This window comes from Bufo gargarizans, chromosome 4 (assembly GCF_014858855.1).
Source record: "Bufo gargarizans isolate SCDJY-AF-19 chromosome 4, ASM1485885v1, whole genome shotgun sequence".
Classification (NCBI taxonomy): Eukaryota; Metazoa; Chordata; class Amphibia; order Anura; family Bufonidae; genus Bufo; species Bufo gargarizans.
Genome location: NC_058083.1, coordinates 514,376,498 through 514,664,855, shown reverse-complemented (window position 1 = coordinate 514,664,855; position 288,358 = coordinate 514,376,498). Strand labels below are relative to the sequence as shown.

Below are 288,358 nucleotides of genomic sequence, written 5' to 3'. Positions count from 1 at the left end.
TGGTTCATCTGGTACAATAGTCTTGTTGATGTAATTCTTTAATTTCTTTAACATTATGTGATGAGTTATCTACACCCTGTGGCATCCATGCAGCTAGATGAGGAGATCCCTCTTGTGTTTGATGTGGGCTTGGTACCTTTGGCGAGATCCCTGCAGACACTGTGGATTCCGTGGATGCAGTGGATTCTTGCCTGGGTTGGACATGTAGGCACCCTGAATCACGGGGAGCTCAGTGCCCTTACGAGCCACCAATACCCTTTTTTGCTTCAGGTTGGATGCGATACACAAGATGACGGTCTATGGGCTATCTTCCAATTACCAAGATGGCGCTCCCGGTGTAGTTCTTTACTGGGCATGCGCATGGGGCGATAGATCGCGGCTGGCTGGAAGGACGTCCGTGTGACGTAGGAGTGCCGGCCTACTCTGATGACGTGACAGCCGCTCCTACTGGTCTAAGGTTAGCTATTGGTGCCGGCCCGCGTCTGCGCAATGAGATGACCACAATGCCGACATAGCGGCATGAATGAGCCTCCCTGCTGGTCGGGTATGTCTGCGACACTATTTCCCTGTTCCTCCCTCTGTATCACCCACACTTATGTACAATCAGTGTTTATACATTTCGATTAAGTTTATTGCACCCGATCTAGGTGTATTGTGCACTATGTTTTGGACATACACAGTTCTCATGATTTTGCTTCTTTATTCATGACATGTATTTCTATTTCTACACCATATGTCACTGTATTTATTTACTATATTGTTGTTATGATTTGTAAACACACCCACTGGGTGGGTATGTGATCACATGATTCGTATGCTAATTGATTTTCCTATATAATTGCCACCATTTGAGTTGTATCCTTGCTTGAAGAAGGCTCATGTTTGGAGCCGAAACATTGCACCACCTGGGTGAATAAAGGGTTCACTTGCTTTTATCTACTGGAGTGACGCTCTTTTTTCTGGATCAATATATATATATATATATATATATATATATATATATATATATGCTACACACCCCCTTATCTATAGTGCCCCCTGGGTGGTGTGTGTGTGTGTGTGTATATATATATATATATATAATTTTGTAGGTATTTCTATTATTGGTCCACTGGTGAGTATAATACAGATATTGCCTTTGAAATAATGAAGGAGATTGAAAATAAATCACTGCAATCCTCCTGTGTTCTGCGCTGTGGGCGGGCGGGCTGCTCCTGACAGCTCTTTGCGGACTCTGAGAGGCTGGCGCCAGTGTGCAGGTCATCCAGAGGTTGAGCTAAGTGCCGGCGCATGCGCACTTCGCTGTATGAAGCCAAATGGAGAAATCCGCACGGGCGCATCAGGCAGAGCCCTGTGCGCACGCGCAAGATGTTACAGCAGAAGGAGGGGGAGGGAGGGAGAGCGGGAGGCGTCACAGAGGATTATGAGGCGGCGCTGAGGTCGGGAAAGGCGGCGCTGGGCACGAACAGCGGTGGGTGCGGCCGGCACCTTGCATCCATTTACATCCCCTTGGGCACCTTATTTTTTTGACTGACAGGTTAGTAATAGCGTTTTTTTTTAGCAAAATGAGCCTACAGATGACATTTATCAGCCCACATTAGGAATCGTGAAGGCACCCTGAACATAAGCATATTTTTATCTGAAAGGGGTGAAACCTGGCGACAGAATCCCTTTAATGTAAGTAATGTTCCCCTGCTCGGCCCAAAAGACTTTATACATAGAATACTACCCCACCGATTCATTCCTTATTAGAATTCACAACTGTTTATCCCGTCCCGTCTATTCCCTGTGTCGCCGTGATTTGGAGCGTTCCATATACCGGAACTCCAGTCCCCGCCCGCCCGTGTCTTGTAATATATCAGTTTTGGTCCCTCCGTATTTTTCAACAGGGCGGTCATGAAGACTAGCATGTATATTTATTAATATTTATTGTATACTACATAGCTTTGTTCGTTCTGCTCTTTCTGTATTTGTCTTTACTTATATGTTACTATTGATGTCACTTCCGGTCCCGACTGACGTTTTTTTGGCGCCAATAACGCCCTCTATCTTGAATCTGACTTGCTATATTTAGTTGTATGTTTGTTGTAACACCTTGTATAAGCCTAATACCAGCTCTGCTCCTGAGGAAGGGGTCTGTATTTCCCCAAAAACGCGTTGAGCCCACCTGACCGCCTGGATCTATTAAAGGATTATACCAGAAGTTCTAAGCAGTGAACTGCCGTATTTTCCAGATATTCTACAAGCGATCCAGGCGAGGAAGGTGGTTGTTCTGGGTGTCTTGAGCTTTATCCCAGTACACCCCTCCCTGGTGAAGTGAGTGTGGTGTATATCACCTTTTATATGTTTTTATTCTCAATCTGATATTAATTACCAGATGATATATGGTTTTATCATATGGCTACTGAGCATTACAGTTCACCCCTCCTTTTTTTATTGGTAAGGGGTATCTATCTAATTATTATATATTTTTTTTTTTATTATTTCCAGTTTTTAACATTGGTGTACATTTTATTCATTTTAATAAGCAGTCAGGAGCCACTTGGTGATTCTTTTATTTTTTCTTCAGTTTACATCTCCTTTTCTAGGAGTATAGGATTAACCCTCTCTTTTTCTTCTTTTACCTTGATTCATTACTCAGCCGATGGGAGACCATAGGCCGATTAGAGGAGCAGAGGCTGACTCAGGTTGGACCTATGTGGAGAAGGATCTACCTGATCTTTCCAAAAGAATCCGAAGGGAGCTTAGCTCTACATTATCCAATGAGGATTTTCATAAACTGGATGCCCACATCTTGGGAACCCAACCGACTCCTGATGACCGCCAACGGAATTTCCAGACGGATAAAGGAGTTCAAACATCTATTTGACATCGCCAAGAACTACATACACAGTGATATTGACTGTTTTTTTCTCTCTTGCTATATTGCTTTGGTACTTATACCACGAGGCCTCAGACTGCCGTTAAAACCAACTTTTGACAATGATGTGCTGTTCTCTAAAAAATGGTTGGACATCAGCGATGCCTGCTCAGTTCAATTTCTTAATATTTTAATACAAAAAAGAAAAATGATCTGTCAAGACCTTAGGGACACCTTGGACCACTTAGGGTTATCTCTATCTTCCAGCAATTCCCTTCCCAATATATCCGCTAAACATAGTATCCTGAGGTCCTTTGAATATAATGAGGTAAGCAAAAAATGTAGTAAACTCTTGAGGGATCTTAATGACTACCGACAGGACAAAATCAGAAATTGGGAACGAAAATGGCCCCAGAAACAGTGTTCAGCTCCAAAATCTTCACACCAATAGACCCTCCCAAATCCCCCCATTGATGCCTCTGGGATGTGAGCCAATCCACCCCATCACATATCCCCAACAGAGAATAACCTCCTACAATAAGAATTACCACAGATATAAAAAAAAAAAACAGCTCCCCCTAGAGAACACTATAAAGATCATCCCCAACAGTCTTTTTCCACTAGAGATCCAACTAAGCTGGCTACACCTAAGATAGCCCCTGACCTACTACATAAGGACAAGCCCCTCACCAATATTACCAACCTTAATCAAAAATATTTTTACCCAGGATGAGGGACCCCAGACATCCACTTCCATGGTAGATAACATCGAGGAACTATGTACCCACATCACGCCTACCCCTACTCTAACACCACCCACTGGTAGCGAGTTAGCGGCTACATCCTCCTATAGTGGTACAGTCGAAGAGTCTTCCAAGGGACCATTAGAAGAACACCCAGCAGATTCCACTCTTAACCTCTCCATTTATTCTACATCTACCACCCATGACTATCTTTTTTTAGCCCTTCCAAAAAACCTATCCGTGAGCCCTTTTTTAGGGAAAATAACACCAAACACTACCCCACCTCCCCCCACACCACCAGCCAGACCCACACTGTGCAGTGTTCAACAATTCACCCCATTCCTCACACCAACAGGTTTATCACCTTACAGGATGACAGCCGACAAACAAAACCACAAGATTACCCAATTTTTCACCCCCTTATCTCAATCAAGAAAAAGGCAAAACGTTCTAGAGTATGCCGTGGAGGCAAATATAAGAATACCTGAAAAGGAAAAAAGAAAAATGAAGGATCCTCCGTCATATTAGGCACTTCCGATCCCGGTAAGGCACCCACTGCTTCCGCGACCAACAGAATAGGTAAGACTTCCTTTTCGATCGAAGTTATTGCCGCCAAAGGTATTTTCAATCTCTCTAAAAACACCCTCTGCACAGATGAAATCAAATTATTGAGTAAAGGACTGTCTTTTTGTCCATCCAACCAACCTGACCCTTTTGAACTCTTATCAAGAATGATGACAAAGGAGGGCGGGGGGGTTGTAATTATGGATACCGACTACTACCTAAAAGAGGCTAAAAAAATACTCTCAGACCCAGATTATTATAGTACCCTGGATGGGGACCCGACAGATATTTTAAAAAAATCCCTTACATCATTGATTGAACAAGGCTATGCCTCAGAGATCATAGACAAAAAGGAGAAGAAATTCCTTTTCACCCGCCCACTGCCATTTTTTATTTTCTCCCCAAGATCCACAAAAATGAAAAACACCCTCCGGGTAGACCTATCATATCAGGGATAGATTGCCTCACTACTAATCTTTCGGCTTATGACGACTCTTTCCTCCAAAAATATGTCCAACTCTTGCCGTCCTACCTAAGAGACTCCTCTCATCTGATTAATCTCCTTAAGAATATACAATGGCAGGTTAACTATATTTGGGTCACCCTTGGTGTGACCTCTTTATATAGCAATATTAGACATGACTTAGGCCTTAAGGCAGTTAAGCATTTTTTGGAATGAGATCTGTCATTACTAAATGCACAAAAAGAATTTATCTGTAAGGGGATCGATTTCATCCTCCATCACAATTATTTAACTTTTAATGATAAATTTTATATCCAACAGAAAGGGACCTCGATGGGGACAAAATTGGCGCCGTCGTACACAAATCTCCTGATGGGTCTTTTTGAAGAATCACACAATCTCTTACACAACCCCAAGATTAGATTTTATCGTCGTTATATCGACGACATTATTTTTATTTGGGAGGGTACCGATACTGAACTTTTAGCCTTTTTTATAATTCACTGAATACTAATGATTGGGGCTTATCTTTTAGTGTGGAGCACCATCCGTCAGAAGCTATCTTTTTAGATATTAATCTCAATTCCACCAATAACATTATTAAGACAAAAACTTTCTTTAAGAAAGTTGATGCCAACAGTTTTCTAGATTTTACCAGTTGCCATTATCCGAAATGGAAGAGGAATATTCCCTTTAGTCAAATGAAACGCTTGAGAAGGAACTGCTCAGAGGACCAGACCCTCAAGACACAATTAACTGCCCTAAAAAACATTTTAGAGAAAAAGGCTATCCTAAATCACTTATAGTAGGATCAGAGAAACGGGTATTACAACTAGACCAGAAAGAGTCCCTCAGGCCTAGGATCATCGACAAGAAAGAACGCTCGACCAAAGGAATGGATACTCAATCCTACCTTGTTACTAGATATAACATTGAACATAAAAGGATTAGGGAAATATTAACCAAACATTGGCCTATCATACAGAAAGACCCGATATTAGGGAAAATCATTCCCCCTACTCCTTCCCTTACATTCAGACGAGCCCCTACTTTGAAAAATATTTTTGCTCCCTCTTGCCCTAAACTGAAACAGAAACACGCTCTGGCAGTTATAACTGACCCCCTAGGTGTGTTTAAATGTAATAAGACCAGATGTAAATGCTGCAGGATGATTGCACATGGGAGGAAGGAAATTAATATTCCAGATACACAGGAACCCTTCACTTTCAAACATCATTTGAGCTGCAGCTCAAGATGTTATATACCTACTGGAATGCACATGCCAACTCAAATATATAGGTAGAACAACTCAGACGGTTAGTGAACGTATGAATGACCACCGGTCGAATATTAAAAGGAAAATATTGACCCACAGTGTTTCCAGACATTTCTCGGTAATACATGATGGTGACCCACATTTCTTGAAAGTTACTCCACTTGAATGGGTCCCGTCCAAATTTCAGAACCTGGCCAGAAAATAAATGTTTTGGATCTACCGCATGAACACGCTGACACCCTTTGGTTTAAGTGAGAGTTTGGAGTTCACGAAATATTAAATAATTACTCTTTCTGGCGGCCTTTGCCTCCTCTGTTTTATATACCCCTAGATTCATTTTATATGCCCTTTAAGTGCACATATGCACATGTGTTTTTTACATGTGTGTGGGAATTCATACACATACATGCTCTGCCATACTCTTTTAAGGGGTTTTCTATATTTTTTGACCCAGAGGCATGTATGTGTGTATGTATGTGTATGTGTTTTTGTATATATGTGTATGTATATGTGTATATGTATATTTATGCTTTCCACCTATAGTGCTTCTATGGTTGTTCTTATGAGCAGTATGTGTAGGATCGATTTACTATTTTTTATTTATTTATTATATTTTCTACATGTACTGTTTTATATATTGATATTTTTTATACATTTATTGTTTTACATCCTTTTACCTTCATTGATGCTCAAAACTCATTTGTCATATTGCCCTTATATAATAGATATTTATTCTAATCAGTCCGCTAGTCACTCCTGTTCTTTCTCCCCCACTATCCCATTATAGATATTCCCGGCACTTAGGCTCAATGAATCGCAAATCTCCATGCCAACATCTGTATCTGCGTTCCATTCATAATAACCTTAATCCCGCTCTCCCCCCCCCCCCCCCCCCCCTGGAATTTGCAGCTTGGTGGCCAGAGATCTTGGATGATGTGAGGTGGAACGCACTTCCGGTTGTTGCGTTCCATACACCAGAACCAACATCTCCGTCTCCGTGCGTTTAATGTAATTAATGTTCCCCTGCTTGGCCCAAAAGACTTTATACATAGAATACTACCCAACCGATTCATTCCTTATTAGAATTCACAACTGTTTATCCCGTCCCATTCTATTCCCTGTGTCGCCGTGATTTGGAACGCACTTCCGGCCGGTGCGTTCCATATACCGGAACTCAAGTCCCCGCCCGCCCGTGTCTTGTAATATATCAGTTTTGGTCCCTCCGTATTTTTCAACAGGGTGGTCATGAAGACTAGCATGTATATTTATAAATATTTATTGTATACTACATAGCTTTGTTCGTTCTGCTCTTTCTGTATTTGTCTTTACTTATATGTTACTATTGATGTCACTTCCGGTCCCGACTGACGTTTCTTTGGCGCCAATAACGCCCTCTATCTTGAATCTGACTTGCTATATTTAGTTGTATGTTTGTTGTAACACCTTGTATAAGCCTAATACCAGCTCTGCTCCTGAGGAAGGGGTCTGTATATCCCCGAAAACGCGTTGAGCCCACCTGACCGCCTGGATCTATTAAAGGATTATACCAGAAGTTCTAAGCAGTGAACTGCCGTATTTTCCAGATATTCTACAAGCGATCCAGGCGAGGGAGGTGGTTCTTCTGGGTGTCTTGAGCTTTATCCCAGTACACCCCTCCCTGGTGAAGTGAGTGTGGTGTATATCATTTTTTATATGTTTTTATTCTTAATCTAATATTAATTACCAGCTGATATATGGTTTTATCATATGGATACTGAGCATTACAGTTCACCCATCCTTTTTTATTGGTAAGGAGTATTTATCTAATTATTTATTTATTTTATTATTTCCAGTTGTTACCATTGGTGTACATTTTATTCATTTTAATAAGCAGTCAGGCGCCACTTGGTGATTCTTTTCTTTTTTCTTTTCCAACACATAAGTCTTGAAGGAGTGGATCTCAGATGGCGTACGCATCCTGTTCAAGCATACATCGCCCACTATTACCCAGCCTAGGTCAAGTCTTTGTGCATAAGGGGCGTTGTCAGGCCCATAGCACTGATCGCGTACTTTATGTACACTGAGAATGTCCCTTCCTAAGAGGACTAAGATATCAGCACTCTTGTCCATTGTAGGAATCTCATCAACATAGTGCCTTAAATGAGGATGTTGATACGTAGCTTCTGGAGTGGGAATCGACTAACGTTGGTAGGGGTATGCCCTCTCCCTCGTTGATATGAGAGACCATGAATCCATCAACCCTTCTGCTGAAGGTCTCTATACAACCAGAACAGGTTATGAGAGTATATGGTGTTGCGTGACCTTCTATGTCAAAGATGTCAAAGAATTTAGGCTTAACCAGGGATCTATTGCTCTGTTCATCTATTATGGCATACATCCTAGCAGCTTTCTCAGGATGATCCCTTGTGTACACTACGTGCAGAATTATTAGGCAAATGAGTATTTTGACCACATCATCCTCTTTATGCATGTTGTCTTACTCCAAGCTGTATAGGCTCGAAAGCCTACTACCAATTAAGCATATTAGGTGATGTGCATCTCTGTAATGAGAAGGGGTGTGGTCTAATGACATCAACACCCTATATCAGGTGTGCATAATTATTAGGCAACTTCCTTTCCTTTGGCAAAATGGGTCAAAAGAAGGACTTGACAGGCTCAGAAAAGTCAAAAATAGTGAGATATCTTGCAGAGGGATGCAGCACTCTTAAAATTGCAAAGCTTCTGAAGCGTGATCATCGAACAATCAAGCGTTTCGTTCAAAATAGTCAACAGGGTCGCAAGAAGCGTGTGGAAAAACCAAGGCGCAAAATAACTGCCCATGAACTGAGAAAAGTCAAGCGTGCAGCTGCCAAGATGCCACTTGCCACCAGTTTGGCCATATTTCAGAGCTGCAACATCACTGCAGTGCCCAAAAGCACAAGGTGTGCAATACTCATGGCCAAGGTAAGAAAGGCTGAAAGACGACCACCACTGAACAAGACACACAAGCTAAAAAGTCAATACTGGGCCAAGAAATATCTCAAGACTGATTTTTCTAAGGTTTTATGGACTGATGAAATGAGAGTGAGTCTTGATGGGCCAGATGGCTGGATTGGTAAAGGGCAGAGAGCTCCAGTCCGACTCAGACGCCAGCAAGGTGGAGGTGGAGTACTGGTTTGGGCTGGTATCATCAAAGATGAGCTTGTGGGGCCTTTTTGGGTTGAGGATGGAGTCAAGCTCAACTCCCAGTCCTACTGCCAGTTTCTGGAAGACACCTTCTTCAAGCAGTGGTACAGGAAGAAGTCTGCAAGGTAAGAAAAACATGATTTTCATGCAGGACAATGCTCCATCACACGCGTCCAAGTACTCCACAACGTGGCTGGCAAGAAAGGGTATAAAAGAAGAAAATGTAATGACATGGCCTCCTTGTTCACCTGATCTGAACCCCATTGAGAACCTGTGGTCCATCATCAAATGTGAGATTTACAAGGAGGGAAAACAGTACACCTCTCTGAACAGTGTCTGGGAGGCTGTGGTTGCTGCTGCACGCAATGTTGATGGTGAACAGATCAAAACACTGACAGAATCCATGGATGGCAGGCTTTTGAGTGTCCTTGCAAAGAAAGGTGGCTATATTGGTCACTGATTTGTTTTTGTTTTGTTTTTGAATGTCAGAAATTTATATTTGTGAATGTTGAGATGTTATATTGGTTTCACTGGTAATAATAAATAATTGAAATGGGTATATATTTGTTTTTTGTTAAAGGGTTTCTACCACTTGCTTCTGACACATTTGGTTTTCAGACACTAGCGATCCGCTAGTGTCTGATGTACCATACAAGCTAATTATTATATTAATCCGTTCGGCCGTTTGGTTAAAAAAAGGACTTTTATATTTATGCAAATGAGCCTCTAGGTGCTATGCGGGCATTTTTCCAGCACCTAGAGGCTCCGTCTACCTTGCTAAACTGCCGCCCAGCTCCTCGCTCCAGCACGCCCATCTTCAACTCAAATCGATCCTCCCCCTGCTCCTGCCTTCCGAAATCTCGCGCCTGCGCCGTTCGTCGCGGCATCCGGAGGCATTCGGCGCAGTCAATGTTATCGGCGCAGGCGCAGTGGAAATGTCTGAGCACAGAGCGGTCAGACATTGACTGTGCCGAATGCCGCGACGAACGGCGCAGGCGCGAGATTTCGGAAGGCAGAAGCAGGGGGAGGATCGATTTGAGTTGAAGATGGGCGTGCTGGAGCGAGGAGCTGGGCGGCAGTTTAGCAAGGTAGACGGAGCCTCTAGGTGCTGGAAAAATGCCCGCATAGCACCTAGAGGCTCATTTGCATAAATATAAAAGTCCTTTTTTTAACCAAACGGCCGAACGGATTAATATAATAATTAGCTTGTATGGTACATCAGACACTAGCGGATCGCTAGTGTCTGAAAACCAAATGTGTCAGAAGCAAGTGGTAGAAACCCTTTAAGTTGCCTAATAATTATGTACAGTAATAGTCACCTGCACACACAGATATCCCCCTAAAATAGCTAAAACTAAAAACAAACTAAAAACTACTTCCAAAAATATTCAGCTTTGATATTAATGAGTTTTTTGGGTTCATTGGGAACATGGTTGTTGTTCAATAATAAAATTAATCCTCAAAAATACAACTTGCCTAATAATTCTGCACTCCCTGTATATATTGACTAGGCATATCTTGGCACAGCATTTGTGGTCCTTGTCTTCTCCACAGACTTCTGTACATGAAGAAGAGACATTATCTTTGGTTGTAGCATGACCTAGTTGCTCCCCGCCATGATTTGAGACAGGAGTGGAGGTAGGAAGCTGCTGTGGGTTATCTGGAACTGGAGTAGGATGCATGGCTGTAACATGTCTGTCGCTACCGCATTCTGTGCACTTGATGACAACTTTACAGTCTTTAGCAAAATGGCTATAAGAAGCACAGCACTTGTAGCATATGCCAAGTTTCCGGAGAATCTCCCTGCGCTCTTGTAAAGTCTTTGCCCTAAGCCCACGACATTTCTTAAGAGGGTGAGGCTTCTTGTGAATAGGACACTGACGTTTAGGATCTTTATCTCTGTCATCCACAATGCCCTGATCAGTAAGTGAGGTTGTGGAGGGTGAGATGTCTGTCCTTTTAACAGATGTAGCTCTATTTAAGTCTCTACGTTTAGCTGCTGTATTATCATACCTTGATAATGGTGAGGATGAAGCCGGCACATTGGGTTCACTGAAGCTGAAGATGGGATAGTTTCTCATCCAGGCTTGATCACTAATGAACCTGCAGAAGTATGAGAATGGAGGAAAGCATACATTATAGTCTCTTTTGTATCTTGAGCCCTGTTGTGCCCATTTCTCTTGTAGGCCATATGGCAGTTTAGACACCACTGGGTTGACACCATGAGCGGTGTCCAGGAAGCTTACTCCAGGTAGACGTGGGTCAGTCTTTGCCAACTCTAGCTCCATGAGGAGGTCACTTAGATCTTGGAGCTTGCAATAGTCTTTGTTCCCTATTTTTGGGAAGTTTTGCAGTCTCTTGAATAGAGAGCTTTCTATGGCTTCAGAGCTACCATAGGCTTGCTCAAGTCTTGACCATGCAGCAACAAGACCTGCAGATTCTGGTCCCAGCCACTTTATGAGCAAATCAAGTTCTTCCTTAGCAGTAAGGTTGAAATCGGCAATAGTAGCCTTGAAGGTTGATCTCCAGGCCCTGTAGCTCTCTAGACAGTCGTCAAACCTTGAGAGGCTAGTGTTAATGAGCTCATGGCGTACCATGTATTTGGCAAAGTCAGTCATGTCTGGTCTCTCACTCCTTGGTGTCACAGTAGCTTGTGGAACCCCTTGGGTGTGAAAATTCTCTGGTGATGTAGGGTGAGGTTTACCAGGGTAAAATGATGTTGCATGAGCGTTTAACTGTGGTGTAGTCTCTAAGGCTTGTGCTGGCTTTGGTTTGAGCTGCAGCTTATCACTGGAAGTCACCTTGTTGTTGACATGAGTTGATCCGGTTTGCTGCATAGATGTACTTGCGTTGTAGACTTGAAGAGGCTGGCTCAGGCATATAGAGCTGAGAGGTCTCTGCGTTGGGAGTCAGAACAGTGTTGTTAGTAGGAGGTACAGGAGATGACTGTACCTTTGCAGATGTTATGCTTTAGAACGTATTCACTGGTGCGTTCAGCTGGTTCTTCCAGTTCTGCTGGGATAAGGCAGTCAGAATTAGTACTTTGTCCCATTGCTTGTTCAAGGACTGTCAGCCTTGCTAGGGAAGCTGCTTCCTCCCCTTCCATTTGCAGAATCTTTATTTGTGAATCTGCCTCTGCTTGGAGAGCTTTGCTTTGAGCTTCCATCTCTTGCTTTCTGGTAAAGGAGCTTTGTGCCTTTTTTGATTCGGCATCAGCGCGGGCCTCTTTTAACTTATCGCTTAAAGGGCTTCTGTCACCCCACAAAAGTCTTTTTTTTTTGTTTTTGGGATAGTTACATTACTTATAGCGCGATATAGGAGAATATAATCTTGTCACTTACTTTCATGCGGCCGTTTCTTTAGAAAACAAAGTTTTATAATATGTAAATCCGGTCTCTACCAGCAAGTAGGGCGTCTACTTGCTGGTAGCCGCAGCAGAAAACCGCCCCCTCGCCGTGTTGATTGACAGGGCCAGCCGTGATCTCCTCCTCCGGCCGGCCCTGTCGGTATTTCAAAAATCGCGCGCCTCTGTTTATTCGGCGCAGGCGCTCTGAGATGAGGAGGCTCGTCTCCTCAGAACTCCCTCAGTGCGCCTGCGCCGATGACATCACCGAAAGAGAAGACGTCATCGGCGCAGGCGCACTGAGGGAGTTCTGAGGAGACGAGCCTCCTCATCTCAGAGCGCCTGCGCCGAATGAACAGAGGCGCGCGATTTTTGAAATACTGACAGGGCCGGCCGGAGGAGGAGATCACGGCTGGCCCTGTCAATCAACACGGCGAGGGGGCGGTTTTCTGCTGCGGCTACCAGCAAGTAGACGCCCTACTTGCTGGTAGAGACCGGATTTACATATTATAAAACTTTGTTTTCTAAATAAACGGCCGCATGAAAGTAAGTGACAAGATTATATTCTCCTATATGGCGCTATAAGTAATGTAACTATCCCCCAAAAAAAAATGAGTTTTGTGGGGTGACAGAAGCCCTTTAATGTTGATCTTCTGGAACGAGAGGATCTGGAATAAAGTGCAGTGCGCTTGGTTGTGGTGCATCTGTGAGATCTGGTCTCCTGCAGTTGAGTAATGCGGTGTTCTGCGTTAAGCTTAGCATTTTGCACTGCGAGATCCCTTTGTTGGTTTAGTGCATCAGTCCTAGTCAGTTCTGCTGAAGAATCCTCTATATTCGAGTCCTGCAAGAAGGCTAAGTATTTTGCAGACAGCCGCTGGTAGCGTACATATACAGTAAATAGGTGAATTATAGTCTCTTATTTCAGCTGGTTGATCATTAGAGTGTGACAAAACTGACATGCAGTGTGAGGTTCTGTCCCAGAAGTCTGACACATTACTGGAGAACTCATCTCTAATGGCTTGATAGTTTTCTCTGAGTTTCTGTGTTGGTTTTATTGTACGTTTGGGTCTTACACTCTGTTCGGTAATATCTGCAGAATCTGCTCTCTGTATGTTCAGAGGCATGATGTATCTGCGTTGGTTCAGCCATAAGAGTGTTCAGAGCCTCGTCTAGCTATTTTTTACGGTTTTGCGAAAAATTGTACTGTCTCTTTAAGAAGACGAACAGCAGCTTAGACAGGTGAGGTAACACAGTGCAATGTAGAGAAACCGTTTTCAACATTCACTCTAAGTGCAGTAAGCTTGTGCGAACATGTGCTTTCACAAAATGGCGGATGGCACTGAACTTGATTGCAGATTAGGCACACACATACAGTTGCAATAAAACGTATGTAAACCCGTTGGAATGATATGGATTTCTGCACAAATTGGTCTTAAAATGTGATCTGATCTTCATCTAAGTCACAACATCTAAGTCACTGCTTAAACTAATAACACACAAAGAATTAAATGTTACCATGTTTTTATTGAACACACCATGTAAACATTCACAGTGCAGGTGGAAAAAGTATGTGAATCCTTGGATTTAATAACTGGTTGAACCTCCTTTGGCAGCAATAACTTCAACCAAATGTTTCCTGTAGTTGCAGATCAGATGTGCACAACGGTCAGAAGTAATTCTTGACCATTCCTCTTTACAGAACTGTTTCAGTTCAGCAATTTTCTTGGGATGTCTGGTGTGAATAGCTTTCTTGAGGTCATGCCACAGCATCTCAATCGGGTTTAGGTCAGGACTCTGACTGGGCCACTCCAGAAGGTGCATTTTCTTCTGTTTAAGCCATTATGTTGTTGATTTACTTCTATGCTTTGGGTCGTTGTCCTGTTGCAACACCCATCTTCTGTTGAGCTTCAGCTGGTGGACAGATGGCCTTAAGTTCTCCTGCAAAATGTCTTGATAAACTTGGGAATTCATTTTTCCTTCGATGATAGAAATCCGTCAAGGCCCTGACACAGCAAAGCAGCTCCAAACCATGATGCCCCCACCACCATACTTCACAGTTGGGATGAGGTTTTGATGGTGTGCTGTGCCTCTTTTTCTCCACACATAGTGTTGTGTGTTACTTCCAAACAACTCAACTTTGGTTTCATCTGTCCACAGAATATTTTGCCAGTACTGCTGTGGAACATCCAGGTGCTCTTGTGCAAACTGTAAATGTGCAGCAATGTTTTTTTGGACAGCAGTGGCTTCCTCTGCAGTATCCTCCCCTGAAATCCATTCTTGTTTAGTGTTTTACGTATCGTAGATTCGCTAACAAGGATGTTACCATATGCCAGAGACTCTAGGATTCTTCTTCACCTCATTGAGCAGTCTGCGCTGTGCTCTTGCAGTCATCTTTACAGGACGGCCACTCCTAGGGAGAGTAGCAGCACTGCTGAACTTTCTCCATTTATAGACAATTTGTCTTACCGTGGACTGATGAACCACAGGGCTTTTGGAGATACTTTTATAACCCTTTCCAGCTTTATGAAAGTCAACAATTCTTAATCAAAGGTCTTCTTTGAGCTTTTTTGTGCGAGGCATCATTTACATCAGGCAATGCTTCTTGTGAAAAGCAAACCCAGAACTGGTGTGTGTTTTTTATAGGGCAGGGCAGCTGTAACCAACACCTCTAATCTCATCTCATTGATTGGACTCCAGTTGGCTGACACATCACTCTAATTAGCTCTTGGAGATGTCATTAGTCTAGGGGTCCACATACTTTTTCCACCTGCACTGTGTATGTTTACATGGTGTGTTCAATAATAACATGGTAACATTTAATTCTTTGTGTGTTATTAGTTTAGGCAGACTGTGATTGTCTATTGTTGTGACTTAGATAAAGATCAGATCACAATTTATGACCAATTTGTGCAGAAATCCATATCATTCCAAAGGGATCACATACTTTTTCTTGCAACTGTATAATACACAGCAGACTGTAGTAATTATATGCATCTTTTGACTATTCTGACTCAGATTGTTGTAATAGTGAGACCTCGATGCCTGGCCTGTATAAGCAGATATAATCACTGCGGACAATCCTTATCAGATAGCTTGAACTCACCAACACAGAGTTTATCTGTGTAAGTTGCTTTATTCTGTAAGCCAGATAACAGAGTACAGCAGAAAAGATGGATTCCGGTATTGTGCGGTCAAAAGATGATGCTTTTATAAGCTTACATGAGAATACATGTGTACCTTGTGCAAATGCCTGGAGCAGAATGAAGATACAGGAAGTAAGGTACACAGAAGAAGGGGTGGAGCAATGAAATGAATGACATATATCACGAACAGAAAATGAAGTGCAATACCAAAAACGGCCACTAGATGGGAGCATATGACCAAATATAGAATATATGAATGAGTCAACGAATCAAACTATATAAATTTAACTGTGCAGCAGCACAAATAACACAACTTCTGTAACAGGGCGGAAGAAGGTCTTGATTACTCCACCTCTCGCGGTTCTTACTTCCACCTTAAGAACCTTCCCATCCGAACTGGAAACGACTTTAGTAATAAGACCAGTAGGCCAGTCGAGACGATCAACTTGTTTGTCTCTTAACAGAACAAAATCTCCTTCCTTTAAATTAGGCCTGCGTTCTTGCAAGAGGCAGAGGTACTCTCTTCTCCACCTTTTCCAGAATTGACTAGCGAGATGTTGTACCTGCTTCCACCGAAACTTATAAAGGTTGTGCTCTTTGAAAATGCCAGATGCACAGGAATATTTCCTATCTTTTAGGTCAATAAGGTGGCTGGCGTTAAAATATGTGGGGATCCGGGATCAGAAGTACATTTAGCTTCCACCATTATCTTATACGTTCTACTCCTTTTAGAAGAGGCTGTATGGCCTTCACCTGGACTATAGGTCCTACTTCTTTCAGTAGAAGTTGTTTGGCCTTCACCTTGACTATGGGTTCTACTTATTTTAGAGGCTGTATGGTCTTCTCCTTGACTATCGGCCCGGCTTCTTTTGGTCACCTTGTCAGGTTTCTCCTTGCTGAGGAGACTGGTGGAGTAGTTTACCACGGGGTCATACTCCATGTCTGTGGAAGGTTTGGAATGATCGAAGACATATTTGTGGGACCTGCATCCAGGAGCCGGGACTGTGGGAATATACTCCAGATACCGTCTCTTCCGTCAATTATGTCCTGCAGGGTCTAAGGTATATTTGCAGGGCTTTGCTGGCTGCTCCAGAGGGGTCGCTTTTGGATTTTGGAAGGGCAGAGGTGCTACCCAACTTTTGGTATTATCCTTGAAGAACTCTCTGTCTATGATGGTAACAAATTCCTTATCTTCCGCTGAAGGAGGTAATGCATTATCCTTAGCAGTAACTTGGAAAACCATTTCCCCTATCCCGATATTTAATTCTTCCTGCCTAACGAAGGGGTCTGTCTCTCTGGATGTCTTGGTTTTCAGCTTGAGGCTCTCTTGCACATAGTAGTGGTTGGGACACTGCCTGAAGTAAGAAGTTCGTCCCCCTCTTAATACGTCGGTTCTGAAGGAGTGTACTTTGCAGGGTCTGCGGGTTCTGTCCAGACATACATCTCCCACGATGACCTAACCCACTGTAAGTTTCTGGGCATATGGAGCGTTAAAAGGGCCATTGCGAAGTTCAAGGACCTTATGAGCCTCGAGAATGTCTCTACCTAGCAGGAGTAAGATCTCGGCATGGTTATCAAGGGGAGGAATCTCTCTGGCTATGTTCCTGAGATGAGGGTGATGCTGTGCGGCTTCAGGTGTGGGAATCTCATCCCTTGCGTCCGCCAATTCGTCACACTCAATAAGGGTTGGAAGAGAGAGTTTCTTATCTCCTTTGATGGGCTTAAAGGTGAAACCATTAGCTCTTCTTCCTGGAGTTGTCACAAGACCAGAGCATGTTCCTAGGGTGTAGGGTGTAGTTTCTCCCTCTATCCTGAACAGATCAAAGAACTTAGGGCTAGCTAGGGAACGATTACTTTGGTCATCTAGAATAGCATACATTTTTATGGTCTTCTCTGGTTGTGCAGTAGGAAACACATACACGACGCAAATCTTGGAACAAGACTTACCGCACACAAGTCCTTCTCCGTATACCTCTGTTCATCTGGGCGTGACGGTAGTGGTTGGTTGGTCGGCACTCTCCGCCATGACTCTCCCTGCCTTGATCGGAATGGGGCTTGCACCAGCTAACCGGTTCTAGGTTCCGCCTGATTGGTCCCGGGTGAACGGCGGACATATGTAGATCACTATTACATTTAGAACACTTGACTGGAACCTCACAGTCTCTGGCAAAATGCTCAGAGGATGCACAGCATCTGAAGCAGATATTACGACTCCTTAGGAATTCCTTACGTTCCTCAAAGGGCTTTCCTATGAAGACACGGCACTTCGTTAAAAAATGTGGTTTATCATGGATAGGGCAATGATGATCAGGTTCCTTAGGGCTTTCGTTTCCAATAAAAGTGGCTGCGTTCATAGTGGGCACAACCCTGTGTTTTTTATGGAAATTAAGCCTTTAGGGTTTCTCTGTCTGGGACTGGAGGTCTCGTGTCTCTGTTTAGTAGAGCCAAAGATGTTGGTCCCCAAGGTGTTGAAGCTCGGATCGTTTTTTGCTCTAGCTAAGTCCTTGATGGACTTTCAGAAGAATTAAAATGGTGGAAAGGGAACGCGATGTTGCTCCTTGTATTTTGAACCTGCTGTTGCCCATTGATCTTGAACATTGAGAGGTCATTTCTCCATGATTAGGCCCACATCATGGGAGGTATCAAGAAAGCTGAGACCTGGCAGCTGCGGGTCTCCCTTGATGATTTCAAACTTAATAAGAAGGTCGCCTAATTCCTGGAACCCTCGGCGGTCTGTATTGGATAATTCAGGAAAGTCATATAGTCGTTTAAAAAAGGCACGTTCAACTACTTCCGAGCCTCCATATGTCTGCTCTTTTCTTTCCCATGCAAGACAAAGGGCTTTGACTGGTTCATAGATATAAACGGTTTTGAGTCTCTTAACACAATTTGACGACGTGGGACCTAGCCATGTAATTAGTAGGTCAAGTTCTTGCATAGGCGGAACACCAAGGGTTTGAACTGTTGTCTTGAAGGTGGCCTTCCAACCTCTATAATTCTATGGGCGATCATCAAAGTTCGTAAGGCTAGTACTGATGAGGTCCCTGAGGGTGAGGTACTTAGCGTCATTTCTTTCCTGTATCATGGTGACTGGAACTTCTCCGTCGCTGGTGTTATTGGCACCATCTGATACCCAATGTTTGGGGGCTGGAAGATGGAATAGAGTGGCAGCTGGGTTGAGCGCAAGTGGAGGCTTCACATCTGGTAATCTTAGCGCCAGCGTCTTTGTCGCTCTGCGACTAGTCTCAGGAGGGTTTAATGTGATTTGATGAGCTTGAAGCCGCTTGGTCTCTAATGGCGCCTTAAATACTGTCTAAGGTGCCAGAGGTTTAAAAGAAAGAGAAATGTCCACTGGACTGGGGTCAACGGTAAAGTTACCGGCTGCCTATTTTTCTACTCGCATGAGTTCAGCAGGCTGGCGTGCAGAGGCCGAATCTGCTGGTGCACATGCATTGACTTTGCTTTGTTTTAGGACGAATTGCACGGTACGCCTTTCTGAGTCATTAGATATCTTGGACATAGAAGGATACGCTTCTTCTTCTTCAGCAGCAGCTTCTTCTAGAACTCTGAGTTCAGCCATTGCTACTGCTTCTTCCCTTTCCGTTCTGAAGGACCTCCAACTCAGCTTTGGCCTTGGCTTTAGTTGCTTGCGCTTGAACCTGTATAGCTGCTTGATTAGCTTGAGATTGGGCTTGTGTCTCTGCGACTTGTGCCTTAATGGCTGCTTCCTTTCTAATGCAGTGAGCTTGTACCTTCGCTGCTTCCGCTTTTGCACGTGTTAACACCAGTGAGTTACTCAGCAAAGAGTGCTGTGAGTGAGACCTTAGCGATGAGAACTGAGAAATAGATTTCGAGGAACAGGATGAAGCCTTGGAGTGCCTTGAAAGATTAGAATGGCGGGACGCAATTTCATAATGTTGTGATAGCTTGTCCTCTAGCATTGACTTGACTGCCTAAAATCTGCTATATCTTTCATCATTAAGTGCAGTGTGAGTCTTTAATTCTAGGATGAATTCCTCTAAGTCAAAACATGATAACAGAGAAGAATATTTTTCAGACAGTTTCTTATAACTTTCATAGGTCTTATTCAATTTTGTACACATGATTTGATCTTCATTATAGCCTGATCCATGTGCTGCATCCATACATTGTTTAGTCTTTTCCCACAAACTGGATAAGTTATTACATATCTCAATTTTGTTAGTTAGGAGGGCCTCTTTCATTTTTAAAGAGGGCTTGGAATTTTTTTAGCTGTGTCTTCCATTTCCATTTGTAACACAGCAGCTACCTCTAGTGGTTAGTTCAGTCTTTTAGTAGCTTACAATGTTGCCCGGGTGGCAGAAAGGCAGTCACATGACCTCCTACTGCAGGTGGTGTTTTGAGTTAAGCCTTGCAATGTATCAATATGATGGGCTCTGCCCACTAACTTGATAGCAGGCAGATGACATTTGCCTCAGAAAAACAGGGCTGAATGCAGTTCCTTGCGTGTATGAAAACTGCAATTGCTAGAAGCTTCTGCGATCCTCAGTGAATGCAGTGCAGAGCAGGATATGATGAAAAAGTCTTACACAAGCGGTGCAATTACCCTCCACAGCAGCAAGCAGGAGACTAATGATGATGTCTTATTACTTGGAGGAGGGGAATAATCTATCCTTAGCAAGAGGAGAGTACTAAGGCAATTATTTTACTGTGGCGTTTCGAATGTCAGCTGTATACAATCAAGCACCTGTGTAGAAGAGCAACCTCTATGCGCATGGGAGTGACTTGTTGAATTTGACTTTCTCCACTTACGCACCAGACACCCAGGCGTTAATCAAGTAGCTTTTTAATCCGGAGCTTGTATTACAAGATGTTGCAGGGTAATCCAGATGGTAAAAGAATTATGCCAACAATAAACTCCTAGCTCACAAAATGGATGCTGCTACTCTGAAGCTGGCACACTATGAGCAAGGCATCACTGGGAAAACAGGGAGTGGCTAGGCCAAAATAACTAGAAACCTGAAAAGGAGGGGGGGGGGGTCAAGATACTGGAACAGAACAGGGGTCCTAAGCTAGCCCTACAGGCCTAACCACGGTACACCCACTAAAACAAGGGGGCCCCGTCCGGAACCTAACCCTGGAATTGAAAACCCTAGTTTGCCCTCTCCTAAAGGATCCCTACACACGTTTCGGTTTCAGAAGAGAGTAAAGCTCAACAGGGAAAAAAAAAAAACAGGGAGCTAGGCAAATGAATACCTCAGAGTGCACACACAACAATATTAGTTGTGCACCCTGGATATAATCCTGATATCTGATATGGCTCAGGTAACAAACATCCAATGAAAGGAGGAGGAGAGGGCGATAGAAAGATACCCCCCTTCCTCCTAACAAGAGGACTACGGTCTTTCATGGGCCCGATATAGCCTACAGCGGCCTCGGAACCCGCCGGAATTTAAATGCAGCGAGGCCTCAGAAACAAGGCTTGGTTTGGGGACACGCCTCCCGAGCCTAACGCTGTATACAACAGCACATGCGCAACGTTGGTCTGGAGGCCGGGTCATAGCAAAGACGCAAGTACGTGTGATGACGTCATTGCGTCAGGTCCCGCAGATGTATGCAAGATCTCTTTATTTTTCTGACAGGGTTGCCGGGCAGCGGAGATACGTGCCCGGCTTCGATCAGAGACGGAACTTTAGATATAAGATCGCGTCCTCAATAGAGAGTGGCATTTACAGCATTCATTTTCAAAGAAAAGGGTGACTTGAATATAATGGCCCAAATGTAAGGAATGTAGCTGTGTGAGAAAGGCAGGTACTTATTTGGGACACCATAAGGAATAACATAGTCATTGTGTCAACAATCACTTAAAGGGATATACTGCTACCAACCTAATAGAGGGAAGAGAGCAGGAGGAGAGAAGGGGATAGTGACAAAAATTACAATATAAAAAAATGATAAAGTGGGTAACACGGTAATCATGAACTGCCGATTATAAAAGGATGTGCGAGCAGCTATTGAGAGACAGAAAGTGTTACGAGATACTTTCATCTAACCCTACGGAGTTATACCTGCTGGAACTGAAAAATATTCTCCAGGACGCCAGAGCTAAAAAAGTGATTTCTCAGGAGGAATATGATTTCCTCTATCCGAAATCTCCGTTAATTGCAACTTTTTACAGTCTACCTAAGATTCACAAGGGCACTAGCCCACTGAAAGGAAGGCCAATTGTTTCTGGAATCAGCAGTATTAGCCAGAACATTGGGATATATATCGATAAAATTCTTATGCTGTTTGTAGTGTTCCTTCCATCTTACATCAGGGACACCATGGATCTTCTTAAGAGACTGGATGGTGTTACCACAGATAGGGGGTCCATCCTGGGGAGTATAGATGTGGAGGCCCTCTATCATCTATTCCACATGAGGCTGGACTCAGGGCAGTGCGATATTATCTAAGTATGAGGGGAAGTCAATATACTGCACATAATGATTTCATCTTGAGACTCCTTGAATACTTACTCACAATTTCTTCCTTTTTGTAACAAGATCTACCACCAGCTATGGGGCACAGCGATGGGTTGTTCATGTGCGCCAACCTACGCAAATTTGCTCCTGGGCTGGTGGGAATCAACTATGGTCTTCGACGACAGTATGTTGCCAGGTACCGTGCCCGTATCAATGTGGGCTAGGTATATCGACGACATCTTTGTAATCTGGAATGATACGAAATCCACTTTCTCTGAATTTGTGAATAGTCTTAACAATAACATCGGACTTAGATTCACGCATGAATCTAGCATGGATACCCTCCCTTTCCTGGATATTTTTATTTCGAGGAAGGGATCTGATGAACTGTCCACCACAATTTTTAGGAAACCCACATTCACCAACTCTGTTTTGCATTGGAGCAGTAGCCACCCTGCCCCTCTAAAAAGGGGGATTCTATGCGGCCGATATTTGCGCCTTTGGCGTAACTGCTCGGATGCAACAGAGTTTAGGAAACAAGCGGACATTCTCAGGGCGAGATTCCTAGAAAGAGGGTACAAAGATTAAGTTCGAAGCCTACCGTAGAGCTATTACAACAGCCCGTAAGGAACTTTTGGTGCCTAAAAATAAAACAGTAGATGATCAAAAAATCTGTTTGCTTGCCACCTTTGCTGGTACTGCAGACCGTACAAGGGGGATCCTTGAGAAGCATTAGCCCATTCTTCTCATGGACCCTGATATTAGCAAAGTCATACACGAGTACCCACAGATTACATTCAGAAAGGGTAAAAGTCTCAGGGATCTCCTTGTTCACAGTCACTACACGCCAGCTCCCCAACAAGAAACGCGGCTAGACCGCAGACCAATTGGCAGTTTTAGATGTTGTGGCTGTGTAGCCTGCAACATCATACAACCCGGAAAGTCATTTTTCAGCACCAACTTTTCCGATCAAGGACTTTATCAGTTATCGCACCAAGGGTGTAGTTTATAAGATTACCTGTGAGTGCGGCAAGGAATATATCGGGAAGACTAAACGTAGGCGCCTGGGTGAACACCTTGGCAACATTGAGAATAAAAGGGACACGGATGTCTCTAGACACATTCAGGAATAGAACAAGTGAGACCCCCGACACGAGGTGGGGACTTGGACCGCATTCTGTTACAACGAGAATCCCGTTGGACATTCGTACTATGTACGGTCTCACCCACGGGCTTAAACAAGCAGCTCAATTTTAGCTGCTTTATATAGATACATTATTTGTATTGATATACATACGTTGGTCCAATTATTGATTTCCGTTGTGGTCTGTTATATAATTTTTTTATATTATCATTTATGTCACTGTCCCCTTCTCTCCTCCCTCTATTAGGTTGGTAGCAGTATATCCCTTTAAGTGATTGTTGACACAAGGACTGTTATTCCTTAAAGTGTCCTAAATAAGTACCTGCCTTTCTCACACAGCTACATTCCTTACATTTGGGCCATTATATTCAAGTCACCCTTTTCTTTGAAAATATATATTCCACGGTATATATGCTGTTGTGAAGGTAAACCATATAGAGTCAGCTGACCGGCTGTGGTTCCGATTGTCAGACCACCACTGAACTGGGGTTGATGACATATCCTGAGGATTGGTCATCCATAAAAATAACTTGGACAACCCCTTTAATATAGCTTTAAAAACAGGCCTAATGGTCAGACCCAGAAATAGAAAAACAACATCTAAATAGGATTATATCAGCAAGAGATTTTATGTTTTTTTATGATTTGATTTTACCTTTTGTCATAATTTTTTGTTTTCACTGTAGTGCAGAAGCGGCAAAACTGCAGTCAACATGGCCGTTTCATGCCCAGAGGACAGGAAGGGTCCAGAATGTGGTTCCTATTTCATGCAGAAGGTCTTAGACCTGTCCGAGCAGTTGCCTGAGGAAGAAACTGGTCAGTTAAAGAACGAAGGGGAATATCTGAATGTGCTTCCTAAAGCTGACCAGCATCAGGTCGCTCATGCCCAGTTAGAAAAAAGTAACCATCCGATATGTGCAGAAATCGCTCATCTGCCAATAGAAAAACACCACTTCACCAACCAGCTGAACATGCTTAAGGAAGTCATAGATGAAGAGAAGAACGGTAACAGTCCATCAGTAAATGGCCTCCAGAACTCATCCACCCGCCTCATCCCTGGTGAAGAGTCTGCACCAGATGCTTGTACAGTCCAAGACATGGCTCCATGTTCTTATGATGGGGACTTGTCATCGATATTGAATCCTACTTCTGCCTTTGAGAAAACCTCTAGCCCACTGGAAGGAGCCCCAATAACAGGGTCGGGAGACAGGAAGTGCTGCAATACTGAAGGTTTTATGAAAGAAATGACTGCGGTGAAGAACAGCCTGGATTTCCTAGAAACAGAATGCCTGCAGCTGAGAAATAGATTTTACTCTGACAATAATATTATTATGGAGTTACTACTAGAATACCAAATCAGGTAGGTTGTATTGACCGTGACGTCCAGCACCATTGTCATCTCTGGTAGGTTTCTGAATATTGAAATATGTTCCTGGGTTGTTGCATAGCAGCAGTCCAAGGGTACGTTGGGTGACAACTGCAAATCTTCCTAGCCCTGGATGGTTTTTCTGTTGTCATCGATGTTCTTCCTGGCATCTCTCCGTTTCCTTAGATAATTCCATCCTTTCTTCCGCTTCCTGCGGTGGGCTTTAGTTTACACACTGCCTGTGACATGAATGCTGCTGCTGCACAGGCGTAGTCTGCAGCCTGCCGTGTGCCTTAGCCCTGCACCTGATGTCCTCCAGCATCCTGCTTACAATTTGGGCAGTAGCTTCTGATAGATGTGGTCTAACCACACCTTCCTAGGTGAGGCCTGGCCTCATGGGACAGTAGGGCTGCATGTACGAAAATGAGTGCACCTAGAATTTGGTGTAAGGCTACTTTCACACTAGCGTTCGATCGGATCCGTTCTGAACGGATCCGATCATAATAATGCAGACGGAGGCTCCGTTCAGTACGGATCCGTCTGCATTATTTTAGCATATAACAGCTAAGTGTGAAAATAGCCTCGTACGGATCCGTCCAGACTTTCAATGTAAAGTCAATGGGGGACGGATCCGCTTGAAGATTGAGCCATATTGTGGCATCTTCAAACGGATCCGTCCCCATTGACTTACATTGTAAGTCTGGACGGATCCGCACGCCTCCGCACGGCCAGGCGGACACCCGAACGCTGCAAGCAGCGTTCAGCTGTCCGCCTGTCCGTGCGGAGGCGAGCGGAGCGGAGGCTGAACGCCGCCAGACTGATGCAGTCTGAGCGGATCCGCTCCATTCAGACTGCATCAGGGCTGGACGGCTGCGTTCGGGTCCGCTCGTGAGCCCCTTCAAACGGAGCTCACGAGCGGACCGACGAACGCTAGTGTGAAAGTAGCCTAAATTGCAACAGAAGGTGGGGCAGTATATGATGCATCTATGCTTAGAGAAATGGAGCCTAGTCTGAAAAGGGGCACGGCTTAACAGAAAAGGGGTGTGCCCTCACCGGAAAGGAACATGACTTGAAGGCTATGGACACCTTCTGGGGCTTTTTTAATGATTGCATTTTACTCATTTTGGGTGAAAGAAAATAAATATATATATATTTTATAATTTTTTTAACCCTTTCAGGACCGGGCCTAAAAATGGCCTAAATGCCCAGGCCACTTTTTGTGCACGCGGTGGTTTAGTGACCCTAACTTTTTTATTTGTTTGACTACCAAAATTTTTTCTATTTTTTTACTTAACACTTAGGCCCTCTTATTAGCATTTTTTTAATAGATTTTTTAAATTTTTTAGGTTTAATTTGGAGAAAACTGCTAACTCTTATTAAAAAAAGTATTTTTTTGTATTTATAGCTTTTTTATTTATTAAATATAGTATAGTTTTGAGTGAACAGGGCGACTATGGTGATGGTTTCTGATAGCGACGGCATTTTAACTTTTTTTTAATTTGTATTTTTTATTATTTTTTTACTTTTTTCTTCATTCCTTTTTGAAAAACATAACAATGAAGCATATTAAAACCACCCATAAATATACATATTTTCCACATATTAAGCCCCTAAATTTTTATTTTTTTTATATTTTAATTTATTTTTGTAACATAGTACATTAGGCCAAAAGCTTTAGGGACACTGAAGCGGTCCTACAACGAGCTAGATCTATGGGAGAAATCCAGCTTATGGGCTCCAAAGTACAGATATATCAGGACATTGCCTCTTCTACTCTACAGAAACGACGGCTATTGAAACCACTCACTGATATTTTGCGCTCCTCAAAAATCGCTTACCGCTGTCTTTTTCCGTTTGGCCCCCTCATCACCAATGGAAATAAGCGCTTCACTATTCGCACGCCAGAAGACCTACGACAGATTTGGGAGCCACTTAATCTGGAACCTATGTTCCTATCCTCTTGGTTGCCGATCCCTTTGGAGGAGGACTTACCCCCTTTGCAAGTCCCGCAGAAATGGTCTACAGTCAAGAAACAGAAGACTAGAAGAAATGGCGGTCCTTCCAGAATGGACACTAATGATTGATTGCTGAGTTAACCCTCTCTCTTTACTTTTCCTAAGTCGGGCATTGTATATTGCCTGCTTCTTACTTGAGCCTCACTTGTTGTAACTGTATGTCAGAGTCTTGTTTGCCCTCCCCCTCTTTTTTTATATACTGCTTTGAATTAGGCTGGATCTATAAGGCAAGCGCTTAAGTATTTTTCCTGGTCACCTTTCCACCGGTTAGTCCTTTTACCATGTCATCTGACATGGGCTCAAGTCATTTGAGGCTTGAGCAGATCAGGCTATCACATGTTATTGTTCTTCTTAACCCTCAAATTTTGTGCACAAGACCTGTGCGCATACTTGGAGCCTTGAGTTTTAGCAAGCTCCTTTTTGTTATTGTATGGTTTGATATGTTGGATCATAGAGCTTTCAATTCTCAGCCTTTAGTGAGGTATAATTTTACAGATGTCTGACCTAAAACTAAATGTGACCACATTTAATGTAAATGGGGGTAATAACCCTATTAAGAGGAGTCGCATCTTCCAGATACTAAGATCAGGCAAATCTCAAATAGCTATGCTTCAAGAGACGCATTTTAAAAAAGACAGGGTCCCGAATCTAGCCCGCTCCTCTTTTCAACATTGGTTCCACGCATGTAATAATTCTACAGCCTCTAGAGGGGTTAGTGTCCCCTTGCGTGTGGTGGCGGACCCTGAGGGGAGGTTTCTCTTTTTGAAAGGCATTTTGGGGGGTGTAGAAATTACTTTGTGCAATGTTTATGCTCCTAATAACAATACTTCTAAATGGTTGAACAGGGTCTTGCGCTAAATTTAAATTTTTTCCTCCGGTTTGTTGGTCATGGGCGGGGATTTCAATTTAACATTGAATCCCCTTCTGGATGCCTCCACTCGCAGGTCCATGGTCTCTGCTGTGGTACTGAAGGGGTTACTTAGTAAACTTAGGAATATGGGTCTATGTGATGTGTGGAGATCTATACATGCTGACAAAAAAGAATACTCTTACTACTCGCACCCCCATAAATCTTACCAGCGACTGGATTACTTTTTCATTTCTGATAGATTGCTGCCAGGTCAGGGGTGTTGAAATACACAGCATCACAATTTCAGACCATGCTCCGATTACTCTCCATATTGGTCGTCCCTGGGGCTTCTAGTAGAGAGTGGGTTTGGACCCTTAATCCTACACTCCTATCTACTCAAGCTGACACTGTCTCATTTGAGAAAAAGATAGCTGACTATTTCACTCTTAATGACCTGGAAGGTACCTCTCCAGCTTCTCTCTGGGAGGCGCATAAAGCGGTGGTTAGAGGGGAGTTCATAGCATTGGGTTCATTCCTAAAAAAGAAACGTGATAGTCGCCTAAATTTCCTGCTTTCTAAAATCTCTTCCCTTGAGCAAATGCACAAAAGGTCTATGTCAGAATCTGTTTTGGAGGCTCTTCTGGCCTTGAGAAGAGAGCTAGGGGATCTTCTGAATGTTAAAGCTGCTAAAGCCTTCCTCAAAATTCGACATAGACAATATGCACATGGGAACAGAGGAAATAGATTAATGTCGGCCCAAATCAAAATGAGAAATGGACAATCTTACATCACTAAGATGCGAGATAACGTGAAAATAAGACAGTATCTGACACCCCGAGCATAGCCAAAATATTCAACGCATATTATTCTGCCTTATATAATTTACGCGGGAAAGAGCCCCTCACTGCCATCCAGGACAGGAATATCCTTACTAATTCCTTTTTATCTTCGCTCAATTTACTAAAATTATCCCCTACTGACAGTGGATCTATGACCTCCCCTGTCACCCTTCCAGAAGTCCAGAAAATCCTTAATTCCACTCCCTCAGGGAAAAGCCCCGGCCCTGATGGACTGCCAATTGCGTATTATAAGAATTTTTTTCATGTATTAGGTCCCCACCTGGTATCTTATTTTAACTCAGTATTAAACAGGGTTTCACCAGCAAAGCAGGCCCTTGAGGCTCATATTGTAGTCCTCCCCAAACCTAATAAAGATCCAGAAATTCCGTCCAGTTACAGACCTATATCTCTCTTAAATACCGATATAAAATTATGGGCCAAATTAATTGCCCACAGAATTGCCCCCTTTCTGAAAAATCTCATAGCCCCAGATCAATCTGGATTTCTTGGGGGACGGGAGTGCAGGGACAGCACTTTTAGAGTTCAGCTGTTAATTCAACAAGCTTTGAGATCTAAAAACAATCTGACTCTATTAAGTACGGATGCCGAAAAGGCGTTTGATAGAGTAGATTGGGGGTTTATGGCGGACACTCTCTCTAAGTTTGGCTTCCACCCTAAATTTATAGATGCAGTGATGTCCCTGTACTAAGCGCCTCACGCACGGGTGAGGGTTAATGGCGTCCTATCCACTTCGTTCCCTATCTCCAACGGTACTCGCCAAGGGTGTCCATTGTCCCCATCCTTTTTCATTCTTTGTTTAGAGACACTAAAACAGAAAATTAGACAAAGTGACGTTATCAAGGGGTTTAGAGTTGGTTCGACTTTTCATACCGTGGCGGCCTTTGCAGATGATATGTTGCTTATTATGTCAGACCCGGTCACTGCCTTCCCTGAAGTTTTGAAACTTTTAGATGATTTTGGCCATATATCTAATTTCAAAATTAACCTTCCTAAATGTTCAGTAATGGGTATTAACTTACCCAGGGATATAGTGGACGGCCTATCCAACGCCTTTCCCTTTCAATGGTCCACATCCCATATTAAATATCTCGGGGTCAATTTAACCCCTTCCCCTAAACACCTATTCCGCTCAAATTATACACCGTAATTGTCTGACATTAGGTCACAATTGGAAAACCTTAAGATCCCCTTCTTGTCCTGGATAGGTAGGAAAAACCTCCTGGAAACCTATGTCCTACCTAGATTATTATACCTTTTTCAGACCCTACCGATCTCCCTCCCTACCTCCTACTTATCTCAAGTCCAAACCCTTTTCTCAAGTTTTATTTGGAAAAAATCTAGGCCCAGGCTATCTTATAGTTGCTTATCCCAGCCTATTATCAGAGGTGGTTTTGGCCTCCCTGTTGTTAAAAACTACTATTTGGCCAACATGATTAGACTGCACTCAGAAATTCTTAACCCCAACTCCCACAAATTAGGTTGTCAGATAGCCAACACTTCCTGGACCCCCTCGGAATTGGCCAAATTGTGGGATACCTCAACTACAACTGTAGTGGCAAATAACTTAAATAACCCCTCATTTGTAGGGATCCACAAAACTTGGAAGAAATTCACTTCTCAAGTGTCATTACCAAAAGGCCCCTCTCCTTTCACGCCAATCCACCTAATTCCTTATCTTCTTCATTCAGATTATGTTGACGTCTTTAACTTGTGGCCTAGGTTTGGTAACGATGTGGTGGGTGACGTACTGAAAGATAAAAAGGTACCTGACGTTGAGGCTATGAAGACGTCTTATAAAACGCAAAAATGGTCGCATTTACATTACCTCCATTTTAGAAAAATCTGCTTGGAATATCTACAAAAAGCTCCCCAGGGGTATGATCCATCTTGGTATGATGTTATCCTCCAGTCTCTAAACCTTAGAAGCAAATTACTCTCATATATTTATATCAAAAGTCTGGATCCAAAAGATGATAAGTACCCTCTTTATATTACCCAATGGGAGTAAGATCTGAATACACATTTCTCTGATGCAGATGTAAAAAGGATCCTTAGCCAGTCACATGATTTTTCTCGTTGCATCTCTGTCCAGGAAAATGCTTTCAAGATCGCAACTAGGTGGTACTGAACGCCTGATCTTTTGAACAAAATGTATCCTGAAGTATCTGCTAACTGTTGGAGGTGTGCTACAGAAAGAGGTACTGCCTTGCACATTTCGTGGTCGTGCCCTGTTATCCGTCCATTTTGGGATATGGTAGCCAGTGAAATAAAGAACATCTGTTCTACCAACACGGCCCTTTCACCAACTGCTGTTCTTCTTAACCCCTTAAGGACCAGGCTCATTTTCACCTTAAGGTCCAGGCCATTTTTTGCAAATCTGACCAGTGTCACTTTAAGTGCTGATAACTTTAAAACACTTTGACTTATCCAGGCCATTCTGAGATAGTTTTTTCGTCACATATTGTACTTCATGACATAATCATCATCTATAAACTTTTGCATAATAAAATACCTAATTTACCCAAAATTTGGAAAAATTAGCAAATTTCTAAGTTTCAGTTTCTCTACTTCTGTAATACATAGTAATACCCCCAAAATTGTGATGACTTTACATTCCCCATATGTCTACTTCATGTTTGAATTATTTTGGGAATGATATTTTATTTTTTGGGGATGTTACAAGGCTTAGAATTAGAAGCAAATCTTGAAATTTTTCAGAAATTTACAAAAACCCAATTTTTAGGGACCACTACAGCTCTGAAGTCATTTTGCGAGGCTTACATAATAGAAACCGCCCAAAAATGACCCCATTCTATAAACTACACCCCTCAAGGTATTCAAAACTGATTTTACAAACTTTGTTAACCCTTTAGGTGTTGCACAAGAGTTATTGGCAAATGGGGATGAAATTTGAGAATTTCATTTTTTTGCCTAAATTTCCCTTTTAACCAATTTTTTCCACTAACAAAGCAAGGGTTAACAGCCAAACAAGACTGTATCTTTATTGCCCTGACTCTGCTGTTTACAGAAACACCCCATATGTGCCCGTAAACTACTGTACGGCCACACAGCGGGGCGTAGAGTGAAAGGTGCGCCGTATGATTTTTGGAAGCCAGATTTTGCTGGACAGTTTTTTTGACACCATGTCCCATTTGAAGCCCCCTGATGCACCCCTAGAGTAGAAACTCCATAAAAGTGACCCCATCTAAGAAACTACACCCCTCAAGGTATTCAAAACTGATTTTACAAACTTCGTTAACCCTTTAGGTGTTGCACAAGAGTTATTGGCAAATGGGGATGAAATTTGAGAATTTCATTTTTTTGCCTAATTTTCCATTTTAACCCATTTTTTCCACTAACAAAGCAAGGGTTAACAGCCAAACAAGACTGTATCTTTATTGCCCTGACTCTGCTGTTTACAGAAACACCCCATATGTGGGCGTAAACTACTGTACGGCCACACAGCGGGGCGTAGAGTGAAAGGTGCGCCGTATGGTTTTTGGAAGCCAGATTTTGCTGGACAGTTTTTTTTACACCATGTCCCATTTGAAGCCCCCTGATGCAACCCTAGAGTAGAAACTCCATAAAAGTGACCCCATCTAAGAAACTACACCCCTCAAGGTATTCAAAACTGATTTTACAAACTTTGTTAACCCTTTAGGTGTTGCACAAGATTTAATGGAAAATAGAGACACAATTTCAAAATTTCACTTTTTTGGCAGATTTTCCATTTTAATATTTTTTTTTCCAGTTACAAAGCAAGGGTTAACAGCCAAACAAAACTCATTATTTATGGCCCTGATTCTGTAGTTTACAGAAACACCCCATATGTGGTCGTAAACTGCTGTACGAGCACACGGCAGGGCGCAGAAGGAAAGGAATGCCATACGGTTTTTGGAAGGCAGATTTTGCTGGACTGTTTTTTTGACACCATGTCCCATTTGAAGCCCCCTTGATGCACCCCTAGAGTAGAAACTCCCAAAAAGTGACCCCATTTTAAAAAGTACGGAATAGGGTGGCAGTATTGTTGGTACTAGTTTAGGGTACATATGATTTTTGCTTGCTCTATATTACACTTTTTGTGCGGCAAGGTAACAAGAAATAGCTTTTTTGGCACGTTTTTTTTTGTTATTTACAACATTCATCTGACAGGTTAGATCATGTGGTAATTTTATAGAGCAGGTTGTCACGGACGCGGCGATACCTAATATGTATACAATTTTTTTTATTTATGTACGTTTTATACAATAACTTCATTTTTAAAACCAAAGAAATTGTTTAGTGTCTCCATAGTCTAAGAGCCATAGTTTTTTCAGTTTTTGGGCGATTATATTGAGTAGGGTCTAATTTTTTGCGGGATGAGATGACGGTTTGATTGGCACTATTTTTGGGGGCATATGACTTTTTGATCGCTTGCTATTACACTTTTTGTGACGTAAGATGGCAAAAAAATGCTTTTTTTACACCGTTTTTATAAAAATAAATTACGGTGGTCACCTGAGGGGTTAGGTCATGTGATATTTTTATAGAGCCGGTCGATACGGACGCGGCGATACCTAATATGTATACTTTATTTTTATTTATGTAAGTTTTACACAATGATTTTATTTTTGAAACAAAAAAAAATCATGTTTTAGTGTTTCCATAGTCTAAGAGCCATAGTTTTTTCAGTTTTTGGGCGATTATCTGTAGTAGGGTCTCATTTCTTGCGGGATGAGATGACGGTTTGATTGGCACTATTTTGGCGTACATGCGCCTTTTTTGATCACTTTTATTACCTTTTTTGGGAAGTAAGGTGGGCAATATTTCAATTTTCTCATAGTTTTTATTTTTTTATTTTTATGCCATTCACCGTGCGGGGAAAGTAACATGACCGTTTTATAGATCAGGTCGTTACGGACGCGGCGATACCTAATATATGTAGTGTATTTAATTTTTATTCAGTGATAAATGTTTATTTTTTTTATCTTAACTTTTTTCACTTTTTTTTTATTTTTTTGACCCAGACCCACTTCCAGACCCACTTGGTTCTTGAAGATCCAGTGGGTCTGATGTCTGTAAAATACAGTACAGAACCCTATATGGTTCTGTACTGTATTTTACTTACACTGAACAGATCTATGCTTTCAGCATAGATCTGTTCAGCACCATGGACAGCAGGACGCCTGAGCAGGCGTCCTGTTGCCATTGGAACCTTCCCCGTCTGCCACAACTTCGCAGACGGGGAAGGGTGAGGACGGGGCTTCGGGGGGCTGCCTGGGGGCTCTCTCCCTCTCCATCGGGGGGCTGCAAAGGCACGGGAGCTCCCTGCGCTGTTAACCTTTTCCATACAGCGGTCCGTACGGACCGCTGTATGGAAAGGATTAAACAGCTGACATCGCATCAACGATGTCAGCCGTTTAAACCAGGGTGCCAGCAATGTGCTGGCACCCTGGTATAACCCGCTAGACGCCAACGATTATTCAAGGGGAGGCGGACGGGGATCGCGATCCCGCCTGCCGCAACCCCCCCACCGCCATCAAATCGTGCAGGGGGGGTGCAAAATCTTGATTTTAGGCACTCTGAAGTTTCTGATCCCTGCGGTCAGGGACCGCGGGGATCAGAAACTGCAAAAAGCGCAGCAAACCGCAGGTCTGAATTGACCTGCGGTTTGCTGCGATCGCCGACACGGGGGGGTCACATGACCCCCCTGGCGTTATGACAGGATGCCGGCTGAATGATTTCAGCCGGCATCCTGTTCAGATTAACCCCTGGGGCGCCGGAATCCCGATTTAAAGTTAGGACGTACCGGTACGTCCTATGTCCTTAAGGGGTTAATCTCCCGGATCTCCATTGTCCTCTTAGTAAACATTCCTTATTATCTCACCTTATATCTGCTGCCAAATTACTCATCCCACTAAAATGGCTTTCGGCACAACCTCCAACCGTGCAGATGTGGAGGGATAAAGTGCGAGAGATATGTAGAATGGAGGAAATGTCAAGTTGGGAGAGTTTATCCCATGATAAGTTCTTGATCACATGGTCTAAATGGCTTGAGAAATCTTGAGATGACATAACCTCCCTTCCCCCCCCCCCCCTACATTTATGTCTGAGTCATCTGTGTTGTTGCGCTAATCTCATAACTGAGGCTTCAACTTGATTTTCATATTATGTGTCATGCTCTATGTTGTATGATCCTGGGGCATGTTTTTTCCCCTCTATTTCTGTTTTTATGTTTATTGAACATGAAGTATATTTTGATCAAATATGCTTAATAAAAAGAAATTTGAAAGAAAGAGAATAGGGCCTAATACTGACCCCTGAGGTACTCCACTAGTGACAGTGACCCCTCTAATACTGACCCCTGAGGTACCCCACTAGTGACAGTGACCCAATCTGAGTGTGTACCATTAATAACCACCCTCTGTTTTCTATCCCTCAGCCAGTTACTTACCCACATACAGACGTTTTCTCCCAGTCCGAGCATTCTCATTTTATATACTAACCTTGTATGTGGTACAGTGTCAAATGCTTTGGAGAAGTCCAGATACACGACATCCATTGATTCGCCGCTGTGAAGTCATGACCGATCCCTCACGAAGCCATGCTGATATGGCGTTATTTGCTTATTTCCTTTGAGATGCTCTAATATAGCATCTCTCAGAAAACCTTCAAACAGTTAACCCACAACAGTTGTTAAACTTACCGGCCTATAGTTTCCAGGCTCTGTTTTTGGACCCTTTTTGAATATTGGCACCACATTTGCCATGGGCCAATCCTGTGGGACATTCCCTGTCAATATAGAATCTGCAAATATCAGAAATAAGGGTCTGGCTATGAAATTACTTAATTCTCTTAGGATACGTGGGTGTATGCCATCTGGTCCTGGCAATTTGTCTATTTAAATCTTTTTAAGTCACTGCTGTACTTCTTCCTGGGTCAGACAGGACACTTTTAATGGGGAATTTATTTTTACATTCAGCATTTCATCTGACAGTTTATTTTCCTCACTGAATACATTGGAGAAAAAAATATTTAACAGCTTTGCTTTCTCCTCGTCTCTCTCTGCGACTCCCCCCTCATTACTCTTTAACGGGCCGACACCTTCAGATTTATACTTTTTAACATTTATATAACTGAAGAACATTTTAGGGTTAGTTTCACTCTCTTTGGCAATTAATCTCTTGGTCTCTAGTTTGTCCGCTTTTATTAGTTTTTTACATGTTCTATTTTTTTCCTTATAGTTTTTCAGTTCTTCCATGCTACCTTCCTGTTTTAGTGATTTATATGCTTTCTTTTTGTAATTTATCACTTTCTTTACAGTTCTGTTTATCCACATTGGTTTCTTTTTCTTCCTTAACCTTTTATTCCTATTCGGTATGTACCTCTCACAATGAGATTTTAGGATTCTTTTAACCACTTCAACCCCCCTAGCTGAAACACCCTTAATGACCAGGCCACTTTTTACACTTCTGCACTACACTACTTTCACTGTTTATTGCTCGGTCATGCAACTTACCACCCAAATGAATTTTACCTCCTTTTCTTCTCACTAATAGAGCTTTCATTTGTTGGTATTTCATTGCTGCTGACATTTTTACTTTTTTTGTTATTAATTGAAATGTAACGAAATTTTTGCAAAAAAATGACATTTTTCCCTTTCAGTTGTAATTTAAAAAAAAATAAAACGACATCCATATATAAATTTTTCGCTAAATTTATTGTTCTACATGTCTTTGATAAAAAAAAAGAATGTTTGGGTTAAAAAAAATGATTTATAGCATTTACAAACTATGGTACAAAAATTTGAATTTCCGCATTTTGAAGCAGCTCTGACTTTCTGAGCACCTGTCATGTTTCCTGAGGTTCTACAATGCCCAGACAGTAGAAAACCCCCACAAATGACCCCATTTCGGAAAGTAGACACTCTAAGGTATTCACTGATTGGCATAGTGAGTTCATAGAACTTTTAATTTTTTGTCACAAGTTAGCAGAAAATTATGAATTTTTTTTTTCTTACAAAGTCTCATATTCCACAGGTATAAACGGGTATATACTGTTTATATATATATATATATATTTACCCGTTTAAATTTCCATGAGTCAACGACCAAAGCGGTTCATTTCTGCGATTGCAGCTGCCACAATCTTTGGAGTAGTAGGCGGCGACAGCAACTGGAGCGGAGGTCTGAAGACTGGAGCGGAGCTGTTGGTGACCATGTGAGTCTGTTACAGACAGTGAGTCACAGCCAGAACCAGACCAGACGGACTGCCGGTGGCACTGGGGGTTTGATACCCTGAAACGCGTTGAGCTACACAATAAAAGAACTACCTTGTTACAACTTGAGAGTCCACCGGGTCATCTGTTTGGAGGACACCAAGGAGTTTAAATCTATATGCGATCTCGGCGAGGGAGGGTACGGCGTCAAGTGTCTTGAGCTTCTCTTGTGCCCCCCTCCCTGGTGAAGTGAGTACCTGTGTTAGTGTATGGAATCCATATGGGTCTATACAGGGAGTGCAGAATTATTAGGCAAGTTGTATTTTTGAGGATTAATTTTATTATTGAACAACAACCATGTTCTCAATGAACCCAAAAAACTCATTAATATCAAAGCTGAATATTTTTGGAAGTAGTTTTTAGTTTGTTTTTAGTTTTAGCTATTTTAGGGGGATATCTGTGTGTGCAGGTGACTATTACTGTACATAATTATTAGGCAACTTAACAAAAAACAAATATATACCCATTTCAATTATTTATTTTTACCAGTGAAACCAATATAACATCTCAACATTCACAAATATACATTTCTGACATTCAAAAACAAAACAAAAACAAATCAGTGACCAATATAGCCACCTTTCTTTGCAAGGACACTCAAAAGCCTGCCATCCATGGATTCTGTCAGTGTTTTGATCTGTTCACCATCAACATTGCGTGCAGCAGCAACCACAGCCTCCCAGACACTGTTCAGAGAGGTGTACTGTTTTCCCTCCTTGTAAATCTCACATTTGATGATGGACCACAGGTTCTCAATGGGGTTCAGATCAGGTGAACAAGGAGGCCATGTCATTAGATTTTCTTCTTTTATACCCTTTCTTGCCAGCCACGTTGTGGAGTACTTGGACGCGTGTGATGGAGCATTGTCCTGCATGAAAATCATGTTTTTCTTACCTTGCAGACTTCTTCCTGTACCACTGCTTGAAGAAGGTGTCTTCCAGAAACTGGCAGTAGGACTGGGAGTTGAGCTTGACTCCATCCTCAACCCAAAAAGGCCCCACAAGCTCATCTTTGATGATACCAGCCCAAACCAGTACTCCACCTCCACCTTGCTGGCGTCTGAGTCGGACTGGAGCTCTCTGCCCTTTACCAATCCAGCCATCTGGCCCATCAAGACTCACTCTCATTTCATCAGTCCATAAAACCTTAGAAAAATCAGTCTTGAGATATTTCTTGGCCCAGTCTTGACGTTCAGCTTGTGTGTCTTGTTCAGTGGTGGTCGTCTTTCAGCCTTTCTTACCTTGGCCATGTCTCTGAGTATTGCACACCTTGTGCTTTTGGGCACTCCAGTGATGTTGCAGCTCTGAAATATGGCCAAACTGGTGGCAAGTGGCATCTTGGCAGCTGCACGCTTGACTTTTCTCAGTTCATGGGCAGTTATTTTGCGCCTTGGTTTTTCCACACGCTTCTTGCGACCCTGTTGACTATTTTGAATGAAACGCTTGATTGTTCGATGATCACGCTTCAGAAGCTTTGCAATTTTAAGAGTGCTGCATCCCTCTGCAAGATATCTCACTATTTTTGACTTTTCTGAGCCTGTCAAGTCCTTCTTTTGACCCATTTTGCCAAAGGAAAGGAAGTTGCCTAATAATTATGCACACCTGATATAGGGTGTTGATGTCATTAGACCACACCCCGTCTCATTACAGAGATGCACATCACCTAATATGCTTAATTGGTAGTAGGCTTTCGAGCCGATACAGCTTGGAGTAAGACAACATGCATAAAGAGGATGATGTGGTCAAAATACTCATTTGCCTAATAATTCTGCACGTAGTGTATACACGAACTTTGATTTGTTTTTATCCGCTATTAATTCTGGAAAATATTCTGGAAATTGATTTGCTTTTGACTTTAATTGATGCACTTTATTTAATCATTGACAATATTTTACAAATGATCACTATATAGTGGTTATCTGATAACTATATAATAAGAGGCACCGCCTACCAGTCTAATTGTATAACCTGATAATTCTAAGGTTTTCTCTCCTTCACTTGGGATCCCCCCTCCCTTTTTTTTTTTTTTTTTTTTCCTTCTTCTTTTGACTGGTCCAATCTATACAGCTTTTACCTCTCCAACTTACTTTTGGCGCTCCACCACTATTCCTTTTTTCTCCTCACAAACTTTGGCGTAGTAGGTGCTGTCGTTGCCACCAGTGTATCAGCTGCTAATTTCATCTCTATTAAGACATTGGAAGTTCGCTAAAAAGGAATCTGATGACTATTCATGCAGAGATGGAAAATCAGAAGCAACATCTATAGGACTTATATTCTGGTGTGGAGGACACTATCACCACCAACTTACAGTCAAAGTTATTAACCCACTCAATAAATCTTCATGAGAGTAACGAACAATTTAAACAAGAACTTATATTACTATAGGAGCGTATTGACTTCCATACACAGATCTATCACGATGAAATACAAAGTGGGATACAAATTTTTCAGAAAGATTATAGCAAAGCTCTGGCTGTAACATTGCAAACTGAGTCCAAACACCCCAGTTCTTGGGGAACCCGCATGAAAAGCCCTTTTGACATTTCAATATAATCCAATTTATTTCAATGGATTCGATTGTAATGAAGGGGGAATTGTTGTGCCTTTTTCATAGGTATATAACATTTATGTCTAAATATCATAATTATAGTGGATTTAATTATATATAAGAGGCCATATTGTGATATATTCACCATTTTGTATGTATTTTAAAGTCGGCCGAGAGAGGTTCATGGAAATGACACTGTTCATAAGGTTTCTTCTCTATAGATGTACTAGTCTGAGAAGAGTCATTCTTGTCTCCTTATAGATTTATGACTGAGATGAGGAAATTATCTAGACGTATCTGGTACTAATTACCCCTACAGTTGATGTCTATTTGGTGAAGCAAAAAATCTGTGGTGTCTGTATACACATATTGTTAAATATTATGAAGGACATCAATGCATCTATTATGTTATATATTTCTCATTATGAACGCATGTACTCCTAAAATATGATGAGAAGAATTTAAAGTATAGACTTTATTAATGAGTCTCCGTTCAGGGAAGGCGGTGTTATTTTAACTAACAATCACTCAGTGACAGAGGAGACACATATGTCTGTGATAGTACAAGGTCTACTATATTCTTATCGGTACCATAAATTTGCTAGTTTAGGAGATGTCTAAACTGGTACCTTAATGTCTATGCTTTAATTGGTATATGTGTCAAAGTTAATCCCTTTAGCTATGATTTAGGATTCCATTTATGTGTATGGAATGTAAGATGAAGTCAGACCTGGACATTTATCCCTTACTAGTAATGATGATAGTAGCTTATGCAATAGTGCCACCTAGGTATAAAGAAGCAACAATATACCAACAGCAGAATTGCATTCTGGGTAATACAGTGACATCACAGTCGTTATCATATGTACACGCCTAACCAACAATGATTGGAAAACTCCAAGCTAGAAGGTGTGTCTAACTGATATGTTTTTGGATAATAAACCACATACAGGCGGGAAGAAGAAAAAGAGGAAGAGAGAGAAAAAAAGAAAGGAGGGACACCCCAATGATCAGAACGGACTTTAGAGCTGATTTCCCTTGGACTCTGCATATCATCTGCATTCTCGGGTAACGTATAACTTTTATGTGTAGTATTGATTGAATTAATTGGCTTGATATTTAGCAACTCCCCGCTTTAGTGCGGATGTATAATGTTAAAAGTGCTGCATCAATATTATCACTATTCAGTAAAGATGCATATTACTAAATAAAAGATCTAATATTGATATCGGAGAAACTCTCTAATTGGAATATTCACATTCCATAGTCAATATCAGGCCTGATAATTTATAAGTTGTGTAGCAATACTACCCAATATCCAAGATCGGTCATAGTTGGAGAAGAGCAAGGGTTCGTATCTACCCTAATCACTATTGAGTTTTCTGTGTATAATCAACTTATAATATATCGCATAATTGTGGTCAAGACAGTTGTATTACATTTTATGTTTGAGAGGTAATATGGAATGCTGGTATTTGTGTTAGAGTCATCTAGTGGCGAATTAAGGGCACTGCATATCACTGTGTATTATTGCATACCATTGAGTTTTATATTGATTAACCCCTTAACGCTCGTTGACTAGTATACACGTCATGAAACATAGCTATTTTGCGCTACATGACGTGTATACCCGTTATGGCTATACAGGGAGTGCAGAATTATTAGGCAAGTTGTATTTTTGAGGATTAATTTTATTATTGAACAACAACCATGTTCTCAATGAACCCAAAAAACTCATTAATATCAAAGCTGAATATTTTTGGAAGTAGTTTTTAGTTTGTTTTTAGTTTTAGCTATTTTAGGGGGATATCTGTGTGTGCAGGTGACTATTACTGTGCATAATTATTAGGCAACTTAACAAAAAACAAATATATACCCATTTCAATTATTTATTTTTACCAGTGAAACCAATATAACATCTCAACATTCACAAATATACATTTCTGACATTCAAAAACAAAACAAAAACAAATCAGTGACCAATATAGCCACCTTTCTTTGCAAGGACACTCAAAAGCCTGCCATCCATGGATTCTGTCAGTGTTTTGATCTGTTGACCATAAACATTGCGTGCAGCAGCAACCACAGCCTCCCAGACACTGTTCAGAGAGGTGTACTGTTTTCCCTCCTTGTAAATCTCACATTTGATGATGGACCACAGGTTCTCAATGGGGTTCAGATCAGGTGAACAAGGAGGCCATGTCATTAGATTTTCTTCTTTTATACCCTTTCTTGCCAGCCACGCTGTGGAGTACTTGGACGCGTGTGATGGAGCATTGTCCTGCATGAAAATCATGTTTTTCTTGAAGGATGCAGACTTCTTCCTGTACCACTGCTTGAAGAAGGTGTCTTCCAGAAACTGGCAGTAGGACTGGGAGTTGAGCTTGACTCCATCCTCAACCCGAAAAGGCCCCACAAGCTCATCTTTGATGATACCAGCCCAAACCAGTACTCCACCTCCACCTTGCTGGCGTCTGAGTCGGACTGGAGCTCTCTGCCCTTTACCAATTCAGCCACGGGCCCATCCATCTGGCCCATCAAGACTCACTCTCATTTCATCAGTCCATAAAACCTTAGAAAAATCAGTCTTGAGATATTTCTTGGCCCAGTCTTGACGTTTCAGCTTGTGTGTCTTGTTCAGTGGTGGTCGTCTTTCAGCCTTTCTTACCTTGGCCATGTCTCTGAGTATTGCACACCTTGTGCTTTTGGGCACTCCAGTGATGTTGCAGCTCTGAAATATGGCCAAACTGGTGGCAAGTGGCATCTTGGACAGCTGCACGCTTGACTTTTCTCAGTTCATGGGCAGTTATTTTGCGCCTTGGTTTTTCCACACGCTTCTTGCGACCCTGTTGACTATTTTGAATGAAACGCTTGATTGTTCGATGATCACGCTTCAGAAGCTTTGCAATTTTAAGAGTGCTGCATCCCTCTGCAAGATATCTCACTATTTTTGACTTTTCTGAGCCTGTCAAGTCCTTCTTTTGACCCATTTTGCCAAAGGAAAGGAAGTTGCCTAATAATTATGCACACCTGATATAGGGTGTTGATGTCATTAGACCACACCCCTTCTCATTACAGAGATGCACATCACTTAATATGCTTAATTGGTAGTAGGCTTTCGAGCCTATACAGCTTGGAGTAAGACAACATGCATAAAGAGGATGATGTGGTCAAAATACTAATTTGCCTAATAATTATGCACTCCCTGTATTGCTGATATATCTTAGGTTTTAGAATATTCGTAATATTCTAGATCAATTATATATTAGAATATCGAGAATATTCGTAAAAGACACAGCGGATATAGTGCTTTAGTATTTTTTAAATCTTTACTTTAATTTAATTTTTACTAATATTGGCTATATTGCAATAACATTGTTTTTTATAATATTCGTCTGATTCTATATTGCAAAATAGCGAATATTCGGAAATTACTAAAACCGTTCGCAAACATAGGAAAGTTGTATTGTATACATTTAACACTTTAGAGATTAGAGACATTTAGGAAATCGCAACACGCGACTAATAAATCCGCATATTAATCGCATTAAATACACATTAACGAATATTTGATTTCGGCGAATATAATACGAATATTCAATCGAATATTCGCGAAATCGAATATTGCACCTCACACTCATCATTAGTGTTTGGTGCATAAATGTTACATAAGGTGATGGGTCTATCCGCCAAACGGCCACGGAGAATGATATAACGGCTCTGTGGATCTATAATTGAAGAATCAATCCTGAGGGGACACTGTGCAGACACCAAGATGGCAACACCCGCCCTCCGACAACTATGAGTAGCCGAATAGGCGGTAGGATACAGGTGAGAGATGAAATGGAAAGAGGAGCTGCCATCAAAGTGTGTTTCCTGTAAGAACACAATATCCACTTTAAGGGATTTGAATTCCAAAAGCAAGAGTTTCCTCTTGGCGTTGGAGTTATGCCCCTTGACATTAAAGGTTATGCACCGCATCATGTAAGGATGTGATGGTACACAATGTATGCAGGGTATTGCTCACCGAGGGAGTCCGTATATGTCAGTAGGTTCGCCCTGGTTGGGCAACGGATCAAAGGCAGAACTGAGGTACACGATCTCTGCAGGCAAGGAAGTTCAGGCACCTACAATAGAAGAGAGAACACAGGGGGGAGGAGGAAAAGACAGGACGGGACAACACAAAGACAGACAAACAGATAGCAGTAAACAGCTATTCCCAGGGATGTAATCACTGCTAGGGGCAAATAAGAAGCCCCTTTGGGGGTGTAAATGTCAGAGACCAAAAAATTAAGGCTGGCCAAATAGCCAACTACAGTTATCTGAGAGAACCGAAAACAAGTTAACAAGTTACAACTAGGTGGAGCCTTCAGACAGCCTGCACCGTGATGTAGCAACAAGAAAACAATAACTGGCTTAACAGAGGAAATAATTGATCAATATGGGGGCCCTTCAGGGACCATCAATCCTGAGGGCAAAAAGGGTTAAGGGCAAGTTCTGGACAACCAAGTCTACCCAGCCGTTGGCGGTCAAGTAGATGGTCGATGTCCTGATAACGGTGGAGACCGCGGGGAAGAGGACGCACTTGGACCAGGCCTTCTTTTCCTGGTTACAGGAGACCAAATGCGGGGCGGTGGAAGCACTGGAGACTCAAATTCCCAGTCCGACATGTCAGGGATAGGAATTCCAAGTGATTCGCAGAAAGGGCGAAGATCCGAAAAGGAACGGAGAGTCTCTGTTCTTCCTTGATGACGGACCGTCAGGGCAAAAGGGAATCCCCAGCGGTAGGCGATCTGGCGGTCCCTGAGTAATGTGAGGAGAGCCTGGAGATGTCTCCTTTTCTGGAGTGTGAACCAGGATAGGTCAGGAAACAATTGAACTGGAGCCCCATCAAAGTCAAAGTTGCGTAGAGATCTCGACTTAGCCATGATGGATTCTTTAAGGGCAAAATCGTGGAAACAACAAATTACGTCCCTAGGACGTGTAGCAGATCCCTTAGGCTTGAGTGCTCTATGAGCCCTGTCCAAGTTGATCTTGTGCGAGGATGGTTGCCCCAGGATCATGGTAAAAATGGCTTCCAGCGTGGCAAAGAGATCTTCGTCACCGGTAGCCTCCGGAAGACCCCGTACTCGGATGTTATTCAGGCGCCCTTGATTATCCAAGTCCTCTAAATGCCGTCCCATGCCCCTGAGAACCGCCGCTTGGGCAGAAATGGATTCATGAAGAGTGGAAATATATTGCCTGGTATCGTCATGGGCATTTTCCAGGGAGTCAACCCTGTCCACCACATGTTTAATGTCAGTGCGAACTGCTGCGATTTCAGCTCTGCAGGCTTCCGTAACTTCAGAAATAAGTCCTCTTTTGTAGGGAAATGGTTAAAATAGCTCGCCCATGGCTGTGGAGGTTCAAGCAGGGATGGGGGGGTCCATAACGGCAAGTGTTGGAGGGCTTGGGGATCTGAATGTCATGGAACCATGAACCAGACGTACAACAAGAGATAAGTGGAAATAAGAAGGCTTTATTAAAAATCAAGCTGTAAGCAAAGTCCAAACGGATGGCTAAACCGAAGCAGGGTCTTGCGTAGACAGAGGTCAGGAACCAGAAGGGTAGTCAGACGAAGCCTGGATCAGGAACCAGCAGGGTAGTCAGACGAAGCCAGGATCAGGAACCAACGGGGTAGTCAGACGAGGCCAGGATCAGGAACCAGAAGCAGCAGCAGTCTTAGAAGCATGTGAACACAGGAGGACCAAGCAAGGAACTGAAGCCACAGACCTCCTATATATATGAGCTAGGCATCCAGCTCCTCCCAGTGGGAAGGAGAAGCCGCAGGGTGGGAGGCTACAAGAAACCCAGAAACCAAGATGGCCGCCAGCACATGTCAAACGAAGGAGAACAGTAAGAAGGTAAGACCATGACAGTACCTCCCCCTCAAGGGCCCCTCCTCCGCGGAGTAAGGAACGGTTTCTGAGGGAAGCGTGCGTGGAAGGCTCGGAGCAAAGCAGGAGCATGGACATCTGCGGAGGGAACCCAGGAACGCTCCTCTGGACCATAACCACGCCAATGGACCAAAAACTGCAACCGACCGCGGACCAGGCGTGAGTCCAGGATATTGCTCACCTCATATTCCTCACGATGGCCCACTTGGACCGGACGGGGCCGAGGAACCGAGGAAGTGAAACGATTACACACCAATGGCTTCAACAGGGAGACATGAAACACGTTGGAGATCCGCATGCCAGGAGGAAGCGCAAGGGCATAGGCTACCGGGTTTACCCTGCGAAGCACTCGGAAGGGACCAACAAAGCGAGGCGCCAGCTTGGGAGTGGGCACTCGAAGGTTGAGGTTGCGGGTGGACAACCATACACGGTCTCCGACCTGGTAGGAAGGAGCGGGCGCTCGTCTGCGATCAGCCTGGAGTCTCTGGCGCTGCGCAGAGACCTCAAGGGACCTCTGGATCTGTACCCAAGAAGCACGTAGGACGGAAAGGTGATCCTCCACAGCCGGAATATCCTGGGGAGAGAATACCTCCGGTAACACGGCAGGTTGGAACCCATAATTGGCCATGAAGGGAGACGTTCCAGAGGAAGAGTTCACCGCCGTGTTCCTGGCAAACTCAGCCCAAGGCAGGAGGTCAACCCAATTGTCTTGGTGATCGGAGACATAGCAACGAAGGAATTGTTCCAAGGCCTGATTGGATCGTTCTGCGGCCCCATTGGACTGAGGGTGGTAGGCCGAGGAGAAAGAGAGATGAATCCCCAACTGGGAGCAAAAGGCGCGCCAGAACCTGGACACAAACTGACTCCCCCGATCCGACACAATCTCCTTGGGCAAACCGTGCAACCGGAAGACCTCCCTGGCGAAAATCGTGGCCAACTCTTGTGCAGAGGGTAACTTCTTGAGAGTAACACAGTGGCACATTTTGGAAAACCGATCCACAATCATGAGAATGACCGTATGGCCTCGGGATGCAGGGAGGTCCACAATGAAATCCATCCCCAGGTGTGACCATGGGCGCTCCCCGGTGGCTATGGGTTGCAAAAGGCCCAACGGAAGGTGCCGAGGGGACTTACTCTGGGCACAAACGGAGCATGGCGCTACATATGCGGCGATGTCGGAATGTAGAGAAGGCCACCAGAACAGACGTGAAACAGCCCAGGACAGCTGATTCTTTCCAGGATGCCCCGCGGCCTTGGAGTTATGGTAGGTTCGCAACAACCGAGTGCGCAACTCCTCAGGCACAAAACACCTGCCGTTGGGTCTCCCAGAGGGAGCACCAGATTGAGCCGCCAAAATCTGCTCACCCAGGGGAGAGGTCAGGCTGGTGCGAATGGCGGCCAGGATCTGATTCGGAGGTATGACCGAAGTCGGAATCGACTCCTCCCCGGACAGCTCGGAGTACTGCCGTGATAAGGCATCCGCTCTGATGTTCTTGGAACCGGGTAGGTAGGAGACCACGTAATTAAAACGTGACAAGAACAGAGCCCATCTGGCCTGACGTGGTGTCAATCTCTTGGCCTCAGAAAGGTAGGTCAGATTCTTGTGGTCCGTCAGGATGAGAACCGGAACCACCGAACCCTCGAGCAAGTGCCTCCATTCTTTAAGGGCCTGCACGATGGCCAATAACTCCCTGTCACCAATCTGATAGTTGCACTCCGCGGAAGACAGTTTCCGGGAGTAAAACCCACAAGGAAGCAGAGGACCCTCTGGTGTTCTACGCTGAGACAGAAGGGCGCCTACTCCCGTCTCAGACGCGTCCACCTCGAGGACAAAGGGCAACCCAGGGTTGGGATGCGACAGAATCGGAGCCGACACAAAGGCGGACTTTAGAGCCTCAAAAGCTCGGATGGCCTCGAGCGGCCAGACCTGGAAATTACTGCCCTTCCTGGTCAGATCCGTGAGAGGCTTGGCTAGCATAGAAAAGTCCCTGATGAACTTCCGATAATAATTGGCGAAGCCCAAAAAGCGCTGCAGGGCACGGAGACCACTGGGCTGGGGCCACTGTAAGACAGCCGAAACCTTCTCAGGATCCATGGAGAACCCCTCAGCGGAAATGATGTAACCTAAGAAGGTTACCTGGGATCGGTGAAATTCGCATTGCTCAAGCTTACCGAACAGTCTGTTCTCTCGTAACCGTTGCAACACTCGTCTGACATCCATAATGTGGGCCTCCATGGATTCAGAATATACCAAGATGTCATCCAAATAGACCACCACACACTGCTGCAACAGGTCACGGAAAACATCGTTGATGAATTCCTGGAAGACTGCGGGCGCATTGCACAACCCAAAGGGCATAACCAAGGATTCATAATGACCGGTCCTGGTGTTAAACGCGGTCTTCCACTCATCGCCCGCCTTGATCCTTACCAGGTTATATGCCGCCCTCAGGTCGAGTTTGGTAAAGACCGTGGCCCCTTTGAGGCGATCGAACAGCTCGGAAATCAAGGGTATCGGGTAAGCGTTCTTGATCGTGATGCGATTGAGACGCCTGTAATCGATGCAAGGCCTCAACTCACCGCCCTTCTTTTTCACAAAGAAAAATCCAGCCCCTGCCGGGGACGAGGATTTGCGAATGTGTCCGCGTGAAAGCGCCTCCCTCACGTACTCCTCCATGGCCTCATTCTCCGCTACCGACAGTGGATAGACTTTGCCACGAGGAGGAACGGCACCAGATTGTAACTCTATGGCACAATCGTATGGGCGGTGCGGAGGTAGGGCAACCGCGCGCACCTTATCGAATACATCCCGGTACTCTTCGTATTCAGGAGGCAACAGAGAGTCCGAGGAAGTACACAGCAACTTGACAGGCCCATGGATGCAACTAGCCCCACACTGCGGTGACCACGAGAGGATCTCGGCCGATCTCCAATCGAAAGTCGGATTATGCTTCTGGAGCCAGGGGTACCCCAAGACCACCGAGTAGTGTGGAGACGAAATCACCTGGAGACAGACCGACTCTCTGTGAACGGCACCAATGGCTATCCCCACTGGAAGGGTCTCATGAGTCACGTGTGGCGGCAGAAGGGGTCTGCCGTCTATCGCCTCAAGAGCCAGTGGGGAACCTCGAGGCTGCAGAGGAATGGAATTGGCGGCAGCGAACACACTATCAATGAACAAACCACCAGCACCAGAGTCCACCAACGCCTGGGTCGTCACCGAGCCCCCGACCCAGGAGAGGACAACAGTGATCAGTGGTTTGTCAACACGGGAAACCGGGGACGAGGAGACTCCACCCAAGATCTGCCCCCGACAGGATCTCAGGTGCGAGCGTTTCCCGGACGGTTCGGACATGCCAACCGAAAATGCCCACCGAGACCACAGTACATGCATCGGCCCTCGCGTCTCCGGAGTACCCTCTCCCCCTCGGACAGGCGAGCAAACCCCAGCTGCATGGGTTCACCCCCAGACAAGTCATCCCCAGGAGGCGTGGGAGGAGAGGGAGGCACGGGTGGGACAGCAAACGTAGGCGCCAATCTGTTAGAAGACCTCCGCAGGCTCTCCTTAAAGGAAGGTCTCTCCCTGAGTCTGGTGTCAATCAAAATCAGGAAAGAAATAAGAGACTCGAGCTCCACTGGTAGGTCCTTAGCTGCAACCTCATCCTTCAAGGCATCCGAGAGGCCATGAGAGAAAGCAGCGACCAGAGCCTCATTATTCCAGCCCACCTCTGCTGCCAGGGTACGAAACTCAATGGCGTATTCAGCTACGGATCGTGAACCCTGTCTGATGGACATAAGGAGCTTCGCAGCAGAGGCAGCACGAGCCGGCACATCGAATACCTTCCGAAGAGAAGCAACAAAACCGGAAAACTCGGCAACCGCCGGATTGTTGTTCTCCCATAAAGGGCTGGCCCAGGCCAAGGCCTTGTCCGAGAGCAGCGAGATCAAGAAGCCCACCTTTGATCTCTCAGTAGGAAAGGCATGTGGCAGCAACTCGAAATAAATGCCCACCTGGTTAAGGAAACCTCGGCACTGAGTTGGCTCTCCCCCAAAGCGCTGTGGAAGGGGGGCGGAACCGATCATACCCCGAGACACCGCAGGCGCAGCAACAGGTGTCGGGGTAGACTCTGGCGCAACAACCGGAGCGGCAGTAGGAGCGGGCCCAGGAGCGACAACCGACCCATCGGCAACGGAAGCGAAATGAGCCGTGCGTTCAAGTAGGGTTTGCAACGCCACAGCGAACCGACCCAACAGGTGATCCTGCTGATCTAGTCTGGCAACCAGCGTAGGTAGCGAGGATGGCCCTGTACCGTCAAAATTCATGGCTTGGTCCTAATGTCATGGAACCATGAACCTGACGTACAACAAGAGATAAGTGGAAATAAGAAGGCTTTATTGAAAATCAAGCTGTAAGCAAAGTCCAAACGGATGGCTAAACCGAAGCAGGGTCTTGCGTAGACAGAGGTCAGGAACCAGAAGGGTAGTCAGACGAAGCCTGGATCAGGAACCAGCAGGGTAGTCAGACGAAGCCAGGATCAGGAACCAACGGGGTAGTCAGACGAGGCCAGGATCAGGAACCAGAAGCAGCAGCAGTCTTAGAAGCATGTGAACACAGGAGGACCAAGCAAGGAACTGAAGCCACAGACCTCCTATATATATGAGCTAGGCATCCAGCTCCTCCCAGTGGGAAGGAGAAGCCGCAGGGTGGGAGGCTACAAGAAACCCAGAAACCAAGATGGCCGCCAGCACATGTCAAACGAAGGAGAACAGTAAGAAGGTAAGATCATGACACTGGCCCAGATGTCAGAAGGGAGAGGAGAGCTGCTGTCCCCCTGGTCCAGCAATGGTGGGGCTGGGAGCTGCTTATTTTGCCAGGGCTCAAGCAGGGGGCTCCCAGGAAGGCTAGTTGCATAGTCCCCTGGGTTAATATCCCGTCTCCTAGTAGCCACAGTACCTTTACTTGCAGTCGCTCCCTGAGAAGTGAGTTCAGGAGGCATCATGGCGGGATCCCTCCTTCCAGCAGTAGCAGGACGAAAGTCCGGGGCGGCCAGTGAGAGCCCCAGGTCAGAGGATCCGTGTGTGGACACTGCAGATGGCAATCCGGTTCCCTGAAGAGATCCAGCAGGGGTAAGTAGCACTGTGTCCTTCTCCCTGGCCAGGGCGCGGGAATCCGGCGGGGGGAGGGAGGAATGGCGGGAGGCCCTCTGTGCCTTGTTGCTGCGCGGTGGAAGCGCCGGACCCGGAGTGCAATCCCAGCACTGTTCAAGGGTCCCAGTAGGTGAGGTGTATCGGGGAGGGAGAGGGGTCTTTTTTGGAGCCACTTTCTTCACCATATGATCCATGAGAGATGTCTCGCTGGCCAGTAAGTCGCGGTGCAGGCAGGAGCAGCTCCTTCAGGCAGCCATCACCGTCAGCGTCCGGACACGCCCCCTCTAGATAGCTTTTGTAATTTATGTTGTAGTTGAGTGTATGGACTCGCAATAGAATGAGGACCTTTGACGTGGACTTGCGGGGCTGAGGTTTTTGGAACCTAAAATTCGGAATAGTCAATATAATGAATAAAGATGGTTATGGTCGTCTACTTTTATAAACATCATGATTATATTTGCTATTTGGTTCCAAAAACCTTCTAATACCTCAGTTAAAAAGATTATTCATTAACCAATTATGTGGAAAAATAAAGTGATAGTACTTGAAGTATTGTGTGTGTCTATGTTATGTTAAGGGTACTTTCACACTTGCGTTTTTCTTTTCTGGCATATACAGTCAGATCTATAAATATTGGGACATCTACACAATTCTAAAAATTTTGGCTCTATACACCACCACAATGGATTTGAAATGAAACGAACAAGATGTGCTTTAACTGCAGACTGTCAGTTTTAATTTGAGGGTATTTACATCCAAATCAGGTGAACGGTGTAGGAATTACAACAGTTTGCATATGTGCCTCCCACTTGTTAAGGAACCAAAAGTAATGGGACAGAATAATAATCATAAATCAAACTTTCACTTTTTAATACTTGGTTGCAAATCCTTTGAAGCCAATTACAGCCTGAAGTCTGGAACGCATAGACACCACCAGACGCTAGGTTTCATCCCTGGTGATGCTCTGCCAGGCCTCTACTGCAACTGTCTTCAGTTCCTGCTTGTTCTTGGGGCATTTTCCCTTCAGTTTTGTCTTCAGCAAGTGAAATGCATGCTCAATCGGATTCAGGTCAGGTCAGGTGATTGACTTGGCCATTGCATAACATTCCACTTCTTTCCCTTAAAAAACTCTTTGGTTGCATTTGCAGTATGCTTTGGGTCATTGTCGATCTGCACTGTTAAGCGCCGTCCAATGATTTCTGAAGCATTTGGCTAAATATGAGCAGATAATACTGCCCAAAACACTTCAGAATTCATCCTGCTGCTTTTGTCAGCAGTCACATAATCAATAAACACAAGAGAACCAGTTCCATTGGCAGCCATACATGCCCACACCATGACACTACCACCACCATGCTTCACTGATGAGGTGGTATGCTTAGGATCATGAGCAGTTCCTTTCCTTCTCCATATTCTTCTCTTCCCATCACTCTGGTACAAGTTGATCTTGGTCTCATCTGTCCATAGGATGCTGTTCCAGAACTGTGAAGGCCTTTTTAGATGTAGTTTGGCAAAACTGTAATCTGGCCTTCCTGTTTTTGAGGCTCACCAATGGTTTACATCTTGTGGTGAACCCTCTGTATTCACTCTGGTGAAGTCTTCTCTTGATTGTTGACTTTGACACACATACACCTACCTCCTGGAGAGTGTTCTTGATCTGGCCAACTGTTGTGAAGGGTGTTTTCTTCACCAGTGAAAGAATTCTTTGGTCATCCACCACAGTTGTTTTCCCTGGTCTTGCAGGTCTTTTGGTGTTGCTGAGCTCACCGGTGCGTTCCTTCTTTTTAAGAATGTTCCAAACAGTTGTTTTGGCCACGCCTAATGTTTTTACTATCTCTCTGATGGGTTTGTTTTGTTTTTTCAGCCTAATGATGGCTTGCTTCACTGATAGTGACAGCTCTTTGGATCTGATCTTGAGAGTTGACAGCAACAGATTACAAATGCAAATAGCACACTTGAAATGAACTCTGGACCTTTTATCTGCTCATTGCAATTGGAATAATGAGGGAATAACACACGCCTGGCCATGTAACAGCTGAGAAGCCAATTGTCCCATTACATTTGGTCCCTTAACAAGTGGGAGGCACATATGCAAACTGTTGTAATTCCTACACCGTTCAACTGATTTGGCTGTAAATACCCTTAAATTAAAGCTGACAGTCTACAGTTTAAAGCACATTTTGTTTGTTTAATTTCAAATCCATTGTGGTGGTGGTGTATAGAGCCAAAAAAAAAATTGAATTGTTTTGATGTCCCAATATTTATGGACCTGACTAGATATATATGGGATTGAGGAAAAGTTCCCTATAATGCCCCTGATTACAGGGGATATATTAACAGTTAAAGGGATCAATATTGTCCCTTATATAGCTAAAAGGCACAAGGTTCAGAAGCATAAAAATTCTGGTATATGTCATCAAACGTGGTGTATACCATCTTACATGGTCATACAAAATCATTCTTACTGTTACCTAACGTACTAAAGGTAGTCAGATTGAATTTTAGCAGCGTCTATTTTTGATACTGCTCACAAGATGACAAAAATACTTCATAGTCAGTTGAATAAAGTGTGCAGAAGACTATTCTAAAAAGGAAGAAAGGGTAAAGCCTTCATTGAGGCCTTTTGGGCTGAGACTGTCAAGGCGGTAAATCCACCTAGTCTCCTCTTGAAGGAGAAGTCTATCCAGATCACCTTTACGTGCACCTAATGTCCTTTTACATAGTGTCACGGCGGACAGGATATCAGATACACAGATAAATAAACAAACAAATTTCTAGGCGAGAGGCTGGGGATAAGGTCATCTCCTAGCAAATCCCTAACAGCTCTCCCTATACTGCTATGCCCACATTCAGACCCTTAAGGTGGGAATAATGTGTCCTTGTGCCTGGGCTGAAAATACCCTAGAATCCCTGAGATGGTGAAAGGGGAATAGGGGCAGCCTGCTCCCTCAGAACCTGGAGGGGAAGGCATAACTCAAACAGCCTAGACAGCAAACAACAAGAAATCAGAACCCAACTTATCTTATCTGAGCAGGAACAGCCAATCCTTCCATCCTTGCTTCCAAAGCCAGACAAAAGCTATAACTCGCACGGAACACTGGGAGTGGAAGTAATTTAAACCAACGACCCCACCCAGTGCACCTGAAGGAAGGCGAATCTAGCACGACTCCAAAACAAAACAAAAAACTAGACACGTGCTGCCAATCTGGCAGACCTCCGCACATAGTCAGAGCAGGGCATGACCGTACCCCCCCTTCTACGGGTGACCTCCGGACCAACCTTATCCAGGTGGGATCTGTGAAAAGCCCTCACCAGTCGGCTGGCACTGACATCCAGCGCCGGAACCCACATCCTTTCCTCAGGGCCGTATCCCTTCCAGTGTACCAGGTACTGAAGGGAACCCCAAAGAACTCTGGAGTCAAGAACCCTGGAGATCTCGAACTCTAAATTTCCATCGAACAGAACAGGAGGAGGGGGCAATGGCGATGGTTCCACCGGTTTCACATATTTTTTCAGTAAAGACCTGTGGAACACATCATGGATCCTCCAAGTCTGCGGAAGATCCAGCCGAAACGCTACTGGATTGATCACCGCAGATATTTTGTACGGACCAATAAATCTTGGACCCAGTTTCCAAGATGCCACTCTCATTTTAATATTTTGAGTAGACAACCACACCAGATCACCCACACACAGGTCCGGACAAGTCACACGTCTCGTCAGCCATTCGCTTATACCTCTCACCCATCTTCTCCAAATTCACTTGGATCCTCCGCCAGATAGAAGACAAGGCAGAAGAAAATCTCTCCTCCTCTGGCATCCCAGAGGAACTAGTCCCAGAAAAGGTACCAAACTGAGGATGAAAACCGTATGCGCCAAAAAATGGCGACTTACCCGTGGACTCCTGCCTACGGTTATTCAAAGCAAACTCTGCTAGGGACAAGAATGAGGACCAGTCCTCCTGATTCTCAGCCACAAAGCACCTCAAGTAGGTCTCCAGGTTTTGATTAGTACGCTCTGTCTGTCCATTCGACTGCGGATGAAAAGCCGAAGAGAGCGAAAGTTGAATGCCAAGCCGAGAGCAGAACGTCCTCCAAAACCTGGAGACAAACTGCGTGCCCCTATCAGAGACCACATCCGAAGGAATACCATGCAATTTCACAATATTATCAACAAAAATCTGCGCAAGAGTCTTGGCATTAGGCAGACTAGTTAATGATATAAAGTGAGCCATTTTACTAAAACGGTCAACTACCACCAAAATTACAGTTTTCCCAGAGGAACTCGGCAGATCCATAATAAAGTCCATAGACAAGTGCGTCCAAGGACGAGACGGAATAGACAAAGGGAGAAGTGAACCAGCCGGTCGAGTATGAAAAACCTTTGACCGTGCACAGGTTTCACAAGCTGCCACATAATCCTCAATGCTCTTACGTAACCCGGGCCACGAGAACCTCCGGGACACAAGGTCACAGGTGGACTTACCACCAGGATGTCCAGCAAGGACAGTATCGTGACGTTCCTTGAATACCTTGTATCGCAGTCCTTCAGGAACAAACAACCTCCCTGGGGGACAAGAACCAGGAGCCCCCTCCTGGGCTCCCAACACTTCCATCTCCAATTCGGGGTACAGAGCGGAGACCACCACCCCATCCGCCAAAATCGGCGCAGGATCCTCTGAATCACATCCTTCAGGAAATCTGCGAGACAAGGCATCTACCTTTTCGTACCTGGTAAAAAACAGTGACCATCTGGCCTGTCTAGGGTTCAGACGCTTGGCAGATTGCAGGTAAGCCAAATTCTTATGATCCGTATATACTGTAACGGGGTGAGACACCCCCTCCAACCAGTGACGCCATTCTTCAAAGGCCAACTTGATTGCCAGCAACTCTCTATCTCCTACATCATAATTCTTCTCGGCGACGAGAGCTTCTTGGAAAAAAAAAGCACACGTGACCCATTTGCCAGGAGATGAACCCTGCGACAGCACCGCTCCAACCCCCACTTCTGATGCATCAAGACACATCGGGCTGCACCAGAATGGGAGCAGACGCAAAACACTCCTTAATAGTCGAAAAGGCCTGCAATGTCCCATCCGACCAGACAGAGACATCGGCGCCCTTCTTAGTCATATCAGTCAGAGGTCTTACAATAGGAAAAGCGTGAAATTAATGTGCTTAATTAAAAACGATACCTTTTTTATTAAACGGGTAAGAACAAAAATAGCGATTTGCTCAAGTGATGTTCTAGATACGATAGATATTCAACAAAAAACCTCCTACTATAGATAGGATGGATAATAAATTCCTAATTCACTAGAAAGGTTGGGGGTAGTAGGCAAATCCGTGGGAAAAATTATTTCCCTAGATAACCCTATGGATCTAGTGTCCTGAAGCACAGGGATGTCCCCTGATGGTGGAGACACCCTGCCCCCGTACCTAAGCCTTACTGTGGCCCTAGTGACGCCCTACTTGCGAAGCTGGATTGGAAATAAATCCAGGAAAAAACACAAAAGAAACACAATCTGATATAATAGTGTATAAACACAACCCCAACGCGTTTCAGCTGCATACAGCAGCTCATCAGGAGGTAATACAAAGTTATAATAAACGTAGGGAATAGAGAAAAACAAAAAAGATAATACTTAAATAAAGATAATACTTAGCTCCTAAGTATACTTAGTTAGGCTGTATTCACAGATGCAGACCTCTGAATGGAATCTATAAATTAATGTAGAGACAATAGATGTAAGGTATTCACAAAGAGGTACCAAGAAAGCCTGTAACATAAATATCACTGGCACTTACCGATCAGAGGGGGGCCCCCTGAGGCGGATACAGCAAGTAAACAGGAGACTAGAGGGCTCAGATAGATATGACAGATAGGCTAATACTTCCGGACGCCGGGAAGAAGGACTTCCGGTAAGTGAACCGCATCGCAGTGACGCGATACGTCACTTTCGGTCCTTTGGAACGCATGCTTTAACAGGCGCAGCCGGAAGCGCTGAGGAGCTGTCTAGCTATCGATCATTAGTGGTGGCTAAAACTTAAGTCTAAACAGTTGACGCAAAGTAATAATGTGACCCCCCTCTCAGTAAATTGGGGGCAAAAGGATTTTTACTACATTTGAGCCCTTAAGCAGAAAACCTAAAACGGAGGAATAAACAAAATTATATATCTACAAGATAAAGCCCACCTCATACATACATCTAAATAGGATAATGGAGGATATATGTATGTAGGGGAAAGATAATGTGACAAAGATATATATATATGTCACTGCTGAGGAAATGGTGCTTCTCGCACCAGCATGGACAAAAATCAGACTACGTTTAGAGATATAGAAATGAAAGGAGGGGCCGTCTCTGATGAAAGGAAAAGAAGAAAAAAGGGGGGGTAGGGCCATGTCAGATGAAACATGTATACGTAAGTCGTTCATTTAGGTCACCCGGCGACTTAAGACCGGAAGCGATAAATCCATTCAGACTCCTTTTGGAGTATCCTCCGGTCCCAGTCGCCCCCCCCCCTCAGGAGCTTGGGGACGACTTCAAGTACAGAAAACCTGAGGGAACTTGGATCCCCTCCATGTATGTCATTAACATGGTTAGCAACAGAAGTGTCGTCCTTTTTTGCTATATCGTTGACATGTTCGCAAATTCTTCGTATAAGTTTCCTAAATGTCTTGCCGATATAATCTTTGGGGCAGGAACACTGACAGATATAAACAACCCCCCGTGTTTTACAGTTGGCAAAGGTACCTATAGTTTGGACAAAGTCGGTCATGGAGCAGGTAATTGTTTTTGAGGTACACACAAATTTACAAGCCTTACAACTCCCACATCTAAACATCCCTTTTGGTTGTCTATCGAGCCATGTTCCCTCCTTTTTCACGCCGGTGTAGTGGCTGTGCACAAGTCTATCTCTGAGACTCCTCCCCTTGCGGTATGTTACTTGCGGGAAGGGGGAAATGGCCTTGGACAAGTCGTTGTCCAACGTTAGGATTGGCCAGTGGGTTTTTAGGATAGCAGTGACTTCCCTATTCGCGAATCAGGGTGGTGTCCTTTCTTTCTTTTGTTCTTGGTATCAATAGATCACCCCTATACCTATTCTCTGCTGTCTGAAACGCCTCCCTTAGAGTGGACTTTGGGTATCCTCTCTGTAATAACCTGTTTTTCAATTTCCTTGATTCATGATAAAAGTTCTCCTTATCAGAGCAGTTTCGGCGCATACGTAGGTACTGGCCTTTTGGAATGCCTCTTTTTACGGCCTGGGTGTGGTGACTGCTCCAATGTAAGATATTATTAGTGGCGGTCGGTTTTCGATAGACGTTCGTCATAAGATTTCCAGCTACAGATGTGACTTCCACATCAAGGAAGGTAATACTCTTAGATTTAATCTCGCTCCCACATCATTAACATTGAGAGCAGATACAAAATCCCAGAATCTTTCTTTACTGTAACTCCACACCAAGAAAATATCATCAATATAGAGAGTCCAAAAGATGATCTTACTGTTCCACCACATTAGGTGGTCAGGGAACATGAATTTGTGTTCCCACCAGCCCAGGAAGAGGTTTGCATAGGTGGGGGCACAGGGACTGCCCATTGCTGTCCCCCTGAGCTGGTGGTAGATGGACCCGCCATATGTGAAAAAATTGTGCGTGAGAGTGTATTCCAAGAGACACATAATAAAGTTGTTATAATTCTGAAATTCTGTACCTCTTGATCTCAGGAAGTGAGCCATTGCTGCTAAGCCTTTTTCGTGTGGTATGGATGTATATAAGGACTCAACATCAATGCTTGCAAGATAGCAATGGGAGTCAACTGAGATGGTTTCGATTTTTCGTAGAAAATCCATTGTGTCTCTTGTAAAGGATGGCAAACATGACACTAATTCTTTTAGTACTTTGTCAAGGTATATCCCACAATGGTGAGTAAGGGAGTCCATACCTGATACAATTGGACGTCCCTTAAGGGGATTGACTCCCTTATGTATTTTAGGGAGACAATAGAAGGTAGACAACTGTGGATTTTTAGAAAATAGGAAAGCATGCTCAGATTTGCTGATCACTCCCTGTTCCAGACCCTGCTGAAGGATCGCCTTAAGTTGCAACTGAAATACAGAGCTGGGGTCGCTTGATAAAACTCTGTAGCTTGTTGGATCCCTAAGTAAATCAAAACACATTTTCTGATAGTTAGAGTGGTCTAGTATTACCAAATTGCCACCCTTGTCAGAAGGTTTTATGACAATAGTATTGTCTGCCTCAAGGTTCCTGAGAGCCGTAGACTCGCATCGGGACAAATTGTAGTCCCTTGGATGTTTAACATCATGGCACGTCTGTCTGTTATTATTTTGGTAGAATTTGTGCCATTTGAGCCTTCTACAGAAAAGGTTAAGGTCCTTAATCCATGTAAAGATATTAAACTTTGTAGTAGGCACAAACGAGAGACCCTTCTGTAATATAGTAGTTTCAACATCTGTCAAGGTTCGAGATGACAGATTAATGATCTGCAGACTATCTGTTATGGGCGACTGTCGCCCTCTCTCACCCGCTCTCTTAACTGATAGGGACCCTGGCTGTTTGCCAAAAAAGGAACCAGGGGTTGTTAAGTAGAGGTATGGGAAGAGGATAAGGAGGGAAGAGAAGGCTGGGACGGTCCCCCGCCTGTTCGACCCGAGTAGCCCCGTTGTCTCCCCCACCTCTGCCATCTCCGTCCCGGTCTCCGATTGTAACCACCTCTGTTGTAGTTCGCATTCTAATAAGCTCCAAGTGGCTCTGAGTCAGAGAGTTCAGCCTCCGAGGAGGACACCTCAGATTCAGAATGAATGGGTACCTTTATCTGAGAGTTATAGGCCCTGTTCTCTCGAAACTCAGCTAGATCTTTCGGTGTTTTCTTTCTTTTAAAAGATTTTGGAAACGTTCGACAGACGTCTGTAATGAGGATTCTCTCTTGTCGAATTCGGAATCTGATTTAAACTTTAGGACACCTTCCGTAAGATCTTTGAGACTAGACGATGTTTTTTCAAAGACCTTTTTTTCCTCTTCCAACAGAAGAGTCATTAGTTTGAGAGAGCTGTTAGTCAGTTCTTGTTCCCACTTGATAATCAGCTGTGCGGAATAAATACGAGCAGCTGGTTTAATTGAGATACGTAATCCCTTAGGGGCGATTTTGTGTTCTATATAGCTCTCCAGGGACCTGACCTCCCTGCAATGCCTCATCCGACCAGACAGAGACGTCGGCGCCCTTCTTAGTCATATCAGTCAGAGGTCTTACAATGGTAGAATAGATCAAAATAAATTTTCTATAATAATTAGTAAACCCCAAAAACCGCATCAAAGCTTTCTGATTCTCTGGTCGGTCCTATTCCAGAACCGCCCGGACCTTTTCGGGGTCCATACGAAAACCAGAAAGCAGATATCCCAAAAACGGAAGCTCCTGCACAGAAAACACACATTTCTCCAATTTAGCATATAATTTATTCTCCCGAAGGATCGTCAAAACCTGTCTCACATGATCCTACTGGGTCTTCAGATCAGGAGAGTAAATTAAAATGTCATCCAAGTAAACTACCACGAACCTCCCCACCAAATGATGGAAAATGTCATTGACGAATCGCTGAAATACCGCTGGCGCGTTCGTCAACCCAAAAGGCATAACCAGATTCTCAAAATGACTCTTGTGCGTATTGAAGGCCGTTTTCCACTCATCCCCTTCCTTGATTCTGATCAGATTGTAGGCCCCTCTCAAATCTAACTTGGAGAACACCTTGGCTCCAACAATCTGATCAAAAAGGTCGGAGATCAAAGGAAGGGGATACGGATCCCGGACCGTAATACGGTTCAATTCCCGGAAATCCAAACAAGGTCTCAGCGATCCATCCTTTTTCTTTACTAAGAATAAACCTACTGCCACCAGAGACTTACATGGCCTAATATGACCTTTTGCCAAACTCTCGACGATATACTTCCGCATGACCTCTCTTTCGGGTTGAGAAAGATTGTAAAGCCGAGACTTTGGCAACTTAGCCCCTGGGATGAGATTAACTGGACAATCATAGTCACTTTAAGGGGGCAATTCCTGAGCCCCACCCTCCGAAAAGACATCCGCAAAATCTGAGAGATACTGAGGTAGAGCCGTAGTGGACACACCAGAGATAGATGTGCCAAGACAATTATCCGAACAAAATTCACTCCAACCAATGATTTGTCTTGCTTGCCAATCTATAATTGGGTTATGTTTTGTCAACCATGGTAACCCTAAGACTATAGGAGCGGGCAAATCCTTCATGAAAAAACAAGACATAATCTCAACATGTGAATCACCCACCCTTAACTGAATACCATGAGCAATATGAGTGAGACTCCTTTGAGAAAGAGGGGAAGAATCTATTGCAAAAAACGGAATCTCTCTTTCTAAAGTGCAAGTACTTAGACCCAGATTTTGAAGAAAAAGAAAGTCAATAAGGTTTACCCCAGCACCACAGTCAAGGAATACTTCAACAACAAAAAATTATTGAGTCTAGCGCCACCATAGCTGGAAGGAGAAAACGAGTATTACAGGGTGCTTGCATACCTGCTTGCTCCACCACTCCATTCACGCTACCAAGAGTCAGGAAAGGTTTTTTTTTTTTTTTTCTCATCAACATGCGGTTTAACAAAAGGACAAGCAAAAATAAAATGACCACTTTTCCCACAGTAGTAACATAGTTTATGCAATTTCCTAAAATCTCTACTACCAGAACGGAAAGATACCTGACCCAGCTGCATGGGTTCCTCACCTACCCCAGAGTTACCTGTAACATCACCCTGGGAAGCAGTTGAGACAAAACCACTCACAGAAGGGATCCCATACGCGGAGGGAGCCTTACACCTCTCTCTAATACGTCTATCTAACAGTACTGCCAAAGACATAGCATTCTCCAAAGAATCTGGGTACTCATGAAAAGCAAGGGCATCTTTTAATCTCTCAGATAACCCCTGACAAAACTGACTACGTAACGCGGGGTCATTCCACTCTGACTCGGTAGCCGATCTCCTAAACTCAACGCAGTAAGCCTCTGCAGTATGTTCACCCTGTAATAAATTACGCAATTTAGATTCCGCCATCGAGACCAGATCTGGGTCATCGTAAATTAATCCCAGGGCTTTGAAAAATTCTTCCACTGACCGGAGGGCCCGAGAACCGGGCGGCAGAGAAAAGGCCCAGGATTGCGCGTCCCCTTTAAGCAGAGAAATGATTATTCCAACTCTCTGACTTTCATCACCTGACGACGATGGACGCCGCCGAAAATACAACTTGCATGACTCTCTAAAGCAGATTGAGGCATCAGTATTCCCTGCAAATCTATCAGGAAGAGCGACTTTAGGCTCCCCACAAGTGTGACCGAACTACGCAGATCCGCAACCTCTAGAGATAATCCCTGCATGCGGTCAACTAGCGCACCAATTGACGCCATCGCAAAACTGCTGAGCAATGGCAGTCAAAGTATTGGCGGGTTATAATGTCACGGCGGACAGGATATCAGATTCACAGATAAATAAACAAACAAGTTTCTAGGCGAGAGGCTGGGGATAAGGTCATCTCCTAGCAAATCTCTAACAGCTCTCCCTATACTGCTATGCCCACATTCAGACCCTTAAGGTGGGAATAATGTGTCCTCGTGCCTGGGCTGAAAATACCCTAGAATCCCTGAGATGGTGAAAGGGGAATAGGGTCAGCCTGCTCCCTCAGAACCTGGAGGGGAAGGCATAACTCAAACAGCCTAGACAGCAAACAACAAGAAATCAGAACCCAACTTATCTTATCTGAGCAGGAACAGCCAATCCTTCCATCCTTGCTTCCAAAGGCAGACAAAAGCTATAACTCGCACGGAACACTGGGAGTGGAAGTAATTTAAACCAACGACCCCACCCAGTGCACCTGAAGGAAGGCGGATCTAGCACGACTCCAAAACCAAACAAAAAACTAGACACGTGCTGCCAATCTGGCAGACCTCCGCACATAGTCAGAGCACGGCATGACACATAGACCCCAAAATTTTGAAAAATTCGGGTCTCCCCCATGGAAGGCTCTAACGTGCCTGGATATTGTAGTATTTGATTTGTATTGATACTACTTCTGTGTTGGCAAATACGCCATCATAATTCTTGTGATGTCTTGCCAACATACAATTTTAAACAAGGGCACTGGGCCACATACACTATACCCGTTGTTTGGCAATGAATAAATTGCCTGATCTCATATTTTTTATCATCCACGGGGTTAATGAAGTCTTTGATCTTTTTAATGTATGGACAGAAACTACATCTCCCACATGGGTAGCTTCCCACCACATTTGATCTCAACCATATTGTTTTTGGGGCTCTAAACTGTATAGGCTCTGCACTAGATGGTCCTTGATGTTTTTTCCCCTGCGATACATGATGCTGGGTTTGGTTAGTAGCACTTCCCTAAGGTTCATTGTCGGTTTGTAAAATATGCCAATGCTTTTGCATGACTTGAAAGACTCTACGATGCTGTACATCAAAGGTGCCAATGCACCTAATGATGGCAGGGGTGGCACTTTTCTCATCCTTTACCTCTGAGAAGAGGAATACCCACTGGGCAGTATATAAGGGCAGATCGCAACTGCTCAGATGATTTTGCATTCCTTAGGAAATATGATACCCTGTTTGAAAGATTCCATTCCAAGGGAAACCCTAAGAAGACTCTACATAAAGCTTTTTCTAGAGCTAAGAGTACTGACCATTCTGACCTTCTAGGTAAAAAGGAGAAAAGTGCCACCCCTGCCATCATTAGGTGCATTGGCTCCTTTGATGTACAGCATCGTAGAGTATTTCATGCCATGCAAAAGTATTGGAATATTTTACAAACCGACAATGACCTTAGGGAAGTGCTACTGACCAAACCCAGCATCACGTATCGCAGGGGAAAAAACATCAAGGACCATCTAGTGCAGAGCCTGTACAGAAAAGAACCCCCAAAAACAATGTGGTTGAGATCAAATGTGGTGGGAAGCTACCCATGTGGGAGATGTAGTTTCTGTCCATACATTAAAACGATCAAAGACTTCATTAACCCCGTGGATAATAAAAAAAAATATGAGATCAGGCAATTTATTCATTGCCAAACGGGTATAGTGTATGTGGCCCAGTGCACTTGTTTAAAATTGTATGTTGGCAAGACATCACAAGAATTTCGATGGCGCATTTGCCAACACAGAAGTAGTATCAATTCAAAATCAGATACTACAATATCCAGGCACGTTAGAGCCTTCCATGGGGGAGACCCGAATTGTTTAAAATTTTGTGGTCTATGTAAAAGGACATTAGGTGCACGTACACGTAGAGGTGATCTGGATAGACTTCTCCTTCAAGAGGAGACTAGGTGGATTTACCGCCTCAACCCAAAAGGCCTCAATGGAGGCTTTACCTTTTCTTCCTTTTTAGAATAGTCTTCTGCACACTTTATTCAACTGACTATGAAGTATTTTCGTCATCTTGTGAGCAGTATCAAAAATAGATGCTGCTAAATTTAATTCAATCTGACTACCTCTAGTATGTTAGGTACAGTAAGAATGTTTTTCTATGACCATGTAAGATGGTATTCACCATGTTTGGTGACATATACCAGAATTTTTATGCTCCTGAACCTTGTACCTTATAGCTATATAAGGGACAATATCGATCCATTATAGGCATTATAGGGAACTTTTCCTCAATCCCATATATATATATATATACACACTCATCTAAAGAATTATTAGGAACACCTGTTCTATTTCTCATTAATGCGATTATCTAGTCAACCAATCACATGGCAGTTGCTTCAATGCATGTAGGGTTGTGGTCCTGGTCAAGACAATCTCCTGAACTCCAAACTGAATGTCAGAATGGGAAAGAAAGGTGATTTAAGCAATTTTGAGCGTGGCATGGTTGTTGGTGCCAGACGGGCCGGTCTGAGTATTTCACAATCTGCTCAGTTACTGGGATTTTCACGCACAACCATTTCTAGGGTTTACAAAGAATGGTGTGAAAAGGGAAAAACAGCCAGTATGCGGCAGTCCTGTGGGCGAAAATGCCTTGTTAATGCTAGAGGTCAGAGGAGAATGGGCCAACTGATTCAAGCTGATAGAAGAGCAACGTTGACTGAAATAACCACTCGTTACAACCGAGGTATGCAGCAAAGCATTTGTGAAGCCACAACACGCACAACCTTGAGGCGGATGGGCTACAACAGCAGAAGACCCCACCGGGTACCACTCATCTCCACTACAAATAGGAAAAAGAGGCTACAATTTGCACGAGCTCACCAAAATTGGACTGTTGAAGACTGGAAAAATGTTGCCTGGTCTGATGAGTCTCGATTTCTGTTGAGACATTTAAATGGTAGAGTCCGAATTTGGCCATCCCTTTATTACCATCATGTACCCATCCTCTGATGGCTACTTCCAGCAGGATAATGCACCATGTCACAAAGCTCGAATCAGTTTAAATTGGTTTCTTGAACATGACAATGAGTTCACAGTACTAAAATGGCCCCCACAGTCACCAGATCTCAACCCAATAGGGCATCTTTGGGATGTGGTGGACCGGGAGCTTCGTGCCCTGGATGTGCATCCCTCAAATCTCCATCAACTGCAAGATGCTATCCTATCAATATGGGCCAACATTTCTAAAGAATGCTATCAGCACCTTGTTAAATCAATGTCACGTAGAATTAAGGCAGTTCTGAAGGCAAAAGGGGGTCCAACACCATATTAGTATGGTGTTCCTAATAATTCTTTAGGTGAGTGTGTGTGTGTGTGTGTGTGTGTGTATATATATATATATATATATACACACAAAGAATAGCCTGCCAGTCAGGCTATAGTATGGATGGTATAGTGTAGTAGTAAACCTGAGACAAAGCCTACACTTAGGCTTAATGCCTTAAGAAATCACCTCAATTTATGACTGAGTTGGCAGGGACATATTAATGTAAGTACTGGACTTTGAGACTAAATGTCAGCGCATGCGCCCTACTGGTTATAGCGCCTGTTTAGTCTCTAAGTCCCTACACAGCCGCAGATAACTCTGGTGGTACCTTATAGCCTATGCGCTGTGAGGCTAAGTCCGTGCGCAGCTGCACTAACGCGGAGGAGTGCGCCCTGAGAAAAAGTGTTGGCGCAGGCGTGTGGACCTCTTAGCTTATGCGCTGTGAGGTTAAGTCCGTACGCAGCCGCATGAAGACAGAGGAGTGTGCCCTGAGATTAAGTTTTGGTGCAGGCGCACTGGGGCGAGAGGCTCGTCTTAAAAGTTGTGAAGTTCCTGCGCAGTTGCAGTTCAGCATAGTGGCGCTTGCAGAAGTCACGCAGCTGAACTATAAGGACACACCCACCCAGATGATGGTGGTGTGTGTCATTGTGACCTATCGCCTGTCTATTGGCAGTATGGCTTTTAGAACATTTGCCTTTTCTTATTCTTTGTACCTATTGGCTCTCCAGCCTGCTGTTAAGGTGGAGACAGCCTTTATAAGGTTCAGGGGCAGCGTCTTTTTTCAATTCTGTCCGTTACCCTTGATGAAGCCAGATTAGCTGGCGAAACATGTTGGGGGACAGTTTAGTGTTTTAGACTCTGATGCCTGTGTCAGTTCTGGCAATTAGTGCAGTAAAATACTAGTGGAGTATATTCAAGAGTAAATAGTGTTTGCCACACAGAATCATCCATAGTATAATATATACAGAACGATGTTGCACTGGTCAGCTAATACAGAGTTCAAGTGTGTGACGGCATAGGGAGTGCACCTCCGGCTGACATTGCAGCTACAGCAAACATGCTTTAGAACTGACAGGGCATTAGATAGTTTTAACTATATCTCTTTAGCTCACATTCACTTAAATGTAGTAAGTTTTTTTAAACTAAGATAGTAAAAGTTAAGTTTTAATATCTGGGACAAGTGAGTTTATTAGCCTAAATAGACTTTATTCTGGACTACAACAGGCACATGGGAAAAGTGGATTTTCCAGATCAACTTCTGAAGCCCTACAGTGCCACACGAAAAGCAAAAGTGTGGTAAAAAAAGCTGGTCGTACACATTGTACAGATGGCAATGTGCAATGCGTACGTGCTATTTCATTCTGCAGGCCAAAGAGGAACTTTCCTTCAGTTCCAAGGGGTGGTAATCAAGGCCCTAATTTTTCTAACCCAGGCCGGGGAGGGTGCCAATACTTCAGGAAGTTATGGCCGGGGAGGGTGCCAATACTTCAGGAAGTTATGGTGCCCGTGTTCGACTAGGGCAACATTTTCCAGGTCAAGTCCCCTAGACAGCAAGGAAGGGAAGGATCCAAAAAAAATGCAGGGTATGTTCCAAAAGGGGATAAGGAAAGACACAATTTACCACTGTGAAACCTGCCCTGAAAAACCTGGCCTGTGCATGCAGGAGTGTTTCAGAATCTACCACAAATGCATGGAGTATTAATTTAATTTCATCTTTTATGCTCCCTGTAATATTTCCACATTATATCTCTGATTTAGTCCACCTCGCTTGCATATCCACTTTCCAACAACCACTACATATTCCTTTCTGTGAGACACCTATTTGCTTAAAAGTACTCTTTCTACCACTTAAAATGTTTGTACGGGGGTATTCTTTCCGAAATGGGGTCACTTCTTGGGGTTTTTAATTTCTGGGGACCTCAGGAATTTATTTAATGCGACATGGCAGCTAAAATCCTTGTCTGTTTATTCAAGCCTGCAAAAAACATATTTTGCAGTTTGCCTCTAGAGCCCTGCTGTGCGCCAGTACAGCAGGCTACAAGCACATATGGGATGTTTGCAAAAAGGGGAGAAAATGGGGAACATATCCTGGGGTGCATGTTCTCCTATAACCCCTTGTGAAAGTGAAAAATTGGGGTCTGCTAGTAATTTTTCATTTTTACAAATGTGTGCTTTGAAATGCTGTCACAAGTATGTCTGTCATCTGTAAGACACCTGTTTGCTGAAAAGTACCCTTTCCACCACTTAAAAGGTTCGTACGGGGGTGCTCTTTCCAAAATGGGGTCACTTTTAGGGTTTTTTCATTCCTGGGGCCCTCAGGAATTTATTTAATGCGACATGGCAGCTAAAATCCATGCCTGCCAATTTTGGCCTGTCAGCAAAATTCATATTTTCCAGTTTGCCTGCTGTGCACCCATACAGCAGGCTACAAGCACATATGGGGTGTTTCCTGAATGGGTAGATAATGGGGAACATATCCTGGGGTGCATTTTAGCCTTTAACCCCTTGTGAAAAAAATATTGGGGTCTGCTAGTAATTTTTTTTTTAACAAATGTATGCATTGAAACTCTTTCACAAGTATTTCTGTCTTCTGTGAGACACCCGTTTGCTTAAAAGTACCCTTTCTACCACTTAAAAGGTTCGTACTGGGGTGCTCTTTCCGAAATGGGGTCACTTCTTGGGGTTTTTCATTTCTGGGGCCCTCAGTGAATTTATTTAATGCGACATGGAAGCTAAAATCCATGTCTGCCAATTCCGGCCTGTCAGCAAAATTCATATTTTGCAGTTTGCCTGCTGTGCACCTATACAGCAGGCTACAAGCACATATGGGGTGTTTCCTGAATGGGTAGATAATGGGGAATATATCCTGGGGTGCATTTTCTCCTTTAACCCCTTGTGGAAAAAAATTGGGGTCTGTTAGTAATTTTTATTTTTTTCACAAATGTGTGCTTTGAAACGCTTTCACAAGTGTTTCTGTCTTCTGTGAGACACCCGTTTGCTGAAAAGTACCCTTTCCACCACTTAAAATGTTCGTACGGGGGTGCTCTTTCCGATGTGGGGTCACTTCTTGGGGTTTTTCATCTCTGGGGACCTCAGGAATTTATTTAATGCGACATGGCACCTAAAATACATGTCTGCCAATTCAGGTCAGCAAAATCCATATTTAGCTGTTTGACTCTAGAGCCCTGGGGTGTTGCATTATTCGAGGGGAAATGGGGAACGAAATCTGGGGTGCATTTTGTCCTGTAACACCTTGTGAAAGTGAAAAATGTGGGTGTAAAGCAACTTTTTCTGGACAAAATTGTAATTTTTCATTTTCACAGCCAAGCGTTTCCTAATTCTATGAAAAGCCTGATGGGTCAAAGTGCTCACTACACACCTTGAAATATTCCTTGAGGGGTGTAGTTTCCGGAATGGGGTCACTTTTTGGGGGTTTCCACTGTAGGGTAAGGTTAAAAATGGTTTGGTTCTGAAAGGGTTAAAGGCAAAGAAATTCAAATTTAAAAAATTGCTAATTATTTCCACGTTTGATTTTTTTTTTTTATAAAGGTGGTTTATATCGACTCAAATTTACCACTAACATAAAGTAAAATTTGTCACAAGAAAACAATGTTAGAATGGCTTGGATAAGTAAAAGCATTCAAAAGTTATCACCACATAAAGTGACACGTCAGATTTCCAAAAATCAGCCTGGTCATGAAGGTGCAAAATGGCCCGGTCATTAAAAGGGTTAATTTTCATTTCTGGTAGATAATACCAATGTCTTTTGTCTTCACTCCCATGACAAATGACTTACACTAAATGTCACATGGTCTTAATTAATCACTTTTTTTAACGGATATCTCATCTAATGCAGATCATTCACTTTAAAATCTGTCACACACACCACTGTTAGTAAAAGCAAAGTCTGGAAAAAAAGAAAATAATAATTATCGGTCTTCACTCTGTCTCTTCTATGCAAAATAATTCAAGCAAACAAGAGAAAAAATTATATTTAAATACTTCAAGTCATAGAACTCACTGGAAAAACCCATTTCAAAATTTTTCTCCATACGAAGGGTGTTCAATAAGTTATCTACCTGAATATGAAAACAAAATTTAAAAAAAAAAAATTATTTACTACTTTTCAGTGTAATCCCCCTTGATGTCAACACACTTATTTCACTTTGCCTCCGGTCATCAGATGCCCTCAGAATAGACTTCTTGTTGCTGCAGGAACCCTGTTACCACCTCTTTGATTGCATTATCATTAGGAAATCGATCCCCACGCAGACATTTTTAAAGGTTCCGAAAGAGAAAGTCATCGCTGGGAGCCAGGTCTGGACTGTAAGGCCCCTTTCACACAGCGTGACGGATTGGCTCTGGATGCATTCAAGGTGCGTTCAGTGAAACTTGCACCATTTTGCAAGCAAGTTCAGTTAGTTTTGTCTGCAATTGCGTTGTTTTTTCCGCTCGGGTGCAATGCTTTTTGATGCGTTTTTCACGCGCGTGATAAAAAACTGAAGGTTTACAAACATCTAGCAACCATCAGTGAAAAACACATTGCATCTGCACCTGCTTCTGGATGCAATGCGTTTTTCACTAAAGCCCCATTCACTTCTATGGGGTCAGGGCTGTGTAAAAAAAACTGAATATAGAACATACTGCGTTTTTCATGCAACGCAGAACAAATGCGTGAAAAACAACGCTCATGTACACAGACCCATTGAAATGAATGGGTCAGGATTCAGTGCACGTCACGCATTGCACCTGCTCGTGTGAAAGGGGACTAAGGTGGGTGGTTAAGCTCAATGAAGGCGTATTCCTTGATAGCAGCTGCAAGACACTGGCGCATTGACATGAAGCAGCAACACATCTGCCAACTTCCCATGGCGTTTCTCTTTGATTGGCTCACATAAGGCCTTCATTGTTGAAGCACAGGCGTCTCCAGTAATTGTTGTCTTGTGTGCCATGAATTCTAGTAATAAATTATATTATCCCAAAAAACTGTTGCAGTAATCATGACTGCTGCACACAAAATTTCTTTGGAGTTGGTGACCCCTTGTGCTTCCATTGCATGGACTCTTGTTTGGTCTCAGGGTAAGGCCTCATGCACACGGCCATTGTTTGGGTCCGCATCCGAGCCGCCGTTTTGCCGGCTCGGATTGCGGACCCATTCATTTCAATGGAGCCGCAAAAGATGCGGACAGCACTCCGCGTGCTGTCCGCATCCGTGGCTCCGTTCCGCGGCCCCACAAAAAAAATATAACATGTCCTATTCTTGTCCGCGATAGTGGTGGACTCATGTTTCATCAACTGTAATAATTTAAGAATAGAAGTCAAGTCTCCTGAATTTTCTCTAACCATGTCTACATTCTCTTGGCCAAATTGCTGCCGACAAGTTTTTTGCTCAGACGTCACCATTCATGGCACCCACCGGGAACTGACCTTTGACATCAAAACATGATTGATACTGGGAACTGTGCCAACTGAAATGACTAATTCATGAGCTATAACACTGACTGTGACCTAATGATCTTCCAAATTCCATGGCCTCCACTGTACAGCACATTTCCTCTGAATCTTCCTCCATCTTCAGTTGAGTCTCACTCTCTACCCCCATTTAAACGGCCTGGCCCAAAACTTTACTTGGAATCAGGAAGGTGCACCATCACCACATACAGCAATCATCCTTCCATGGTTTTGTTTAGACTTCTTTTCTTCCTTTGTAAGGAATTTAATCACAAAACAAAACTTCAAATCCCTCACTTTCTTTTGTCACTTCCAGTGCTTTCATCAGACTCAACTTCTACTGGGTGTATAGGATACCCAGACATAACTCAACCTGCACAGACAAGCTCAGCTTTTTAACCTTGACAGAACATGCTGGGGTAGAAAACGTATTAAACACCACTTGTATCTACATACCTTTCTAATTCTATCAAAACCCTTTAAAGGTTTTTTCTGGGATTTTAATATTGATGATCTATCCTCAGGATAGGTCATCAATATCAGATCAGCGAGATCAGACACCCAGAATCCCAACCAATCATCTGTTTGAAGAGAAGGCCGCATGCCATGCGAGCGCTGCCCTTTCCTTCATTGGTTACCTGCTCACAGTCAACATTGCAGCAGTGAGCAGGTGTAATTACAAGAAGCTGCCCCCATTCACTTCAATGGGACGGCTCTGTATTATACACGAATAGGAAGTGTAATGTATTTCACTCATTTTGTGCTAAAAAAAATATAAAAAAATTTAAATGGTCTTTATTTAAAAAAATGTAAGCAGTTTTTGTGATGCAAGGGGTTAAAAAACTGTCTATTTGCAGACTGTAACTACTGAGTCCTGTCAGATGGTGGGTAATTTGACCTCTAAGTTCAACAGTGTATATAGGTAGAGTTCACAGAATTTTTTTGTACATACAGTATATAATGTTCTTTTATGCTTTATTATACCATTATTTTTTTTGTATACGGTCAGTCTCAGGATGAAGCCTTGTGAGGTAAAACACGTCGGGCTGTTTGCATTTTCATAGATCCATTTGGTAAATACATTACCTTCGACCACCCGGCATATTCTACGCTTATGTGACCTCATTATTTACGCTTTGACTTTTATACCAATTTTTTTGCACCATAGAGTAAGTTGTCAATATAAACAAGGATTACGAGTTCTGCGTTTTATTTTGTATGCTACTGCATAATAATTTTTGTGCTTTTGTGCTTAGTTGCTCTGGTATTTTTTTTAAACTTTCTTAAACTGCATGAAATCTAGACTGAATATGAATGCACATATTTTTGCATTGGGGCCCACCTTTTTTTTTTTTTTTTTTTTTTTTAACTGTTCGTAAAGGATTTTTCTCATCCCATGTTCTGCTCTCTGCCATCTAGAACTATATATACTGTTGATGTTACTGTTGACGTTCTTTTCTTTTTGCACTGGATTTGACTAAAATGACTTCGATTTTAAGAAATCAGTTGTGGTTACAGGTTTTATCAAAATTTGCACAATTTTTAGACTTTTCGCCTAACTACATAGTAACATAGTATATAAGGCCGAAAAAAGACATTTGTCCATCCAGTTCGGACTGTTATCCTGCAAGTTGATCCAGAGGAAGGCAAAAAAAAAAAACCTGAGAGGTAGAAGCCAATTTTGCCCACTTAAAGGGGTTGTCCGGGTTCAGAGCTGAACCCGGACATACCTCCATTTTCACCCAGAGAGCCCCCCTGACTTGAGCATTGGAGCAGTTCATGCTCCGATGCTCTCCTTTGCCCTGCGCTAAATCGCACAGGCATTTTTTTTAGATCCGGTGACGTATCGGGCTCTCCATGGGGCTACCAGGAAGCCCGGTGACATCACCGGCACTGATGGGCAGGATTTAGAGCTGCCCTTGCCAGTAAAGCTCGCCCATCAGAGCCGGTGACGTCACCGAACACACTGCCGGGCGGAAGTTTCCGCCCGGCAGTGTTATGATAAACAAAAGAGCCCGTTCCCTGCGCGATTTAGAGCAGGGCAAGGGAGCGCATCGGAGCATGAGATGCTCCGACGCTAGCCTCGGGGGTGCTGCCTGGCTGAAAATAAGGGTATTTCCGGGTTCAGCTCTGTACCTGAACAACCCCTTTAAGGCTGCGTTCACACGGGAGAGATTTCCACGCGGGTGCAATGCAGTAGGTGAACGTATTGCACCCGCACTGAATCCTGACCCATTCATTTCAATGGGGCTGTGTACATGAGCGTTGTTTTTCATGCATCAGTTCTGCGTTGCTTTAAAATCGCAGCATGTTCTATATTCTGCGTTTTTCACGCAGCCCTGGCTCCATAGCAGTGAATGGGGCTGCGTTAATAACGCATTGCATCTGCAAGCAAGTGCGGGTGCGATGCGTTTTTCACTGATAGTTGCTAAGAGATGTTGTTTGTAAACCTTCAGTTTTTTATCACGCGCGTGAAAAACGCATCAAAACGCGTTGCACCCGCGCGGAAAAAACTGAACAACTAAACGCAATCGCACACAAAACTGACTGAACTTGCTTGCAAAATAGTGCAAGTTTAACTGAACGCACCCTGAACGCATCCGGACCTAATCTGTCACGCTCGTGTGAACTCAGCCTTAAGGGGGGAAAAAAATTCCTTCCCAACTCCAATCAGAATAACTCCCTGGATCAACGATTCTACTAAAAGAGAAACATATGGGGGGAGATTTACCAAAACTGGTGTAGTTGCCCATAACAACTAGCCAAAATTAAAAAGGCAAGTGAAAAGCAAATGATCCTACAAGCCCTTAAAATCGGTACAATCAGCTCTTTTATTCTTTACATGTGCCAACTTTTTTTGTACGTCTGCATCTTCTTGACGAAGCTTTCAGGTGAAATGTGCGCCAGGTGGTTTGCGTTCATTTTTTATCTCATGTTATTAGTTGGTCAATGCTACCGTCTAGCAGCTTGTACTTTCTCTTACGTATCTTGATCATTTACACATCGGCTTTCACACAAATTGTTTTGTGCCACGTTGTAAATATACCGAGGGAGTTATGAGCTGTTTTTCTGACGTCTTGTATCCTTGATACGTACAATCATTTTAATGTTGTGCTTCATTGCGATTTGCACACTGAACGCGAATGGTAATTTTTAGGAAAATCATTTTTTCCAGTAGAGACCATCGATTAAGCCTGGATTTTCATATGCTAGTGCACAAATAAGCAGCACCACATTTATCAAGATGCCCAGGTAATATATTTGGTGCATCATGTGACAGGCCATGCGGTCGATCTCCGTTATCATTTACGCCACTTTGTGGCTACTATTACGGTACAGTTACTCTCTCCTGCTAGACAAGGTGGAATCTGATTAGTTGCTATGGAAAACTAAGACAGTTTTCCTTTGCACCAGTCTTGATAAATGTCCGCTATTGTGTGAGGTAAAATTTGCCTGAGGAACACATTATAGGAGTAAACCTCATCTACACTAACTAGGTTTCTTACAAAAACGACCTTTTCACTAAAAGTAGCCCTATGCTGTCACTGTGCAAGTTTAACATTTTCCATCTGTGTAATGGCGCCCACGTTCGCCATAAACACGTTTTTCTGGCCAGCTAAGGCGCCCACACAGCTCTGACACAGCTCGCCCCACTTCACACAGCTCCCAAAATGGCGCTGAACCAGTGAAACGCCTCAGGGAGCAGAGCAGACGTCAGAGCATAGAATCCTAGCGACACCTTGTGGTGGGATGACTAAACTGACGCTGTAAAAACTCCGTATACTGTATGCTTGAGAGGTACATGCCTTTTCCTGCTGAGCCAAAGGACCTTCCGTGACGTCATGCCCATGTGATCAGATCCTTGTGTGGGAGGAGCAATGCTGGGATTAATGGTGCCGTGCAGGAGTATATAGCTTGTGATCAGGGCATATAAATTAGAGAAGGGATGGGTCATAATGCAGTTAGGATGAGTTTGCAGTCTGGCACAGCTGCTATAGGTGTAGCCTGAAGCTACAAGGAGTTAAAATAAGCGTGTAATGTCCTAAACAGGGCTTGGTAGGGGAGTCATGGTGTAGATTGTAGAAGTGGATGTATTGATGTAGGAGAGCTGAGTTTGTCATTTGGGGCTCATGAGCGAGCCATATGTCCCGGAGCGGCATACATCGTGCGCACATCTTTATAAGGGCTCATGCACACGACAGAATGCCCTCCGAGAGATACGTTCCGTGAGCGGGCCATATGTCCCGGAGCGGCATACATCGTGCGCACAGCATCATAGGGTACTATAGTGCTGTGCGCATCGGATTGTCCTGCACTCATAGGATCTTTATTAGCCCCGCGGGCGGCCCGATGCGCACAGCATAATAGTAACCTATGATGGTGCGCGCTCCCGTGCTCACGATGTCTGCCACTCCGGGATATATGGCCCACTCACGGACTGTATGTCTCGGAGGGCATACTGTCGTGTGCATGAGCCCTTATAAAGATGTGCAAACAATGCAGGCTCAGAAGTAGAACGAAAGGGTGGGGCCCATGTCAGACATTGATGGCACATCGCTAGGTGAATATCAGATAGGTGCGGGTGCCACCTAGGGCATTTTCAGAATCAGCAAGCTCAGCTATTTTCGGAATCCCCATAAAAAAGAATGGGAGCGCACAGCGCTTGCGCGGCCACCATTTCCATTCACTTCTACGGGGCCGACGGAAATAGCCGAGCAAGCTGGCTCCATAGCAATGAATGGAGGGCAGCCATGTAAAAGTGGTGCGCTTTCCTTCACTTTGCCAGCCTATCAGACAATAGGGGCATAGCCTCGCGACATGCCCCCATTGTCTGGGATGGGAAAACCCCTTTAATCTTGATGAAGCGGATTATTTGTTTCTTTATTTATTTATTTAGTTTTAGCTTTTTTCATCACCTATAATTATAAAGGCATAAAGTTTTTAGTTTTTCATTGACGTAGCCTTCTGAAGATTTTTTTTTTTTTTTAGGACAAATTGTATTTTTTTAACCCATTCCAGCGCCGAAAGTGGGTCAGAAATCCCACAGCCGTATAGGTACAGTGCTGTGTACACCCGGTCCCTGAACGAAATCGCCCGGTGACCGGGGTATGCTGGCCAGGCAGCCATCTTTCCTACGGTCACAGGGAGGTTTTTTTCCGCCCCGATCGCTGCCATTGGCCAGTTTCTGCAGACCGGCCAATCGCAGCTCCGGATGGTTTTTAACCATTCATGGAGCTGCAGGGAGGTGGTACAGGGGTTGTACAGGGATGACTGGTGCTGAACTAGTCTCCCCCGAGTTCAGGCAGGGGACACCAGTGTTTAGCGTCCCCTGCCAGCACTGCGATTGGCTGGAACACTCCAGCCAATGGCAGCACAGGAAAGGGCTGGACCTGTCTACAGGTAGCCATTCTAGCTGGTAACTGCGTGCAGAGAGGTTCTGTGCTGCTGTTGGCTTGCTGGGACTTGTGGTGCACCACCAGTGTGATTTAACCCTTTCCTGCTGAAAGAAGAACATCTGGAATTGCTGATCAAATTTTTATTTTTTTCATTTGCAGCAGTTCCAGATCCCTAAACCACCCTCCGTCCCTGTCCCTTACTCCCCCGCCCAGCCCACTCTGTCCTTTTTTTTACGGATGCCATTTGGTCCGTGCGCTTTTTTTGGTCGTTTTACAATTTTCCAGCTCTGCATCACTTTTTCTACGTGCAAGCTGTGACCGCCAAGTTCTGTTCAGTGCATACGTGCCTGATCAGCAACTGGGGATTATTATTTTTTTTCTTCCACATTTGTGTTGATTTTTTTGCCAATTTTTCCTTTTTTTTTTGTTCACAAAGAAAAAATTGTAGTTAGGGCGTTATATAAATATATAGAGAGCTCTATATTTCTATATATACAGGGAGTGCAGAATTATTAGGCAAATGAGTATTTTGACCACATCATCCTCTTTATGCATGTTGTCTTACTCCAAGCTGTATAGGCTCGAACGCCTACTACCAATTAAGCATATTAGGTGATGTGCATCTCTGTAATGAGAAGGGGTGTGGTCTAATGACATCAGGTGTGCATAATTATTAGGCAACTTCCTTTCCTTTGGCAAAATGGGTCAAAAGAAGGACTTGACAGGCTCAGAAAAGTCAAAAATAGTGAGATATCTTGCAGAGGGATGCAGCACTCTTAAAATTGCAAAGCTTCTGAAGCGTGATCATCGAACAATCAAGCGTTTCATTCAAAATAGTCAACAAGGTCGCAAGAAGCGTGTGGAAAAACCAAAGCGCAAAATAACTGCCCATGAACTGAGAAAAGTCAAGCGTGCAGCTGCCAAGATGCCACTTGCCACCAGTTTGGCCATAATTCAGAGCTGCAACATCACTGGAGTGCCCAAAAGCACAAGGTGTGCAATACTCAGAGACATGGCCAAGGTAAGAAAGGCTGAAAGACGACCACCACTGAACAAGACACACAAGCTGAAACGTCAAGACTGGGCCAAGAAATATCTCAAGACTGATTTTTCTAAGGTTTTATGGACTGATGAAATGAGAGTGAGTCTTGATGGGCCAGATGGATGGGCCAGATGGCTGGATTGGTAAAGGGCAGAGAGCTCCAGTCCGACTCAGACGCCAGCAAGGTGGAGGTGGAGTACTGGTTTGGGCTGGTATCATCAAAGATGAGCTTGTGGGGCCTTTTCGGGTTGAGGATGGAGTCAAGCTCAACTCCCAGTCCTACTGCCAGTTTCTGGAAGATACCTTCTTCAAGCAGTGGTACAGGAAGAAGTCTGCATCCTTCAAGAAAAACATGATTTTCATGCAGGACAATGCTCCATCACACGCGTCCAAGTACTCCACAGCGTGGCTGGCAAGAAAGGGTATAAAAGAAGAAAATCTAATGACATGGCCTCCTTGTTCACCTGATCTGAACCCCATTGAGAACCTGTGGTCCATCATCAAATGTGAGATTTACAAGGAGGGAAAACAGTACACCTCTCTGAACAGTGTCTGGGAGGCTGTGGTTGCTGCTGCACGCAATGTTGATGGTGAACAGATCAAAACACTGACAGAATCCATGGATGGCAGGCTTTTGAGTGTCCTTGCAAAGAAAGGTGGCTATATTGGTCACTGATTTGTTTTTGTTTTGTTTTTGAATGTCAGAAATGTATATTTGTGAATGTTGAGATGTTATATTGGTTTCACTGGTAAAAATAAATAATTGAAATTGGTATATATTTGTTTTTTGTTAAGTTGCCTAATAATTATGCACAGTAATAGTCACCTGCAAACACAGATATCCCCCTAAAATAGCTAAAACTAAAAACAAACTAAAAACTACTTCCAAAAATATTCAGCTTTGATATTAATGAGTTTTTTGGGTTCATTGAGAACATGGTTGTTGTTCAATAATAAAATTAATCCTCAAAAATACAACTTGCCTAATAATTCTGCACTCCCTGTATAGATATAAGTAAATTTTTAGCCAGTGTTCACTTTTTTAACACTGTAGTGAATTTTTATACTACAGTGTTTGCACGCACGATCTGTGTGCGTGCGTGCTGCAGAGCACCGATCAGTAGAGTGCTCATTTACATCTGCATATTTTTTTGTTTTGTTTTTTTACATTTTTTTGTGTGAAAAAAGAATTGCAGTTAGTGGTAGTTAGTTATATATATATATACATTTCAGTTAGTGTCAGTTTAGAATTTTGCACGCACACACCATCTGCGTGTGTGCATTTTGCAACCACTGAGCATCGATTAGTAGTGTCCATTACTGATCACGTCTGCTCAGTTTGCACTGCAAATTTTTTTTGGGTGCAGAAAATACTATTTTTTTTATTTTTCTCCTAAATTTAATTTCAAATTTATTCCAAGCCCCTTCACATTTTAAACCACAACTTACACACCCCTCACACATAATAAAGGTTTACACGTTTCACACATCACACCCCAATAAAATAAAAATGTCCCGTCCACCCCAACGAGTATACTCAGCTGAAGAGGCACACTCCATGCTTGCCTCTGATACTGAGTCTGCCAGTGAGGGAGAAGAGGATGCCACTTTCCTCTATTCTTCTACCCCCTCATCATCATCCGCTGATGAGGGACCCTCTAGAAGGTGCCCCAAGGCAGCAGCTGAGGCACCCCCCCCCCCAGAGTGAACCCTGACGATTATCAGCCCCAAATTCCGGATTTTGAGGGCAGCTCCGGAATACAGATACCGATTGTGTGGGCTTCACTAAGCTAGATATTTTTCAAAATCTTCTCTGAAGATTTTGTAAATTTGATGGTAACGCAAACAAATTTATACGCCCAGCAATTTATTTCCGCACAACGCCATACGCTAGACTCCAAGGTTGGACCCCAGTAAATGCAGCAGAGATGATGACCTTTTGGGGGCTCTTGCTGCATATGGCCGTAGTAAAAAAAAACAAAGATTAATCAGTATTTGAGTGCGGATGTCTTGTACCAAACTCCAATTTACAGTAATACCATGGCCCGTAATGGATTCCAATTAATACTTAAAGGGGTTCACAATTTTCTGTTCCATTCACTATCCCCAGCCATGCCCTGCTACTTACTAATTTACTTACTGTGCTCAGCTTTTATTTACATTTGAGCAAAAAGTGTCCAGTCCAAAATGATTCATACCCTTCACAATTTGTCACAGTCTGTGGGAAAATCAAAGGTTCTATACCATTCCAAAAAGTCCAAGCTGTTCTAAAGCATCCTGATTAATTGGGAACAGCTGTTTTAATCAACTCAACAGGTGAAAAACAGCAGCTCTCTGCAGTTTGTTTGTGGACAGTCATGGCTAAGACAAAGGAGCTCAGTGAGGACTTGCGGCTGCGCATTGTGGCTGCTCACAAGTCAGGAAAGGGCTACAAGGCCATTTCTAAATGTTTTCAAGTTCCAGTGGCTACAGTGCAAAGTATTATTAAAGAATACAAGATGTTCCGCACTGTGGAAGAATCCAAGGATCACCACCAAGGCCATCCTGGTGAATCTAGGCTCTGCTGGTGGCAATGTCTCAAGGCAGACAATCCATCGGACACTGCACACTGCTGGGTTCCACGGATGCAGACCAAGGAGGACATCACTTCTCCAGATAAGGCACACAAAACCTCGCTTGGCCTTTGCAAAAGCTCATCTGGACAAAGAAGAAGACTTCTGGTGAAACAAAAATTTTATTGTTTGGTCACAATGATGTTTCCTTCATTTGGCGTAAAAAAGGAGAAGCCTTCAACCCAAAGAACACCATCCCCACTGTCAAACATGGTGGTGGGAACCTAATGCTTTGGGGGTGTTTTTCAGCCAATGGACCAGGGAACCTACCGTAATCACAGTAAACGGCACCATGAAAAAAGAGCAATACATGAGGATTCTCAACAACAACATCAGGCAGTCTGCAGAGAAACTTGGCCTTGGACACCAGTGGACATTTCAACATGACAATGACCCACAACACACAGCAAAAGTAGTGAAGAAATGGTTAGCAGACAACAACAATAACGTTTTGGAGTGGCCCAGCCAGAGTCCAGACTTGAAGCCAATTGAGAATCTGTGGAGGGAGCTAAAGATCAGGGTGATGGCAAGAAGACCCTCCAACCTGAAAGATTTGGAGCTCATTGCTAAAGATGAATGGGCAAAAGTACCTGTAGAGACCTGCAAAAAGCTGGTCTGCAATTATAGGAAGCGTTTGATTGCTGTAATAGCCTATAAAGGCTTTTCTATTGATTATTGAGAAGGGTATGAATAATTTTGGACTGGACACCTTTTGCTCAAATGTAAATAAAAGCTGGGAAATGTTATTTTTTCCACAATAATGGCTCTTGTACATCGTCTTATTATCTTTTGGGAGACACCTATGTCATTTACCATAAAAAAATCTGTCACCAGTTTTATGGTGTCCTAACTAAGGGCAACATAAATAAGTGACTGATTCTCTTAGCAAAATGCTGGGTCACTTTCTTTAATTGACCCAGTCAATCTGCCAACATCTTGTATTGAAAAGCTCCAGCTGATAATGATGAGTCATGAATATTTATGAGCTCCTGACTCTCCCCGCCCACCGGCTGCTGAATGACAGTTATTTTCCATATGAATCAGCAGCAGGTGGGCAGGGGAGTGGCTTTAGCTCTGAATTAAATATACGCTGGACTCAATGACATCACGCTGGACTCGAATCAGCTCATTAGCATGTGGCATCTTTGTGTGTATATTATGTCACACCAGTAAGTGAATACATCTAAGGCACTTTTTAGTAGTTAATGATTGTATATAATTAGTTAGATTATAATCAAATATCCACATGACAGGTTCCCTTTAAAGTTACTTTTATTCAACTAGCAAGTAATTAAGTCAAAATTTGCCAGGGGTATGAATAATTATGGGCAGCACTGTATATATAGATAGGTAGATAGATAGATATACACACAATATATAGATATATGAAACAAAAAATAGATGAGCAGCACACACACTTCTTTTCAATAGGTGCAATTCCTTGGGACAGACCACGGACTTGATCCAATTGAATATGTATAGAAAAAATCCAAGGCAGCACACAGTTATCCGTGAAGAAAAAGGGTATTTATTCACCCATGGGAAGACAGCAATGTTTCAGCTCTCTCTATGGAGCCTTTGTCAAGCCATAGCATTTAGTGCGAACACAGGTGCTTATAAAGCATACAAAATTACTGTGTAATTTACATGATTACATTCCAATTGATACAAAAAAGCATTAAAAATAGTGAATATTCATTATACAAATTCATAATATGCATATAATAATCAAACATTATGATTAATCGGCGTTCGTGCAAAATTGTGATATATAAAAAATTATTCTAACCCAGTTAGTTATAGTGTATAGACATGATTAATATTAAACAATTACAGGTGCCCGTAATTTCGTAATTTAAAAAATCAATGGATATCTTCTCACATACTAATAAAGAAAAAGGGGAGGGTCCAGCCGTTGTTATCAACACAGTGGCAAAGACCACTCTCTTATTTCACCGCCTCATCCCCATATAGTTTAAAATTGATGCCCTTCACGTCCGTGCCACACATACTTTCAAACTTATGACTCCTATACAGGCAACCTCCAAATGGGAATCAATCGGAGGCAGCCAGCATTAGGGGCACCAACAGACATAGATATCACCCAAAGATGAACCTACATCTCAGTTATCCGAGTAGGAGAACATATGCAGGTTCATCTTTGGGTGATATCTAGGCCTTCCTGTTTTTGAGGCTCACCAATGGTTTACATCTTGTGCTGAACCCTCTGTATTAGAAAAATTTATAAGGTCTCTAGGACCTTCTGTGGCCCTTAGTTCCTCTCTGACTGATTGAGTAAAACTTATGCTTTTATTATGACTTCATTAAAATGTCCTGTTAATACCAGGAAAAACACACAATTAAAATTCCTCAGGATCTGGAGTGGGATTCTGTATTTTATACTTCAGGTGCATTCACTTCTGCCAACATACAGCCTATTCTGGAGGTGCCTGATACTTCTCAGGTATCCCTCCTACCTCTACTTCTCTATCCAACTTGGTTTATATTTGTCTCAGCTGTATATTTAGCTGTGTGCGTCTCTTATCTGAGTTCCCTATCTCTCAGATCTTGAACTAAAATTGGCTACTGCTTCCCTACATGTTTTGCCGTACCACGGCGTCTTCAGGAGAAATGCAGTTTGTGAGCCGGGGGGCGGGTCCCGACCCTTTAAACCTGATTGACCTCTTGACTAATGTCTCCCCCAAGGGGTTGGGGTACACTCAGGGTGCTTAGGTACATCTATTATGGATCCCTAAATAACATTCCTGCCTAAAATGTGAAACCTGCTTCCCTACATGTTTCGCCGAGCGATTCGGCATCTTCAGGGGAAACTAACAGGTTCTAAGTTGGGGGCGGGGTCTGGGCATTTAAACCCTCGGTTTTGCTTTGCGATTGGTGTCAGCCAATCGCTGCCGCTTGTCTACCTTAGGAGCATGTCTACGTCAGCTCCGACCTCCTACCTCAAGGCCGGAATCCGCTACGGTCATAATCAGGTGCCTGTGACGTCATAGGGGGGGCACGACATATGCGCCTTTCCGGGGCTGATGTCAATATCCCTTCGCGTCCTCCCGTGCATGCGCAGTATGAACCCTCTGTATTCACTCTGGTGAAGTCTTCTCTTGATTCTTGACTTTGACACACATACACGGATCTGCAAAACAGACAAGAATAGAACATGTTCTATTTTTTATCAGAGATTACGCCGTTCCCAGCAGATGCCACTGTCAATAGCAACCATGACATCTAGCCAGTTATTGTTAGGAGACTTTCCATGTCCCCTTTTGCCCTGCAAAAACACAAATGTGCCATAGGCTCAACCTGATAGCCAGCCTGTTACAGTGTAGGCTTTACACAAGATATGCTAATACATTATAAAGGTAATGTCCTCTAATAGGACTATAAAAAAAATCTGCAAATCTGACATGTGTCACCTTATGTGGTAATAACTTTAAAACTTTTTTACTTATCCAGGTCATTCTGAGATTGTTTTCTTATCACATATTGTACTTCATGGCAGTGATAAAATTAAGTCAAAATATTAAGTTTTTATTTATAAAAAAAATACCAAATTTACCCAAAATGTTTAAAAATTAGCAAATTTCCAAATTTCAATTTCTCAACTTTTAATAATAGATAGTAATACCTCCAAACATAGTTATTACTTTGCATTCCCTATATGTCTACTTCATGTTTGGATCATTTTGGAAATGACATTTTATTTTTTTGAGACGTTAGAAGGCTTAGAAGTTTAGAAGCAAATCTTTAAATTTTTAAGAAAATTTCCAAAACTCTGTTTTTTCAGGACCAGCTCACTTATGAAGTCACTTTCTGGGGCTTACATATTAGAAACCACCCATAAATCACCCCATTTTAGAAACTACACCACTCAAGCTATTCAAAACTGTTTTTACAAACTTTGTTAACCCTTTAGGTGCCCCGCGAGAATTAAAGGAAAATGACCAAACAAAACTCAAAATCTATTACCCTGAATCTGGAGTTTACAGAAACACCCCATATATGCTTTAAAAAAAATGGTAGATGGGCGCACAGCATGCTCTAGAGTGGAAGGAGCACCATATGGCTTTTGGAAAGCGGATTTAGCTGGAATAGTAATTGGGAGCTATGTCGCATATGAAGACACCCTGAGGTGGCCCTACAGTAGAAACCCCCAAAAAGTGACTGAATTTTGGAAACTACACCCCTCAAGGAATATTTCAAGGTGTGTAGTGAGAACTTTGACCAATCAGGCGTTTCGCAGAAAAGGAAAAATTTCAATTTTAATTTTTTCCAGAAAAAGTTACTTTACACCCACATTTTTCACTTTCTCAAAGAGTAACAGGACAAAATGCACCCCACGTTTTGTTCCCCATTTCCCCCCTGAATACGCCAACAACCCCATATGTGCTCAAAATTGATGTATGGTCGCACAGCAGGCTTCAGGGTGGAAGAAGCACCATATAGCTTTTGGAGAGCGGATTTTGCTGAAATTGTAATTGGGAGCTATGTGTCACAGAAGGTGAGGGAAGGAAAGCAAACCAAACACAACTAACAGGTAACAAAACACCAGGCTAGGCCCCACAGCTAAGGAACAGGGAATGGTCACCACCAGACAAACCCTAAGCCTTTCCCTCACTGCTAACAACATGAACAAATCCCAATGGTAGAAGTGTTCATGTACTGGAACCTAATCGCTGCTGCAACTGAAACAGACCTTCAGCTAGGGAACAGGCGAAAAGACAACCGTTTCCTGGCAAGAGATGAAGGAACCAGTGTCTTCCTAAGGCCTAGCCAGGAAATACAACAAAAGGGAAGAAAAGAGGACTTATCTCAAGATGGACTGGGAGCAGGAGATCCACCAAGCACCAGCAGAGAACTCCAGAAGAAACTATAAACCACAAGGGCTATAGTGAGAAGCGGGGATAAATAGCATCACTAACTAACGAGCAAGACCTGCGAGGAGGTGGGACCCTGTCCAACAACACAACAAAGCAATCTGTCAGATAGGCTCACGAGCCGCCTACCCCCAAAAAGTGACCACATTCTGGAAAATACACCCCTCAAGGAATATTTCAAGGTGTGTAGTGAGCACCATCAGGCGTTTCACAGAATTAGGAAACACTTTTTTTCCTGAAAAAGTTGCTTTACACCCACATTTTTCACTTTCACATGGGGTAACAGGACAAAATGCACCCCACATTTTGTTCCACATTTCCGCCCGAATAAGGCAACACCCCATATGTGTTCAAAAAATTATGTATGGGCGCACAGCAGGGCTCTAGATTCAAACAGCAAAATATGGATTTTGCTGACCTGAATTGGCAGACATTGATTCCTGAGGTCCCTAGAAATTAAAAACCCAAGAAGTGACCCCATTTTGGAGAGAGCACCCCCGTACGAACATTTTAAGTGCCAGAAAGGGTACTTTTCAGCAAACAGGTGTCTCACAGAAGGCAGAAACACTTGTTAAAGGATTTCAAAGCACACATTTGTAAAAAAAAAAAAAAATTACTAGCAAACCCCAATTATTTTTTCACAAGGTGTTAAAGGAGAAAATGCACCCCAGTATGTGTTCCGCATTTTCTCCCCATTCAGCGAACACCCCATATGTGCTTGTAGCCTGCTGTATGGGCGCACAGCAGGGCTCTAGATGCAAAATTTCGTTTTTGCAGGCTTGAATAAACAGACATGGAGTTTAGGTGCCATGTTGCATAAAAAAAAATCCTGAGGTCCCCAGAAATTAAAACCCCCAAGAAGTGACCCCATTTTGGAAAGAGCACCCCCGTACGAACATTTTAAGTGGTAGAAAGAGTACTTTTCAGCAAATAGGTGTCTGGACTAAATCAGAAATATAAAGTGGAAATATTACAGGGAGCATAAAGGATTAAATTAAATTAATACTCCATGAATGAGTGGTAGATTTAAAAAAAACTCCTGCATGCACAGGCCAGGTTTTTCAGGGCAAATTTCGAAGTGGTAAATGGTGTCTTTCTTTATCCCCCTTGTGGAACACTCCCTGCATCTTTTTTGGGTCCTTGCCTTCCTTGCTGTCTGGGGGACTTGACCTGGAAAATGTTGCCCTGGTACGACATGGGCACAATGGCTTCCAGAAGTACTGGGACCCTCCCTGGCCTGGGTTTGAAAAATTAGGGCCTTGACAATCACCTCTTGGAACTGAAGAAAAGTTCCTTTGTGGCCTGCAGATTGAAATAGCATGTACGCATAGCACATTGCCATCTGTACAATGTGTACGGCCAGCTTTTTGTACCACACTTTCGTTTTTCGTGTGGCACTGTAGGGCTTCAGAAGTTGATCTCAAAGATCCACCCCTCCCATGTGCCTGTTGTAGTCCAGGATCCAAACTGGTTTGGGGATAGTGGTTGTGGAACCTCGTACAGGAGCAGGGGAGCTGGCGTTAGTGTGAATGGTGGTCAGTACAAGGACGTCCCTCTTGTCCTTGTACTTAACCACCAGCATGTTCTCATGGAGGAGAGCCTTACTTTCTCCTATTCTCAGTGGTTGCCCTACCAGTGATCTAGGGAGGCTTCTCTGTTTTTTGCGCACTGTGCCGCAAGCCACAGTATCTCTTGCAGTTAGGGACGTGAATAGGAGTATGCTGGTATAATAGTTATCCACATAGAGGTGGTACTCTTATCCAGCAGTGGGTGCAGTAAGTACCACACGATCTTCCCACTAACTCCTAGGATGTGGGGGCATTCTGGGGGTTCTATCCGGGAATCTTTACCTTCGTAAATGCGTAACTTGTGGGTGTACCCGGAGCTACTATCACAAAGTTTGTATATCTTTATGCCATACTTTGCCCGTTTGCTAGGCAGTTACTGGCGGAATCTAATCCTCCCTTTGAAAAGTAATAGGGACTCATCTACACAGACATTTTTATCTGGGTTGTACATCTCAGCAAACTTGGTGTTAAAGTGGTCAATGACAGGCCTAACTTTGAACAGACGGTCAAATGTTGGGTCGTTTTGGGGTGGCCACTGTGAATTGTCATTGTAGTGTGGTAATTTCCTAATTGACTCAAATCACTTCCAGGTCATGGACATGATGAGGACTTTGGGTGTGCTTCCGCCATGAATGTGCTGAGAGACCTAGACCATCAACTCTATGCCAAAGCAGGGCCTGAGGTATTGGCAACGGGCCACCACACACCGGCCAACCCAGGAGGTTCTACAGCAGATAGTGAGAAGCTGTAGTCAGCGAAAGAGCAACATGTCCGGTCGGCCCATTGGACACGTGAAGGTGCCGTGGAGGACCCCGGTGAAGATCATATTTCGACAAGAACAAATATTGACGCTGCCAGTGACCAGTTCAGCATCAGTCACCTCCCCCCGCCCCGCCCTGCAGCTGTATACAGCTTCACAGCTTCAGGCGCTGCGATATGCCGGTCTTCATTGACTGGGCAATCGCAGCATTTGGAGCTGCTGGGGGCGGTGCAGCACCATGCTGCCCTTACCTGGCATGGCTGCCTGTCGGTAAGAGCAGCCATGGTACCCCGATTCCCCCCTCGATTGTTCCCCAGCACCCGGCGGACCTTGCGCCATACATGTACTGCGTTGGTCCTTAAGTCAGGTCCAGTTGCTCCATACATGTACGACGCAGGCCTTTAAGGGGTTAAAGGCTATGTACACCTTTGGGGGCATTTTTTTTTTTATATTGCATTGTACTTATTTTGAGCTAAAATAATTTTTTCAATTGGTCTTTATTAACAATATGGAATCCTTTTTCTGTACACAGCTGAGATGCTTTCCTAGCTGCCTGTGTATTTTTTGTCTTTTCCGTCATCTGATTAGCAGATAGACTCCTTATCTCTGCTCTCTCACATTATAAACACTCATCAAAACTCAATCCTTATCTTACTGATAAGAATGTGGCTTAAATAAGTGTTTGTGAGCTCTCAGTAGATTAGAGATAAGGGTTATTAGATGAGGGGCACAAAGTGAAAGTACCAATCATACAGTTAGAAAAACAGTTAACCCTTTGTAACTGAACAGCTCAATATTTTTAATAAAGGCCAATTGAAAATATGATTTTTAGCCAAAAATAAGTTAAATGCAATCATAAAAAATGGACTCCAAAGGTGTACATAGCCTTTAAAGGTTAAGATTGATTTTTTAAACAAAGTTTTGCAGAAAAAAATTTGATTTATTTTTTTTAAGTTGTAATCACCACAACCCATGTAATCACAGAATTGCTTTTTTTTTTTCCTATCCCCCCCTCCCAAAAAATTATAAATGTTAATAAATAAGCCCCATGTATTCGATGGTGTTTCAATAAAAAAAAATTTATCTCACATTTAAAAGGGTTGACAGTCTGAATCTGTTGGCAACATCAACTGTGTATAAATCTACATGTTGTGAAGAACCCACCATAATTCCATGAATGTCTGCATTACTACAAACACATCCTGCAAAAGGTTCCATAACTAATGAGAATATTATAGGGGCAGGGGGCATCCTTGATGGGTGCCATTGCCAAGAAATGTTCTAGAAAGACTGATGTCGTTCACATCAACGCTATTATTTTCCATTCTTGTGTTCTAATATAGGAGCAGAAGAACGGAAATAACGGAAGTGCTGGATTTGACACATATCTGACATGAAATGGACCTAACAGATCCCATTGACTAAAATGGGTTCTGTTTGGTTTCCGTTCCGGAGAACCAGAGAAAAAAGTCATGCATGCAGAACTTTTCTCTCCGATATATTAGACAATTTCTGTGAGCAAACCTCAGAATAAAGCCTTCAACACAGGTATGAAGATACCCTTAGGTATTTGCGCCAAGTAACCCCAATACACCCTATCAAACTCATTCTCTTCATACAAAGCGAGAAAAAGAGAAGGCGTCCTTGAGGCCTTCACTTTCTGTATCATGGTAACAAACCATCCAATGCCTGTCTACTGGTCACAAATTGAACTTGGTCAGATTGTATCAGCCGAGTCACTGTATTGGCTAGACTGCGAGCAAGGACCTTGGCATAAGTCTTAATATCTGGACTAAGTAAAGAAATGGGTCTAAAGTTTGCCGGTGCAGTGGGGTCCTTACCAAGCCTCTTTAGAGTAACTATAGTTGCGTCTAAAATTTCAGATGGGAATTCGCCTCTTGTTGAAGCCTTGTGAAAGGCCTCCAGATGGAAAGGGGACACTATATCAACATAACGCTTGTAATTGTAGTCTAGAAACCATCTTAACACTGTTCAACAATTTAATTGCCTTCTGTATTTCTTGTTTAGTGAATGAAGAAGTTCAGTTTTTAAGTTATAGGGGGTCAATTATTGAGACAGGCGTTTTAGAGTTCGTCTTAATAACCCTATGCACTGATGGTGGATCCGCCAAAGTTCTGTAGAGGCGCCAGGCTCTTCATAACTTCGGCGGATCCACCACCGGTCTAAGGCTACTATCACACTAGCGTTAATATTTTACGGTATTGAGATCCATCATAGGGTCTCAATACCAGAAATAAAACGCTTCGGTTTTGTCCCTATTCATTGTCGGTGGGGACAAAACATAACTGAACAGAACGGAATGCTTCAAAGTGCATTCCGTTTCGTTCTCATACCGGAGCGCAAACCGCAGCATGCTGTGGTCCTGGTATGTGGAGCAAGACAGATCTATATTGACCCACAATGCAAGTCAATGGTGACGCATCCGTTTTCTCGGACACAATCTAACACAATAAAAAAACTATCCGTCCCCTATTGACTTTCAATGGAGTTCATGACGGATCCGTCTTGGGTATATCAAAGATAATACAACCGGATCCGTTCATAACGGATGAAGATGGTTGTATTATCAGTAGAGATGGCCTTGCGGTTCGCGCGGCGATCGTTTTGCGGCGAACTTATGTTCGATGTCCGCTGGTGCCATATTCTTTTACATTGTGAAGAACTTTGACCCATGACACATCCATCAGGTGGTACAGGACAGCCAATTGAGACGTTTCAGCACATGGACTTACCTTTTAGCTTTTAAATAAACCCGATCTGGATGCCATTTTACATTCAGTCTTTTGCCAGTGTAGGGGTTGCGGTTTTGCTGCGTCACCTCAGCTACAGATAGCTGTAAAGGAAGGACCGGCACTCGCACTGGTTTCTTTATGCAGAATTTAATTTCAGTCACTTATTCATTCATAGTGACGCGGCGTTTCAGCACTAACATGTGCTTTCATCAGACTATACAAACTTATCCTCAAGACATGTCTTAAATAACAGAAAAAAGAAAAAAATAGAGGAACTGACGTCATACCACTGGCTCCTCCCCCTTGACAAGATACAAGGATAGATAAGAAAGCTCCATGTGTCTCCATTTTTAACAATGAGAGGAGTCCCATGATTAATTCCGCTGGAAAATAAAACAAAAAATTCCCATAAGAGGTGTGTTCACGTGCGACAGCAGATTCGTCGTATACATTTTAAAATGTCCCTGTGGACTATTATACGTGGGGGAAACCTCTATGAGGATCAAAGACAGGTTGAGCAAACACAAGTCCACCATCAGGAAGGGTAATTTATTGCTCCCTATACCTTATCATTTCCATGAGAAAAAACACACAATAGCACAATTACGTTACCAGGTGATTGAGGGTGTACCATTACCTCGCCGTGGTGGTGATCGAAATAAATTACTCCTGCAAAAAGAAGCATATTGGATCCATCGTTTACAAACGATGGATCCAAAAGGCTTAAACCGAGAGTACAATATAAGTGGTTGGATATGATGTTTTATACAAAAAAATTTTTGTTTTATTTTCCAGCGGAATTAATCATGGGACTCCTCTCATTGTTAAAAATGGAGACACATGGAGCTTTCTTATCTATCCTTGTATCTTGTCAAGGGGGAGGAGCCAGTGGTATGACGTCAGTTCCTCTATTTTTTTCTTTTTTCTGTTATTTAAGACATGTCTTGAGGATAAGTTTGTATAGTCTGATGAAAGCACATGTTAGTGCTGAAACGCCGCGTCACTATGAATGAATAAGTGACTGAAATTAAATTCTGCATAAAGAAACCAGTGCGAGTGCCGGTCCTTCCTTTACAGCTATAACATTGGGATGCCTGCCCGTTGACACGTGCACCGCCGAGCAACTTTACAGAGCAGTGCCGGCCATTTCACTTTACATAATTTACTCAGCTACAGATAGTGACAAATGACATTGGAACAACGTACTACCGTGGCCTAAAATAAAAAATTTCTAGGCTTCAACAGGACACATTTCAGAGAATTTCCCTTTAAGACGCATAAAACAGTCCCATAATTAAGATACATATTTTTTGTTGGAATTTATGTCATTGATCCCCCTCTAGTATGTCACTGTCCATGTCGTGGGACTATTTGTGCACTTCTACTAAGTATTGGGTGGCTGCAAATATGAGCTGAAGGTTTTTCAGGTTCGCCTGCTATTAAAGTCAATAGGGCCCGCCGCGAACTTGCGGTTCGCAAACATTTGATCGCATTCGCGAACCGTCCCGGCCGATCTTCGTCAATCACTAATTATCAGTAACTGAAGCGTTTTTGCTGAACCCTGCCGGTTTGAAAGTACCCTAAGTCCACACCAGCTTCCTTGCTGGTATAAATTTAGATAATGTTTTACACCTAATTTAATCCCAAAACTCCAAATCCTTCACTTTCTTTGTAGACCCACACTCTACTGTGTATGTTGCATGTCCAGACATGTCTCAACCTGCACAGACAAGCTTATTGAACACCCCTCATAATGTGCTCTTTTCCACCTCCACAATGCTAGCCGCAGCCCCAACAGACACATGTTCAGAGGTTTTCCATAATGTGGAGATGAAGGTCTCCTCCAGTCATGGTGACAACTAGAGATTTGATTGGCACCGAATCCAAATTTCCTCACGCTTTGTGGTAACGAATCGTATTGTTTGCTAAAATGGCTGCTGCACGTGTTAGGCCATGGAGCAAAGAACTCTGGGAACAAGGGATCACCCACAATGCCATGCATGCAGCCAGCCAGTGATTTCACAGCCCTATAAATAGCCTCAGCCATCTTGGATTCAGCCATTTTCCAGTGTACTTAGTGCAGGGAGAGACGTTAGCTGGCGCTAGGGACAGTGGTAGGAAAGACTTTCAAACGTTTTTTTTTTCCTGATGAATAGAAGTTTAGAGAAAGATCATTAAAAGTGTAGGGAAAGGATTGGGAGGAATTATTCCACAGTGTAAAAGAAAAACAATAGGAGAGTGTACAGCCTGGGTAATAGGAACAATCCTATTACACCTTGCTGCACTGACTCCGGATCCAAATTGCCATTATACTGCTGCTTTTAGGTTTGCAATGGATGATACCGCTGTAATTCCAGCAAACCTTGCTTGTTATTGGGGTGCAAGTGCTGTGTGATACAGCAATTAACAGGGTGTATTACTAGGAAATATTTGTAAGTCTTAATAGCCATTGTGCGCTGCAGTTATATGTTCTAAGGCATTTTTTGTGGTGTATTAGTGGGAAAAAAGGCTTGTTAGCCATTGTGCGGTGAAGTGACAAAATTACAGCCTTTTTTGCAGTGTATTAGTAGAAAAAAAAGTCTTATTAGCTATTCCACGGTGCAGTTATATGTTTTAATGCCTTTTGTGTGGTGTATTAGTGGAAAAAAGGGCTTATTTGCTGTTGTGCATTGAAGTAACAAAATTACAGCTTTTTTTGGGGTGTATTAGTGGGAAAAAAAGTCTTATTAGCCATTCAGCGGTGCAGTTATATGTTCTAAAGCCTTTTATGTGGTGTATTAGTGGGGAAAAATAGGCGTATTAGCCTTTGTGCGGTGGTGACAAAATTATAGTCTTTTTTGGGGTGTATTAATTTCATTTTTATTTATTTATTTGATCTAACAGTATGTCAGACAGAGAAGTGACAGGCCCTGCACAGGGGAGAGACAGAGTCCTAAATGTATCTGGCGCAGGCACAGGTCACAGCAGAGTAAGGGGGCATGGCAGCAGGGGTTACTTCGAGAAGCCAGAGCTCCCGGTGTCATCTAGTGGTCATGTCCTGACCAGCAACCCAGCGGTGCTTGAATGGTTGACTCAGTCATCCACTTCATCCCAAGTGACATCAGACACCCGCGGCCAAGAGTCGGTGGGTTCGTCAGAGAGAACCCTTAATTGGCATGGCCTGGGAGCAGACCCTGTGCCCTCACCTCTCCTCAACCTGCCTCTGTCCTTTTCTGTTCCCTCAGCCAGACAAGTATTATATGCTGTGGGCTCAGCTTCACTATACAGTGAGGACAAGCTACTAGAGGACAGTTAGCAGCTACTGCCCAGCCAAGATCTGGAGGAGACATCCGCCGCTTCCTCCGATAGGCTGGCAAGTAGTGGTATGGAAAATGGTGTGGGAGCTGGTGTTGCGAGCGGTCAGGCTCCTGGCTCAGAGACCATTGAGGAGGACATCAGTGACGTGCAGACAGTACTCGATGATGATGTAGCCGATCGCAATCGGGAGCCGGGTGACAAATGGGCTTCATCATTACCGGGAGAAGAGGGTGGCAGCTTGCGCTTGAGGCAGTGGTAGAGCCAGCATGTCTGTAGTGTGGCCGGGAGTCAGCAGGGTGGCAGCAGTGGGAGGTCAGGAGAAAAACGTGCCCCGGGTAGACCACCCACTTCCCAGGAACATACCTGCCTGGAAAGCAGCCATAGCAGTTAGTCAGTGCAGAGTGTTGGGGGTAATATCACCTACTCGGCGGTGTGGCAGTTTTTTGTTAATCCGCCGGAGGAGGTAAACATGGCCATTTGCCGAATCTGTGGGCAGAAGGTGACGCGTGGCCAGGGTGACAATGTAGGCACCACAGCCCTTCGTCAACAGATGCAGAGTCACCATAAAGTGGCCTGAGAGAACCGTGGCTCCAACTGCTGCATCACCCAGTGGCACGCACCCGATTTCAGGCAGTCAAGTCTCCACCACCTCAGCCGAAGGGAGCTGTCTATCCTTCCCATCATCTGCTAGTCCTGATGCTCCTGCTCCTCCTTCTCTTACTCCTCCTTCTCCTCGTCAGTCATTCCGTTAGCAATCGATCACCGAAGCGTTTGCCAAGAGGCAACAGTATGTATGCACTCATCCAACGGAGCAGAAACTGAATGTGCTCCATTTCCAAGTGGTGGACTCCGCACCTTTCAGAGAAATGATGGCTTGTGCCGAGCCCAGGTGGAGAGTCCCAAGCAGTCATTTCTTTGCGAAAAAGGCAGTACCAGCTCTGCACAAATATGTAGAACAGAAGGTGGTCCAGTCCTTGACCCTGTCGGTGTCTGCCAAAGTGCACAGCAGCGCCGACGCGTGGAGCTGTAACTACGTTCTGGGACAATACATGTCCTTTATGGCCCACCGGGTGAATGTGGTTCCTGCCCAGCAACTTGGCCAGATGCGCCGCTTCCACCTCCATGTTCTCATGCCGTTGGTCCTGCGACAATGTCTGCCTCCTCATCCTCCACAGTGTCCTCAGCCTCCACTGCAGGGACAATTCACCAGCAATTCATTCGCCCCTCCAGCATACCACATGTGCAGGGCACGGCGGTGTCACGCTGTTCTACACCTGTCCTGTGTCTGTGGTTTAAAAAAAATCACTCAGATTTCAACATGTCCTAGTTGCCTGTGGATGACTCTGTTATAGGGAGGGGGATCTGTGGATGACACTGTTATACTGCCAGCCCAGTAACAGGAGCTTAGAGCCCCCTCCCAATGTGCCAGTAACAAGAGCCCCCCTATTGTGCCTGTAAAACTATTGTACATATACAAAAAAAAAAAAACACTAATACTTACCTCCATGTCAGCGATGCGATGCAGGCCTCTTCCGGCCTGTGTCCCCTCACTGTATGGCTCAGGCGGCACAATGACGTCATCGCGCCGCCTGCCCTGGCCTCTGATAGGCTGCCGGCCTAGTGCCCCCCCATAAGCCCCCCATCATGTGCCAGTAATAAGTCCCCCCCATCACGTGCCAGTAACAAGAGCCCCCCCATCATGTGCCAGTAATAAGAGCCCCCCATCATGTGCCAGTAACAAGAGCCCCCATCATGTGCCAGTAATAAGAGCCCCCCCATCACGTGCCAGTAACAAGAGCCCCCTTTATGTGCCAGTAACAAGAGCCCCCCCAATGTGCCAGTAACAAGAGCCCCATCACGTGCCAGTAATAAGAGCCCCCATCACGTGCCTGTAATAAGCCCATTATCATGTGCCAGTAATAAGCCCCCCCATCATGTGCCAATAATAAGCCCCCCCATCATGTGCCAGTAACAGGAGCCCCCCCATCATGTGCCAGTAACAAGAGCCCCCCCCATCATGTGCCAGCCCAGTAACAAGAGCCCCCCTAATGTGCCTGTAAAACTATTTTACATATATAAAAAAAAAAAACACGAATACTTACCTCCATGTCAGCGATGCGATGCAGGCCTCTTCTGGCCTGTGTCCCCTTGCTGTATAGCTCAGGTGGCGCAATTACATCATCGCGCCGCCTGCACCGGCCTCTGATAGGCTGCCGGCCTAGTGCCTGCAGCCTTTCAGAGGAAGGGGAAGGGACACGCCTCTCCCTCCCCTGCCCCGCTGCACTAGTACAGGGCATCTATATCTCTGTCCTGAGGACGGCGATACAGATGACTATGGAGATTAGCGCAATGGAAGCGCTCATCTCTGTGTGCCCTGCAGACGCTGCTCAGTTAGGGGGGCATTTCAGATGGGGGGTCACAGCGTGATGTAGGGGGCGCCGTGGCCATCTCTGGGCGACGCCACTGCTCGTTTGCCTGGGCAAACAGAGTCACACGGGAGGAACTGCTCCTTGTCCTTCATCAAGAAATTGAATCCTGGCTTTCTCTGCGACAACTCAAAATCGGAAACATGGTAACCGACAATGGGAAGAACATGGTGTCAGTGCTGCGTAAAGGAGGGCTGGGCCATGCGCCCTGCATGGCGCTCATGTTCAATTTGGTTGTCAAGCGGTTCCTGAAGTCTTCCACCCATCTGCAAGACATCCTAAAAATTGCCAGGAAACTTTGCATGTACTTCAGACTCTTACATCGCCAAGCAAACCCTCCTTGAGCTGCAGCGGCAGAACCGCATCCCCCAACATAGGCTGATATGCAACATTTTTTACCAAAACTGGACTCAGAACAGCTTAGTTTGAACAAGTACAAAAAACTTTTATTGAACTTACAATGATAAAAATTGTTACATATCCATACATATAAATGAGCAGCACAATGCCACACAGGATAACGTTATATTGGTCTGTTGTAAAACAAATGACAAAAGATAATCCCAAACCGTGCAGAGTATATTCTTACACGGCTAACAGTCAAAACAATGTAAAGTGCATAGTGCAAATTGTAAACACTGACTACGGGAAATACAAAAATCAATACAGACCAAGTCCTCCTGGATCCCTACACGTGTTTCGCGTTTTGCTTCCTCAGGGGATACTGATGGTGTGTGTTGCTTGTTCATATATAGTCTGCATGTTGATTAGAACATAGATCACCTGAATTCCTCGTGTATGCCGAAAACCGGAAGTGCGGTGCGTTCCACGCTGGAACGCACACCCACTTCCGGCTCAGTCAGTGTCCGGACACTCAATGTAGCCCTGCATAGTCATTCCACCTTGGACCAAACTTATCCCCACAAGAATCCAGGTAAAACTAACCATTTACGTGCCCAGTATGGAGAGGGTGGAAAGGGGTAGCAGACGAAGGTGTGGAGAAGGCCGCTCCACATACCGGAACCGGAAGTATGGCATGCGGTCCACGGTGGAACGCATCGGCCACATTAAGCCAAACTAGCCTCCTCCCATAACTCCGCCTCAAATGATGTCACTCGCATGCAAATCTCCAGCTTGCAATGCGTTCCACCGTGGAACGCAAGCGGGGCACACACTTCCTGGAACACTGAAAGATCGATTACATGACCAATTAGTTAGATTTAATCTTGGAACTCTATATACATACAAGCCAGGGTTCTATATATACCTCCAGGGGGCGCCCTTAGGAAAAATGGGGGAATATAAAACATATTACAAAGATATCAAAAATATATAAACTGGATATAAATTCCAGACATTAACCACTTGGGAAGCTCTAACAATGGCCAGAATAGTAATATGTGATGAATAAAGTGAAAAAGTGAAGAAAGAAAAGAAAGAAATAATAATGGATGAGTGGTGACACATGCAAAACTAAAAAGTGATAAAGTGCTTAGTGAAGCAATGTGCAGAAAAAGAATGGTGAAAAAGAAAAAAGTATTTATTTTTATAAATATATTATAACATACATATAAAATTGGGATCACTTCCATTTATAATATGTAGCACAAATGTGAACACTATTATTACAATGAGATCCATCAGGACCTCTCATTAAGTATCCTGGAATCATTAGCCGATTTGTTTAATTTACGTGAATGTCCAAGTCGTTATGCTCCACCCGTTGAAATTCCACCCTCCATATGTTGGACCGACTATATGATCAGAGAAAGGCCATAAACAATTTCTTGATGACTCAAGCGGACAGCAGTACTCCCCTGTGTAACTTCGATGTCAGCCAGTGGCAGCTCATTCATGACACCTGCCGTTTGCTCAGGCCCTTTAAGGATGCCATGTTATTTCAGGACTACGGGATGAACAACGTCATTCCACTGCTTCATATCCTGGAACAGATGCTGGTAAATCTGGCTGGTCAGGGCACTGGAGATGTGGCGCCTACATCTCACGGCCACATGAGCCCTGTGGGGGCTAAACTGGAGGAGGAGGACATGGGAGCACAAGCAATGTGTAGCGAAATGGGTGGTTTTTCTACACAGGTGACAGGAGAGGAGGAGCAGGAGCAGCCAGAGGAGCAAGAGGGAGATGAGGAAGACTAGGCAGATGACCCAGGTACACCGTGGCAGTATGCAGTGGAGATGGAGGCAGGGAGTGCCTCAGAGTCACTTGAGCAAATATGGCCCGCTGCATGCGCACTTGCTTGGGTTGTGACAGCCAAATTGTCACCATTTGGCAAAGGGATGACTTCTGGCTCTCCACCTTGTTAGACCGGTCCAAAATAGGGGCCTTTTTTACACCTGCTGAGAGATTGGACAAATTGAACTACTATAGAGATATCCTATGTAGTCAGTTGGCCACTGCCTATCTGCGCCATCGTCCATCCTCTCGCAGGTCTGAACAGGGGGCCCTCTGCGCTCTCGTTCCACTGCCATGGCTGCTATGGCGGGGGGGGGGGGGGGGGTAGCAGTACCAGCTCCATCAGCAGCAGCTTAAATCTAGAGTGGTGGTGGAACAGCTTTCTTCACCCGCCTAGTGAAGAAACTACTCACCAGCAGCAGCTAGACCTGGAGCAGAACCTGAAACAGCAGGTGGTGGCATACTTGGACAGCACACTGCCACCCCACATTGAAGATCCACTGGACTACTGGGCAGCCAAACTGCATTTGTGGCCGCAACTGGCCAAGTTTGCCCTGCCCGGCCAGTAGTGTTGCATCAGAGCGGGTGTTTAGTGCTGCAGGGGCCATAGTTACCCCAAGGAGAACTCGCCTGTCCACCCAAAATGTGTAGAGACTGACCTTTGTCAAGATGAATCAGGTGCGGATCAGCCAGGATTTCCACCCACCAATGCCTGATGCATCAGATTAGATCATCCATGCTGCTTCACCCAAACCTTGACAAAAGAGACCGGTTTCTTCTGGGTACCTGCCTAAGCTACTATTCTGATGCTGCCACACATCTGATGCCCTCCTTACACTCACTGTCAGCGGGTACTGTTAATTCCACCCACTTCCACACTATGTCATTGTGCCACTCTGAGGTCTCATGCTGCTGCCACCTCCACACTATGTCACCTTGCCACTCTGTGGTCTCCTTATGCTGCTGCCAACTCACAACTCTGTCTATGGACCACTCTGTGGTCTCCATGCTGTTGCCACATTACCACTCTGTGGTCTCCTCATGCTGTTGCAACATCACGACTCTGTGGTCTCCTCATGCTGCTGCCACATCCACACTCTGTGGTCTCCTCATTCTGCTGCCACAACAGCACTCTTGCTCTCCTCATGCTGCTGCCGCCACTTCACCACTCTGTGGTCTCCTCATGCTGCTGCTGCCACATCACCACTCTGTGGTCTCCTCATGCTGCTGCCACATCACCACTCTGTGGTCTCCTCATGCTGCTGCAACATCACTACTCTGTGGTCTCCTCATGCTGCTGCTACCTCAACACTATGTCACTGGGCCACTCTGTGCTCCCCTCATGCTGCTGCCACCTCCACACTGTCACTTTGCCACTTTGTGGTCTCCTTATGCTGCTGCCAACTCACAACTCTGTCTCTGGGCCACTCTGTGATCTCCTCATGCTGCTGCTGCCACCTCCACACTATGTCACCTTGCCAGTCTGTGGCCTTCTCATGCTTCTGGTGCCACCTCCACACTGTCATTGTGCCACTCTGTGGTCTCCTCATGCTGCTGCCACTTCACCACTCTGTGGTCTCCTTATGCTGCTGCCACATGACCACTCTGTGGTCTCCTCATGCTGCTGCCACATCACCACTCTGTGGTCTCCTCATGCTGCTGCCAACTCACAACTGTGTCTGGGCCGCTCTGTGGCCTCCTCATTCTGCTGCTGCCACCTCCACACTATGTCACCTTGCCACTCTGTAGTCTCCTCATGATGCTGCCAACCCTAAACTCTGTCTCTGAGCCACTCTGTGGTCTCCTCATGCTGCTGACAACTCACAATTGTGTCTCTGGGCCACTCTGTGGCCTCCTCATGCTGCTGCTACTGCCACCTCCACACTATGTCACCTTGCCAGTCTGTGGCCTCCTCATGCTGCTGCCTCCTCCACACTCTGTCATTGTGCCACTCTGTGGTCTCCTCATGCTGCTGCCAGATCACCACTCTGTGGTCTCCTCATGCTACTGCCACATCACCACTCTGTGGTCTCATGCTGCTGCCACCTCACCACAATGTCATTGGGCCACTCCGTGGACTTCTCATGCTATTCCCTCCCTCCCCACTCTGTGACTGGGCCACTAGTGTTCCCGTTTGGCTTTGTTGACATTATCATTTATTTGACCCTTCTGATCTGTGAAAAGGAAGGAAAAATGAGACGCAAGATGGATCTTGTCTATGTAGCAGCTGTAAGGCCTGTATGGTCCCATCAGAATTGGTTTATGATTTGGTAGCCAAAAGCGGGAGAGGGTACAAAACACAGAATACATGCAAATATTCCATTCACGTGTCATCTCTGTTTTGGATCCACTCATGTTTTTGTTTTTTTGGGCTTTAGCAATACTGATGGATTACTGACCAAATGCTTAACCGAGGGAAGGCTCAACTAACAGGATCCATTTTTTGGGGGTTATTGTTCTGACGGATCAGAGGAAGGGCAAAACAATCAGTGATGTCAACACAAACTTACTGCTGACACCCTCTCCACTTTGTCGGGGGCTGTACTTGTATAAGCGTTTAATAGAACAGGTTCTATAGACATCTATGTGGAATCAGCTGACAACGGTGTAAAAGGAGTGTGCTCTTTCACACTATAGTAGGATCTTGGACCTCTGCACGGTTCTTTATACCTGGCGCTAACATTGACCTGTAAGGCTGAGTTCACACTTGAGTTATTTGGTCAGTTTTGACCCCATAACTGCCCAAATAAGTGAAGTGTGCAGTAATTCTAAGAGCGACGCCTGTCATGTGTGTTTCATACTGACTCACAGTATTGTTTCACCACAGAAGACTCCTTATGTGTGTTACTGCAAGGCACAGTGTTCTACACCACTATACAGGTTCTCTGCAGCCGGGAAATTTGCTGTTTTTAACATGATTCGCCACGAATAAATTCCGATAAAATCGAATCTTTTCGGAAAATTCGGCGAACCAGCCGAATCAAATTTTTGAGAAATGCACTCATCACTAGTGACAAGTGCTCTGGAGAGCATGCAAAAGGTGCAGGAACTATGAGCCACGAGATGCCAGGTGATGTTGCGTGATAGAATCCATCGCTAACTTTAGCAGGCTCAAGCTCCAGTCAGCCACGTCTAGTCTGTAAAATGCTAGAAATCAGAAACTGGTCCCCTATATAAAAGTCCACCCAATGCCAATTGTATCCAGATGGAGGTGCTATGAGCAGCTAGAACTGAGGAACTTATAAATCAAGTGGCAATTTTTCACAGCGGCTCAGATACCGTGGTTTCAACTGACCAAGGCATCTGAGGGATTAAATGATTGGGATCGGCATTATTGCCGATCCCATTAATGGAGGCTGGGTGCCGGCTGTATTACACAGCCAGCCCTCACTGTGTACATAGTGTGCTCAGAGCATGTTTGCTCCATACTTCTTACAATGCACCATGACATAAACCGAATGTCGTGGTACACTTGAGGGTTAAGAAAACTGCATGAAACAAAGTAAGTGACCCTGCACAGCAAAATCCTGGTGACACATTGCCTTCAATGGAAAATATTCTATGCACATGGTGGATATATACAGTAGGTGCGTTATCTGGATTTTATTTACTGCTTGCATAACAGACATTTATTGGTGATTGCATACATTTCTTAGGCTGCCCTTGACCTCAGCAACAGGATACGCCTGCGGCTAATTGCCAGGGAGCGGATTGTACATGTTATTTAAAACAAACAGCCTGCACAGGTGCCAGCCAACCATTACAGGTGGGTCCCAGGAAACTGCACAAGACCCCACTGCCAGGGCCTCATCGCATACGGGCAGACTTAATAATCATTTAGCTGGGAGTCTGTCACCAGGAAATTAAGTAATTAAAGTATATTACAAAAATTGTTAACATCACTGCCCCTGTACATTACACTTTAAAGGTACAATGCCTTGCATAACTAGCTCAGCTGAATGTAATACAATCCATGCTTCATTCAGTAGAAAAAGTACTTTTAATCTATTTGCAAATAAGCAGTTAAGTGCATCAAGAGCAGGGTCTAAACTCTCTGTGCACCTTTGATCCTCCCTCTCCTTTTTGACTGACAGCCAGGTTCCAGCGTAGTCATCTTGCCTGGACCTGTCAATCAAGAAGGAGAGGGAGGGGCTGACAGGAGTAGCTTAGGCCCATCATCGCTGCACTTAAAAAAAGGACCTTTCAGGTTTAGTTTTTTCTTAAAACAGATACCTTTATATATAGTCTAAGTCCAAGAGATGTAATTACCCTTTTTTTTTCTTAATTGTCCCCCTCCGTTGCGATGCTGTGCCCCTCACTATGTTTTGGTCCCTAATATGCTAATTATTATCATTGGTACAGGGTGGAGGAGACCTCAGCAATCCTAAGTGGGCATCTCCTTCTCACTGGCTGTGACGGCATTCTATCGCAGCAGACCATTTCACAGCTAGAGAGAAGATGACCTGTTCACAAGAATAGTTTGTGTTCTCTATTCTAAACACAAAACAAGTAAATCTCACAAGAACAGCTCCTCTTCTCCTTAGCTGTGAAGCGGTCCCCTGCGATAAGATGGTGTCACATCTAGGAAGAAGGAGACGCCCACTGAGGAGAGCTGAAGTCCCCTCCACCTTCTACCAATACTTATAATTAGCATATTAAGTGCCAGAACACAGCGTCGCAATGGAGGTGACAATTTTGGGGGAGGCAATGGCATCTCCTTGAGCTGGACTATATACTAAAGTATTAGTTTAAAAAAATAAACTTGACAATTCTATTACATTTCCTGCATTCTTAGCATCAAAATAGATTCTCCCCTGTGTGAATTCTCTGATTTCAAGATGTCTAACAAGATCTGCTTTATGATTGACACATTTACCACATTCTAAACATTATAATGGCTTCTTCCCTGTGTGAATTTTCTGATGTTTAACAAGATTTGATTTATGTGTAAAACATTTTCCACATTCTAAGCATGAAAATGGCTTCTCCCCTGTGTGAATTTTCTCATGTATAACAAGATGCGATTTACGCCTAAAACATTTTTCACATTGTAAACATGAAAATGGCTTCTCCCCTGTGTGAATTCGCTCATGTACAACAAGATGTGATTTATCTATAAAACATTTCCCACATTCCAAACATAAGTATGGCTTCTCCCCTGTGTGAATTTTCTCATGTTTAACAAGATGTGATTTATCTATAAAACATTTCCCACATTCAGAACATGAAAATAACTTATCCCTTGTGTGAATTCTCTGATGTTTAACAAGATGTGATTTAGCTGTATAACATTTCCCACATTCTGAGCATAAAAATGGCTTGTCCCCTGTGTGAGATTGCTCATGTTTAACAAGATGTGATTTGCGGTTAAAACATTTTTCACATTCTGAACAAGAAAATGGTTTCTCCCCTGTATGAATTCTCTGATGTATAACAAGATCTGGTTTATGGTTAAAGTGTTTTTCACATTCTGAACATGAAAATGGCTTCTTCCCTGTGTGAACTATCTGATGTTTAACAAGATATGATTTCTGGTTAAAACATTTTCCACATTCTGAACATGGAAATAGCTTCTCCGAAGTATGAATTCTGTGATGGTTAAGAAGATTTGATTTATGGTTAAAACATTTTCCACATTCTGAGCATGAAAAATGGCTTCTCCCCTGTGTGAATTCTCTGATGCTTACGAAGATCTGTTTTCTGATTAAAACATTTCCCACATTCTGAGCATGAAAACGGCTTCAGCCCTATGTGAATTTTCTCATGGCTAAGAAGACTTGATTTATCTGAAAAACATTGCCCACAGTGTGAACATGAAAATGGTTTCTCCCCTGTGTGAATTCTCTCATGTTTAGCAAAATTTGATTTATGGTTAAAACATTTCCCACATTCTGAGCATGAATAAGTCTTCTTTGCTGTGTGAGTTCTTTGATGTTGAACACTTCTTCTGTGACTTTGATTTTGCTTAACAGTCTGTGATAAAATAGAAAATCGGAACCCATCCAAAGAATCAGATGATAGATCTTTTGTGTGAAAGGCCGACGATACATCTGGGAAAATAGCATGTTCTTCATGTTCATCTTCTGTGACACCACAATCTTCTGCTTTAAAATCTGAAGATATTAGATGTTCCTCTGAGCTCCTGGTACAGTCATCTGCCAAGAATACAGTTTTATCATAAAAAAAAAATATATAGCCTTATTATATTAATATTTTTTAACGTTTCTATATAAAAATTCCATACAAATTACAAGTCATGCAGCAAAATCCAATTATTGACTGACAGTGGTAGGAAAACAGATCACAATATAAGGACTCATGCACATGACTGTGTGCCGGCTGGGCCCGTGCTTTGGTCCGCAATGCATGGGCACCGACCGTGTGGCCTCTGTATGCAGACACGGACCTATTTGCTTGAATGGGGTTCGTGATCCGCATCAAATGGTCTGCACCGCAAAAATGGAGTGCATGCAATACTTTTTTGTGGTGCGGAGGCACGGACAGAAAACCCATGGGAGCACTCCTTCCGATGCGTTATACGGTGCATACTAGGGGTGCACCGAAATGAAAATTCTGGTCCGAAACCGAAAATTCAGGATGTCCTTGACCGAAAACTGAAACCGAAACTGCCTTTCTGCCCAAATACTTTTAAAATACTTTTTTTTAAATGATATTTATAACAGTGCCATCCACAGACCCCCCCACCTCATAACAGTGCCATCCACAGACCCCCACCCACCCCATAACAGTGCCATCCACAGACACCCCACCCCATAACAGTGCCATCCACAGACCCCCCCACCCCATAACAGTGATATCCACAGACCCCCCCACCCCATAACAGTGCCATCCACAGACCCCCCCACCTCATAACAGTGCCATCCACAGACCCCCACCCACCCCATAACAGTGCCATCCACAGACCCCCCACCCCATAACAGTGCCATCCACAGACCCCCCCACCTCATAACAGTGCCATCCACAGACCCCCACCCACCCCATAACAGTGCCATCCACAGACCCCCCCCACCTCATAACAGTGCCATCCACAGACCCCCACACACCCCATAACAGTGCCATCCACAGACCCCCCACCTCATAACAGTGCAATCCACAGACCCCCCCACCTCATAACAGTGCCATCCACAGACCCCCACCCACTCCATAACAGTGCCATCCACAGACCCCCCACCCCATAACAGTGCCATCCACAGACCCCCCCATTGCCGCTCCAGTACAGACTAGTTATTAATTGTACACATTTTATAAGGATTCTATTCATGAGGCCCCCTCTGCAGTAGAACATTCAATATAGCCACATCCTACTCACAGGGCTGTTATCTTAATGCTGGCCGGCCGGGCAGACGAGCGGCAGCGTCACGACTGACGTCACATGCCTGCGCCGCCTCCTTCATTCAGAAAGTAGGCCGGGCACATGACGTCAGTCGTGACGCTGCCGCTCATCTGCCCGGCCCGCCAGCATTAAGATAACAGCCCTGTGAGTAGGATGTGGCTATATTGAATGTTCTACTGCAGAGGGGGCCTCATGAATAGAATCCTTATTAATTGTACACATTTTATAACTACTGGAGCTGGGGGCCGGAGCACAGTAAACGCACCGGCCCCCAGCTCCTCCTCCCAGTCCCTCCCCGCTATTTTCTGCCGATATGTACCAATATCGGCCGAAATGGATTAGGCCCATTTTCGGCCGCCGGAATTTCGGTGCACCCCTAGTGCATACACAGCCGGTATCCGTATATTGTGCACCCGCTGTTTGCGGGCCGTAATGAGGGCACGGCCAGCACATGGTCATGTGCCTGAGCCCTAACAGTAGACCAGTAGATCTTGATGTTATGTCACCAGATGGTTCACTTGTATTTTCCACTGTTGTGTTGAAGCTAGCATCTTCATAGGTTCACATTTCAGGGTGTTCATCACCTCTCTTTTCTAGTAAAATGCTGAGTGGAGAATCATTAAGAGATATGTGAGTCAATGCCATTAGGTGGTGTCTGTCTCACACACTGATGGCTACAGAACACAATAGAGGAGAGGAGAAGTATGATCATGTACAAAGAAGTCACACTTTTGGAACAAGTGTAACCAGTGTCGGGCTGGGGTACACGGGCCCGCCAGAGAAACTGATACTGAAAGCCGGGATTTGGAATAGACCAGAATTAGACCGCACTGCTGTGTGAGGTGGCCCGGATGGGTGCTCTCAGCCCACAGATTCACCCAATCTATAAGCTAAAACAATATTTCAAAAGGAGGGCTGGGCACTCTCTATAAATGGAGTATGTGGTAATTTATTAAACAAAATGCTATAATAAAAATAGCAATAACAATAATATAAAACAATAACAATAATATAAAACAATACTGGTAAAATAACACTGCAATCAATTAGCAATCAAAATAGCATGTCTGGCCAGACTCAATAGTACCTACAGACAATAAGAAAAATTAATAAAACACAATGATTATCCTTAGATCCAACATCCAAAAATTTTCGCATCAATAATCACAAGTCCAAAATTTTGTGTAAATGATCACAAGAAAAGAGTGGTAATTATATTCGAGATTATTTCTCAATATTCGATCCAATGTCCATACATCTACATACAGGTCCTTCTAAAAAAATTAGCATATTGTGATAAAGTTCATTATTTTCTGTAATGTACTGATAAACATTAGACTTTCATATATTTTAGATTCATTACACACAACTGAAGTAGTTCAAGCCTTTTATTGTTTTAGTATTGATGATTTTGGCATACAGCTCATGAAAACCCAAAATTCCTATCTAAAAAAATTAGCATATTTCATCCGACCAATAAAAGAAAAGTGTTTTTAATACAAAAAAAGTCAACCTTCAAATAATTATGTTCAGTTATGCACTCAATACTTGGTCGGGAATCCTTTTGCAGAAATGACTGCTTCAATGCGGCGTGGCATGGAGGAAATCAGCCTGTGGCACTGCTGAGGTGTTATGGAGGCCCAGGATGCTTCGATAGCGGCCTTAAGCTCATCCAGAGTGTTGGGTCTTGCGTCTTTCAACTTTCTCTTCCCAATATCCCACAGATTCTCTATGGGCTCAGGTCAGGAGAGTTGGCAGGCCAATTGAGCACAGTAATACCATGGTCAGTAAACCATTTACCAGTGGTTTTGGCACTGTGAGCAGGTGCCAGGTCGTGCTGAAAAATGACATCTTCATCTCCATAAAGCTTTTCACCAGATGGAAGCATGAAGTGCTCCAAAATCTCCTGATAGCTAGCTGCATTGACCCTGCCCTTGATAAAACACAGTGGACCAACACCAGCAGCTGACATGGCACCCCAGACCATCACTGACTGTGGGTACTTGACACTGGACTTCAGGCATTTTGGCATTTCCCTCTCCCCAGTCTTCCTCCAGACTCTGGCACCTTAATTTCCGAATGACATGCAACAGTCCAGTGCTGCTTCTCTGTAGCCCAGGTCAGGCGCTTCTGCCGCTGTTTCTGGTTCAAAAGTGGCTTGACCTGGGGAATGCGGCACCTGTAGCCCATTTCCTGCACACGCCTGTACACAGTGGCTCTGGATGTTTCTACTCCAGACTCAGTCCACTGCTTCCGCAGGTCCCCCAAGGTCTGGAATCGGTCCTTCTCCACAATCTTCCTCAGGGTCCGGTCACCTCTTCTCGTTGTGCAGCGTTTTCTGCCACACTTTTTCCTTCCCACAGACTTCCCACTGAGGTGCCCTGATACAGCACTCTGGGAACAGCCTATTCGTTCAGAAATTTCTTTCTGTGTCTTACCCTCTTGCTTGAGGGTGTCAATAATGGCCTTCTGGACAGCAGTCAGGTCGGCAGTCTTACCCATGATTGCGGTTTTGAGTAATGAACCAGGCTGGGAGTTTTTAAAAGCCTCAGGAATCTTTTGCAGGTGTTTAGAGTTAATTAGTTGATTCAGATGATTAGGTTAATAGCTCGTTTAGAGAACCTTTTCATGATATGCAAATTTTTTGAGATAGGAATTTTGGGTTTTCATGAGCTGTATGCCAAAATCATCAATATTAAAACAATAAAAGGCTTGAACTACTTCAGTTGTGTGTAATGAATCTAAAAGATATGAAAGTCTAATGTTTATCAGTACATTACAGAAAATAATGAACTTTATCACAATATGCTAATTTTTTTAGAAGGACCTGTATAATCGTGGGTTGTCCGAATTTTTATGTATTAATTAGTCTGTATAACAAGCAAGTTGCAACATCAAGAGATATCTTCAAAATAGGACTATGTGTCGATTATTCTTTTCGTCGCAAATACTTATTCCATCTATGGTTGTGTTGTCTACTCACGAAACAGATGTACGTAGGCGGATCCAATCGGCAGTCCGTGGCGTCCCGCGTGGTTATACAGATACGATCTTCCGCTGCTGCTTTTTTCACGTGAGTATCGACTTTGATGTGGAATAGTAATATACGACTTGTCCCAACATTTTTCGAAGAAATTTTGACAACTATGTCCTTTGCTTTAACAAGCTTTCACTTACTGGCGCCAGTAGACTCTTTCACAATCCACGGGTCCACAGATGTATGTAATATATCCTCGATAAGTTTTCTCCAAAAGGATTCAAAGCTGTAGGAGTTGGTGGTCCTTGTGTTGAATAGGGGGGGTCCAGTACCACCCTATTCAACACAAGGACCACCAACTCCTACAGCTTTGAATCCTTTTGGAGAAAACTTATCAAGGATATATTACATACATCTGTGGAGCCATGGATTGTGAAAGAGTCTACTGGCGCCAGTAAGTGAAAGCTTGTTAAAGCAAAGGACATAGTTGTAAAAATTTCTTCGAAAAATGTTGGGACAAGTCGTATATTACTAGTTGTCGAAATTTCTTCGAAAACTGTTGGGACAAGTCGTATATTACTATTCCACATCAAAGTCGATACTGACGTGAAAAAAACAGCAGCGGAAGATCGTAGCTGTATAACCACGCGGGACGCCGCGGACTGCCGATTGGATCCGCCTACATATATCTGTTTCGTGAGTAGACAACACAACCATAGATGGAATAAGTATTTGCGACGAAAAATAGAAATCGACACATAGTCCTATTTTGAAGATATCTCTTGATGTTGTAACTTGCTTGTTATACAGACTAATTAATACATAACAATTCGGACAACTCACGATTATATGTAGATGTTTGGACATTGGATCGAATATTGAGAAATAATCTCGAATATAATTACCACTCTTTTCTTGTGATCATTTACACAAAATTTTGGACTTGTGATTATTGATGTGAAAATTTTTGGATGTTGGATCTAAGGATAATCATTGTGTTTTATTGGAACTCTGTGGTTTTATTAATTGTTCTTATTGTCTGTAGGTACTATTGAGTCTGGCCAGACACGCTATTTTGATTGCAGTGTTATTTTATCAGTATTGTTTTATATTATTGTTATTGCTATTTTTATTATTATTATAGCATTTTATTTAATAAAGTACCACATACTCCATTTATAGAAAGTGCCCAGCCCTTCTTTTGAAATATTGATACTGAAAGCCCACCTTCTATCTGTCTCACAGATGTAGTAAATATATTATTGCACATGTACCACATACATATAAATAATACCAGCATGTACTGTACATATAATGCTCTGTTCATATCATATTTATGGGCTCTATCCAATAAATATATCCAGGATGAACAGATTTCTCTAACATTTTTTTACTGGATATAGTTGTATGAAATACTTGTATATAAGCCGAATGAAGACCAAAAGCACACTATATTGGCCTCTGTCTGGCTAATATAACCCTATGGAAACATTTACCGTTTACTTTGGCAAAAAATAAATGAACGCAACCTATATAGTAAAATATGTTCACTCACACATATTAAAGATACATCATAATACAAATTACACACATGCAAATGCATACTACATAGATACATACACATTTACATGACACACAATGAATTACACGCATACACTGTAAACACGTTGTACATACCCATTACACCTCTATACGCATTACTCAAATATATTATACACTGAACAAAAATATAAACTGCAGCACTTTCGGTTTTGCTCCCATTTTGCATGAGCTGAACTCAGACCGCAATGCCAGATCCGTTTTGCCGGAACACTCGGGGCTGGATCCGGCATTAATGCATTTCAATGGGACAAAAATGGAGGATCCGGCATTCCGGCAAGTGTTCCGGAATTTTGGACTGCTGCAGTATTATCTCCGTCCTGAAAAGTCAAAAGGACTGAACTGAAGGCATCCTGAACAGATTGCTCTCCATTCAGAATGCATTAGGATAAAACTAATCAGTTTTTTCCGGTATTGAGCCCCTAGGACGGAACTCAATGCCGGAAAAGAATAACGCTAGTGTGAAAGTACCCCAAGGGTCCATTCACGCGTCCGTAGAATGCGGAACGGATGCGGACCCATTCATTCTCTATGGGGCAGGAATGGATGTGGACAGCACACAGTGTGCTAGCCGCATTTTCAGAGCGCGTCGCCGATCTTCCAGTCAGCGGCTCTGGAAAAAAAATAGAACATGTCCTATTCCTGTCTGCAATTAGACAGTTCTATGGGGGTGCCGGCCGGGTGTATTGCGGATTCGCAATATACTACGGACGTGTGAATGGACCCTAAATCTGTGTTAGTGAGCACTTCTCCTTTGCAGAGATAATCCATCCCACCTCACAGGTGTGGCATATCAAGGTGCTGATTAGACAGCAGGAATATTGCACAGGTGTGCCTTAGACTGCCCACAATAAAAGGCCACTCTGAAATGTGCACAGTTTTCCCTTACTGGGGGGGGGGGGGGGTGTCCGGTCAGAAAACCAGTCAGTATCTGGTGTGGCCAACACATCTCCGTCGCATAGAGTTGATCAGGTTGTTGATTGTGGCCTGTGGAATGTTGGTCCACTCCTCTTCAATAGCTGTGCGAAGTTACAGAATATTGGCAGGAACTGCAACACGCTGACGTATACGCCGTTCCAGAGAATCCCAAACATGCTCAATGGGTGACATGTCCGGTGAGTATGCTGGTGTGTTTTCAGCTTCCAGGAATTGTGTACAGATCCTTGCAATATGGGGCTGTGCATTATCATGCTGCAACGTGAGGTGATGGTCGTGGATGAATGGCACAACAATGGGCCTCAGGATCTCGTCACGGTATCTCTGTGCATTCAAAATGCCATCAATAAAATGCACCTGTGTTTGTTGGCCATAACATAAGCCCGCCCATACCATAACCCCACCGCCACCATGGGCCACTCGATCCACAATGTTGATGTCAGCAAACTGCTCACCCACACGACGCCACACACGCTGTCGGCCATCTGCCCTGAACAGTGCAAACCTGGACTCATGAGGATGACGAGCATGCAGATGAGCTTCCCTGAGACTGTTTCTGACAGTTTGTGCAGAAATTCTTTGGTTATGCAAACCGATTGTTGCTGCAGCTGTCCGGGAGGCTGGTCTCAGACGATCATGGAGGTGAACATGCTGGATGTGGAGGTCCTGGGCTGGTGTGGTTACACGTCGTCTGCGGTTGTGAGGCCGGTTGGATGTACTGCCGAATTCTCTGAAACGCCTTTGGAAACGGCGTATGGTAGAGAAATTAACATTCATTGCACGGGCAACAGCGCTGGTAGCATTCCTGCGGTCAGCATGCCAATTGCACGCTCCCTCAAACGTTGCGACATCTGTGGCATTGTGCTGTGTGATCAAACTGCACATTTCAGAGTTGGCTTTTATTGTGGGCAGTCTAAGGCACACCTGTGCAATATTCCTGCTGTCTAATCAGCACCTTGATATGCCACACCTGTGAGGTGGGATGGATTATCTCGGTAAGGGAGAAGTGCTCACTAACACAGATTTAGACAGATTTGTGAACAATATTTGAGAGTAATGGGTCTTTTGGGTATGTAGAATATGTTTCAGATCTTTGAGTTCAGCTCATGCAAAATGGGAGCAAAACCGAAAGTGCTGCGTTTATATTTTTGTTCAGTGTATGTATAATCTGTAATACACAAATCTAGTGCTATAATACTATCACTTTTCTAAAGCTCTGTGCTGACTGTGAAAACCTATTTTAAAGGGGTTTTCCAGGCTTTTAATATTGATGACCTATCCTCAGTTAAGTTTTCATGCAAGATTTTATGACTATTCGATGTAATCTATAGGTGACTAAATTACTGATTAAACAGTTCCTTCTTCCCCGTTTGAATGAGAAACTGAGGGCTCCAGTGAGTGGGCCAAGATTGGGATAAAATTTAAGTCTTTAGTAGAATGGGGTGAGCATAACAGCACAGCTGTTACTGACCACAGGGGATATTTTTTCCTATAATTACTCCTTACGCCAGGACATTGTGATATCTTTATAAGTCTCTTTCCAATTCCCAAAAATTATGAAGTGTAAGTGAATTCTCTAAGTGCTACTGAGAGAGGGTTCAAAGAAGTTAGAACCTTCTGTTCAGTACTCTGGGACACCGTGTAGTGGTAACAGTGGTGTGCTAGTAAAGAGAACCTGTCAAACGTTATGCCTCCCAAACTGCCACCACTACCTGACTATACAATGAGTCACCAGTAGCCAGTGAAGGAGCAGAATCTGTGAGTCTTCTCTGCTTTATGTAGTGGTTACTACTCACCTGGGTGGTTATCTGTAGGAATGTCCTCTATGATCTGCTCATCACGCCTCACATATGTTTCTTCAGCCTTAATATTGTTCAAAAGCTGTGAAACAAATATAGTAAAGGTCAGCAGACAGTTGTAGAGAAGTCGTGTGGAACCTTTTAGATGACCAAAAATTATCATTAATTATCGTGACAAACATAGATTAAACGACAGCAGGAATAAATCGGACCCAAATATCTGCATACATTCAACCTGTTGGTTCCTTATTCTAACCATGACCGTGTAATGTCTATGGTCAGCTGTAATCATGCCTGTACAGTAAAGTGTTATAAGACCTAATGGTCTTTGATAGATAGATAGATAGATAGAATTTTACTGGGTAAATCTACCATTTATTGTAAAGTATATTGTGTACAATAAGTGTACTGTGTAATAGGTAATTGTGTAAGGTTGTTACACAATACATTTATTTTTACTATTGTGAATCACTGTGCAAAGTTATAGGAAACAGAACGTACGTTTATACAGGGAAAGGTAGGAAATACTAGGGAAACAAGTTTTACTCCTAGTGACCCTGAGGCACAAGTGGTGCTCATTAATATTATTAATAATTATTAGTATTAATAACAAGAATAATCAAGGATAAAACACATAATACTGTTGGATAAAATAAGACTAAACACAAGATCTCTCCAGCCTTCTACAGATCATAGGGAACCTTTCATCAGCCCTTATCTCCATCTACCTGATCATCCTGTGGGACGTTTTGATGTTCTTCTGAATCATCCTGTGGAAGAAGAGGACTGGGACATCTCTCCGGTGTTGTTCTCTCTTCTTTAACTGTAGGAAACACATACAGTGACTGAATTCATTCCTTGCATATAAATAATGAGAGGACCTGTGTATTTAGTCATGTCTATTACCTGATGATGTGAGGGGCTGGTGATCCTCCATGATCATGACGCTCTTGTACAGATCTTTGTGTCCTTCTAAATACTCCCTCTCCTCCATGGAGAAATAGATGGCGACATCCTGACACCTTATAGGAACCTGACAACATGATACAGTCATTACCTTCCTAGCATTACTGTATAAATGTCCCTTCATTTCAAGCAATGTCACCTCTCCAGTCAGCCGCTCAATGATCTTGTTGGTGAGTTCAAGGATCTTCTCTCTATGGACTTTCTCATGTATCAGGATGTGAGGTGTCGGACCAGAGATTTTTCTTAGGGTTCTTCTCCATCCTTCAAACACAGGGTCCTGACAATGCTCACTGGAAGTCTTCTTCACTACTGTGTATTCCTGGTTATGGAGAGACGCAGTAATAAATATTCCATATATCTCCAGAGTCCCTCACCTCTCCAGTCATGTCAATCTGTTAGTAACATAGAGAAGATGATGTAATGTGACATCATCAGAATCTCTCACCTCTCCAGTAAGCCGGAGGAGGATCTCTAGGGTGAGATTTATAATACTCTCTGCCATCTTGTCTCTGTCCCTATTCATCCTTGATGGGTCAAAAAGATGAATGATCTTATACAGGAGATATCCACTGAGCGGATCCTATATTGTAGGAATCTGAATGGAAAGAAGATGAACCGATGTAAAAATTTTAGAAAATCCCATGTAAAATACAATTACTGGAGATAAGAAGAGGAAACACTGGAGGACATAATAAAGTGTAGATGTTTAATATCTTATCAAGGCAGTTCCTCCATGTTTCAGGTCAAAGCACGTCACACCTTCATATCACCACTATAGACAATTACAGGTCACAGCGGTAATACAGGTATAAAGCTTTAATCTGGTAGATCACTTGATAGATCTAGAGCTCAGACTGCCCCAGTCCTATCAGTTGAAAACTCAAGGTTTAACCCTGTAAGGGCCACTGTTGCAAACATCACTTTTAGCTGTACCAAAAACAAACCTGCAAATGTTTTTTTCTTGTAAGACCTTATTTACATAGTCATTAGGTCTTACTGTTTAGCCTTGTAATACCATTGGATGGTAGATGTGTAAATAGGTCTCACCATCAGGCCATGAACTCATATAACTTGCAAACTTTCCTGGATGCACATCTCCCTCCTTCACTGAAGTGGATAGCTCAACACTGAAGTAATGCTAGTTTCACACTAGCGGCAGGGGACTCCGGCGGGTGAACAGCCTGTCGGATCCGTCCTGCCGCTAGTTCACATGTGCCCCCGGACTGCCGCTCTGTCCCCATTGACTATAATGGGGGCGGAGTTCCGGCGGCAGCACGGCGAGAGGCAGCCGGACTAAAACTACGTCATACAGTACTTTTAGTCCGGCTGCCTCTCGCCGTCCACTGCCGCCGGAACTCTGCCCCCATTATAGTCAATAGGGACGGAGCGGTAGTCCGGGGGCACATGTGAACTAGCAGCAGGACGGATCCGACAGGATGTTCACCCGCCGGAGTCCCCTGCCGCTAATGTGAAAGTACCCTAAGCAAAATCCCTGTTTTTTTTTTTTTTTTGTGATTATTAGAATGTCTAGAACAGGCATGTCCAAAGTTTGATTAAATCGTGGGTATGCCGGTCCCCGGCCCCTCTCACCAGTCACTGGCAGCTACTCACCGGGAGCCCACAGCTTACAGGAAGAGGCTGCATCAGTATGGCCAAATCTCGCGGCGACGTCCGAGATCACGCGAGATTTGGTCTTTGCCTTCACAGAGAAGGAAAGCCAAGATCTCACAACGTCCGAGATCTTGCAGGATTTGGGCTCAGGGAGAAGGAAAGCCCAAATCTCAGATGTCACGAGATCTCGGACATCGCGAGATCTCGGCTTTTCTTCTCTTGTAAGGCCAGAATATCGGTCATACTGCACATAACATATAATTGTGATCGATTAAGTTGCAGTTTGTTGAGGTCTCCTACCTCCATGGTCACATTACCCCCAGAGGACATTTATACAGTGTGAAGGTCCCAAATGTAGAAGAAAAAATGTAATAAAACATTTCTGTCTGCGTTCTAGCGCTGAGTTCCAGGTCCCAACATCATAATCAAAGTCATCACCAATTAACGTCGCCTTTCCTTCTCCCTGCGCCTCCACACTTACAGCCACAAGGCCAGAGCGACCATAAGGGCTATTGAGCCTATTTGAGTCTATTGAGGGAAAAAAACACACACTTGCAGGCTGGGCTGTGAACTAAAGCAGAAAAGGGGGCATAATCCAAATCAGTGGTAGCAAGCTGTCATACCCTTCATTAACCCCTCACTGTACGTCACTGGGCTAGAATCTGATTATCTGATTGTGCTCCTAGTACTCTCTACAAATAACTTCTCCCCATCTGGCCAATTTTTATAATGGCAACTACAAATAAACGAAAAGTTGACAGTGAGGGACGCCGCTTCCAGGACAGGTGGAAAGTGGAATATTTTTTCACTGAAATACGGAATCACTGTGTTTGTCTAATATGCCACGAGACGGTGGCTGTTAATAAGGAATTTAATGTCAAGAGACACTACCAGTTGAGACACAGCACATACGTCAAGCTAACAGGGCGCGACCGCAGTGACAAGGTGAAGCAACTTGAAGCTGTTTTAATGTCACAACAGCGATTTTTTACAAGAGCCCGTGAGTCAAATGAAAATGCCACAAGGGCTAGCTATGAGGCAGCAACGTTAATTGCTAAAAATTGCTAATCTTTTGCTGAGGGTGACTTTATTAAAGAATGAGTTATGAAAATGGTGCAGAATATCTGTCCCGAGAAGAAGTCAGAGTTTTCCAAAATTTGCCTGGCTCGTAACACTGTAGCACGGAGAGTAGAAGAAATTTCACCAGATATTAAGAGACAGTTAACGTCAAAAGGAGTTGATTTTGACTTCTTTTCAATAGCCTGTGATGAAAGCACGGACCTCTCCGACACAGCTCAGTTGGCTGTAAGATGGCTCAGTCGAGGGTCTGCACTGCAGCGTTTCTACTCTCTCAGAAAATAAATTGGAGAATTCTTGGAAACAACGGGACAACCGATGCGAGAACTATCTGATCCTATTTGGCTGGCTGATTGAGGGTTTCTGGTCGACATAACAAAGCATCTGAATGTACTGAACACGAGTCTTCAGGGCAAAGATGCAGCGGTGAACCAGCTTTATTCACACCTCAAAGCCTTTCGAACAAAGCTGCAACTTTTCCAAAAGCATCTGTCACAAACACCGCCCAATACCATTCATTTTTCAGCGTTGCAGGAAATAATGAACAGTTTTCCACAGGATGATATCGGTGCGCAAACTAGCAGGTATGCAGCAGACATCGCATCTCTTGCTTTGCAGCTATTGAAAAGGAGATCACCCTTTTCTTCTCTCCATTCTCTGTTGACCCCGACAATGCTCCAGATCAGCTGCAGCTCGAGCTCATTGACCTGCATTGTGACAGTGAGTTACGCAGTCGGCACCAACAGCTCTCTCTTGTGAAATTTTACAGCCAACTGGATAAGAGCCATTTTAAAGAGATTCGAACATTGGCAAAGAAAATGCTGAGCTTGTTTGGCTCAACATATTTGTGTGAGAAGACATTCTCTGTTATGAACCTTAACAAGAATCGCATGCGGACAAGACTAAGTGACTTTCACTTGCGTGATATTTTGCGCATCAAATCTCAGTTAAAGGGAACCTGTCATCAACTTTATGCTGACCTCACTCAGGGGGCGGCATAAATTAGTGACAGAAATGCTGATTTCAGCAGTGTATCACTCATGAGCTAAAAGTAAGTGGTTACCGAGAACCACCATCATAATCATTGCAGACTGAGCCTGGAAAAGAGTCAAATCTACCTGAGAAGAGTCCTGGTCATTCATAATCTCCTGCTCTCTCACCCATCTGCTGATGACTGGCAGTTCTCTCCTAGAGAGAAAGGGAGAAAACTAGGTAGAAGACGGTCAGTCACCAGCAGGAGAGCAGGAATTCATGAATAACCATTACTCTTCTCGGGTGGCCGGGACTCTTTTCCAGGCCCAGTCTGCAATGATTGTGATGTTGGTTTCTCGGCAACCACTTACTTTTAAAGGGTTTCTACCACTTCGTTTTCACATAATTAGCTTTCAGACACTAGCGATCCGCTAGTGTCTGCTCTGCCAAACAATCCTAATATAATAGCTTTTGGGGCAGCCGTTTCGCTAAAAAAAGAACTTATATTGATATGCTAATGACCCTCTAGGTGCTATGGGGGCGTCATTAGCACCTAGAGGATCGGTCTACCTTCACAAAATGCCGCCGCCCAGCGCGTCCCTCCAGCCCACCCATCTCCTCAGGAATGCGATCAAGTGGACGAATTCTCGCGCATGCGCGTCTGTATTCGGCGCATGCGCAGTAAATGTCCGACCGCTTCCCTGCTCAGACATCTCCACTGCGCCTATGACGTCATAGTGCTCCGAGGAACAGGCGCAGTGGAGATGTCTGAGCAGGGAAGCGGTCGGACATTAACTGCGCATGCGCCGAATACAGACGCGCACCTAGAGGGTCATTAGCATATCAATAAGGCTGCCCCAAAAGCTATTATATTAGGATTGTTTGGCAGAGCAGACACTAGCGGATCGCTAGTGTCTGAAAGCTAATTATGTGAAAAGGAAGTGGTAGAAACCCTTTAACTTATAAATGACAGACCGCTGAAATCAACTCACCTGCCTCTACTTTATTCTGCCTTTAGTATAGTATGGGCGGAATAAAGTTGATAACAGGTTCCCTTCAATGTCAGTTGGTCAATCAGTTATAAATATATTTGAACATATGAGTATACTTGGTGTTATGTTCCAGTTCACATTTTTGGAATTTAAAAGTTAACAGACAACCTTGTAATGTACTGTTTCCGACATATTTCTGCCTCCTGTTTTTTATATTGAAGGCAGAGTGATTTAACACCTGTTTAGATTTGTCATCCAAGTTACAAAATGAAAGGTATGCCGTTTGCAATAAAATTTGCAAAAAAAAATAGTTAATTTGCATGTGATTTTAATGGTTCAAAGAATGGTGGGCAAAATGGTCGGCCCTCGCACATGTTCACTTTATCAAATCTGGCCCTCCTCGAAAAAAGTTTGGACACCCCTGGTCTAGAAGATGTAATTACTAAATTATTGTTGAATGCATGCACCAACTTAGATCTTCAGCTTGATATGTCTTTGTTGTAGTTTTACAACGTTGAGTAAGGATGGTAGTCAAATTGGCATATGGCAGGGATGATCATCCCTGACGAAGGAAACAGGCATTTCCGAAACGCGTCGGTTTTTTGGTCCTTGAAGGCTTCCATACAGGAGAGTGTGACGTCACACCAATGCTCCAGAAAAACTTGTTGGCTTCCCAAACACGAGCGTACACCTCCGGCCGGGGCACCGCTACATGCAGGTAGAGGCTAAAGATTTGAACAAGGAGGGTTAAGCATCTTGCTCTAAAGACAGGCGATGTAACATCGAAAAGGCAAGTGAATATATCTGAATAAGCATATATGAACTTCATCCTGTATCTAAGCGACTTTACAACAAAAGTGACATTGTGCTAAATAACCAAAGCGGGAACAGCTATATAAAGTAACATATTCAACTATCATTAGTAAGTGCGGTTATTTAACATTTTAGAATTATAATGTTTGATTAATTGCCATTTCTATTTTTTTTTTTATCTGTTTAGAACAGATTTGAGTAATTCTGAATAAAAACATGATTTATTGTTGTGGTATTTCAAGCCCTTCCAGTAGCAGTATTTGAAACTTTGGCTGTATTTTATCTGTAAAAATACATATACAGCCGTTTTTTTCGGCTTTGTTTGCTCAAATATCTAAAGCCAGACACTGGTTGTGTATGATGGTTACTGTATGGGTGTGGGGATAGGTGTGAAGATTCTTGACTGTGTGGATCTGGATGTTCCTTTTAGTATGTTGATGCAAGTCATGGATGGCCAACCTGCTTTCCAGTTGTTGCAAAACTACAACTCCCAGCATGCCCATACTGTCTACAACTACAGCAGGGCATGGTGGGAATTGTAGTTTTACAACAGCTGGAGAGCCGCAGGTTGGCCATCCCTGATCTAAGTGGTCACACAGTATTGTGGGACAAGAGTGGAAAGTATCACATAATTACTATTCATTTGCATTGAAATGATTCAGACTTTAGCATTCTCTAACTCTTCCCACTATTATTTCCATTTCAGAATGCTACGAGCAAGGAAAGTGTTTACACTGTGAAAGACGTCATTGAAGCTGTCTAAACCGGAGAGAGTGACTTTGAAGTGACGAGGAGGTGGATGAGGATGCAAGTCCAGTGGACGAACAGAATCAGACACCCATTGATTGCCCAGCTGATGATGATGAGGATGTTGAGACAACCAAACCAAGCCAAACAACTCATCGGACTATGCCCCGGGACCGATATCGCTGGCTGAAGAAGGATTTCACTAGTCCATGTACTGATTTCTCTGGTCCAGATGTCACCAGTGGTGCCGTTTCCCTTCACACACCAGTAGAATACTTCCAGAGGATTGTGTTAGAAGACATGATTCTGTACGTGCCTGGTTTAATTGCTTAGCACTTATCTTGTAGCTTTAAACAGGTTTGTTGTCTAAGTTTATTAATAAGGGCCCCTAGAGCTATGATGTGTCCCCTAATAACCGGCCTCTGATAATAGGCCTCTAGATATCTCTGGGGAGTCATTCATTCTAAAATAAACTTGTAGAGCTTCCTCTATTCGCTTTACATTTTTCCCTGCACTCAAAAGGGTGCAATTTAGTCTCCACCTATAAGCAGTTAGGGATATCCTGTAAATTATAATTAAGGAAAACCGGCGCATGGTCTGACAAAACTATATTCCCCATTTCTAACTTATGGCAGAGGTGTAATTGTTGTGGAGGAACAAACAGGTAATCTAGCCGGTGATATGATTGATGGAGGTGGGAGAAAAAGGAGTAGTCCCTGTCCCTAGGGTGCAACAGTCGCCAGGCATCAACTAGTGTAGAGTCCGCCAGGGATGCCCGCAACCTATCCAGAGTCAGCTTGGAGATGGAAGTGGAGAGGCCGGAGGAATCCACCGATGGATCTAGTGCAACATTCAAATCTCCGCCCAGGATAGTGGAACCTTCTGCGAAATCTCTGAATATCAGCAATACCTTACATATCCAGTCAACCCGGTGACATATATGTTTCCCAGGGTAAACATCTGTGACAAAGTAACAAATTTATATCATATGATGATCAATAGTACACACGTAGGTAATTAAATATCTCAGTTCAGACGTGCTCAGTTAAAGGGCTTCTGTCACCCCGACAAAAGTCCTTTTTTGTTTTTTGGCTACTTAAAATCCTTCACAATCACAGAGTGTCATATAGTAGTGTGAAAAGCTATCATCAAATATATCACAGAAATATTTGCTATTCAATTAAAATTTAACTTTTACTAGATAATATTTAAGAGAAGTATTAATTCCAAATATTTCATGATATTTTATCAAATGCCAGACTGAAGGTAGAATCAAGACCCACTGTGGACATCAAGGCAGTAGGTCATTAAATATTGAAGGTAAGAGATATAGCACTTACAGTTGGATGATTCATATATAGCTGGATCAGATCTGGTGAGGTCAGGAGGAATTATTATCCCTAATGATGCCCTGAGGTGTCTACCCCTGCCTACAGGCAGAGCACCCGCCCCGAAAGGGGCGACCCCACCTCTCAGTGGCTAAACCCTTTCCTTACCCTCACGTGACCCTAAGGTGTTACCTCACGGTGGGCTCATTGGTTCTCCCTCTGTTTTGAAGGACAAAGACATCAATCCTTGATGGTATAAATTTTGTTGTCCCGACGCGTTTCCCCAAGTAAAAAATCCTTGGTTCCTCAGGGGACTTTGCTGGTGATATTCGCATAGCCGAAGGATGGTGGCTATATACTAGCGATGATAGTGGCTGATGATACGCAACCTCTATGTATTAATGCAGAGTTTAAATAGTGGAGTTTTGGCGCCAAATAGATAGTACCGCCCCTTCTGACTCAGGAGTGATTGATATCTAAGGTGGCCAATCACTAGTAATGCCCCACAATACCGGTCATATCATTGGTCTTGGGTCTGGGTAGCAGGGTAATGATGTACCTGTCATCCAGTCCCGCTGCTGGTTCCCTCAGAGCGCGCCGTTAATACTATGCGTCACGTCCGGTCATGTGATCGGGAGCTCAGACCTCACATGATCACTACTTCCTCTCTGTGGAACGCAAGCCTAGCCGGCTGTGGAACGCATCGTGCATCACTTGTATTAGTTACTACGATCGGTCTGATTTTACTAATCTTACATGATCCAAAACCCTGCGATTATGTACAATCTGAAGAAACTAGATTGGAATACATATTATAATAAATCGATGCCTCAATTCGATAAATAATGTAAGAAGATGTATAAGACTTGTGAACCTATTCCGGTTCAAATATACTCTGGAAACCTGGTCTTATTAATGAATTTACGGATCCCATGTTTTATGGTTAGTTAACTGGAGACATAGTTGGAAACGGGGGGAGGAGTAACATCAGATGAAGCATGTATAAGAAATTTGTTCATTAAGTCCCTGGGGGTAAACTGTTTTCAGTCTATGGCTCCACTGGGCTTCCTTTCTCTGTATTTTGTTATCCCAGTCACCACCCCTGGGTGACTGTCTAACCACCTCAACCACCTGAAACTTAAGTATTTTAGCATCCCCACTATGATATTCATTAATGTGGCGTGCCATCTGTCTATCCCTTTTGTTCCTAATATCGCCTAGGTGTTCGCATACCCTTCGCCTAAATTCACGTTTGGTTTTTCCAACATAGTTTAGTGGACAGTCACATGAACACATATATATTACTCCTTGAGTACGGCAGTTGGCGAAGTGATAGTTTGGATATGTGATACCTGTGCTACTGCTGCTGAAGGAGTTGGAATCACTCCTGAGTCAGAAGGGGCGGTACTATCTATTTGGCGCCAAAACTCCGCTATTTAAACTCTGCATTAATACATAGAGGTTGCGTATCATCAGCCACCATCATCGCTAGTATATAGCCACCATCCTTCGGCTATGCGAATATAACCAGCAAAGTCCCCTGAGGAACCAAGGATTTTTTACTTGGGGAAACGCGTCGGGACAACAAAATTTATACCATCAAGGATTGATGTCTTTGTCCTTCAAAACAGAGGGAGAACCTTAGGGTCACGTGAGAGTAAGGAAAGGGTTTAGCCACCGAGAGGTGGGGTCGCCCCTTTCGGGGCGGGTGCTCTGCCTGTAGGCAGGGGTAGACACCTCAGGGCATCATTAGGGATAATAATTCCTCCTGACCTCACCAGATCCGATCCAGCTATATATGAATCATCCAACTGTAAGTGCTATATCTCTTACCTTCAATATTTAATGACCTACTGCCTTGATGTCCACTGTGGGTCTTGATTCTACCTTCAGTCTGGCATTTGATAAAATATCATGAAATATTACTCTTAATTATTATCTAGTAAAAGTTAAATTTTAATTGAATAGCTAATATTTCTGTGATATACTTAAAATCCTTATACAGCGATTTTTCAATATATAGTGCTCTTAGCCTTTTTCGTTCACTAGTTTCTTTAAAAAAACTGACTTTTATAATATGTAAATTACCTCTCTACCAGCAAGTAGGGCGGTTACTTGCTGGTAGCAGCCGCATCCTGCTTTCAAAAAAACGCCCCCCTCCTCCTGTTGATTGACAGGGCCAGCTATCGTTTTTTTTTTAAAGCAGGATGCGGCTGCTACCAGCAAGTAACCGCCCTACTTGCTGGTAGAGAGGTAATTTACATATTATAAAAGTCAGTTTTTTAAAGAAAATAGTGAACGAAAAAGGCTAAGAGCACTATATATTGAAAAATCGCTGTATAAGGATTTTAAGTAGCCAAAAAACGAAAAATGACTTTTGTCGGGGTGACAGAAGCCCTTTAAAAGTAACTTTAATTTTATAGATGGGTAATAGGCCAAAATAGCCCTAGTGTGAATCACTTACACAGACTAATACCGTGTCAGATGCTTCCACAGAAAAACAAAAAAATAATAAAGTTTTTTCCATCAAGGGCCAAAATGCAAGGGGAGGTATATAAGTAATGCTAGTAGGGGTATATGGGTTGTTTGAGTAGACAGGGGTCAAGGATTTGTCCCTAGTTATGACCCTATGGCTTGCTCAGCCCAGGGACACCTCCTGATGGTGGGGGTGCCCTGTCCCTGTACCTAAACCTATTGCTTTGATTACTGCTTTGCACACTCTTGGCATTCTCTTGATGAGCTTCAAGAGGTAGTCACCTGAAATGGTCTTTCAACAGTCTTGAAGGAGTTCCCAGAGATGCTTAGCACTTGTTGGCCCTTTTGCCTTCACTCTGCGGTCCAGCTCACCCCAAACCATCTCAATTGGGTTCAGGTGCGGCGCCTGTGGAGGCCAGGTCATCTGGTGCAGCACCCCATCACTCTCCTTCATGGTCAAATAGCCCTTACACAGCCTGGAGGTGTGTTTGGGGTCATTGTCCTGTTGAAAAATAAATGATGGTCCAACTAAACGCAAACCGGATGGAATAGCATGCCGCTGCAAGATGCTGTGGTAGCCATGCTGGTTCAGTATGCCTTCAATTTTGAATAAATCCCCAAAAGTGTCACCAGCAAAGCACCCCCACACCATCACACCTCCTCCTCCATGCTTCACGGTGGGAACCAGGCATGTAGAGTCCAACCGTTCACCTTTTCTGCGTCGCACAAAGACACGGTGGTTGGAACCAAAGATCTCAAATTTTGACTCATCAGACCAAAGCACAGATTTCAACTGGTCTAATGTCCATTCCTTGTGTTCTTTAGCCCAAACAAGTCTCTTCTGCTTGTTGCCTGTCTTTAGCAGTGGTTTCCTAGCAGATATTCTACCATGAAGGCCTGATTCACACAGTCTCCTCTTAACAGTTGTTCTAGAGATATGTCTGCTGCTAGAACTCTGTGTGGCATTGACCTGGTCTCTAATCTGAGCTGCTGGTAACCTGCGATTTATGAGGCTGGTGACCCGGATGAACTTATCCTCCGCAGCAGAGGTGACTCTTGGTCTTCCTTTCCTGGGGCGGTCCGCATGTGAGCCAGTTTCTTTGTAGCGCTTGATGGTTTTTGTGACTGCACTTGGGGACACTTTCAAAGTTTTCCCAATTTTTCGGACTGACTGACCTTCATTTCTTAAAGTAATGATGGCCACTCGTTTTTCTTTACTTAGAATTTGTATTATGGCAAGAAAAAAGCAGCTAACAGTCTATTCAGTAGGACTATCAGCTGTGTATCCACCTGACTTCTCCACAACACAACTGATGGTTCCAACCCCATTTATAAGGCAAGAAATCCCACTTATTAAACCTGACAGGGCACACCTGTGAAGTGAAAACCATTTCAGGTGACTACCTCTTCAAGCTCATCAAGAGAATGCCAAGAGTGTGCAAAGCAGTAATCAAAGCAAAAGGTGGCTACTTTGAAGAACCTAGAATATGACATATTTTCAGTTGTTTCACACTTTTTTATTATTTATATAATTCCACATGTGTTAATTCATAGTTTTGATGCCTTCAGTGTGAATCTACAATTTTCATAGTCATGAAAATAAAGAAAACTCTTTGAATGAGAAGGTGTGTCTAAACTTTTGGTCTGTACTGTATATATGTAAGACGATTCATATATATAGACATAGGAAGATAGAAATTATTACTGGAGCGCACCTAAAGTTAAACTGTGACACGTAATAGCAGAGTATTTTTTGGATTTTTGTGAAAATAGATATACAAGGAAAATATAATATATAAAAGCATTGGTGGTGGGAGAAGGGCGGGCCCTCCATATTATGGTGGATGACCAGGTCCTGTCTCATAAAGATACATGATGATTGATATATGTCATCAGAAAAAATAAGGCGCTTCACGTGCCATAGGGTACAGCTTTGAACTCTACTCAATACAAGAGGTAGAGGCAGGATTATAGATAGGGAGAGAAAGCAGGTCATAAAAAGCAGGTGTAGGTTAGTCTCTCATTGAGACCACTCGGCGACTGGGATCGAAAACGGTATATCCATTCTGTTTCTTTTTGCAAGATTTTCCGGTCCCAGTAGCCTCCCAGTATGGGAAGAGTCTCAAGTGCAGAGAAAACAATGGATTTCAAATCACCATTATGATGTTCATTCATATGATTGGCAATAGGTGTATCCTTGTGCTTAACTATATTGTTTATGTGTTCGCACACGCGCCGTCTCATTTCTCTGAAAGTCTTACCAATATAATCTTTAGGACAAGTACATTGTCCTATATAGATCACTCCCTTGGTTTTACAGTTGATAAAGTCTTTCACTATATGAGTATGGTTCGTGGCCGAACAAGTCACTGTCTTGGTAGTACGGATATAGTTGCAAGCCTTACAAGTGCCGCATTTAAAGACCCCCATTGGTTTTCTATCCAGCCAAGTGCCTTCTTTTGAAGGGCCAGTATAGTGGCTATGTACTAATCTGTCCTTAAGGCTTCTCCCTCTGCGATATGTGATAAGGGGACCCATATACCCCTACTAGCATTACTTATATACCTCCCCTTGCATTTTGGCCCTTGATGGAAAAAACTTTATTAGTTTTTGTTTTTCTGTGGAAGCATCTGACACAGTATTAGTCTGTGTAAGTGATTCACACTAGGGCTATTTTGGCCTATTGAGAAAGATAAACATCTGTGAGCCTATAACTCCCTTGAGAAAGATATATCTCCCGTCAGGGTCAATTTGGGATGAACGCCAAGCAAAGGGGATCGACTTGTGTATAGCTATACTAACCCCTTTGGAAGCTGATCGAGGGGATGTGCTGTGAAACCACTGGTTATATTGCAGGCGAGATAGAGTAGGAACATGTTTATGTCGAAAGTTTGTTTCCTGTAACAAGGCTATTCTTACTTTATGCTTGTTCATGAATCAGAAAATTTGGCTCCTCATTGCTGGTGCGTTCAACCCTTTTACATTAAAACATCAGCCATATCAGAATTATAATGGGGTGTAGGGGGTGATATGATAGAATCTCATAATATCCAAGGGAGAGTACACCATAACAAGATGCTTGAATCCATAGATAGGAAAGCCTTATGTGTGAATCATTATTTACGCCTATATGTATTGCTCTAATCCTGTTGTGCTGACAAGGAGCAAGTTGTGGGATGGGGTAGACAGACAGGATGGGTAAATAGGAGAAACAAAACACGTATAGGAACATGTTTTGCAGTAGGGGAAAACTCTTAAATGATATAAGAAATATTAAACAGTTGCGGTAAGAAAACATAGGGAAGAAACTGTACTGTAGACCCAGTCATTCGGTCGTGAGGGGAGGAGAATTTCCATCCACATGGCCTATAGCCACCTCACCGGGCATGTGGTAAGTTCTCCATATGGGCAGACCACTACTAGAAGGTGGGCAGAAAGAAAGTGTAGGCGTGCTCAAACCCTTTCACACCAAGCACGGACCATGCAAAGAACCACAGCGTTACTTGAGTAAAAAGAGAAAAGGGTCCAGCTCGGTTAAAATGTTACCTTTATTTTCCAGTGCAGATAAAAGCCAGTTACAGTCCAGTCTACATGTTTCGGATCAGAGACAATTGCGATCCTTCCTCATGACATACACATACTGAGGAGGGGGTTAGATATATAGCGCCTCCACCTAAAAGCAGGTGGACACTAACTACAAGCCCCTCCTTCAAATGAAATTGACAACAAGTGCTAAAAAGAATAGTTAATTTAAAACAAAAGAACACATACAAATCATGGATCAAAAATTCAATAATGTAATATCAGGTCATGTTTCCGATTGAGTCCACTTGGTGCAGTGGACCCCATTTTAAAGATCCAAAAAGACTCACGATTCAAAAGCTTCTTCTTGTAATTACCGCCCCTTGGTGGTGGAGTAACCCTTTCCAGGCCTTGCACTGTTAAACCCTCTGTGTTGCCACCATGCACCACTGAAAAATGCAGGCGGACTGCAGACACATTCCTGGCATGTGAATGAGGAATGTCAGAGATGTGTCTAACCTTAAGGCCATTGGTGGTGCAACCAATGTACTGGAGGGAACAGAGAGTACATGAAATACAGTACACCACATGAGTGCTGTTACAGTGGATGTATTGTTTGATGGAAAAACTTTGATTCATGGCATAGGAAAAAACTTCCTTGCCAGGTCGCATATAAGAGCAGCACGTACAGATTTTGTGCCCACATTTGTAGCTGCCAAGAAACCGCAACCACACTGGAGAAGCTCGTGCCCCCTCAGAATACAAAGAGGGGCAGAGTCTATTGCCCAGTGTGGGCGCTCTACGGGCTGAGCACAAGATGCCACCCGTCAAGACACTGCGCCATTGGTCATCTGTTGACAGTACAGGTAATAGTTTCTTACCATATTACAGATCTGCGAGTATTGTGCACTGTAAGTAGTGACAAAAACAGGCAGGCGGGAATGCCGTGGCTGATCTAGGTTCTCAGAGCGACGCGTGCGCTTGTGGTGAGTAAATAATAATGATTGTCTAGGTCTGGACAGGGCTTCCTTCTGGGCGCATGCTAGACTGTGCTGGGAGTATTGTCTCATGGAAAGGCGGAAGGCAGCAGATCGCAATGGCGCAGTGTCTTGAAGGGTGGCATCTTGTGCTATAAGCAATGCGCCGCACAGACCTTTCACTTACCAGTAGGAGGAGCACCCGGCCGGTCATAGACAGCACAGGTAAGTATAATGCTTCTAAAATTGCTAAGTAACCATGGCAGCCAGGACTGCAGTAGCGTCCTGGTTGCCATGGTAACCAATCGGAGCCCCAGCGATTAAACTGGGACTCCGATCAGAACTCTCCGCTGCCACCAATGATAGGGGAGGGGATTTTAATTAGGGGGGGGGGGAAGAGGGGAGGCCGCACTGGCCACCAATGAATTTAATACAGGGGAGGGAGGGAGGGGGGGCCGCACTGGCCACCAATGAATTTAATACAGGGGAGGGGAGTCCCCTGATCTCTTACAGGGGGCTGTGATACGCACAATTAACCCCTCAGGTGCGGCACCTGAGGGGTTTATTGTGCGGATCACAGCCCCCTGTAAGAGATCGGATGCTGCCAGGCAGCAGGGGGCAGTCATGTACACAGTTTTTAGTATATTCTAACTAGAAGCGTCCCCATCACTATGGGAACGCCTCTGTGTTAGAATATACTGTCGGATCTGAGTTTTCACGATGTAAAAAACTCAGCTCTGAAAAAGCTGTATGCAGACGGATCTGCGGATCCGTCTGTGCTAAAGTAGCCTACGGACACGGATCACGGACGGCAATCTTGTATGCCTCCGTGTTTTTTCACGGACCCATTGACTTGAATGGGTCCGCGAACCGTTGTCCGTCAAAAAAATAGGACAGGTCATATTTTTTTGACGGACAGGAAACACGGATCACAGACGCGGATGACAAACTGTTTTTTTCTCCGAGTTTTCAACGGACCCATTGAAAGTCAATGGGTCCGCAGAAAATCACGGAAAACGGAACAACGGACACAGATGCACACAACGGTCGTGTGCATGAGGCCTCAATGGAACTGATTTTTCTGCAACAAAATCCACCGCATGTTAAGGCACCCTTAGGACATGCTACTGACCGGTCGTGTGCCCGCTGTTTCTGGAGGCGGTCCCATTTATTTGAATAGGTCCACGATCTGCAAGATTTTGTCCGCCGCAAAAAAAAAAAATATAACATGTTCTATTTTTATTTATTTTTTTACACATATACTAACAGAGCCCACCACACATATACTAACAGAGCCCACCACACATATACTAACAGAGCCCACCACACATATACTAACAGAGCCCACCACACATATACTAACAGAGCCCACCACACATATACTAACAGAGCCCACCACAATTGGAGAGCACACCACGATTGCGCGACCACCCTCCATTCCTTCCTATGGGACTGCTGAAAATAGCCGAGGATTGCAGTGCCCTTCCTATTCATTTCAATGGGACTTCTGAAAATAGCTGAGCACCACCTTATAGTTTAAGCAAACGAATATTTTCGGCACAGGCAGTATGTTTTTTGATGTTCGCAAAAATTCGCACAGTTCAGCATGTCCGCAAAAAACACAATAGACTTCAATGGAGCCACATCCTGATTTTCTCTGAACATGTTTTATTTGTTTTGCGGAGCCATGGAATGGAAGGAAAGATGCGGACAGCACACAGTGTGCTTTCCGCCTCTTTTGGGGCCCCATAGAAATTGCGGATCAGATGCAGAAAGCAACATACGGCCGTCTGAATGAGCCCTAACTGACAGAAATAATTGACTTAATAACTGAAGTGTGACCTGAAGGCTACATCCACACGACCGTATGTATTTTGAAGTCCGCAAAAAATACGGATGACATCCGTGTTGCATCCGTTTTTTGTTTTTTTTCAGATCCATTGTAACAATGCCTATCCTTGTCCACAAAACGGACAAGAAAAAGACATGCTCTATATATTTTGCAGGGCTACGTGTGCCGTCCGCATTTTTTGCAGACCCATTGAAATGAATGGGTCCTCATCCAATCCACACACAAAAAAAATAAATAAATAAATAAACAAAAAAAAAACGGACACAGAGACAAAATACGTTAGTGTGAATGTAGCCTAAACCTGCACAGGCAGATTAAGCAAGCGATTGTCCCCATGCTGTATAGTGGTTTGTCGGCAGCAGATCGCTATTAGACTGCACGATCTGCCGCTGGCGAGTGCTAATCTTTAAGCATGCTTAAAAATCAGAACTGCCCGATGAACGAGCAAACGTGCAATCGGCGCCATTATTACACTGCAAGATGATCGCTAATGAGCGTTCATGCAAATGCTCATTAGCCAGTGTAATACAGCCCTTAAGCCTCATTCACACGTCAGTGTTTCACGGACGTGTGCTGTACATGTTCTCCACGGACAGCACATGTCCCCATTTATTTGAATGTGTGTATTCACACATCACTGTTTTAGCACAGTCCGTGGGGCAGTGTTTTTAGCACGGATGCATGCTCTATTTTGGCTGTGTTCAGGGATCCATCACGTCTATTATAGTCTATGGGTCTGTAAAAACCACGGATGCAACACGGATGTCATCCGTGTTGCATTCGTGTTTCACAAATCATTAAGAATAGACTCTTTGAAAATTATTTTTCAGCTGTTCAGTGTCAATGAAACACGGATGCAACACAGACAGCCAAAAACGGACCTGTGAGAAATATGGATTAATATTTACCGTCAGCCATGTCCCTACACCCGCCATTTGCTGAAAGATAGAGGTAAGGAACTCCACAGGAGGGCCCTGCTTTAAAGCCCCAGCCATATGGCAGGGAACTTCTTGCATGCCACCTTTGTTTACAATTTCACACCCCATTCAGACAGCATGGATCCTGCAGGAAAACCTCCCTGAAGGGGGTCTAAGCCATTCCCCAGTTCAATCAAAAGACAGCATGGAACCGTCGATTTATAAGGAATTATGAATCGCCCGGCCATCACAGGCGCAAACCGGATACATATTTTTGTCCCGGAGGCCACGATGAATATGCCCATGGTCTTAGTTTGTTGGTGGAATGCCAGGGAAGGGAGATATACATATCTCCCTACAGAAACCCAATAACAGTACCATGCTTGGACTCTACTGGTAGCCGGAACTCAGGCGGATCCGTTGGTCCCAGAACCATCTCCCTGTGACCTTCTGGCCTGGAGCTACGAACCCTAAAGGGTTTTGTGGGCCATTTGCTGCCAGCCCAGCAGAGGGGGGGGGGGGGGGGTGGACCGCTCCCAAGGGCCGGGAGGGAACGGCTACAGGTTAAAAGGCATGTGCCAGCAAGCAGGCGTGTCTTTTCTCTGAAGGAGGGTCACATCATGCCATGTGTTTAGAAGGACATGCAACTAGCTGACATCACTGCTCTCCATGTGAATACAGCAAAGGACTAACCATAACCCAAAGGAACATTCATCTACCCGGTAACTGACTTGAACTTTGTGTAATCCTGTTTATACCATATTACCTGTATTTGTAACCTCAGACCACTGTATATATTCTGTGTGTATAGTGTTATATCTAGTGTGCCCTTAAGGCGATTAAATATATAATTTAATCTTGTGCTGTCTTGTATCTCGATCACGAATCCCCATGCCTGTGTTTCGGCCTAGTTATAAGCTACCGCAGATTGGTTTCTCACCCTATATAATCCCGTTAGTGGACCGGGCTTATATCAAACGAGAAGCTGGTGGCAGATACGCGGGCTGAGAAAGCGCTGTTTCACTGCGGCAGCGAAAAGGCTCTCTCAGCTTGTATACTCTCTGTGCCCGCGTGGACAGGAGGTGTCTGTGTAAACTGTACCAAGCTGACCTTACATGCTCCTCCAGGAGGGTGTAACGTCACGTCTTGGTAACCAGGGACCATACCGCGTCTCATGAGCTCGACGTAGTTGAAGTCAAGCCGGCGCGAGGGGTGGTATCCCTCACAGGATCCTTCACGGACAGCTTCACGGATGCATCACTGACCACCTACTCACGTGAATGAGGCTTTATTCACACGTCAATGATTTCCATCAGTGATTGTGAGCCAAAACCAGGAGTGGAGCCTCCACAGAGACGAGGAAAAGATCTGCACCTGTTCTTAGTTTAGGCCTGCACCTGCTTTTGGCTCACAATCACTGACCGAACATTGGGGCACATTTACCAAAGTGTTTGCGCCTGGTTTTAGTGCTGTTTTAAAATCTTATTTTTTAAGTTGCATTTACTACTGAAATTGCGCTTGTTTTTAAAGCTTTTGCTCCTCATCAGGCTATTTTGATTTTTTTTTACACCAATTCTGAAGTTTTCTAACTTTTGCGACTTTTCTACAACCTATTTATGTAGGTGCACCCTTATTTGTCCCTGAACTTGTAGCAAAAACAGACTAATTTCTACCGCACCCCAGGGCTGGCGTACTTTTCTACATCTGTTTTCAGTGGAGAGTTGCAACTTTTTGCATTAAAAGTTGTACTTCCCTGGACACATACGACTTTATATGTCGCCCTGAAAAACAACCACCAGAGGTCAGTCTAAGGACATTATGACAAATCTACCGTAATTCATCAACTGTGAGACTTTTAATAAATGCTCGGCAAAAGAAAGGCTGTCGAATGAAAAATGCCTGTCTAATTTTATGGCCGAAAACAGGCGAGCTTGATAAACATGCTCTGCTGACTGTGTGAATAAAGCCTTAGACAGGGAATGAACAAGATATATACAGTGAGGAACAGAAGTATTTGAACACCCTGCGATTTTGCAAGTTCTCCTACTTAGAAATCATGGAGGGGTCTGAAATTATGACATTGTAGGTGCATTCCCACTCAGACAGAATAAAAAAATAAATCAGGAAATCACATTGTATGATTTTTAAAAAATGTATGTCTTGCACTGCTGAACATAAGTATTTGAACACCTGAGAAACAGCAAGAATAATTCTGGCTCTCAAAGACCTGTTACTGTGCCTTAAAAAAGTCCACCTCTACTCCACTTATTAATCTAACTTAGTAGCACCTGTCTGAGCTCTTTAAAGACACCTGTCCACCCCACAGTCAGTCAGACGCCAACTACTACCATGGGCAAGACCAAAGAGCTGTCAAAAGACACCAGAGACAAAATTGTGGACCTCCACAAGGCTGGAAAGGGCTACGGGGCAATTGCCAAGCAGCTTGGTGAAAATAGATCAACTGTTGGAGCAATTGTTAGAAAATGGAAGAGGCTAAAGATGACTGTCAGTCTCCCTCGGACTGGGGCTCCATGCAAGATCTCACCTCGTGGGGTATCACTGATGATAAGAAAGGTGAGGAATCAGCCCAGAACTACAAGGGAGGAGCTGGTCAATGACATGAAGAGAGCTGGGACCACAGTTTCAAAGGTCACTGTCGGTAGAACACTACGCCGTCATGGTTTCAAATCATGCATTGCACGGAAGGTTCCCCTGCTCAAGTCATCACATGTCCAGGCCCGTCTGAAGTTTGCCAATGACCATCTGGATGATCCAGAGGAGGCATGGGAGAAAGTCATGTGGTCAGATGAGACCAAAGTAGAACTTTTTGGTCTAAACTTCACTTGTCGTGTTTGGAGGAAAAAGAAGGATGAGTTGCATCCCAAGAACACCATCCCTACTGTGAAGCATGAGGGATTGTAACATCATGCTTTGGGGGTGCATTTCTATGAAGGGGACAGGACGACTGCACTGTATTAAGGAGAGGATGAATGGGGCCATTTATTGTGAGATTTTGAGCAACAACCTCCTTCCCTCAGTCAGAGCATTGAAGATGGGTCGTGGCTGGGTCTTCCAACATGACAACGACCTGAAGCACACAGCCAGGATAACCAAGGAGTGGCTCTGTAAGAAGCATATCAAGGTTCTGGAGTGGGCTAGCCAGTCTCCAGACCTAAATCCAATAGAACATCTTTGGAGGGAGCTGAAACTCCGTGTTGCTCAGCGACAGCCCCGAAACCTGACAGATCTAGAGGAGATCTATGTGGAGGATCGGGCCAAAATCCCTGCTGCAGTGTGTGCAAACCTGGCCAAGAACTACAGGAAACGTTTGACCTCTGTAACTGCAAACCAAGGCTTCTGGACCAAATATTAACACTGATTTTCTCAGGTGTTCAAATACTTATGTTCAGCAGTACAAGGCAAATACATTCTTTAAAAATCATACAATGTGATTTCCTGAATTCGTATTTTTAATCATGTCTCTCAGAGTGGGAATGCACCTACAATGTGAATTTCAGACCCCTCCGTGATTTCTAAGTGGGAGAACTTGCGAAATCGCAGGGTGTTCAAATACTTCTGTTCCTCACTGTAATCAGTTCCCTGTATTTGTTAGACATGGGAAGAACATATATATTTCACATATACAGGTGTATACCGAGTTCCCTTTTATTCGCTGAAAGAACACATTCTACTTCTGCTGCGTCCGTCACACAGTACAGAAATAATTCCGCCATACAGCATAGAGAACGGCTGCAGAATAAAAGTCATCCCGCTGTACACCGTAGAGACAATATCCCCAGGAGGTCTGTGCTCGGAGAACCCCTTCAACCACCTCCTGATGTAAATAAGGAATAATGAGTTAATTCAACAGCAGGTAGTGAAGGGGTTAATGACACCTAGGGTTGCCACCCGGCCGGTATCTCACCGGCAAAGCCAGTATTTTAGTGGCCCTGCTGGTGCCTGTAATTTTGTTTCTACCCGCAATATTAATTGCTGATGTTTTCCTATATGGACTGTTACTAATGAGCCCTTCCATTGTGGAGCGCTCATTAGTACAGCCTTTACCTCCCCCACTTGTGTTTAAAAAAAAAAAAAAAAAAAAAAAGGCACTCTCCTCCGCTATTTGCTCGCACTGCATTGTTCTTACTGGGGGGCACCAATGGGGGCATTATTCTTACTGGGGGGCACCATTCTTACTGGGGGGACTAATGGGGGCATTATTCTTACTGGGGGGCACCAATGGGGGCATTATTCTTACGGGCATTATTCTTACTGGGGGGCACCAATGGGGTGTTTTTCTTATTGGGAGGACTAATTATTATTATTATTTATTATTAACGCACCATTCATTCCATAGCGCTGTACATATGATAAGCGGTGCACATACATAATACAGGCAATTGCACTGAGCATATACAAGAAGAGTTACAGACTGGTACAGATGGAGAGAGGGTCCTGCCCGTGAGGGCTTACAATCTACATGGTATGGGAGAAGGACACAGTAGGTGAAGGTGAAGTTGGTCATGGCGGTATAGAGGCAGCAGGGTCACTGGTTGTAGGCTTGTCTGAAGAGGTGGGTTTTCAGGTTTCTTTTGAAGGATTCCACTGTCGGTGAGAGTCTGATATGTTGGGGTAGCGAGTTCCAGAGTATGGGGGATGCACGGGAGAAATCTTGGAGGCGATTGTGGGAAAAGGCAATAAGAGGAGAGGAGAGAAGGAGGTCTTGTGAGGATCGGAGAGTGCGTGTGGGGGTGTATCGGGGGCATTATTCTTACTGGGGGGCACTGATGGGGTGTTATTCTTACTAGGGAGCATTATTAAATCTGGGGGGCACTAATGAGAAGCATTAATTCTGGGGCACACTAATAGGAGAAGAATTACTATTCCTGGGGGGCACTAATGGGGCCATTTCTACTAATGTTGGGCATTATTAATTCTGGGGCGCAGTAATGGATGCATTACTATTAGTGGGGGCACTAATGGGGGCTTTATTAATTTTGAGGGGCACTAATAAAGGCATTATTACTGAGGGCACTATTAATACTGGGGGGGCATTACTACTAACGTTATATATTATTAATTCTGGGGCACACTGACGGGAGCATTACTATTACTGGGGAACTTAATTCGGTGGGGGCACTAATATTACTGGGAGCCACAGTAAGACAGCGACTTAAAGGGAGTCTGTCAGCAGATTTACCCCTTTTTAACAGTTGCCATTATGCTGTAGCCGCAAAACAGACGATTAACACAGTACCTTGATACGCTTTGGTGGACTTTTAAATCTGCCAAAAACGAACTTTGATGAGGGCTCGCAAGTGCCCTGGGCGGAGTCCACCGGGCTGGAGCCCAGGCAGCTCTGCCTCTTCGGCTCTTATCCCCGCCCAGCCTCCTCCTCTGCTCGCCTATCTGTTGTCTCTCCCCCTCAGCGAGATCCCGCGCCGATGCGATAACTTCCTTGGCCGGGGCATGCGCACTGCAATGCCCATTGCTGACACGGCATCGCAGTAGCTTATGCGCATGCCCCGACCAAGGAAGTCATCGCGTCGGCGCGGGATCTCGCTGAGGGGGAGAGACAACAGATAGGCGAGCAGAGGAGGAGGCTGGGCGGGGATAAGAGCCGAAGAGGCAGAGCTGCCTGGGCTCCAACACGGTGGACTCCGCCCTGGGCACTTGCGAGCCCTCATCAAAGTTCGTTTTTGGCAGATTTAAAAGTCCACCAAAGCGTATCTAGGTACTGTGTTAATCGTCTGTTTTGCGGCTACAGCATAATGGCAACTGTTAAAAAGGGGTAAATCTGCTGACAGACTCCCTTTAATACCCTGCATAAAGCCACGCCCCCATAACCACACCCCTTTGGGTGTGGCTTTACTTGAACAGTATTTTTTGTTGGGAAAGGTGACAACCCTAATGCCCCCTCTGCCCCAGTCATCCTGACAGACAATGGCGGTGACTACACACCTACCTGCCCTGCTGGACACAACATGTACGCACCTAGAATGTATGGGCTTCTGAGAGGATGTAGCCCCGCCCCCAAGTTGTTCTAGAAACTAATGTTCTCCACAAAACCTCCCTGACTGTAAACCTGTCCCTAATCCTGACCCCACAGGAGACCGCACAGAACATGGAGAGGACGCCCCGCAGCCCAGCACACAGGACACTTACCTGAACCTCACTTATCACCATCACCGATCTCAGACTCACCTCGTAACGTGACCTAAAGCTCTCCAGAGCCCATACATTCTAGGCATTAGCGATAGGAATTAGTGGGCTATAAGACCTTTCCTGATGTCATGACCATGTGATCACGTGTGGGAGGAGTCAGGCTCCAAGCTGTGCTGCTAGAAGGGGGGTAAAGGACCTTTGATGATGTCATGACCATGTGGTTCTGTGTGGGAGGAGCCAGGCTGTGTTGCTGAAGGCGGTAAAGGACCTTTGATGATGTCATGACCATGTGGTTATGTGTGGGAGGAGCCAGACTGTGTCACTGAAGGCGGTAAAGGACCTTTGATGATGTCATGACCATGTGGTTCTGTGTGGGAGGAGCCAGACTGTGTTGCTGAAGGCGGTAAAGGACCTGTGATGACATCATGACCATGTGATCAAATGTGGAAGGAGTTAGTGACCACATGACCAGGTGCTGCTGCTCTGGATGACCTGGAGTTTGTGTGTGGCATCAGGATGTAATACAGGGTCATAAACCTTCGGCACTCCAGCTGTTGTGAAACTACAATACCCATTGTGGGAGTTCTGCGAAGACAAGCGTGTATGCTGGGAGTTGTAGTTTTACAGCAGCCGGAGTGCTACACCTGATGTAATTATTGTGTGTATGTAGCAGAGCTGTGACTGTATCCAGGGCTACATTAAGGTTTCCAGGTGTACGAAGCACTGCATTCATTGGGGGCCTCCCAAATAACATAAAGCCCTTCTTTACTGCATACTGGACAATATTTAGTAAGATTTGTACACTCCATTATAAGAGCAGGATGGAAAGTGCCAGATTCAGCACATAATTAAAGCAAACGGAGCAGAACAGACTCCAGTCGCTACAGTCAGGTTCGTTCAGTTTATGTTTGGGATGCTGCTTTTTTACCTTGAGATCTTTTTGACAGAATCTGTGGCAGAGGCCCCCGAATGGAGCCTCCAGCGCAGATGTGAATAGGTAGCATCAGATGTAAGTTTAACTCACAAATACAGAACCAGCATCACTACATAAATACAGCACCAGAACCAACATCGCTACATAAATACAGCACCAGAACCACCATCGCTACATAAATACAGCACCAGAACCAGCATCGCTACATAAATACAGCACCAGAACCAACATCACTACATAAATACAGCACCAGAACCAGCATCACTACATAAATACAGCACCAGAACCACCATCACTACATAAATACAGCACCAGAACCACCATCACTACATAAATACAGCACCAGAACCACCATCACTACATAAATACTGCACCAGAACCACCATCACTACATAAATATAGCACCAGAACCACCATCACTACATAAATACAGCACCAGAACCACCATCACTACATAAATACAGCACCAGAACCACCATCACTACATAAATACAGCACCAGAACCACCATCACTACATAAATACTGCACCAGAACCACCATCACTACATAAATATAGCACCAGAACCACCATCACTACATAAATACTGCACCAGAACCACCATCACTACATAAATACAGCACCAGAACCACCATCACTACATAAATACAGCACCAGAACCACCATCACTACATAAATACAGCACCAGAACCACCATCACTACATAAATACTGCACCAGAACCACCATCACTAAATAAATACAGCACCAGAACCACCATCACTACATAAATACAGCACCAGAACCACCATCGCTACATAAATACAGCACCAGAACCACCATCGCTACATAAATACAGCACCAGAACCACCATCGCTACATAAATACAGCACCAGAGCCCAATGATGTTTTAATATATGCAAATAAGCCTCTAGAAGCAATGGGGGCGTTGTCATTACAGCTAGAGGCTCCGCTCTCTCTGCAACTGTAACCCCTTCTCCAGGACCTGGCGTGAAGACATTTTCACTGCATGGTCCTGTCAATCAAAGTGCAGAGGGTGCGGCAGTTGCAGAGAAAACAGAGCCTTTAGGTGTAATGGCAACACCCCCTTTGCTCCTAGAGGCTCATTTGCATATATTAGAACATAATTTTTCTCTGTAATGCAGGCACATATGAACATGGGACCAACACAGATGCCTTCAGCTGCCAAGCGCACATGTACCAGGTCAGCCAATGTCATAGGTACAAATCTGCTGACAGATGCCCTTTATTTGTTTGTTCTTTGTATTATGCCTTGTATGTATTCTCGAAAGCTGTCTACAGGTGGCACTATTTAGTTAATTATGCTCTGACTCAGCAGAGGGATCCAGCATTTCTGTCTGAGGAGCAAGCTTTCTAGCCAGTATTGTATCAGCCAAGTGTTAGCGGTAGCTTAACCTGGGAGAGAGGCAGCAACCATTCCAGTCTGGGTCTGCTAGGGAGAAGCAGCAGCCTCAGAGCCTGGTCGACCACCTGTTTGGATGTTACTATTGAAACTCAGCTTTAGGCTACCGCACATGGACAAGAATAGGACATGTTCTATTTTTTTTTTGCAGGGCTACGGAACGGACAAACGGATGCTGACAGAACACGGTGTGCTGTCCGCATTTTTTGCAGACCCATTGAAATTGAGTCTGCATCCTATCCGCAAAAAAAATGGAACAGACACGGAAGCAAACAACGTCCGTGTTCATGTAGCCTTACTAAAGCTGAAAGCAAGGAACGAGAACTGCAAATGCACAAGTAGAGAATCCTTGAGGGAAGGAGGAACCGATATCCAAAGACTGTCTACAGTCGTGGCCAAAAGTTTTCAGAATGACACAAATATTAGTTTTCACAAAGTTTGCTGCTAAACTGCTTTTAGATCTTTGTTTCAGTTGTTTCTGTGATGTAGTGAAATATAATTACACGCACTTCATACTTTTCAAAGGCTTTTATCGACAAAATATTTATGCAAAGAGTCAGTATTTGCAGTGTTGGCCCTTCTTTTTCAGGACCTCTGCAATTCGACTGGGCATGTTCTCAATCAACTTCTGGGCCAATTCCTGACTGATAGCAACCCATTCCTTCATAATCACTTCTTGGATTTTGTCAGAATTAGTGGGTTTTTGTTTGTCCACCTGCCTCTTGAGGATTGACCACAAGTTCTCAATGGGATTAAGATCTGGGGAGTTTCCAGGCCATGGACCCAAAATGTCAATGTTTTGGTCCCCGATCCACTTAGTTATCACTTTTGCCTTATGGCACGGTGCTCCATCGTGCTGGAAAATGCATAGTTCTTCAAACTGTTGTTGGATTGTTGGAAGAAGTTGTTGTTGAAGGGTGTTTTGGTACCATTCTTTATTCATGGCTGTGTTTTTGGGCAAAATTGTGAGTGAGCCCACTCCCTTGGATGAGAAGCAACCCCACACATGAATGGTCTCAGGATGCTTTACTGTTGGCATGACACAGGACTGATGGTAGCGCTCACCTTTTCTTCTCCGGACAAGCCTTTTTCCTGATGCCCCAAACAATCGGAAAGAGGCTTCATCTGAGAATATGACTTTGCCCCAGTCCTCAGCAGTCGATTCACCATATTTTGTGCAGAAGATCAATCTGTCCCTGATGTTTTTTTTGGAGAGAAGTAGCTTCTTTGCTGCCCTTCTTGATACCAGGCCATCTTCCAAAAGTCTTCGCCTCACTGTGCATGCAGATGCGCTCACACCTGCCTGCTGCCAATCCTGAGCAAGCTCTGCACTGGTGGCACTCCGATCCCGCAGCTGAATCCTCTTTAGGAGATGATCCTGGCGCTTGCTGGACTTTCTTGGACGCCCTGAAGCCTTCTTAACAAGAACCTCTTTCCTTGAAGTTCTTGATAATCCTATAAATTGTTGATTGAGTTGCAATCTTAGTAGTCACAATATCCTTGCCCGTGAAGCCATTTTTATGCAACGCAGAGATGGCTGCACGCGTTTCTTTGCAGGTCACCATGGTTAACAATGGAAGAACAATGACTTCAAGCATCACCCTCCTTTTAACAGGTCAAGTCTGCCATTTTAACCCAAACAGCCTGACATAATGATCTCCAGCCTTGTGCTCGTCAACATTCTCACCTGAGTTAACAAGACGATTACTGAAATGATCTCAGCAGGTCCTTTAACCACCTCCGGACCGCCTAATGCAGGGATGCGTCCTGCGGGCGGTTGGGTTATTTCTCGTCGACGCATCGGCGCGTCATCTCGCGAGACGCGAGATGACGCACCAAGCCGGCCCGCACATGCGCAGTGCGGACCGGGAATCGTCGCAGCAGAAGTTCGTCACCAGAATGCCAGCCAATGATAATCGCTGGCAGGCTGGTGACTTTTAAAAAATCAAATCACAAGCCATATAACACACTATATTTATAAATATAGTGTGTTAAATGACTTCTGTGCTCTCTGCTGGTTCCTTTTCGTCGGTTGGTTCCAGCAGAGAGCACAGATAACTGTAAGTGCACAAAACACAACACATTTAGCCCCAGATCACCCCCCATCATCCCAATTAACCCCTTGATCACCCCTGTCAATCACTAGTGAAAGGGAAAAAAGTGATCAGTGTAAACTGTCAGGGTTTTTTTTTACCAGTATTGATTGTTAGGTTTTAGGTTAGTTTAGGCCCCGTTGTTAGGTAGTTAGTGTCGGTTAGTACCCAGCCCACCGCGTATCGCTAATCAGCATTTGTACTGTTATAGTATCTGTAAGTGATCAGAACTGATCACAGTCAGATCTATAAATAGTATTAGTGTCACCTTAGTTCGCCCTCCACCCAAAACACAGTGTTTGCCTGATCGGTGGCCCACACATGCGTTTACCCACGCCCACCCCGCTGCAGTGACAACATTTTTTTATTTTTTTTATCACTGCGCAATCACTACAAAAGTGCTGCGGCGATAAAAAAAAACTGTTTTTATATTTTTTATCAATCGCAGCGGCTTTCTGTACTTCGCTAGCCTCCCATTTGTAAGACAGACTTGCTTTTTTTCTTGGGTAGTCTCAGGGAATACCCCCTAAATTTAGTTGACCAAATGGCAAGTAAGGGGTATTTATCTGAAGAGGCCTACAGGCTTCTGACCCAGTCGGATGAGGAATGGGAACCCTTATCTGACGAATCCAGCGGGTCAGAATACGAACCTGTAGAAAGCAGTGGCTCTCTGACCCAAAGTTCGGACGATGAGGTTGAGGTCCCTGATACCAATAGGCGTACCCGGCCCCATGTTGCTAGACCACAGGTTGCGCAGGATCCGCTTCAAGGGCAGCAGAGTGGGGCTGGTGCTGTCAGATTACGTGGTGAGGCATACACCAGCAGCGCAGCCCTCCCTGGACCTAGTACCAGCACTGCCGTACAACATGGTGAAGTGGCGAGCACCAGAAGGGCAGTTGAAGCTGGTACGGTGGCACGTGCATTAGTTCCCCCGTCGCAGCCACCGCACAGACAGGCCTGTAGAGCCCCTAGAGTCCATGAGGTGCTGGCAAACCCTGATTGGCAGCCCCCAACTTCAGCCGCACCTGTAGTTTCCCCATTCACCGCCCAGTCTGGAGTTCGGGTTGAGACAGCTCAGATCAGATCGGCACTGTTTTTTTTTTAGCTGTTCTTGACTGCAGAGCTCTTGGACTTAGTCGTCCAAAACCGGTATGCCAAAAAAAAACTTAGTCGCAAACCAATATGCCACTCAATTTATAGCCGCCAACCCGGGAAGCTTTTATGCCCAGTCTTTGCGGTGGAAACCCGTCCAAGTTTCCGAATTTAAAACTTTTCTGGGCCTTCTCCTCAACATGGGCCTGACAAAAAAGCATGAATTGCGGTCATATTGGTCCACGAACCAAATTCATCACATGCCCATGTTCTCTGCTGCCATGTCCAGGACACGATTTGAGACCATCCTGCGTTTCCTGCACTTTAGTGACAACAGCACCTCTCGTCCCAGAGGCCACCCAGCTTTTGACCGGCTCCACATAGACCACTTTAACACCAAATTTGCAGATTTGTATACCCCTGAGCAAAACATCTGTATAGAGTCCCTGATACATTTTACCGGGCGCCTTGGCTTCAAACAAGAGTGCCCGGTATGGGGTCAAATTGTATAAGCTCTGTGAAAGGGCTACAGGCTATACGCACAAATTTCGAGTCTATGAGGGTAAAGATCAGACCCTGGAGCCGGTCGGTTGCCCTGACTACCTGGGGAGCAGTGGGAAGACAGTCTGGGACTTGGTGTCACCCTTATTTGGCAAGGGGTACCATCTTTATGTGGACAATGTTTACACAAGTGTGCCCCTCTTCAAGCATTTGTTTCTAGAACAGATTGGCTGCTGTGGCACCGCGCGACCTAGTCGCCGGGGCTTCCCCCAACGGCTTGTTACCACCTGTCTTGCAATGGGGGAGAGGGCTGCCTTGTGTAACGAAAAACTGCTCGCAGTGAAATGGAGAGACAAGCGCGACGTTTACATGCTCTCCTCCATTCACGCAGACATGACAATACAAATTGAACGAGCAACCAGTGTCATTGAAAAGCCCCTCTGTGTCCACAACTATAATTTGCTAATGGGAGGGGTGGACTTCAATGACCAGATGTTGGCTCCTTATTTACTTTCCCGGAGGACCAGACGCTGGTATATAAGAAGGTGTCTGTATATCTAATTCAATTGGTGATGTACAATAGTTTTGTTCTCTACAGTAAGGCTGGGAGAACACGATCCTTCCTCAAATTTCAGGAAGAGATCATCGAGAACCTCCTGTACCCAAGAGGTTCCGTGGCCCCATCCACCAGTGTAGTGAGCCGTCTACACGAGCGACATTTCCCCTATGTCGTTGCTGGTACCTCAACCCAAGCGTCACCCTGAAAAAGATGTTGTGTCTGTAGCAGGAGTGGAATAAGGCGTGACACCCGCTATTTCTGTCCTGACTGCCCTGACCACCCTGCCCTATGCTTAGTGGAGTGTTTCCGGAAGGACCACACACAGGTACACTTAGTATAGGGATTGCGTTACACAGGACAGACACACAGGGATATTAGGGCCTATTCACACAGAGCTGCTGCAAACCTCTCCTTTCACCTGGGACAAAGTGCATAATGTACTTCGCCACATCTCTGGGCGATTTGCACTTTGCACATTGTCCCATGGGGAAGGAGAGGTTTGTCCTATAAGTAAAAAAAAAAAAAAAAAAAAAAAAAAAAAAAAAAGTTAATGTTCAAATGTTATATAAAGTTAATGTTAATAAATTTATTGTGTTGCGGCCTGTTTTTTTGTTTGTTTGTTTTTTTACCTTCTAGGTGGACCAACCGATCGACCAGCTGCGGCACTGATGTGCATTTTGACAGAAGCATTGCGCTGCTGTCAGATTACACAAAAGTCGGTGTATGCTGCGCTGCAAGACGGGATTTCTTCTCTGCAGTAAAAAAGATACGTTTGCCGAGGCTTATGAGCTGAGGGCAGGGGCGTAACTAGAAGTGACTGGGCCCCACAGCAAATATTTGTAAGGGCCCCCCTCAGCGCGCTTCGCATCTCCCTCCTCCTGTGTAAACCCCACTCCTTTGGCACAGTGTAGCGGTATACTGTATATTGTGTGGCACAGTGTAGCGGTATACTGTATATTGTGTGGCACAGTGTAGAGGTATATTGTGAGGCACAGTGTAGAGGTATACTGTATATTGTGTGGCACAGTGTAGAGGTATACTGTATATTGTGTGGCACAGTGTAGCGGTATACTGTATATTGTGTGGCACAGTGTAGAGGTATACTGTATATTGTGGGGCACAGTGTAGCGGTATACTGTATATTGTGTGGCACAGTGTAGAGGTATACTGTATATTGTGGGGCACAGTGTAGAGGTATACTGTATATTGTGGGGCACAGTGTAGCGGTATACTGTATATTGTGGGGCACAGTGTAGAGGTATACTGTATATTGTGGGGCACAGTGTAGCGGTATACTGTATATTGTGTGGCACAGTGTAGAGGTATACTGTATATTGTGTGGCACAGTGTAGAGGTATACTGTATATTGTGTGGCACAGTGTAGCGGTATACTGTATATTGTGTGGCACAGTGTAAAGGTATACTGTATATTGTGTGGCACAGTGTAGAGGTATACTGTATATTGTGGGGCACAGTGTAGAGGTATACTGTATATTGTGGGGCACAGTGTAGAGGTATACTGTATATTGTGTGGCACAGTGTAGAGGTATACTGTATATTGTGTGGCACAGTGTAGAGGTATACTGTATATTGTGTGGCACAGTGTAGAGGTATACTGTATATTGTGCGGCACAGTGTAGCGGTATACTGTATATTGTGCGGCACAGTGTAGCGGTATACTGTATATTGTGCGGCACAGTGTAGCGGTATACTGTATATTGTGCGGCACAGTGTAGCGGTATACTGTATATTGTGCGGCACAGTGTAGCGGTATACTGTATATTGTGCGGCACAGTGTAGAGGTATACTGTACATTGTGGGGCACAGTGTAGCGGTATACTGTATATTGTGTGGCACAGTGTAGCGGTATACTGTATATTGTGTGGCACAGTGTAGCGGTATACTGTATATTGTGGGGCACAGTGTAGAGGTATACTGTATATTGTGGGGCACAGTGTAGAGGTATACTGTATATTGTGGGGCACAGTGTAGAGGTATACTGTATATTGTGGGGCACAGTGTAGAGGTATACTGTATATTGTGGGGCACAGTGTAGAGGTATACTGTATATTGTGGGGCACAGTGTAGAGGTATACTGTATATTGTGGGGCACAGTGTAGAGGTATACTGTATATTGTGGGGCACAGTGTAGAGGTATACTGTATATTGTGTGGCACAGTGTAGCGGTATACTGTATATTGTGCGGCACAGTGTAGCGGCATACTGTATATTGTGCGGCACAGTGTAGCGGCATACTGTATATTGTGCGGCACAGTGTAGCGGTATACTGTATATTGTGCGGCACAGTGTAGAGGTATACTGTACATTGTGGGGCACAGTGTAGCGGTATACTGTATATTGTGGGGCACAGTGTAGCGGTATACTGTATATTGTGTGGCACAGTGTAGCGGTATACTGTATATTGTGGGGCACAGTGTAGAGGTATACTGTATATTGTGGGGCACAGTGTAGAGGTATACTGTATATTGTGGGGCACAGTGTAGAGGTATACTGTATATTGTGGGGCACAGTGTAGAGGTATACTGTATATTGTGGGGCACAGTGTAGCGGTATACTGTATATTGTGTGGCACAGTGTACAGGTATACTGTATATTGTGGGGCACAGTGTAGAGGTATACTGTATATTGTGGGGCACAGTGTAGCGGTATACTGTATATTGTGTGGCACAGTGTAGAGGTATACTGTATATTGTGTGGCACAGTGTAGAGGTATACTGTATATTGTGTGGCACAGTGTAGAGGTATACTGTATATTGTGTGGCACAGTGTAGCGGTATACTGTATATTGTGGGGCACAGTGTAGCGGTATACTGTATATTGTGGGGCACAGTGTAGCGGTATACTGTATATTGTGTGGCACAGTGTAGCGGTATACTGTATATTGTGGGGCACAGTGTAGGCTATGTGTGTATAACATAAACATATTCCACATGAACACTTACAATTTCTTGGCTTGGCCCTTGGGGATCTCGGACACCACTTCCACACTTGGCCGGGGGCTCGGCGGAGCTGATGATGTGTTTATCCTAATGAGAAAGATTTCATAATAAGGATTTGGAGAAGGGGCAGAGGGGTCACAGAGAAGGGAGAGGCTGGCGCTGCTACTAGGGGGTCATACCATGGGGGAGTAATAAAGCCCACCATAATGCCCACCCAGTTGTAATAATTCTCCTTATAATGTGACAGTGCAAAAATACCCCCTTGTAATGCCCCCAGTTGAGCTAATGTCCCCATAGTGCCCCCATAATGTGCCAGTATAAAATACCCCTATATAGTGCCCCCAGTAAATGCCCCCACAGTGCTCCTCTCCCCCTTCCTGCTAGTGCCCCCCATAATGTACCAGTATAAAATGCCCCATATATAGTGCCCCAGTAGATGCCCCTCAGTGTCCGGCCTCTGATAGGCTGCCGGCCTAGTGTCCCCCATAATGCCCCCCAATAATGTGCCAGTAAGTGTCCCCATAGATGCCCCCCCATCATGTGCCAGTATCAAGTGCCTCTCCCCCCCCCCACATGTCCCAGTATTATAGTGCCATCTCCCCCCATGTGCCAGTATCAAGTGCCTCTCTCCTTCCCACCCCCCATGTGCCAGTATCATAGTGCCAAACCCCCCCATGTGCCAGTATCAAGTGCCTCTCTCTTCCCCCCCATGTCCCATTATCATAGTGCCATCTCCCCCCCAAAAAAGTGCCAGTATTAAGTGCCTCTCCCCCCCATGTGCCAGTATCATAGTGCCAACCCCCCCCCCCCCCACATGCCAGTATCAAGTGCCTCTCTCCTCCCCCCATGTCCCAGTATCATAGTGCCATCCCCCCCCCCACACAAAAAAAGTGCCAATATCAAGTGCCTCTCTCCCTCCCCCTCCCCATGTGCCAGTATCAGGTTCCTCTCTCTCCCCCCCCCATGTGCCAGTTTTAAGTGCCAACCCCCCCTCTCCCCTCCAGGTGCCAGTATCAGGTGCCTCTCCCCCCCCATGTCCCAGTATCATAGTGCCACCTCCCCCCCCCCCCCACAAAAAAAGTGCCAGTATCAAGTGCCTCTCTCCCTCCCCCCCCCATATGCCAGTATCAGGTGCCAACCCCTCTCCCCCCCATGTGCCAGTATCAGGTGCCAACCCCCCCTCCGCCCCCAGGTGCCAGTATCAGGTGCCACTCTCCCTCCCCCCATATGCCAGTATCAGGTGCCACTCTCCCTCCCCCCCCATATGCCAGTATCAGGTGCCAACCCCTCTCCCCCCCATGTGCCAGTATCAGGTGCCAACCCCCCTCCCCCCATGTGCCAGTATCAGGTGCCACTGCCAGTATCAGGTGCCTCCCGCTCCCCCATGGCAGTAACAGTCGGGTATTAAAAAAATAATAATAAACACTTCTACTTACCTCCATGTCAGCGATGCGATGCAGCCTCTTCCTGTGTCCCGCCTTGTATGTCCTTATATGGAGTCAGTGCTTGTATTTGAGAAAAGATTCTGCTGGGATTCGAACCCACGACCTTTTGCTTCAGAGGCAAAGCAGCTAACCACTAGACCATACCAGCTGCCTTGCGGCTGACTGAAAAAATATGAGGCTTCTACTGTTATAGCTGGCTAAGTGTACATCTTTACACATGACAGCTGCTCATATATAGAGATATAGCAGAGCTGAATGTGCTGAGACAGCTGTCATATACAGATATAGCAGTATCTCAGATATATCTCTATATGACAGCTGTTCCAGCACACTCAGCTCTGCTCTATCTCTATATATGATAGCTGCCCCAGCAAACCCAGCTCTGCTACATCTATGCATATGACAGCTGCCCAAACTCACGCAGCACTGCTATATCTCTATATGACAGCTGTCCCAGCACACTCAGCTCTGCTATATCTCTAGATATGATAGCTGCTCCAGCACACCCAGCTCTGCTACATCTATATATCTCTAAGTATTGCTATACAGTAGATAGATATATAGAGATACAACAGAGCTGAGTGTGCTGGGGCAGCTGTCATGTGTATAGATGAGCAGAGCTGGCTGTGTTTCGGCAACTGTCATGTGTATAGATGTAGTAGAGCTGGGTTTGCTGGGGCAGTTGTCATATATAGAGATATAGTAGAGCTGAGTGTGCTGGTGCAGCTGTCATGTGTATAGATGTAGCAGAGCTGGGTGTGTTTAGGCATCTGTCATGTGTATAGATGTAGTAGAGCTGGGTTTTCTGGGGCAGCTGTCATATATAGAGATATAGCAGAGCTGAGTGTGCTGGTGCAGCTGTCATGTGTATAGATGTAGCAGAGCTGGGTGTGTTTGGGCATCTGTCATGTGTATAGATGTAGTAGAGCTGGGTTTGCTGGGGCAGCGGTCATATATAGAGATATAGCAGAGCTGATTGTGCTGGGACAGCTGTCATATAGAGATATAGCAGTGCTGGGTGTGTTGGGGGGCAGCTGTCATGTGTATAGATGTAGCAGGGCTGACTGTGTTTCGGCAGCTGTCATGTGTATAGATGTAGTAGAGCTGGGTTTGCTGGGGCAGCTGTCATATATAGAGATATAGCAGAGCTGAGTGTGTTGGGGGCAGCTGTCATGTGTATAGATGTAGCAGAGCTGGCTGTGTTTCGGTAGCTGTCATGTGTATAGATGTAGTAGAGCTGGGTTTGCTGGGGCAGCTGTCATATATAGAGGTATAGCAGAGCTGAGTGTGCAGGGACAGCTGTCATGAGATATAGCAGTGCTAGGTGTGTTTGGGCAGCTGTCATGTGTATAGATGTACAATTAGCCAGCTATAACAGTAGAAGTCTCATATTTTTTCAATGAGTTGTAATGCAGCCTTTATGGCTGTGAGGGTAAATGCTTTGCCACTGATACACTGCTAGATTGGAGGTTGTGGGTTCGAATCCCAGACCAGGAGACTTTAGCAGACAGTAAAATTAGATCACGCTAGGGGCCCTGAACACGATATTTAACTAACTTGAAAATAAACTGTCACACACGCTGCCGGGGCGCCGGGCCCCGAAGCAGCTGCTTCCCCGGTAGTTACGCCACTGGCTGAGGGGTGTTGTTCATATGCTTTGGCAAACACTTTGTAAATAAAAAAAATAAAAAATTCCTGCAATGATTTATTCATCCACATAGATTGATGTGAATGGAGAAATCGGGTTTGCCAGGGCATACAAGCTAAGTGGGTTTGGATGTTGGGCGGAGCTCCTATGTCCTGGCAGACGCCTTTCCCCTCGTTTTTTTTTTTTTTGCACATTTTTTTGGCAGAGATTTTTTCATCCACATTGATCGATGCGAATAAGGAAATATGTGCCGTTCATTTCCGAATGAAAAAAAAAATCTCATTACCCGTATGCTCAATATAAGGAGAATAGCAGAAACTCCTAATGCTGGCCATACATGTAATGATTGTAGAGACCCTCAAATGCCAGGGCAGTACTAACACCCCACAACTGACCCCATTTTCGAAAGAAGACACCCCAAGGTATTCATGAGTCCATGAAAGATTGAACTTTTTGTCCCAAGTTAGTGTAAAGGGAGACTTTGTGAGAAGAAACTAAAAAAATCAATTTCCGCTAACTTGTGCAAAAATAAAATAAAAAATCTTCTATGAACTCGCCATGACCCTCACGGAATACCTTGGAATACCTTGGGGTGTCTTCTTTCCAAAATCGGGTCACATGTGGGGTATTTATACTGCCCTGGCATTTTAGGGGCCCTAAAGCGTAAGAAGAAGTCTGGAATCCAAATGTCTAAAAATGCCCTCCTAAAAGGTACTCATTGGAATTTGGGCCCCTTTGCGCACCTAGGCTGCAAAAAATGTGGCAATGTGTTTTGGGTGTCTTTTTACATATACCCATGCTGGGGGCCCAAACTCATGGTGTGGCCACCATCTTCCGGTAACCTCAATCCTATTGAGAACCTTTGGAGTATCCTCAAGCAGAAGATCTATGAGGGTGGCAAGCAGTTCACATCAAAACAGAAGCTCTGGGAGGCAATTCTGACATCCTGCAGAGAAATTCAAGCAGAAGTGCTCCAAAAATTCACAAGTTAAATAGATGCAAGAATTGTGGAGGTGATATCAAAGGAGTCCTATGTTAACATCTAGGTTGGTCTGGTAAGATCTTTTCGATTGAAATTATTTTTGATTTCAGTACATGTGACCTCTTTAATGCTGCAAAATCAATTTTTCAGTTATTTATAACCTATAAAATGTTTTGAAATTCTGTTGTGCATAATATTTTGGAACAGTACATTTTGAGGCGTTTAAAAAAAAATACTATTATCGTCATATGTCATTTGCATCGACCATTCAGGAAAATCAGACAAAAATATAATTTGCATAGAAATTCGGAAAGCAGTGTATAGGTGCGTTATCTGGATTTTATTTACTGTTTTAATAACAGACATTTATTGGTGATTGCATACATTTCTTAGGCTGCCCATACACAATGCAACCTCAGCAACAGGATACGCATGCGGCTCATTGCTAACTGCCAGGGAGCGCTTGTACAAGTCATTTGAAACAGATGAATCCCAGCAATTAGTGGTGAGCTGCGGGCAAATCCCACTACCAGGGTTTCATCATGTGAAGGCACACTTAGGCCCCTTTCACACGGGCAAGAATTCCGCACGAGTGCAATGCGTGACGTGAACGCATTGAATCCGCACTCATTCACTTATAACATGGTTATAAGGTAAAATAATAGCATTCTTAATACAGAATGCTTACTAAAATGTGGCATAAGGGGTTAAAAAAAATAAATAAATAAACTCACCTCATCCACTTGTTCGCGCAGCCGGCATCTTCTTCTTTAGGACCTGCCAAAGGACCTTTGATGATGTAATCGCGCTCACCACGTGGTGAGCGCAGTGACGTCAGCGTAGGTCCTGCTGAATAAAGATAGATCACTCTGCAATCCATTAGTGGTGGTCGTACTTGCACACTATAGGAAAAAGCATTAGCCTCTCTGATGGCCAGGACCATGGGAGTGCATATATGCTAGTGCTTTTTTTCTATATTGTGCAAGCACCACTGATGGATTGCAGGGTGGTCTGTAACAATGGAAATGAGCAGTGTATAATGTGATGGAAAAATTAACCCAGCCAGCAAAGGAAGCAATATGGATAACAATATATTAGTAAGTGGTTTGTATTAACTTCCTCTACATAATAAATGCCACTTGGTGAAGTGAGACAACCCCTTTAAGTTGTTGCTGATGGAGTTTGTGCTGTTCCTGCCTCTTCCCCTCTCCAGCAGTAATGGAAGTGGCATCCTTCTCACTGGCTGTGACGGGCATTCTATCGCAGCAGACCATTTCACAATTTCACAGCTAGGGAGAAGATGACCTGTTCACAAGAATAGTTTGTGTTCTCTATTCTAAACACAAAACAAGTGAATCTCACAAGAACAGCTCCTCTTCTCCTTAGCTGTGAAGCGGTCCTCTGCGATAAGATGGTGTCACATCTAGGAAGAAGGAGACGCCCACTGAGGAGCTGAAGTCCCCTCCACCTTCTACCAATGCTTATAATTAGCATATTAAGTGCCAGAACACAGCGTCGCAATGGAGGTGACAATTTGGGGGGAGGCAATGGCATCTCCTTGAGCTGGACTATATACTAAGGTATTAGTTAAAAAAAAAAAAAATTGACAATTCTATTACATTTCCTGCATTCTGATCATCAAAATAGATTCTCCCCTGTGTGAATTCTCTGATTTCAAGATGTCTAACAAGATCTGCTTTATGATTGACACATTTACCACATTCTAAACATTATAATGGCTTCTTCCCTGTGTGAATTTTCTGATGTTTAACAAGATTTGATTTATCTGTAAAACATTTTCCACATTCTAAGCATGAAAATGGCTTCTCCCCCGTGTGAATTTTCTCATGTATAACAAGATGTGATTTACGCCTAAAACATTTTTCACATTGTAAACATGAAAATGGCTTCTCCCCTGTGTGAATTCGCTCATGTACAACAAGATGTGATTTATCTATAAAACATTTCCCACATTCCAAACAGGAGTATGGCTTCTCCCCTGTGTGAACTTTCTCATGTTTAACAAGATGTGATTTATCTATAAAACATTTCCCACATTCAGAACATGAAAATAACTTATCCCTTGTGTGAATTCTCTGATGTTTAACAAGATGTGATTTAGCTGTATAACATTTCCCACATTCTGAGCATAAAAATGGCTTGTCCCCTGTGTGAGATTGCTCATGTTTAACAAGATGTGATTTGCGGTTAAAACATTTTTCACATTCTGAACAAGAAAATGGTTTCTCCCCTGTATGAATTCTCTGATGTATAACAAGATTAGATTTATGGTTAAAGTGTTTTTCACATTCTGAACATGAAAATGGCTTCTTCCCTGTGTGAACTATCTGATGTTTAACAAGATATGATTTCTGGTTAAAACATTTTCCACATTCTGAACATGGAAATAGCTTCTCCGAAGTATGAATTCTATGATGGTTAAGAAGATTTGATTTATGGTTAAAACATTTTCCACATTCTGAGCATGAAAATGGCTTCTCCCCTGTGTGAATTCTCTGATGCTTACGGAGATCCGTTTTCTGATTAAAACATTTCCCACATTCTGGGCATGAAAACGGCTTCAGCCCTATGTGAATTTTCTCATGGCTAAGAAGACTTGATTTATCTGAAAAACATTTCCCACAGTGTGAACATGAAAATGGTTTCTCCCCTGTGTGAATTCTCTCATGTTTAGCAAAATTTGATTTATGGTTAAAACATTTCCCACATTCTGAGCATGAATAAGTCTTCTTTGCTGTGTGAGTTCTTTGATGTTGAACACTTCTTCTGTGACTTTTATTTTGCTTAACAGTCTGTGATAAAATAGAAAATCGGAACCCATCCAAAGAATCAGATGATAGATCTTTTGTGTGAAAGGCCGACGATACATCTGGGAAAATAGCATGTTCTTCATGTTCATCTTCTGTGACACCACAATCTTCTACTTTAAAATCTGAAGATATTAGATGTTCCTCTGAGCTCCTGATACAGTCATCTGCTAAGAATACAGTTTTATCATGAAAAAAAAAAAATATAGTCTTATTATATTAATTTTTTTTTTACGTTTCTATATAAAACTTCCATACAAATTACAAGTCATGCAGGAAAATCCAATTATTAGGATAAAACTGATCAGTTATTTTCCGGTATTGAACCCCTAGGACGGAACTCAATGCCGGAAAAGAATAACGCTAGTGTGAAAGTACCCCAAGGGTCCATTCACACGTCCGTAGAATGTGGAACGGGTGCGGACCCATTCATTCTCTATGGGGCAGGAATGGATGTGGACAGCACACAGTGTGCTATCCGCATTTTCAGAGCGCGCTGCCGATCTTCCAGTCAGCGGCTCTGGAAAAAAAAAAAAAAATAGAACATGTCCTATTCCTGTCTGCAATTAGGCAGTTCTATCGGGGTGCCGGCCGGGTGCATTGCGGATCCGCAATATACTACAGACGTGTGAATGGACCCTAAATCTGTGTTAGTGAGCACTTCTCCTTTGTAGAGATAATCCATCCCACCTCACAGGTGTGGCATATCAAGGTGCTGATTAGACAGCGGGAATATTGCACAGGTGTGCCTTAGACTGCCCACAATAAAAGGCCACTCTGAAATGTGCACAGTTTTGCCTTACTGGGGGGGGGGGGGGGGGGGGTCAGTCAGTATCTGGTGTGGCCAACACATCTCCGTCGCATAGAGTTGATCAGGTTGTTGATTGTGGCCTGTGGAATGTTGGTCCACTCCTCTTCAATAGCTGTGCGAAGTTACAGAATATTGGCAGGAACTGCAACACGCTGACATATACGCCGTTCCAGAGCATCCCAAACATGCTCAATGGGTGACATGTCCGGTGAGTATGCTGGTGTGTTTTCAGCTTCTAGGAATTGTGTACAGATCCTTGCAATATGGGGCCGTGCATTATCATGCTGCAACATGAGGTGATGGTCGTGGATGAATGGCACAACAATGGGCCTCAGGATCTCGTCACGGTATCGCTGTGCATTCAAAATGCCATCAATAAAATGCACCTGTGTTCGTTGTCCACAACATACGCCTGCCCATACCATGATCCCACCGCCACCATGGGCCACTCCATCCACAACGTTGACGTCAGCAAACCGCTCACCCACACGACGCCACACACGCTATCGGCCATCTGCCCTGAACAGTGAAAACCGGGACTCATCCGTGAACAGAACGCCTCTCTAACGTGCCAGATGCCATCGAATGTGAGCATTTGCCCACTCAAGTTGGTTATGACGACGAACTGCAGTCAGGTCCAGACCCTGATGAGGATGACGAGCATGCAGATGAGCTTCCCTGAGACGGTTTCTGACAGTTTGTGCAGAAATTCTTTGGGTATGCAAACCGATTGTTGCTGCAGCTGTCCGGGAGGCTGGTCTCAGACGATCATGGAACATGCTGGATGTGGAGGTCCTGGGCTGGTGTGGTTACACGTCGCCTGCGGTTGTGAGGCCGGTTGGATGTACTGCCAAATTCTATGAAACGCCTTTGGAAATGGCTTATGGTAGAGAAATTAACATTCATTGCACGGGCAACAGCGCTGGTAGACATTCCTGCGGTCAGCATGCCAATTGCACGCTCCCTCAAACGTTGTGACATCTGTGGCATTGTGCTGAGTGATCAAACTGCACATTTCAGAGTGGCCTTTTATTGTGGGCAGTCTAAGGCACACCTGTGCAATATTCCTGCTGTCTAATCAGCACCTTGATATGCCACACCTGTGAGGTAGGATGGATTATCTCGGTAAAGGAGAAGTGCTCACTAACACAGATTTAGACAGATGTGTGAACAATATTTGAGAGTAATAGGTCTTTTGTGTATGTAGAATATGTTTCAGATCTTTGAGTTCAGCTCATGCAAAATGGGAGAAAAACCGAAAGTGCTGCGTTTATATTTTTGTTCAGTGTATGTATAATCTGTAATACACAAATCTAGTGCTATAATACTATCACTTTTCTAAAGCGCTGTGCTGACTGTGAAAAACTATTTTAAAGGGGTTTTCCAGGCTTTTAATATTGACGACCTATCCTCAGTTAAGTTTTCATGCAAGATTTTATGACTATTCAATGTAATCCATAGGTGACTAAACTACTGATTAAACAGTTTCTTCCTCCCCGTTTGAATGAGAAACTGAGGGCTCCAGTGAGTGGGCCAAGATGGGGATAAAATTGAAGTCTTTAGTAGAATGGGGTGAGCATAACAGCACAGCTGTTACTGACCACAGGGGATATTTTTTCCTATAATTACTCCTTACGCCAGGACATTGTGATATCTTTATAAGTCTCTTTCCAATTTCCCCAAAATTATGAAGTGTAAGTGAATTCTCTAAGTGCTACTGAAAGAGGGTTCAAAGAAGTTAGAACCTTCTGTTCAGTACTCTGGGACACCGTGTAGTGGTAACAGTGCTGTGCTAGTAAAGACAACCTGTCAAACTTTATGCCTCCCAAACTGCCACCACTACCTGACTATACAATGAGTCATCAGTAGCCAGTGAAGGAGCAGAATCTGTGAGTCTTCTCTGCTTTATGTAGTGGTTACTACTCACCTGGGTGGTTATCTGTGGGAATGTCCTCTATGATCTGCTCATCACCACTCATATATGTATCTTCAGCCTTAATATTGTTCAAAAGCTGTGAAACAAATATAGTAAAAGCAGAATAAAGTGTCTGTGGATCACTACAGCTGGGTAATGGATTCAAGGTGCTCTTGGTTTATATGACCCACCCAGTCACGGAAAAAAATTGCGAAAAATACCAAGGTTAAACCAGGCACTCAATGTGGAGTTAATTTATCAAACTATTTATTAAGGGAAGGTTCCCACAATAACAATAGAATATACAATAAAATATACCAATAAAATAATATAAAATACCATAAAATCACATAAATTCACATGAGAGAAAACACTGATCAATAGCAGCAATGGTAGTCATATACTTTAAGGCAACGATGCGGCTTCGATTTTAAATACCGCAACCCTTATTCCAGTCTGGAAGAAATCGCAATTCCATTTATCGCAATTAATACCTTGTACCAGCATGCTGGGACAGTAGCTCCCCTGGACTTTGAAACCGAACAGCTGTGATCGAGAGCGACGAACACCGGAGGAATCCCTGCACAAAAAGCCACAAACATAGTTTTGTGAGCGGATATCCAGGTGACATCGTGCCCACAGCGCATCTCCTTAGGTCCGGACATAGGATAAGGACACACCGGCCAAGTAAAACAAAGCAACATAGTTGCTCAAATAGGTGCACAGTTGCACTTTGTGACTACCGATTTAAGACCGGCGAATGTTCATAAGACTTTTTACAATATATGGAATTGCGATTTCTTCCAGACTGGAATAAGGGTTGCGGTATTTAAAATCGAAGCCGCATCGTTGCCTTAAAGTATATGACTACCATTGCTGCTATTGATCAGTGCTTTCTTTCATGTGAAATTATGTGATTTTATGGTATTTTATATTATTGGTATATTTTATTGTATATTCTATTGTTATTGTGGGAACCTTCCCTTAATAAATAGTTTGATCAATTAACTCCACATTGAGTGCCTGGTTTAACCTTGGTATTTTTCGAAATATAGTAAAAGGTCAGCAGACAGTTGTAGAGAAGTCATGTGGAACCTTTTAGATGACCAAAAATGATCATTAATTATCGTGACAAACATAGATTAAACGACAGCAGGAATAAATCTGACCCAAATATCTGCATACATTCAACCTGTTGGTTCCTTATTCTTACCATGACCGTGTAATGTCTATGGTCAGCTGTAATCATGCCTGTACAGTAAAGTGTTATAAGACCTAATTGTCTTTGATAGATAGATAGATAGATAGATAGATAGATAGATAGATAGATAGATAGATAGATAGATAGAATTTTACTGGGTAAATCTACCATTTATTGTAAAGTATATTGTGTACAATAAGTGTACTGTGTAATAGGTAATTGTGTAAGGTTGTTACACAATACATTTATTTTTACCATTGTGAATCACTGTGCAAAGTGATAGGAAACAGAACGTACGTTTATACAGGGAAAGGTAGGAAATACTAGGGAAACAAGTTTTACTCCTAGTGACCCTGAGGTACAAGTGGTGCTCATTAATATTATTAATAATTATTAGTATTAATAACAAGAATAATCAAAGGATAAAACACATAATACTGTTGGATAAAATAAGACTAAACACAAGATCTTCCCAGCCTTCTACAGATCATAGGGAACCTTTCATGAGCCCTTATCTCCATCTACCTGATCATTCAGTGGGACATTGTGGTGTTCTTCTGAATCATCCTGTGGAAGAAGAGGACTGGGACATCTCTCCGGTGTTGTTCTCTCTTCTTTAACTGTAGGAAACACATACAGTGACTGAATTCATTCCTTACATATAAATAATGAGAGGACCTGTGTATTTAGTCATGTCTATTACCTGATGATGTGAGGGGCTGGTGATCCTCCATAATCATGACGCTCTTGTACAGATCTTTGTGTCCTTCTAAATACTCCCTCTCCTCCATGGAGAAATAGATGGCGACATCCTGACACCTTATAGGAACCTGACAACATGATACAGTCATTACCTTCATAGCATTACTGTATAAATGTCCCTTCATTTCAAGCAATGTCACCTCTCCAGTCAGCCGCTCAATGATCTTGTTGGTGAGTTCAAGGATCTTCTCTCTATGGACTTTCTCATGTATCAGGATGTGAGGTGTCGGACCAGAGATTGTTCTCAGGGTTCTTCTCCATCCTTCAAACACAGGGTCCTGACAATGCTCACTAGAAGTCTTCTTCACTACTGTGTATTCCTGGTTATGGTGAGACACAGTAATAAATATTCGATATAACTCTAGAGTCCCTCACCTCTCCAGTCATGTCCATCTGTTAGTAACATAGAGAAGATGATGTAATGCGACATCATCAGAATCTCTCACCTCTCCAGTAAGCCGGAGGAGGATCTCTAGGGTGAGATTTATTATACTCTCTGCCATCTTGTCTCTGTCCCTATCCATCCTTGATGGTTCAAACAGAAGAATGATCTTATACAGGAGATATCCACTGAGCAGATCCTATATTGTAGGAATCTGAATGGAAAGAAGATGAACGGATGTAAAAATCATAGAAAATCCCATGTAAAATACAATTACTGGAGATAAGAAGAGGAAACACTGGAGGAGATAATAAAGTGTAGATGTTTAATATCTTATCAAGGCAGTTCCTCCATGTTTCAGGTCAAAGCACGTCACACCTTCATATCACCACTATAGACAATTACAGGTCACAGCGGTAATACAGGTATAAAGCTGGAATCTGGTAGATCACTTGATAGATCTAGAGCTCAGATTGCCCCAGTCCTATCAGTTGAAAACTCAAAGTTTAACCCTGTAAGGGCCACTGTTGCAAACATCACTTTTAGCTGTACCAAAAACAAACCTGCAAATGTTTTTTTCTTGTAAGACCTTATTTACATAGTCATTAGGTCTTACTGTTTAGCCTTGTAATACCATTGGATGGTAGATGTGTAAATAGGTCTCACCATCAGGCCATGAAGTCATATAACTTGCAAACTTTCCTGGATGCACATCTCCCTCCTTCACTGAAGTGGATAGCTCAACACTGAAGTAATGCTAGTTTCACACTAGCGGCAGGGGACTCCGGCGGGTGAACAGCCTGTCGGAGCCGTCCTGCCGCTAGTTCACATGTGCCCCCGGACTGCTGCTCTGTCCCCATTGACTATAATGGGGGCGGAGTTCCGGCGGCAGCACCGCGAGAGGCAGCCGGACTAAAACTACGACATACAGTACTTTTAGTCCGGCTGCCTCTCGCTGTGCACGGCCGCCAGAACTCTGCCCCGCCCCCATTATAGTCAATAGGGACGGAGCGGCAGTCCAGGGGCACATGTGAACTAGCGGCAGGACTGATCAGACAGGCTGTTCACCCGCCGGACCTGCCGCTAATGTGAAAGTACCCTAAGCAAAATCCCCGATTTTTATTATTTTTTGATTATTAGAATGTCTAGAAGATGTAATTACTAAATTATTGGTGAATGCATGCACCAACTTAGATCTTCAGCTTGATATGATGGTAGTCAAATTGATCATCCCTGACGAAGGAAACCGGCATTTCCGAAACGCGTCGTTTTTTTGGTCCTCGAAGGCTTCCATACAGGAGAGTGGGACGTCACACCAATGCTCCAGAAAAACTTGCTGGCTTCCCAAACATGAGCGTACACCTCCTGCCGGGGCACCGCTACATGCAGGTAGAGGCTAAAGATTTGAACAAGGAGGGTTAGGGCTCTTTCACACTTGCGTTGTCCGGATCCGTCGTGTACTCCATTTGCCGGAATTACACGCCGGATCCGGAAAAACGCAAGTGAACTGAAAGCATTTGAAGACGGATCAGTCTTCAAAATGCGTTCAGTGTTACTATGGCAGCCAGAGCTATTAAAGTCCTGGTTGCCATAGTAGTAGTGGGGAGCGGGGGAGCAGTATACTTACCATCCGTGCGGCTCCCGGGGAGCTCCAGAGTGACGTCAGGGCGCCCCATGTGCATGGATGACGTGTCCATGCGATCAAGTCATCCATGCTCGTGGGGCGCCCTGACGTCACTCTGGAGCGCCCCGGGAGCCGCACGGACGGTAAGTATGCTGCTCCCCCGCTCCCCACTACACTTTACCATGGCTGCCAGGACTTTAGCATCCTGGCAGCCATGGTAACCATTCAGAAAAAGCTAAACGTCGGATCCGGTAATGCGCCGAAACGACGTTTAGCTTAAGGCCGGATCCGGATTAATGCCTTTCAATGGGCATTAATTCCGGATCCGGCCTTGCGGCAAGTGTTCAGGATTTTTGGCCGCAGCAAAAAGCGCAGCATGCTGCGGTATTTTCTCCGGCCAAAAAACGTTCCGGTCCTGAACTGAAGACATCCTGATGCATCCTGAACGGATTTCTCTCCATTCAGAATGCATTAGGATAAAACTGATCAGGATTCTTCAGGCATAGAGCCCCGACGACGGAACTCTATGCCGGAACAGAACAACGCAAGTGTGAAAGAGCCCTTAAGCATCTTGCTCTAAAGACAGGCGATGTAACATTGAAAAGGCAAGTGAATATATCTGAATAAGCATATATGAACTTCATCCTGTATCTAAGCGACTTTACAACAAAAGTGACATTGTGCTAAATAACCAAAGCGGGAACAGCTATATAAAGTAACATATTCAACTATCATTAGTAAGTGCGGTTATTTAACATTTTAGAAATATAATGTTTGATTAATTGCCATTTCTATTTTTTTTTTTATCTGTTTAGAACAGATTTGAGTAATTCTGAATAAAAACATGATTTATTGTTGTGGTATTTCAAGCCCTTCCAGTAGCAGTATTTGAAATGTTGGCTGTATTTTATCTGTAAAAATACATATACAGCCGTTTTTTTCGGCTTTGTTTGCTCAAATATCTAAAGCCAGACACTGGTTGTGTATGATAGTTACTGTATGGGTGTGGGCATAGGTGTAAAGATTCTTGACTCTGTGGATCTGGATGTTCCTTTTAGTATGTTGATCTAAGTCATGGATGGCCAACCTGCTTTCCAGTTGTTGCAAAACTACAACTCCCAGCATGCCCATACTGTCTACAACTACAGCCGGGTATGGTGGGAATTGTAGTTTTACAACAGCTGGAGAGCCGCAGGTTGGCCATCCCTGATCTAAGTAGTCACACAGTATTGTGGGACATGAGTGGAAAGTATGACATAATTACTATTCATACTCTTCCCACTATTATTTCCATTCCAGAATGCTACGAGCAAGGAAAGTGTTTACACTGTGAAAGACGTCATTGAAGCTGTCTAAACCGGAGAGAGTGACTTTGAAGTGACGAGGAGGTGGATGAGGATGCAAGTCCAGTGGATGAACAGAATCAGACACCCATTGATTGCCCAGCTGATGACGATGTTGAGGCAACCAAACCAAGCCAAACAACTCATCGGACTATGCCCCGGGACCGATATCGCTGGCTGAAAAAGGATTTCACTAGTCCATGTACTGATTTCTCTGGTCCAGATGTCACCAGTGGTGCTGTTTCCCTTCACACACCAGTAGAATACTTCCAGAGGATTGTGTTAGAAGACATGATCCAGGCTCTGACAGAAAACACAAATGAGTACAGCTTCCAAAAGAACGGCACATGTCTAAACACCAAAAACAAGGAAATGGGCCCGAGTCCATATGTATTGGGAGACACACACGGTACACCCCCGTTTCGGATGTGATGTCACGCAATAGATTCCAATCTCTGTTTACATCATTGCATTTTGTCAACAACCTCACAGTGTCAAAGGCACAAAAAAAGGACAAACTCTGGAAACTTAGACCACGGCTAGTTTCCTTTAGAGAGAGAAATGCCTGCAGAGCTCCAGATGGCGACCAAAATGGTCGCCAATGCGCCTTAAAATTTGTAGATGGCGAGAAGACTTTTTAGCCTTGTCGCCATTTGTGACAGGGGTGCCGCACTGTAGCTGAATATTGCAGCGGGGCATGGGAGCCAATAATTCCTTGCCCCGCCGCTGATCACCTACGCTACAGGCCTGAGGTCTATTTAGTAATGAAATCCCAGCACAGGCGGGCGTGATGATGTCTGTGCCGGGACATACAGAAGTGAGGTGTGCGCGTCTGCGTCCCACCATCCCGGGCGGTACCAGCAGCTACCGTAGTGAGCGCCAGCAAAAGGACACAGGCGAGTAGAAGATTTTAGATTTTTTTTTTTTTTTAAGTGCCAACATTACTGGCCTTAAGGGGGGCACTGGGGGACATTACTGGCCGGAAGGGAGGCACTGGGGGGACATTACTAGCCATAAGGGAGGCACTAGAGGACAGTATGGGGGGAAATGACTACTGTGGAGCATATTTCTACTGTGTTAAAGTGCCAACATTAATGGCCATAAGGGGACCACTAGGGGCACATTACTGGCCATAAGGGGGTTACTGGGGGGACATTACTGGCCGGAAGGGGGGCACTGGGGGACATTACTAGCCATAAGGGACGGTTTCAATAGTCAAGGACTATAATTCCTGTTTCTGGCCTTTTCTCTAGTTTTTTTATTATTAAAATATAACTTTTATTTTTCTTTTAATAAACAATATAGCCACAAAAACATATAAGTTTAAAAACTCGATATGAAGGGCAAACTGTTAGGGGGCTATAGGCTTAAAACCCACTGTTTGTCTATGGGTAAACTAAGAGTCTTAGTTATCTCTTGCAAAGGATTGCGAGGTGCGTGTCTGTAATGTCAGCCGACATCAGACACCTTGCAGCTATCGCTTTTGGGATTAATACCCTACCTAAAGTGCTTTATTAAACCGAGTGCGATATTTTATCTAGCACTCACAGCGGCTCCATTCAATATGATATAATAACTATATAAAAACTTCTAGGGAGGAGGGGAGTATAGGGAAAGTGAATTGTTCCTGTCAGGAATGTTAGAATACAAAGTGTCATGAAGGTTGTGCTATACACACTTGCAGGCTCCCATAGGTTATATAGAGTTCTGAATATCTGGGTCAAGGCCTCTGTATTTCAGCCAAGGATTCCATATGGCCTCAAATGTATTTGGTGAGTGGAGTTCCCAGTGGGCCAGTTGCTCAAAGTGATAGAGTTGGTCCCCTTTATTTAGCCAATGTTGAATCGCAGGGGACACCCTTTGTTTCCATTGGCTAGCCACTAATATCCGGACTGCACCTAGTAGTATTTGAGTTAGTGTCACGGAAGGTGTTACAGAAAACTAGAAGACACAAATAAAGATCCGACTGACTTGATCCAAAACTAAGGAACCAAAGGGTAAGCCCTGTAACAGCCCTAGCTCTCTCCCTTACTGCTCAGCCTATGCAAAAATCTCTATGGTAGATGATTGCATACCCTCGTTCCTCGACTGTATGACACCTGAACACCCTATAATAGTGAGGGGACACGACCACCGGCTCCCTACACTTAATACGGAGGGAGTCAGGGTCACCCAGAATCAAGCAAACAGGAAAACACAAATAAATGAACAGACTTATCTGTAGAAGCATCAGTTGTAGCATCCAGCATGCACACACTCCAGGAAGTTGTATAAACCGCAAAGTGATGCAGTATGGGAGGGGATTTAAAGGGATGCAATCAGTGCAACTAGATGACTGCTGAGAGAGGGAAACAAGATGACAAAACGAAAGCAAAACAAAAGAACCTCAAGCAGGAGGTTCTGAAGAACGTCTGCCAGAGCTTCTCAGATGTCTGGCGGTGACAGTTAGATGCTGTTGCGTAGGGGAGATTTGAACTTCCGTCATGAGGCCTAACAAACAAATCCAAGGGGAGACTGGGAAGTGGGACCTGTAAATCAAAGACAGTTGAGCACAGATCTGTGTCCAAAAATCCCTCATCTTGGTGCACTGCCACCAAATATGAAAATAAGAGCCTCTCTCACCTCCAACATATAGGGTCGCTATTGGGGAAAAGAGCATTCATTTTGGTGGGCATGTAGTGCCATCTTGTAAGGACCTTGTAGTCATTTTCATGCAACTTTACACATCTAGAAATGTTTGGTCATCGACATGAGGTTTGTCTTTTTGCAATCTGAAAGTCTGACCCCTAGATCCCTTTCCCATTTGGGTATAAATCAATAGTCGTTCATTGGAATCTTAGATACAAGTAGGGAGTAGAGAGAAAAAAATCTATTTATTAGATTCTTTTTGTTGCATAACTAGTTTCTCGAACAGAGTGTTCAGTGTTAATGAATGATTCAGTGATAATGAATGAGATGTTGGATGTGGAAGAGAGAGTCTTTCAAGTTGTGGGTTGGAAGTGAGCCCTTGAATGTTAGGCAGGGATCCCCGAGGGCATAGGTTGAGCAGTGGGATTTGCATGTTAAGGGGGTCAGGAGGAAGGGTATCTCTAAAGGCCTGCTGAGAGTCTGAGAGGGCACATTTGTGCCAATAGCGCAAGGTGTTCTTTGTTAGGCTACTTTCACACTTGCGCTTGATCGGATCCGTTCTGAACGGATCCGATCATATTAATGCAGACGGAGGCTCCGTTCAGTACGGATCCGTCTGCATTAATAACTTAGAAAAATTTCTAAGTGCGAAAGTAGCCTGAGCGGATCCGTTCAGAGTTTCAATGTAAAGTCAATGGGGGACGGATCCGCTTGAAGATTGAGCCATATGGTGTCATCTTCAAGCGGATCCGTTCCCATTGACTTACATTGTAAGTCTGAACGGATCCGCTCGCCTCCGTACGGCCAGGCGGACAGCTGAACGCAGCAAGCAGCGTTCAGCTGTCCGCCTGGCCGTGCGGAGCGGAGGATGAACGCCGCCAGACTGATGCAGTCTGAGCGGATCCGCTCCATTCAGACTGCATCAGGGCTGGACGGAGGCGTTCGGGTCCGCTCGTGAGCTCCTTCAAACGGAGCTCACGAGCGGACCGACGAACGCAAGTGTGAAAGTAGCCTTAGCGTGTTATATATATATTCTTATATATAAAAGAGATGTTTTTTTTTTTGGTGACTAGTATCGATCTCAGGGTTATGGGGCTCATAGCATTTTCAACCTGAATATCTAGTCTATCACTGGAGGCTTTAAGCCAATCTAGACATCTGGTCTGTATCGCTTTGTAGTAGGTTCTATAATCTGGTAGGCCTAACCCTCCTTTCCTTACTTGCTGTATTAAAAACTTATGAGCCAGTGTTGGCCTAAGTTTTTTCCATAAAAAGGAAGAAATAATTTTCCTTAATTTTCTGGAAGAAGGCCAGGAGGACTGGAATGGGTAGTACTTGCATCACGTAAAGTATTTTGGGGGAGTATGACAGTTTTCAGTAAAGCTCTTCACCCAAACCAGTAGACATAAGATATGTCCCATGATTGTAGATTAGTCTCCATCTGTCTAGGAAGATCCTGGTAATTAGCCTTGTACAATTTCCTCTACTTAATCTGCACCATCAATAGTTTGGAAGCTTTGTTTAATACCTTATTCAATTCTGTACGTGCCTGGTTTAATTGCTCAAGCACATCAGGGGATAACTTATTTTTGTGAGATTTCTCCAATTGTGCAATCTTATCGTGTAGCTTTAAACAGGTTTGTTGTCTAAGTTTATTAATAAGGGCCCCTAGAGCTATGAAGTGTCCCCTAATAACCGGCCTCTGATAATGGGCCTCTAGATATCTCTGGGGAGTCATTCATTCTAAAATAAACTTGTAGAGCTTCCTCTATTCGCTTTACATTTTTCCCTGCACTAAAAAGGGTGTAATTTAGTCTCCACCTATAAGCAGTTAGGGATATCCTGTAAATTATAATTAAGAAAAACCGGTGCATGGTCTGACAAAACTATATTCCCCATTTCTAATTTATGGCAGAGGTGTAATTGTTGTGGAGGAACAAACAGGTAATCTAGCCGGTGATATGATTGATGGAGGTGGGAGAAAAATGAGTAGTCCCTGTCCCTAGGGTGCAACAGTCGCCAGGCATCAACTAGTGTAGAGTCCGCCAGGGATGCCTGCAATCTATCCAGAGTCAGCTTGGAGATGGAAGTGGAGAGGCCGGAGGAATCCACAGATGGATCTAGTGCTACATTCAAATCTCCGCCTAGGATAGTGGAACCTTCTGCAAAATCTCTGACTAGCAGCAATACCTTACATATCCAATCAACCCGGTGAACGTTTGGGGCATATATGTTTCCCAGGGTAAACATCTGTGAGAAAGTAACAAGTTATATCATGTGATGATCAATAGTACAGTCCTGGCCAAAAGTTTTGAGAATGACACAAATATTAGTTTTCACAAAGTTTGCTGCTAAACTGCTTTTAGATCTTTGTTTCAGTTGTTTCTGTGATGTAGTGAAATATAATTACACGCACTTCATACGTTTCAAAGGCTTTTATCGACAATTGCATGATATTTATGCAAAGAGTCAGTATTTGCAGTGTTGGCCCTTCTTTTTCTGGACCTCTGCAATTCAACTGGGCATGCTCTCAATCAACTTCTGGGCCAATTCCTGACTGATAGCAACCCATTCTTTCATAATCACTTCTTGGAGTTTGTCAGAATTAGTGGGTTTTTGTTTGTCCACCCGCCTCTTGAGGATTGACCACAAGTTCTCAATGGAATTAAGATCTGGGGAGTTTCCAGGCCATGGACCCAAAATGTCAACGTTTTGGTCCCTGAGCCACTTAGTTATCACTTTTGCCTTATGGCACGGTGCTCCATCGTGCTGGAAAATGCATTGTTCTTCACCAAACTGTTGTTGGATTGTTGGAAGAAGTTGCTGTTGGAGGGTGTTTTAGTACCATTCTTTATTCATGGCTGTGTTTTTCGGCAAAATTGTGAGTGAGCCCACTCCCTTGGATGAGAAGCAACTCCACACATGAATGGTCTCAGGATGCTTTACTGTTGGCATGACACAGGACTGATGGTAGCGCTCACCTTTTCTTCTCCGGACAAGCCTTTTTCCTGATGCCCCAAACAATCGGAAAGAGGCTTCATCTGAGAATATGACTTTGCCCCAGTCCTCAGAAGTCCATTCACCATATTTTCTGCAGAAGATCAATCTGTCCCTGATGGTTTTTTTGGAGAAAAGTGGCTTCTTTGCTGCCCTTCTTGACACCAGGCCATCTTCCAAAAGTCTTCGCCTCACTGTGCGTGCAGATGCTCAGAAATGGCAGCAGGCAGGTGTGAGCGCAAGCTCTGCACCGGTGGTACTCCGATCCCGCAGCTGAATCCTCTTTAGTAGACGATCCTGGCGCTTGCTGGACTGTCTTGGACGCCCTGAAGCCATCTTAACAAGAATTGAACCTCTTTCCTTGAAGTTCTTGATGATCCTATAAATTGTTGATTGAGGTGCAATCTTAGTAGCCACAATATCCTTGCCTGTGAAGCCATTTTTATGCAACGCAATGATGGCTGCATGCGTTTCTTTGCAGGTCACAATGGTTAACAATGGAAGAACAATTATTTCAAGCATCACCCTCCTTTTAACAGGTCAAGTCTGCCATTTTAAACCAATGAGCCTGACATAATGATCTCCAGCCTTGTGCTCGTCAACATTCTCACCTGAGTTAAGACGATTACTGAAATGATCTCAGCAGGTCCTTTAATGACAGCAATGAAATGCAGTGGAAAGGTTTTTTGGGGATTAAGTTCATTTTCATGGCAAAGAAGGACTATGCTATTCATCTGATCACTCTTCATAACATTCTGGAGTATATGCAAATTGCTATTATAAAAACTTAAGCAGCAACTTTTCCAATTTCCAATATTAATGGAATTCTCAAAACTTTTGGCCACGACTGTACACAAATAGGTAATTAAATATCTAAGTTTAGACGTGCTCGGTTAAAAGTACCTTTAATTTTATAGATGGGTAATAGGCCAAAATAGCCCTAGTGTGAATCACTTACACAGACTAATACCGTGTCAGATGCTTCCACAGAAAAACAAAAAAAATTATCTTTTTTTCATTAAGGGCCAAAATGCAAGGGGAGGTATATAAGTAATGCTAGTAGGGGTATATGGGTTGTTTGAGTAGACAGGGGTCAAGGATTTGTCCCTAGTTATGACCGTATGGCTTGCTCAGCCCAGGGACACCTCCTGATGGTGGGGGTGCCCTGTCCCCGTACCTAAACCTATTGCGCCCCTAAATTGCTCTATATCCGATATCATAAGCTAGATTAATGAGAGTCTCTGAGGATGCTCATGGACGGACACTTAGAAATATAGTGATGTAAAGAAATACATAAACCTCGACACGTTTCTACCGCGACTGCGGTTCATCCGCAGTGCTCTAGACAAAAAAATAAAAAAAGACCAGGAGCCATTGGCTCCTAAACTAAAACATTTAGGAGCCAAATTACATTTTTTAGTCGCCAAATTTAAAATGCATATAATTAAAAAAAAAGGACTTTGAGAAGATGAGACGCAGGTCACAGTAGTGAGCCAGCACTACATATAGGAGAAAACAGCACCACATACCTCTCACATCCAGGGACATCTTCTGGGGGAAAAGGTGACTAAAAATGGCGAATTGCGTGGTTTAGAGTTTTTTTTTCTGTTACGGCCTTCACCGAGCGGAAATATTTTTTTATATTTTAATAGCTCACACTTTTTGGGACGTGGCGATATGTAATATGTTTATTCTTTATTGTTTGTAAATTTTATATGTAAAACTGGGAAGGGGGCCATTTAAACTTTTAGTATTTTTTTTTATTTTTATTTTTTATTTAATAACCATTTCTTCCCTTAGGGACTAGAACCTGGATCTTTTCATCCCTTGTGCTATTCACCCTGATAGAGATCTATCGACCAGCCCTCTCTATCGTCTATACAGCTGTCCATTCTGCAGTTGCAGGCTACCATTGGCAGCCTGGCAGGTTCGGTAGCAGACATACAGACCAGGATGGGGGAATTGGAGTCCCGGCCTCCGGCGGCACCACCTTCCCCAGCCCCTCCTGCCTTGCCTTCTACGTCCCAGGACGCGGCTCCAGGTACGGTCCGTGCCAGCCCCCAGATTGCCCCCTCGCACTTCATCCCCGAAAATCTGAAAAGGGACATTCTGGCAGGGAAGGACGTCAACCTGGCGTCCATTCTCATTGCGTCCCAGGACATGTCAGAAAATAAAGTGATCAGTTGCGGGGAGGTCTCGGTAGTTCTTAGGGCCAAGGACGCCCGACTGAACCGAAAACTATCGATTCCAGAGTTCGTCCTGGCTTTTAGCCTCTATAGGGACACCATATGCGGCGTCCAGCCACATAGGCGTGAAGAAATGGACTCGTACTTGTATCAGGTCACCGTACAAGTACGGCGGGACCAACTTCTACGACTACCACCGGTCTTTCTCGGCCAAGGCAGCCGCAGCCCTCGCCCAATTTCAGTTCCGCACGGACTGGGCGAATCTAGACATGGAGCTGTTTTGTCGCCATTTCGCGGGGTTACAGGCTCCAACAGGCGCGGCATGCCAATCAATTCAGCACACCGCCGACTGGTGTCCCAACCTCCCTTCCCCGGCCCGGGAGGGTTTCTTGCCAGGCCCGTCTGGCACCCAGCGGTTCCAGGGCTCCACCGATAAGCTGGGTAGGCCCATCACATATCTGGGGCAGAGTCAGGTGTGCAATAACTTCAACGCGTGGGGTTGCAGTTTTAATAGCTGTCGCGCATTGCACATCTGCTCCCTCTGTTTCAGGGCCCATCCCCGCCCCAGCTGCCCGAAGAGACAGCGCAAGAACTTATGACTGACCGACGTTAACATCGAGCTCCTGGGCGTCCTGTTGCAAAACCACCCCGACCACCAAGCCATCCAGTTCCTTCTCGCCGGATTCGAAAGGGGTTTCCATACGGGCCTCATTGCCCTCCCCCAAGTTTCCTGGGAGGGAAGGAACCTGCAGTCGGCTTGTCAAGATCCGGCGGCAGTAGCCACCCTCTTGCAGGACGAGGTCCGGAAGTTTTTTTTGCTGGGCCCGTTCAAGGCCATCCCCTTCACCACTTGGAGGATAAACCCCATTGGTTTGGTATCCAAACAATCATCCAATAAAAGGCATTTGATCTACGACTTGTCGGCTCCACACATGTCGCCCGTTCCCAGCCTCAACTCCCTGATCCCGTCAGAGGAGTTCTCCATGTCGTAAGCATCCATCGATGAGGCCATCCAGTACGTCCTGCTGGCCGGGGAAGGGGCTTGGCTGGCCAAGGCCGACATTGCGGACGCCTTTAAACTACTACCCATCCTTCTCCAGTTGTGGCAATATTACGGGTTGCGTTGGGTTGACGGGTACTATTTTGCCAACCGGCTCACCTTTGGGTCCAAAAGCAGCCCGTGGCTGTTTGACAGGTTCGCCTGTGCGCTGCACTGGATCCTTGTCCACCACGGGGGTCTGGACATGGTCATCCATTATTTGGATGACTTCCTGATCGTCGAGAGGCCCCAGGGTTCCCCCTCAGGGTTGGCAAGCCTGCTTCAGCTATTCGCCAGTCTCGAGGTCCCCGTGGCGTCGGCTAAAATAGAGGGTCCGGGCACGAGGGTCACCTTCTTAGGCATCACCCTGGATTCGGTCCGCATGGAGGCCAGCCTCCCCGCAGCCAAGCTGGCCAAGATCCAGTCCGCCGTCTCCTCCGCGGCCTCTTCCAGGGTCCTGTCCAAGCGGGAGCTTCAGTCCCTGCTTGGATCCCTCAACTGTGCGTTCAAGATCATGCCCGAGGGCAGGGCCTTCACTTCCCGGCTCCTCAGTCTCCTCCCGACAGCCCCGGATCAGGACTCCACCATCCAACTAGACGGACACGCCATGGCGGATCTCCAGATGTGGCAGGCTTTCCTGGCCGGGTGGAATGGTATCTCCTTGTTTGTACCATCCCCGGATTCAGCGTCCCCCGCGGTCTTCACCGATGCCACGGCCTCTCGCGGGTTCGCTGCCATCTTCCATCCACATTGGTTGGTTGGCGGTTGGCCGGTGGAGCTCATATCCGAGACTGAGGCCATGAAATCCTCCCCGCTGTTAGAATTATACCCAATTGTGGCGGCGGCCCATGTGTGGGGTCCTCTCTGGGCAAACAGGTCGGTTATCTTCAGGACAGACAGCCAGGTCCTAGTAGAGATCATATCCAAAGGGAGGGCCAAGTCTCGCAGGATCATGTCCCTATTGCGTAGACTTGTGTGGCTGTCCTTGTCATTTAATTTCCATATCGTCACGGTCCATATTCAGGGGGCACAGAACATAGCAGCGGACGCCCTGTCTCGTTTTAATTATGATGTCTTCTTTCAGGAGCTCCCAGAGGCAGACCCCGTCGGTGTTCCAGCTCCGCCGTTCAGCTCCCTCCTGTTGGACTAGAGCCCCTGATAGCGTCTGCACGGTCATTGGTCCAGCGCTCGCTAGCCGCCAACACCGCCAGGAACTATGACGCCGGGTTCAGAATTTTCAGGGAGTTCAGTGACACCCATCCCCGGGGGGAGGTGGACGAGGTCACGTTCATCATGGCTTTCATAGCCTATTGCCACACGCACCACCACCTGTCAGTTAACACCATCAGGCTGTATTTGGCCGGCATACAGCACCACCGGATGCTCGGCGACCCCTCTGCCAAATCCATTTTTTCCAATCAGGCCATCAAAGCCACCCTCAGGGGCACTCAGAAGGCTAGCACGGCGGTCCAGGTGCGCAGGCAACCAGTGTCAGGTGAGCTTTTCCGCAGATTGTCCGTAGCCCTAGACGGTCTCCCTTTTGGGCAATTGGCGAGCATCATCACCAAGGCAGCCATGTACCTAGGGTTCTAAGGGTTCCTTAGACCCGGGGAGTTCACCTGCGGCACGGTCAATCGAGCGACCCTGCTCAGGCGACATCTCACCTGGCACTCGGACCACTTCATACTGTCCATCCCATCCACCAAGACCAACCAGGCAGGTCCACCCACCGAGGTAGAGTTTTTTCCTACGGCCAACTGTTGGTGTCCCGTTAAGGTGCTTCAGGAGCTTCTGGCCTCCCTCCAGTCTCCCGCTTTAGACGAACCGTTGCTCCCAGTTAATGGTAGGCCCCTATCTTCGGCCCAGTTTGTCTCCAATATCCGCACCCTGGCGGCAGGATTGGGGTATAACCCCAGCACGATATCCGGGCACTCTTTTCGCATAGGGGCCGCGTCCGCAGCGTCCAGTCATCAGGTTCCAGCACATGTCATCCGCAGGATGGGTCGCTGGCGGTCATCCTGCTACGCAAGGTACATTCCCAACCCGCGAGTTGAGATCTCCAGAGCCTTTCGTTCATTGGCTTTATAGGTATCACGATGCTCCAATAAATACTTGTACCCTACACCGGGTCAGTTCTCTTTTTGCCCACTTCTCTAGGCCTTACCTCGTCACTGGCGCCGGGCACACTCCAGCCAGTCAGGTCAGGGCAGCACATAGGCATGCCTATTCTGTTCCTCGGTTAGCTCCTACCACAAATAGTTAAGGCTGCATTGCAGCCTGTAATTGTAGGCGGAGCTCCCTCCCGCATTTAAACCCCCGGCTACAAGCAGGAGGGCGCCCGTTCGTTGCCCCTCCCTCCCATCCCCTTTCTCAGTCATTCCTCCTGGGTGGCCCACTTCTCTAGGCCTTACCTCGTCACTGGCGCCGGGCACACTCCAGCCAATCAGGTCAGGGCAGCACATAGGCATGCCTATTCGGTTCCTCGGTTAGCTCCTACCACAAATAAATAAATTATATATATATATATATATATATATATATATATATATATATATACACACACACACACATACACACACACATATACACAGTTGCAAGAAAAAGTATGTGAACCCTTTGGAATGATATGGATTTCTGCACAAATTGGTCATAAAATGTGATCTGATCTTCATCTAAGTCACAACAATAGACAATCACAGTCTGCTTAACCTAATAACACACAAAGAATTAAATGTTACCGTGTTTTTATTGAACACACCATGTAAACATTCACAGTGCAGGTGGACAAAGTATGTGAACCCCTAGACTAATGACATCTCCAAGAGCTAATTGGAGTGAGGTGTCAGCCAACTGGAGTCCAATCAATGAGATGAGATTGGAGGTGTTGGTTATAGCTGCCCTGCCCTATAAAAAACACACACCAGTTCTGGGTTTGCTTTTCACAAGAAGCATTGCCTGATGTGAATGATGCCTCGCACAAAAGAGCTCTCAGAAGACCTATGATTAAGAATTGTTGACTTGCATAAAGCTGGAAAGGGTTATAAAAGTATCTCCAAAAGCCTTGCTGTTGATCAGTCCACGGTAAGACAAGTTATCTATAAATGGAGAAAGTTCAGCACTGCTGATACTCTCCCTGGGAGTGGCTGTCCTGTAAAGATGACTGCAAGAGCACAGCGCAGACTGCTTAATGAGGTGAAGAAGAATCCTAGAGTGTCAGCTAAAAACTTACAAAAGTCTCTGGCATATGCTAACATATCTGTTAGCGAATCTACGATACGTAAAACACTAAACAAGAATGGATTTCATGGGAGGATACCATAGAGGAAGCCAGTGCTGTCCAAAAAAAACCATTGCTGCACGTTTACAGTTTTCACAAGAGAACCTGGATGTTCCACAGCAGTACTGGCAAAATATTCTGTGGACAGATGAAACCAAAGTTGAGTTGTTTAGAAGAAACACAGAACACTATGTGTGGAGAAAAAGAGGCACAGCACACCAACATCAAAACCTCATCCCAACTGTGAAGTAAGGTGGTGGGGGCATCATGGTTTGGGGCTGGCTTGCTGCGTCAGGGCCTGGACGGATTGCTATCATCGAAGGAAAAATGAATTCCCAAGTTTATCAAGACATTTTGCAGGAAAACTTAAGGCCATCTGTCCACTAGCTGAAGCTCAACAGAAGATGGGTGTTGCAACAGGACAACTACCCAAAGCATAGAAGTAAATCAACAACAGAATGGCTTAGACAGAAGAAAATATGCCTTCTGGAGTGGCCCAGTCAGACTCCTGACCTCAACCCCATCGAGATGCTGTGGCATGACCTCAAGAAAGCAATTCATACCAGACATCCCAAGAATATTGCTGAACTGAAACAGTTCTGTAAAGAGGAATGGTCAAGAATTACTCCTGACCGTTGTGCACGTCTGATCTGCAACTACAGGAAACGTTTGGTTGAAGTTATTGCTGCCAAAGGAGGTTCAACCAGTTATTAAATCCAAGGGTTCACATACTTTTTCCACCTGCACTGTGAATGTTTACATGGTGTGTTCAATAAAAACATGGTAACATTTAATTATTTGTGTGTTATTAGTTTAAGCAGACTGTGATTGTCTATTGTTGTGACTTAAAATGTGATCTGATCTTCATCTATGACCAATTTGTGCAGAAATCCATATAATTCCAAAGGGTTCACATACTTTTTCTTGCAACTGTATATAGAGAGAGACATAGGAAGATAGAAATTATTACTGGAGCGCACCTAAAGTTAAACTGTGACGGGTAATAGCCGAGTATTTTTAGTATTTTTGTGAAAATAGATATACAAGGAAAATATTATATATAAAAGCATTGGTGGTGGGAGAAGGGCGGGCCCTCCATATTATGGTGGACGACCAGGTCCTGTCCCAAAAAGATACATGATGATTGATATATGTCAGTCATCAGAAAAAATAAGGGGCTTCACGTGCCATAGGGTACAGCTTTGAACTCTACTCAATACAAGAGGTAGAGGCAGGATTATAGATAGGGAGATAAAGCAGGTCATAAAAAAGCCGATGTAGGTTAGTCTCTCATTGAGACCACTCGGCGACTGGGATCGAAAACGGTATATCCATTCTGTTTCTTTTTGCAAGATTTTCCGGTCCCAGTCGCCTCTCCTCAAAGGTAGAGGAACAGTCTCAAGAGCAGAGAAAACTGTGGATTTCAAATCACCATGATGATGTTCATTCATATGATTGGCGATAGGTGTATCCTTGTGCTTAACTATATTGTTTATGTGTTCGCACACGCGCCGTCTCATTTCTCTGAAAGTCTTACCAATATAATCTTTAGGACAAGTACATTGTCCTATATAGATCACTCCCTTGGTTTTACAGTTGATAAAGTCTTTCACTATATGAGTATGGTTCGTGGCCGAACAAGTCACTGTCTTGGTAGTACGGATATAGTTGCAAGCCTTACAAGTGCCGCATTTAAAGACCCCCATTGGTTTTCTATCCAGCCAAGTGCCTTCTTTTGAAGGGCCAGTATAGTGGCTATGTACTAATCTGTCCTTAAGGCTTCTCCCTCTGCGATATGTGATAAGGGGACCCATATACCCCTACTAGCATTACTTATATACCTCCCCTTGCATTTTGGCCCTTGATGGAAAAAACTTTATTGTTATTATTTTTTGTTTTTCTGTGGAAGCATCTGACACAGTATTAGTCTGTGTAAGTGATTCACACTAGGGCTATTTTGGCCTATTACCCATCTATAAAATTAAAAGGTATTTTTAACTGAGCACGACTAAACTTAGATAAACATCTGTGAGCCTATAACTCCCTTGAGAAAGATATATCTCCCGTCAGGGTCAATTTGGGACGAACGCCGAGCAAAGGGGATCGACTTGTGTATAGCTATACTAACCCCTTTGGAAGCTGATCGAGGGGATGTGCTGTGAAACCACTGGTTATATTGCAGGCGAGATAGAGTAGGAACATGTTTATGTCGAAAGTTTGTTTCCTGTAACAAGGCTATTCTTACTTTATGCTTGTTCAAGAATCAGAAAATTTGGCTCCTCATTGCTGGTGCGTTCAACCCTTTTACATTAAAAGCTACAGACTTTAACATCAGCCATATCAGAATTATAATGGGGTGTAGGGGGTGATATGATAGAATCTCATAATATCCAAGGGAGAGTGCGCCATAACAAGATGCTTGAATCCAGATAGAAAAGCCTCATGTGTGAATCACTATTTACGCCTATATGTATTGCTCTAATCCTGTTGTGCTGACAAGGAGCAAGTTGTGGGATGGGGTAGACAGACAGGATGGGTAAATAGGAGAAACAAAAACACGTATAGGAACATGTTTTGCAGTAGGTGAAAATTCTTAAATGATATAAGAAATATTAAACCGTTGCAGTAAGAAAACATAGGGAAGAAACCGTACTGTAGACCCAGTCGGTCGGTCGTGAGGGGAGTAGAATTTCCATCCACATGGCCTATATCCACCTCACCGGGCATTGCTAAGGTATGGTAGCTGTAAGTTCTCCATATGGGCAGACCACTACTAGAAGGTGGGTGTAGATCTCAGATGTTATCTGGTGGGCTATCTTGAGTGGCTGGTATTCTTCTTGAGATCGTCTTGCAGGCTGAAGTTTTAGATCTCTGCAATTTGCCTGTAGACACAGGGGTCCAGGGAGTACTTACTGGGAGTGATAGTAGTCGATCTATATTTAGAGAACATTTCCAGTCCATGATATAAAGAGCTTCTATGTCTAGGGCTTCATATAACCTCTAGAGGTCGGCTATGGCCCGAACTGCTAGCTTGCGGCCAGGAGAATTGATAAGCAACCCAAAAGGGATACAACCATCGATAAGTGATTTTCCTACGTCTAAAAATGTCCAGCAGATGCGGCCATATCAGATCATACTGGCATGATGTGCTTGCAATTTTATCATCCCTAGGAATGGGCCCTATACCTCTATGTCCCAAGGTTTGTCTGCTGGGTATTTTGGATAATGATGGGTGGACTCACTATAATAAAATACTCCTGAGCGAATCCCTTTTTATGGCCCGCAAAGTGATTGCCATTAAGTGGATGGCAGAGGAATACCCTACAGTAGGCATATGGAAGAAACTAGTAAACCAGATCATACCTTTTGAAAAAGTACTTTATGTGAATAGAAAATGTCCTGAGAAATTTCAAAAAGTGTGGGGTTTGTGGTGTGATTCTAACCTGACTACCTCGCCTGGTTCTGCGGTTTCTGTGGATTCTTGAAATGTTATGCTAGGGAATATTACGCGCCTCTCCTGAGTCTCATAGCTTGAATTTTTTATCGCGAATGTATGCATGTCTTGTATAGCGAGTTTAGTGCAAATAATTCCGGTATACTGTATTTTATTGTACTTATGTCAGAAATAGTCGATGTACTTGTCACTGTATACTGCATGCAAAATACTTTGTATGCATATGTCTGTACCATGTAAGTGCCTTGTTACTCTTTTTCAATAAAACGAGTTTAAAAAAAAATAAAAATGTCCAGCAGAGGCCTCAGATGGTTCCGCTTGCGCAGCGTCATGGAGGAGAGGTCCTGGTAGATGGAAACAGTAGATCCCTCAAACACAAAAACAGATCTGGAGGCCGCTAGGATTTGGAGGCCTAGTAGGCTTGTGAAGATGGTGGTAAGGGATGTGCTCAGCATATCAGGCGTCACCGATTCAGGTATGCCTTTCAGCCCGAGATTATTCCTGCGACCACGGTTTTCTTGGTCTTCTATTAAGGAATATAGGTGGTTCACATGGGCCTGGCAGTTTTCAAGATTATGAGAGACTTCATTTTTAAAATCTACCAAGGATGTTTGTGTAGACTATTGCCTCCAATCGGGAGTGCATGTGCCTTAAGTCTTGTTTGATATCTTTTAATTCACGTATTAGGGGATCCAGTGATTGTGTCATCAGTTCCTTGAGAAAAATTTTAGATATCCTCTGGTCTTCTCTCTCTGCAGAGGCCTCTTCTGCTTCACTCCCCATCAGCCTCCGAGTCTTCAGTCTGAGGCGCGTGAATGTCTCGCTGTTTTGCCGGCGCCATCTTGCCTGATTCAAGTGCCATAGCTGCTGGCATTCTCTTAATAAAGTGCTCGATCTCTCCTTGTGTAGAGTACAGTTTTGAGGTTCTCTGGAGGTCTCTGGACCTGTTCCTCAAGGTTTTGCCCATTTTTGGGACGTCGGATGCTGACAATTTACCCGGTTAAGGCAGGCCTGCAGCGGAGCTCGGTGAGCAGCTTGCATGTGGCTCCGCTGCGAAACTCCACCCCCTCCATCCTCTGTGACTTTGATGTGTACCAAGGTAGCATCGATGGAAGACAAAACAGATCTGAACTTGGAATGTTTGTTGATGTTGTAATGAAGTTTGCCTCCACGCTTCCAGATGATCAGAACTATAAAATCTATACTGACAACTACTTCACCTCTGTCCCATTAGTAGTTCAGCAACTTGACCGCTAAAGCATTATTTGGGAACAGCCAGGCAACTGTGCTTACGCAACTTTGTCCTCGAAGATGAGAAGAGCTTGAAGCAAAAGGGGAGAGGAAGCTTTGATGTCAGCGTGGAGGCAAACCACAACATCTGTGCAGTGATATGGTACGGCAACAGGGCAGTCACCCTCGTGTAATCCTTTGCCGGCCCAGAACCTGTTACCAAGATTCAACGTTAGAACAAAGCCACCAGTGCAATGCAAATACTGATGGTCTTTAAACTATTAAAAAGTGCACTCCTCAACATTGAATTCGAAAGACAAAGAAGGATAGGCAAGGAATTATTGAAATTTGTAGACATGTTAATGACATGCAAATCCTAAAAAATAGGAACAAAATATTCAGAACACCTCGATTTAATCAGAAATACACAAACGTAAACGTCTTTGCATGCTATCAATGAGGTTATTAAAATGGTTTTCTGACATTTGACTACTGATGACCATCCTCTGTACCTGAAATGATGACTATAGAGGTCCAGCTACCGGACATTATGCCACTCCACACCATAATCCTAGGAGTGACATTGTGATGTTCCCTTGAAGAAGCCTCTTTATGGCATTGTCCACGTGGTCTCTAGCTATCATTATATCCAAGACTAAAGCAGGACTCATTAGTGAAGACCTCCATTCCAGCCTCCATTGCCATCTTGCTGTGCACCATGATAACCTTTGAGTGGTGCCGTGAGGTCAATGGAAAACCTGTAGCTGGATGTCTGACTCATAGCCCAATGTAGTAGAAACGCCTTTTGATGGTTTGTGTAGACACTGCTTGCCGCCCTAGGCTTGGGACGTGACAGTCAATTATACTTGCAATACAGAATGGATCACTACGCACCATTCTTCTAATCAGACAATCTGTTGGTGCAGAGATTCTCCTCTATGCACATCTTGCACTTATCCCAGTTCGTCGTTGTTCTCCCTTCTGTGACAAGCAATTCTGAACGCCAACATCTTGGCCTAGGCATGTTGCGATCTTTCAGAGTGATAAACCAAGGTCTCTCAGGTGAAGGATTCTTTCCCTCTCAGTTTGCAACAAGTGGCAATAACTGGCACATTGACAAACAGGAGGCATCGCATAATCATCCAACATGACTCGATATGATTTTTGAGGTTTCATGTGGTTAAAAAAAATTAAATCTGCCTTTTATGCCCGTCCCACATGCCACAGATTGGAGCTAGGTGCTTGAAAATTTCATTATTTGCTGATCTTTGCGACACCTGCTAAGAAGCTTACATTTAGAAACAGCACGGGTTGTGCCAAAGTTATAGAGGGGCTGGCACCTCTGTGTGTGGAAATTGACTTGTATTGCGAATTTCCAAATCTGCAATGTCAACCACTGTATGTTTTGTGGTTTTAGCTGCGAATTTCACCCTTTTCAATAGAAAAGTGAAATCTACAGCAAAACCGCATCTAATCTGCAAGAAAACGACTTTTAGACAGTAAGGATTTTGATATGCTGCGGAAACGCACAAAAATCCACATGGAAATCTTATGTGCATTCAGATGCACTCGAGTGCAGTTAGCCTTGGGGCGCCTTCACACGCTGCAGATTTTGTTGCAGAAAATGCTGCAACTAAAAATCAGTTCATTAATCTGAATGGGGCTGAAAGCACATGGATTTCTGAAAGCCCCATTCGGGTAAATGGAACTGATTTTCAGTCGTGGAATTTTCTGCAACAAAATCCGCCGCATGTTAAGGCACCCCTAGGGCTCATGCACACGAACATGTGCGGTCCATGCTACTGACCGGTCGTGTGCCCGCTGTTTGCGGAGGTGGCTCCATTCATTTGAATGGGTCCACGATCTGCAAGATTTTGTCCGCCGCAAAAAAAAATATGTTCAATTTTTTTTACACATATACTAACGGAGCCCACCACACATATACTAACAGAGCCCACCACAATTGGAGAGCACACCACGATTGCGCGACCACCCTCCATTCCTTCTTAGGGGACTGCTGAAAATAGCCGAGGATTGCAGTGCCCTTCCCATTCATTTTAATGGGACTTCTGAAAATAGCTGAGCCCCACCTCATAGTTTAATCAAACCAATATTTTCGGCACAGGCCGTATGTTTTTGATGTCCGCAAAAATGCGCACAGTTCAGCATGTCCGCAAAAAAACACAATAGACTTTAATGGAGCCACATCCTGATTTTCTCTGGACATGTTTCATTTGTTTTGCGGAGCCATGGAATGGAAGGAAAGATGCGGACAGCACACAGTGTGCTTTCCGCCTCTTTTGGGGCCCCATAGAAGTGAATGGATCCGCATCTATTCCGCAAAATTGCGGATCAGATGCAGAAAGCTGACAGAACTGACAGAAATAATTGACTTAATAACTGAAGTGTGACCTGGAGGCTACATCCACACGACTGTATGTATTTTGCAGTCCGCAAAAAATACGGATGATATCAGTGTTGCATCCTTTTTTTTTTTTGCAGATCCATTGTAACAATGCCTATCCTTGTCCGCAAAACGGACAAGAATAAGACATGCTCTTCATATTTTGCTGGGCTACGTGTGCTGTCCGCATTTTTTGAAGACCCAGTGAAATGAATGGTTCCTCATCCAATCCACACAAAAAACAAAACAAAAAACGGAACAGACACAGAAACAAAATACGTTAGTGTGAATGTAGCCTAAACCTGCTCAGGCCAATTAAGCAAGCGATTGTCAAGAAGGAAGCGTTCCCCCAGGCAATCGCTTGCTAGTCAGCAATTTCCTCCGCAGCATGGGGAGGAGCGATCGTTATGCCATTGCTCGTCCCCATGCTTTATAGTGGTTTGCCGGCAGCAGATCGCTATTAGACAGCACGATCTGTCGCTGGCGAGTGCTAATCTTTAAGCATGCTTAAAAATCAGAACTGCCCGATGAACGAGCAATCGGCGCCATTATTACACTGCAAGATGATCGCTAATGAGCGTTTATGCAAATGCTCATTAGCCAGTGTAATACAGCCCTTAAGCCTCATTCACACGTCAGTGTTTCACGGACGTGTGCTGTACATGTTCTCCACGGACAGCACATGTCCCCATTTATTTTAATGTGTGTATTCACACATCAGTGTTTTAGCACAGTCCGTGGGTCAGTGTTTTTAGCACGGATGCATGCTCTATTTTGTCTGTGTTCAGGGATCCATCACGTCCATTATAGTCTATGGGTCTGTAAAAACCACGGATGCAACACGGTCACGAATTTTCACGAATCACGGTTTCACGAATCATTAAGAAGAGACTCTTTGAAAATTATTTTTCAGCTGTTCAGTGTCAATGAAACACGGACAGCCAAAAACGGACCAAACAGGGATCTGTGAGAAATATGGATTAATATTTACTGTCAGCCATGTCCCTACACCCGCTATTTGCTGAAAGATAGAGGTAGGGAATTCCACAGGAGGGCCCTGCTTCAAAGCCCCAGCCATATGGCAGGGAACTTCTTGCAGGCCACCTTTGTTTACAATTTCACACCCCATTCAGACAGCATGGATCCTGCAGGAAAACCTCCCTGCAGGGGGTCCAAGCCATTCCCCAGTTCAATCAAATCTAGAAGACAGCATGGAACCGTCGATTTATAAGGTATTATGAATCGCCGGGCCATCACAGGCGCAAACTGGATACATATTTGTGTCCCGGAGGCCACGGTGAACATGCCCTTGGTCTTAGTTTGGTGGTGGAATGCCAGGGAAGGGAGATATACATATCTCCCCACAGAAACCTAATAACGGTACCATGCTTGGACTCTACTGGTAGCCGCAACCCAGGCGGATCCGTTGGTCTCAGAACCATCTCCCTGTGACCTTCTGGCCTGGAGCTACGAACCCTAAAGGGTTTTGTGGGTCATTTGCTGCCAGCCCAGCAGAGGAAAGGGGGGGGGGGGTGGACCGCTCCCAAGGGCCGGGAGGGAACGGCTACAGGTTAAAAGGCTTGTGCCAGCAAGCGGGCGTGTCTTTTCTCTGAAAGAGGGTCACATCATGCCATGTGTATAGAAGGACATGCAACTAGCTGACATCACTGCTCTCCATGTGAATACAGCAAAGGTTTAACCATAACCCAAACGATCATTCATCTACCCGGTAACTGACTTGAACTTTGTGTAATCCTGTTTATACCATATTACCTGTATTTGTAACCTCAGCCCACTGTATATATTCTGTGTGTATAGTGTTATATCTAGTGTGCCCTTAAGGTGATTAAATATATAATTTAATCTTGTGCTGTCTTGTATCTCGAGCACGAATCCCCACGTCCATGTTTCGGCCTAGTTATAAGCTACCGCAGATTGGTTTCTCACCCTATATAATCCCGTTAGCGGACCGGGCTTATATCAAACGAGAAGCTAGTGGCAGATACGCGGGCTGAGAAAGCGGCAGTGAAAAGGCTCTCTCAGCTTGTTTCCTCTCTGTGCCCGTGTGTACAGGAGATGTCTGTGTAAACTGTACCAAGCTGACCTTACATGCTCCTCCAGGAGGGCGTAACGTCACGTCTTGGTAACCAGGGACCATACCGCGTCTCATGAGCTCGACGTAGTTGACATCAAGAAGGCGCGAGGGGTGGTATCCCTCACAGGATCCTTTACGGACAGCTTCACGGATGCATCACTGACCACCTACTCACGTGAATGAGGCTTTATTCACACGTCAATGATTTCCATCATTGATTGTGAGCCAAAACCAGGAGTGGAGCCTCCACAGAGACGAGGAAAAGATCTGCACCTGTTCTTAGTTCTTAGACATGGGGAGAACATATATTCCACGTTAGGGATCGACCGATTATCGGTTTTACCGACATTATCGGCTGATATTCAGGATTTTGACCGCTATCGGTATCGCCATCTATTTTGCCGATATTCCGATAGCGTATGGGGAACATAGATCGCGCTGCTGTCAGCTCTCTCCGTGTTCCCTCAGCAGCACAGGGGAGAAGGAAGCAGCGTCTCCCTCCCCCTGTGTAGCTGCTGCCGCCAATGAAAGGACAGGGGACAAGAGAAGGGGAGGGGCTGTGGCCACTGCGCCACCAATGAAGAGAAGTCTCTCATTCATTCTAATTTCAAATTGAACAGGAGGCGGGAGCTGCAGAATCACATAGCCGGCTCCCGACCTGTATGAGCGGTAGCTGCGATCTGCGGTAGTTAACCCCTCAGGTGCCGCGGATCGCAGCTACCGCTCATAGAGGTCGGGAGCCGGCTATGTGATTCTGCAGCCAGCTCCCGCCTCCTGTATATGAATAAATGAGAGATTTCTCTTCATTGGTGGTGTGGTGCAGTGCGCCCCCCCCCCCCCCAAGCCCAGTATTAGACATTGGTAGCGCAGTGCGCCCCCCGACCCAAGCCCCCCAGTATTAATCATTGGTGGCGCAGTGCGCCCCCCCCCCCCACCAGGATCCCCTCTCCCCTGCTCCTCTGATCGGAGCCCCAGCAGTGTAATCCTGGGGCTCCGATCAGTTACCATGGCAGCCAGGACGCTATTGAAGCCCTGGCTGCCATGGTAAGCTCCATGCTGCTGTGTGCACAAAGCACAGAGCAGCAGGGACAGTGTGAGCTCCTATTCACCCTGATGGAGATCTATCAGGGTGAATAGGACAAGGGTTCTAGTCCTTAAGGAAGCTAAAAGTTAGTAAAAAAAATAAAAGTAAAAAAAATAAAAATAAAACACCAAAATATTAAGCATAAATGAAAAAGAAAGATTAAAAAAAAATAATAAACTACACATTAACAATAAACTAAAATTTTCAGCAGATTTGTGTAGGAATTTATTTATTTTTTTCAAAAATGAAAATTCCCAGAATATCGGTATAAATTATCGGCTATCGGCCTGAAAGTTCACAACTTATCGGTATCGGCCCTAAAAAAAAAAATCTATAATCGGTCGATCCCTATTCCACGTATACAGGTGTATACTGAGTTCCCTGTGCTTCCTAGATGGGGAATGAACAGGATATATGTGGAGTTTATTTGCTGAAGGAACATATTCTACTCCTGCTGCGTCCGTCACACAGTACAGAAATAATTCCGCCATACAGCATAGAGAACGGCTGCAGAATAAACGTCATCCCGCTGTACACCGTAGAGACAATACCCCAGGAGGTCTGTGCTCGGAGAACCCATTCAACCACCTCCTGATGTAAATAAGGAATAATTAATTAATTCAACAGCAGGTAGTGAAGGGGTTAATGACACCTAGGGTTGCCACCCGGCCCGTATCTCACCGGCAAAGCCAGTATTTTAGTGGCCCTGCTGGTGCCTGTAATTTTGTTTCTACCCGCAATATTAATTGCTGATGTTTTCCTATATGGACTGTTACTAATGAGCCCTTCCATTGTGGAGCGCTCATTAGTACAGCCTTTACCTCCCCCACTTGTGCTTTTATTTTTTTTAAGAAGGGGGCATTATTAATTCTGGGGGGCACCGATGGGGGTGTTATTCTTACTGGGAGGACTAATGGGGGCACTATTCTTACTGGGGGGCACCGATGGGGGCACTATTCTTACTGGGGGGCACCGATGGGGTGTTATTCTTACTGGGAGGACTAATGGGGGCATTGTTCTTACTGGGGGGCACTGATGGGGGTGTTATTCTTACTGGAGGGACTAATGGGGGTACCGATGGGGGTGTTATTCTTAATGGGAGGACTAATGGGAGCGTTATTCTTACTGGGGGCACCAATAGGGTGTTATTCTTATTGGGAGGACTAAGGGGGGCATTATTCTTACTGGGGGGCAGCGATGGGGTGTTATTATTACTGGGAGGACTAAAGGGGGCATTATTCTTACTGGGGGGGCACTAATGGGGGTGTTATTCTTACTGGAGGGCATTATTAAATCTGGGGGGCACTAATGAGAAGCATTAATTCTGGGGCACACTAATAGGAGAATTACTATTCCTGGGGGGCACTAATGGGGCCATTACTCTTACTGGGGGCATTACTACTTATGTTGGGCATTATTAATTCAGGGGCGCAGTAATGGATGCATTACTATTAGTGTGGGCACTTATGGGGGCTTCATTAATTTTGAGGGGCACTAATGAAGGCATTACTATTACTGAGGGCACTTTTAATACTGGGGGAAACTAATGGGGGGGCATTACTACTAACGTTATACAGTATATTAATTCTGGGGCACACTGACGGGGGCATTACTATTACTGGGGAACTTAATTCGGGGGGGGGGCACTAATGGGGGCAATAATATTACTGGGAGCCACAGTATGACAGCGACTCAACACCCTGTATTAACCACTTCAGCCCCGCTAGCTGAAACCCCCTTCATGACCAGAGCACTTTTTACACTTCGGCACTACGCTACTTTCACCGTTTATCGCTCGGTCATGCAACTTACCACCCAAATGAATTTTACCTCCTTTTCTTCTCACTAATAGAGCTTTCATTTGGTGGTATTTATTGCTGCTGACATTTTTACTTTTTTTGTTATTAATCGAAATGTAACGATTTTTTTGCAAAAAAATGAAATTTTTCACCTTCAGCTGTAAAATTTTGCAAAAAAAACGACATCCATATATAAATTTTTCGCTAAATTTATAGTTCTACATGTCTTTGATAAAAAAAAAATGTTTGGGCAAAAAAAAATGGTTTGGGTAAAAGTTATAGCGTTTACAAACTATGGTACAAAAATGTGAATTTCCGCTTTTTGAAGCAGCTCTGACTTTCTGAGCACCTGTCATGTTTCCTGAGGTTCTACAATGCCCAAACAGTAGAAAACCCCCACAAATGACCCCATTTCGGAAAGTAGACACCCTAAGGTATTCGCTGATGGGCATAGTGAGTTCATAGAACTTTTTATTTTTTGTCACAAGTTAGCGGAAAATGATGATGATTTTTATTTTTTATTTTTTCTTACAAAGTCTCATATTCCACTAACTTGCGACAAAAAAAAAAAAATTCTAGGAACTCGCCATGCCCCTCACGGAATACCTTGGGGTGTCTTCTTTCCAAAATGGGGTCACTTGTGGGGTAGTTATACTGCCCTGGCAATTTAGGGGCCCAAATGTGTGAGAAGAACTTTGCAATCAAAATGTGTAAAAAATGGCCTGCGAAATCCGAAAGGTGCACTTTGGAATATGTGCCCCTTTGCCCACCTTGGCTGCAAAAAAGTGTCACACATCTGGTATCGCCGTACTCAGGAGAAGTTGGGGAATGTGTTTTGGGGTGTCATTTTACATATACCCATGCTGGGTGAGAGAAATATCTTGGCAAAAGACAACTTTTCCCATTTTTTTATACAAAGTTGGCATTTGACCAAGATATTTTTCTCACCCAGCATGGGTATATGTAAAATGACACCCCAAAACACATTCCCCAACTTCTCCTGAGTACGGCGATACCAGATGTGTGACACTTTTTTGCAGCCAAGGTGGGCAAAGGGACACATATTCCAAAGAGCACCTTTCGGATTTCACAGGCCATTTTTTACAGATTTTGATTGCAAGGTACTTCTCACACATTTGGGCCCCTAAATTGCCAGGGCAGTATAACTACCCCACAAGTGACCCCATTTTGGAAAGAAGACACCCCAAGGTATTCCGTGAGGGGCACGGCGAGTTCCTAGAATTTATTTTTTTTTGTCGCAAGTTAGTGGAATATGAGACTTTGTAAGGAAAAAAGAAAAAAAAAGAAAAATCATCATTTTCCGCTAACTTGTGACAAAAAATAAAAAATTCTAGGAACTCGCCGTGCCCCTCACGGAATACCTTGGGGTGTCTTCTTTCCAAAATGGGGTCACTTGTGGCGTAGTTATACTGCCCTGGCAATTTAGGGGCCCAAATGTGTAAGAAGTACCTTGCAATCAAAATGTGTAAAAAATGGCCTGCGAAATCCGAAAGGTGCACTTTGGAATATGTGCCCCTTTGCCCACCTTGGCTGCAAAAAAGTGTCACACATCTGGTATCGCCGTACTCAGGAGAAGTTGGGCAATGTGCTTTGGGGTGTCATTTTACATATAACCATGCTGGGTGAGAGAAATATCTTGGCAAAAGATAACTTTTCCCATTTTTTTATACAAAGTTGGCATTTGACCAAGATATTTCTCTCACCCAGCATGGGTATATGTAAAATGACACCCCAAAACACATTCCCCAACTTCTCCTGAGTACGGCGATACCAGATGTGTGACACTTTTTTGCAGCATAGATGCGCAAAGCGGCCCAAATTCCTTTTAGGAGGGCATTTTTAGACATTTGGATCCCAGACTTCTTCTCACACTTTCGGGCCCCTAAAAAGCCAGGGCAGTATAAATACCCCACATGTGACCCCACTTTGGAAAGAAGACACCCCAAGGTATTCAATTAGGGGCCTGGCGAGTTCATAGAAATTTTATTTTTTTTGCATAAGTTAGCGGATATTGTTTTTTTTTGTTTTTTTCTCACAAAGTCTCACTTTCCGCTAACTTAGGACAAAAATTTCAATCTTTCATGGACTCAATATGCCCCTCACGGAATACCTTGGGGTGTCTTCTTTCCGAAATGGGGTATTTATACTGCCCTGGCTTTTTAGGGGCCCTAAAGCGTGAGAAGAAGTCTGGAATATAAATGTCTAAAAATGTTTACGCATTTGGATTCCGTGAGGGGTATGCGAGTTCATGTGAGATTTTATTTTTTGACACAAGTTAGTGGAATATGAGACTTTGTAAGAAAAAACAAAAACAAACAAAAAATTTCCGGTAACTTGGGCCAAAAAAATGTCTGAATGGAGCCTTACAGGGGGGGGTGATCAATGACAGGGGGGTGATCAATGACAGGGGGGTGATCAATGACAGGGGGGTGATCACCCATATAGACTCCCGGATCACCCCCCTGGTAAGGCTCCATTCAGACGTCCGTATGATTTTTACGGATACATGGATCGGATCCGCAAAACACATGCGGACGTCTGAATGGAGCCTTACAGGGGGGGTTATCAATGACAGGGGGTGATCAGGGTGATCACCCCCCTGTCACTGATCACCCCCCCTGTAAGGCTCCATTCAGACATCCGTATGATTTTTACGGATCCATGGATACATGGATCGGATCCGCAAAACACATGCGGACGTCTGAATGGAGCCTTACAGGGGGGTTATCAATGACAGGGGGTGATCAGGGTGATCACCCCCCTGTCACTGATCACCCCCCCCTGTAAGGCTCCATTCAGACGTCCGTATGATTTTTACGGATCCATGGATACATGGATCGGATCCGCAAAACACATGCGGACGTCTGAATGGAGCCTTACAGCGGGGTTATCAATGACAGGGGGTGATCAGGGAGTTTATATGGGGTGATCATGGGTGATCAGGGGTTTATAAGGGGTTAATAAGTGACGGGGGGGGGGGGGGGTGTAGTGTAGTGTGGTGTTTGGTGCGACTGTACTGAGCTACCTGAGTCCTCTGGTGGTTGATCCTAACAAAAGGGACCACCAGAGGACCAGGTAGCAGGTATATTAGACGCTGTTATCAAAACAGCGTCTAATATACCTGTTAGGGGTTAAAAAATTCGGATCTCCAGCCTGCCAGCGAGCGATCGCCGCTGGCAGGCTGGAGATCCACTCGCTTACCTTCCGTTCCTGTGAGCGAGCGTTCACAGGAAATCCCGGCCCTCGCGAGATGACGCGTATATGCGTCGTTGAGCGCAGGACTGCCGCCTCCGGACCGCACATCTGCGTTAGGCGGTCCGGATGCGGTTAAAGGGCTTCTGTCACCCCACTAAAGTCATTTTTGGGGGGGGGGGGGCTAGTTAAATTCCTTATACTGCAATATATGAAAATATAATGGTGTTACTTACTTTCCTTCAGCAGTTTCTTATAAAAATGAACTTTTATAATATGTAAATCAGGTCTCTACCAGCAAGTAGGGCGTCTACTTGCTGGTAGCCGCCGCAAAAAAACGCCCCCTCCTTCTGTTGATTGACAGGGCCAGCCGTGATCGCCTCCTCCGGCCGGCCCTGTCAGCATTTCAAAAATCGTGCGCCTGTGTTCATTCAGCGCAGGCGCTCTGAGATGAGGAGGCTCGCCTCCTCAGAACTCCCTCAGTGCGCCTGCACCGATGACGTCTACTCTTTTGGTGATGTAATCGGCGCAGGCGCACTGAGGGAGTTCTGAGGAGACGAGCCTCCTCATCTCAGAGAGCCTGCGCCGAATGAACACAGGCGCGCGATTTTTGAAATGCTGACAGGGCCGGCCGGAGGAGGAAATCGCGGCTGGCCCTGTCAATCAACAGGACGAGGGGGCGGTTTTTTGCGGCGGCCACCAGCAAGTAGATTTACATATTATAAAAGTTCGTTTTTATAAGAAACTGCTGAAGGAAAGTAACACCATTATATTTTCATATATCGCAGTATAAGGAATTTAACTAGCCCCCCAAAAAAATGACTTTAGTGGGGTGACAGAAGCCCTTTAAGCCACGCCCCCATAACCACACCCCTTTGAGGTGTGGCTTTACTTGAACTGTATTTTTTGTTGGGAAAGCTGACAACCCTAATGCCCCCTCTGCCCCAGTAATCCTGACAGACAATGGCGGTGACTACACACCTACCTGCCCTGCTGGACACAACATGTACCCACCTAGAATGTATGGGCTTCTGAGAGGATGTAGCCCCGCCCCCAAGTTGTTCTAGAAACTAATGTTCTCCACAAAACCTCCCTGACTGTAAACCTGTCCCTAATCCTGACCCCACAGGAGACCGCACAGAACACGGAGAGGACGCCCCGCAGCCCAGCACACAGGACACTTACCTGAACCTCACTTATCACCACCACCTATCTCAGACTCACCTCCTTACGTGACCGAAAGCTCTCCAGAGCCCATACATTCTAGGCATTACCGATAGGAATTAGTGGGCTATAAGACCTTTCATGATGTCATGACCATGTGATCACGTGTGGGAGGAGTCAGGCTCCAGGCTGTGTTTTTAGAAGGGAGGGTAAAGGACCTTTGATGATGTCATGACCATGTGGTTCTGTGTGGGAGGAGCCAGGCTGTGTTGCTGAAGGCGGTAAAGGACCTGTGATGATGTCATGACCATGTGGTCCTGTGTGGGAGGAGCCAGGCTGTGTTGCTGAAGGAGGTAAAGGACCTGGGATGACATCATGACCATGTGATCAAATGTGGAAGGAGTCAGTGACCACATGACCAGGTGCTGCTGCTCTGGATGACCTGGAGTTTATGTGTGGCATCAGGATGTAATACAGGGTCATAAACCTTCGGCTCTCCAGCTGTTGTGAAACTACAATACCCAGCATGCTTTATTTACTTTTGTGGGAGTTCTGCGAAGACAAGTGTGTATGCTGGGAGTTGTAGTTTTACAGCAGCCGGAGTGCTACACCTGATGTAATTATTGTGTGTATGTAGCAGAGCTGTGACTGTATCCAGGGCTACATTAAGGTTTCCAGGTGTACGAAGCACTGCATTCATTGGGGGCCTCCCAAATAACATAAAGCCCTTCTTTTCTGCATACTGGACAATATTTAGTAAGGTTTGTACACTCCATTATAAGAGCAGGATGGAAAGTGCCAGATTCAGCACATAATTAAAGCAAACGGAGCAGAACAGACTCCAGTCACTACAATCAGGTTCGTTCAGTTTATGTTTGGGATGCTGCTTTTTTACCTTGAGATCTTTTTGACAGAATCTGCGGCAGAGGCCCCCGAATGGAGCCTCCAACGCAGATGTGAATAGATAGCATCAGATGTAAGTTTACCTCACAAATTCAGAACCAGCATCACTACATAAATACAGCACCAGAACCACCATCACTACATAAATACAGCACCAGAACCACCATCACTACATAAATACAGCACCAGAACCACCATCACTACATAAATACAGCACCAGAACCACCATCACTACATAAATACAGCACCAGAACCACCATCACTACATAAATACAGCACCAGAACCAACATCACTACATAAATACAGCACCAGAACCACCATCACTACATAAATACAGCACCAGAACCAACATCACTACATAAATACAGCACCAGAACCAACATCACAACATAAATACAGCACCAGAACCAACATCACAACATAAATACAGCACCAGAACCAACATCACAACATAAATACAGCACCAGAACCACCATCACTACATAAATACAGCTCCAGAACCAGCATCACTACAGATATACAGAACCAGAACCACCATCACTACATAAATACAGCACCAGAACCAACATCACTACATAAATACAGCACCAGAACCACCATCACTACATAAATACAGCACCAGAACCACCATCACTACATAAATATAGCACCAGAACCACCATCACTACATAAATACAGCACCAGAACCAAGATCACTACATAAATACAGCACCAGAACCACCATCACTACATAAATACAGCACCAGAACAACCATTACTACATAAATACAGAACCAGAACCACCATCACTACATAAATACAGCACCAGAACCACCATCACTACATAAATACAGCACCAGAACCACCATCACTACATAAATACAGCACCAGAACAACCATTACTACATAAATACAGCACCAGAACCACCATCGCTACATAAATACAGCACCAGAACCACCATCACTACATAAATACAGCACCAGAACCACCATCACTACATAAATACAGCACCAGAACAACCATTACTACATAAATACAGCACCAGAACCACCATCGCTACATAAATACAGCACCAGAACCACCATCGCTACATAAATACAGCACCAGAACCACCATCGCTACATAAATACAGAACCAGAGCCCAATGATGTTTTAATATATGCAAATAAGCCTCTAGAAGCAATGGGGGCGTTGTCATTACAGCTAGAGGCTCCGCTCTCTCTGCAACTGTAACCCCTTCTCCAGGACTTGGCGTGAAGACATTTTCACTGCATGGTCCGGTCAATCAAAGTGCAGAGGGTGCAGCAGTTGCAGAGAAAACAGAGCCTTTAGGTGTAATGGCAACACCCCCTTTGCTCCTAGAGGCTCTTTTGCATGTATCAGAACATAATTTTTCTCAGCAGTGCGGGCAAATATGAACATGGGACCAACACAGATGCCTTCAGCTGCCAAGCGCACATGTACCAGGTCAGCCGGTGTCACAGGTACCAATCTGCTGACGGATGCCCTTTATTTGTTTATTCTTTGTATTATGCCTTGTATGTATTCTCAAAAGCTGTCTGCAGGTAGCACTGTTTAGTTAATTATGCTCTGACTCAGCAGAGGGATCTAGCATTTCTGTCTGAGGAGCAAGCTTTCTAGCCAGTATTGTATCAGCCAAGTGTTAGCGGTAGCTTAACCTGGGAGAGAGGCAGCAACCATTCCAGTCTGGGTCTGCTAGGGAGAAGCAGCAGCCTCAGAGCCTGGTCGACCACCTGTTTGGATGTTGCTATTGAAACTCAGCTTTAGGCCTCATGCACACGACCGTTGTTTTCATTCCGTGTCCATTGTTCTGTTTTTCGTGATTTTCTGCGGACCCATTGACTTTCAATGGGTCCGTTGAAAACTCGGCTAATGCACCGTTTGTCATCCGCGTCCGTGACCGTGGTTCCAGTCCATCAAAAAAATATAACCTGTCCTATTTTTTTTCACGGAAAACGGTTTGCGGACCCACTCGTAATGTTTGGCCGTCGCTCCAGCATCATACATGTACGGCGCTAGCAGCAAACGGGTTAAGAAGAAGTGATGTCCTCAAGAATGGAGTCCGGCTTTACAGGCCTCCCTCAAACATACTCCTCCTTTAAGGGGACATACCACCAGTTACTATAAATTTCTAAATACCCCTCTAGATTATAGTCAAGGGCAATGGGTCAATAACTAAGTGTCTCAGCGATATCCCGCAACTAACGAAGTCCACTTTGTATCAGGCCCTGGAACGCAATCTCTGCTATTTGCCAGACAGTTGCTACCGGGAGATGACCCTACAGATTTATCACCGGACAAATATTTCTCCAGTACGGGGCCATCGTATGGGCGTCTTTGAGTCAGATGGCTGCTTCCATTGTGGTGAGGCAGGAGCAGACATTTTTCATTGCTTGTGGTTATGCCCGGAGATACAATCCTTTTAGGGTAAAATACATACATACACCACCACCCATCTGATGTCAGCAGCACCTTTGGACCCTATATGGATACATTGATTCAACCACAACTCGGTGCACCCCTGGTAGCCGGAAACTACTATGTCTAATAGCAGCAGCAGGGGTCAAGACCATCCTCCATACATGGATCGATCCTACACCCCCACCATTTAAGTTATTTCTCGAGAAACTCTCCTTCTTAATGAAGATGGATTGGGTAGAGGCGTCTTCAAAAAAGGAGACACACGTGAAGCAATTTTTTGCGTGCCGGGAGAGTTTTATAGACTTACTGCCCCTCCAGGTTAGGAGATATATTCAGGAATGTTTCCAGCTCACCTCCTGGTACCAGACACGAATCTTATTGAATGACCCGCCTATATCAGGGATATGATCTAATCTGAGTGCTCAATGGGGATCCCTGCGCACCGCGTGTATGTTTAGACTTTACATGTACTGAATATGGAGAGGAGATGAATGAGTTGGGCTAATGTTGTTTTACTTGCTCTGCGGTTTGCAGAGAATTCTGTAATGGTTCTTTCCCCCCCCCCCCCCCCAATCCCTCATTTCCCTCTTAAAAAACAGACAGATGTCGAAAGGTTGACGAAATGACTTTAAAGGATAACTGTCACATTTAAACCCTAATTTCAATTTTCATATATGTAGTTACTAATAACATGATATTCCAGAATCAGTTACTATTAGACTGACTTACCCCATATTTAATAAGATTCAGCCCTTAGCAACCAGTCTGCATAAAACTGCAATTTCACTATTCAGTTAAGAAGGCCGCCACTGCCCTCCCCCTGAGGCTAATCCCGTCTGCCCTCACTAGCCAGTAACAATAGCCCCCCAAAAGTGTCAGTAACCAGAGCCCTCCCCCTAAAGGGTTAATCTCCTGCAGCACAAAGGGGTCCTCTTACCGCATGTTGCTTTCATTTATACACTGAGCAGACGGCAGATCTCCCTTCCCTGGTCTGCGCTGCTTCGGCTCTGCATTGTCCCAGTCTGCTGAGTGAGGGAGCGTCTGCCAAGCGCAGGGACAGGGAGAAGTGCACACAGCCCAGGCACTGTTATCAGCTGCTGGGGAGGACCTGGCTTTAATCATTTACTTACAGTCCCTGGCTGTCAGTAATGTGACCTTGCACGCCGCGTGCTTCTACGTCCTCCGTCCTTCAACATATAGACGGACCTGCATAGCAACCTGATTTTAAGCACAGGTAAAAGTAGGCAGTACAGGGAACAAAACTGTGGAATTAAGGGGTAATTGAATACACAAAGAAAAGTTGAAATAGGGCCACCAAGGAGATATTAATCAACACAATCCAATACTCCCCAAAAAAAAAATACGACAGTTATACTTTAATATATTGCTCTATTTGCTTGTATTGGGACCATCACCAGATACATGTCATAAATAATACTGATCAATATTACTGCTCTTATTAAAATGTATGTTTTTTTTCTTTTCTTATGTCAACCTTAAATAAAAACATTTGAAAAAGATAAATAAGAAGTGATGTGTGGATAAAACAGTTCCCACATTGTGGACATGAATTTTTTTTCCTGTGTATGTTCTCTGACTTGCAATTTTAACTGACATCCTGACAGCACAAAAATGGCTTTGCCCGTGTGTGAATTTTCTAATGTAATAGAAATAACTTATCTTTGCATACATTTTGCTCCTAAAAATGGCTTCTCCCCTGTGTGAATTCACCAATGTCTAACAAGATCTGCTTTATGGTTAACACATTTACTACATTCTCAACATTAAAGGGTTTCTGTCACCAGATTTAACCGTGTTAGCGATGTGCTAATGTCAGCAGACCCTAACTCTCCTAATCTTATGCTTCCGGATGCCCCCGTTACTGCACATTTTTTACTTTTATAATATGCTAATTAGCCTATATGAGCAGGGGGGGCATTGCCCATACTCCTAGAGGCTCCATTCACCCACCTCGTCACGCCCTGCCGTCCTTGAGCGACAGGGCCAGCGTTCGTCTTTTCCGGCCGGCCCTGTATGCGAGATAAATCTCGCACATGAGCAGTCCCAGCACACAGGGCCAACCGGAGAGGAGCGCTGCCTGGCCCTGTCAATCAAGGATGGCAGGGCGTGACTTGAGGTGGGCGAACGGAGCTTCTAGAAGCATGGGAAACGCCCCCCCCTGCTCCTGGAGACTAATTAGCATATTATAAAAGTTAAAATTGTGCAGTAATGGGGGCATCCAGAAGCATGAGATTAGGAGAGTTAGGGTGTGCTGACATTAGCACATCGCTAATATCAGCCAGTTTAATAGGGTTAAATCTGGTGACAGAAACCCTTTAAAATGGCTTCTCCCCTGTGTGAATTCTCTGATGTTTACCAAGATTTGATTTATCTGCAAAACATTTCCTGCATTCTAAGCATGAAAATGGTTTCTCCCCTGTGTGAATTCTTTCATGTATAACAAGATGTGATTTATCCATAAAACATTTCCCACATTCAGAACATGAAAATAGCCTATCCCCTGTGTGAATTTTCTTATGTTTAACAAGATGTGATTTACGGTTAAAATGTTTTCCACATTCTGAACATGAAAATGGTTTCTCCCCTGTGTGAATTCTTTGATGTTTAACAAGATTTGATTTATCTGTAAAACATTTCCTGCATTCTAAGCATGAAAATGGTTTCTCCCCTGTGTGAATTCTTTCGTGTACAACAAGATGTGATTTATCCATAAAACATTTCCCACATTCAGAACATAAAAATAGCCTATTCCCTGTGTGAATTCTCTTATGTATAACAAGATGTGATTGATCTATAAAACATTTCCCACATTCTGAACATAAAAATGGCTTCTCCCCTGTGTGAATTTTCTTATGTTTAACAAGATGTGATTTACGGTTAAAATGTTTTTCACATTCTGAACAAGAAAATGGCTTCTCCCCTGTGTGAATTCTCTGATGGTTAAGAAGATGTGATTTCCAGTGAAAACATTTCCCACATTCTGAGCATGAAAAAGCCTTCTCCCCTGTGTGAGTTCTTTGATGTTGAACACTTCTTTTGTGACTTTTATTTTGCTTAACAGTCTGTGATAAATCAGAAGATTGAAATCCATCCAAAGGATCAGATGATAGATCTTTGCTATGAAAAGCTGAGGATACATCTGAGGTAATGGCATATTCTTCATGTGCATCTTCTGTGCCACCACAATCATCTTCTTTAATATTTAAAGATATCAGATGTTTCTCTGTGCTTCCGATAAAGTCATCTGCCAAAAATAAATCTATTATTAGTAAGTTTTAATATAACCTTAAAGGGGTTGTGCATGAGAGCATTTTGGCAACCCCCCCTTCCCCATTCATTTTGCTGGACCTGCAAAAGGAAGCTTTCTTCCTGGTGCCGGCTCCCCGCTCCTCCTTCTAGCCTGTGCTGCTCCGCTGGGCTCCAGCGATGTCAACATCCAGTTTGACATTAACACAGCCAATCACAGGCAGTGGTGTCAGGCAACCATGTGACCTTTTGTCATGATGCAAGGGAAGCCCAACACTGCAGCAGCCAATCACAGGCAGTGGTGTCAGGCGATCATGTGACCTTTTGTCATGATGCAAGCGAAGCCCGACACTGCAGCAGCCAAACACAGGCTGCGGCAGTGTCAGGAGCCCCTTGTGTCATAAAAAATGGTCACAAGGGAAGCCTAAAGCCCCCGCTGCCTGTAATGTGCTGTGGCAATGCAAAACTGAATGTTGATAATGCTGGAGCCCAGCAGAGGAGGAGCAGGGAGCCTGTGATGGGAAGCAGGTAAGTGATCTTCCCTTTGCAGGTACGGCAGAATGCAGGGGTTTGACAAACCCTCCATTCTTGCAAAACCCCTTTTTAACCTTATAGTGATATTTTATAACATTATTATACAAATTTCAAGGTGTGGAGTTAAATTCAATTGTTTGCTGACTGTGGTGGAAAAACAGATCACAATCTAACATTAGACCAGTAGATGATGATGTTAGGTCACCAGGCTGTTCACTTGTATTTTCCACTCTTGTGTTGAAGCCAGCATCTTCATAGGTTCACATTTCAGTGTGTCCATCGCCCTACTGTTCTAGTGAAATGTGTTGTGTCCGTCTCTCACACACTGACGGATACATGTACTTTACCTACCACAGAACACGGCAGAGGAGAGGAGCAGTACGGTCATGTACAAAGGAGTCACGGCTTTGGAACAAGTGTAACCAGTGTCGGACTGGGGTACACGGGGCCCACCCGAGAAACTGATACTGAAAGCCCACCTTCTATCTATCTCACATACTGTATGTAGTATATATATATATATATATATATATAATTGTACATATACCACATACATATAAATAATAGCGGCATGTACTGTACTTATAATGCTCTGTTCATATCATATTTATGGTCTCTAATAGAAATGCTCAGGATGTATCCACAGAACAGATGTCTCCTCAGATACCATACAGTGACATTTAAAGTGGTTGTCTGCTTTTTTTTTTTATTTATATTGATGACCTATCCTCAGGATCGTAGAAAAAGCAGTGTGAGAGCAGCACTAGTATACCTTCCAGACCTCCCTCGGCATGCCCAGCCAGTCAGCAACCACCGGTCCTCTACGTTTGCTCCTTAGGCTATTTTCACACTTGCGGCAGTGTGATCCGGCAAGCAGTTCCGTCGTCGGAACTGCCCGCCGGATCCGCCGGTCTGGATGTGACTGAAAGCATTTGTGAGACGCATCCGGATGCGGATCCGTCTCACAAATGCATTGCAAGAACGGATCCGTCTCTCCACTTGTCATACGGACAGACGGATCCGTCTTGTATCTTTTTTCACATGCGCAGACCGGAAGGACGGATCCGGCATTCAGGCAAGTCTTTTTTTTTTTTTCGCCTGAGATTAGCTACGGTTTTATCTTTTGCCTGATCAGTCAAAATGACTGAACTGAAGACATCCTGATGCATCCTGAACGGATTACTCTCCATTCAGAATGCATGTGGATATGCCTGATCAGTTCTTTTCCGGTATAGAGCCCCTGTGACGGAACTCTATGCCGGAAAAGAAAAACGCTAATGTGAAAGTACCCTTAGATAATCCAAACAAAATCGATGGCAGCATATCCATCAAGGATTTCTTTAATATTCAAAACGAGTCAATAAAAACGTACAAAAAGTGCAAAAGATCGTGCAACGGTTCGACTATAACAGAAAAAGATTATGTTATAGTCCAAACGTTGCACTTTTCGTACATTTTTATGGACTCGTTTTGAATATTAAAGAAATCCTTGAAGGACATGCTGCAATCGATTTTGTTTGGCCTATCCTCAGGATAGGTCATGAATATCAAATTAAGTAATAAGATCTGTTTAATATTGGATCTGTTCAAGTGAATGGGAAGGAGCCAGGAGCAGGAAAACAATGAAGAGAAGGCAGCTCTTGTACAAGCACTGCTTTCTCTTCAAACAGCTGATCGGCAGGGGGTGCCAGGAGTCTGACCTTGCCGATCTGATATTGACGACCTGTCCTGAGGATAGATCATCAGTATATAATTTTATTTTTTAAAAGCGGACAACCGCTTTAAAGGGAACCTGTCACTGGGATTTTGGGTATAGAGCTGAGGACATGGGTTGCTAGATGGCCACTAGCACATCTGCAAAACCCAGTCCCCATAGCTCTGTGTGCTTTTATTGTGTATAAAAACAGATTATTATTATTATTATTATAATAGTTGTATCCACGTTATACATGCAATACTAGAGATTTGGACACTTTGCTAAATTTTCCCAAATAAAATAGTTTTTTCCCGAATTAATTCATAATGAAAAGCGTTAGATCAGCTTTATCCCGGCCTGCAGGGAGAGTGTAGGTCAGTGTAGATCACTGTGCATTGCAGCAACATGCATAGCTAGTCTGTTCTGGTAGTGACACTGTGTCAGTATGACAGGCAGGTCACATAAATAATATGGATGTGCTTATTGGCGTGCATCACTATTAGTCTCAGCTCACACTTATTTGGTCAGTTATGGGTCAGATCTTTTCATGATACCTTATCTGAGAGTAGGATTGGCTCCTGATTTTGGCTAACCATACAGTAACTGCTGTAGAGCAGTCTCTTTTTACACAGTCTCCTGTTTCCACATAAATTGCTAGAGAACCTCGTGTGTTACACATTGATTCTACCGAATTGTGAGGTGTCCACATTGATTGATCGATAAGCTATTGCGTTACCTACTCAAAGTCCACTGTAGAGTGAAAGAGCTGTCTCATTTTATACCATCTCCTGTTTTCACATAGAATGCTTGAGAACCTGGTGTGTTACACACCGATACAAGTAGTGACCCCATGACAGAGTGGAGTTGGTGTCATTTATGTTGATGTAACAGTTCATTTTTCCCTTCTTCTGATCCTTCAGAAGAACCAAAAAAGAAAAAAACGGATCCTGTCTTTTGAGCATCCACCTTCACATGCTCGGTATTTGTTCAGTAATTGATCAGTACTGGGAAGGCAAAAACAGGATTTGCATGTCTTCTGTGTTTTGGACCCACTCCTGCTTTTGGCTTCCAAATCATGATCAAATCCTGATGCTAAATGCTGACCATGGGATACAGGCCTCATACTCAATTTGCATGAGTTTGGGCCATGTGCGTCTGACATTGGTTTTACTCAGATGATAAAGAAGTCCGACATGCAGGACTTTAGTGGCCTCTATCAAGCACTCAGCATTTGGTCAGTTTTTTGCATCAGTATTTGATCAGTACTGGTAAGGCTAAAACAGGAGTGGATCCAAAACAGATGACAATGTGAAGGAATATTTGCATGTCTTCTGTGTTTTGGACCAACTCCTGCTTTTGGCTTCCAAATCATGATCACATCCTGAGGGTGAGGGTGGCAACAGAGAGAGGAGTCATCATAGTGGCCCAGTCACAGAGTGGTCATGGTGGCAACAGCATGATTCGTCAACATAGTGGTCAGTCAGAGTGGGGAGGGGGAAACAGAAGTGGCAGTAATAGCACAAGGCGGTGGCAGTAGGAGAAGATTGCAGCAGATATGTGACATCAAACGGGTGGCTGCATCAGAATAGTGAAGCACGTGGCCAGTAGTAATGGGCCATTTTTCACAATGTTTTGGTGTAGCAAGACACTACAGTCAGAACATTACTGCCAGAATGATCAAGTCTGATGCATCAGGCACCACTGTGTCGAAATCCTGGCTGATCCATGCCTGATTCATCTTTCTAAGCGTTAATCTCCCTACAGTTTGTGTTGAAAGGAGAGTTCTCTTTGGGGTAAATATGCTCCCCACCGCACTAAACACCCGCTCTGCTGCCACATTACTGGTAGGGCAGGAAAGCTTGTCATGGGCAATTTTCAAGTTTGGCTGCCCAATAGTCCAGGGGATCTTGGATCTGGGGTGACAGGGTGCACTCCAAGTATGCCACCACCTGCTGGTTCAGGTTCTGATCCATGTGCTGCTGCTGGCTGGTTTCTTCAGTAGGCATATTAAGTAAAATAACAAACAGCTTATTTCTGAATATGTTATTTTTTTTAAAAAGGAGGGCGTTCCAACCATCCAGGTTAGCTGCGTGAGGATAGGCAGATAATGTGTAGGACAGCGAAACATTCTAGATATCTGGATTATCCCATAACCGTACGCTGATGATATAGACGCATTACAGAGTGGGTGGCATAACAAGGTGAGTATACTCCTAAAGTGGCACGCTGTCTCCACCAATACTAGAACAAAGAGAACACTGATAGAGAACCACACAATGTTATGTGATACTGTGGCCCTCCTTTAGATGGTGTTACAATGAACTCAGCTAAAGATGCATAGCAATAACTGGTGTCCCATCCTCTGTGTGCTGGTGTGTGGCTATTACTATCACATTGAGACTATGCCCCTCTAATAGGCTTCTATGTTGCTATTACTTATCTATAAAACATTGTGGACACCCCAATAGCAGTAGACCGCTTTTTCACCCTAATTTGAGATTCAATGCGTAATAGAATTACTTATACATTAACCAAGGGGCATAAACAAATAGCAGTGGTGTTAACATATTCACCCCTATCTGAGATTCAAGGCATAATAGAAATGATTATCTATAAAACATTGTGGACACCCCACCCCAATAACAGTAGTATTAGACAGCTTAATCACCCCAATTTGAGATTCAAGGTGTAATACAATTACTTATCTATTAACCAAGGGGGGACACTGTTAAATGCGTCACTGCACTGTCCCCGCATTCTCCCTGTAGTGTGTACAGTCTCCCTACGATCTCCCTACACTGTCTCTGCAGTCTCCCTGTAGTGTGTACAGTCTCCCTATGATCTCCCTACACTGTCCCTGCAGTCTCCCTGTAGTGTGTACAGTCTCCCTACGATCTTCCTACACTGTCCCTGCAGTCTCACTGTCCAATATTCCACACCAACCCTAGCGCTGGTCACTCCTGTCCCTATGCTCACTTTACTGTAAAATGGTGGAGATCACGTGGGATGAGGCTTTTAAAGGGCTATGACTTCACAGGGACTGGATAGCTGCTGATTGGCTGTCTGCATGGCCTTATGGGTGATCAAGGATTCCTGAGCTTTTTACTTTCACTTTGTAACGCGTGTAGCTGCCATTTTCAGGAAGAAAAAAAACAAAACGATTTGTTACCACAAAGCACCAAGAAATTACATATATACACTCACCTAAAGAATTATTAGGAACACCTGTTCTATTTCTCATTAATGCGACTATCTAGTCAACCAATCACATGGCAGTTGCTTCAATGCATGTAGGGTTGTGGTCCTGGTCAAGACAATCTCCTGAACTCCAAACTGAATGTCAGAATGGGAAAGAAAGGTGGGCTACAACAGCAGAAGACCCCACCGGGTACCACTCATCTCCACTACAAATAGGAAAAAGAGGCTACAATTTGCACGAGCTCACCAAAATTGGACTGTTGAAGACTGGAAATATGTTGCCTGGTCTGATGAGTCTCGATTTCTGTTGAGACATTCAAATGGTAGAGTCCGAATTTGGCGTAAACAGAATGAGAACATGTATCCATCATGCCTTGTTACCACTGTGCAGGCTGGTGGTGGTGGTGTAATGGTGTGGGAGATGTTTTCTGGGCACACTTTAGGCCCCTTAGTGCCAATTGGCCATCGTTTAAATGCCACGGGCTACTTGAGCAATGTTTCTGACCATGTACCCATCCTCTGATGGCTACTTCCAGCAGGATAATGCACCATGTCACAAAGCTCGAATCATTTCAAATTGGTTTCTTGAACATGACAATGAGTTCACTGTACTAAAATGGCCCCCACAGTCACCAGGTCTCAACCCAATAGAGCATCTTTGGGATGTGGTGGAACGGGAGCTTCGTGCCCTGGATGTGCATCCCTCAAATCTCCATCAACTGCAAGATGCTATCCTATTAATATGGGCCAACATTTCTAAAGAATGCTATCAGCACCTTGTTGAATCAATGCCATGTAGAATTAAGGCAGTTCGGAAGGCAAAAGGGGGTCCAACACCGTATTAGTATGGTGTTCCTAATAATTCTTTAGGTGAGTGTATATGCATTACTCAAACATGCATACACATACCCATTTCATCTGTAATACATAAATCTATCACTTTTTTAAAGCACTCTGTGGACTTTGAAAACCTATTTTAAGGCAGTATCAGAAATATATGTCCAGGAGTAGCTGCACCAACGTGTATCCAATAACTTATGCCAGGAAAGTATAATTATTGGTATAGTCGCCTATGGTGTCAACCGTTAACATGGAGCAGCAATAAGTGGTGAAAGTGATAATACAGTATGTTCTGATGGGGGAAGCATAATGTGGAATACGATCAGCTGTTGTACAATCAGTAGTTAATATAACATGATATTATTGTTTAACTGGCTAAAGCCAGTTTGGACCAAATGTCGAAGCGCCATTTTTAAAATCTGACGTGCACTTATCAGTGGTAATAAGTACATTTGGAATGCTTTTACTTATTCCATCAAGACTGTATTTACGTGACACATCATACTTAATGTTAGTGGTAAATTTCGGGCGATATGTTATTACTATTTATAAAAAATCCCAAATTCACTGAAAATTTGGAAAAATTAGCAATTTTCAAAATTTGAATTTCTCTTCTTCTAAATGGGTTATCCAGCGGTTAATATTGATGGGTCATCAATGACTGATCAGCTGTTTGAAGAGATGGTGCCCCATATGTGAGGGCCTCTTCATCTTAATGACACTGCACTTCGTCTCGGAAGTGCATTGTAATACAAGTAGCCGCTCCACTCAAGTGCAATCACACTACACCACAGCTCCACTGGTGCTCCGCCAGCTGATCCGTGGAGGTGCCAGGTGTCCGACACCCGCCGATCAGATATTGATGACCTATCCTGACGATAGGTCATCAATGTTAACCACTGGACAACCCCTGGACGGATAGTGACAACGGATCCGTTGTGCTGGCCATAGACTTCTATTATGATGGAATGCCTCTAAAAACATTCCGTCATGGAATTGTGTTATGCTCCGTGGTAACCGAATACATAACACAATTCAGCATATCCCCGAACCCAAACTTCACAACTTGAAGTTTGCTCATCCCTAGTAGTCACAATTAACTAAGGCAGCTGAGGGATTTAATGACCAGGATCGCATAGTCGCCAATCCCAGTCACGGAGGCTGGGTGCCGGCTTTATTACACAACCAGTCCCCACCATGTATAGAGCAGGCTCAGCGTGCGCCACACTCCTTACTGTGCGCCATGACATAACTATATGTCACGGTGCACGTAAGGGTTAAGAAAACTACTATAGGAAACAAAGTAAGTGACCCTGCATGGCCTCTTAGAAAGGGAAGCAAAATCCTGGTGACACATTGTCTTCAATGGAAAATACTCTGTGCACATGGTGGACATATAGGTGCGTTATCTGGATCGTATTTAGTGTTTTAATGTCACCTCAGCAACAGGATACGCATGCGGCGCATTGATAACTGCCAGGGAGCGCTTATACATGTCATCTGAAACAGATGCATCCCAGCAATTAGCGGTGAGCGGTGAGCTGCGGGCAAATCCCACTGCCAGGATCGCATCATGTGTAGGCAGACTTAATAGCCAGTTAGCTAATTTCCCTCTCTCTTGGATGACATGTGATTTTGACGGCACTTATTAACCCCCTGATCACCCCATATAGACTCCCTGATCACCCCCCTGTCATTGATCACCCCCTGTCATTGATTACCCCCCTGGAAGGCTCCATTCAGATGTCAGTATGTGTTTTGCGGATCCGCGGTGTCCGTGTTTTGCGGATCCGCAAAACACATACGGACGTCTGAATGGAGCCTTACAGGGGGGTGATCACCCCATATAGACTCCCTGATCACCCCCTGTCATTGATCACCCCCCTGTAAGGCTCCATTCAGACGTCCGTATGCGTTTTGCGGATCCGATCCATGGATCCTCAAAACACATACGGACATCTGAATGGAGCCTTAGAGGGGGGTGATCACCCCATATAGACTCCATGATCACCCCCCTGTCATTGATCACCCCCCTCTAAGGCTCCAATTCAGAGGTCCGTATGTGTTTTACGGATCCATGGATCGGATCCGCAAAACACATATGGACGTCTGAATGGAGCCTTACAGGGGGGTGATCAATGACAGGGGGGTGATCACCCCATATAGACTCCCTGATCACCCCCCTGTCATTGATTACCCCCCTGTAAGGCTCCATTCAGAGGTCCGTATGTGTTTTGGGGTGAAGGAGAAGTTGGGCAATGTGTTTTGGGGTGTCTTTTTACATATACCCATGCTGGGTGAGAGAAATATCTCTCTAAAAGACAACTTTTCCCATTTTTTTTATACAAAGTTGTCATTTGACAGAGATATTTATCTCACCCAGCATGGGCATGTGTAAAAAGACCCCTAAAACACATTGCCCGACTTCTCCTGAGTACAGAAATACCACATGTGTGACACTTTTTTGCAGCCTAGATGGGCAAAGGGGCCCAAATTCCAAAGAGCACCTTTAGGATTTCACAGGGCATTTTTTACACATTTTGATTTCAAACTACTTCTCACACATTAGGGCCCCTAAAATGCCAGGGCAGTATAAATACCCCACATGTGACCCCTTTTTGGAAAGAAGACACCCCAAGGTATTTCATGATGGGCATAGTGAGTTCATGAAAGTTTTTATTTTTTTGTCACAAGTTAGTGGAATATGAGACTTTGTAAGAAAAAAATATATATATAATTTTCCGCTAACTTGTGACAAAAAATAAAAAGTTCTATGAATTCACTATGCCCATCAGCGAATACCTTAGGCCGAATGCACACGGCCGTGAGCAGTTCGTGGAACCACGGGCTGGATTTCTGCTGAGAGCAGGAGCGCATGGCGTCATTGGTTGCTATGACGCCGTGCGCTCCCTGCTGCCGCAATACAGTAATACACTGGTATGATCTATACCAGTGTATTACTGTATTGCTGCAGCAGCAGGGAGCGTACGGCGTCATAGCAACCAATGACGCCATGCGCTCCTGCTCTCAGCAGGAATCCAGCCCGCGGTAAACGGCCGCGTGCATTCGGCCTTAGGCTCCATTCACACGTCCGCAGAATGTGTCCGCATCCGTTCCGGAACGGGTGCGGACCCATTTATTCTCTATTCTATGGGGACGGAATGGATGCGGACAGCACACAGTGTGCTGTCTGCAGCCGCAATTGCGGAGCGCGTCCCCGATCTTCAGGTCCGCAGCTCCGCAAAAGATAGAACACGTCCTATTCTTGTCCGCAGCTTGCAGACAATAATAGGCATTTCTATGGGGGTGCCGGGCTGGTGTGTTGCGGACCCGCAATTTGCGGGTCCGCAACACATCACGGGCGTGTGAATGGAGCTTTAGGGTGTCTACTTTCCGAAATGAGGTCATTTGTGGGGTGTTTGTACTGTCTGGGCATTGTAGAACCTCAGGAAACATGACAGGTGATCAGAAAGTCAGAGCTGCTTCAAAAAGCGGAAATTTACATTTTTGTACCATAATTTGTAAACGCTATAACTTTTACCCAAACCATTTCTTTTTTTACCCAAACATTTTATTTTATCAAAGACATGTAGAACAATAAATTTAGAGAAAAATGTATATAGAAATTTAGTTTTTTTTTAATTAAATTACAACTGAAAGTGAAAAGTTTCATTTTTTTGCAAACATTTCGGTAAATTTCGATTAATAACAAAAAAAGTAAAAATGTCTGCAGCAATGAAATACCACCAAATGAAAGATCTATTAGTGAGAAGAAAAGGAGGCAAAATTAATTTGGGTGGTAAGTTGTATGACCGAGCAATAAACCGTGAAAGTAGTGTAGTGCAGAATTGTAAAAAGTGGTCTGGTCATTAAGGGTGTTTAAGCTAGGGGGGCTGAGGTGGTAAAAGGGGTTGTGTCACTTCAGGAAGTGTCATTTATCATGTAGAGAAAGTTAATACAAGACACTAACGTATTGTTATTATCCATATTGCTTCCTTTGCTGGCTGGATTCAGTTTTGCATTGCATGGAAATAATAAATGTATAATGTGATGGAAAAATGAATCCATGTGATTTAAAAATGAAGCAATATGGATAATAACAATACATTAGTAAGTGCCTTGTATCAACTTTCTTTACATAATAAATGCAATTTGCTAAAGTGACACAACCCCTTTAGGGTACATGCACACGTTAAGGATTCATGTGCAGAGAATCCGCACTGAAATCCTCAAGTGTTTGCAGACAAATCCATGCGGTCAATCCGGTGTGGATTTGCGTGCGAATTTGGTGTGAATAAAGAAATGAATGAAGAAAATCCGGTCAGGAAAAATAAAATAAAATTGACATGCTGCGGATTTTAAAATCCACACCGCACGGAAAAAAACTGCAGCGTGTGCATTGAGAATGGAAATTTCTCATAGAATACAATGTACATGACCTACGATGCGTATTTTCCGCACGCAAATCCACGCTGAAAATACGCACACAATCCTGATCGTGTGCATTTAGCCTTAACTCAGGCATGTCCAAACTGCGGCCCTCCAGCTGTTGCAAAACTACAACTCCCAGCATGCCCTAATAGCTGTAAGCTACCCAGGCATGCTGGGAGTTGTAGTTTTGCAACAGCTGGAGGGCCGCAGTTTGGACATGCCTGCCCTTAACTACTCATCTGTATATGGAGTAAAAGTACTTTTTCTCCAGAATGAAATAACGAATTATGAAGTTAAAAGGCTTTTGCCATCAGGAACATAGTCATTAAACTGGCTGACTTTAGATATTTACTAATATCAGCTGAAGCCAACAGTCTTCGTCTCTTCTTTCTAGCTGCCTAATTTTTTGTGAAAAGTTAACTTTTATTTTATGCAAATTTAGCCTCTAGGGGCAATCCTGAGCACAAAAATGGCTTCGCCCTGTGTAAATTTTCTTATGTAATAAAGTCATCTTTTCCCACATTCTAAACATGAATATGGCTTCTCCCCTGTGTAAATTTTCTCATGTTTAACAAGATGTGATTTATGGGTGAAATGTCTACCACATTCTGAACAGGAAAATGGCTTCTCCCCTGTGTGAATTCTGTGATGTAGAACAACATCTGATTTATGGATAACATGTTTTTCACATTCTGAGCATGAAAATGGATTCTCCCCTGTGTGAATTCTTTGATCAGGAATAGGTTATTTCCGGCGAAAACATTTCCCACAGTCTGAGCATAAAAATTGTTTCCTCCCTGTGTGAGTGCTCTTATGCCTACTAAACTCCAATCTCTGTTGAAACGTTTTCCCACATTCTGCACATGAACATAGTTTCTCCCCTGTGTGAACTCTCTGATGTTTAACAAGATTTGATTTATGGTTAAAACATTTTCCACATTCTGAACAGGAAAATGGCTTCTCCCCTCTATGAATTCTCTGATGGTTAAGAAGATGTGATTTTCGGTGAAAACTTTTCCCACATTCTGAGCATAAAAATGGTTTCTTCCCTGTGTGTATTCTCTGATGCTGAAGAAGATCTGATTTCTGGGGGAAACTTTTACCACATTCTGAACATAAAAATGGTTTCTCCCCTGTGTGAATTCGATGATGCTTATGAAGATCCGATTTCTGGTAATAACTTTTTCCACATTCTGAACATGAAAATTTTTTCTCCCCAGTGTGAATTCTCTTATGTTTAACAAGGTTTGATTTATGGTTAAAACTTTTTCCACATTCTGAGCATGAAAACGGCTTCTCCCCTGTGTGAATTCTCTGATGCTTACTAAGATCAGATTTCTGAAGAAAGCTTTTTCCACATTCTGAACAAGAAAATGGCTTCTCCCCTGTGTGAATTCTCTGATGTCTAACAAGTTTTGATTTATAGTTAAAATGTGTTCCACATTCTGAGCATGAAAAGGTCTTCTTCCCTGTGGGAGTTTTTTGATGTTGAACACTTCTTCTGTGTCTTTTATTCTGCTTAACAGTCTGTGATAAATCAGAGGATTGAAACCTATCCAAAGGTTTAGATGATAGATCTTTGCTGTGAAAGGCCGAGGGTACATCTGGAATAATGGCATGCTCTTCACATGTATCTTCTCTGACACCAAAATAATCTGCTTTAAAATCTAAGGATATCAGATGTTTCTCTGAGTTCCCAGTACAGTCATCTGCCAAGAATAAATCTGATTAAAGTTATATTATTTAAAATTAATAATAAAAGGGATGGTGTAAGAATGGACCCCCCCCCCATTCTGCTGGACCTGCAAAGGGAAGCTCACTAACTTGCTTCCCAGCATTGGCTTCCAGCTCCTTCTTCTGACACTGGAGCTGCCAAACCAGATGTTGACATTGCTGGAGCCCAGCAGCACAGCGCAAGCCAGGAGAAGTAGGAGCAGGGACTCTGCGCTGGGAAGCAGGTGAGTGATCTTACCTTTGCAGGTCCGGCAGAATGGAGGGTTTGACAAAAACCCCATTCTTGCACAACCCCTTTAACCTTATATTGATAAACATTCAAATTAAAAGGCATGGACAAAAATTCAACTACTTTCTGACCATGGTGGAAAAACAGATCACAATATAATAGTAGACCAGTAGATCTTAATGTTAGGTCACCAGGCTGATCACTTGTATTTTCCACTCTTGTGTTGAAGCCAGCATCTTCGTAGGTTCACATTTCAGTGTGTCCATCGCCCTACTGTTCTAGTGAAATGCTCAGTGGAGAATCATGAAGTGATCTGTGAGTCAGTGATATTAGGTGGAGTCCATCTCACACTGACAGTTACATGCACTGTAGCACAGAACACACCAGAGGAGAGGAGCAGTATGATCATGTACAAAAGGAGTCACAGCTTTGGAACAAGTGTAACCAGTGTCGGACTGGGGTACACGGGGCCCACCAGAGAAATTGATACTGAAAGTCATCTATCAAATATATTATATACTGGCAGCAGAACGAGATGGCCGCATGAACCTTTAGCTCCGGCACAACCAGACATTACCACAGCTAATTCCCCTCTCCTACACCGCTGTTAACTGTGCCTGGTTCCTCAGCTAAGCCTGCCTAGGATGCAGAGGGGGAAGAGATCCCATGCAAAGCAAGGCAGGCTCGAGTTTTACTTTGAGAATGGCGTGGACGCAGCGCCACCTGTCTCAGCCGCGCCTGACCCGCCCTCTCCTCACACTGCAGCGGTCCATGCACCCTCTCCACCAGGGCATTGTGAAGTTCTCCTGGACGCCAACCAGCAGCGCTACTCACCTGCTAGCCCCAGTCCTGCAGCTGGAGGATCGAACAGTGCGGGCACGGTCGGGGCCTCTCCTTTCCAAGACCACGTGGGAACGCGGGCGCCACCTTCCCCTGTAGTGAAGAGCCCTGCGAAACAGCGATCCAGACTTCAGACAATGTCAGAAGAGGTGAGCCCAGGGTCCCCGGCCATTTACTATATCTCAACTGCACTGCAGGAGTTAATCACCTCTGATACCCCCTACTTCAAGCACCCTTCTGAAAAATATGTTGATAGTGTTCAGCACAGCACTACACAGGGACTTTTCTTCACTACTAGTACCACTACAATCCTCCATCACAGGCTTAGACTCCAGACTCTCTTACGTGGAGTCTAAAATGGAAGAGTTTGCTGTCTCCTACAATCAGCTTATAGATAACTAGGAGGAAATTTCCAGCGAGATTGACCGCATTAAAGCTAAGATAAACGACCTAGAAGATCGCTCCAGGCGGAATAATATTTAGTTCAGGGGGATCCCGGAGGATATTGGGCCCGCTGATCTCACGAACTATCTAAAATCCCTAATGCAAAAGCTCCTACCCTCTTGTTCCACTCACGATTTGATTATTGATCGGGCTCATAGGATCCCTAAACCATGACACCTACCAAAAACGGCTCCTAGAGACACTCTAACCAGGATCCATTTCTATAAGACCAAAGAGACTGTTTTGTCAGCGGCCCGTCAACTCCCAGAGCTGCCAGCGCCTTAGCAGTCGGTGAAACTCTATGTAGATTTATCTTCTGCCACACTGCGCCAGAGGCGTTTGCTGGCTCCTGTCACCATTGCTCTGAGGGATCATAAAATCATATATGTGGGGCTTCCCTGTGAAGCTGATTATCAACCATAACGTCAAGCAACACAGCATTGCCTCCATTGATGAGGGTCGTCGTTTATTGGGGTCATGGAACATTCCAGTTTCATCCACAGAAGAAACTCACCATCCCCCCCTACATCATCTCGAACCGGAATGGCACACTGTAAGTGCCAAGAGGGGAACCAAACATTGATATGAAACATTTCCTAAGGTGCCATGGAGTCTTTTCTCAGTGACTGGCATCAACCAGGACAATTTTTTTGTCACCTTACATCACAAAAAGTACAACAGCAAGCGATCAAAAAGGCGTATGCCCACCAATATAGTACCAATCTAACAGTCACCTCATCCCGCAAAAAATGAGCCCCTACCTGAGACAATCGCTCCAAAAATAAAAAAAACTATGGCTCAGAATATGGAGACACTAAAACATATTTTATTTGTTTTAAAAAAGCTGTTATTGTGTAAAACTTACATAAATAAATAAAAAGTATACATATTAGGTATGTGTATCGCTGTGTATCGACCGGCTCTATAAAAATATCACATGTCCTAACCCCTCAGATGAACACCGTAAAAAATAAATAAAACAATTTTTGTCAACTTACATTACAAAAAGTGTAATAGCAAGCGATCAAAAAGTTATATGCACCCCAAAATCAAACAGTCATCTCATCCAGCAAAAAAATTAGACCCTACCTAAGATAAATCGCCAAAAAAATGAAAAAAAACTATGGCTCTCAAACTATAAAAACACTAAAACATGATTTTATTAGTTTAAAAAATGAAATCATTGTGTAAAACTTACATAAATAAAAAAAGTATACATATTAGGTATCTCCACGTCCGTAATAACTTGCTCTATAAAAATATATCACATGAGCTAACCCCTCAGGTGAATACCGTAAAAAAAAAAAAACAGTGTAAAAAAAAAGCTATTTTTTTGTCACCTTATATCACAAAAAGTGTAATAGCAAGCGATCAAAAAGTCATACGCACCCCAAAATAGTTCCAATCAAACCGTCATCTCATCCCGCAAAAATCATAACCTACCCAAGATAATTGCCCCAAAACTGAAAAACTATGGCTCTCAGACTATGGAAACACTAAAACAAAAAATTTGTGTTTCAAAAATGAAATCATTGTGTAAAACTTACATAAATAAATAAAAGTATACATATTAGGTATCGCCGCATCCGTGACAACCTGGTCTATAAAAATACCACATGATCTAACCTGTCAGATGAATGTTGTAAATAACAAAAAATAAAAACGGTGCCAAAACAGCCATTTCTTGTTACCTTGCCTCACAAAAAGTGTAATCTAGAGCAACCAAAAATCATATGTACCCTAAACTAGTACAAAAAAAACCTGCCACCCTATCCCGTAGTTTCTAAAATGAGGTCACTTTTTTGGAGTTTCTACTCTAGGGGTGCATCAGGGGGGCTTCAAATGGTACATGGTGTCAAAAAAAACAGTCCAGCAAAATCTGCCTTCCAAAAACCGTATGGCATTCTTTTTCTTCTGCGCCCTGCCGTGTGCCCGTAGAGCGGTTTACAACCACATATGGGGTGTTTTTGTAAACTACAGAATCAGAGCCATAAATATTGAGCTTTGTTTGGCTGTTAACCCTTGCTTTGTAACTGGAAAAAAAATATTAATATGGAAAATCAGCAAAAAATGTGAAATTTTGAAATTGTATCTCTATTTTCCATTAATTATTGTGGGAAACCTAAAGGGTTAACAACGTTTTTAAGATCAGTTTTGAATACCTTGAGGGGTGTAGTTTCTAGAATGGGGTCATTTTTGGGTGGTTTCTATTATGTAAGCCTCACAAAGTGACTTCAGACCTGAACTGGTCCTTAAAAAGTGGGTTTTTGAAAATTTCTGAAAAATTTAAAGATTTGCTTCTAAACTTCTAAGCCTTGTAACATTCCCCAAAAATAAAATGTAATTCCCAAAATGATCCAAACATGAAGTAGACATATGGGAAATGTAAAGTAATAACTATTTTTGTAGAAATGACTATGTATTATAGAAGTAGAGAAATTGAAACTTGTAAATTTGCAAATTTTTCACATTTTTTGGCAAATTTGGTATTTGTTTTATAAATAAAAATATTTTTTTTTACTCCATTTTACCAGTGTCATGAAGTACAATATGTGACAAAAAAAACAATCTCAGAATGGCCTGGATAAGTTAAAGCGTTTGCCTTCTCAAACAGCTGATCGGCGGGGGTCCCGGGTGTCAGACCCCACCGATCAGATGCGGATGATCTATCCAGAGGATAGATCATCAGTTTAAACAAAGTGCAGAACCCCTTTAATCCTATGTGGTGACTTCAACCTAGTGCCCGATGCGGAGGTAGACTCCACCGCAAGTAGCAGAGGTTCATATCCTACCCTCTCTCCTTTGTTGAGTCATGAAGAGCTGTACGACATCTGGAGACTCCAACATGCCTCTGAACGAGATTATTCCTTCTTTTCACCTGTACATAAGACATATTCATGCATTGATTTATTCCTAGTAAGTAGATCACTCTTACAGCTAGTTACAAAATCCACCAGGAGTGATTAAGTGGTCTCCGTATCCCACTCTGTCCAAGAAACTTACAATATTAGAGATACCCTATGGCGTTGTAGCCCTTATCTTATCTCGAATACGGTTCACAAAGCTGAATTCGCCAAAGCTCTCACCGAATATTACAGCTTTGATAGTAATTCAGTCTCAAGTCCCTACAGTTTGTGGAACGCCCACAAGGCCTTTATCAGGGGCATCTTTATCAAACTAGGCCACAAGGTGAAAAAGCAGAGAGAATAAAAAATGCTAAATATCCTCTCTCAACTAACCACCCTAGAATCCCTTAACAAAAAATCCTTCTCCTCAGATAGAGCCACACAAATTCACTCCCACACAACTTAAGGAGTGCCTTCTCTTTAACTACGAGAAAAACTTGAGATCAATAAAAGCCCGCTGCTATGCCCAGGATAACAAAACTGGACAATTGCTCGCCAGTCACCTTAAATTACGCGCGGCAAAGTCCAGAATCCCCTATATTATCCACTCTACCACTGGTTGTAAGTTATATGGCCCGACAGCAATAGCAGATCAGTTTGTGGAGTATTATTCAGGCCCTATACAATCTGCAGAATTCAGCTGAAACGTATATAGCACCCACTCCAGATATTTTCGCATATTTGAATAATCTAAATTTCCCATCGCTATCCTCCCAACAAAGCAACCTTCTGTCTGCTCCCATATCCCAGGCTGAAGTGGCCAAAACAATTAATTCCCTCCCCTTGCACAAATCCTCAGGCCCAGACAGTCTCTCCAATCTTTATTTTAAAACCTTTCAAGAACATTTGGTACCTCACCTAACATCAGGATTTAACAAAGCCTTTCAAGAAGGATCCTTCCCTAATGAAATGCTTGAAGTGACGACAGTGGCCTTACCAAAGCCCGGCAAGCCTCCTGACAAGCCTCAACATTTCTGTCCTATTTCTCTGCTTAATACAGATTTAAAAATATACGCCAAGATTTTAGCTACCAGACTGTCAGCGGTCTTGCCTCTCCTGATCGATCAGGACCAAACAGGTTTTGTCAAGGGCTGACAAATTACAGATCACACCCGTCGTGCCCTAGATCCGATTGAATCAATCAGAGAGGGGAGGGGGCCTTGCTGGTGACTCTTGACGCCGAGAAGGCATTCGACCGCCTGAACTGGTCGTTCGCCTTCTCGGTTTTGGAGATCATGGGACAGGGAGAGTCCATTATCACTGCTACAAAGGCTTTATACTCCAAACCTTCGGCAAAAGTATTCTTAAACAGTGCCTTATCGTCACCCTTTTATTTAACAAATGGCACTCGTCAGGGGTGCCCTTTCACCTCTGATCTTCATCTTCGCTATAGAGCTCCTCGCTCAGGCAATCGGACTACACCCAGAAATCTCAGGTGTCCATATTGGGGACAGAAGGCACTGCATATCCCTTTATACAGATGATGTACTTCTGACCCTATTCTTTCCGCAGAAATCTTTACCAACCGCACTTTCTTTAATCAAACAATATGGTCGCCTATTCTGCTACAAGGTGAAAGACAAAATCTCAAATACTCCCATTGAACATCCCAGCCCATGCTCTCCACTCCCTTAAACAGGACTTTCCCTTTGACTGGAGACACGATCACGTTCAATATCTAGGAGTAGCCACCCCACTATCAATATCACGGTAATATCAACTTAACTATGTTCCCTTACTAGACACGATCAAACAAGATATGGCTTCATATGGAAAACATTAAAATATCTTGGGTAGAACAAATTGCAGCTTTTCAAATGTTAATATTACCAAAACTTTTGTTCATTTTTAGGATGGTCCCCATTAGGGTTCCCAATGTATTTTTTAGGAAGGTACAAGCCCTGCTCAATAACTTTGTGTGGGCAGGGAGTAAACCGAGAATCGCCGCAGGTATAATAACAAAAGTCAAAACCAAAAGGTGGACTGGGCCTTCCAAACATACTGGATTACTTTTTAGCAACCCAGATCCAGGCCCTAAGGTATTGGTAGATGCAAGTGCCCAAATCTTCATGGGTACAAATTGAAGCAGATCTAGGCTTTAATAAAAATCTCAAAACCCTTCTTATAAACACTATTAGGGCCTACCCATTTAAAACACCTCCTCTACCAGCTTTACTAAGTGCCTCAATACACCATTGGCGTACTTTTCCATCATAATAGCAAGCACCAGGCCACCTCTCTGCTGAATGCATCCCCTCTCCAACTTCTAGAATTGGATCTTCCAGAAACAAACCTAGTTAAGTGGCGATCCCTGGGAGTTCAGTGTATCAACCTGCTATACAAAGATGGGATTATCAAGTAATTCGCGGACCTTCAGCAAGAGTTTGGGATCCCCATGGGTAGTAGACTTCTTTAAATACTTGCAAGTACGACACTTCCTACAATCCAAATCTCCATATCAGGCGATTGCCAATAAAGAGATTATCAAGCTGTGGTCCACTCCAACCCAACCTCTCAGCAAATCAGGCATCAAGCCGTTTTACTTGGCTCTGGGGTCAAAAGCAACTTCCTCTAAAACCGTCCCTCTTAGGGAATGGGATAAAGAGCTACAAACGACTATTACTGAAACAGAGTGGGCAGATACCTTCAAATTTATTACAGCTACCTTTCGTAGCAGCACTCTGTATGAGGCAGCAATTAAAACCTGCCGGAGATGGCACTATACCCCTGATAAACTTAGAAGAATTTACCCAGGTGCCACTCATCTTTGCTGGAGGGGTTGCGGTTGTAGAGGTACCCTCATACACGTGCTTTGGTCATGCCCGTAAGTGTATTCTTTATGGTCAGACATATTTAAAACAGCGTCTAATTACTTTCGTTTTACCATTGATATGCCTCCCTGTCGGGCACTCTTTTTCATAGATATACACTCCATTCCACCTCATAGCCAAGTTCCAGTAGCCCATTTATTCTTAGCAACGAAAGTGGCAATCACTAAATGTTATTCCTACAATAGCGGATATTCTAAATCTAAAGTGCACACTAACTGCCCGTTTGAGAAAATTATGGCCTACAAGTAAGGCCTCATGCACACGACCGTTGTGTGCATCCGTGGCCGTTGTGCCGTTTTCCTTTTTTTTTTTCGCTGACCCATTGACTTTCAATGGGTCCGTGGAAAAATCGGAAAATGCACAGTTTGGCAGCCGCATCCGTGATCCGTGTTTCCTGGCCGTGAAAAAAATATGACCTGTCCTATTTTTTTCACGGCCAACGGTTCACGGACCCATTCAAGTCAATGGGTCCGTGAAAAATCACGGATGCACACAAGATTGTCATCCGCGTCCGTGATCCGTCTCCGTTTTTTCCTATCATTTCAATGGCAAACTTGACTTAGATTTTTTTTTTCATTTTTCATGTCCGTGGATCCTCCAAAAAACAAGGAAGACCCACGGACGAAAAAATGGTCACGGATCACGGACCTACGGACCCCGTTTTTGCGGACCTTAAAAAAAAAATGGTCGTGTGCATGAGGCCTAAAGTGGATAAATTCATGCATCAATGGGAAACATGGATGGCAGCCATGTCCCCAAATACTACTGTATTACAGAATATATCAATCTAATCACCTCCAAGACTATTGTTCTGTTTTGTTCTGTTTGAATAGTTACCTCAGGGTACTATTACACTAGCGTTTTTCTTTTCCGGTATCGAGTTCCATCACAGGGGTTCAATACCGGGAAAAACTGATCAGTTTTATCCTAATGCATTCTGAATGGAGAGAATTTAGTTCAGGATGCATCAGTTCAGTCCCTCCTACATTTTTTAGTCTGAGAAAGTACCACAGCATGCTGTATTTTTCTCTCCGGCCAAAAATCCTGAGCACTTGCCGGAATTCCGGATCCGGCATTCATTTCCATTGAAATACATTAGTGCATTGACGGATCTGTTCATGCGCAGACCTTTAAATCTGTGAAAAAAATAAATACCGGATCCATTTTTCCGGATGACACTGGAGAGGCGTATCAGGTATTTCAATGCATTTGTCAGACGGATCCGTCTGACAAATGCCATCCGTTTGCGTCCTAGTTCTTTCTCCGCCTGATAAAACAGAATAGGACAAGAACCCCTATTGTTTTAATTGGGCAGATACAGAAAAAAAAAAAAGGAATGAAACGGGGGAATGTAACTTACATAACCCTGCACAGGGGGGTCTGCACTGATGTCAGGTGTTGCAGGGATCTGGGCGTTCTTAAGGTTAGTCTGACTGTTACCATGATGAACCACCTCCACCTTTGGGGGACTTAATCCCACCTGGGAGAGTTAGTACCTCACAATACCAGTCTTCCAGTAAGGCCTCAACCATCACCGCTGCAGGCCGTCCTCTTTTTTCAGCCGCCAAGGTCATCACTTCTTGCTCCACTGGAAGTAACGTATATTACATGGCCACGATGCGCCATATCCCACATGACCATGCTGCTCCTGCCCACAACGTGGAGGCAAGCTCCCAGAGGGGAAGTGGCTACAGTCCCAAATACCGCAGCTGCTGGAAATGGCTGACCTGCAGACTAGCCATAAGGTAGTCTGGGAGACTAGAGAACCTGTAGACCAGGCATCCTCAAACTGCGGCCCTCCAGCTCTTGTAAAACTACAACTCCCACAATGCTCTGCTAAAGGCTGATACATGTAGGCTGTTCGGGCATGCTGGGAGTTATAGTTTTGCAACAGCTAGAGGGCCACAGTTTGAGGATGCCTGCTCTAGACCGAAAGGTGCTAACTAGGCCTAAAGCTGGGGGGGTGATGGTTGGAAGGGGAGGCTGGATACCCCACAACACAGCTCCGACCTCTAAAATAAATTCCCATATGGTTTTTCATCTTCCATCTTCATCCCAAGTAAGGACCTTCTCTGCTCCCATCCTTGTAGAGACAGGAAGAACACTGGAGAGGGAGGGAGGGGCCCTTTAATCTCTCTGTCTTCCTGTCCCTAAAGAGCCCTAGCCCTATTGTTTCTTAATTTTTATTTATGACATTTACTGTGCATGATAAGTAACATGATCGTTTTATAGATCAGGTAGTTACGGACACAGCGATAAATGAGTGGATATGGAAAAAAACGATGTTTTATTTATAGAATTTTTTTTCTCCACTTTTTTTTGCCCCCACCTGGTCATCTAACATGTGGTCTGATCAGGCTTTGGTACCTGGCAAGCCTGGAGGCCTTTGTAAGGCCTCCAGCTGCCATGACAACCATCAGGACCCTGCAAACTCATCAAGGGGTCCGATGGAAGAGACAGCTCCATACAGGAGTACATGGCAGATTGCATACAGCAGGGGGAGCATCGGACCCAGCATGGAGGTACTACCTGATGGAGAAGGGGAGCATCAGAGGCAGCAAGGGGCACGGAAAAGGCAGCACTGGATATGATAAGAGTGAAGATCAGAGCATGTAACCAACTTTTTACACTGACATGCTCTCTGATTGGTTAGTCTGTGTCACAACGTCTGTAAACATTTTGAATGTAACTGTACACCTACTTGCAGTGACTTACATGCAATCTGGATGTACAGTTGGGTCCATATGCGGGAAGGGGTTAATAAAGGGGTGCACCAGGAACTATTTAAAGTGGCTGCAAGCAACCTGCTGCTGAGCTGTCTGGGGGGCATTCGTTTTACATTGTTGGGCCTTTCAGGATCACATCATTACTTCTCTACTATGGCATACGTGCTAACATTTTTCTGGTAAAATTTCAGGCTGCTCAGCTATGATGGTATATCGCACACAGAATGTCTTATCTGTTGTAGTGAAGAGTTCCTACTCTACAGCAGATTGTAATGATGCCATCTTGGAAAGAGAAGGCGGTGTGTAGTAAGGCTCCAAGCGCAGTGTGTAGAGTGGTCCCGACCACCTCCCAGGAAGCCCTGCAAGTGGATGCAACTCGTCCTACTGACATTCTAGGATGGGTGGCTTGCTCCCATTTAAAATGATACCTAACAAACCTCTATCATTAATTGATGATTGTACAACTACCGTAACTTCCACCTGGCCTAAGCCAAACAGTAGAGAGGATACATCCTTCTGTGCAAGCACATACCTATCGTCTCCTATACACACACACACACACACACACAGCAGGCACATATAGAAAGCAGTTACCTTTTCCCTTACTGCAAAGGCTCAAGTTCCTTGGAGGGGAAAACTGTGGCCCAAGCCTCCTGCCTTCCTTTGTGCTACATGTGTAGACAGAATGCTCCATCCTGACCTTCAGGGCAATTTTATGATTGCATTTTACTAATTTTGGGCTATAATTATTTTCAATTGGTATTTATTAAAAGTTTTCAGCAGTTTTTGCAAAATATTAAATAAAAAAATCAGTTCATTTGCAGAATGTCTGCGTTCCGTTGCTCACGTAAAGTCTAATCTTTGATCTCCTGATCCCATAACCACTTATTTAAGGGCCCTATTACGCATACAGATTCTGCAGACGATTGTTGGGAGGGAAGCGTTCCTTTCCAACAATCGCCTGCTTGCTAGCGGAGGAGACCGCTGCTATTACATGCAGAGTTCTCCTCCACAGAATGGGGAGGAGCGATCATCATGCCATCACTCGCCCCCCATGCTGTGTAGTTATTTGCTGGCAGCAGATCGCGATTAGACAGCACAATCTGCCACTATCAAATTGTGATATTTCAGCATGCTGAAAGATGCTGATTGCCTGATGAACGAGTTTGCTCATTCATTGGGTAATCGGTGGCGGTATTACACTGCCAGACTGTTGCTGACACGTGTTCATACGAAGCAATTATCTGCAGGTGTGATAGGGGCTTTAGGCCCCTTTCAGATGAGCGAGTCCCACGCATCCGACTCGCAGCGCGAGTATGCAGCAGCTCCCATCCTGACCTCCCAGCATTGACAGGGTCACACAGCATTATATTGATTTATGATGCCATGTAACCCTTAGAGGTCTGGAATGTATTGGATAACACTAACATAATGCTGTCAGTGTTATCCTACTATTGTAGGGGTTACAGGGCTCATCAGTCTAAGGTACGCGGGCATGCCTCGTTCCACCATTTGGATCCGGGCATGTGCTTTAGCAGCATAGGGAGAGTGTTGAGGGTCTGACAGGGGTCACCCTTTCTCTTCCCTAGTTTGGGTCCGGTCAGTAGCTCTTTTTACTGTGTATACTCTTGTTACCCTTAAACAGCCGTGACACAACCCCATGTGATACTATTTCTCTTGATATCCCTGCATGTCTTTTAAGGATTCTTGATACTTACTCTTTAAATTGGAGGATCATCTCGTGGAGTAGTCTTCCTGTTTCTTTCACAGTGTGCTTTCCTCAAAGTTTCTTTTGGACTCAACACTTTATCTAGTTTTACATTTCTTGAAACATTTGATTTCCCCACACCAACTACCTTTGAGAGTTCCAGAACGGTCATTTCCGTATTTTCTTTCAAAGTAATAATTTTGCTTTTAGGGAGTGATATCCATCTCCACATTAGAAGGTAAAAAAGTTTAAAAAATACAATGAGAATCAATGACTCACTTCCATGTCCGAATTAATTTGCACATAACTGGTGTTATCTGCTGACAATATAGCATGCTGTTTTGGTAAAATCTGATACATATTCTCAGTTTTGTTTCCGTGTAATTGGGGGACACAGCAAAGACCTTGGGATGTTCTAGAGCAGTCCCTAAGGGTGGAAGATAAAAGAATACTGTAGAATTGTGGATACTGTCAAGGCACCGTTGTTTGCAGCACCCTGCGGCCAAGAGCCGCTTCCGAGGATGCAAAGGTATGCACCCTATAGAACTTTGTGAAAGTGAGTAGTGAGGACGACGAACCCAGAATAAACAGCCTTCACCTAACAAAATGAGTTAAGACCCTACAGGAGAGATATAGATGGTTGAGAGGTGCTGCCAAGGGCGGAGCTTACACGTTTGCAGAACCAAGGGTCTCAGGAGCAGGTCAGAGCACGTGTGTCTTCATCCAAGCCAGGAGGATGAAGAGGAGGAGCTGGAACGGAGGTCGAGGAAGATATCCAGGCCAATCCAAGGAGGAAGCCTTGGTGCACTGAACTGTGGTTGGTGGCTGCGGAAGGCCCCATCCCCCATGGGAGGAGCATATGAAGTGGGAAGAAACACTGATGATGCGCCATGGCCTACTGAAAGATGAAGCCAGGGGCTGGAGTAGAGCTGCATGCTAGCCAGAAGTGAGGGGCCACCAAGCCAGAAGTAAAGGAAGTGCCAGCCAGATTGGAATGGAAGGTGGTGTCAGGCTTACCATGGTCGGAGAAACGACCGCGGAAACCGGCTTTCTATGCGACAGAAGGAATGTGGTGAGGCCAGGGAGAGGACGAGCCTCAGGGGATGGGAGGAGGGGGGCGTCTGTAACATGTGCAGACCAGGAGAAACACGAGCCCTGGTCTGCCAGCAGTGGACCTAGGAAAAGAGTGCACTGCATCTAGGAAGAGAGCAGTATGCTGGGACTGGTAACACATAAAAGGTACAGAAGGGAAGGCTTGATGAGGATAGTAGTGCCCCGGCCAGCTACAGAGGAAACATGGTGTGCATGAATGGACCGAGGTATTGGAGAGGGGGTGTCTTACATACTCACCTAACTTCCGTTCCCAGAAGAGGAGTGACTTGTTCAGCCTCGAGTCTAGCAGGGTCCTTCAGCCTCCCAAATTGCTCCCTTTGGTGGGGGAGAACCAGAGACAGTGGCATTGAAGGCCCACGGCTGGTGGGCAGTGGAGGATTTGGTGGTCCTCCACAAAATAATTCCACCCTGGTTCTAGGTAGGTGATTTTTATTATTTTTTTGTGTTAAAAGACAAGACCTGGGGGGCGTGGCCTAGCGCGGCATGGAGTAAGGCGCACATGTGAAGAGCTCCTGCCGGTTATCCTGATATATAGTCACCGGGACACTTACCGTACTCCTGCTGTGGTGAAAAAGCTGCCTGGAGGTGGAGAATATGGTCCGGAGTTCGCAGAAATCGGCGAAAATGTCAAGAGGGAGCCGGATGAGTTTGAGAGAGGAGCGGGAGGAACGGCAGCAATATGGCGCCGATGAGGATGAGGGAGAGGACCCGCAGGAGGAGATGGGCCGGAAAGTAGCGGCGCGGCTCAGCAAATATGCCCGCGATTCGGGAGCAGCGCGAGCGGGTCTGAAAGACTGTGAGGAGGCAGAGGTATCTTCAGAAGGGGAGGGGGACTCCTCAGTGGAGGGGGAGAGCGGTCTGGAGGGAGCCCGGGCTTCAGTGAGATCGGGCAAGCAGGGCCATGCAGCTGAGGGGGGAAAAGTGCCTCATGATAAAGAGCCAACACTCCAGGATGTCATGAAAGCAGTGACACAGTGCAGCAGCACCCTCAAGTCCCTGACATTGCAAGTGGGGGGCTTAGAGAGGATTTGGTGATTATCAGAAATGACCTGCATAAGATCTCTGAAAGAACCACTGAGGTGGAAAAAAGAGTGTCTGGCCTGGAGGATGAAATGACACCCCTTAAAATGGCTGCCAAGACGTCTGGACGGGACATTGCACAACTGTTTGCTAAAACGGACGACCTTGAAAATAGGTCGCGGCGCAACAATATTAGAATAGTGGGTATCCCTGAAAAAGCTGAGGGAGCTAACTCCACTGATTTTATTGAAAAGTGGCTGCTGGAAAACTTTCAAGATAAAGGGCTGTCTCCATTATATGCTGTGGAAAGAGCGCACAGAGTGCCCACTAGACCGCTTCCTCCGGGGAGGCCCCCACGTCCGATCTTAGCCAAGATCTTGCACTACAAAGACAGAGACACTATTTTGAAAAAAGCGCGTGACCTTCCGGAGCTATCCATTAATGGAGCGACGATCTCAATATACCCGGACTACTCTTCCGAAGTTCAGAAGCGCAGGGCGCGTTTCCTGGATATCAAGCGGAGGCTGAGGAACCTCCAAGTACCATACTCTATGTTGTTCCCAGCGAAACTGAGGGTGGCGGCCATGGGAGCCACTCATTTCTTTGAAAACCCGGAGGACGCGCTAAAGTGGCTGGATCTACATGAAAAGCGTCTGAAGCATAAAGAACCGGACACTTGAAGAGGACAATGCTGGTGGTAACGTTGTCCCCCAGAGAAATCCCCTTTTTTCTCTTTTGTTTGCACTCCTGGTTATCTTGCGGGCCGGGATCCCGCATTTGATAGGGGGTGGACAGTCTTCTGGCAGGCCTCGTTTTGTTTTTCCCGTGAGGCTTGGAAGCAATTCTTTCCTTATCTACTGTGCTTTTTTGATAACATGGGAGTGAGAACTCTGGTATCTAGGAGTGCGGACTATGTTTAGTTTTACTGTTCATTTTCAGTTATTCGTCTGGTGACGAAGTCACTTTGATTGCAGGAGCGCGAGCAGCGTGCTTCACCTTACTAAGGACTCTGGCCTGTGTGGAGTTAACACGGTGCTAGACTATGCCGTATTGCAAGCTAGGCAGCGGTTACTATAGCTGCCCATCTAGGGTGGGAAATGTTGTTATGTATATGGAATCAATTTTCCTGTTGTTACATTGGGGAGTTAATGGGGGGGGAAGGGAGGGGTTCTCATACTTCAGCACTAAATGGCGGTGGAGGCGAGGAGAAACGTTAGGGAAATTACATGCTCAAATAAATGTGTGGCATATTGCTAGGAACATAACTGTCAATGGCTCCAATGACTAAAATAATTAGCTGGAATGTGCGGGGACTAGCTGATGCGACGAAACGTCAAAGTGTGTTTGGTTATATGATGCGGTTCCCACCCGGCTATATACTGCTTGCAGGAAACTCATTTGACTAAACAATCACTGCACACTGTGAGTAAGGCCTGGGCAGGCTTTTCGTCGCACGCGGTGTTCTCCTCACATTCCAGGGGAGTGAGCATAATGGTCCATAGGAGTATACGTTTTTTATGTTTACAGGAATATGTAGATGAAGAGGGCAGGTTTATATGTGTATTCTGCGAAATAGATGGGGTACGCATGGTCCTGGTATCAGTTTACTTTCCTCCTCCATTTTCAGTGGTCCCTTTGAGGAAAATATTAGATATCTTAGCGCAATATTCTAGTGTCCCTTGGTTGATAATTGGGGATTTCAATAATGTCCCGGATGAGCGAATGGACAGATGCAGAGTGCATGATGTTGGTAGGTGTCAAAGAGTGTCTCCTCTGAATAATATAATGACAGAGGTGGGACTGTTGGACATCTGGAGGATACAACACCCAGGGTCTCGCAGTTATTCTTGTAATTCCTCCACTTTTGCATCATTATCGAGAATAGACTTAGCCTTGATTAATGCAGCTGCGTTTCCTCTGGTTCACTCCACAGAGTATCTCTCCAGATCTCTCTCAGACCACTCTCCTCTTAAAATAGAGTTAGCTTTAGTAAGGGACGCTAGAATGGGATCCAGATTGTGGAAATGTAATGCCTTTTGGTTGCAGACGCTGGGAGAGTTGGATGATGTGAAAGGGGCATTGAGGGAGTATTTTTCTTTCAACACGGGTACGGCCCCTTTGCACGTAGTTTGGGATGCCATGAAGGGGTTTCTGCGAGGGGTACTAATTCAACAGATTAACAGGCATAAATCTCGCTCCAGGGAGACTGATGTTCGTATGCATGCAGCTGTCAAGGATGCGGAAGCGGCATATGTATTAGATCCGTCAGAGGTAACGAGCCGGAATTTAAAGCTAGTACAGGAGGACCTGAGATGTCATTTGCTTCAGGTGGCAGATAGGAAGAGACAGTTCTACAAACAGCAGTTTTTTGCAGAAGGGGAAAGTGTAGGGCATCTACTCTCGATTATGTCAAAAAATCAACAGGGTTCGACGTGTATAACAGAATTAGTTAATGTGCAGGGTCAGAGTAAGCGGACTACTGGGGAAATTCTAAAGGTTATGGAGGACTTCTACTCCGAGCTTTACACATCCAAGACTAGATGTGTGGAGTCGGAGATGATGGATTTCCTGCATGACATTGACCTCCCTAAGTTGTCGTCTGAGAATAGTTTAATGCTAGATGCTCCTATTAGTTTGGAGGAACTAGATGTAGCACTAGGTTCCATGGCAAATGACAAGGCTCCGGGCTCAGATGGGCTCCCTGCGGAGATTTACAAGAAATTTAGGGATGTTTTACTTCCGGAGTTATTAAAGGTTCTCCAGCAGGCCTTAGAAGCGGGTACTCTTCCAGACACAATGCAAGATGCTCTTATAGTGGTACTGCCTAAACCAGGAAAGGACCCCAAGTTCCCTGACTCTTATAGGCCCATCTCACTGCTAGCGGCGGACGTTAAAATACTGGCCAAAGTTTTAGCGATGAGATTATCAAAGGTAATACTGACAATAGTGCACCCTGATCAGACTGGCTTCATGCCCCAAAAATCCACTTCTATTAACATAAGAAGAGTCTTTGCTAGTATACAGTGTACGGCTGATAATGAGGGTGACAGGGCGATTTTATCACTAGACGCGGCCAAGGCGTTTGATAGTATAGAATGGGGATATCTATGGTGTACGCTGCGGACGATGGGTTTTGGGGAATGCTTTATTAAGTGGGCACAAACGCTATACTCGGCACCAAGGGCGCGTATTAGAGTAAACGGAGAATTGTCATCAAGCTTCAAGCTGTTTAGGGGGACACGGCAGGGATGTCCACTGTCTCCTTTGTTGTTCGCGCTTGCAATTGAGCCCCTTGCGGCTGCGATCAGGTGCTCACAAGCGATAGTGGGATTTAAATATGGTCCTGTGCACAATAAGGTGGCCATGTACGCTGATGACACCTTGTTGTTTCTGGGAGACACGTCGACATCCCTGGCCGAGACTATGACGCTGCTTGGTCGCTTTGGAGGGTTATCAGGCCTGACTATAAATTGGCACAAATCGGCTCTTATGTTCTTAGACGGACAGGCATCCTCGACAATAGCTACGTTAAACAATATCCCCTGTGTTAAAACTATTAAATACTTAGGGATTAACATATCACCCAAACTGACGGACTTTGTGGAGCTAAATCTGTCCCCAATGCTAACAAAGTTTAGGATTCGCTCCAAGGCTTGGTGCAAACTGTTTTTATCAGTGATAGGTAGGGTTAATCTGATCAAGATGGTTATGATGCCCCAATTGTTGTATATACTACACAATGCCCCAACATGGATACCACTTGATCGATTTCGGAAAATCAATTCTATATTTAGGGACCTGATATGGAAAAAAGGCCAATCTAGAATTAAATTGGAGACCTTGCAGTATTCGAAAGAGGCAGGGGGTCTGGCGGTGCCTAATCCATGGTTATACTACTTGGCGGCACAAAGTCAGCACTTTAGGGGATGGATGAATAGTGACACGACGGACATGACAGGGCAAATATTGAAGCATGCATTGGGGGGTAAGGAGCTATTGTGGATATTGGAAGGGGCAGGAATTTCCTTTGTAGATACCCGGTCGCATTTGGTGAATTTGATGAGGAAGGTTTGGGAAAAGGTTAAACAGTTGAGGGGTGCAGTTGGTACTACAGTACTTACACCTTTATGGAATAATCGCAATGTACCTGAATTCTTACATCTCAGAGGATTTACCAAACATTGGCGGGATAGGGGTGTGACCAAATTTGGGGATATAATGGAGAAGGAGGGATTAAAAACGTTTGATAAATTACAGGAGGAGTACGGTATACCCAAGCATTGCTTTTACCAGTTTTTACAGATAAGGCACGCATTTACTGAAATGTGTAGGAACGACAATACCAGGATACATAAAGACGCAGCTTTAGGTTTAATAGTGGAGAAAGGGGATAAAAAAGGGATTATTTCATTGATATACCAAATGTTACTGAATAAATATCTGGAAGCGTTTCCTCTTTCTAGAATGAAGGGGTGGGAAAAAGATATAGGGGAGATATCTCAGGAGCAGTGGGAGGATATATTAGAAGCCATACCAACAATATCTTTAAGTGAAGGTGGGAAGTTGTCTCAACTTTTCATTATTCACAGAGTCTATAAAACACCAGTCTTTTTACACCGCATTGGCATCAGAGCAGATGCAAAGTGTCCAAGATGTCAGGCAGAATCGGCGGATCTACTGCATATGCTGTGGCAATGTTCACAACTAGATGGCTTCTGGTCAGATGTGTTGGCAATGATTCAGGATATCTTCTCACTGCGGATACCTAGGGAACCAAAAGTGTGTGTCTTGGGATATGTGGCAGATATTGGGGAAGAGGGGACTGACAGAATTGTAGCGAGTAGACTATTGTATGTGGCAAGAAAGTTGATTGCCCTACACTGGATTCAATCAAGCCCTCCAGTTATTGAGGAATTTAGAAGGAAAGTAAACACGATGCTAGCATATGAGAAAATGGTGTTTAAGAAGAGAGGATGTCCGCAAAAATTTGAGAAATTGTGGGGGCGTTGGCGGTATAGAGCTGATTAAAAGGTGAGGTCCATTGAGTGCTGAAGTGGGAGTTGGGAGGGGTGGGGGGGGGTGGGAAGGGTATGTTGCGGTTACACTGTCATTATATGGCTGCTTGCTGTCTCATAATCATCAGTGGTGTTAATTTATATGTCACATTGTGGGACTTGATATGCGTATATTTGTAACAATGCCGCATTGTTGTATTTTCGTACAATAAAAATGATCTGATTTAAAAAAAAAAAAAAGACAAGACCTGCAGAGCAGATGTCAGTTAGCTCAGTGCCCACAGGAAGGGGTATAGCTGGTGGGAGAATTGAACACTTTTTGCTTAGTGTCCGCCTCCTAGTGGCGGCAGGTATACCCAAGGTCTTTGCTGTGTCCGCCAATGACACAGACGAGAAATATTTTTTATTGAAATAATAAAAGTTAGGTTTTCATTTAAGAATTTTGTACTATTCAATGTAATCCAAAGGTGAATGCAATACTGAATAAATGGTTCCCCCTGTTTGGTTGAGGAACCTAGGGCACCAGTAAGTTTAGAATTTATGTCTAGGACCTCGATAACATACAGTGTAAGGTAAATGTAGAAGTGCTCACCCGAAGAGTCAACAAGGGGACCGCTATTAGATAGCTGCCATCAGATAATTTGGAGCACCATAAAAAGTGCCCCAGAGAAGGGTGGGGGAAAGGACTGAAGTAATTAGCATCAGGGGGTGAGCAGAATGGCCAGTAAGTTGTCACTGACCACTGGGGATATTTTTTCCTGTAATTACTTCTTTATGCCAAGACATTCTGATATCTATATTGACAGGCAGCTGCAATGCTTAGTTGAGGTCCTTTTTATTAGGACTGCTCAACCTGCCCCCGTAGTCGCTCTGCCGTAAGGCTTTTCAATTTCCCAAAAATATGACATGTAAGTGAATCCTCTAAGTACTACTGAAAGAGGGTTCCTAGCAGTTAGAAGCTTCTGTTTCCCATACTTTGGGACCCTGTGTAGTGGTAACAATGCTGTGCTAGTAAAGGGAAACTGTCAAGTTTATGCCTGCTACACTGCCACCAGTAGTTGACAGTAGAATGAGTAATCAGCAGGGGCGGACTGGAAAACAATGAAAGTGACCCCATGTTGTAGGCGGCCGCGGGTCCAACTTCACAGAAAGAAGAGCCAACACAAGTAGGTGGCGCCACCAATATCATATGTACTTAATATTCTCAGCTTTAATTAGGTCTAGGAGCATCAGATCATCAGTTAGCTGGCTGGCAACCATGAGGAGGACTCAGGTGGCCCACCTGTGATCAGCCCACCAAGACGTTTCCCTGTGGGGTCTATGGCCAGTTTGCCCCTGGTAATCCGTAAACCGTGAATGAGTAGAATCTGTGTCTTCTCTGCATTATTTAGTGGTTACTACTCACCTGGGTGGTTATCTGTAGGAATGTCCTCTATGATCTGCTCATCACTTCTCACATATGTATCTTCAGCCTTAATATTGTTCAAAAGCTGTGAAACAAATATAGTAAAAGGTCAGCAGACAGTTGTAGAGAAGTCATGTGGAATGTTTTAGATGAGCAAAATATCTGCAGTTCTCTTGCATAAACCCAACCTGTTGATTCCTTATTCTAACCATGACTTTGTAATGTCTATGGTCAGCTGTAATCGTGCCTGTAAAGGAAAGTGTTCTAAGACATTTACAACCTAATTGTCTTTGCCTATATGTATATAGATAGATAAAATGTGTAGATAGATAGATAGATAGATAGATAGATAGATACATAGAATGTGTAGATACAGGGAGTGCAGAATTATTAGGCAAATGAGTATTTTGACCACATCATCCTCTTTATGCATGTTGTCTTACTCCAAGCTGTATAGGCTCGAAAGCCTACTACCAATTAAGCATATTAGGTGATGTGCATCTCTGTAATGAGAAGGGGTGTGGTCTAATGACATCAACACCCTATATCAGGTGTGCATAATTATTAGGCAACTTCCTTTCCTTTGGCAAAATGGGTCAAAAGAAGGACTTGACAGGCTCGGAAAAGTCAAAAATAGTGAGATATCTTGCAGAGGGATGCAGCACTCTTAAAATTGCAAACCTTCTGAAGCGTGATCATCGAACAATCAAGCGTTTCATTCAAAATAGTCAACAGGGTCGCAAGAAGCATGTGGAAAAACCAAGGCGCAAAATAACTGCCCATGAACTGAGAAAAGTCAAGCGTGCAGCTGCCAAGATGCCACTTGCCACCAGTTTGGCCATATTTCAGAGCTGCAACATCACTGGAGTGCCCAAAAGCACAAGGTGTGCAATACTCAGAGACATGGCCAAGGTAAGAAAGGCTGAAAGACGACCACCACTGAACAAGACACACAAGCTGAAACGTCAAGACTGGGCCAAGAAATATCTCAAGACTGATTTTTCTAAGGTTTTATGGACTGATGAAATGAGAGTGAGTCTTGATGGGCCAGATGGCTGGATTGGTAAAGGGCAGAGAGCTCCAGTCCGACTCAGACGCCAGCAAGGTGGAGGTGGAGTACTGGTTTGGGCTGGTATCATCAAAGATGAGCTTGTGGGGCCTTTTCGGGTTGAGGATGGAGTCAAGCTCAACTCCCAGTCTTACTGCCAGTTTCTGGAAGACACCTTCTTCAAGCAGTGGTACAGGAAGAAGTGTGCATCCTTCAAGAAAAACATGATTTTCATGCAGGACAATGCTCCATCACACGCGTCCAAGTACTCCACAGCGTGGCTGGCAAGAAAGGGTATAAAAGAAGAAAATCTAATGACGTGGCCTCCTTGTTCACCTGATCTGAACCCCATTGAGAACCTGTGGTCCATCATCAAATGTGAGATTTAGGAGGGAAAACAGTACACCTCTCTGAACAGTGTCTGGGAGGCTGTGGTTGCTGCTGCACGCAATGTTGATGGTGAACAGATCAAAACACTGACAGAATCCATGGATGGCAGGCTTTTGAGTGTCCTTGCAAAGAAAGGTGGCTATATTGGTCACTGGTTTGTTTTTGTTTTGTTTTTAAATGTCAGAAATGTATATTTGTGAATGTTGAGATGTTATATTGGTTTCACTGGTAAAAATAAATAATTGAAATGGGTATATATTAGTTTTTTGTTAAGTTGCCTAATAATTATGCACAGTAATAGTCACCTGCACACACAGATATCCCCCTAAAATAGCTAAAACTAAAAAAACTAAAAACTACTTCCAAAAATATTCAGCTTTGATATTAATGAGTTTTTTGGGTTCATTGAGAACATGGTTGTTGTTCAATAATAAAATTAATCCTCAAAAATACAACTTGCCTAATAATTCTGCACTCCCTGTATATAGACACATAAAATGTGTACATAGACAGGCAGAATTTTACTGGGTAAATATATATTTTATAGCAAAGCATATTGTGTAAAATAAGAGAACTGTGTAATAGGTAATTGTGTAGGATTATTTTGTTAGACAACACATTTATTATTTTACACCATGTTGTAAATCACTGTGCAAAGTGATAGGAAACAGAACGTACGTTTATACAGGAGAAAGGTAGGGAATACTAGGGAAACCCTGAGCTACAAGTTGTGCTTATCAATATTAATAATTACAATTAGTAGTAATAATTCACCATCTTACACGGCCATGTCCACCTTTCTCCTTATACAAGGATAAAAGATAAAATACTGTTGGATAAAACAAGAGTGAACACAAGATCTGCACAGCTCTTCTACAGATCATAAGAAACCTTACACGATACCTTATCTCCATCTACCTGATCATCCTGTGGGACATTGTGATGTTCTTCTGAACCATCCTGTGGAAGAAGAGGACTGGGACATCTCTCCGGTGTTGTTCTCTCTTCTTTAACTGTAGGAAAAACATACAGTGACTGAATTCATTCCTTACATATACTGTAAATAATGAAGGGGCATGTATATTTAGTCATGTCTATTACCTGATGATGTGAAGGGGCGGTGATCCTTCATCATGACATCCTTGTATAGATCTTTGTGTCCTTCTAAATACTCCCACTCCTGGATGGAGAAATAGACGGCAACATCCTGACACCTTATAGGGACCTGACAACAGAATGATACAGTCATTACCGAGATCCTTTCATAGTGTTACTGTATAATGTTCCTGCATTCCCAGCGATGTCACCTCTCCAGTCAGCAGCTCAATAATCTTGCTGGTGAGCTCTAGGATCTTCTCTCTGTGGACTTTCTCATGTATCAGGATGTGAGGTGTCGGCCTGGATATTGGGCCCAGGATTCCTCCCCGTCCTTCAAACGCAGGGGCCTGACAGTGCTCACTAGAGGTCTTCTTCTCTACTGTGTATTCCTAGTTATGGAGAGACAGAGTAATAAATATCACTCCATACATCTCCAGATTCCCTCACCTCTCCAGTCATGTCCATCTGTTAAGAACATAGAGAAGATGATGTAATGTGACACCATCAGAATCTCTCACCTGTCCAGTAAGTCGAAAGAGGATCTCTAGGGTGAGATTTATTATACTCTCTGCCATCTTGTCCCTGTCCCTATCCATCCTTGATGGGTCAATCAGGAGAATGATCTTATATAGGAGATATACCCTGAGAGGATACTATATTGTAGGAGCCTGAATGGAAAGAAGATGAGCCGATGTAAAATCATACAAAATACTATATAAAAATACATTTACTGGAGAAGAGACGAGGAAACATCGGAGGACATAATAAAGCGTAGCTGTTGAATATCTTATCTAGCCAGTTTATTCATATTTCAGGTCAAAGCATGTCACACCTTCATATTACCACTATAGACAATTACAGGTCGCAGTGGTATTGCGATTCTGTGGTGATTATTATACATTAAAGACCCCTTGAAGAAGTACTGACAACCTGACTGACTTTTATTCACATTCAGTCACTATATGAAGGCTTCCAACAAAACAGTTTATCCAAATGTGAGATGGGGAAACAGCTCTCCTTGTCTGAACACTGTTTGTGTAGATTAAATTAAATGATCTGGACTGACATTCTGCTGTTTGGCCACAAGATGCCATTGTTTCCTAAACACAGCTACAGACTGCATATATGTCCATATTCATGAGAGGTGGGGTTACACAAAGCCTGGAGAGGAAGAGAAAGAGAGCAGCCATCTTAGAGGGAGCTAAGATTGAGGAACTGTCAGTAGAGGATCTGAGAGCATCCAGGTGTGAGAGCCTACCTCAGTGACCAGAGTGGCAGCTAAGTGAAGCTTATTGTGTCCAAGACCCTGATCCTGTCCAGAGGACCAAGGATTTCTCCCAGGAACGCTGACGAGAGCTGAGGAGCAAAGCTACATACACTGCGGCACCGCATGCTTGTTGGAGAGGCATTTGTTCAGTTCCAAGTCACCAGTGAAGGCAGACCCGGGTCAGTAAGATCGTGCACGCACCTCATCACCGTGTTGGCGCCTAGAGACTGAGACCGGTTAATAGTAGTGTAGTTAATTAGTTAGGGTGTCTGTTTGTGTCAGGCCACAAGTGTTGTTATTGTTCATTGCAAGGACTCCATAACTTAAAGTGACATTTCACACTGGAGAGCTGATAAGTTTCCCACAAACTCAAGCCAGGCTGGCGTTTTGCTCAGAAGGAATACTTAGGCGTGTTCTACAAGACCAGTTATGGGAGGGGGAATACAGTAGAGCTTTGTAAGCTGTTGTGCTGCACCGCAGGCTAGCCCACACCACACACCCATACAGTTATTCTTGCTTTTTATGGTAATAACAGGTAAGGTGTGGTGGTTTAGTCATGCCCGCCAGAAGGTAAATTACCCCGCTTTACTCCTGCATCCATCGGAGGGCACCGTGCTGCAAGGGTCTCAGCCTTCGGGCTGGGTGTATGTATATTTATTGTGTGTTCCCAGCATTTGTGGTTGTGTTCATTACCACGTTTAAGTAAAATTCTATTTTGCCAAAAGCTGGTGGTGGAGTTGTTTTCCTTGTTTGTGACTTCGCTGTAACCTGGAAAGCCCACCCCGGTATGCGGCTTACACAAAGACAAATTATAAAGAGCAGAACTGAGGTAATTTCTCTATCCTGGCATCAGCCTCACTGTACAGGTATATATGGCTGAGCCTCTCATTCCCTTGTATCACTTCTCCTCAGTTCCCAGTCACTGGTCTTCCCTTTTTTCAATAATGGCTTCTCTCCTTCAGCTGCTATTTCCAATATTCATGTACAGCTCTATAGTCTTCCCCTTAGCTCCTCTATCACTGAAGATCAGCTGCAATCTAGTCAGGACTCCCCCGTCTCCTCACATCCAGATCCATCTCCTCACCACAACATCTTATCTCCCCGGGAACTGCCTCCTCTCTTCTGATAGGACAATTTTACCCCTACAGAGGAGGAGAAGTGAGCAAACCCTACCGGGAATTCATAGCTCCCTTCAGCTAAGTTACCACAATGGAGCACAGCAGACAAATAGGGACAAACATATATACAGAGACAGCGAACATAAGGAAGGAGACATGAGAGGAGATGGTGTACATAAGGAAGGGGGACATAAAAGGAGTCGGCGTACATAAGAAGGGATATGAGAGGAAACCGCGTACATAAAGAAGGGGGACATGAGGAGACAACGTACATGAGAAAAGAGGACATGAGAGCTTTATCCTAGGCCAATGCCTTTTTATCGGTGGCCGCGCTTGCACACTGTAGCAAAAAGCACTGACCTACCTGCACTAACATGGACCCAGCCACCAGAGATGCCAGCCCTTTTTCCTGAGAGGACACAGCGTAAATAAGGAAGGGGGACATGAGAGGAGATGGTGAACATAAGGAAGCGGGACATGAGAGAAGACAGCTTACATAAGTAAGGAGGACATGAGGGGAGATAGCGTACATAAGGAAGGGGGACATGAGAGGACACAACGTACATAACGAAGAAGGACATGAGACGACACAATGTACATAAGGAAGGGGTACATGAGAGGAGACAGCGTACATAAGGAAGGGGACATGAAAGGAGACAGCGTACATAAGGAAGGGGACATGAGTGGAGACGGCGTACATAAGGAAGGGGACATGAGTGGAGACGGTGTACTCAAGGAAGGAGACATGAGAGGAGACAGCGTACATAAGGAAGGGGACATGAAAGGAGACAGCGTACATAAGGAAGGGGACATGAAAGGAGACAGCGTACATAAGGAAGGGGACATGAAAGGAGACAAGGTACATAAGGAAGGGGGACATGAAAGGAGACAACGTACATAAGGAAGGGGGACATGAAAGGAGACAACGTACATAAGGAAGGGGGACATGAAAGGAGACGGCGTACATAAGGAAGGGGACATGAGAGGACACAGGGTACATAAGGAAGGGGGACATGAAAGGAGACGGCGTACATAAGGAAGGGGACATGAGAGGACACAGGGTACATAAGGAAGGGGGACATGAAAGGAGACAACGTACATAAGGAAGGGGGACATGAAAGGAGACGGCGTACATAAGGAAGGGGACATGAGAGGACACAGGGTACATAAGGAGGGGGACATGAAAGGAGACAGCGTACATAAGGAAGGCTACTTTCACACTTGCGTTCAGAGCGGATCCGTCTGCATTATAGTTTAGAAAAAATTCTAAGTCTGAAAGTTGCTCAGACGGATCCGTCCAGACTTTACATTGAAAGTCAATGGGGGACGGATCCGTTTGAAATTGAGCCATATTGTGTCAACTTCCAACGCATCCGTCCCCATTGACTTGCATTGTAAGTCTGGACGGATCCGTTTGCCTCTGCACAGCCAGGCGGACAGGCCAAACGGAGCCACACTGATGCATTCTGAGCGGATCCGCATCCACTCAGAATGCATTAGGGCTGTACGGATCCGCTTGTGAGAGCCTTCAAACGGAACTCACAAGCGGAACCCCGAACGCAAGTGTGAAAGTAGCCTAAGGAGGACATTAGGGGAGATAGCGTACATAAGGAAGGGGAACATGAGTGGAGATGATGTACTCAAGGAAGGAGACATCTACATAAGGAAAGGGACATGAGGAGACGGCGTACATAAGGAAGGATGACATGAGGGGACACAGTGTACATAAAAAAGGGGGACATGAGAGGAGATAGTGTACATAAGGAAGGGGGACATGAGAAGTGGGACATGAGAGGACACAACGTACATAAGGAAGGGGGACATGAGAGGAGACGGCGTACATAAGGAAGGGGGACATGAGAAGTGGGACATGAGAGGACACAACGTACATAAGGAAGGGGGACATCAGAGGAGACAACGTACATGAGAGCTTTATTTTAGGCCGACGCCTTTTTATCGGTGGCCGTGCTTGCACACTGTAGCAAAAAGCACTGACCTACCTGCACTAACATGGACCCAGCCACCAGAGATGCCAGACCTTTTTCCTATTGTTTTCAAGCACGACCACCACTGCTGGATTGCAGGGTGGTCGTATCCATGGAAACAAGCAGTGTATAATGTGATGGAAAAAAGAATCAAGCCAGCAAAGTTACAATACATAAGTAAGTGCCATAATAAATGTAATTTGCTTTAGTGAGACCACCACTTTAAGAAACGTGTGCACTTTGTATTATACATCAACGTTCTGATATGAACAGTCATATCTGTCAGGAACAAGTAAGTGACTGTACAACTAACCTTATAGCGACTAATATCACATTACACAAGGACAATTACATCGATTAAGTTAAAATAACATTTGTATAAAATATTAGCACATTGCTTTATATATTTGCGGTGTTGCAATGACAATGTGCATTCGCACCTAAATCGATTGCGAGGGCCCCATCGCTGAGTCGATAACGGTCAAGCAGTACTGATACAATAGATTAAGGCTGGGTTCACACCTGAGCGTTTTACAGCGCGTTCCTACGCGCTGTAAAACGCTCAACAAGGAGAAACCAATGCTTCCTATCGGCATGGTTCTCACCTGGACGTTTTACAGCACGTACGATCGCGCTGTAAAACGCCCGACGCCCCAAGAAGTACATGAGCTTCTTTGGGGCGTCTTGTCGCACGTTCCCGTACATAGACTTCAGCGGGAACGTGCGACAATGGGCGTTCGCTTGTCTCTGTATGCGCGATTGCAAACGCCGGTACAATCGCGCATACAGAGCGCTCCTTTCAGAACGCTCAGGTGTGAACCCAGCGTTATTGTTTATGTGTCATTTTATACAAACAATTCTCTCAGGGTCTGTGCAGAAAAAAATCTGATAGTTTTGCACACAAGTTCAGTCAGTTTTTGTCTGAAACATTGCGTTCAATGTTTCAGTTTTTTTCCTGTGAGTGAAATCAGTTTTTGATGCGTTTTTCATCCGCGTGAAGAAAACTGAATAATAAATGCCTCCTGGCAACCATCAGTGAAAAATACATTGGCCCTGATTTTTTATACCTTCACTCCAGAATTCTGCACAAAACGTAAGAGTATGCGCAAAATTTTGCATTTTTACACCACACACTCCAGTTTTGTAATGTGGGTGGAAAGTGGGTGTGGTTAACTATGTAAATGAGTTTCCGCTCCAGATTTATCATTGAGATCGCAGTCTCTCTCCAGGAGGAGGAAAACTGGAGGCGCGTCTCTAGACAAAAGTGTTAGGTCTAAAGATAAGGGCTTGTTCACACGAACGTGCCGTACTTTGCGGATCCGCAAAACGCCCGTGTGGCTTCCGCAATTTGCGGAACAGAACGGACGGCCCTTTATAGAAATGCCTATTCTTGTCCGCAAAACAGCCAAGAATAGTACATGACTCGTGATTTTTGCGGGGCCACGGAACGGAGCAATGGATGCGGACAGCACACGGAATGCTTTTCAGCATCTTTTGCGGCCCCATTGAAGTGAATGGGTCCGCACCCGAGACGCAAAAAATGCAGCTCGGATGCGGAACCCAAACCATGGTTGTGTGAATAAGCCCTAAGCCCTAAGGCATAAAGTAGTCCGACCCAGACTCAAGCAAAACTGACTTCAAATTTTCCCCTCATGATAAATTCCCCCCATTGTATCCGGATGCGATACATTTTTCACCTAAGCCCCATTCACCTCTATGGAGCCAGGGCTGCGTGAAAAACTCAGCATATGGGTTCATGCACACGAATGTATTTTATTTCTGTGTTCATTCAGTTTAGTTATTTTTTGCTGACTGTATGTGGAACCATTCATTTCAACGGGTCTAAAAAAAAATTAAGTTACTCCGTGTGCTTTCCGTTTCCGTAAAAAAAATAGAACTATTATTGTCCGCATTACCGATAAGGATACGACTGTTCCATTAGGGGCCAGCTGTTCCGTTTTGCAAAATATGGAATGCACACAGACGTCATCCGTATTTTATGCGAATCCGTTTTTTGCGGACCGCAAAATACATATGGTCATGTTAATAAGCCATATAGAACATGCTGCTATTTTTCCTGAACGCAGGAATGATGCGTGAAAAACTCATATGCACAGACCCAATGAAATGAATGGGTTGGGATTCAGTTCAGATGCTGTTTGCTTCACGCATCGCACTCTGACGGAAAACTCACTCGTGTGAAAGAGTTCTTAGGCTAAGTTCACACAGTCCGCAAAACACGGATGCAAAAAAATAAATAAAAATACAGATGACATCCTTGTGACATCCGTATTGCATCCGTTATTTTTATGGATCCATTGTAACAATGCCTGTCTTTGTCCGCAAAACAGACAAGAATAGGACATGTTCTATATTTTGGCGGAACGGACATACGGAAGCGGAAGGCGCACAGAGTCACTTCTGTTTTTTTTTTGTGGACCCATTGAAATGAATGGTTCCGCCAGTAAAAAAAACGGACGTGGAAAGAAAATACGGTTATGCGCATGAGCCCTTATTGCGAGTTAAAACCAGTAGGGAAGCCTCCACAGAGACGTTATAATGGAAAGATCTGCATCTGGTTTTTGCTCACGATAACTGATGGAAATCACTGACCGAACACTGGCTGTGTGAATTAGGCCTCATTGACATTTCCGTTTCAGTATTATGTCTATGAAAAAAGCATCTTTATTTAATCCGTGAAGATGTCGGAAACGATCTGCGGTTGGTCCACGCGTCCGTTTTTACCATCCGTGTGTCATCCATAATTCACAGACGTTACTCAGTTAATAATTACATTTTCAGAGCATTTAGTATCAGTCCTCAGTGAAAAAACGGACGCAACACCAATGCATTCTATCTTTATGTCAGAAAACTGGCATGAATAGAGACAGACCCCTCCCTGCCCTCGCAACACTACTTTTCAGAAGTGTCGGGAAATCTAAAAAGTCACAAGTTTCACCATAACTAACGACATTTACCACTTTTACACGCCATAGTAATATAAACCCCACACTTATCCTGTTCATTCAATGTCTAGTAAATACAAGAAACTGATTATCTGTCTCTCTAGAGTTTTACGAATTAATGAAAAACTGATGAATAAGAAACCAACTTCATCTCCGTCCATCGCACAGTAAAGAAATAATTCCGCCATATAGCACATAGATAACGGCTGCAGTATAAAACTCATCCCGCCGTACGCCGTAGAGATAATATTCCCAGGAGGTTTGTGCTCAGAGAGCCCCTTTAACTGCCTCCTGGTGTGAATAGTGACCCAGCGTTAACTGAGGTGAAGGGGTTAATGACACCTCTGCCCCATTAATCCTGACAGACAATGGCGGTGACTACACACCTACCTGCCCTGCTGTATACAACACGTATGGGGGAGGGGTTACACCAATCAGTGGCACACCCGCAGAGGGCCCCCCCCCCCAGAAGCAGTTATGGGGGCATTTTATATTGGTATACATTAGGGGCAGTAGCCTTACTCTAAACCTGTTCCAATCCTAACCCACACAAGAGACCGCACAGAACATGGAGTTATAAGTACCATTGCCCCAACACACAGGAGAACATCTGCATGGAGTTTGTATGGTCTCCCCGTGTTTGTGTTATTTCCTCCAGGTACATACTGATAGGGACCTTAGATTGTAAGCCCCATTGGGGACAGCCTGATGCTAATCTGTAAAACGCTGCGGAATATAGTAGCGCTATATAAGTGCATAAAATAAACTTACCTGAACGTTACTTTTCACCACCACATGTCTTAGACTAACCTCGTTACGTGACTGAAAGCTCTCTGGAGCCCATACATTCTAGGCATTACCGAAAGGGACTAGTCGGCTATAAGACCTTTCATGATGACATGAGCATGTGATCATGTGTGGGAGGAGTCAGGCTCCAGGCTGTGTTGCTGGAGGAGATAAAGGACCTGTGATGACATCATAACCATGTGATCAAGTGTAGGAGGAGTCATTAATCACATGACCAGGTTCTGCTGTGCTCCGTCGCTGGATGACAGGGGCGTTGCTAGGTTAAAACATTCGGGCCTGGGCCCCTGATGTTTTGTCCCAGGCCCTGAATATCCTGCCTGCCTGTTAGATATAACTGTATTACCCTCCTCAGGACGGCAATACAATTGAATCTAATGCCCTGCAAGAGCTGAAGGACCTGTGGTGACATCACAGGTCATGTGATTAGTGTTGAGCAAACTTGTGTTTTAAGTTCGGTGTCTAAAGTTCGGGTCCGTGGCAGCGGAATCCATAACGCGATTCTTAGATAACCCAAACTTTAGATGCCGAACTTAAAACACAAGTTCGCTCAACAGTACACGTGATCAGTTCTAAATGCAGTAGCTGAAAAGGACCTGCGATGATGTCACCATCATGTGACCAGTGCAGGAGAGGACGGCTCAGCAGTGAAGAGAAGTCCTGGGAAGAAGCTGCTACATGAGGAGAGGTAAGGGAGAGGCAGAGCAATGCTGAGAGTTCTGGTTATTTAACTGGGACTGTATGTTAGGGCTGAAGGGAGAGAAGTTATTTACATAGGACTGAAAATTTAAGGGGTGATGTTATTTACATGGGAATGCATGTTGGAGGTTTCTAGGGCAGGGTGATGTTATTTACATGAGACTATATGTTGAAGGTAGCTGTGGAAGGGAGTGATATTATTTACACAGGACTGAATGTTGAGGGGTAATGTTATTTACATGGGGCTGTATATTGAAGGCGGTTAGGGAGAGGATGATGTTCTTTACATGGGACTGTATGTTGAAGGGGGTTATGCTATTTACATGGGACTGTATATTGGAGGGGGCAGTAGAGATGGTGTGATGTTATTTACATGGGACTGTATATTGGAGGGGGCTGGAGAGGTGGTGTGATGGTATTTACATGGGACTCTATGATGGAGGGAGAAAAATAATGTTATTTACATGGGACTGTATGGTGGAGGGGCTGAGGAATTATAATTTCTGAGGACACTAAACGGAGGAATATAACTACAGGGGGCACTGCAGGGGGCATTATAAATACTGGAGCACTTCAGGGTGAGCATTATAACAGTAGGGGGCAGTATAAATACTGGGGGCACTTTAGGGGCATTATAACAGTAGGGGGCGATATGAATACTGGGGGCACTGTAGGGGCATTATAACAGTAGGGGGCGATATGAATATTGGGGCACGTCAGGGTGAGCATTATAACAGTAGGGAGCGATATGAATACTGGGGGCACTGTAGGGGCATTATAACAGTAGGGGGCGATATAAATATGGGAGCACTGTGGGGGCATTTTAAATCCAGGGGACATTAGGCGTTCTTATTACTACTGGGGGCTCTATAGGAGGGACTTATAGATGCGCATTATTTCTACTAAGAGCACTGTGGGGGCCTTATTACTACTAAGGGGTCTGTAGATAGCTTTATTACCACGGGGGAACAATAGGGGGCCTTATTTCTACTGGGGGGCTCTGTAAGGGCATTATTAATACTGGAGAGCTCTTCTACTAATGGAGGCACTCTTGGAGAGCACTATTACTGTTGGGGTCACTGTAGGGAGCAGTATTACTAATGAGGTCATTCTAGAAGGGAATTACTATTGGTGGGACTATGAGGAGCACTATTACTATGGGGGGCACTCATTTTTCTTCAGAATAGTATTTGGGGGTACAGAAAAGTGAGGAACCTAAGATGTCCATGTGTCACACTCTGCAGAGACGAGGCGGATGAGAGAAGTTTTCCGGACCGAATGGAGAAGATGATGACATAGAAGATCTACATGAGAGGAGATGTTACCTGGGAGGCACTGGATGTGAGTGGTATAGCTGTATAGCAAGTACAGTAAAATGTCTTCAGTGCTAGTGTTTGCGATGGTGGTGGGGGGATAGGGGTCTGTTGGTCGACTTAGAGAATTGGTCAATATGCATTGGGGCTTGGGCCCCAGATCTTTTGAGACCCTAGCAATGCCCCTGCTGGATGACCTGGAGTTTATGTGTCCCTTAAGTATGTCGTTTTTGTGTGTATGTAGCAGAGCTGTGTTTGTGTGCAGGACCAGATTACGGGTTCTAGGGTTACAGAGCACCGCATTTATTGGGGGCTCCCCAAATAATGTGAAGCCCTTCTTCACCGCATACTGGGCAATATTTAAAGAGGACCTGTCACCACTCCTGACATATTTTTTATTTTATGCACTTATATAGTGCTACTATATTCCTCAGCGCTTTACAGACATTAGCATCAAACTCTGTTTTAATAGCTGCATGCATTCCCTGTGTAATAACAGTTCTGGGGTGTATCTTCTTAGGACTCTATGTTGTACCATTGCTTTATTATTTCTGCTAGAAGTTATGAATACATTGCCAGCAGTCTGCAGTAAGGGTACAGAGGGGTGTTAACCAGTTGGAAGGGGGGTGTCCCCCTTACAGCAGATACCCAGGTTATACCAGTGTGAGCGCAATCTACAGCCCTACAACCCATTGAGGTTCTTGGGTACAGAGTTACAAGCCTCTACACAGCGACTCAGCTGATCCTATAGGTTTTCAATGGGATTCAGGTTTGGAGAAAGTGCAGGCCACTCCATTTGAGGTCCCCCAGCAGCCGTTCCCTAATGATGTAACCTCGATGAGCTGGCGCATTGTCGTCCATGAAGATGAAATTAGGCCTGTGTTGTTCATGCAGAGGCACAATGACTGGATTAATGATGTTATTCAAGTAGTATGGGCTTGTACCATTCACAAAGTGTAGGACAGTTCTGTACTGACTAGACACACCTGCCCACACTGTAACACCACCACCACGAAAGGCTCGTCTGGTGACAACAGTGGCTGATGCATAGCGCTCTTCTTGATGTCTCCAACATCGTTGGTGGCCATCATTTCTGCTCAGCGTGAATCGACTTTCATCAGTGAACAGCACTGAGACCCACTGGTCCCCTAACCAGCATAGAAGCTCCCAGGCCCATGACATCTGTGCCTGGTGGTGTGGTCAGGTACCATTGCAGGTCGTCTAGCACGCAGACCACACTTATGTAAAGGGTTTTAAATGGTCTGACATGACACTTGAGTGCCTCTCACCTCCCTTAAATATGCCTGGAGTTGTGTGACATTTATCATCCAGTTCCGCAGGGCATTGTTCACAATGAAGCAGTCATCAGTGTGGGATGTGGCCAAAGGACGTCCACTTCTATAGCTTTCTGTAACTCTTCCAGTCTCTCTGTATCTCTGTCACAACCTGCTGATGACACTCTGTGACACTCTAAGCTCAGTGGCCACTTCTGTCTGAGAACATGCTGCTTGAAACCTCGCAATGTCAAGGTACTGATGATCAGTTGTTAGGTGTTGGTCTCATGATATGAAAATGTGAACAGCATGATGAGGAGGAGGACTGTTTAAACACTAAGCTCCTTGTTAGAGAACAGCAAGTTGTGCAAAAAGTGCTGAAACATTGAACAGTTAGATATGTGCATTCAAATGTTTAGAGGTCACATTAAGTTATTCTGTAAAGTTTAGAATACATTTTAGGTTCATCTTGAAATTTCACCCAAAAACCAAATATCCCTAACTTTTTGTGAGTAGTGTATATATACAAATAGGCACATATACATAACAATGAATTGACTGTCATTCTGTGCAAGTTGCCGATGATAAGCCCACAAGGGTTAATTCTGAATTTCCACCGCACCATTACTGTGGTGAACGACGTGCCGACGATGGGAAAATGAAGCAGCTACCCCTTCCTAATAGTGGGGAAATGATTGTTTACTGCGCCACCATAAACTTTGCATTATGTCTCCTAATGTCTGCACTGCCCCGCTCCTGGTAGGAAAATCCCACCAATACAAGTGAACCTATGGGGCGGCACTAAGAAGGCTGTCTGAGTTAAAACTCGGGTGCAGATGGAGGAAGCAGACGACTAACACGGCAGATGGACACGCCAGCTACCCCCAGAGAAAGTCAGTGAAAGAAGCCATGCCCCTTGCAGACCCAAAAGTTGGGCCTGAACAGGCTGATGCAGTCATCACCTCCTGGATACACTGAAGCTATGACCGTAACTGCTAACTTACCATTGATGTGGCCTTGGTCTTCTGAGAGAATACTGTACATTGAACCAGACTAAACTGTCCTGTGGGACTACCTGGTCTACCTCATGGGCCGAAGAAATGGGCCTCTTGCTTGCAACCAAAGAGAATCAACCAATTCAGGGTGCAGCCATTTGAGCGCCACCAACACGCTCTGCTTCAGTTACAAATGCTGCTAGAGCCTCGGCCGGAACAATAACCCCTGTGTGATTAACCCAATCATCATCTTCATCCTAGTCTGGGAGTGATGTACATTGACTCCGGGATCTCTGAGGAGGAAAATCAAGCTCACTTGGAGCTGCACCAGCGATACACTGCATCTGTTTCTCCACAGAGTCACAGACCAAGGCCTGGTTCTCGTACTAATGCCTGGAGTATAACCACCCCAAAAGATCACCATTCAGGAATCCTCCTACAACTAGGAGGGTAAATATGGAGCTAGGAGCAAGCTAAAATACAGACTCCTTCTGCTATGGCGTGGTAGTTACCCATTCCACCCAGGAGCATATTTTACTGACTCCCATATGGGATTCTGCCATTGAGTTTATTTACCAAAAATCCAAGTTGTGCCAAGAGTCTAAACTGCACAGCCCTCCTGACTGACCTTGTAGTCTCCAGTTCCCTTATTGACTTCAGTAACCTCAGAGATTTACCACACTCGGAGGGCCTATATCTACCATGAAGGACTGTAATGATCTTCTTTCCATATCAGATAAGATCTACACTATTTTATCCAGCTCAGAGTCAAAGACTCTTCCTGATTTATACCGAGATTGTACCTGGTAGTATTATCTGAGAACCTCGGCCAGAGAGCAAACCTACCTGTTTGAAGGCCATAGAATTGGCTGACAACTTATCTGTAGGGATCTAGCCTCATAACTAACCTGTCAGAGCTGAAAGTCTAGACCTCCTTAGGGCTTTGAAGACACAGATTGCTGCCACAACCAAATGCTGGCTGTAACAGTGATCTCTGTGCTGTTCCCCCACTCATCACCGTGGTCCCGGGCGCCGTGCTCATCTGTGATCTCTACTTCCAGCCTCTGCTGCAGCTCTGGACTCTGCCTGTACAGTTGGTATTACCTATGTGGATTCCGCTCCACAACTTCCATTTAACCTGGACACTGCTTATACTCGGCTGCTGATGTGGCAGTATGCATCACACCCTGGGCGGGGCTGAGTCATGTCATGTGATCTTGTTAACCTACCCTGACTCTCCTGCAGGTATTTAAGTGGCTCAGCCCTTTACCCAGATGCCTCAGAGTCAAGGTCCTAATCTTGTGCTAAAGAGCTTGCTTACCACTTGTGTTCTTGACTTCATACTTCGTTCCTGGACTGTGTTTGTTTATTGTCTGATCCCTGCCTGCTTGCATTGCCTCTCCCGTTGCTGACCCGGATTGTCTGACCTTTTTCCTGTGCTGACCCATTGCTTGTTCTGACTACGTGTCTGCCTCTTCCTCTCTTTCTGTCTTGTTGCTCCTGGTAACGACCCTGCCTTTCTGACCACGTCTGTACTGTCGGTACCTTCGCAGGTACCTCCTGGTCTGCCTGGACCAGCTGACATTACTGGTTTACACTCTGGAGAAGCCCCTGGTAATCACCGACGGTCAAGCCTATCCTAACCATCTGAGGCTCTAGTGAAATTCGGGTAGTTGCTTAGATATTTCCCTCTAGAGTATTGCTAGTCAGTGGCACAGTGGGTTCACATCCGCTGATCAGTGACACTGGCTGAGGGTAGGCTTCTTTAAATGCACAGTCAATGAATTGACCCATAAAAACTGAAAATTTACCCTGTCCCAGTAGGTACGATAGAATATCTGTGTAACATTGGCTGCTGTGCGCCTCTGTTCCTCTGCTTACAGCCGCGGTCCTGGGCACCATGTTCAGTGGTGATCTGCTGCCTGTGCTTCCCCATTCACCGCTGCAGTCCTGGGCTTTGTCTATGTAGGTACCAGTTTCCTTTCAGCCCTGGCCACAGCATACTTGCTGCTTCTTCCCTGCAGCACTTTCTTAAATGCTGGCTCGTGTCACTTCCTGTGCTTTATGGGTTAGATCATGTGACCTCGATGACCAGTCTTAGCCCTTTTGCATGTAAGTGGCTCAGATGCCTGAGTGCCAAGATCCTTGTGTCCTGCAAAGGTTGCTGATTTATCGGCTTGTATTTCTGTGTACCTGACCCATGCTTGTGTTCCTGGACTACACTACCTGTTTGATCCCTACCTGCTTGCCTTGACTCTCCGGTTGCCGACTCGGACTGCCTGACCTGTGCCGCTTGCCCTGACCTATTGCTTGTTTGACTTCGCATCTGCTTCATCCTTTGGTCCTGCACTGTTGTTCCTGGTTACGACTCGGCCTGCTGACTACATCTGTATGTCTGGTGTCTAGCTCAAGTACCTCCTGGACCAGCTTCCTCGTGTGCCAATCCTCCTCAAGAGGTAGCAACCTGGTGTTCCTCTCGGAAAAGTCTATCCCCACCATCAGGGGTACTGTGAAGAACAAGGGGTTCAATTAGACAACGCCCTTAGAGGAGGTAGGACGTGTGGCGTGTTCGTGACAACCTGGATAATTTGACTATAGCCCTATAAACTTTGGAGGAGGACCCCACTAAGTTGCTTTCAGGGCCTAAGCGGTGTACTTTTGCACTCCAATGAAGGCACCATTACTTAAATACATGATTAACTTTATCCATAGAGAATCTGGACTAAATGACTTATTAAAGATTGGAGACTTTCCAAGATTTTACCATTCTTCGAACATAGCTTTTTTCCCCAAGCTTCAACCACTTTGAAGGCCCTAGGTCCCCTAAAGGTGCAGACCTGATCTTCCCTCTGATCAACATCCTGTTCCCCCGACCAGATAGACATGAACATTTCTTGTTTTCTTTTCTGAATTCTTCCTCAGAATCATACACTGACTGAGGTTGTTGCACCTGGAAGAAAAAATACTTTACTTTCAGCATCTGCTGGATGTAGACATGGGACTCCCATTCAGGCTAGAACCCAGCTCAGTTCTTTTTAGCTTTACCATCAGTAGACAGGGGTGGGCCTCTCCATAACTTCAGCGGATCCTCCACCACTTCTAAATCTACAACAGATCTCTAGCTGGCTTATATTTAGACCATTTTCTATTACTAAAACAGGCGCCCACACCACGCCCCCTTTTTTTTAGACCTGCCTAATTTAGCGGTATTTCTGTTTGATAAATGACCCCCCCTAGTTCCCAGAATGATTTTTAAGAATACGAATGCAGACATACACACGGAAGAAAATTCATCTTCTTACAATATTGATCTACTCAGGAAAATACTTATCTAAGATATTTCTAAAAAACTTCTGTACAAGTTCACACAGGACAGAAAAAACACAAGGTCGGAGGTGCTAGATGTCCTTATGTAGTCTCAAGGTTAATAATTAAATGAATTAAGAATTCCATCTATCCAGTACACAGGGGCAGAAATACCCCAGTATTGTGCTTCTTGTTAGGACGTAAGAGATCCCCCTGGCTTCTCCCAAGATTACATGGTCATGGCATCATCACATAGAAACATAGAATGTGTCGGCAGATAAGAACCATTTGGCCCATCCAGTCTGCCCAATATACTGAATACTATGGATAGCCCCTGGCCCTATCTTATATGAAGGATGGCCTTATGCCTATCCCATGCATGCTTAAACTCCTCCACTGTATTTGCAGCTACTGCAGGAAGGCTATTCCATCACAGGTCCTTTACCACTTAACAACAGCACCGCAAGGAGCCTGACTCCTCCCATACATGGTCACATGGTCATGACATCATCCCAGGTCCTTCACCTCCGCCAGCAACACGGCCTGGAGCATGACTCCTCCCACACAGGATCACATGCTCATGACATATCAAAAGGTCCTTTACCCCACTAGTCTTTCCTCTTAGTAAAGCCTAGAATGTATGGGCTCTTGAGAGATTTAGGTCATGTGATCAGGGTTATGTGACTCTGAGATAGGTGGTGGTGGTGAAAAGTAAGGTTTAGGTAAGTGTCCTGTGTGTTGGACATTCTCTCCATGTTCTGTGCGGTCTCCTGTGTGGGTTACGATTAGGGTTAAGTTTATGGTCAGGGAGGTTTTGGTGGAGAACATTAGTTCATGAAAAGAGGACAAATCAGCTGAAAGCGGCTTGGCCACAGAAATGACTGGCACATGAATGGGCATCAAAGTGGACAAAAGAGTGTGATTTAAAGGGTTAAATGACTTTGGGCCGCTGATCTCACACTGTCGGCATACAGAGGGTGACGCCCCCACACTCATCTCAGTTCAGCCTGGACCCAAGCAGGTTCTGGACACAAGAACTGGCATCAAAGTGGGCGGAAGGACTACATTTCAATCATTTTAATACATAACTGGTGTTTTTAAATTTCTTGTGCCCAGAACCTGGTTGGGCACAAAAACTTTAAAGATACTAGTTGGTGAGGATTGTATATATATTTTGTTAATACCTCCAAGACCATCTGTATTTGGGTTTAATTCTTGTGATTCCAACTGATAGGACGAGGGCTGTCTGAGCTCTAGATCTATGAAGTGATCTACCAGATTACAGCTTTATACAGGGATTACTGCTGTAACTGACTATAGTGGTAAAATGAAGGTGTGACAGGCTTTCACCTGAAACATGGAGGAACTGCCTTGATACACTTTATTATCTCCTCCAGTGTTTCCTCTTCTTATCTCCAGTAATTGCATATTACATGGGATTTTCTATGATTTTGCATCGGTTCATCTTCTTTTCATTCAGGTTCCTACAATATAGGATCCGCTCAATGTATATCTCCTATATAAGATCATTCTCCTGATTGACCCATCAAGGATGGATAGGGATGGGGACAAGATGGCAGAGAGTATAATAAATCTCACCATAGAGATCCTCCTCCTGCTTACTGGACAGGTGAGAAATTCTGATGAAGTCACATTACATCATCTTCTGTATGTTACTAACAGATGGACATGACTGGAGAGGTGAGGGACTCTGGAGATGTATGGAGTGATATTTATTACTGCGTCTCTCCATAACCAGGAATACACAGCAGTGACGAAGACCTCTAGTGAGCATTGTCGGGCCCCGGTATCTGAAGGACGGGGAGGAATCCTGAGCTCAATATCCAGGCCTACACCTCACATCCTAATACATGAGAAAGTCAACAGAGAGAAGATCCTAGAGCTCACCAACAAGATTATTGAGCTTCTGACTGGAGAGGTGACATTGCTGGGAATGCCGGGACATTATACAGTAACGCTATGAAGGGATCTGGGTGATGACTGTATCATTGTTGTCAGGTTCCTATAAGGTGTCAGGATGTTGCTGTCTATTTCTCCATGGAGGAGAGGGGGTATTTAGAAGAAAACAAAAATCTATACAAGCATGTCATGATGGAGGATTATGAGCCACCAGGTAATAGACATGACTAAATACACACATTTTCTCATTTTTGTGTAAAGAACTGAATTCAGTCACTAGATCTGTTTCCCATAGTTAAGAAAGAGAGAACAACACCGGAGAGACGTCCCAGTCCTCTTCGTCTGCAAGATGATTTAGAAGAACATCACAATGTCCCACAGGATGATCAGGTAGATAGAAATAAAGTCTCATGAAATGTTCCCTATGATCTATAGAAGGCTGTGAAGATCTTTAGTCTTGTTTTATAAACCAGTATTATATGTTTCAAACATTTAAAACGTGGAAGGTGAAGATGACAGGATTATAGCTGACCATGCACATTACATGTCATCTGAATCTTCTCACAGTTTCCTGGCTGTGGAGACTGCTGGTTGAAATAATGAACCAACAGGTTGGAAATGTACAAGAGACCTGCAGGGAGATATTTGTGTCAGATAAAGAACCAAATCAGATGTGTATCCACTGTGTATCTTGAATACATGCGACTTGGGGCTACTCCTAACTGTATTATCTATGGACTGTGCTGCAGGGAAACCATCAGACTGCTACCTCTGTATGTAGTCTGTGTACAAGTGACTGCTGACCCACGGGGTTCAAGAGACACTGGTGAGGATCCGGCAGAACCATAGGTAAGGCTAGGCCAAGGTCAGGAAAGGCAGAGTATACGTAGTCTGATAAACGATCTGATGTTAGGGCAGGCAGCTCAGGGTCAGAACAGAGATTAGGCAAGGGTCAGGTCAAGCAGCAGAGGGCCAAATTCAGAAGTCTGTACACAGCACAAGCAAATGAGCTATTGGGACAAATTTGCATGAAATTAGCTTATTTGAACCTATTGCTCTGACACCTTCCCATGACTGGGAGAGATTAGGGTGCGCGAATGCTGGCCTTTTAAGAGCCGGAGAGCGTGTGTGTGCATGGCCTATGGACAGAGTGCCATTATCAGCATGGGACAGACCTCAGCCTGTGGCAGGACAGTGTTATTTCAGCAGCCAGAACCACTGGGCAGGGAGAGAGGAAAGTTAGTGGGACCAGACCATTGGACACTTCTACGCGACTTCTCCATCAGTCTGCTGATTGTTAAAATATTTGTTTCACAGCTTTTGAATCCGGGTAAAGATCTGAACAGTATTAAGGATGAAGATACATATGTGAGGGGTGATGAGCAGATCATAGAGGACATTCCTACAGGTAATCACCCAGGTGAGTAGTAACCACTACATAAAGCAGAGAAGACTCACAGATTCCACTCCTTCACTGGCTACTGATTACTTATTCCACTGTCAGATACTGGTGACAGTTTTGGGGGCACATAGTTTCTGAGAAGGTCCGTTTACTAGCATTCAATTGTTGCCACTACCATGTGTCCTACAGTATAGATCATAAAGTTGGGGTTATCACCTATACTTCTAACTTCTATGAACCCTCTCACTTCCACTTCTGAATTATTGGGAACTGGAAAGAGTCCTAGGGCAGAGCCACCATGGGGCAGGCTAAACAGTTGAGTTAAAAAGAGCCACCAATGAACAGTAGCAGCTGCCTGTCTGTCAAAAAACACATTACAATGTCCAGGCCTAAGAAAGTAATATCGGGAAGAAAATGCCCAGTGGTCAGTCACTGCTAAAGACTTTAAAATAACCCCACCCTTCCCCAGGGCTCTGACCAATCTTGGTGTTCCCTTTTTTGACCCTTCAGAGAACAAATTAATAGTGACAGTCATGGTTTGACTTGACAGTATATAGGATTATTTTAGGTACAGAGTGGTATTTATAGGGGAGCAGTTCTATAATTGGTGGGGATCCATGTTTTATCGAGATTCTAGACATAAATTCTAAACCTGGTGGTGTCCTCAATTTCACACCCAAACAGGGGGAAATTGTGTAATTAATAGTTGAGCCACCTATAGACTGCATCCGGCAGTCCAAAAATAATTCCCCTCTAAAAATTTGTTTGCATGAAAATTAAACTTTTATTATTCCAATGAAAATCTTTTAGAACTCTGTTGATATATTACAAATAATGTGCAACCATTATAAAAAATCACACAAACATATTTTACTGAATAATCAGTGTACTCGAAGATCCCTGCACAATACAGTATGCCTGACACTGACCTCACCACGCGGCTGCAGACAATCACAAATGATAACAAAAGGACAAAAGAATGAGTGTAATTTATTAATCCCTGAAAGTGCTCCAAAATTTATTTGAAACAAAATACTGAAATTACCATTTGGAAAATCACAAAAGTAGTTGGTGTTGGGAAATCGAGTATTTCAAGAATTGTGAAATTGGATAAAGCACTGAGTCCAATAGAAAATTTTCAGAAATGACACTGGAAGAAACAGGAAAATAAATCCACAAGATGATGCTCTAATTTAAAGAATAAGCATCATCAACCCTAAAAAGACAAGCGTGGATCTCAAGAGAAATGGCATCAGGTGAGATCGATGTCCTTGTTTCATTCAATGTGGCCGCAGGGTTAGACAACCTATCAAGAAGCAACTTTTAAGTGCTGCACCAAGAAGTGACTGTTGTGAGCAAAGACCCACAAACATCAAGAATAAACTGTGAAAAGGTGTTTTGTTTTTTTTCCTGACAAAATTCACTTTGAAGGGCATATATGAAAGTTCATTTGACACACACTGAGAGATTCAATTTGACCAGACCACATCCAACAAGCCCCAAAACACCCACCCAAAGTACAGCTGCTGGACTAGAGACACTCCACCCCGTTGAATACATGATAAACCTGTGAAAAATATGTGATGATTCTGAAGGTGAAACTACTACCAACACTGGAAATGTGTGAGGATACTATGTTCTGTTAAGATTGTGCACCCTGCCAGGGGTTTTTGATAGAACACAAGCTTGTGTTATTGGATTTGCCTAAAAACCTAGAGCATGAACTGGATAGAAAACCAGTGAGTTATTATCAAGTTATGGATAGGAAGTATGAATTGTGCAACAAAAAGTATTGGAAGTTTGGTTCCAGGATCAAGAGGGGAAAGATGTGCAGAAATCTGGTGGAATTGATGCCTAAGAGGTTGAAGCAATAATAAAGGAGGACATGTCATATGTGGTTCCAGAAACCTGCAGCCTGAAGTCTTCTCTGCACAGTTGGAAATTAAAACGTATTTATTTTGACCTGCAATAAGCTGTGTTTGAAGATGTTGTGCAGTCAGACGCCGATCACACATACTGTTCACTCTCTTGTCTTCTGATTTCGGTTTGCCCTTTCTTCTGCAAGACCTCTTCCTGTCAGAGTTTCCTCTAGTTTGCAGGGGCTTTTTAAAATCTCTTTTTTGTTAATATTTAGGTTTATATAAACATACAATGGAATATTAGTGAATGTGCAAAAAGAAGCCACAATTTAATGTCTGAGTACTATCCATGTTTCAAAATGTGAATTCAAAAGATTTGAGAATGGAAGCGTACGCAGGCTAAGTGCATAAATATATTTACTAAGTGTGATCAAATATAAGATAATAAAAAGTAAACACATCACTAGTCTAAATATGCAATATTGGGTGAGACTCCATCGGTCCTGCTATAACACATGGCTATCTACCACGTTATAACACATAACTGACACCCCAGGGTGTACAAGAGATAGAGCAACTCAATGCTTACATCCTACCTAGGATGAAGTTCCAGATGGAGACCCTAAATGTATGTGTGCAAACCAGAGTTATTCCTATCAGCCCCTACTCCAGTGTGCATTACACATGTCTCTGAGATCACTCAGGAATGTGGTCTTATTATACAGAATATTAAAAGTAATATAAAAGAGATAAAATTAAAGGGGACAGAACTTTGGTCGGTAAGGCAGGTCATTTTCTTTATAAAGATCCTCTGGATCACTAGTTAGTAAGAGCCCAAGATATTTCCACGAAAAAGGAGATGAGACCATGAGGTTTGAGACAACCTGTGCGGATAAATCAACATTCAAAATCTCTGATTTATCCTCATTTGAAACTGGACAAATCATTAAATGTAGTGAAAAGATCCTTAAACTTAGGTAGAGCCTGATGAGGGTTAGTCTCTAAAGTGAATATAAATAAATTAGGAGACAATGGACAACCTTGTCAAGTGTCATTAGCAATATCCAGGTGCCACAACAAGGTTCCATTTGTGAGTCTGTCATGCAGGCTGGGTTAAAGGAATAAAATCTCTCCTATAAAGGAATCAGGAAGACCAACTTAAGCAAGACCTGCCTCATAAAGTCTCAGTCCACTCTATAATATGCCTTCTCGCGGGACAGCATGATTTAGCATCTAGAAAGCAGCAGTGGGATCTAGCATATCAAATAGCATGCACTACACGTGACACATTATCCTTTCCCTCCCTACCTTTCACAAAATCTACTTGCTTATGTGAAATAAGACTGGGAAGGAATTTATTAAGTCAAATGGCTGGCAGCTTTGCACAAATTTTTACATCCACGTTTAAAAAGGATATAGGGCTGTAACTCTCATAAGTGCTAGGATCCTTACCCACTTTTAGCAATATGATAATATGTTCCTCAAAGAATGATTTGCGGCAATGAGGAGCCCTGTAGCAAGCTATTAAATACATTGACTATATGTGATGTCAGTATAGAGCTATATTATTCAATTGGAAACCCATCCAGGCCTGGGCTTTTATCAAAGGGAAAAGAAGCGATAACCAATTTAATTTCGTCCACAGTAACGGGTCACTGTAACTCTTCTTGAATAGATAGAGATGGTAAATTAAATGATTGCAAAAAGGATGATATCCAAGAAATCCTATCTTTGGCCTCTACCGAAGACTCCTGACCCCTGATATTATATAATGAGGTATAGTAAGCATGACAATCCTTTTGCTATATCTGACCGTAATGCTACAGCTCTAGGCCTCTTAAATACCCTTTCTATCATCTGTATCTGAGCTAAGAGAGAAGATAACTCCTTATCTCTCACCCTCTTTACTCGAGAACCTAATGCCATAAGTAATCCCCTTGCAACCGCTTTTTGTGTCTACCACAACAAGAATGGAGAGGGACTTTCCTGTGTGTTAAAAGCAAAGAATTTAGTTAACTTAGCTGAAAGTTCTTGTACACGCGAGTTGCTCCGCAGAAGTGTCTTGTTCATGTGCCATTCAAACAAAACAATAGCTGATCTTAAGGAGACCAGCTACAAAGACCACTGTGGAGCCTCATTTAAGAGTCTCAACACAGTAATTCAAAGTGCAAAACTCCCTGGGAAACAGTAATATGCAAAATAACCATGGAGCCCCAGTTATGGGTCTTCAACACAGTGAAAGCCAGACATCCCTCAAAGGAAGTAAAACCAAGCAAAGGGGTGTCCCCATTATAAAGAGCACCAGATCCACCATATTAAGTGGCCCCTGTGTCAAAATCCAGCTCTTTTACAAGCCTTAAGGATGTGACAGGGGAATACCTAAGCCAGTTATCCATCCACAGACAGCTGTTTCGGGATGTTGCCCCCTCATCAGTGTGGAGTAGGATTCTGGCTAACCAAGAGCAATGCCTTGGAGAATACTTAAACAAAACAATAGCTGATCTTAAGGAGACCAGCTACAAAAAACCACAGTGGAGCCTCATTTAAGAGTCTCAACACAGCAATCCGTGTTCATATGCCATGTCTACTTTATCGAAGGCAGCTGAGGTGTGAATAACTGCACCACAATGGGAGAATGATCAGAGATAGTAATACAGTCAATATGATTTGCAGGAACGCTCATTGGTGATGATCTGTCAGTCTATTACTAGGGCCAATTATGCGATGAGCGAGCAAATCATTCAACATGTTTATGTCACGCTGGACAAGATACAAGATACACAGAATACCACCAAACAAGTGTCTAGGCAAGAAGCTGGGGATAAAGGTCACCTCCTGACAAATCCCTACCAGCTCTCCCTAGACTTCTATGCCCACGTTCAGACCCTGAAGGTGGGAATGAGCGTGTCCCCGTGCTGAAGATTCCCTAAAATCCCTAAGATGGTGAAAGGGGAAAGAGGCAGCCTGCTCGCTCAGGACCTGGAGGGGGCAGGCATCTCTCTAACAGCCTAGACAGACAACCACAAGAAAATCAAAAACCAACTGATCTTGTACTGAGCAGGAACAGCAAATCCTTCCTTCCTTCCACTGAGCAAGACAGAAGCTATAACCCACACAGGACACTGGGAGTGGGCGTAATTTAAACTCATACCAACGAGCCCACCCAGTGCACCTGAAGGGAGGCGGATACAGCTCAACTCCAAAACAAAAGGCTACACACGTGCTGCTAACCAGGCAGACCTCTGCACATAACCTGAGCAGGGCATGAAAGTACCCCCCCTTCTGCAGGTGATCTCCAGACACCCCGGCCCAACTTTATCCGGGTGGGATCTGTGAAAAGCCCTCACCAGTCAGCTGGCACTAACATCCACAGCCGGAACCCACATCCTCTCCTCAGGGCCGTATCCCCTCCAGTGTACTAGGTACTGAAGGGAAACCCGAAGAACTCTTGAGTCGAGAACCCTAGAGAGCTTGAACTCTAAATTTCCATCAACCAGAACAGGGGGAGGAGGCAATGGCGATGGTTCCACCGGTTTCACATATTTCTTCAGTAAAGACCTGTGGAACACATCATGGATCCTCCAACTCTGCGGAAGATCCAGACGAAAAGCTACTGGATTGACCACCGCAGATATTTTGTATGGTCCAATAAAACTTGGACCCAGTTTCCAAGATGGTACTCTCAGTTTAATATTTTTAGAAGATAACCACACCAGATCACCCACACACAGGTCCGGACCAGTCATACGTCTCCTGTCAGCCATTCGCTTATACCTCTCACCCATCTTCTCCAAATTCACTTGGATCCTCCGCCAGATAGAAGACAAGGCAGAAGAAACTCTCTCCTCCTCTGGCATCCCAGAGGAACTAGTCCCAGAAAAGGTACCAAACTGAGAATGAAAACCGTACTTACCTGTGGACTCCTGCCTACGGTTATTCAAAGCAAACTCTGCTAGGGATAAGAATGAGGACCAGTCCTCCTGATTCACAGCCACAAAGCACCTCAAGTAGGTCTCCAGGTTTTGATTAGTACGCTCTGTCTGCCCATTCGACTGCGGATAAAAAGCCGAAGAGAACGAAAGTTGAATGCCAAGCCGAGAGCAGAACGCCCTCCAAAACCTGGAGACAAACTGTGTGCCCCTATCAGAAACCACATCCGAGGGGATGCCATGTAATTTTACAATATTGTCAACAAAAATCTGAGCAAGAGTCTTGGCATTGGGCAGACTAGCTAACGATACAAAGTGAGCCATTTTACTAAAACGGTCAACAACCACCAAAATTACTGTTTTTCCAGAGGAACTCGGCAGATCCGTAATAAAGTCCATAGACAAGTGCATCCAAGGACGAGACGGAATAGACCGTTCTTAGTCATATCGGTCAGAGGTTTTACAATGGTAGAATAGTTCAAGATAAATTTTCTATAATAATTAGTAAACCCCAAAAACCGCATCAAAGCTTTCTGATTCTCCGGTCGGTCCCATTCCAGAACCGCCCGGACCTTTTCGGGGGTCCATACGAAAACCAGAGTCAGAAAGCAGATATCCCAGAAACGGAAGCTCCTGCACAGAAAACACACATTTCTCCAATTTGGCATATAATTTATTCTCCCGAATGATCGACAAAACCTGTCTCACGTGATCCTGATGGGTCTTCAGATCTGGAGAGTAAATTTAGAATGTCATCCAAGTAAACTACCACGAACCTCCCCACAAAATGATGGAAAATGTCATTGATGAATCGCTGAACGCTGGCGCGTTAGTTAACCCAAAAGGCATAACCAGATTCTCGAAATGACCCTCGTGCGTGTTGAAGGCCGTTTTCCACTCATCCCCTTCCTTGATTTTGATCAGATTGTAGGCCCCTCTTAAATCCAACTTGGAGAACACCTTGGCTCCAACAATTTGATCAAAAAGATCGGAGATCAAAGGAAGGAGATACTGATCACGAACCATAATACGGTTCATTTTCCGGAAATCCAAACAAAGTCTCAGCGATCCATCCTTTTTCTTTACAAAGAATAAACCAACTGCAACCGGAGACTTAGATGGCCTAATATGACCTTTTGCCAAACTCTCTGCAATATACTTCCGCATGACCTCTCTTTCAGGTTGAGAAAGATTGTAAAGCTGAGACTTTGGCAACTTAGCCCCTGGGATGAGATTAACTGGACAATCATAGTCACGATGAGGGGGCAATTCCTGAGCCCCACCCTCCGAAAAGACATCCGCAAAATCTGAGAGATACTGAGGTAAAGCCGTAGTAGACACACCAGAGATAAATGTGCGAAGACAATTGTCCGAACAAAATTCACTCCAACGAATGATCTGTCTTGCTTGCCAATCTATAATTGGGTTATGTTTTGTCAACCACAGTAAACATAAGACTATAGGAGCGGGCAAGTCCTTCATGACAAAACAAGACATGATCTCAACATGTGAATCACCCACCCTTAACTGAATACCATGAGCAATATGAGTGAGACTCCTTTGAGAAAGAGGGGAAGAATCAATTGCGAAAACCGGAATCTCTCTTTCTAAAGTGCAAGTACTTAGACCCAGATTTTGAAGAAAAAGAAAATCAATAAGGTTTACCCCAGCACCAGTCAATGAATACTTCAACAACAAAAAAATCTTGAGTCTAGCGCCACCATAGCTGGAAGGAGGAAACAAGTATTACAGGGAGCTTGCATACCTGCTTGCTCCACCACCCCATTCACACTACCAAGAGTCAGAGACGTTTTATTTTTTTAAGTAAACCTCTTTGTGATTCTTTCTCATCAACATGCGGTTTAACAAAAGGAAAAGCAAAAATAAAATGACCACTTTTCCCACAATAATAACATAGTTTATGCAACCTCCTAAAGTTCCTACTACCAGAACGGATAGACACCTGACCCAGCTACATGGGTTCCTCCCCTACCCCAGAGTTAAATGTCATATCACCCTGGGGAGCAAGTGAGATGAAACCACTCACAGAAGGGATCCCTTGCGCGGAGGAAACCTTACACCTCTCTCTAATACGTCTATCTAACCGTACTGCCAAAGACATAGCATTCTCCAATGTATCCGGGTACTCATGAAAAGCAAGGGCATCTTTCAATCTCTCAGATAACCCCTGACAAAACTGACTACATAACGCAGGGTCATTCCACTCTGGCTCAGTAGCCCATCTCCTAAACTCAACGCACTAAGCCTCTGCAGTATGTTCACCTTGTAATAAATTACGCAATTTAGATTTTGCCATCGAGACCCGATCTGGATCATCATAAATGAATCACAAAGGCTTTAAAAAATTCTTCCACCGACCGGAGGGCCAGAGAACCGGACGGCAGAGAAAAGGCCCAGGATTGCGCGTCCCCTTTAAGCAGGGATATGATTATCCCTACCCTCTGACTCTCATCACCAAACAAAGATGGACGCAGCCGAAAATACAGCTTGCATGACTCTTTAAAGTGGATAAAGTCATCCACACCCCCTGCAAATCTATCAGGAAGAGCAACTTTAGGCTCCCCATAAATTTGACTTCCTCCTATTGCACCTGATGCCAGAGCATTCTGACACCGTGTGACCAAATTACGCAGATCAGCAACCTCTAGGGACAATCCCTGCATGCGATTAACTAGCGCATCAATTGACTCCACCTCAAAACATCTGAAAAAAATGGCAGTCAAAGTATTGGCGGGTTATAATGTCACGCTGGACAGTATACAAGATACACAGAATACCACCAAACAAGTGTCTAGGCAAGAAGTTGGGGATAAACGTCACCTCCTGACAAATCCCTACCAGCTCTCCCTAGACTTCTATGCCCACGTTCAGACCCTGAAGGTGGGAATGAGCGTGTCCCCATGCCTAGGCTGAAGATTCCCTAAAATCCCTAAGATGGTGAAAGGGGGAAAGAGGCAGCCTGCTCCCTCAGGACTTGGAGGGGGCAGGCATCTCTCTAACAGCCTAGACAGACAACCACAAGAAAAACAAAAGCCAACTTATCTTGTACTCAGCAGGAACAGCAAATCTTTCCTTCCTTCCACTGAGCAAGACAGAAGCTATAACCCGCACAGGACACTGGGAGTGGGCGTAATTTAAACTCATACCAACGACCCCACCCAGTGCACCTGAAGGGAGGCGGATACAGCTGAACTCCAAAACAAAAACAAAAGGCTACACAAGTGCTGCTAACCTGGCAGACCTCCGCACATAACCTGAGCAGGGCATGACAGTTTAAAAATCATAGTTTGCAGGTGGCAGATCGTGGTGTCTAATCAAGATATGCTGCTGGCAAACAGTGATTCAGTATAGGGAAGAGAGATAATGATGGCATAAAATAGCAACAGTATCTTCCGCTAGCAAGCAGGCGATTGCCAGGAAAGAACACTTTCTTCCTGACAGTTAGAGACATGGCACAGACATGAGGAGGAGATAAAGATGTAGTCCAGGTGCGTGAACGAAAGATGCCTATTGAAGTAAAAATAATAATCTATCTCAGATGGGTGCGATGCTCTCCAGGAACTGATCAAAGATACATCATTGAGTGTTGTTTTCCCAGCACCCAATGATTTAGCAGACTTTCCAGTGGAGGAATCACATAGAGGGTCCAGCGTAACATCAAGATCCCCACCTAACAGAATCGTGCCCTCAGAGAATTGTTGCAAAGCCTGAAGAGTAGATGGAATCCAATTAGATTGTCCTGAATTAGGGGCATACAGGGAGGCCAGAGTGTAGTTAACATTACCTATCATCCTTTTAACAAAAAGCGCTCTACATCTGCATCTATATATTTATCTATGAACGGCAAAAAGGAAACTGAAGTGGGGTAACATAATGTATAAGGCTGAAAAAAGACATCTGTCCATCTAGTTCAGCCTGTTATTCTGCAAGTTGATTCAGAGGAAGGCAAGAAACCCCTGTGAGGTAGAAACCAATTTTTCTCTTTTCAGGGGAAAAAATCCCTTCCCGACTCCAATCAGGCAATCGGAATAACTCCCTGGATCAACGACCCCTCTCTAGTAACTATACCCTGTAATAATATTACACTTCAGAAATACATCCAGGCCCCTCTTGAACTCTTTTAGTGAACTCACCATCACCACCTCCTCAAGCAGAAAGTTCCATAGTCTCACTGCTCTTACCGTAAAGAATCCTCTTCTATGTTTGTGTACAAACCTTCTTTCCTCCAGACACAGAGGATGTCCCCTCGTCACATTCACAGTCCTGGAGATAAATAGATGATGGGAGAGATCCCTGTACTGACCCCTGATATATTTATACATAGTTATTAGATCTCCCCTCAGCCGTCTTTTTTCTAAAGTGAATAACCCTAATTTTGATAATCTTTCAGGTACTATCGTCCACCCGTTCGAGTTATTACTTTAGTTGCCCTCCTCTGAACCCCTTCTCCAGCTCTGCTATGTCTGTCTTGTTCACAGGAGCCCAAAACTGTACACAGTACTCCATGTGTGGTCTGACTAGTGATTTGTAAAGTGGCAGGACTATGTTCTCATCACGGGCATCTAGGACCCTTTTGATGCAATCCATTACCTTATTGGCCTTGGCAGCAGCTGCCTGACACTGGTTTCTACAGCTTAGTTTGCTGTTCACTAAAATTCCTTGGTCCTTTTCCATATCAGTGTTACCCAGTGTTTTACCATTTAGTATGTACTGGTGACTTGCATTATTCCTTCCCATGTGCATAACCTTATATTTAACAGTGTTAAATCTCATCTGCCACTTCTCTGCCCAAGCCTCCAATCTAACCAGATCCATCTGTAGCAGTATACTGTCCTCTTCCATGTTAATTACTTTATACAGTTTAGTGTCATCTGCAAAAAATTATATTTTACTGTGCAAGTCTTCTACAAGATCATTAATAAATATATTGAAGAGAATAGGACCCAATACTGACCCCTGTGTACCGTTAATAACCACCCTCTATGCCAGTTACTTACCCACATACAGACATTTTCCCCCAGTCCAGGCATTCTCATTTTATATACTAACCTTTTATGTGGTACAGTGTCAAATGCTTTGGACAAGTCAAGATATACGACATCCATTGATTCGCTACGGTCAAGTCTAGAACTTACCTCCTCATAGAAACTGATTAAATTAGTCTGACATGACCCATCCCTCGTGAAGCCATGCTGATATGGCGTTATTTGCTTATTTTCATCGAGGTACTTCAAGATAGCATCTCTTAGTAAACCTTCAAACAGTTCATCCATGACAGATGTTAAACTTACCGACCTATAGTTTCCGGGCTCTGATATTGGCACCACATTTGTTATGCGCCAATCCTGTGGAACACTCCCTGTCAGTATAGAGTCCTTAAATGTCAGAAATAATGGTCTGACTATGACATGACTTAATTCTCTTAGGATACAGGGGTGTATGCCATCTGGTCCCGGTGATTTGTTTATGACCACTATGAAACCATTGGTTCAAATTATGGGTTGGGAATCTTATTTTATTTAAAATGTATCTTCTGAAGGAAAACTATGCCAGATTTCAATCATTTTAAACAAAAACCAAATTAAAGTCCTCATCAGTTAAGTATCCCATGTTCACTGCCTTTTTCTTGACCCTTGGTAGGCTACAGGGATCACGTTTAAGTAATGGAACGTCCTCCAAATGGCTGCTTGTTCTGTTTAGGCAATCTTTCCTTGGTCACAGATTGCCAGCTGTTTAGCTTCTTTATAGTGGGAAAGACCATGTCATCGGTCATCATCTGCCAATTGGGAATATCCAGCGGCGAGATACCCAGGCATTAGGTAAATCAGTTGGAGTGCAGATAACCACTGAATGACCATCCTTAGTAAAATGCAGCCCAAAAGGAAACAGGGACTTGCATTGAATGCTCAGTTCCTTTAGCTGGATGGGCAATGGTGTCAATGCCACTAGATCCTGATAAATGTGAATGGTGGTACCCTCATACTAAAGGGTTGTGGTTTTCCTCTCCTTAGCGAGGATGGAAGCAGTGTCACAAAAGCTCAGTAATCTGCAGATAACATAATGCGGCAGGGCCGTAGAGTCTGGTTTAGATCTTAAGGCCCGATTGATCCATTCAATAACTTTGTCTGGGTCCAGAAGGGAGCTAAAGATTTGATCTGCCACATTGCGGAGGGCATCTGCAGCCCTAAGTTTAGGCAGGCTTTTCATGCGAATATTACGGCATCTGGTCCTATTATCCTGATCCTCCAACATATCAAAAGCCCAATTAAGTTGCTCATCTTTGAGCTGCAGCTTTGCCCATGTCATGTCTGCAAAGAGAAAGAGATCAGCCTGGGCCCACTCAAGTTCTTCCACTCTGCAGACAATATGGAGCACATCACTTTTAATGTCTCCGTGACTGGCATGAGTCCTGAAGCGATAGTCTTTTAAGGAACTGCTTGGAGAAGAAGAGACATTTCAGGCTACATGTGTCCTGCTGACTTTCTCCCCCTTCCTTCGGCTCCTCCAACTCCTCAGACTCCATCACATTTTCAGCCACTTGGCAGATGGCTGAGCCTGTGTTTTGCCATGGCTGCCTGATTCTGAGACTGTCGGAGTGTTCCTCCCTGGTTCCCCTGACGATCTTTTCCAATCGTGAATTGAAGCTATTGTGTTTTTTTCAGGTTAAAATTTCATATTCATTTTATTTTTTAACCTTTTATTCTTTTGTACCATTTCACGTTTTTCGCTGGTCTTGAACTAGGTAAATACCATTAATTACGGTAAATATGGATGTGTTCCAAAACTTTGCACCAGTACATCAATTCAATGTATACATCTTGGGCCTATATGTTAAATAGAACCCATAAATGTAATATGAACGGAGCATTATATGTACAGTACATGCCGGTATTATTTATATGTATGTGGTATATGTACAATAACATATTTACTACATCTATGAGATAGATAGAAGGTGGGCTTTCAGTATAGGTTTCTCTGGTGGGCCCAGTGTACCCCAGTCCGACACTGGTTACACTTGTTCCAAAGCCGTTCTTATTTGTGCATGGCCATACTGCTCATTTCCTCTTCCGTGTTTTGTGCTACAGTCAGTGTGTGAGACGGACACCACCTAATAGCACTGACTCAAAGATCTTTTCATGATTCTCCACTGAGTATTTCACTAGAAAAGAGAAGTGATGAACACACTGAAATGTGAACCTATGAAGATGCTGGCTTCAACACAAGAGTGTAAAATACGTGAGAAAATCTGTAGTGGGAAAAATGTTTAAGGGCCTTCTACGGGACTACATCCAGGATTATGTAACTGTCAATAATATAATAAGTGATAGCCAACATGGTTTTACTAAGAACAGAAGCTGTCAAACTAACCTGATTTGTTTTTATGAGGCGGTGAGTAGAAGCCGGGACATAGGGAAGGCTGTCGATATGGTGTTTTTGGACTTTGCAAAGGCGTTTGATACTGTCCCACATGGACGACTAATGGGCAAATTGAGGGCGGTGGGTTTAGAAAATATAATTTGTAATTGGATTAAAAAGTGCCTTCATGATCGTATCCAAAGAGTTGTGGTCAATGATGCTTACTCTGAATGGTCCCCGGTTATAAGTGGTGTACCCCAAGGTTCTTTGCTGGGTCCGCTATTATTTAACTTATTCATTAATGACATAGAGGATGGGATTAATAGTGCTGTTTCTATTTTTGCAGATGACACCAAACTTTGTAATACAGTCCAGTCTATGGAAGATGTTAATAAGTTACAAGCTGACTTGGACAAACTTACTGTTTCGGCATCCACTTGGCAAATGAGGTTCTATATAGATAAATGTAAAGTTATGCACTTGGGGCCTAATAATCTGCATGCAGCATATGTCCTAGGGGAGTAAAACTGGGAGAGTCACTTGTTGAGAAGGATCTGGGTGTATAAATAGATCATAGACTAAATAACAGCATGCATTGCCAGTCAGCTGGCTCTATGGCCAACAGAATTTTGTCTTGTATTAAAAGAGGTATGGACTCGCAGGACAGGGATGTAATATTGCCACTTTATGAAACATTGGTGCGGCCTCACCTAGAATACGCGGTTCAGTTCTGGGCACTAGTCCATAAAAAGGATGCCCTGGAGTTAAAAAAAGTACAGAGGAGAGCAACTAAACCCAGAAAGGGCCTGTAAGATCTTAGCTATGAGCAAAGATTAAAGGGAACCTGTCACCATGATTTAGCGCATAGAGCTGGGGACATGGGCTGCTAGATGGCCACTAGCACATCTGCAGTACCCAGGTCCCATAGCTCTCTGCGCTTTTATGGTGTTAAAATACCGTTTTTAGTGATATGCAAATTACCTCCTATGTGTCCTGTAGCCGGAGATGAGTCCAGCGGAAGGGAGCCCAGCACCGCCCCGCGTCCGCCGAATCTCCTCCTTGCCTGCTGACGTCATAGAGCTGCAGTGCCGAAATCTCGCGATGCGCGAGCTAGCGCATGCGCAGTCTCGGCATCATGTTCATTCCCTGTACTGGAATCAGCACAGGGAACGAACTACGCATGCGCTAGCTCGCGCATCGCGAGATTTCGGCACTGCAGCTCTATGACGTCAGCAGGCAAGGAGGAGATTCGGCGGACGCGGGGCGGTGCTGGGCTCCCTTCCGCTGGACTCATCTCCGGCTACAGGACACATAGGAGGTAATTTGCATATCACTAAAAACTGTATTTTAACACCATAAAAGCGCAGAGAGCTATGGGACCTGGGTACTGCAGATGTGCTAGTGGCCATCTAGCAGCCCATGTCCCCAGCTCTATGCGCTAAATCATGGTGACAGGTTTCCTTTAAATGAACTGAATTTGTTTAGCCTTGAAAAAAGACGTCTAAGGGGGGACATGATTAACCTGTACAAATATATAAACTGACCATACAAAAAATATCAAGGGAAGCTTTTCTGTGTTAAACCCCCTCAAAAAACAAGGTGCACCTGCCTAAGACTGGAGAAAAAAAAGATTTAGTTATAACAGGTGACAAGCATTCTTTACAGTAAGATCTGTGAATCTCTGGAATAGCTGCAGGAGCCGATCATAGCAAATACAGTAGATGGCTTCAAAAAAAGTTTAGAAGACTTTTTAATTCAAAATAACATTGAGGCTTATGACAATGTATAGAAATCTTATTCTACACACCCTTTTCCTTTGGCCCAACCCCCTTTTTAAAAGGAAGATGGACATTGATCCAGGGATCGATGTAGCAGCATTACAGGTTGGACTTGATGGACTTTTGTCTTTTTCCAACCTTAACAACTATGTAACTATGTAAAATCCTGGTGACCTAACATCATCATCTACTGGTCCAGGCTGCTGGTCTACTGTTGCTATAGTCAGTTGATAGTTGACTTTTGCTCCATGCCTTGTAATTTGCATGCAATTTTTATAAAGAAATGTTATATCAATATAATGTTATGGGTATGATATTTAAAAATAATAAAAATCTGATTTATTCTTGGCAGATGACTATACCAGGAGCTCAGGAGAACATCTGATCTCTTCGGATCTAAAAAAAGATGAATGTGGTGTCACAGACGGTACACATGAAGGGCATGCCATTATCTCAGATGTATCCTCGGCCTTTCACATCAAAGATCTATCATCTGATCATTTGAATAGATTTCAATCTTCTGATTCATCACAGACGGTTAAGCAAAATAAAAGTCACAGAAGAAGTGTTCAGCATCTAAGAACTCACACAGGAAAGAAGGCTCTTTCATGCTCAGAATGTGGAAAACATTTTAACCATAAATCACATCTTATTATACATGAAAGAATTCACACAGGGGAGAAGCCATTTTTATGTCCAGAATGTGGGAAATGTTTTACCTTTAAATCAGATCTTGGTAAACATCAGAGAATTCACACAGGGGAGAAGCCATTTTCATGTTCAGAATGTGGGAAATGTTTTAGCCGTAAATCATATCTTGTTGTACATCAGAGAATTCACACAGGGGAGAAGCCATTTTCATGTTCAGAATGTGAAAAACATTTTAGCCGTAAATCACATCTTATTAAACATCAGAGAATTCACACAGGGGAAAAGCCATTTTCATGCTCAGAATGTGGGAAAAGTTTTAACCAGAAAACAGATCTTCTTACGCATCAGAGAATTCACACCGGGGTGAAGCCATTTTCATGTTCAGAATGTGGAAATCGTTTTAGCGATAAATCTGTTCTTGTTAATCATCGGAGAATTCACACAGGGGTGAAACCATTTTTATGTTCAGAATGTGGCAAATGTTACACACAGAAAGCAAGTCTTGTTAGACATCAGAGAATTCACACAGCGAAGAAGTCATGTTCAGGATCAGGTCAGCTCCAGTTGCACATCAAAGAAATTAAAGAGGAAAAATAAAACCAGCACAATGCCTAGTAGGGCTAGCTCAGCCTAACATAATGATACCTTTCACTTTGGCGTTTATTGCGTCATTCTGGAGAAAAAGTACTTTTAATCCATAGTATATAAATTTAAAAACAGGCACTCACCATCTAACAGTTTAAAATATTTTTATTTATTTATTAGGAAATACAATAAAATTTACCCCTACAATATTCTGTGATTAAAATATTTGCAATATTCGGCGATAATAATTATTCTGCGATTATTTTACTTCGAATTTCAACTCTTTGCAGACAAATAAAAATTACAGTTATATAAATGGAATGTGCAATGTGAATAAATCAATATAACAAATATTCAACAAAGTGTTTAAATATATCCGTGATCAAATAATCCTATGTGTATATATAATATACCTCTTAACCTAATGATGCATAAATAATACAATAGTATAAGGTGATAGTTAGTCCTTCCCAATAATTGTCACTGATGTTATGTGACAGTCTTGGGAATTAATTGTGACGAATAAAATGTTTGCAAATTTGTTGTATAAAATTCGATATAAGCAGATAAATCGTTTAGGAGGTCAGGTATCTAGAGTAAGGCTGACATCTGGGGCGTCCCCCTTGTACCTGTTCCCTCCGTTCACTGCTCTGCAGACTGGGTCTCTTTATAGGTTTCTGTACTCCTGCGATAATTGCTGTGTTTCGATGTATCACTTGTTGTTTACCGCCACTCAAATTTTGCAGCTCTTTAAAGTGTAGCTATCGATGTCTCTCTCAGGAGATGTTTTTAGAAATCTTCGCCGCAGGATAGCAGCTATAGCGTATCAGCTTGTAGATCCAAACACGGCCATGTTTGGATCTACAACTACCCACCTAAGACCACCATAAAGTGACCTTACTTTATATTCTGATTAGGACTCTATATATGACACTGGGCCTTTAAGAGCACTGAGCACTTTACACTCGAACCAGAGCGAAACCAGCATCTGATTTGAGCTGATACGCTATAGCTGCTATCCTGCGGCGAAGATTTCTAAAAACATCTCCTGAGAGAGACATCGATATCTACACTTTACAGAGCTGCAAAATTTGAGTGGCGGTGAACAACAAGTGATACATCGAAACACAGCAATTATCGCAGGAGTACAGAAACCTATAAAGAGACCCAGTCTGCAGAGCAGTGAACGGAGGGAACAGGTAAGAGGCTGTACAAGGGGGACACCCCAGATGTCAGCCTTACTCTAGATACCTGACCTCCTAAACGATTTATCTGCTTATATCGAATTTTATACAACAAATTAGCAAACATTTTGTTCGTCACAATTAATTCCTAAGACTGTCACATAACATCAGTGACAATTATTGGGAAGGACTAACTATCACCTTATACTATTGTATTATTTATGCATCATTAGGTTAAGAGGTATATTATATGTACACATAGGATTATTTGATCACGGATATATTTAAACACTTTGTTGAATATTTGTTATATTGATTTATTCACATTGCACATTCCATTTATATAACTGTAATTTTTATTTGTCTGCAAAGAGTTGAAATTCGAAGTAAAATAATCGCAGAATAATTATTATCGCAGAATATTGCAAATATTTTAATCAGAATATTGTAGGGGTAAATTTTATTGTATTTCCTAATAAATTAAAAAATTATTTTAAACAGTTGGATGGTGAGTGCCTGTTTTTAAATGTATATACTGTCTTTATAACTAGATGGTTAGGTGAATCATCAAAAAGCAGAGCACCTTAACCATACTTTGGATTTGGGTGAGCCACGGTATATTTGTTATACTTTTAATCCATATGTAAATGTGCATTGAAGGTGAGTCCAAGCTCCTCTGTGCACCCTTGCTCCTCCTGTCTCCTCTGCCAGTGCATCCCTCTTTTTCGTGACCGGCAGAACCAGGCAAGATGATTATGAAGGAACTTTACCCTGTCAATCAAGGTGAGGGAGGGGTTTGAAGAGAAAGCAGGAGGAGCAATAGCGCACAGAGCGTTTCCCGCCCTTGCACTTAACTCCTAAGTTGAAAATGGAGTAGCTGTCAGTCACTGGTAGCTGTGCACGGGGGAGGTGTTATCAGTTTTACCTAGGCTTTTAGCACAAACCTAAATATGATTACGCTCAGCTCTTCCTAGTCTATGAAATGGTGCCTGCAGGTTGCACTGCAATGAGCGTTTTATGTTCAAAACAATCAATTTCAACATTATATACATTCAGTGTGCAGTGCGAATTATCACAAATACAGTAAATATGCTTAAAATACAACTTTGCGTACTTTTGCTCTTGCAAACTCTTCAATAGTGTTGTTCATGTCCAGCTTCTGAAGAATATCATTCTCAATGGACAGCCCTGCTAAAACTGTTAGTCTGTCTTCTGACATTAATGGTCTCAAGTACGTTTTAATCAGTTTCAGTTTGGAAAAGCTATGTTCACCGGAAGCCACAGTGACCGGGATCGTAAGCAAAATACGAAGTGCTACCCAGAGATAGGGGAAAGTGTCAGTAACACTATTTTTGGCTATGAAGTTTAGCACATCAAGAGGATTTTTAGCCTCACCTGGTAGAAGACTTTGAATATGATAGTATTCTTGGGCCAGCTCTTCATCGTTAATATCAGATTGAGTTCTACAGTTGTGTTCAAAATAATAGCAGTCAGACATCACTAACCTGGGCAATCACTGTTTTTGGTAGAAATTATATTTACAGTGCATTTCTCTCTGAAATTCTGAGGAAAATGGGTTGTTCCAGACATTATTCAGAAGAACAGCGTACGTTGATTAAAAAGTTGATTGGAGAGGAGAAAACATTATAAAGAAGTGTAGAAAATGATAGACTGCTCAGCTAAAATGATCACAAATGCTTTAAAATGGCAACCAAAACCTGGAAGAAAGTGAAAAACTACCATTCGTATGGATAGAAGAATAGCCAACAATCAGCACCAGGAAGATCAAAGAAGGTCTAACGTTACCTGTGAGTACTGTTACAATTAGAAGATGCCTATGTGAAGCAAAGATATCTGCAAGAAGCCCCCTCAAAGTCCCACTGTTGAAAAAAAAGACATGTGCTGAAGAGGTTACAATTTGCCAAAGAGCACATTGACTGGCCTAAAGAGACATTTTGTGGACTGATGAAAGTAAGATTGTTCTTTTTGGGTCTAGTGGCCAAAGACAGTTTGTCAGACGACCCCCAAACACTGAATTCAAGCCACAGTACACTGTGAAGACAGTGAAGCATGGTGGCGAAGCATCATGATATGGGGATGTTTCTCATACTACGGTGTTGGGCCTATTTATCACATACCAGGGATTATGGATCAGTTTGAATACATCAGAATACTTGAAGAGGTCATGCTGCCTTATGCTGAAAAGGAAATGCCCTTGAAATGGGTGTTCCAACAAGACAACTATCCCAAACACACCAGTAAACGGGCAACATCTTGGTTCCAGACCAACAAGATTGACGCTATGGAGTGGTCAGCCCAATCCCCGGATCTTAATGCAATAGAAAACTTGTGGGGTGACATCAAAAATGCAGTTTCTGAGGCAAAACCAAGAAATAGAGAAGAACTGTGGAATGTAGTCCAATCATCCTGGGCTGGAATACCTGTTCACAGGTGCCAGAAGTTGGTAGACTCCATACAACACAGATGTACAGCAGTTCTCAGAAACAGCGGTTATACAACTAAATATTAGTGAAGTGATTCAAAGGAAAGCTAAATCTTCAAACATTTTTCAGTTTATATAGTGAATGTTTGAGTTTGTAAAGAAGAATACAAACACTGCTATTTTTTTCAACAGTCTAATGTTCACTTTTCTTAATTTTTTTTAGAGGAACAACACATTTAATATATTTTTCTTCATGTTTTGATTTGGAATAGAATGTGTAGTGTTCCCAATGCATTTGTGTGTATGGAAATAAAAGCTATTAGAAGGATTTTGTGCTTTGTTCATTTTTTTTAAACACACTGCTATTATTTTGAACACAACTGTATTTGACATGATAAACCTAAATTCAGTGATCTTCTGAGAAGGGGTATTGGCTTCAAAAGATACACTTGGCTTAACTTTCTCTTCCTAAGTGCAATTAATGCCTCACAAATATCTTCTAAATGATGCCTAGAGGGTTTAAGGCAATCTATTTAGCATTCCCACTTTGTGGTAGACATTGATTTCAGAGTAAGGTATAAAACCTGGTCAGTCAATATTTTCCACCTTTTAACAGAACCAGAGAAAAGAACATAAATACACTGGATTAAGCCAAAAATGTCTTTTGACTCTTTACTTGATCTTGCTGCGCCTCAAACCACAAGATTAAGAGAATGACATCCACATGGCACAAAGACAGCCGAGGATTTTTCTTCAGAATGTGAACCTGAACACCATTGTGTTTTCCAGCCATGTTGACACCATTATCATAGCCTTGTAAAAATGTTCTCACTTAAAAAGAACTGAAAAACGGAAACGGCCAAACCTTTTCCTGTTGATGCCTTCAACATTTCTAAATCCAATAAAATGTTCTTTAATTGCATATATGTCGGATAGTTAATAAAAAAAATGAATAGTATATCACATGTGTTCCTTGTGGCTCAAATCAGGGGTGCAGTCTAGTATTATGGACTAATAATTTGCCTGTTTGCAGTGGGTAACAATGCTATTAACAACTTGGTTTGCGATGAGTGTACTAATTTCATTTTGAATGGGTTTACTACAATAGTGGTCTGTTGTTTCTCTACAGACAAAATTATGCAGGTGTTCTGCCATGACTTTGTCAAACATTCAAGGCAGCTGCACAAACCCAAGAAAGTTTCCATTATTAGGGGTCAAAAGACAATCAGAACTACCTTTGAATGCCAAATTCTGCTCCTGTTCATTACACTGCATCTCGCTTGGCAAGTACTATTCAAAAGAATGCAGCAAGTACTTGTAATTACACTGCGCCACTGAGCCCTCCGACACGACAGCAGTGTAATGAAAAGGGAGTAGGGCTTGCATGGAGCGCACCTCCTCTTCAAACAGCTGATTAGCAGAGGTGCCGGGGGGCGGATCCCCGCCGATCAGATATTTTTGACATATTCTGAGAATCGCTTTAACAATCAAAATAAGAGTTGTGCAATTTTCTGCTGTGGGCTATTTGTACATTTTTGTATGCAATAAAGTATTTGATATTTTTATTCACCCTGGAAGTTTCTTTGCTCTGGATCTTTGTTGCACCAAGTTGAAGGTGTGGTCCATGCTACAGGAGGTGGAATTTGCCAGCAGGCTAGTTTCCTGTGTGTCTCTGTACTACATGACACAGGGGATCCACCTGCAATAAAGTGATCATTCCACACTTGCTCCAGTTTTTCCAGCTGGGATTTCTTTGATATACCGTACATATTACAAAGAGAGAGTATGGCAGACGCAGCACTATGAAGTGCCTTTTGCGCTGTGGCATTAGAAGAATTTTGGTATCTCTGACTTTTAGTCTTACCAGACTGTCTATTACTCTGTAATTCCTCTAGCACCGTTCTATGGAAATAGTAGGTTTAAAGAGCACACCAAATGCTTCAAATAACTTCTTTATTAACTTTTCTTCACATATAACACTGCCATCTCCACAGCAGATAGTCCATGTACATAACAGGTGTTGAAATATCATCACAAAATGGCAGTATGAATAAGATGGTGGTTCAACTGTTCAATCTTGTCATTCAACATACAATGGTGGATATATATTTCTCTTGATTATCTGTACTCTCACTTTAAGTTATTTAAGCACTTTATGATTTCTCTGAGAGGTATATCTGAGGTCTAACTAATAGTTCTATTGCAGATTGCTTTTTCAATTTGTATGGATTGTATGATTTTATGGCTCAGTATGAATTTGGTGGAACTGTAAGCAAACACACATATCTAGTATACAGTTCTAAACACAATACTAACATTATATAACTGTTTTAAATACCTATTTTGGCCTCTTGTTCCCATAAAACTCAGCTCTCAGTGGAGTTAATGTCTCTTCAGCTCCTGTCTCTGGTGAATAATGATTCTAGCAGCAGGAGCTGGGGGAATTCCCAGACAGGCTGTGTGTGAGGCTGGCTGTGATTGGTGAAAACTCTTGCTGTGTGAGAAGCTGGCTGTGATTGGTCTAGACTTCTGCCCAGCAACAGCAGATTAACACTATACGTTCTGTTGTTTCTGCTGTGTCACTGAGCTTACCTTACATTACAAAATGAATCTTAAAGGCATATTATCTTTTTCTGCTTCTGTGAACACAAAATATAACCGTTATATGACATCCAAAACATGATGTCAAAGTAAATAACTCTGCTTTTGTCTTCAACACATAAACATAGGAACTGTATTAAGGCTATTAGCAGGTTTAGCTGTATACACATATAAGGCTATACTAGCAACCTAGGACAGGTCTTAGATGGCCAGCTACACTACCACCAAAATTACCTATAATTCTATGTTCTTAGTGGTAGGACTTGAACATGAATTTGAGGAATTTTCCATCAGGTTCTCAACTTCCAAGTGTCTTTTATCACTCTCAAGTAGAACAACTAACTTCTGTATAGGACGTTCCAACTTTTGAGTCTCTTATTTGTAACAACACTCTTCTTACTAGTTTGTCTTCATCCTTTTGAACTTCTAGAACTTTGGTAAATCTTCTTCTTTCACTAACACTATGTCACCAACTTGGACATTTCTTCTGGGTATTTGCCATTTACTTCTTAGCATAAGACTGGCTAAGTACTCTTTCCTCCATCTATTCCAAAACTGTTCTAATAGATTTTAAACTCTTCGCCATCTCCTTCTGGCATATAAATCCTCTTTGGTGAACTTGCCAGGTGGTGGCTGTATGTAATCCGACTTAAGGTGAAGTAGATGGTTGGGAGTTAAAGGGTCCAAAATTGTTGGATCGTTGATGTTATCAACTGTAAGTGGACGACTGTTAACAATAGACATTACTTTATTGAACAGGGTCCTAAGTGAAGCATCATCTATTCTTCTGGCGTTTTTTTTCAACACTGAACTTAACACATTTATCACAGTTCTGATTTGTCTTTCCCAAACTCCTCCTGTATGGCTTGCATGTGGAGCATTCATATGAAAATCACAATGTTTCTCTAACAAATACTAAAGTTACTTTTTCTTTATCGATCTCTTTTAGAGCTTTCTTCAATTCATTCTTTGCTCTGACAAAATTAGATCCTTGGTCAGATCTAAGCTCTCAGACAGTACCTCAAATGGCTATGAAACATCTCAAGGCATTGAATGCGTCAGTTGACATATCTTCTAACATTTCTAGAACTCAGACATATAAATATTAGTCCATATATCTTGTACTCCTTGTGGTTTTGCTTGGTGATAAATGGGCCAAAACAATCCATTCCGCTATAAAGAAATGGTGGTGATAGGTTTACACGATCTGCCAGTAAATCTGCCATTCTTTGCTCTTCGGTAGGTCTACATGCCTTTCTGCAGACTACACATTTACTTATATACTTTGCTATAACTTTGATTCCTTTCACAATCCAGTAACCACCTTCTCTCAAACAGCTTTGGGTAAAGCTTCTTCCTTGATACAAGGATATGCTGTGGTAGTGATCAATAATCTATCTTGTGAAGGTAGAGTTTTTGGGTAGAATTGCTGGATGCTTCACTCTGCTAGGTAACGATGCATTTTCCAGTCTCCCTCTCACCTTCAGTATACCATCCTGCAGAACAAGATTAAGCTTGTACAATGGGTGGTTGTGTGGAAGCATTTTAAATTCTTGACTAAGTCTCTTCAACTCTTCACTGTAGAATCTCTGTTGAATGAGTCTTATGACTGTTTCTTCAGCTTTCAGTCTTTCCTCTACATTCAACAATTCTTTCTTTCCGATTCTCTTTGCCAAACTACTACGTTTATGACTGTATTCCATTTTGAACATCTGGCTAGTCTTTCAAGTATGTCATCTTTACACTTGGCAGCAGTGCTCAATGTTTGTACAACTTTTACTTCTGGATCACCTATAGACAATTCTGTGTAACCTTTACTGGGAATGATTTCCTTTTCCAAAAGGAACTCTGGACCGGTGAACCAGTTTGAATTTTTCAATTCTGTTACATTCAGGCTTCTTGAAGCATGATCTGCTGGGTTATGCTTTGTGTCAATGTGATGCCAATGTTCCGGATTTGTTATTTCCCGAATTTTCTCAACTCTGTTGGCGATAAAGATATGGAATCTTCGGGCTTCGTTGTTTATGTATCCTAGGACAACTTGTGAGTCTGTCCAAAAATATTCTTCATCTATTTTCAATTCCAATTCTTCTCTCAGAAACTTGCTTACTGATGCTGAAACTATGGCTGCTGTCAGTTCAAGTCTTGGTATTGTCTGAATACTGGTAGGTGCAACTCTAACTTTCCCCATAACCACGGCACAGTGTATCTTTTCTTCTCCTATTACTCTGATGTAGGAGCACTGACCATAACCATAACTACTGGCACCTGAAAAATGATGAAGTTCTATTTTCTTGTACTTTCCGAAATCATGAGGTACAAAACATCTGGGTATCTGAACTTCTCTCAAGTTTTGCAAGTCTCTTATCCAACTCTCCCACCTTGGCCTCAAATTTTCAGGTATGGGCTCATCCCATCCCAACTTTTGTCTGCATAATTCTTGCAGTATTTCTTTTGCTCTGAGGATTACTGGGGCCAAGAATCCCAAAGGATCAAATATAGAAGCCACTGTGGAAAGAATGGTTCGTCTAGTTGCAACTTTCTCTTCAATAGATACTTGAAAGAAGAACTTGTCATTCTCTAAATTCCATCCCAATCCAAGTACGTTCTGAACTGGAAGATGATCATAATTGAGATCTATATTCTTCATTGTTGCTGAACGTTCAGAGTCACTGATGGATTCCAGTACCTCTCTGTTGTTTGAGATGAATTTGTGAAGGTGCAGGTTTCCTCTTGCACATAACTCTTGGCTTTCTTTCACTAGTTTGATTGCAGATTCTGTAGACTCTAGACTTATGAGACCATCATCTACATGAAAGTTTTTCTTCAGAAAATTTGCTGCTGATGGGAAATCCTTTTCATTCTGATTAGCTAGGTACTTCATACCATAATTGGCATAACCTGGAGATGATGCTGCTCCAAACAAGTCTACTTTCATTCTGTATTCAGCTGGCTCTGTATCTGTATCTCCATCCTCCCACCATAGAAACCTGAGGAAGTCTCTATCTTCATTTTTCACATGAAACTGGTGAAAAATCTTTTCAACGTCACACATAACCGCTACTGGATACTTCCTGAATATACAGAGTACTCCAGGCAGAGTGTTTGTATGATCTGGTCCTTTTAGTAGATAATCATTTAATGCCACACTATTGTACTTTGCTGAGCAATCAAATACTACTCTAATCTTATGTGGTTTCTTTGAGTGGTAAACACCTTGATGTGGGATGTACCACACTTCTCCTTCTTTAGGTTAGTTATTAACTTTCTCTGCATGTCCTTCTTCGAGGATGCCTTCCATGAATTTCAAATAAACCTGCTTGAATTTGGGATCTCTTCCCAACCTTTTCTTCAAACATTTCAATCTTGCTAGGGCAAGATTTGTGTTATTTGGCAGACGAGGTCGTTCACTAAAAGGTAAGGGCATTTCAAGATTATCTTGTTGATTCTGCTGAATACTTTCTTCTAGAGATACACTGTTTTCTTTAGAACTTATGTCTGCAAAGTCAGATTCAAGGATCCTGATTACTTTCGCTGGACTTACAGTTGGTAACTCTTGGACAGATATTCAATGACACAATCCTGTCACCTGTCTTGAGTTTGCTATCTGCTGTTTTCCTCCAACAACACCCCATCCTAGATCAGTTTGAACAGCATAGGATTCACCCTTTCCTCCTGTGATTACCTTTCGTGGTACCAAGGCTTCAGGACAATCGTAGCCTATCAACAGTCCATCAGCAAACTCCTTCAGCGGGGACATTTCATGAGATATGACAGATAGATGCTCCCATTCATTGGCTGTTTCACAGGTAGGTATGCGATATTGATCTAGAGGTATATCGTCTTTTGTATAAGCTGGAGGTAGATCTAATGTGCAGTTTGAATGAAGTCCTTTAACTCTCAGTCCTTTGACTGTTCAATATAATGTGTCTTTCCCCGTCATCGTGGTGAGTTTGAGCGTCACTGGTTCTGTAGCCACTTGTAATTTCTTGCAGATTTCTTGATCAATGAAAGTGACATCACTCTGGGCATCCAGTAGCGCATAGGCATATACCTTTTTGTTACTCCTTTTAGGATTTGAAATGCACACTGGTACAACCATTGATGTGCCATTGCTTTCTCCTTCCCTCACTCTGCAAGAGAATACTGATACTTTCTTTCCTTCCTCAGTATCTTTAGGTATTGAGGATTTATCTTTCTTTGGACATTCTTCATGTAGTGGTGTAGGATGGCGTCCTTTGCAAACTCTGCATGTGGCCTTTTTCTTATACTTTTTTGTAATATGACCTTTTCTTAGACATCCAAAACACAGTTGGTTATCCAGTACAAATTCTTTCTTTTCATCTGGGGACTTTTCCTTCAATTGTTGGCACTTGTATGGAGTGATTCTCTCCACAGAATATAAATTTGAAGGTAGTCTGAAGATTTGTCGGTTCTGTCTCTCTACTGATCCCAGTAGTGACTTTGGACTTGCTCTCGTAGGTATGTGGACCTTTTAGCTGCTGTGTTGGTTGTAAAAGCTAGTTGCTCTTGCACATCTTATCTCTCTTGCAGGCCTTTCTTCTAAGGATTATTCTGAAACGTTAGATGATGTTACTGGATTACATGCTATCCGTACTTCCTCATTGACAAACTCAGAGAACTTTTTAAAACTTGGGAACTTCTTTCTAACTGTTTAGTCACAAAGCGATTCCATCTAGAAGCCACTTCTTCAGGTAGCTTAGGTAGCATCCTGTGATTTTCTAGATAGTCGTTCAGTACTTCCAGTCCTTGAACATGTGGGATGACATTGCTGCATGCTATTATTATTATTTTATTATTATTATTTATTATTAAAGCGCCATTCATTCCATAGCGCTGTACATATGATAAGGGGTGCACATACATAATACAGACAATTGCACTAATCATAAACAAGATGAGTTACAAACTGGTACAGAAGGAGAGAGGGCCTGCCCGTGAGCGCTTACAATCTACATGGCATGGGAGAAGGACACAGTAGGTGCAGGTTAAGTTGGTCATGGCGGTATAGAGGCAGCAGGGTCACTGGTTGTAGGCTTGTCTGAAGAGGTGGGTTTTCAGGTTTCTTTTGAAGGATTCCACTGTAGGTGAGAGTCTGATATGTTGGGGTAGGGAGTTCCATAGTATGGGGGATGCACGGGAGAAATCTTGGAGTCGATTGTGGGAAAAGGTAATAAGAGGAGAGGAGAGAAGGAGGTCTTGTGAGGATCGGAGAGTGCGTGTGGGGGTGTATCGGGAAAGTACCTCAGAGATGTAGGGAGGGGACAGGTTATGGACGGCCTTGTATGTATTTGTTAGTACTTGGAAGTGAATTCGTTGGGCAATGGGGAGCCAGTGAAGGGATTGGCAGAGGGGAAAGGCAGAGGAGTAATAGGATGAGAGGTGGATTAGTCGGGCAGCAGAGTTGAGGATAGATTGGAGGGGTGCGAGAGTGCTAGATGGAAGGCCACAGAGGAGAAAGTCGCAGTAGTCTAGGCGGGAGATAATGAGGGCATGTACAAGCATTTTCGCAGATTCAAAGTTAAGGAAAGAACGGATGCGGGAGATGTTTTTGAGTTGGAGGCGGCAGGTGGTGGAAAGGGCTTGGATGTGTGGTCGGAAGGAAAGGGCAGAATCCAAGGTCACTCCAAGGCAGCGGGTTTTGTTGACTGGGGAGAGTGTGCAGCCATTGATCATGATCGATAGGTCTGTTGGGAAGGGGGGGGGGTTGAACAAGATGGGGGAAAGATTATGAATTCTGTCTTATCCATGTTAAGTTTTAGAAAGCGAGAGGCGTAAAAGGATGATATGGAAGATAGACATTGTGGGATTCTTGATAGTAAGGTGGTGATATCTGGACCAGAGAGGTAGATTTGTGTGTCATCAGCGTAGGAGTAATACTGAAAGCCATGGGACTCTATGAGCTGTCCCAGGCCAAAAGTGTAGATAGAGAAGAGCAGGGGTCCTAGGACAGAGCCTTGCGGGACACCATTAGAGAGGGAATGAGACGAGGAGGTGGTGCGGGAGTGGGAGACGCTAAACATCCGGTCTGTGAGGTATGATGTGATCCAGGAGAGGGCCAGGTCAGTGATGCCAAGAGATGAGAGAGTTTGCAACAGAAGGGAGTGGTCAACAGTGTCGAAGGCAGAGGACAGGTCAAGGAGAAGGAGGACAGAGTATTGTTTCTTGGTTTTGGCTGTCAGTAGGTCATTGGTGACTTTGGTAAGGGCAGTCTCGGTCGAGTGGTGGGGTCAGAAGCCAGATTGTAGGCGGTCAAAGAGGGAGCAGGAGGAGAGGTGGGAGGACAGTTCAGAATGGACATGTTGTTCAAGTAGCTTTAAGGCATACAGAAGAAGCGATATGGGGCGATAACTGGACAAGGAAGATGGGTCAAGTGAAGGCTTTTTGAGGATGGGTGTAATGGTAACATGTTTAAAAGCAGAGGGGAAGACACCAGAGTTTAGTGATAGGTTGAAGAGATGAGTTAGGGCTGGGATAAACACTGTGGTGAGGTTAGGGATGAGGTGGGATGGGATCGGGTCAAGTGCACAGGTGGTCAGATGAGATTTGGACAGTAGAGTGGAGATTTTTATTTCTGTAATGGTGGAGAAGCGGGTTTTGGGAGAAGAGGACTGAGCAGTTGTGTAGAGGGTCTGTGGGGACTGTGTAGTAAAGCTTTCTCTGATGTTGACTATCTTTTGTTTGAAATATTTTGCAAAGTCCTCAGCTGAGAAGAGAGGAGAGGGTGGGGGTGCTGGGGGACAGAGAAGGGAGTTAAAAGTGCTAAAAAGTTGTTTAAGGCTGTGTGACAGGGAAGATATGAGAGATGAGAAGTAGGCCTGTTTTGCATCAGCGAGTGAGCATTTGAATATGAGAAGGGATTGCTTGTATGCGGTGAAATGATCTTTAGAATAGGATTTCTTCCATCACCGCTCAGCAGCCCTGGAAGCTTGTCTGAGTTTTTTGGTGAGGTTGGTGTGCCAGGGTTGCTTGCAGGAAGTCACCATACTTTTGGAGTCTGAAGTGTTCTTTAGGACCTATTTAAGGCCAGTTATTCAGTTTCTCTCTAAAGGCTCTTTGTACTAAGAAAGGATGACCATATCTTGCATTCAATTTTTCCCAAGCTTGTTTGTAGGCTTCTTTGTCTTTTCTATAGACGTTACCTTCAAGAACTTCCTTGGCTTCTCCACCAACATATCTCTGAAGGTAGAATAACTTGTCAACTGGACTAAAGCAATGATGCTCAATGATCATTTCAAAATTTGCCTTCCATTCTATGAACTTCAGTATGTCTCCTGAAAATACAGTGGGTCCCTGAACGTGAAGTCTAGCTAGGACTGTTCTCTGTGGTCTTGCTGGGACAATGGTTGTAACATTCTCCTGAGCATTTCCGTGGCATCTAGGAATGGAATCATCCGGTTCTACTTTCTCACCTAGTTCTGAATTAGGCGAGTCCCTTTCTTCTTCTTTTCCGGTAGAGATATAGGGTAAATTCACACACCTTTTTCCTAACACTGTACTAGGCCTCTCTTTGTTTTTATGAGCAGGGATGTAAGGATAATAACTTACAGCCAGGTCCATAAATATTGGGACAACTACACAAATCTAACATTTTTGGCTTTATATACCACCACAATGGATTTGAAATGAAACAAACAAGATGTGCTTTAACTGCAGACTGTCAGCTTTAATTTGAGGGTATTTACATCCAAATCATGTAAACGGTGCAGGAATTACAACAGTTTGCACATGTGCCTCCCACTTGTTAAGGGACCAAAAGTAATGGGACAATTGGCTTCTCAGGTGTTCCATGGCCAGGTGTCTGTTATTCCCTCATTATCCCAATTACAATGAGCAGATAAAAGATCCAGAGTTCATTTCAAGTGTGCTATTTGCATTTGGAATCTGTTGCTGTCAACTTTCAAGATGAGATCCAAAGAACTGTCACTATCAGTGAAGCAAGCCATCATCAGGCTGAAAAAAAACAAAACAAACCCATCAGAGAGATAGCAAAAACATTAGGGGTGGCCAAAACAACTGTTTGGAACATTCTTAAAAAGAAGGAACGCACCGGTGAGCTCAGCAACACCAAAAGACCCGGAAAACCACGGAAAACAACTGTGGTGGATGACCGAAGAATTCTTTCCCTGGTGAAGAAAGCACCCTTTACAACAGTTGGCCAGATCAAGAACACTCTCAAGGAGGTAGGTGTATGTGTGTCAAAGTCAACAATCAAGAGAAGACTTCACCAGAGTAAATACAGAGGGTTCACCACAAGATGTAAACCATTGGTGAGCCTGAAAAACAGGAAGCCCAGATTAGAGTTTGCCAAACAACACCTAAAAAAGCCTTCACAGTTCTTGAACAACATCCTATGGACAGATGAGACCAAGATCAACTTGTACCAGAATGATGGGAAGAGAAGAATATGGAGAAGGAAAGGAACTGCTCATGATCCTAAGCATACCACCTCATCAGTGTAGCATGGTGGTGGTAGTGTCATGGCGTGGGCATGTATGGCTGCCAATAGAACTGGTTCTCTTGTATTTATGGATGATGTGACAGCTGACAAAAGCAGCAGGATGAATTCTGAAGTGTTTCGGGCAATATTATCTGCTCATATTCAGCCAAATGCTTCAGAACTCATTGGACGGCGCTTCACAGTGCAGATGGACAATGACCCAAAGCATACTGCAAAAGCAACCAAAGAGTTTTCTAAGGGAAAGAAGTGGAATGTTATGCAATGGCCAAGTCAATCACCTGACCTGAATCCGATTGAGCATGCATTTCACTTGCTGAAGACAAAACTTAAGGGAAAATGCCCCAAGAACAAGTAGGAACTGAAGACAGTTGCAGTAGAGGCCTGGCAGAGCATCACCAGTGATGAAACCCAGCGTCTGGTGATGTCTTTGCATTCCAGACTTCAGGCTGTAATTGACTGCAAAGGATTTGCAACCAAGTATTAAAAAATGAAAGTTTGATTTATGATTATTATTTTGTCCCATTACTTTTGCTCCCTTAACAAGTGGGAGGCACATATGCAAACTGTTGTAATTCCTAAACTGTTCACCTGATTTGGATGTAAATACCCTCAAATTAAATCTGACAGTCTGCAGTTATAGCACATCTTGTTTGTTTCATTTCAAATCCATTGTAGTGGTGTATAGAGCAAAAAATTTTAGAATTGTGTCGATGTCCCAATATTTATGAACCTGACTGTATTTCTTCACTACATGCTGGAGATTTCCTTCCATTCTCCTGGGTGTATGAAGGAAATTAGGAGTCTGTTTCTTCACTTAGTACAGATTTGAACCTATGACTACTCTGACTCATATCCTCCGTATCCTCATATCCTCCATATCAGAGTCTGGCTTCTATGATCTTAACTTCTTTTTGCCTTGCAAGAATTTTCATCTGTTGGCGCTGTGCCTAGATTTCAGCTTCCATCTGATGGCGTTGTGCTTACTTTTCAGCCATCAGTTGGCGCTACGCCTCGATGGCAGCTTCCATTTCAATTTCTGCTCTCTTGACAGCAAGTTGTTCAGCTAATTCCTTTCTTTTGGCTGAAGTATTTGAAGACTCTGATATATGGGTGGCACTTCTGCTAGCGAAGGAAGTCACAGTTAAAATTGTTGTACCACCTAAGGACCTAGCATAGTCTCTCATAAAAAGCTCATTCATTCTACTTCTTGCTTTAACTTCATCATAGTTTTCTGCAGATGATAGTTCTCTTATGAGCTTTACCAAATCTTTAATGACCGCAGTACATGTGTCCATGCTCCTTACAATATCCTGGGAAGGTGTCATAAGTGACCGCAGGTTGACATATGGTGCCATAAATTCTGATTCAGATTCTTCTACCGTCTCTACCATATCACTTACCCTTACCCTTTTATACTTTCTTGCTTTAGCTTTTTACGAATGTCTTTAATGTATAATTTCCATTTATCATACTTTCTGGCAAACTTTTTTCCTTTCAGTGCTGCTTCTTGTTCCAAATTTTCCAGCATCTTTGGGGGTCGGTTTTCTGGCACGTGATGAACGTCTTAGTTCATCTGTTTGGGCTATATTTGAGACACGACTAATGCTGCATCAGACTCTTCTACCTCAGACAAGTTCCCTTCCACTTCCCCCTCTACTCTATCTATCTTTGTATCCTCTAACAGTGACATGGTAATACTAGGTTCAGACATTTTACTTTAAATGCAATACTGACAGTCAATACGAATATTAAGAGTCCTTTCACTTTAAATGCAATACTGACAAATGCAGAAATAAATGACTGTCACTTTAAATACAACAGCGATAAATGCAGGCAATATATGACTTTCATTTTAAATGCTTTAGAGTCTGTGTACTACAAACTGTCCTTTGTTTTTTTTATTTAAAGTATCTTATTCCTGAACACAAAACATGTCTCTTTATGCCAAAGCCTATATGCAATGATAAGTAATAAAAGGAAAGCTCTGACCTTCTTCTGAAGAGCAGGAACAAATGTCAATCTTAAGGGAGATGTGTCTTTTCTTGATATGATGCGATGCTTGTGCTGACTTGCGATGCTCTGTGATGACTTGGGATGCTCTGCACTGAGTTGCGATGTTCTCTGCAGACTTGCGATGCGCTGGCTTGAATACGCTGCTGCAGGCTTTGGGTCTAGTGGCGAGAAAATAGCTGACTGCAGTACGTGGTCTCTCCGTGGATATCGGTGCAGGCACTCTAGCTCTTGACTGGCCTCCCACCATGCGTCTCTTTCTCGATCTAGGAATCGCAGGACGGTTGGCGCTCTTTCTCTGACTTTTTTGCCTTTGCTGTTCTGCCACTTTAACCTGTTACGGACACAGGGCGTACAGGTACGCCCTGATGTCCTGGTACTTAAGTACACAGAGCGTACCTGTACGCCCTGTGTAGTTCCGATCACCGCTGCGTGGCGGGCGGTGATCGGGACTGGGTGCCTGCTGAAATCAATCAGCAGGCACCCTGGGTCAATGCCGGGGTCCTGTGACCCCCCCTTATCGACGATCGCTGCAAACCGCAGGTCAATTCAGAAACTTCAAAATGCTTTTTTTTATGTTTACCCCCCCCCCCCCCTGCAGCCCACTTTGTGATGTGTCTCAGGATGGCCGAGCGGTTTTAGCAAAGTGTCAGCACATTGCTGACACTGCTTGAAACGGCTGACATTATCATCACAGATATCAGCCGTTTAACCCCTTTCATGCCGCAGTCCGTAGGGACGGCTGTATGGAAGAGGTTAACAGGGAGGGAGCTCCCTCCCTCTCCCATCGGGGGCTGCTCTTTTGTGGCAGCGAGTGATGGATACCATGGAAACCGGACGCCTTCACAAGCTTCTGTCTGTCCATGGTGCTAATCAGACTTCTGCTAAAGGCAGAAGTCTGATCAGACTTTGTAAAGTGAAAATACAGTACAGTTCACTATATAATGTACTGTACTGTATTATACAGACATCATACCCACTGGATCTTCAAGAACCAAGTGGGTATGGGTCAAAAAAATAAAAAAATAACTTAAAACACCTAAATATTAAAAGTTTGAATCATGCCCTTTCCCAATTTTACATATAAAATACACTCACCTAAAGAATTATTAGGAACACCTGTTCTATTTCTCATTAATGCGATTATCTAGTCAACCAATCAAATGGCAGTTGCTTCAATGCATGTAGGGTTGTGGTCCTGGTCAAGACAATCTCCTGAACTCCAAACTGAATGTGAGAATGGGAAAGAAAGGTGGGCTACAACAGCAGAAGACCCCACCGGGTACAACTCATCTCCACTACAAATAGGAAAAAGAGGCTACAATTTGCACGAGCTCACCAAAATTGGACTGTTGAAGACTGAAAAAATGTTGCCTGGTCTGATGAGTCTCGATTTCTGTTGAAACATTCAAATAGTAGAGTCCGAATTTGGCGTAAACAGAATGAGAACATGTATCCATCATGCCTTGTTACCACTGTGCAGGCTGGTGGTGGTGGTATAATGGTGTGGGGGATGTTTTCTGGGCAAACTTTAGGCCCCTTAGTGCCATCCTCTGATGGCTACTTCCAGCAGGATAATGCACCATGTCACAAAGCTCGAATCATTTCAAATTGGTTTCTTGAACATGACAATGAGTTCACTGTACTAAAATGGCCCCCACAGTCACCAGATCTCAACCCAATAGAGCATCTTTGGGATGTGGTGGAACGGGAGCTTCATGCCCTGGATGTGCATCCCTCAAATCTCCATCAACTGCAAGATGCTTATCCTATCAATATGGGCCAACATTTCTAAAGAATGCTATCAGCACCTTGTTAAATCAATGCCATGTAGAATTAAGGCAGTTCTGAAGGCAAAAGGGGGTCCAACACCGTATTAGTATGGTGTTCCTAATAATTCTTTAGGTGAGTGTATATAAACAATAAAATAAATATACATATTAGGTATCGCCATGCCTGAAAAAGTCCAAAAAATAGAAAACAAGCAATTAGACATTTTTTAGTCACCTTGTCCCCCTAAAAAATAGGATAGGACTGTACTGGTATGGGCCAAATGTTCCGTAAAATGCGGAATGCACGTGACTTTTTTATTTTTTTTCCGAGTGGTATCGAATGGTATTGAGTATCGCAATACTTTTTCATAGTTTCGAAATCAAATCACAATGTTGGTATCGTGACAACCCTAGTATGAACGCAAACATCTAAAATATCTGTCCCAGACTTTGCCCTGACTTTTTCTCCCCAGAGCCCTAGTAGTAATTTCGGGTGAGCTCATGCGTAAAACCAGCAGTAAATGTTCCATAAAATTTCAGTGGGCCATTCCTAAAGTTCCCGCTCCTTGCCTAGGGACCTAGAGCATTTCCTGTGTAGTGAGAATGCACCTGACATGGAACACCTCTGGGGTGATAGCTACATGTGTGAAAGGCCATCTCTGGACCCGATAATCCTGAAATATTCAGGCGTTTGTCCGCTTTCACACAAGCGTATTTGCAATCCGTACAAGGCCTAGATTTTATCTACCGGAATTCGTTGCTAATGTTAATGAATAGAGCTCTTCATGTGGGCGAATAATTTCCTTCAGTATTTGAAATCCGCAGCAGGTATACTGTGTATGCGGGTTCTTCCTCTTTTATCTGTCTATCTTCTATGTGGCTTTAATTATCTTATAGTATTCATTATTAATAAAGGTGGTGATTTTATTATGGCATTTTGGATCCAGTTCCGGTTTATGTTTGGTGGTATGCACCTGCAAATAGATTATTTCAGTTTTTTTCTCCACGGATTCTTGTGATAAAAAAAGACTGCGTAATACAATTCCAGCAAAGTAAAATAAATAAAATAAATCTCATGTGCACTTTACTTCTGGGAGTCTGGGACTGCATGTTGGAGGGACTGATGTTATTTACCTGGGAGCGTATAGCAGCATACATACCCATTATATACAGTATGTTTAAGCCTGCCATATACATCTCATATATATAAAAATTAGTTTCAGTCTGGACGTCTGTCTGTTCTTTATGCGCGACCAAATGACTGAACTGATCTTCACCAAATTTGGCACACAGGTACATCAGGTGCCCGGGAAGGTTTTAGACAGGGTCTCAGCTCTTTAGGACGTATCGTTCCTGAGATATTCCCCAAAAATGACCTGCATTAGCCAATACAAGCCTGCAAGTATTTCTCTTCGTATCCCAATTGCCATACACACGGTTAAGGGGATGGGCTGCTGTGGAGGTCCCATTTTAAAGTGGAAGGGCACTGTGGGGGAGGGGGGGTCAGTGTTAAAGGTTGGGGAACTGTGGAGTTCACTGTTAAAGGGGCGGGGTGCTGTAGAGGTCACTGTTATGGGGGATACTGTCTATCTTTTAACGACAAACACAAACATTAAATGAAATAGATAAAATATACCCTGCTAGTTATTTATATATATTGCAGCATACATGTTATATATATACAAACCGGATTCCAAAAAAGTTGGGACACTAAACAAATTGTAAATAAAAACTGAATGCAATGATGTGGAGATGGCAAATGTCAATATTTTATTTGTAATAGAACGTAGATGACAGATCAAACGTTTAATCCGAGTAAATGTATCATTTTAAAGGAAAAATAAGTTGATTCAAATTTTCACGGTGTCAACAAATCCCCAAAAAGTTGGGACAAGTAGCAATAAGAGGCTGGAAAAAGTAAATTTGAGCATAACGAATTGCTGGAAGACCAATTAACACTAATTAGGTCAATTGGCAACATGATTGGGTATAAAAAGAGCTTCTCAGAGTGGCAGTGTCTCTCAGAAGCCAAGATGGGTAGAGGATCACCAATTCCCACAATGTTGCGCAGAAAGATAGTGGAGCAATATCAGAAAGGTGTTACCCAGCGAAAAATTGCAAAGACTTTGCATCTATCATCATCAACTGTGCATAACATCATCCGAAGATTCAGAGAATCTGGAACAATCTCTGTGCGTAAGGGTCAAGGCCGTAAAACCATACTGGATGCCCGTGATCTCCGGGCCCTTAAACGACGCTGCACCACAAACAGGAATGCTACTGTAAAGGAAATGACAGAATGGGCTCAGGAATACTTCCAGAAACTATTGTCAGTTAACACAATCCACCGTGCCATCCGCCGTTGCCAGCTGAAACTCTACAGTGCAAAGAAGAAGCCATTTCTAAGCAAGATCCACAAGCTCAGGCGTTTTCACTGGGCCAGGGATCATTTAAAATGGAGTGTGGCAAAATGGAAGACTGTTCTGTGGTCAGACGAGTCACGATTCGAAGTTCTTTTTGGAAATCTGGGACGCCATGTCATCCGGACCAAAGAGGACAAGGACAACCCAAGTTGTTATCAACGCTCAGTTCAGAAGCCTGCATCTCTGATGGTATGGGGTTGCATGAGTGCGTGTGGCATGGGCAGCTTGCATGTCTGGAAAGGCACCATCAATGCAGAAAAATATATTCAGGTTCTAGAACAACATATGCTCCCATCCAGACGTCATCTCTTTCAGGGAAGACCCTGCATTTTTCAACAAGATAATGCCAGACCACATTCTGCATCAATCACAACATCATGGCTGCGTAGGAGAAGGATCCGGGTACTGAACTGGCCAGTCTGCAGTCCAGATCTTTCACCTATAGAGAACATTTGGCGCATCATAAAGAGGAAGGTGCAACAAAGAAGGCCCAAGACGATTGAACAGTTAGAGGCCTGTATTAGACAAGAATGGGAGAGCATTCCTATTTCTAAACTTGAGAAACTGGTCTCCTCGGTCCCCAGACGTCTGTTGAGTGTTGTAAGAAGAAGGGGAGATGCCACACAGTGGTGAAAATGGCCTTGTCCCAACTTTTTGGGGATTTGTTGACACCATGAAATTCTGATTCAACATATTTTTCCCTTAAAATGGTACATTTTCTCAGTTTAAACTTTTGTTCCGTGATTTATGTTCTATTCTGAATAAAATATTAGAAGTTGGCACCTCCACATCATTGCATTCAGTTTTTATTCACGATTTGTATAGTGTCCCAACTTTTTTGGAATCCGGTTTGTATGTATATATATATATATGCACACACATAGGGCCGGCCTTACTGGATATACAGTGGATATAAAAAGTCTACACACCCCTGTTAAAATGTCAGGTTTCTGTGCTGTAAAAAAAATTTTATAAATCATTTCAGAACTTTTT

The 288,358-nt window shown here is 43.9% G+C and overlaps 3 protein-coding genes and 1 pseudogene across 3 annotated transcripts; 1 reads left to right on the top strand and 3 right to left on the bottom strand.

Moving 5' to 3' along the window:
* Positions 1–101,901: 101,901 nt before the first annotated feature.
* Positions 101,902–136,429, bottom strand: LOC122934336 (annotated as a pseudogene).
* A 19,027-nt stretch (positions 136,430–155,456) lies between these two features.
* LOC122934343 (gastrula zinc finger protein XlCGF66.1-like) lies at positions 155,457–189,562 on the bottom strand. The gene is made up of 6 exons (XM_044289745.1): positions 189,481–189,562; positions 157,948–158,097; positions 157,642–157,821; positions 157,443–157,569; positions 157,265–157,359; positions 155,457–155,635 (listed from the first exon to the last, which is right to left on the bottom strand). The coding sequence occupies exons 2-6, from the start codon at positions 158,023–158,025 to the stop codon at positions 155,543–155,545; spliced, it is 573 nt and encodes a 190-aa protein (XP_044145680.1). The 5' UTR covers positions 158,026–158,097; positions 189,481–189,562; the 3' UTR covers positions 155,457–155,542.
* Positions 189,563–207,234: 17,672 nt separating this feature from the next.
* On the bottom strand, positions 207,235–239,446 carry LOC122934337 (zinc finger protein 436-like). Its single transcript, XM_044289734.1, has 8 exons — positions 239,327–239,446; positions 231,738–231,887; positions 231,429–231,608; positions 231,223–231,346; positions 231,040–231,134; positions 228,684–228,768; positions 209,510–209,623; positions 207,235–208,421 (listed from the first exon to the last, which is right to left on the bottom strand). The coding sequence occupies exons 2-8, from the start codon at positions 231,813–231,815 to the stop codon at positions 207,457–207,459; spliced, it is 1,641 nt and encodes a 546-aa protein (XP_044145669.1). The 5' UTR covers positions 231,816–231,887; positions 239,327–239,446; the 3' UTR covers positions 207,235–207,456.
* Positions 239,447–241,340: 1,894 nt separating this feature from the next.
* Positions 241,341–266,684, top strand: LOC122934338 (oocyte zinc finger protein XlCOF7.1-like). The gene is made up of 7 exons (XM_044289735.1): positions 241,341–241,399; positions 248,427–248,576; positions 248,706–248,885; positions 248,966–249,080; positions 249,162–249,256; positions 250,184–250,286; positions 265,567–266,684. The coding sequence occupies exons 2-7, from the start codon at positions 248,499–248,501 to the stop codon at positions 266,460–266,462; spliced, it is 1,467 nt and encodes a 488-aa protein (XP_044145670.1). The 5' UTR covers positions 241,341–241,399; positions 248,427–248,498; the 3' UTR covers positions 266,463–266,684.
* The last annotated feature ends 21,674 nt before the right edge of the window (positions 266,685–288,358 follow it).

Coding starts and splice junctions, on each gene's coding strand:
- LOC122934337 (XM_044289734.1), bottom strand. CDS start 231,815: ATGGATAGGGACAGGGACAAGATGGCAGAGAGTATAATAAATCTCACC. Junction 231,609..231,737: donor TCTTTCGACTTACTGGACAG/GTGAGAGATTCT, acceptor CTCCATAACTAG/GAATACACAGTAGAGAAGAA. Junction 228,769..231,039: donor ATGTCCCACAGGATGATCAG/GTAGATGGAGAT, acceptor TTTGTTTCACAG/CTTTTGAACAATATTAAGGC.
- LOC122934338 (XM_044289735.1), top strand. CDS start 248,499: ATGGATAGGGATGGGGACAAGATGGCAGAGAGTATAATAAATCTCACC. Junction 249,081..249,161: donor GGAGGATTATGAGCCACCAG/GTAATAGACATG, acceptor TGTTTCCCATAG/TTAAGAAAGAGAGAACAACA. Junction 250,287..265,566: donor TCCTACAGGTAATCACCCAG/GTGAGTAGTAAC, acceptor TATTCTTGGCAG/ATGACTATACCAGGAGCTCA.
- LOC122934343 (XM_044289745.1), bottom strand. CDS start 158,025: ATGGATAGGGACAGAGACAAGATGGCAGAGAGTATAATAAATCTCACC. Junction 157,570..157,641: donor TTGAGCGGCTGACTGGAGAG/GTGACATTGCTT, acceptor TCATGTTGTCAG/GTTCCTATAAGGTGTCAGGA. Junction 155,636..157,264: donor ATGTCCCACTGAATGATCAG/GTAGATGGAGAT, acceptor TTTGTTTCACAG/CTTTTGAACAATATTAAGGC.